Source organism: Heteronotia binoei, chromosome 13 (genome assembly GCF_032191835.1).
Source record: "Heteronotia binoei isolate CCM8104 ecotype False Entrance Well chromosome 13, APGP_CSIRO_Hbin_v1, whole genome shotgun sequence".
NCBI classification, from domain to species: domain Eukaryota; kingdom Metazoa; phylum Chordata; class Lepidosauria; order Squamata; family Gekkonidae; genus Heteronotia; species Heteronotia binoei.
This window is the reverse complement of record NC_083235.1, coordinates 39,346,041-39,634,398: the sequence shown is the minus strand read 5'-3', so window position 1 is coordinate 39,634,398 and position 288,358 is coordinate 39,346,041. Positions and strand designations below refer to the sequence as shown.

Genomic DNA, 288,358 nt, shown 5'->3' with positions numbered 1-288,358 from the left:
TTATATACTTAGTTGATAACCTTCACAATTTGCTGAGCGGTCTGTTCAATGTCAGAAGAGGATTTTTCCATTTAGTGTTCAGAATAACCCTTATTAATGCCAGCAGAGCTGCCTGACAGTAATCAGAGCACAATCAATTGAGTCTGGATGTTCTCTTTTTAAAAAGGCGTTCAAGTTTCCTGTCAGAGCATGCTGCGTGAGAGGTTTGGCTGCCACACACTGACAGAGGCATGGGACTCTTTGCTAAGAAGGACAGCATGGACACTCATTCCTAAAATGTGTCTTACTCCATGTCCTCAGGATGATTTATGGGAAGGTCATTTCAAACAACAAAGTAATTTCTCTCCCAAAAGGTTTGGTAAAGAATATAAAGTGGGTCATACGGAAATCTTCTAATAGAAATCATAATATTTCTGTGACTTATATGTGGCTTTCACATTGTGTACTTAGTATCTGTGGCCTAAGAACACTGTTGTACAAATCCCCCCCCCTCACCTGTATAGTATTTCTCAGTGGTAGCATAGAAAAGGGATGTTGGAGTCACTGCCACAAATGACTTCATCAGGCGAATGTATCTCATTTGATGGGATGCTGCTATGGTGAGTTGATCCCAGGATTACTTCTCTGGTCTGGCAAACATCATGCAGGCTTCATGACTGATTAGTGGCTGCCCAATAGCCCCATTTTTCCTGCCAGCTTTATTGTTTGCTTGATCTCTGGGGACAATGGGCATAATTAAGAGGCTGAGCAGCCACAAACTGAGTGAGAGAAAGGGGGACGGCAAAAGTGGACACTGAACTCCAGGAAGGGAGGAAAGGTATATTCTTTGTGCTTCATGGTTACTTTTAAGTTTCACCATAGGTCACAACGTTTTCTGGCAAACTCACTTAGTGGGGATCCTCAGAAAATTTGCCTGGGGGGATAACCAGTGCAGAAAAAAAGAAAAAAATATTCATCATTCCTTGCCCCTTGGGAGGCAGGTGATGCAGGGCTCCAAATTCAGTCACTTTTTAAGGGCACATGATAAACTGTGGATTGGACCTTGACTTTCTGCGTTTCACTGTCATATAAAAGCTGTATTGTGTTATAGAGATTTCCAGTGGTTTGTCCTTTCCCTGTACAAAGGAAGGAGTCTAGAAGGGATGGAGGGGTGAAAGTTTTCTTCTCTACCCTAGATTTAGGAGGGGAGTACTTACATTAGAGGCTGTATTTTTGTGCTTCTGACAGGCACTGCCTCCACATGGAGGTTCTTCCTTTCCAATCACTGTGTCAGCTTTCTACCTTTTCTAAATTTAGATTGTAAACTCCTCGGGGTAAAGACCTTACTTTCTACTGCAAAACACTGGGAGGGAGGGTATAGTCAGTGGAGCTGGCTGTGATATGTGATTTGATGGTAGTTCAGGGTGACCTTGTCTACAAACCACAAGGATCCATTTAAAAGCAAGGAACAAATTAACAGCTTTTGCAAATGCCTCAATTAGTTGCTGCTAAACTTGAGAGAGAGATGGATAGAATGTGGACTTAGAAGGAGATCATGCTGAAACAGACCCCCAAATGGGAAAAAATTATTTGGGCAGTGAGGTTTCATCTTCTGAAACAAAGCCCCAAAGGGAAGACTTTCATACTGTAAAGTGATGATTATTGGTGGTCGTGGGGAGTATTATAAGGTAAAACAAAGCCCACAAATGGGAAGAAAATCCTCAGTGTTAAAGCAGCCATGGTGAAAATACAATCCCCATGCTCCTTTGCTCTTTCATACCAGTTTGGTGTAGTGGTTAAGTGTGTGGACTCTTATCTGGGAGAACCGGGTTTGATTCCCCACTCCTCCACTTGCACCTGATGGCATGGCCTTGGGTCAGCCATAGCTCTGGCAAAAGTTGTCCTTGAAAGGGCAGCTGCTGTGAGAGCCCTCTCCAGCCCCACCCACCTCACAGGGTGTCTGTTGTGGGGGAGGAAGGTAAAGGAGATTGTAGCCGCTCTGAGACTCTTCGGAGTGGAGGGCGGGATATAAATCCAATATCTTCTTCTTCTACATGCACATTGTCCTAGATGTAAACATAGGGTCATCCTGCAAACTATTGGGGGAGCTCCACCCCTGAAGAGCTTCGTCAGTGCCTGACATGCCTGATGCAATGATGTCACCTGGAAGTGACATAATCATTCTGGGCCCATTGCACAGGGACATTCTAGCATTTGGGTAAAAAAAAACCTCTATGGCACCATAGAGTTTTTTACCCAAATGCTAGAGTGCCTCCGTAAGATGTGCCCAGCACAATTACATCACTTCTGAGTGATGTCATTGCACTGCATGTTCAAAGCGCGCACAAGGGAGCTCCCTCCGCTGGCAGCCAGGTAGGACCTGACAACCCTCGACTACAGAGATCAGTTGCCCTGAGGAATGGCAGCTTCAAAGGGCAGACTCAATGGCATCACATCCCCTCTGAGCTCTCTCCCCTTCTCAAACTCTGCCTTCCCCTGGGCACTGCCCCAAATCTCCTAGAATTTCCCAGGCTGGAGTCGGCAACCCTATTATGGGTGGGATGGGGGGGGGGAAGTCACTATGAGGATGTCATTTTTGACAATGATACCATGAAGTAAATAATGTATAGCTCAGCTCTTTGTCTCAACAGATGCTGGTGGCTGCTCTTGCTACCAAGGCAGATGGTCCCAGTATGAAGCCCTGGAGGCAGTTGATAATGACCTCATTATCATGAGACATATTAAATCTGTTTCAACCTCATTTTAAATAATGCATTTGAAGTTCTGTTTTCTGCCTTGCAAACAGGGTTCTTATGTTAAAAGACTAGAATTTGAGGGGGAGAGATGGAGAGAGAGAGAGAAAGGTATTAAATGTGAAGGCATCCAAAGGAGGGTGTCCTCAAGATGAGAATGTTTAGATGCAGGGAATCAGCATGATCATGTGACTCTTTTAAAAAGTTAAAGAGTCATGCAAACAGCAATACAGTTGGTCATCCCAAAAGTACCTGCAGAGCACAGGCAGCTCCATAGAAATATTGTGCCTTCTCACCCATAGTTTGTGTGTGTGTGTCAGTTTCTGTTTGTTAAAAAAGTTCTTGCAGAGTTCTTGCAGAGTGGTATGAAAAGCTATTCTACATGGCTGGCTAGCATTTCCTACTACTTTCTTTAAAGAAATACAGCTTTCTAGAATGTGTTTTGTACTTTGTGTTTTGTACACTGGGCAGGTGCCATCTGATCGCTGCAGTGCACCTCAACCTGGATCAGCTTTTTTAAAGTCAAGAGGCTGTGGTGGCAACCAGCTTGTCTAATCCCACCCAAAGAGCTCACTTCAGGATTTAATAGGTGAAATTCTTCATCTAGACTAGAAGTTCAGGACCAGGGACTATATTTATTCTTAAACCTCCATGTCTCTTAGACAGAAGATTATTGTCTTTCTTAGATCAGTATACTAGAACTCCAGTACACTGTTCTACACAAGGGAGTTTTAAAATCCTTCATATTAAATGTTTTGCATTGCATGAACAAGCCATTCTTTTTCTTATTGGGCATTTATTCATTATAGTTGATAAGTTTATTTCTGTCTCCACCTGTGGTACACTGGGTATGTAGGATCATCTGGGCAGGGACTGGTAGATGAGGAGTCTCACCCTTTGAGGCAAGAGGTGATACCATGTTATTGATTGTATTTTTTCAGCTATATGGGGCAAAGGAGAGCATCTCAGTCAAGAAGCACGTTCTTTGCTATGTGAAGTCTTAAGCACTGGGATATATGTATCTTATTATGCATGCCTCTTATGTGATATGCTCTATTCAGGAGTGTCAAGCTCATTTATTACAAGGGCCGGATTTGACATAAATGGGACTTTGTGGGGCTGGGCCAAGTGTGTCATAAAATGTAATGCTGGGAAGCAGAGCTATAAACTTTATAAAGGATTCAGAGAAACACAATTAAAGATATTATATTTTACTTAAAATACAAACATGCTTAAAACTCTTCTGGTATTTTGTTTAAAATGGGAAGGTGGGGGAATAGTGGGATTTGTACATGCAGTTTTAAAAATAAAACATCCAGAGAAAGCACAAGGATCACAGCAGAAACTAAAAATATAAACCAAAAACATAAAATGCTCTGAGCCCAGGAAAATGAGAAATGGCTGGGCATTGCAAGCTTCTCCCCCCTGCAGGTCTACTAAGATTTGCAATGGCTCTTCAGTGTAATATCCCCCTTTGGCTGTGGGTTCCCAGGTTAGAGTACTCACTAGACACCAGTTCTCAGGTCCATGGCTCAAAGCATCAAGGCTCAAAGCCCAGGGCCAGTTGTGGTTTGCAGGCTGTAAAGTTTGATGCCCTTGCTTTGTATGCCATTTCAGAATTACTTTTGTAATTTTCTTTCATGGCTCATAAAATTCCATTATAGGATGATGTTTGGGTCCCTGTTTCTGTAACAGTATAAGGCAGCTGCTCCTTATACTGGCTGGAAGTGGAGTGATATCTAACTACTTCTGAATATCCCAGGGAAGATGACAACTCTTTCCCTAACCTTGCAAAACTTATTCTTTCCCACACTGTTTAATTCACAGTGCAAATAAAGGTAGGGTAAATATATTAAGATTCCTTTTAATGCTGAATAAGCTGTGATTTAAGCAATTACATTCCATGAAAAATATATTTTTAAAATCTACAATGATGGTGAGCCCTAATAGGCTTTGGCTCAATGTACAGTGTATTTTTAATTGGTATTCAGCCATTTTAGAGGAAGTCTTATGGGACATTATGATGTGTATTTGTTTTGCCCTTCTGTCAAGGTGGACAATGTTTTCTATTCCTGTGCTAGTTTTATGGACAGTATGTTACTCCTGCGTGCTTGAATAGTGGTCAGGTTGAGGACAGCAAAGTTGTTCTGGTTGTTCTTTGCAGATCCTTTACAAAACAGCCACTGCCAGGTAGGAGGCTGTTAGAACAGCTTGTGCATTCCGCACTCCAGTGAATGGTAGTTTCTTGATTGGCAAGATACCTACGGCTTAATGATGTATTCCTTTGCCCTTCATTATATGTATTTCGTTACCTGCATTGGTGTTCTAATTTCGTGTTCATTTGCTCCAAAAGAGACAGTCCTCTATTGTTTTCATGGCTTTGTTGGCTGCAGGAAGCATTCTGTGGACCACTGAAGATCCCTGGACTGTAGTTTTAAGCATTGGTGGTTTAGAGAGCCTGCTACATATATAAAAATGAAAATTTCTTCAGGATGAGAACAGTTACCAATATAAGATACATTTTTTCTATGCATGGGCATGTCCTGTGAATTTTATTGTGCAAAGTACTATGGCTATATTATTATTATTATTATTATTATTATTATTATTATTATTATCATCATCATTATTATGAATTGTCAAGTCAGATATATTTGACTGGAGGATGGTGTTCAGCAATTGGAGATCTAACCAAGTTCTTGGGAAGTGCAGATGTATCTTTGCAGAATTCTTGCTGTTCCAAGCACCACTGTCTTCTGGCATTATTTGAGTTGAGTTGAACTGGCATTTTTTGCTCAATGCCCAGAATGTCCAGGTGTTTCTTGAGACTTCTGGGCACTGCTCTAAGGGCTCCAATGACAACTGGCACAATGGTAACCTTCTTCTCCCAGAGGAGCTCTAACTCTGTTCGTAGGCCTTGGTATTCATGATCTCCTGTTCTTTCTTTTCTGTTTTTCTGTCTTCTGTCTCCTGTACAGTGTCAATTATCCAAATCCTATTTCTAATTTATTCTATTTAATTGCGATATCAGGGGTGTTATGCTCCAGGTGTTTATCTATTTGTAATTGGAAGTCGCAAAGAATCTTTGTTTCATCATTCTACATTATCTTGTCTGGTTTGTGCTCCCATTAATTTCTCACTGATGGTAAGCCATATTTCTTGCAAAGATTCCAGTGCAGCATAGCTGCAACTCTATCGTAACATTCTTTATAGTTAGGCTGATTCCGCATTCACCTTGCTCCAGGGCAGGCTTTTGTTTCTGTGTGGAGCAAGCTGGTGATTTCGCAGCAGTTGCTCCATGCCGCCATTTTGTGCAGGGCAAACCTGCGATTTGCTGTGCCGCAGTGTAAACCTGCCTTTTCAGGTTTACACTGCAGCATAGCAAATCGCGGGTTTGCCCTGCGCAAAATGGCAGCACAGAGCAACTGCTGCAAAATTGCCAGCTTGTTCCGCACAGAAGTGGAAGCCTGCCCTGGAGCAAGGTGAGTGCGGAATCAGCCTTAGTTTGAGCAATTTTACTACAGGCATTGACCATTTGGTCAACTGTTTCATCCTTTGTCTTGCAAAGTCAACATTTGTTGTTATTACTGGTCGCCTGAATCTTGGCTTTTGTACTTTTTATTCCAGGTATAAGCTTTTGTGTGCCTGCACACTTCTTCAGAGAGAGAGGGGGAGGGATAGGAGAATTGGAGGGGGGAGGGAGGGAAAGAAACAAGACCAACAACATTTCATTCCAATTATAAGCTTTTGTGTGCCAGCACACTTCTTTAGAGAGAGAGGGAGGGAAGGAAGGAAGGAAAGAAGGAAAGAAAGAGCCAGAGAGAGAGAGTGAGAGACAGACAGACCCATGGCACTTGAAGAGATCTCCCATTCCAGTTCTAACAAGGGGTGGGTGGCGGCAAAGAAACCTAAGAACACAGCTTGCATTCTTTATTAGTGGAAGGGAGCAAGAGTCCAGTGGCCCCTTCATGAGTCACTGCTCACTTCAGGTACAGGTAGAATGTGAGTCCATCTGTCCTTATATCTTGGAGAGTGAAATGATTTAAGATGCCAAATGACAATAGCAGGCATTGGAAATGAGAGACAAAACCTAGATTTTAACTCAGTCCAGGAGGATGCTTTGAGCTTCATTATCTGTTGCAATTCGGCAGTGTCTCTAATCTCCCTTTGAAATTCCTTTGTAAGAAAACGGCTACTCTTAGGTCAGCAAATGAACGTCTTGAAAGGTTAAAATGTCCCCATTGGTTTTTGAATGTTTTGGTTTTTAATAGCAGTTGAAAGAGTAAGAATCCAGTAGCACCTTAAAGACTAATACAATTTGTGGTAGGGTATGTGCTTTTGTGAGTAACTGCTCACTTGTTCAGGCTTCTTTCCATTTAGTTTTGCATCCTCCTGTACCAAATTGAGACCTGAGTTTCCTGTGTCATTACCAATGCTGATATCTCCATTCCTACTACCCCTCTGCATATCACACTTAATCCAATCACACCTGCTATTGCCATTCAGCATCTGAAATCATCTTTATAAAGTTTACATCTCTGGTACCTTGTGCTACATTTTATGCCACACATGGACTGGCTTAACAAAGTGACATTTATGTCAGATCCAACCCTCATAACAAATGAGTTCAACACCTCCACTCTGTCTTTCAAATATTGCCCATGCAAATGCTTTTGTTTCCAGTTGTCAAGGTGAGTAGAGGAATATCTGGCTACACTTATTATGCTCCTGTGATTCCTTTGACCATGTGAATGGTTTTATCTCAAAATCTTTGGACACTCAAGATCATGCAGTTTATGTGACTGCAACATGAAACTATGAATAATTGTAGTATCGCTGCTTTCCATCTGAATTTGAGAATGGTATTTGTTCTTATTAGTAATTAGTATGTGGAGATGGTTAAGCACAGTGGTTTCCCAAGGGAACATTATACCAGTATCCTGCCAAGACATTGCTGTTAAGTATGATATTGGGGGGGTGGGAGTCTGAATTTTTCAGTTTGCTGATAGCACAGGGTTTGAATGTAACACTTCAATGTGTAATTGCAATCCTAGCTTTATGATATACATTAAAACACTTGTCATTTTTATCCTGATGTGAATGTATCTGATGTCTTTCTCATTTACTGTAATACAATTATGATACATTTTGTCCCAGATAAGTCTCCCTTCCCTCTCCCTCTCCTCCCCTCCCCTCCCCACTTAATTATTGGCATGTGGACCCTTCTTCAGTGTCCATGACAGTACTCACATTTCAGTTCAGGCGCTAGTGCTTTCTGGAATATTGCCAGCCATAGTCTGTGTTGGACAGGCTTGAACTTAACACCAAATTGATTGGTACGTTCTGAAGATCTCAAGATGGAGACCCTTCAATTGTGAATTGGTTATATCACTTGGAAACTAATTAGTATTCAGATGACATTTTCTAGCAGCTGATTATGGCATTTCAACATCTGTATGTAAGCACTAAGGCTGTTGTTCTCCAATATATTCTTTTATATTGCTTTTAAATATTTAAAACACTTAATGAGAGCACTTTTTTAAAAGGTTCCTAATAAAGGCTTTGCAAAGAGACGTATGAAATGTTCAGTTCTAATAAACAGCGGAATAGATCCAAACAGCATTTTGTGTTGGTAAAAACGGAAAGTAGGGGAAACAGATATGCTGGGGATCATGAGATGCAGGTCATGTGGGACTGTAAGCCAAAATGCCCTCCAAAGAGGTTGGGGAATTGACAGGTGGGCAACTTTGGCTCAAAAGGACCTAGAATCTATGTATACAGGATTCCACTTCCAGAAATTATTGCTAAATTTACCAAGGACACTAATTAAGTAAAACAATCATGAATTTATTACAGAAAAATATAGAACACACATACAAGACAATAGATACATATAACATACATACAGATCTAATAAAAATAGAGAGAAATATATAGAGGTAACACAGGGATAGACAAACAGGGTGATAATTATCGATCGTAGTCTTCGAGGAAGACTCCAATGGTGACAAACTAGGGAGATGGAGGAAGGGACCCTCAACTGATCAGGAATCGGGGATGTATCTAAACAGTAGGAATGGAGTACTGCTAGATGCACACCTGTGGGAAGCTGGGTCAGAGGTTATAAGGACTACCTTGAGCCCTTATGGAGATGGGAGGTGCAGGGGCAGATGACAGGTGGTGACCTCAGAAAAAGGGGAGGTTCCACAATGACCATAAGGGCTGGACTTTTGCGGTGTCCAATGGCTAGTTTATTGGGGGCACTTGATTGGGTACCCATACCTGGCCAATGAGCATACCTGGCCCTGGTTACCTGCTTGGACCTTCAGGTAACAATGGGAAAAAGGGGGAGGCTCCAGGGTGACCATTAGGGAAAAGAATGAGTAAAATTATTGGGGTAGAAGGGATTAACAAGCTATCAAAACTTATCTAAAAGGTGACAATAGATGGGCAAATTGCTACCTAAGGTAACACCCGATCTATACAAAGAATCTTGGCTCTAGGTGAAGACATTCTTTCTCTTCTGTATTTCCATACTGGCACCATCTTTTGTCTTGGGTTTCGTTGGACAAAAGCTTAGGCAGTCTGGCAGGATCTACGCCTAAGATAAGCTCGATTGCCTTATGCATAGGTGACAGCTGTTGAGTATGTGAGCCTCCCGCTTCGCTGTCATGGAGTCTGGCACTGCAGGAAGATAGTTGCTGATGATGTTAGCCTACCAAAATGGATTTCGTGGTCAAGGCTGGAAACCGTCTGCCCGGACAGTTCCTGGTGGCGCAACTTCTTCCACTGCAACGGCCGAGATGGTGTGCGCACGGAGCGGCTGGAAACCCATCTGTCCTCCTGGTTAGCACTCTTCCAGAGATACCGAGTGCTGCTGCAATGTTGTGGCTGTTAGTACTCACATAAGTCCCTCACATTCTGGTATACAAAACCCACGTTTTCCTGGCAGATGTGTGTGAGTTGCATCTCCAGGCACCCTGGCAACCAAACAGGTGATTATGATGTTATGAAATTAGGGGTCTTTTTCTCACAGGATGGTAAGGAGGGAAACGGGGTGAGATTGTGTGAAAAAGGCAGGATGGATCTAGCCCATTGTCCTGTTCATACATTCACCATCCCCTCAATGCAGAACAGTCTGCCTGCCAGAGCTTCATGAAAGAAGCTATAAAAAATCTGGGGCTTCTTTAGTGACTACCTAATTCTACCAAGGATCCACTCCTTGGGGATGCTATAAATATTATCTAATAGGAATGGGCACAGACCAGAAAATGCCAGTTTGGTTTGCAAACTGAACCAGCCTGGTTCCTGGACTGGTTTCTGGACTGAAACAGCCTGGATTTTAAAAAGTACCCCCAGGGACCTCAAGGCCCCAAAATTGCAAGGTGTCTCCACATCACTCTCCTTGATGGCCCACAATGGATTTTGAGGGGCTGATTTACAGACCCCTAAAAAAGGTCCGCTGAGACAATGCTTTTCAATGGAATGTCACCTCCTACAGTTCAGGAATGACAGAAACTGATCCAGGTGAGCTAGAGGTTTCCAATCTGTACAGTTCCTCCCTGCATGACCCTCCAAATGCCCCATGAGTTACATGCATGCATGTTGGTTTGGGGGGGGGGGCAGTGTCCAAGTAGCAGACCTTCAAGCAAGTTGCCTCCAGGAAACTGCTTTGGGGGAAGCTGTCTGGCACAAGTTTCAGACAGTATTGAGCAGACCTGGTTAAGCTACAGGCATCCAACTCCAGCACACTCTTCCCTAGGAAAGAAAACCGCAGGGATACTTGTGTGTAATGTGGGTTTCTGCAAATTGGGGATGGTGGGCAAGACTGGACAGAGGTGGTTAACCAGCTAGGAGGCAGTACTTTGGAAGACATCTGGTGGCTGTTGGCTTGGCCCATTGGGAACCCCAAAACTATGGAACTATGGAAAACTGCAGACAGCAGGACAAGTTGGTCTGCATGGACAAGTGTGCTCCTGGTTTGCCTCACATACGCACACTTTCCCCAGAGCACAAGTTCTTGCTGATAAGGAACAAAAGGCTATGGTGGAGCATTCCACTTTGTGACCCACAGCACCCGGACTCATTGGGCGTGAAAAATTCTGGAGCTGGGTATGACAGTGGATACCAGCTTGAAACAGTACCACCCAGGTATCACATAGTCACCAAGCAAGAGGAAATAACAAGTGGGCAGAAAATCGGCCGGCTTAGAACTCATCCTGTTGGAGAGAATTGGGAGCTTCAGTGGCAGAGGAGAGAGGGAACCCCCAAGGCAGTGACTCAAGTGACCCAGGAAGAAAGGGAGTGGGGGTTTTGGCAGGAGCAGAAAGGGAGATCCCGCAACCACCAGGCAGAGAAAAGGGCAGCTTGCAGAACTGCCAAAAGTTAGGAGCTTTAGTGGCAGAGGAGGGAACTTTCAAAGGCAGAGGAGACTCAAGCAACCCAGGAAGAAAGTGGGGGTCTTCTGGCAGGAGCAGAAAAGGAAACTGCACAGCCAGGGAAAAGGGCAGTTAGCCAAACCCCCCAAAATGGTGGGGTGAGTTGGGTGCTTCAGTGGCTGGTAGGGTTGCCAGGTCAGGAAATGTCTGGGGACTTTGGGGGTAAAGCCAGGAGCAAGGTTGTGACAAGCACAATTGAACTAAGAAGGGAGTTCTAGCCATTATATTTAATGTGACTGAGCTCCTTTTAAATGCCTTCCCTTCATTTGGAATAATGGTGGATGGGGCATCTTCTTTTGGGGTCACAGAATTGGACCCCTGATCTAACCTTTTTGAAACTTGAAGGGAGGGTGGTGTTGAGGAGAGGCACTAGATGCTATCCTGAAAGTTTGGTGCCTCTACAAAAAAGAGCCCCCCAGATCCCGATTGATTGATTTTTCATTATATCCTATGGAGATCAGTCTCCATAGGGTATAATGGAGTGTTCAGTGGACATTCCCCCCCCACTTTCTGATAACCCTGAAGTGGGGGGAGGAATGCCAAACCAGGGGATCCCTACCCCCAACAGGGGATTGGCAACCCTAGCACTGGCAGATGAGAAAGGGAACCTCCAAATGCAGAGACTCAAGCAACCCAAGAAGAAAAGGGGGGGGGGGGATTGGCAGGAGCAAAAAGGGAAATCCCACAGCTAGCAGGCAGAGAAAAGGACAGTTTGCAGAACCCACAAAGTAGTGGGGTGACTTGGATGTTTGAGTTATGAAGGAAACAGGCAACCCCAAAGTCAAAATAAAAATGTGTTGTAAAAGCAAAAAAATTCTACCCATGTTTCCCATGCATCGTATCAAAGAAAGAGAACTGAGGCGAATAGAAATTGAAGCTAAGGGAAAGAAGACAAAAAAGAGAGAGACGATGTTTTTGGTTTGGCTGTTTGTATAGTGACCAGGAAATTCAACAGGTTTCCCCAACCTCCCCCCCAGTAATTCCCCCCCAACCCAGGTCCACCAACAGATATTCTTCATGTACACAAGGAGAACAAGACTGACAATGTGAACAAAGGACAGGAACACATCTCCATTCCACCCCCACCCCATCCCATCCTGAGATGGATGGACGTCTGTCATTGGAAATCAGACTTGCCTTTCAACTTCATGTGGTCACTATTGGCTCCTTGACAGCTGGAAAAATGCCACCCATATCTGCTTTTCGGTGTGAAATTCCATGGGTGCGGTTTCTTTGCCGAGAGTGTATGAGAGCTTCTGAGCCACTCCAAGAAGTTCGGAGACTTCCTGGTCTGAACATGTGACTTTGAACTGAGCTGTCTGAGCCTTGAACTGGGCAAAGTCCAGGCCAGATTTTAGCTCTGTGTTCAGGTCTGTGCCCATTTCTATTATCTAATTTATGTATTTACTGTACATATACCCCACATGGCTCCCCCGATGGGGACCCAAAGTGACTGACAACCCTGTGAGATAGATTTGGCTGAGAAGGTGTGACTGGCCCAAGATCACCCAGCAAGCTTCCATGGCAAAGTCTCCCAGATCTTAGAGTGACACTCTAATCACTGCACCAAACTGGCCATCATCTCTGCTGTTAATGCCTTGCAAACCCCATGCTTCATTGTTCTCTCTCCCTATCTGCAAACTGAACCTGAAAGTCTTTATTTTCATACCGTTTTCTGCTTCCACATGCCAATTTACTTCCCATGAAATGTAGGCAACTTCATGTCACACTTGCATATGAATGGCATAAAAGAAATGAACAGGCCAGGAACAGCAGCATCAAAAATGACTGGAACAAAAAGGCTCATGGTGACATATATACAAAAATAAATGTTAAAAGGGCGTAGTCACATGTCCCTACTGCTTGTGTGATTTTTTTGTGCCTCTCCAAATGAGGAGGGAGGAACTGCACAAACAGGCCTCATGGTAAATTCCCTAGCTGCTAAGCTACTCCTACACAAACCCTTACCAACAGGACTACTCTGCATGGGAAAATTTCCAAGCCAGTGTCAATACCCTTCTAAGGTGCAGGGGCAATAAGTCTGCTGGAGAGGGAATATGTGGGCCTGATTCTTCTTCCTGTATCAGTTTCACAGCAGCCACATGATCGGTTAGTGTGCAGGTGGCAAAACTCACATGGAGTATAAAATTCCTGCAGTACACTATTTTTTTTTTCCTTTTTGCATATGATACTGCCTTATACTGACTCACACCATTGGTCCATCAAGGTCAGTACTGTCTATTCAGACTAGCAACTGCTCTCCAGGGCCTCAGACAGAGTTTTCAACATCACCCACTACCTGATCCTTTTATCTGGAGGTGCTGGGACCTTCTGCATGCAAAGCAGATGCTGTACCACTAAGCCATGGCCCCTCCCCAGTGTTGTTGGTTGTAAACTAAGACCGATTCTCCAATTTCCCCTGTGTCTTCATGATCTCTAAAAAACAAGATCAGGAAGATGCAGGGGAAATTGGAGGGAGATGTGAGTCAAAACACAGCAACGCAGCAACTCGTGGGGAATTGAGTTGGGGAAAGCAGAAGCAACTGCTACTGTGGAATCAGTACGAAGCTTAATATTGGAAGCTTCCTGAACTGAAGTGCTATTATATTAGGACTTGGCTGGAATGCAAAAAAAAAAAAAGATCTAAAGGGATAGCTGTAGCAAAAACAGACACGAGTTTTGTGGCATCACAAAGATGGAAAAAACCCTGATTTTGCAGCCCTTTTTGTGGACAGGAGCTGACTGCGCTAGGTAGATCTTCACTGGGTGTACAAATGCCCACACATACACATACATCTCTACAGGGCTTTTGCTTTTTTTAAAAAAAGAAAAAAGAAAGAAAAAGCCCAGCAGGAACTCATTTGCAAATTAGGCCATACTCCCTGATGCACCATTTTATATATTTTAACTATTTTAAATAATTTATTTGTGACTGATATATTTAAAACTGTTTATGTTGTTTTATGTGAATCATGGGATCCCCATGTCTGTTAGCCGCCCTGAGCCCGCCTGGCGGGGAGGGCGGGATATAAAAATAAAATATTATTATTATTATTATTATTATGCCAAGCCAGTCAGAACTGCACTCCTGCTAAAAAAAAAAGAAAAGCCCTGCATCTCTATGGTAAGGAGAAAAACATTGTAAATGGCTAAAGACCATGAAATGCAAAATGAACAGGGTGTGATATTATATAAAATTCTAATACAATCAAGGAAAGAGCAGCGTTCACATTAATGGTAATTGGTGAAAATGCAGCCTCTCTAGTTTTCTAAGCTGATCAACCCCACCGTCATTGCCTGCATATGAAGTGACATTATGGTTTAATGTGTGGGTGGCCAACCAACACTGACCTGGGTCAAAATGAACAGCTATACCCTGTCCCATCCCTTTATTTTTCCGTGGTTTCACACTATTCTGAATGCCACTCCTCCAGAATTCTAGTGTATGTAGGAGAATTTCTAAAATTAATCCTGCAACTGTAGCAAGCACAGCTTTCTATTCCTCTAGTTCATTTTCGGGTTCCAAGATCCTACCTTCTTGCCAGCAGGAGATGGGAGGGAGCTTTCCAGGAGTGGGTGGGTGGGGCGTGAGGCACATCATCCCCAGCATGATGACATCATGTGGAAGTTGTTAGGGATTTCTGTTTGAAATTCTGTTTCTTTATCTCAAACAGTGTGATGGATCACTGGATCAAATAATCATTGGGCATTTTCGCACTGACCTTCAAGTGGCGCGACCACCCTCTTCACACCGGAGGATCTGCCCGGATTTCGCACAAGAAGCGCCGGCGCACCCAAAAGAGCCGGCTACTTCCATCGCGAAACCCGCTCAAACGTTTTCCTGCTTCTTGGCGGTTTCCGTTTGAGCGGGTTTCGCGACGGAAGTAGCCGGCTCTTTTGGGTGCGCCGGCGCTTCTTGTGCGAAATCCGGGCAGATCCTCTGGTGTGAAGAGGGTGGTCACGCTACTTGAAGGTCAGTGCGAAAACACCCATTGAGAGGCATTTAGGATGAAAAAGCAAAAACATATTTATTTCTACAGGGAAAGGGTATTGGGAGGTGAAAATAACAAACGCTATAGAACTACATGCTTACACTAGAAGATCATGTGCTTAATGAAAGACCACTTCCTCCTCCTTCTTGAACACTCTGCCTGAATAAAGGAAGTCACCTGACTAACTGACCAAACAAACAAAACAGGTTTTCCCGCTTCTAGATCTTGATTGACAGCAGTCAGTATCTTCTTCCTAGGTCATGCAGACAATAGGGAATCAGACAGTGTTAACCCTATAATGACTGGAACTTTAGAACATTGCAAAGGACATACAAAACAGATACATATTTCCAACAGAAGTGACATCAGCACGCTGGGGATGTTGCACAGCAAGTTGTGTATTTTGGGCAAAATCTCTATGGTACTATAGAGTTTTGCCCAAAATATCAGAGTGTTGCTGCATGATGTCCCCAGCATAATAGTTGCACTTCTATATGAGGCCATCATGCTGGGGAAGATGGGTCACTACCATTTTCCACAGCAGGGGAAAGAGGACCAGCTGCCTATGATTTTTAAAAATCAGATATTTCCGTCTTCCAAAAACATGTTTCTTTAATGATATCCTTCCTTTTACAAATTTCTAAGCTGATTTAAACCCCCTCCCATCCCCCCCCTTTTTTTTGCAAAGGTGGGATAAACCAGTGCTTCAAGTCAGGCAGTACACCCAATGACCTCACCCTGGCTTCCAGAGGCATGAAAGAGCCATGGGAACAATGTGAGTTTCATAGGGTGAGAACAGACAGGTGTTTAAAGCCACCCCAGGGACGGGAGGCAGGTGGACCAAAAAAGCACATCCACATGCACACATCTGTCTCCCATCTCCCTCCCACTCCCAAGTCATCCCCGGCTTGCCAAGAGCCACCCCAAGTCATCCCTGGCTTGCAGGGAGTCAGCTTCAGATGGCCAGGGAGGCACCTCAGAGACATCTCAGCAAAAAGGCATCATTTTCAAAGTGGTGCCTTTTTGCTGGGGTGCCTCTGAGGCGCCTCCCTGGCCCTCTGGAATGCTGGGAAGTGCCCAGAGAGTGCCTGGGAAGCCGTGGATGGGACACATGAGTGTTCCAGATGCTCCTGGAGTGACCACGGCCTGCCCCTTTCCCAAGCAGCTTCTGGAAGCTCCAGGGCACTCTATTTTTGGCCGGCTCTTTTCAGGGCAACTTCAAGCCTCTCCAAACCAGCCATCTGTTGTCGGCCATAGAGAACAGTGCTTTCAACTTTGCAGCCAGTGACAAATAATATAATCAGTGTCTGCCCATCCTCTCCAATCCATTTCTCTACAGACAGAGAAACTTTCACAGAGGAATTGTTTAAGCTGGCATCTCTGTTTCTCGGTTCGACAGGAAAGAGCCTGACAATCGTTGTGTTCCTTGACCTCCAAACATTTGATTGTTGACAGTGGCCTGGAGCTTTTGCTTTCAGAATGTCAAGTTGCCTCCCTTGGAGCTGGAGGAGTTGTGCATTGTAAAAGACATAGCACTAGGAAAGCTGTAAGTAAGGAACAGTCTCCTTTGAAACCTACAGCTTGAAGAAAGACCCATTTATGTATGTAGCAGTCATTGAGCATGTCCTGGAAAGTAAATCATAGAATCGTAAACTCACAGAGCTGGTTTCTATCATTCCATGATTCAAGTGTAGAATGTGACCAATTTTCCACTCACCCTACACCGCTCTGACATTCCTCTTTTCAGCGCAGCATCCTTCCGATTTCCCACTATCTGCCTTGGGGCTTCAACTTGCGTTGGTATTTTTGCACAGCTACAAGAAACTGATTTTTAGCGATTTCTGTTTACCACACAAAAACGCCGAAGCAAGCTGAAGCCCCAGGCCAGATAGTGGAAAATCAGAAGGACGCTGTGTTGAAAAGAGGAATGTCAGAGCAGCGTAGGGTGAGTGGGAAACTGGCCTGTCAGTTTGGGGGCAGGGCTGAACCAGGATTAAAGGTCTAATGTGGAAATGGCCACCATGTCTCCTTTAACTATTCCAGCAGTGTCTTGCACAGTGCTTTCAGGCTGATCAAAGAACTGCAATGCAGTAGTGATTATTATATAAAACTTCTTCTGAGCTACCTGGCCCTATTAATCTGTTTTAGGTGGGGTAGCACAAACAGGGGCTGTCAAGTATTCCCCTCATTTTCTATTATCTCTCTGTTGCACAGTGTTGTAGGGCATTCTCATTTGCTAGCTTGGACATCATTCTTTCCATGGTTTTACAGGGGAGGTTTGCTGACAACTGATATTCTGACAGAATCTAGCCTTGTGGCCTGCCTGCAAATGATTCTTTTCCACATTTTTCCCAACTGCCCTATGTTTGCAACTCTCAGGAACCACTATATTATGCTCCTATTAAGCAATAGGGTTGCCAGGTTCAATTCAGGAAATATTTGGGGATTTGGAGGCGGGGTGTGGAGCCAGGAGACTTCGGGGGTGAAGACGGAAGCAAGGTTGTGACAAGCATAATTGAACTCCAAAGGGAGTTCTGGCCATCACATTTAAAGGATCCACATTCCTTTAAATGCCTTCCCTTTATTGGAAATAATGGAGGATGGGGGCACCTTATTTTGGGGCTCATAGAACTGGTCCTCCTGCTCCAATCTTTTTGAAACTTGGAGGGGGATTTGAGGAGAAATGCTATGCTGAAAATCTGGTGTCCCTAACTCACAAAAACAGCCACTAAGAGCCCCAGATACCTGCGGACCAATTCTCCATTATACACTCTGAGGACCAGTCTCCATATGTTATAATAGAGTGCTTGGCAGACATTTAGCCCCTCTCCCCACTTTCTGATAACTCTGAAGCGGAGGAAAGGCCTCCAAACCAGAGGATCCCCTTCTTCCAGCTGGAGATTGGCAACCTTATGAGCAGCCACTTACTCTCCTACTCTCCAGAAACTGTTCTCTTCTTACTCAAAGATAAAGATCCAAACATTACATTGGGTGTGGCTAAATATGTATCACTCCTTTTAACTCTTTGTTCCAAATGGAATCTCTAGAAATTTTCTGCTGCTCAAGATTATTGCAATGTGACTTGCCCTGCCCAAAGTGACCAATGGACTGTTATCATTATTAGCCACCATTAAACTAGCTTCTTCCAGGAGGCACTAAGTACAGTCTAAATACATGCCATCTTGTTTTGATCTGTTTGTTACTCTGTTTTTAAGCTATTGTTTTTTTTTAACTTGCTTAAATTATTGTTTGTTTAGTAGTTTCTGTTGTTTAGTAGTTCCTAGTTTGCTGTCACACAGGAAGACTGTGCAGATTGCATTAAAATTGCACCATTACTCCATCAGGCTACAGAGCACTGCAAAGGGCAAGGAGGGGCTTCCGGTTTCCTCCTGCAGTGTTTTTGCCAGTGGAAACAGCTACTCCAGATAATCCTTTATCAACATGTGGAGCCAGAGAAAGGGACAAATAGGCCATTTCTATTGGCAAAAATAGTGCAGGAGAGGAGCTGGAAACCTCTCCTCCTCCCTTGCAGTGCTCTGTAGCCTGATGGAGCAACTGAGTAATTTTAAGATAACATGCACAGTCCTTCAGTGTGACAGCAAGTTGGAACAGCGCCTGTGTCCCAATGTGTGTCACAAGTAATGTCTAATTTGACAATCAGTCTTGCATGTCTGAACTAACGTATAAGGTGACTCCCTTTTGTACTGATTTTTATTCCTATATTTTTGAATACTTTGCATTCCTGGTTTGCAGCTTTCTTTGATTCAGTCCGCTCGCATTAACAAAACCATGGGTTGGCTCCTGTTGATTTGTTCAGCTAATGGTATTTTGATGCAGTGTTCCTTCCCCAATGCAAAAGCCTCTTGTTGCATCAGGAGAAGGCAAGATCTGGATCATAATCTGAAACAATATCCTGAAATAGGTTAGTTAGCCACAGTCTTAACTATGGTTTCATATGATGTATGAATGTGACTTTCCAGACTTAATCCTGGCTTGTTTCCCAGTACCATCCTCAGCTGCTCCCCAGCTGCAGGGACACCTGGCTAGAACAAAGGCAATAAACTGGCAGAGTCAAACCAAATTTTGTATGATCATCTCCAAGACAAATGCTGGTTTCAGACATGTGCTAACCATAGATACCATGATTTTTATATTGTATCTGAATCTCATCTTCTGGGCGTGCCAGTTTTCTGTGTGCATTTAACTATGAATTTTCATCTTCAGGGGGAAAAAACCCTGTGTCAACTGATAACCTGAATTATAGGACAAATCCAGTTTAGCAACAGGCAGAAGCAACTGCAAGGGTATGCATTAGGAATACTTCCAGAATTCTTCACATCTCAGTTTCTTCCTGCATTTGACATTCTAAATGACCTACTTTTTCTGAAGGATACTAAAGAGAATCTTCCACAAATTCATTTTTTTTATTTCTGAATTTTATACAGAATGTTGTGCATTTCAGGTTCACTACCACCTTCAGTTCCTTCTTTTCATGTGTGACTTTTCTCTCCACAACATTACTAATGTGCACATTAAGGAAACAACACTTGGTACTACCATGATTCTCTGTTTTGTGTTAAACTGACATGTTCATGTACAAGTGATATATGATACAAACTTTTATTAGCTACTGATTTGCTTCCAGGCTCTGTTCAAAGTATCGGTTCTGATTAACTTCAAGGCTCTTTGCTATCTTGGACTAGGATACTTGAAGGGCCACCTTCTCCTATATGAGGCTGTCTGATTCTGGTGGTCATCAGCTGAAGCCCTATGGTGTATGCCATCATTCTCTGAAATAAGCCGGTTGGCTACACGATGCAGGGCTTTTTCTACCTTTTCTACACTGTCACTGGGAATGCTAAGTAACTGGAGCCAAGAAAAGACATACTTGCTAACCCAGATTTTCTGATTATAATTATTTATAAAATGTTTTTTAAAAATATGATTATCATGGTTAAATAATATGTAAGCTGCCTTGAGCATCTTTGGCGGAGATAGTGAGATAAATTGTTTAAATTAAATAAACATGTGCATGCATGTACAGAACCATCACAGATCCTTAGACCTTATGCAATGTGAGGGGGACTATTCTGCATAGACAGTAATGTTCTTCTTTGCCCCCTCCTGATATTGTGCCCCCATGGATCAGTGGACCTCAGGAATTAGCAAAATTTGCTCCGGCCTTTCCATTCTTCCACAAGTGGAAATGACCATTGCAAGTGGAAAGGGAGCTCAGAATTCAAACCAGATATTCCCTCCTTGGGTCCCCGACACATTTGAAAAAACACAAAATTTTAAAAGAATGCAAAAAAAAAAAAAGTCTTTTGGAAACTACTGAACACCAGTGGAAATGATTGAAAGTAATGGCATCCATCTATCCACTCACTCGCTCATTCACTCACTCACTCATTAGTTCATTTGTTATTTCCATTCATTTTTTTTTTTTGCTGTGCTAACAAAAGTAACAAATGGAATATAGTGGGGGGTTTTTTATTTGTTTCAAAATGAAACATCCCTGTCAGAATACTTGATAATTCATGAATAAACAATACGTACTGTTGAAGGCACTTAATGATGTGTGAAGGTTAAGGTAAGAATAAGAGCTTGTACAACATGGTGCTAATTAGTGTAGATGTTCTTATTGTTAGCATTTTGCAAGATTGGGGTGAAAAATCTAATTTTAACTTAAATATCAAAGTGGGTTGTCTACTCTGACAAAGCTTATAATGCAGATTTTCAGTACCTAAATCCAAGAGCAATGATCAGTATTAACATCATTGCCTTCCTGGGTGCTAGGAAATGAACAGGCATATATTGATCTAGGAATGTGTATATCTAGAAGACTGAGAAGAACTCTATGGGCAACACCACTAGGCCAAAGTTTGTAACCTGGAGCATCTTATTTCTAAAAAACCAATAGGGATAGGGCAAAATTGTTTTAGGCCCATGATTTGAGAGATTCACATTTTAGTTTGAATCAACTGATATTTTTTCTTTATGCGTATGCATTTTTCCAGAAAAGTTTGTCAAAACGTTCCTCATCTGTATATTTTTATTGTGTTCAGTAATAAACAGAACGCCATACAAAAATACCACACCTGTCTGAGAATTTTGGTAATTTTGGTGCAGTGCCATCATATGGATCTATACAGTTCTATATAAAGATTTAAAGCTCACTGTAAAAACAAGCAAACACAGATCTAAATTTCTTCCATTGTCAAGGGATTTCATGGTGAGAGCTTAATGTTGTCTTCTCACTTTCTTTATTCCTTTAATTTGCCCATAGTGAAACTCTTGCTTGCTTAAAATTAAAATAATTCAGAAATGTCAGAACCTTGGGTTGTGAGGGGTTGGGATTCAGATTGGGAATGGGGGAAATAAACCTGAATAATTGTCTCTGTGGCATGGATCCATCCACATGTGGATTTTACTGAGCAGTTCTGTGTCCATCCTCCTGTTGCAGCCCACTGAGGTCTCCACCCCCATTTTGATCTTGAGGGTCAGCAGATTCTCAGGAACAGCATAAGTGGAGGTTCTGCAATGGATGGGAGGAATCAGTAGAAATATTTGCCTCATTGTCTGCAAATGGAAATGTTCTGTTGATGGAACCCCAAGAATTGGATACATGACTATAAGTGAAAGATGACACCTCTGCCCATGAGGGGCAAGAGATGGTGCGTGCACATCAGATAATAAAGAGAAGTCTGTGAACATGATGTGTTCACAGTGTATACTCTTGTGAAAATGTGAAGTCTCTATTCGACCATGTTGTGGATACACAATGGGAAGCCATACCTGGCAGTACATGTCAATTACTTGTAAAACCATACTCTGCTTGGAAAGCTTTACTCCAGTTTCTAAAGACCAGTTGTGGTCACTCATTATTGAGGAAAATTCAGTAGGGAATGCTTAGAAATGCTCTCTTACACACATTCTAGGAGGTAATCTTGGCACAAATGAAGCCTTCTCTTCTGAAAGACCATCAACCACCCCTGGAACAACCAAGAGGGGTTTTTCCAAAGTTCATATTAAGAAAGTGTTTTTCCCATTTGAAGTTATCACACTGTTCATGGAATCACACAGGGTGTGTGTTTGTGTGTGAGAGAGATCCCTACATTTTTGTAGAATATAATGTGACTCATTGCATGTTGGTTGTGATTCTCTCTGGTTTCTTGGTTGTGAAACTTCGAGTTGCCTGTTTTTATGTCTTGTTGAGTTCTGATACACAATTACAGTCAGAAATAGTTGAAGTTTTTTCAGTACACTCTAGTTAAATGATAGTGGGTCAACATGAGGCAATACTATGAAGAGACCTCCATTAAAGTGTTTCTCATTTCTTCCTGTAGATCTATTTCCTACAGCACTCCACTTCCAGAAATATATGCACAGCATTCTTGGAGGTATTGCTGATTTTAATGCTGTTGATTCATTGAGGTAATCTTGCAGCTCTGTTTATTTTTATTATTTTTATTGTTGATTTGTTGTTATTTTTAATACTGTTGCTTTAGACAATAGGAACTGCATCTGTAGCTAGTAAGGATGGGCACAAACAGGGAAAATGCAGTTCAATTTGGTTTATGATTTGTGGTTGCCCCACAAACCAAACCATGAACTAAATCGAAATTGGTTTGTACAGTTTGTGGCCCTTCAAGTCCCTTGTAACAGGGCTTATAGAAAGTCCCAAAAGCTGCTCAGCTATTTTGGGCTGTCTTGTGCAGTCCTTTTAAACTTTAAAGCTGTTTTTGTGCTGTGTTTTGCAGTCCCTTTCAAACTTTAAAAGAGACTGCAGAAGATAAAAGGACCTTCGCACTGTGCAGCTGGTTTTTTTGGGCTGTCTTCTGTAGTCCCTTTAAACTTTAAAGGAGTTCTCAATTACAGCCTGAAAAACAGCTGTGCAGCGGGGAGGTACTCCCTGCCACATAGCTTGGACTGTCTTCTGCATACCCTTTAAACTTTAAAGGAACAACAGAAACAGCCCAAAAGAGCTGCATGGTGGGAGCACTTCCCCACCATGCTGCTGTTTTTTGAGTTGTCCTCTGCAGTCATTTTAAATTTTAAAGGGACTGCACAAGACAGCCTGTGAAACAACTGAGTGGTGAGGAACTGCTTGGAGTCCCTTTAACCTCTGCTTTCCACTCTATCCCCAAAACACATGAAGTGCTCTAAAAGTTCATGTAGGTTTGTGACAGTGAACCCTACCCATCACAAACTTCTGTTATCACCACAAACAGGACAAAGTTCATAATGAATTTTGCTTCATGGTTTGGTTCATGCTCATCCCTAGTAGCTACTATGCTAGGAGTATGGAGTGTAGGTATTTTTAAATAAATAAAGAACAGCAACAGATGCACACAACTTCAGCCTCATCAACTGGAGTATAGCATGGAAAAAAAGTTAGTGGCTGGCTGAAGAACTGCAGAACTGGAATGGAAGAAACAATGTTGACAGTAAACCATCATAAAGCTGAAAGGAGACTCCAAGGCCATTGAGGTCAACTGCTTTATCCTACAGGTCAGCCATTCACCTGTTCCCTCCACACCAAATAACAGCCATCATTTGTATTAGGGGTCCCCATTCCTGTGATGCTTTTGGAATGCTAAGAAAGAGTAGCAGACACTACCACAAAATGGCTGAGTTGTGAGTAAGGATAACTTATTTGCTTTGCAATAGAGATACTGCCTGCTTTGTTTCCAAAGAAAGGGTTGGGTTTGCTCCCTGCCCAGCCTCAAAGAATGGTTTCCGACCCTAGAGATCTAAGTAGGGCTGGCGAGCTCCCAGTAGGGGCAGGGGATCCCCCACCCAGAGTTCCTGTCGCCACTTGGAGCAATGACAGCAAAAAGTTAAACATTAAAATAAATGTTTAAAATTTAAAATCCTCACTGGTGCCACCCGTGCATTGACATAACTTCCAGGGAATAACCAGAAGTGACAATAGGAACTCTAGGAATTGCTGGAAACACAGCAATTTCTAGAGCTACTGTCATCACTTCTGGGTACTCCTGGAAGTAACATCATCAAGCTGGCACCATTACCCTATGCATGCTGTCCTCATCCCACCTTCTCCCAACAGTTGCCAGGCTTGGACAGGTGATGCTATATAAAAATTTATTCATTCATTCATTTAATAAGTTAAATTTATGGATCGCTCAATCCCTGAGTTCACAGGGCTCTGGGCAATGTGCAACAATAAGTAAAATACAATATAAACATTCTTAGAGTAAATAAAGCCATTCAGTATAATCTAAAAACAGTTCCCAGAATGTGTCCATGAATCCAATTCCTTTAAATCAGTTCTGGACTGTGTTGCCACCTTGTGAGTAAGAGGACATACCAGAGGAGGCGGTCCCAAAGATACACGGGTCCCTGACCACTCAAGGCCTTAAAGAACAATACCAAAAACTTGAACCTGGTTCAGTGCTCTACTAGAAGTCAGTGTAGCTGGTGCAGCACAGGTTGAATATGTGCTATCCATGACATTCTTGTCAGGCAGGACTCATGCTGCCACATTCTGGATCAGTTGGTGTTTTAAGGGCAGGCCAGCACAGAGTGAGTTACAGTAGTCTAGCCTGGATGTGATCATTGCATGAATTATTGTGGCTAGGCTGCAGCATTACAGGAATGGAGCTAGTTGCTGTACTTGGCATAGATCAGGGGAGTCAGACTCCTTTGTTATGAGGACATAAATGAGACCTTGTTGAGCTGGGCCATGTGTGTCATAAAATGTAATGTCAGGTAATAGAGATATAAACAAAGAGACAAACACAATTAAAGTTTTTTTAAAAATTAAAAACCCTAAAATAAACATGTTTAAAGTATTAGCACTCTTGCAATACTGTGGCCAGTATCAAAGCAAGCTCTTCCCCCCTTCCTCCCCAAGAGAGGAGCCTCAGCCAATGGAGAAAATAGGTGCTTTGCTCTGTAGCTCCTGGGTAATTGAGAAATCCTGACAAAGCAAGCTGTGACACAGAAGGAAGCAAGAGAGAGGGAGAAGGAAGCAGACTTGCTTGCGGGCCTGATAGGAGCCCTCTGGGGGCCTGATTCGGCCCACAGGCCACATGTTTGACACCCTGGAGTAGATGGGGAGGCTGGCCTCCATAGATAAGGAGAATCCAGCCTCCATAGATAAGGAGAATTCAGGGCTTTTTTTTTTGTAGAAAAAGCCCAGCAGGAACTCATTTGCATGTTAGGCCACACCCCCGATGCCAAGGCAGCCAGAACTGCATTCTTGTGCATTCCTGCTCAAAAAAAGCCCTGGGAGTATCCAGGATCGCACCCAAACTCTTGACGGTTTGTGCCGGTGTCCAATAGTCTATGTCTATGGATAAGCTGAGGATTCAGGGCCCTGATACCCACCTGCTCAGGAGGAGCTTAGTGCTCTGCTAGTCTGTCAGCAGGTAGGGGCTGACCCCATTCAAGACTCTCTGTCTTCTGTCCACAAGACAAGAAGCAAGAGGACACCAGGATACCATATTGCAGATTGCTGCTCATAAGAATGTGGCTTTGGCAGGAACTGGAGGATATCAGGTCTAACTACACATTCTAAAGCAGGATCAATTACTAATTCATTTCCTGCATTTCTCTTTACATTTTTTACAAGTGGCCATGAACAGTACATTTCTAAGAATGCAATTACTGGTGTTTTGTTGCAGACAGGGAACTAATACATCTCAAAAATATCAAGGAAATAAACTCAATTCAAAGATATTTTTTAATGACCCAAAGTAATAGATACTCTTCAGGGCTTTAGAGTTACAGAAAGCCATAGTTTAAACAGCACATTATCTGACCTTTTCTCCTGTCAGCAGAGGTCAGCACGCATTTTTAAGATGTTTCCTAGCAACATAAATTTGAATAAAGTTCCAAAGCAATCATTTGCTTGTAGGTTCACCCCTTTATATAAAACAATTACATCGGTAGGTGGCCCATAATTTCTTCTGGGAGATGAAGGAGAATAATTGGCTTTCTTTCCCCATCTCACTTAACTCTCAATTTTGCAACAGTTGAGGGGGAAGGGGAACCCACTATACAGGTCTTAATAAGCCATCCCAGGAAAAGATGCTAGATACAGTAAATATTACAGAGTACTATTGATTTCTAGAATTCCTACTGTCAATAATGCTTTGTTTCCCTGTTTATTGTTCCCATGGGGCTTCCAGCTCCAGGGCAGGAGATTCCTGGAGATTTGGGGGTGGAGTCTGGGGAGGGCAGGGTTTGAGGAGGGGAGAGAACTCAGTCAGGTATAATACCATAAAATCCACCCTCCTAAGCACCCACTTTCTCCAGAGGAACTAAGCTGGGTCAGCTAATTCAGGCCCCACCTGGAGGTTAGTAAACCCTGTGTTCCCCATTGGGATATTTGGTTAATATAGCAGAGTTTGCCCAGCCATGGAAGCTTGATACTGAGTGCAGTAAATAAATCTCCAGAGAAGTATATTGCAAGTTATTCGAGTAGAACCAACTCACATTCAAGTTGCAGTCAAAAGAAGAAAAGAGAAGCCTAATCTAAAGAGTACTTTCCCTATCACAAATGGCTAGCTTGTCTGGCATCATGTGTGTGGAAGTATGAGGGCACTGTATCTTCAGAAAAGACCTGTTGAGATATGTGTCTCCATGGAAGACCATGCGACGAATGTGAGAGGACAAAGTGAGAGGAGGGATCAGAGGCAGCTCCCAGGTTAAGACAAAGGGAGACATCCCATTCAAGGAGATAACATCTACACACAGGCCAAATTTTGGGCAGCAGCTCACAGGAGCAGAGCTCCAGAAACTCTAAATTTTATTGTTCTCTTTCTTAACAACCCCCCCCCCTCCAAAAAACCCCACTTTCTTCTGGGCTCCATTGCTCAACCCCCCTGTGAGAATTTTGCTGAACTCTAAGATTTGACAAACTTTCTAATATTTTCCCCACAAAAAAAATGGGGAAATGACCAAAATGTATAAAGCAGACAGATGGAAATCTTCATTGTGCCACTGGGGACACATAGGAGAAAGTAATTTAAAAAGTATGATGGGAGCAGTGTTCCCTTTAAGCTGAGTTAGCGTGAGCTAGCTCACAGATTTTTAGCCTCCACCTCACACATTTTTGTCTTAGCTCAGTAAAAATGGCCCTAGAGCACAATAATTTATGCAGTAGCTCACAACTTTAATGCCAGTAGCTCACAACTTTAATGCCAGTAGCTCACAAAGCAAAGTTTTTGCTCACAAGACTATGCAGCTTAGAGGGAACATTGGATGGGAGTAAGGTTTTATTATGACAATTATAATTCAAGAAACATTTTAAGATAGATGCTGGGCTGATATAATTTAGTACACCTTCCGGTGATGTCAGAGGTGTGTGGAATATGTAAATGAGTTGTGCAAATGAACTCCGGCACCTCTTTTTCTACAAAATGACCCCTGTCTATACACACTTAGTGATGTGGTGCCTCCCAATGTCCAGGCATGCTGAGTCGCTCACTCCAATATTCCCACTTGTTCATTCATCTCAAACCTAATTGTTTAATCAGGAAGAGGTGCTCAGGGCAGAAGCATTGTCGATAGGGATGCAGAACTTAGCCATTCTAGAAAGATTATGGATCACATTACATCTTCACTCTGCAGAATGCCCGTCTCACATGCACCGTGCACCGAAGGGCAATGGCACGGCTCCATAAATGTACTGGTGGCCTTTGGATATGCATGGTAATGTCTAGCACAGGCTAGAATCCTGGACTACAGTGTCCCTTGGTCTGATCAGCCAGTCTCTCCTTTTTTGTACTTTTAAACCTTAATGAAGGAAAAAACAACGGAAAAGTAACAAATGCAGGAATGTCCCACTGGGAATCTTAGCAGCCTTGTTTCTGTATCTGATGGAACAGTTGGGTAACCTATCACTTGCATGAAATGAGTACAAGATTTTGAAGACCTCCTTGTGCTACCCTCGCAAGTGCTGTGGGATGTGTAGTTAGGCCATTGGTGTATAAAACACCCCCCACACACATCAGTTTAATGAATGCCAGTAGGGTGGTTTGAGATTCCACCAATGATGGTACCTTCCATTTCAATAATATGTGCTATGGTCTTGCAAAGCTTTAAAACATCAGACTTAGGGTTGCCAAGTCCAATTCAAGAAATATCTGGGGACTTTGGGGGTGGAGCCAGGAAACTTTTGGGGTGGAGCCAGGAGACACTGGGGTGGAGCTAGGAGCAAGGGTGTGACAAGCATCACTGAATCCCAACGGGAGTTTTGGCCATCGCATTTCAAGCGACGGCACACCTTTTTAAATGTCTTCCTTCCCTCCACCCTCCCCTTCTCTGATTTCACCTCAGAGGCGGAGCGGATTTTGTGCCTCTGTTTCCCAGGATCAGCCCAAACGCCCTGCTTAGAGCCCCCCCTCCTGTCTCAATCACCCCCCTGCACCAAGGCTGCGAAAAACTGGGTTTCATGTTGGAGCTCTGGGCTGCCCTCCTACTGCTGAGTCGCAAAGACAGTGCCCCATTGACATATTCATTTTTTTTTTTTTTACAAAATAAAAGCCAGAGTCACTCCTTTGCAGACATATGTTGAGCTTGTTTTGTTTTATGGCATTCCATCAGACTCCACGCCAGACACAGAAAACAACAGACTTCTCCGGTGGGGGTGACAGATTCCTTGCACGTTATGCCATCCCCCACCCCCCTTTTCGGCATCTTTCTTTCTCTCATACGCATGCAAAAGGGATTCAGACAGCCTTGGACATACCATAGAAACCAAAGTGCTTGGTGAGAACCGGGGTGGAGGGGAGAACCAGCCTGATCGGAGGAGTGGGAAACCTCCAGCACAATTCCGCCCGCCCCCCTACCATTTACATAATGCAACGTTCCTCCAGACACTGAGGTGCATTGTTTATAGAGGACGGCCGAGAAAAATAGGGAGAGAATCACAGAGGACTGAGACCATAAAGGCTGAGCCCATCTCAGAGGAGCAGCTGAAGTGGAGAAGAGGCAGCAGCGCAGCGGCGTCGCCGCTCCACTCCGCCTCTGAGGTGAAACCAGAGAAGGGGAGGGTGGAGGCAGGCCAGGAGCGTGGTGAGCCGCGGGTCCTAGAAGGACCCAGATTCATGGCTCGCTACGCTCCTGGCCTGCCTCCACCCTCCCCTTCTCTGATTTCACCTCAGAGGCGGAGCGGGCAATGCCGCTGCGCTGCTGCCACCTCTTCTCCGTTTCACCTTAGCTGCTCCTCTGAGATGGAGCGGCTTGCCACGCTCCTTGGCGCCATTTCCCCCCCTCCCCCGCCTCTGTTTTTTTGGAGAGCGGGGGAAGAGGCTGTAAATCCTGGGGTCCCCGCCAGGGCGGGAGGGTTGGGAAGCCTAATCAGGCTGTTCTCAAGGACAGGACTAGAAGCACAGTTTGAATTGATTTGGCAGATAATGTAAAGCTATGTGAGAGATGTATTGAAAATATGCTTACAAACATTCTTAATGGAGTGGAACAATAAAAGCATTTTTGATGCTTCAGTTTGAATCCTTTATCTTAGCACCTGTTGAGATTGATCTTGCAAGAGGTTCTCCAGCCAGAAAAATGCTTCTCTTCTTTATCAAAGAAAAGATAAATGAATGTTACCAGAGAAGTTTTCTTAATTCCTTACAAAACACACAAATGCTTTTGACTAGATCTTAAATTGCTACGAGATTAGAGTTGTGTTTTTACAGTCATAATTCCTTTCCAATTTTGCATTGGAAAGTTTGGTGCTATCTGGAATTCCATGTGCATTTCAATTTTGAGCTGCAGCAATGGGGTGGGTGGGTAGGTGGATGAATCCAAGCCAAAGCCTCTCTTTCCCCATTCTTACGGTCCCAGTACCATGTGAATCTTGTTGTGGCTACATTGGTTCACTTGGGCAGGATAGCACTACTGCCATAGCAACTCCAGGAGCAGAGCGGAAAGTGAAAATGGCCCTGAAGCAAACCAAGTTATGCAAGCCTCAAAGTGCTTACAGTGATGCCAGCCGCCAGATGGGACCTGGGGATCTCCTAGAATTACAGCTGCTCTCCAGAACACACAGATTAGTTCCTCTGTAGAAAATGCATACTTTGGAGGATGGACTCTATGTCATTGTACCCAATTGAGGCCCCTGTCATCCCCAGGCTCTACCCCCAGGAGTTTCCCAGCCTGGAGTTCTCCTGGAATAACTGCTGTTCTCCAGACTACAGAGATTAGTACCCAGGGTTGCCAGTCCCCAGTTGGGGGCAGGGGATCCCCTGCTTTAGTTGCCCTGCCCTGCTTCAGGGTTATCAGAAAGTGTGTGTGTCGGGGGGGTGTAAATGTCTGCTAAGCATCCCATGATACCTTATGGAGACCAGTCCCCATAGGGAATAATGGAGAATTGATCCATGGATATTTGGGGCTCTGGGGGCTGTTTTTTTAGGTAGAGGTACCAAATTTTCCGCATAGCATCTGGTGCCACTCCTCAAAAACTCCTGCCAAGTTTCAAAAAGATTGGACCACAGGTTCCAAATTTATGAGCTTCCAAAGAAGGTGCCCCCATCCTCCATTAAGAACATAAGAGAAGCCATGTTGGATCAGGCCAACGGCCCATCAAGTCCAACACTCTGTGTCACACAGTGGCAAAAAATGTTATATACACACATACACTGTGGCTAATAGCCACTGATGGACCTGTGCTCCATATTTTTATCTAAACCCCTCTTGAAGGTGGCTATACTTGTGGCCGCCACCACCTCCTGTGGCAGTGAATTCCACATGTTAATCACCCTTTGGGTGAAGAAGTACTTCCTTTTATCCGTTTTAACCTGTCTGCTCAGCAATTTCATCGAATGCCCACGAGTTCTTGTATTGTGAGAAAGGGAGAAAAGTACTTCTTTCTCTACTTTCTCCATTCCATGCATTATCTTGTAAACCTCTATCATGTCACCCCGCAGTCGACGTTTCTCCAAGCTAAAGAGTCCCAAGCGTTTCAACCTTTCTTCATAGGGAAAGTGCTCCAGCCCTTTAATCATTCTAGTTGCCCTTCTCTGCACCTTCTCTAAAGCTATAATATCCTTTTTGAGGTGCGGCGACCAGAACTGCACACAGTACTCCAAATGAGACCGCACCATCGATTTATACAGGGGCATTATGATACTGGCTGATTTGTTTTCAATTCCCTTCCTAATAATTCCTAGCATGGCATTGGCCTTTTTTATTGCAAACGCACACTGTCTTGACACTTTCAGTGAGTTATCTATCATGACCCCAAGATCTCTCTCTTGATCAGTCTCTGCCAGTTCACACCCCATCAACTTGTATTTGTAGCTGGGATTCTTAGCCCCAATGTGCATTACTTTGCACTTGGCCACATTGAACCGCATCTGCCACGTTGACGCCCACTCACCCAGCCTCAACAGATCCCTTTGGAGTTCCTCACAATCCTCTCTGGTTCTCACCACCCTGAACAATTTAGTGTCATCCACAAACTTGGCCACTTCACTGCTCACTCCCAACTCTAAATCATTTATGAACAAGTTAAAGAGCATGGGACCCAGTACCAAGCCCTGTGGCACCCCACTGCTTACCGTCCTCCACTGCGAAGACTGCCCATTTATACTCACTCTCTGCTTCCTATTACTCAGCCAGTTTTTGATCCACAAGAGGGCCTGTCCTTTTACTCCATGATTCTCAAGCTTTCTAAGGAGCCTTTGATGAGGAACTTTATCAAAAGCTTTCTGGAAGTCAAGGTAAACAACATCTATCGGGTCTCCTTTGTCCACATGTTTGTTCACCCCCTCAAAGAAATGCAACAGGTTAGTGAGGCAAGATCTTCCCTTGCAGAACCCATGCTGAGTCTTCCTCAATAACCCGTGTTCATCAATGTGCCTACTCATTCTGTCCTTGATAATGGTTTCTACCAACTTTCCCGGTATTGAAGTCAGACTGACTGGCCTGTAATTTCCCGGATCTCCTCTGGAACCTTTTTTAAAGATGGGGGTGACATTTGCTACCTTCCAGTCCTCAGGAATGGAGGCAGATTTCAATGAAAGATTACAGATTTTTGTTAGAAGATCCACAAGTTCAACTTTGAGTTCCTTCAGAACTCTCGGATGTATGCCATCCGGACCCGGTGACTTATTAGTTTTTAATTTGTCTATCAGTTGTAGGACCTCCTCATTTGTCACCTCAATCTGACTCAGGTCTTTCAACACCCCTTCCAAAATTAGTGGTTCTGGGGCGGGCAAAAAGTTCTCGTCTTCTACAGTGAAGACAGAGGCAAAAAATTCATTTAGCTTCTCAGCCATTTCCCTATCCTCCTTCAGTAATCCTTTTACCCCATGGTCATCCAAGGGCCCCACTGCCTCCCTGGCTGGTTTCCTACTTCTAATATATTTGAAGAAAGTTTTATTGTTTCCATTGTTTCCAATGGAAGGAGTGCATTTAAAAGGGAAACAGTTCCTTTAAATATGATGGCCAGAATTTCCTTTGGAGTTCAATGGTGCTTGTCACAACCTTGCTCCTGGCTCCACCCCCAAAGTCTACTGGCTCCATCCCCAAGGTCACCAGATATTTCCTTAGTCAGACCTGGCAACCTTATTAGTACCTTTGGCAGAAATGGCAGCTTTGGAGGGCAGAATCTATGGTATCACATCCTTGCTGATCTCCCTCCACTCCCCAACTCCACCCTCTCCAGGAGCCCCCAAATGTCCCAAGCCAGAGTTGCCAACATCAGCTGTGGTCCCCTGGCTTACCATTTGCCCACTTTCGGAGGGCAGCTTCCTGGTGGTTTGGCCCTACCCATGACCCTTGCACTCAGTCCAGCAGGAGAAATAGGGGAGGTGGAAATGATGCCTGGTGTTTCTTGATGGCTCAGATGTAGCATGTCATCAGTACATCAGGCAACACTCTGCAGTTTCCCCACCAATCAGGCATTGATGGAAGGAAATGAGGCATGTGTTGGCAGTGCACCCATACTCTAACAAGGTTCTGTAGGTTTCTTCCAAAACTCTATGGTAAAACTATAAGTTTTTGCATATCCTACTGTGTCTCATTATGTCAGTTCTGGTTTTCACTGGAAGTTATGCCAGCATGTTCCAAAGACTTTACTGGTCCCACTCCAAACTGCTGGGCTCTGCGCATTTGGGGTTTCAAGTGCATGCGATTAAATGACTGCTGCCTCTTGAGACCATACTTTCTGCCAAAAATAAATAGGTTCAAGTGTCTTGCCTTGTATTGCATTGTGGTATTTTCCCCAGACAGCATGCTTACAATATTGTTCATACCCTGCACTGCCCCCACCCCTCCGGCATTGTTTCAAATCTCATTGTCTACTCTTCTGGGAATTCATTTGCATTACAAATCACAATTTTATTTCTGCCAGGGGTTGGCAGATAATAATTACTGTTTAAACTGTCAGCTAAAATATGCCAAAACCCTGGTTCACTATTCTTGCATGCTAGAAAACTTTGCTGTCCACTGAAGAAAATTAATTATACTTTGTTGCTGAACAACTCTGAGTGAATTGGGGTGGGTGGAGCCAAAATGAAAGCAAAGGGCTTGCTAATTCACTAAAATGTGTTGTGTCTTGTTTTGCATAGTTCACTGGATGGAGGGCTGGAAATTACTGTCTTGTTTGTTTGTTTAACATGTAATCACTGACTCAGTAACGAGTGTTTGGTTTGACCGAAGCTGCAGAATACTATTTTAGGTGCATGAACTGGCTTCTATTGACACGGACCTTTTGTTAACACACTACAATTTAGTCTTTTGTATTAATGAATGGTGCACAACTGCTAATGCTGTGAATAGCTGAATGCTTTCGTTGGGTGGAACTGAAAACCTGTGGCAGATGTCAAAATAAACAGGAGTCTTGCGGCACCTCCAAGATTAACTAGTTAGCATTCTAGCCCAAGCTTTCTTTCACCAGCGCCCACTTTATCAGATGTCCATAATAAGATCACACCAGGAAGGCATATATGAAAAACTTGTAAGCAGCAGGGCCAAAAGCCCACAAAGTGCTGGAAGGACATGTAGTTAGGTAAAATTCAAATATAGCAAATAACACTATTAAGATGGTTCATTATTAGGGTTGCCAAGTCCAATTCAAGAAATATCTGGGGACTTTGGGGGTGCAGCCAGGAGACTTGGGGGGGGGGGGGAACCAGGAGCAAGGGTGTGACAAGCATAATTGAACTCCAACGGAATTCTGGCCATCACATTTAAAGGGACAGCACACCTTTTAAAATGCCTTCCTTCCATAGAAAATAATGAAAGATAGGGGCACCTTCTTTTGGGGCTCGTAGAATTGGACCCCCTGGTCCAATCCTTTTGAAACTTGGGGGGTATTTTGGGGAGAGGCACTAGATGCTATACTGAAAATTTGGCATCTCTACCTCAAAAAACAGCCCCCCCAGAGCCCCTGATACCCGCAGATCAATTCCCCATCATTCCCTATGGGAATTGTTCATGGAGGTGCATAATGGCTGTGGGGGTGGGGCTTCCCCCGCTGGCCAGCTGGCTGGGGGAGGGGGGAAGCCTGTAAAACCGGGGGATCCCCTGCTGGGACCTGGGGATTGGGAAGCCTATTCATTATAGCAATCATTGGTGATATCATGATTTTTCTAATCTTGCTAATGCCTGAGAAATCCAGTTTTTACAAGCTACCAAAACATGGGATTCCCCAGCAATTACAGCTGTTAATTAGCTTAGCAAACCTAGGAAATTGCATTATCACCAATTAAGGTGTCACAAGATTTCTATTTATTTTTGCTACAGCAGACTGTCTTGACTGCTCCTCTGAAATCATTGCAGGTATAAGTGATTCCTCTCTCTATTCTCTCTATTGCACAGTGACAGCAGGGCATAGGAGCCGGACACTAAATAAATAAGCCTTCCCCCTCAAATGGCCTAAACTCCCAGGATTTCTTTCAGCCTGTGTTGCTAAGCAAGGCCCTGAGAAAGAGCACCAGCCTAGCCTACCAGAACAGACATACAAGGCAGGGTGCTGTTTTAGTTTAACATGGAAAGGAGCTAGGGTGGCCAATCTCCAGGTTGAGCCTGTCGATCCCTGAGTATTACAGCTGATTTCAGATTGCAGAGATCAGCTCCCCTGGAGGGTGGTCTCTATGGAATTATACCCACCCCAGGCTTAGGGTTGTCAGGTCTGACTCAAGAAATATTTGGGGACTTTGGGGGTGAAGCCTGGAGCAAGTGTGTAACAAGCAAGGCTGGTGCATGGGAGTTGACAAGGTAGGCGACCACCTCGGGCACCACCTCGCCTACAGGGTGCGTTCAAGTGCCCTCTCCCACCACTCCGCTGCTCTCAGCTTCCCCCAGAAGCTGAGAGCAGCGGTGCTGCATGCCAGTTTGTGCTTTCCTCCAAGCCTGACTTCCTAGCCAGTCTCGGAGGAGAGTGGCCTCCCTCTGAAGCTGCCTCCCCTGCAAAGGGAGACAGCCTCAGAGCGAGGCACAGCAGTCCCACATCTCTTTCCTCTGCCCTGCAGCCAGGCAGAGAAAAGAGGTGGTGCAGCGTTGCTCTGAACCTGCCTCCCCTGCAAGGGGAGACAGCATCAGAGCAAGGCATGACAGCCCAGCAGCCCCTTTCCCCTGCCCAGCAGCCGGGTGGAGGAAGGAGGAGGCGTGGCATCACTCTGAAGCTGCCTCCCTTGCAAGGGGAGATAGCTTCAGAGTGAGGCATGGCAGTCCCATGACCCTTTCCCCTGCCCCGCAGCTGGGCAGATGAAGGGAACTGTGCAGCCTCGCTCAGACCCCCCATGGAGGGGGTGCATAGCCGTATGGATAGCCTGGGGCAGTAAAAACCCCAGTGCCACCCCTGGTAACAAGTACCATTGAACTCCAAAAAAAGTTCTGGTTATCACATTTAAAGAAACTGTGTTCCTTTTAGATGCCTTCCTTCCATTGGAAATAATGGAGGATAGAGGTATCTTCTTTGGGGGCTCATAGAATTGGACACCTGGTCTAATCTTTTTTTAAACTTGGATTTTTGCTTTTGTTGGTTTGTTTTTTGAAGAGAGGCACCAGATGTGATGGTGAAAATTTGATGCCTTTGCCTCAAGAAGAAAAAGAAGACTGCAGATTTATACCCCGCCTTTCTCTTTGAATCAGAGACTCAGAGCAGTTTACAATCTCCTATATCTTCTCCCCTCACAACAGACACCCTGTGAGGTGGGTGGGGCTGAGAGGACTCTCACAGCAGCTGCCCTTTCAAGGACAACTCCTGAGATAGCTATGGCTAACCCAAGGCCATTCCAGCAGCTGTAAATGGAGGAGTGGGGAATCAAACCCGGTTCTCCCAGATAAGAGTCCGCACACTTAACCACTACACCAAACTTGCTCAAAAAACAGTGCCCCCAAATACCCACAGATCAGTTCTCCATACCCTAAGGCAATTGGTCTCCATAGGGTATAATGGAGTGCACAGCAGACATTTCCTTTCCACACACACACTTTCTGATAACCCTAATGTGGGGGGATGGTCTCCAAACTAGGGGAATCTCCTGCCCCCAACTACCCAGGCTCCACCCTTAAATCTTCAGAAATTTCAGCACTCAGAGTTGGCAACCCTAAAAGAAGCAAAGAAAGGGAGCAGAAACTTCTGCACTGCACATACCTTGTTTGTGTCAGCTCACTGATTATCAGAGCTGGGAGAAAATGGTGAAGCGCTTTGAGGGACAGAGCAAATTAAGGCATGATAGGAATTGGAGGGAGGAGGGGAATTCATCTCCTCTAATTTGTGGTCTTTTTTTTTTTAAGAAAAATCAGACACTCACTACTTTCTGTCAGTAGGGTTGCCAACTCTGGGTTGTGAAATTCCTGGAGATTTGGGAACGGTGCCTGGGAAGAGTGAGGTTTGAGGAGAGGACGGACCCCGATGGGGTATAATGCCATAGAGTTCACGCTTTGTAGTTTGATCTAAGCTCAACTTCATTATTGCAACCTCTGAAACCACCTTTCCTTTCCTTTCCTTTCCTTTCCTTTCCTTTCCTTTCCTTTCCTTTCCTTTCCTTTCCTTTCCTTTCCCTGCACCCCCTTTTTTGGTAGTATACAAAATCTCAAGGCCTACCTAACACATTATACTTTCCCCAGGTCCATCCCTGAATGTGGACAGCAAGCAGAGTTGCCAGCTATAGGTGGTGTTTGAAGGCCACCCCTGTCTCCACCGGCAATTCAAATCACAAGAGAAGAGCGACAGGAGCAGCCACACATGCCTTCCCATGTGATTTAGACCCTATCGACCAGCTGGTCAGCAGGTTTTTTAAATGGAGGGGGAGGCTGGCCCAGCTGCTTCTGCTGGTGCTCCTGCATGATCAGGAGAATCCCTAGGAGCTGGTGCTGGCCTCCCAGGTGATGTAAAGGCCTCACCAATCAGCTGACTGGTAGGACCTTGCAGTGGCTGTTCCTGGGCACCCTTCCTCATGATTTAAATAATCCAGGAGGGGCCTCCCAGCCCAGGGCACCAGAAAGCCTGGCCCTGGCAGGCACACATCCCTCTCTCCTGCCCTGCTGTGAACTCTCTGGAACCTTAATTCCATGGGGTCTCTGTTTGTGGCATGGAGAGAACTGAGGATGTAGTGGCCTTCCTCCATGTCATGTGATCATTTTGGCAGGAAAGCCAATGACATCATGAGCTTCTTTGCTGGAGATTATCTCTCATGTCTGGCCCACTCAGTTTGATGGCAGACATTCAGGTTTCCCCAAATCTGGGCTGGGGCCCTTCTCACAAATATAACCATCCCCACTTAGGACCATGTTTGATATTACAAGGAACACATGGCTGCTGCTGAGAGCAACATGCCCACATTTCTACCCAGTGTCTCCATGGAAACATCTAGGAGGAAGACATGTGGCATGACATCATCACACTCCAAGTTTCCCCTTCCTCTTCATTGGCTATTGAATGTGCGAGTGGAGAAACTCTCAATGTGATGACATCATGTCATGCTTCTTTATGTTTTGTTCCTGGGAAAACACGGCCCTTAGTGGCCTCCCTGCATCCCATTTAAGGCTTGGTTTTGGCCCTCAGCAGTCATTTTTTCTTCCAGCTGTGTCTTGTGTGTTTTAATATGTAGTGTATGATATATGCATTCCTGCATCCCAGAGGCTGTATGTGAGCTTGCGTATTTACTCCTGTGATTTTACCTTTTGCTTTTCATCTCTTTCCTCAAGCAGCACCCCATAATAGTGTCCAAGGAGCAGCTTCCTGCAATCATTTTATTAGGATGTTATAAAATTCAAGGGTTACATTTCTGACCCCATTTTCATCTTCTGGCATTTGTCATGAAAGAATCATATATGCGGATTGCCCCCCCCCCTTCTAGTATAACTTTGATAAACACTATATCTGCTGCTTGACCCATACAATTCAAAGCTACCAGGACTGTTTCCTGGAACCCTGAACATTTTGCTATTGTTTCCAAAGGCTTTTGTCTAAAGTGAGCTCAGAAACCGAGCGCAGTATTTGTAGCAGATTCATTACGTGGCTGATGATGTGTGCTTCTTTCAGTAGTTTTAAGTTTCAGTTTGCAGTAAGGAGAGATGGGGCAAGGCCTGTAAAATTATGTCTTTCTTGCCTTCATTTTCTCATGCCACATGGGGCTTTTATTAAGATGATATAGTATTTTTATTTGCCTTGAAATCTTAGTTTTCATGATGCTAATTTGGTTCAGATGGTGGCACCAGACACATGAAGTTTTGAGAACTTTTAATAGTCTGCAGGACAATCGCTATTCTTTAATGCCAAAAAAGGAGAATGTTTTGCCAATACTAATGTCTATCGTTGCTTTTGTGTTGTTGTATTATGGATAAAATTCACAGTCAAAACAGCCAAATGAGAATGAGTGGATGTAATGCAGAGTTGTCGTTGTTGTCACATGTTACAGAGTTGTCATTCTCTGCAATGAGCAAACATTCAAAAGTGTTTTATGATTCTTTCAGTGCTGTCCTAAGCTTAAACTCAGCTTTCTAACCCCATTGGCTTTAGTGGATTTTAGAAAACTGCAACTCTTCTTTGAATTGGCAAACAAGCGAGGACCACGGAGGCTTCGCTGCAAAATAAATCACCAAGAAAACCTCTCTGTGCAACAAAAAAACTAGTTATACATCATACTCAACTTATCCAGTGTTTGCTAATAAATAATTATAATAATAGCTCACAGTGATAAACAAACAATAATAATTTTACAACACAAAATCCCTCCAGAACAAAAAACACACATTGCTCCTACTGTATTATGGAACAATGTCCTGAAAAATGTAAGCTGTGGTGAAGGTTCGATAAAATGCAAAACTGGTCTGATATTGTTTCGAGTCCAAAGACTCTTCCTCCTGGGACCGTCCTCTTAGTTGGTAATTCAGTAGGTAAGTGGTGCCTTTTATAATAGTTGTAGTCTTGTTGTGTAGCAAAACTTAGTGTTTCTCTGTGAAATTATGACAAAAATATTGCATGTCCTGGGCAACCAAGTAATTTTGTAAATCAAATGTACCAAACAGTTTACTCACTCTTGCTTTCTATTCCTATTACTCCATTGTACGCCTTACAAATTGCCTTCATGTCCTTTTGAAATGGCGTTCCTAAACTCTACTGTGAACCATGAAAAACCTTCCTTCCTAATCATACTCACCTGCTCATTCATTACAATCATTGTTTTAAAGGCATACCTAACACACACACACATATATATATAGAATGGCAGTGTTTATTTCACAATTATAGGACACCTTTTTGGACCAGACAGCAGCACAGGACTCATTTACACATGTGGCTCTGCATCTCCTATATGTGGACAATCTCCCATCACTCTTATTCATCCTAAAGATAGTAGCAGGAGAATCATTAAGCAACCTGCGGCCCCCATCTGCAGATATCCAAATCCACAGATTGGGGCCACATGGATGCTACAGAGATTTTTCTGCAAACTTGGGATACCCCTAGATTTGCAAAAAATCTTAAATTTTCAAAAAATACACAGAGGTTGTTTAAATTTCCCCCAAAGCAAAACAGGACGCTCTGCCCTGGCCATGTCAGTGGCAGCACAACCAAGGGAGAGCTTGGAGGCTGCATCAGACTTAGTGGCAGCTGCCAAACAACCCAGGGCTCCACACTGGGCCTGGCAGCAGCTGGCAGAGAGCCTGGGGGCTGCACTTGGTTTAGCAAGAGAATGGAAGGAAGATGGGATCCCTGCAAGAGTTTTGTGGTCCCCCCTTGTGATAAATATATTTAGCTGTGTGTGTTTACTATGGTTGCTGCAGTCCCAAAGGGGTGGGAGTCTGTCCTAGTTGTGGCAATTGTATCTGAGGAAGTGTGCATGCACACAGAAAGCTCATAGCTTGAATAAAATTTTCATTGGTCTTAGAGGCACCACTGGAGTCAAACTTTGTACTGCTGCTTTAGACCAGCCTGGATCTATACATCGACATGAATGCACATACTTTTTTTTCACACATTGCTTCCTCTCATGGAGCAGTGGAGAAATGCAAACCTGTGAATTTATCTGCAGATAGACCATTTTATCCCAGCAGAAGCTGGGTTCAGGTAGCCGGCTCAAAGTTGACTCAGCCTTCCATCCTTCCAAGGTTGGTAAAATGAGTACCCAGCTTGCTGGTGGAAAAGTGTAGTTGACTGTGGAGAAGGCAATGGCAAACCACCCCGTAAAAAGTCTGCCATGAAAATGTCATGATACGATGTCACCACAGAGTCGGAAACGACTGGTGCTTGCACAGGGGACTACCTTTTACCTTTTTAGACCATTTGGCAGCAGTGAGTGAGTGGACCACACATTTGAGATTTCCTTCTTTGCTATTTTGATCTCTGTTCATTTGTGGCATCAGTGCAATAGGTTTGAAGGACAGAGAAGGTATCCAAAGCAGTGCTTGTGGAGGCAATTTCTCTTTTATTTTCCTAAATAAAAGGGGAGAGGGAAATGAGAGGAATCCCTGGCCTGGGCTTCTTTTGGAAGTGCTGTGAGATCTTACCTCTCTATTTGAGCAACCTTTTTGTACTCAGTAACGAGTCTTTTCTACAGATTATTCTGAAATTCTCTTCTTTATTTCTCCTTGGATTTTTGGTGTGCCCTACTAACCTTGATCTTGTTTCCAAGATCAAACCGATCACTGGGAATCCTGCAATGTTCTGGGGTTTTGTTTTGTTTTTTAAATCCAAATGTTGTACAGAGTTTTGATCACATGCATTTTGCCGCAGCTTTGAGTACTTTCAGTTGAACAGTGTATTTTATAATGTGCACTTATATCAAGAGTCTTTTTGTGTGATGCATAAGCAGAGCCCTGTTGGATCAGACCAGAGGTCCATCTATTCTAACATCTTGTCTCACACACTGGGAAACCAGTAACTCTAGAGGACCAACAAGAAGGCATAGAGGCCAAAAAACGTCCCCAAATGTTGCCTCCTGGCTTTGGGATTCAGAGGTTTAGTGCCTCTAGTCACTGATAGGCCTGTCCTCCATGAATCTGTCTACTCGCTTTATAAAGCCAGCTAGAAGAAAATAAGAAGAGCACTGCTGAATCAGACCAATGGTCCTTTACCAATGGGGGACATGAACATCAGCAAAACATCTCATGGTGATCTTAATACATTTATATCTATGATCAAGTCCAGGTTGCATTTTTCGAATCAATTCAAAGATGCACATCAGGAATGTAGATGTGGGGAAAGGAACAAATAAGTTGAAGTAATAGAACACTACTAAAAACTGCACGTTCTTCAATGTAGGAATTAATTATAAAAATTCTTCGAATGAGTCAGAATAAAGGAGAAGTGCAGTTCTGCACTGAGCAAAATGGAGCAAAGGAAATCTGCTTGTGCCTGCTTCTTCTGCTAAGTGATTTGCCCTGACTGCCATCTATTCATGGTGCAAAAGGGTGTCTCCTTTAACTCCTTTCTTAGGTTAAAGTCCTTGTGTTAATTGGGGAACAAAATGAGGACTTGCATTACTTGTGCAATGGCAGCTTTGTGCCTCTCTAAACAACTCTGGCTCTTTTCTTTTTGTGCCTACACAGCACACAGGGAGAAGCAGCTTTAGCCTCCCCCCGTTGTGCTGTTTTTACATTTGCAAACTACCCCCTGGTGCCATTATTAGCTTTGCTGTGAATCTAATGTGTAGTCCTGTGAGTAACCTGATTGTTACAATGGAGCCAATATCAGGGTGGTGTGTGTGTGGGCAGCAGCGGTGGTGGTGGTTTGCAGATGCAAAAAGAGTTGGTGGGGCTATAGCCACTTATTCCTGTGTACATTGGTTGCAAATGGAACTGAGAGGCATAAAACACATATGATACAAAAACTTTGGCTAGATCCAGACCAGCAGCTTGGGGTGGCATTGTGCTGACCCAGAAATGGGCTGGCACAAAAAAAAAAAGTGCTCTTGGATGGCCAGATGACTCGCGGCCCACTGCCAGGACAGGGGTGGGCCATGCGGCCCTTAGAGGAGCCATAGTGTCCATAGTACCATAGTGCCAAAGCGCTCCAAATGTAGCATTTCTGCTGCTTCCCAGATGTCCAGACGGCCAGAAGGCATCTCAGAGGCACCTCAGAAGCCACTCCGCTGATTTGCTACCGCTTTAGAAATGATAGCTTTTTGCAGTGGGACTCAGACAACCGGTGAGAGGGTGAGTGTTGGAGTGGGAAAGGGGGAAGAGGTGTGCATTTGGTTGCACTTTTGTGGTCCACCCACATCCCGTCCCTGTGCCGGTTTGAAATGCCAGTCTGGACCCAGCCTTTGTCTTATTCCCCAACAAATATGTGTAGATGGAGCCTTAGAGACCCAATTCATGTGCTTCTTCTTCAGATTGTATATGCCATAACCTAGCAGCTAAGCATATGAACCAGTTCTTTGTGTTGCCCTGTGGAATGTGGTCCAAACTGCATGGGAGGTGTTCTACCCAACAGCTTTCTGCATCAAGCAGCTGCTTCTTGTCTCCATTTAAAGTAGCTGCTGTGTGAATCCATATGCCACACAGCCCCTGACTAGAACAGTAGCAGGCAAGCAATGTATGTTCCCACAGAGAGGAGCAGCCTTCCAGTCTAAACCCCATGTGAATTAACAATGATCCTCAAAATAATGTTTTGTTTTTCTGTTAGACCAGCTTAGCCCTAATAATCTAGTCCTGTAAGAACGAAGAAACTTTGTTATTGGCAGTTCTGAGGTACAGGCCTGCAAGCATGGTTTTTATTTTGTAACCTGGTGGATGGCCATGGGGATTATTAGACTTTTAGTTCTGTTTTAGCAGCTGAAATCCAACCACTTCATGCCATTTATAGATTTTTAGTGGAAACTAATGCATTGACTCACAGATGTAACCATATACTTCTTCTATTTCAAAGAAAATTAAAAGTGTATTTGTGATTTGAAGGTAACTTAACTTTTATTGTTCCCTTAGAATGTCCTGTAGGGAGGAAAAAAGATTATTTAAAGATTCCCTGGCTCGTAAAAAAATGCGCACACGAAATGTAAAGTTGAATTCTTGTATCAACTGGGGATGGCTTAAAGTGATTCTCAGTGGCTACTTTAAAGCTATTGGGAAGTTTGGAAATCAGGCCTTTGACCTAATTTACTGGATAACAGAAAGGCTCTAATAAAAAGGGTCAGGTCCTCTGCTGGTGTAAATCAACACAGTTCAGTTTAAACCTCTGTAAATTGGTATAATGCAGACAAATGATGTGCAAAACCACAGTAATAGAAAAAAAATCAGTCTATTGGAGATCTCTTTTTGATGAAGTTTTGCTGAAATGCTTCAGTGATGGTACAGAGATTGGTTTTTTAGAATAAAAGTGCAGTATGTCCTGGAGCTAAAGGAAGGAAACCTTCCAGTGGCCTAGAAGAAGAAGATGACCACAGATTTATACCCAGTCCTTCTCTCTGAATTAGAGTCTCAGAGCAGCTTACAATCTCCTTTATCTTCTACCTCCACAACAGATATCCTGTGAGGTAGGTGGGGCTGAGAGAGCTCTCACAGAAGCTGTGCTTTCAAGGACAACTCTTAGAAAGCTATGGCTGACTCCAAGGCCATTCCAGCAGAGTGGGGAATCAAACCTGGTTCTCCCAGATAAGAGACTGCACACTTAACCACTACACCAACTGGCTCTCATCAGGGCTGGCCCAACCTAATAGGAAGTGCAGGTTGTTGCTTGTGGCAGAAGACTGCCAAAAACCCCAGAAGTGATGTCATGCCTCTCCAGGAATCAACAGGAACTTTATGGTAAAACCATAGAGTTTCTGTCAATTCCTGGAGCAGACTGATGTTATATCCAAGTTTTCCCCAGAAGTGACATCATGATGTCATTGTTGTTCCAGTATGTCACCTTAACCCAGTTCTGAGGTGGAAATAAGTAAAATGGTTACCTGTGGGCCTAGGCTCAAAGTGAGGAGCAAAGGATTTATGGGAGAGAGGGACTGATTTGGACAGTTCTGGAGTGTTGTGACAAAACCTCTGCTTGTGGCTTCACAAGACAGTAAAGAGTAGGTTTCACAAATATGAATTACAGGAACCAGGAGATTTGGGCTTATGTGTGGAAGGGAGATTCATATAAATATACGAATGGATTTAAATTTTTGACTTTCAGGGAACTCTTTTCACGTTGTTTGGCCTGCCAAGGAATCCTTGAAGGGTGACCACTATAGAGCAGTTCCTGCTTTCCCATGAATCTGAGTATTACAGGGGAAAGTGAGTAGTGGCAGGACATCTAATCTTCCAGGGAACCTTGTCTTCCATTACTGATCTTGCCATTGAGGAACCCCTGATAAAATCCCGAGGAAACAGCATTCCCTCGGACATAGTACAAAAATGACTGAAGTACCTTCTTGCATGACTAAGGGAGCAATTCTAGGTAGGCCTACTCAGAATTGTACTCAGGTCTATTCAGTGGAGCTTATTCCCAAAAAAGTGTTTTTGAGATTGTACTGTAATTGTCCTTTTTAACACATGCATAAACAGAAATATGCATCACAGAAGATGATAATCCCACCCACCCCCAGAGATCTAATAGTTGCAGTTCTCAAACGAGCAGAGTTGCTGTAGAATAAGTAAACTGCACATTGCAACCATTGCCTGAACACCGCCCCCCCCCTTTACATTAAGATTGCTGAATCTGACTGCATTCCTTAGATCTTTTATGGAAGGTTAGTTTTCCCCAGACAGTATCATGTAGTAGACAGTTCACACAGGCAGCCAGTGCTAGGCTGTAAAATAAATGGACCCTGGAGAGAAAATACCTCTTTCTAAAATTGTCTTGGTATATCTTAGGGTAGAGTCTAATTATAGAGATTGGCATATATGGCATCCAAATGAAATCCTATATTAGACCTGAAAGGGGGTGGTCTTTATCCCTCCGTGTGGTCTTTAACTGGGGGTTTAATGTATGTACAATATACAAACATTTTTGACAGACTATTAACACCTATGATCTTGTAAATATTTGCAATTTTCTAGATCATAAATATTGCAGCATAAGCAGTTCTTTCAGGACATCATTTATACTCCATTAAAGGTTAATTTACAAGTTAGTGCCTTATAGAAAGAAGATATGTGTACTTTTATGTTAATGTGCTATAAAGGGAGACTGGTGTCTCCAGAAGCAATTTGTAATTCTCTAGCGGCATTCCCTGTGGCACCACTCAAAGCTCTATGCGAATTCTTTTCATCGGTTCATGTTTATGGCAAGCTTAATCTTCTGTTTTGAAGGAGGAGGGGTGGCAGGGGGGAGATCTTAGGTATTCAGGCTGTATTTGAAAGCATCCATGTGTTTGTTTAAACAGTCTCGCATGACACACCGAACTCATTCGTCACAGGGCTCCGATACCTGCTTCTAAGCCTCAACCCAGCCTACAATGAGTCTTGGTGGCAGCCGGACTCCCAGACTGCCTGATGCGGTGGGAGGAAATGGTGTTCAAGCAAGGGCCAACTTTCAAAAACAAAAGCAAGATCCATGTAATGCCTTTTATTAGAATCTAACAATTCCTAATAAAATCCCTAATAAAAGGTATTAAATGGATTCCAATTAATGTGGAACTGTCCCCTCACTTGCTTAATTTTGAAAATTCTGTTTTATTTATTTTGTAGCCAGAGTAGTGTGAAAGTCAGGTTCCTAATTCTGGGTTGGGAAATCCCTGTAAATTTGGGTGCAGAGCCTGAGAAAGGTAGGGTTTGGGGAGGAGTGGGGTATAATGACAGCCCTCCAAAGCAGCCATTTCTCCATTTGGAATCTGTTGAAATTCCAGGAGATCTCCAAGGCCCACCCTTGGCAAACCTTTGTGGAAGATAAAAACTTTTACTGTTTATCCTACCTCACAGGGCAGTGAGGATAAAACAGAAGAAACCCTGGTTTAGATCCTAAGGTGTTATCCTTAGTAAAGCAGAAGGTTCTTTGATGGAATGGCTTTTCAGTCTTCAGAAGCCAGAAGAAAGATTTTTGTTGATTCTTCTCTTTTGCTGTAGTCTCCCAATTTTCTCCACATTATCCCAAGAGCTAAATTATAACAGAATAGTTCATAAAGGTGCTTTTTATAATGGGAATGGGATGTTAGACTATAACCTTGCATATGGCATGTATTACCTGATGGCCATAGGTATTATCTTTCTCTAATTTTCTCTGCCCCGTGGCTCAGAGTGGTAAAGCTGCAGAACCTGAGTTCGATCCTGGCGGAAGCTGGGTTCAGGTAGCTGGCTCCAGGTTGACTCAACCTTCCATCCTTCCGAGGTTGGTAAAATGAGTACCCAGCTTGCTGAGGGGAAAGTGTAGATGACTGGGGAAGGCAATGGCAAACCACCCCGTAAAAATTCTGCCGTAAAAACATTGTGAAAGCAACATCACCCCAGAGTCGGAAACAACTGGTGCTTGCACAGGGGATTACCTTTACCTTTTTAAATACCACATTCTGCATTATTTAATATAATAATTAACATGTTGTCAAGGCACACTTATCTTATGGTGACCCTTAATGGGGTTTTCAAGGCAAAAGATGAGCAGAGGTGGTTTGACATTGGCTTCCTCTGTGTAGCAATCAAGGTCTTCCTCAGTGGTCTCTCATCCAAATCCTAACTATGGACAGGTCTACTTAGCTTCTGAGCTCTGACAAACGCAGGATAATCTGGTCTGAATGTTTAATGCTAATTCTTTGTTTCAGACTTCTGTAGTCCCATTACATTTCTTAGTAGACATTTTCATATTTTTTATTTGTTTTTAGATGCATTTTATTTGTTTTTAGATGCATTTAAATGGTCTATGTATATGTCCTTTTGTGGGTGTTGATGCGTTGGTATGTTTGTGGAAGAGCACCTCATTTCGTTGCTCTCATTTTCTTTTTTTGAGAACAATGACAATAAATTTATCTATCTATCTATCTATTCTATTGATTGCATTGACTTAACTCCTTGTAATTTGCCTTGAGATTTAGTGAGGAAGGAGAACAATAAATAAAGTAAATAAATAAAACAGTAACTACTAGGGGTGTGCATTTGGTTTGGCTGAACTGAATACAACCCTGAAAAACAGCCAATTCAGCTGTATTCTGGCTGTATAGAACCAAATCAGATTCTCTGATCTGATTCAGCTGCCAAATACAGCAGCCACAAATAGCTGCTGAAATTAAGCAACTATTCTGCCCTATTATGCCTTATGTGCCATTGAAGTCAATGGCAAAATATGGTATAATGAGTTGCAGATGGGGGAAGGAGGTTTGAGGTAGAGACTCCAAATGTACAGGGCAGCTGCAGGAGCCTCTCCCACACAGAACTCATAAATTTCAAAAAGATTAGACCAGGGGGTCCAATTCTAGGGGCCCCCAAAGAGGGTGCCCCCATTCCCCAAGCTTTCCTGTGGTAGGGGAATATGTGTCAATTTTCCCATGGTGGAAAAGGTGACACTGAGGAGGAGGGGGTTTGAGGGAGAGGCGCCAAATTTGCAATGTAGCTGGAGTCTCTCCCCCAAGGAACCCCCAAGTTTCCAAAAGATTGGACCAGGGGTTCCCATGCTATGGGACCCCAAAGTGGTTTCCCCCTTTCCCATTGTCTCTTATCATGGGAAAAAACTTGCAAACACGGGCAGCAATCAGATTCTCCTAGAGAAACTGAGCAGTGGAAAGTCAACTGTGGTGAGGATGCTTGTTTGCAAGGAGCATAACAATGCTACGTGCCCAGCAGAAAAAGTGCCACTGTGGCAGGGCCAAGGTCATACACAGGACTTTAGTTCAAATCCAATAATCTCTCTGAATTACAAACCTAGGGGGGTGCTTTCCGAAAGGACTGCAGAACACAAACAGTGCATTGAATGCATTGGTGCTAAACAGCAGAGCACTGTGCTAACCTAATAGTGACCAGCCCAGTGGCACAACCCTACCAACTACTGCCCAGCTGGGCACTGCCCACAAGGGCACTGGGTATACTGAGAGATTAATGGACACAAATCTGAAATCAAGATTCACAAAACTGAGCAACCAGAAACAGGCTGGAACAGAAGGCAGGTTAAAAGAAGAGAGGAGATTCAAGCCTGTTTCTGAAATGATGTTGCAGTTTAAACAAGTTGCTCACCTTTGTGTATCTTTATTTCAGATTTGCGTCCATTCATCTCTACTTCAAACTCCCCCCCCCCAGCTGCAATTCAATATACCCTATTTTGCCATTGTCTTCAATGGCCCACAGGGTATAATTGAGCGGTATATTCGGGAATAACCAAATATCTCCTGAATCAGATTCAGCTACCAAAGCTGCTATTCAGTGATATCTCCCCGCCCAAATTTTGTAGCCCTGAATACCCCTGAATCTGAATTTTTCTGATTTTTTTTTTCATTTGTACACCCCGGTAGCTATGTTAGTAAGCATGAAGGCTGGCGTCTCCTCCTAGGAATCACAATGCAGTGACAGAACAACTTAGAGATATTGACATCTGTTACACTTTACAGAGTCAAGGTACTGATAGTTTTACTTGCTCTATGATCACACAACCTTAGTGTGTTTGGAAAGAAGGCATTTTTAAAGACTGCCGTACAAAAATGTACCTGGGAATCGGAATAAACTGAAGCAATATGGGACCAGAACTGATGAAAAAAGCCATACAGAAAAGCTCAGTGCTAGGATTAAAAGCCACCTACTAAGAGGAGACTCTGAAAGGGACAAAGCCAGACACAGTAAGCCAGTCACAAAATATTTAAGTCCCTGTGCTAGTACACATGGTTAGGGAACATCGCTACAGGCAACAGGGCAAGGGAGATGCTCTTCCTTTGCCAAGGTGAGGAAAATCAGTTTTCATGTTCAAAATAAAGAGCTACTGGGATGTACTGTAATGTCACTCATTACTACCTTGTGGTTGCTTCGGGGCATTGGAACCTTGAACCTTGATGGTTTGAGGAGTGAGAGAGAGCCGTATGGAAATAGCCAAACTGGCTGATGGAACCAGAAGAACATAATCCAAAATGTAGTGCATACCATGAGTCACCATAAAAATGGACTTTTAAATAGTTCCCATAAATACTTGTTTTGATCGGGAGAGGGGGAGGAGAGAGAGGAGGAAATTAACTGAATTAAAACAAGGCTCCTGTACTGATGCAGAGAGGGCTGTCTGTGTTTAATATATTACGTAAATTGTTAGAAGAACAAGCTTTTCCTTAGCCTACAAATATTTACTAGGGGTACAGCCAAGTGCAGCAGAACTCTAGGAAGAACTAAGATGAACTAAGTCAATCCATTCTGATAGAACTGGTTTCTGAGAGTAGATTCATACTCAGAATAACCAGAGCATTTCAGGAGCTATAGCCCAATCCCAAAAGGATACTCCTAAGCATCTGTAAAATTTCAGTTGTATTTTAAGATTTATGTTTTATCCCAGCGATCTTCCCCAATATTTCCTGTGTTCCTTATCCTGAAAGAGTGTATTCCCAGGGCTGCAGGGCCCATATGGTCTAATAGCCCTGTGGTCCCACAATCCCAGGAAAGTTTTTTTTTAAATGTTGAAGGGAGAGGATTAGGGATGGGCAAGAACCATACGTCTGGTTCACACACACACACCACAAACCTCACAAACTTTTAGCCACCAAACAAACCAGTTCAGTTTGTGAGGTTAGTGATGTGGTAGAATGGCCCCATGGCATGTTTAGAGGCACCAAACTCACAAGTGATCTTAGGCTGACTCTCCTTTACCTCCTCAAAGAAGGTACCCCCAGGAAAGTGCTTTATTGGAAAATGACAGGCACAGGTTCAGGAGTGTATAGAACGGATCCTGTGCAAGCTAGAGACATCAAAGTCACAAGGGACCTCCTTGAAAGCTCTTCTACATGCCCTCCAACTTTTGCCCCCCTGTTGCTTTGATGTTTGGTAAACATTTAGGTTAATTAGAGACTGCCTGGAAATGTATCCATTCACAAATGGGCAGAAACCTCCAAAAACTGCATGAAGTTTTTGAAAGTTCATGCCAGTTAACCTGCCACAAATCTGAGTTTGTGAACCACAAACTGGACAAAATTCAAAACAAACCAGTTTGTACCCATCCCTAGAGAGGGCTGCAGAAAAAAAACCTGAGTTCCACGCATCATTGGATCACAGTATTCAGCCCTCTTTTATGACAGTCTTTTTGATAATTTCAGTGACAGCACAAGAGAGACAAGGTGGGAACAGTTAGGCCAGCAGAACAAATGCAGTTACATGCAGTTAGACTACTCGCATAACCTTTCTGTATTCCTATAGGCCAAGTTCAACTTGGTGCTGATGGTGAATTGCTAAACTTAAAGTGATTTTATCTACATTCATTATCATCTGCACATTCTACCAGCTAGTTAGGGGTTAGATAAAAATATGGAGCAGAGGTCCATCAGTGGCTATTAGCCACAGTGTGTGTGTGTGTGTGTGTGTGTGTATATATATATATATATATATATATATATATATATATATATATATATATATATATATATATATATATATATATATTTGGCCGCTGTGTGACACAGAATGTTGGACTGGATGGGCCATTGGCCTGATCTAACATGGCTTCTCTTATGTTCTTATGTTCTTAGTAATGGGATCAAAGCCTATCAATTTTTTGTGACTTTGTAAAGCGATATGTGCACTGATGGTACTATGAACTCATATCCTGTCTTTTTTCATTGCCAAAGGTTGATACAAAAGGAATCCTTTGTATTTTGCCCTTTGACAGCAGCTACCTAGGCAAATGTTCTCTCTTTAAAGTGTTTCTTTGCTTGTTGAGTTTGTGCAGAGATTCACTTGCTCTCAGACACTGCTCAATTCCCTTCCTTTTATCCACTTCTGCAGGTCCAGGACTAGAAATTCAGAGATGTTACAGGTCAACAGGGAGTGGAGAGGACACTGGTAGGAGCACAAACAGATATAACAGTAGGTGCATATAACAGGATCTTTCTTCTTTGGAGAAAATCAAGGATTGCTGCAGCTCCAGAAGGATAACTGTGTCACTCTATGGCAGCAAAATGAAACAGGAGTCCAGTGGCACCTTAAAGACTAACCAAATTTATTCTAGCATAAGCTTTTGTGAGTCAGAGCTCTCAGAAGGTTATCCTGAAATAAATGGTTAGTCTTTAAGGTGCTACTGGGCTATTGTTTAATTTTGTGTACATAATGTCCTGTTTTCTTTCTTTCCGAACACATCTGTGATATAATATAAAACATAGCTGACTGCACATGCAATAGGAGAAAAAAATCACAACCCATGTTCTAATGGTTGAGCTTCCATATTGCAGAGCAATTTCAATATTAAAAGCACATCAAGGGGCAATTTAATATAGAGACAGGTATCACTTTCCTAATTTCTTTTTTGCACCAGTGTGAAGTTCCCTTTGGCTTAATTTTTGGAAGTACACCATAATTCAAAAACTATGTCATTTAACATGGATTTTTTTTTTCTAGATGCAGTTTAGCAAATGAGAACAAAAGTGGAACCCCATGACCTTCCCCCCTTTTGTTCCATTTACACTGTGACTCATTGCTAAATTAAAGAAAATAGGAAAAGCTTGTTGGTATAGTGAAATTCACAATTTTAAAAAGACTAATAAACCCAACTGTGATTCTGTGAAAGCCTTTGTTATGCAAACCAGGCCTGTCCAGGAGTTTCAGTTCATTTACCCAACCTTTGAATTACCATTGGACCACAAAGCTAGATTCTGCAAAGGTGATACTAGGATACCATTAAATGACAAGTCTCTGCTCTGCAGATCATTCTGCACATTACATTGAAAAAAAGGGGTATATATTCAGATTAATGTGCTCAGTAGTCACTGAATGGGTTTAGCCCTTCTGTCCTCTTTTTATGGTGTAGAAGCTCTGATGAGCTGTCACACAGTCAAATGATCATTTTAATTTCAAACACTTCATGCTTAATTATTTTGCAGGTGTACATAGCAAGATATGATTGAATAGGTCAGTACCAATTGATCTAATTTTGTCCCACTGATGGCTGCTAATGGTGAGATCAGGTCCCCCCCCCCCTTTTTATTATATGAAAAATATAGCACTCATTTTTAGATGACACATGTTAAAGTTATTTGATGTGGGAATATTTATTTCAGATGAAGTGGTTCGCATGCTGTTGCCTAGCTGGTTTGTGCTTTTGGTTTACAAAGACTTGCCTAATTAAAAAAGTGATTCCAATATGTCACTGTTTGTGGAAGACAGTGAACTGTAATGTTGTTGTTTTAAATTTTAGCAATGTGTAATCCATTTGATCTTGTGAATCTGCAAATGGCAGTGCCTACCTTGGGTGGAAGTCACATGATCTGTAGGCACAAGGCTTCTTGTGCATCAAGTGAAGGCTCCACTGTTAATGGCATGGATGCATAAGACTTGGCTTTGCAAATACAGTTAGCTTGATCTGATATTTGCCTGCTTGATCTGATATTTGCCACCATTCAGTGAATGACAATCTTTGGACTGATTGATTGATTAAAATATTTATATCTTGCCTTTTTTTAATAGCTGAAAATGGTTCCTAAATCATTGAAAACATCACAATTGATAGCAAACAAAATAATACTCCTGGATAACCTACTCTCCTTTCAAAAGATGCTTGCAGCTTATACTGCATTAAAAGCTCTGTTGAATAAAACAGCCATGCAAACCCTTTGAAAAATTTCAAAAGATGGCACTCCTTTTGCTTCCTCTGGGAGTCCATTCCACAAAGTTGGGAGCTGCAGTGCAGGCTCTTGTTGGTGCCTTAAGTGGGATAACAGACAGTAGTTGGAAGTGCAGTGACCCTAGTTGATGCATGGGGACATATGGAAGGAGATGGTCCTTTAGAAATGTGGCTCAGAGGCCATAAAGGACTTTAAAGGTCATAACCAGCACCTTGAATTGTAAGCTAATGCAGCTATTTTAAGATGGGCAAGACATGTGCCCATGGACTAGGCATTGAAAGTAAATGGACTGCAGTATTCTGAATAAGCTAGAAACTACATTCTCATTCATCAGCCTCATATGAGTATTGAAAAGAACAGCTAAGAGAACAGAGGTCTGTGGCACTCCAGGGCAAGTCCTGCCCTGTTGATTCTGCTTCTCCAGTGGAAACTCTTTGACCTATTCCTCACTAGCAATCACTCCACCTCCGGTCTTCTGCTTTTCTTGGATCAAGTGATCAATGCCCCACTAGCCACTGCACAGCCACATTTTTACTTATGGTTCCCTCCAATTTCCCTGACAGCTTCTGGATCTCTCCTCCCCCCCCCCCCAAAAAAAAGTAGCAGGAAGCTGTGAGGGGAATCGGAGGGAGTCGCAGATCAAAATGCACCCATGCAGCAACTGGTGGGAAATTGATCACTTGATCTGAGGAAGGCAAAGCCTGGGGACAGAGTGACTGCTAAGTGAGGAATCAGTCTTTGTGTGTCTTATAATGCAGAAAAGACCAAAACCAAAAAGAACTGCTCCCCTAATGCCAACATCATATCCCACCTGATGGGTAAGAATGGAGTGGTCAACTGTGTCAAAGGCCACTCCAGCTTTAAAATAAGATAATCCTCCAATGCAACTAAAACAATCTCAGTTCCAAACCCAGGCCTGAAACTAGACTGAAATGGATTACAGGCAGATGTATCATCTATGAACCCCTGGAACTGGTCAACCACCACATACATGCTCCTTAGAAAAGGAAAATTGGAAACCAGCCTGTAATTGCCTACCTCATTCTTAGCCAATGAAAGGTTTTTGTTTTTTTTTTTTTTTTAAAGCAAAGGTCTAATATGTTCCTCCTTCAAAGGTATAGGTAGATTCATATGGGAGTAGGTGGTTCTTCAGAAAAGCTTATCCATAGTCACCCTGGCTAATAATAGCCATTGCTGGACTCTATGATCTGAAGTTGTTGAAGATTGTGAAGCTTTCAATTCCACCAGCCAGGGTGTTCTTGGGAGCACATATCTGGGATGGGGACACAAGCCCATAAGTTTTCCCCAGCAAGGTTAAAAGCAGCTCGGAGTGTCACTGGATAAACAGTATATGGTCAGGATTAAAATCCCCTTTCCATTAATGCCAGTGCCCTTTTCTAAATTACAGTCCCAGGAAACTCCGTTCAGTAAAAGCTAACACAGGTTTGTCCACCTTGATGTCACTGTCCAAGGTACTAGATTGCACCAACACATATTCAAACATGCTGTCACTACCTTCTCACCCTTTGGAAAATTGTACCGACTTGGTAGTAACGTACCACATATTATTACTGACTGCTTGAATTGTTTCTCAGTGACTGAATGCTGAGCATCTGGCTGTGCAATACTAAAAAAGAAGAAGATCAGATTATCTTTTTACTAGCCCTTCTCAGATTTATAAGTTTGGACAGTGGATGCACTGTCTGTTGATGTTCTGATGTATGGATGTATTTCCATGAAGTATTCCTAGCAACCCTGGAATCAGCAGAATAAGTTAAAAGACTGGTAGAGTCAGGCAGCTGGTGGTACTCATGGTTGATCCTCGCTGAGTATCTGATGGGATTTAGACTATGCAACTGCAACCATTTATTTATCTATTACAAATATTTTTCTCTCACCCCCACCCTTTCTACAGAGGCTCACAGCAGCAAACAAATAGAAGCACAACATGGCAATAAAACCATAGAATGGTATCAATAGTACCACCACATTCCAATAAAGCATAAGCAAAACAGCCACAACAGCCTGAACTTTGTAACATCTTTTGGTCGGATTGCTGCTTCTAAGGACCTCTGAAAGAGGTCACATACAGGCCCTTTGAAATAATAGGGAGTGATAGTGCTCTCCATGCATCCTCTCGTAGACCATTGCATAATGTTGCTCCAATATCTGAAAATGTCCACGAGAGGGCCAAGGAGGAATAAACTAATCTGCCAGAGGATCTGAAAATTAGAAGACAGCCAGAGTTGCAGTCACCCATACAATCCTGTGGTTTGGTGTGGAAAGAAGGGGGGAGGGGTCTGTGTTTTTTTCCAAGTTAGTGTTACGTTGTCTTCATGGCAAGTGGGACTAAAATGATGGCCTCTGATGTACTTGCCAGGAAATGAATACAGCTTTGTCTACACTGGCGTTTGTAGATCTCAGGATTGAGCTGTGCAGGCATTTCAAACATAACTAGACAAAGACAAATGCATTGCTAGGGAATCATTACAGAGAAGTAGGGATGGAAGACAGGCTGCATGTTTGGGAGGATGGATTGGTACAGGACTTAGTCTGTTACTATTCTTACTGCCCTATTTACAGACACTCTGGGGATGAATTCCTGTCTTCCAGTTCTAGCTAGGATGCCTTGTCAATCCATCTTTAAGAAACATGAATTTCTTCTCAAAGGGAAGGACAATGGAGTGACATAAACTATTTGCCTCTCTGCCTCTATGGCCAGAAAGTTACTTTACAACAATTGTCAATTCTTATGCAGATGAATCAGAGGAATTTTAGGCAGTCTTATGAAAGCCTTTTATTTTATGGCCCTTGCTGATATATTCTGTTATTTTTGCTGTCTGTTGCTATAGTCTATGGTTAAACAATGTATTTATTTACTTGCTTGCTTCTCAACATAATTAGAGTTGTGGGGAGAAAAATCTTTATGGATAGATATTCTGGTGTGCTTATAACCATATTGCTGAACTATTTTTCCTAGTTAGTCAAATCACTTCCCATACATTACCTCCATAAGCACATCGCTGATGGCAGAGCCTAAGCAAGTGGGCTTATGTAACAATGCTGGTAAAAAATGTTGTGTCAGTTGCTGATGCTGAAATACTACAGCTTGTTTAAGATCACCCAGTAAATTTGGATCTCTATATATCTGCCTGTCTTTCACTTTTTACCTAAAGAAGTGAGGTCTGACTTATGAAAGCTTTTGCTGAAATGAACTTGATTTGTCTCAAAAGTTCTGTTTGATTTCTGTTTCATTGTTGTCCTGCCTTTGCTCCAAGGTGCTCAGGACAATCCGTGTACATGATTCTTCCCATACCATTTGAGCGTTACAACAAATGCCAAGGAAAGCTAGGCTGAGAGTGATTGACCTAAGATCACATTATGAACTTCATGGCAACCCAGAGATCTGACCACAGGGTTTTCCATTTGTATCCAACCAATTACCACAATGCATTGACTCTTGCTGAACAGAGCTCTGAATTAAGGGCTCACAGCTTATGTGTATCCCTAAGGCTGAAGCATCGTATCTTGCATAAAATATACCTGTATCCCTATCACATACATAAGGTCTCATGAGTCATAAAAGAAGATTTTCTGTTTAATTTCTACTTGTCACCCAGACTAGGAACATCCCCCTGATGTAAAGATTTATATCCCACCCCCTCCTTCAGCCAACACCCCCTCAGTGGGCTCCCCCTCTTATTTTGGATGTAGTTGTTTTAATAAAAGGTAAAGGTAGTCCCCTGTGCAAGCACCAGTTGTTTTCAACTCTGGGGTGACGTTGCTTTCACAACGTTTTCACGGCAGACTTTTTACGGGGTGGTTTGCCATTGCCTTCCCCAGTCATCCACACTTTCCCGCCCCCCCCCCCAGCAAGCTGGGTACTCATTTTACCGACCTCAGAAGGATGGGAGGCTGAGTCAACCTGAAGCCGGCTACCTGAACCAGCTTCTGCTGGGATTGAACTCGGATCGTGAGCAGAGGGCTCTGACTGCAGTACTGCAGCTTTACGACTCTGCACCGCGGGGCTCTCGTAGTTGTTTTAATAGGCACTCCCTTTTAGAGCCTAAGTGCCAGGGGGGTCTGAAACTTGAGTCATCTGGGTATAGCTATAAAAACCCAGGAAAGAGGCTTCACAAACTGGCATCACAAACTGATTAAATACAGTCTCCCCAAGTTCAGGGTTCTCATTAAGAATAAGACTTTACTTCATTCTCAACAGTAAAGGACTTTAAAACACTGGAATATCCTAGCAAACCCCAGAGGTATCTGTCAGCCCAAAGAAGTCACCATTACATTAACCAATGCCCAGTTCTAATCCTGTATCAACCAAAATAAATCCTGTAATGCCCGGTTCTTCTTTTTCCTTTTTTTACCCAGTCAAGAAGCACACTCCAGTCATTAACTTATGTTCCATCCTGTTTCAGGAGTGATCTAGACTCACCCATACTTTTGTGTCAATTCAGATCTGGCTCACTTCAACCTAATTAAAGTATGGACACTTTCACACATACTAAATAATGCTGTTTTAGCCCACTTCAGCATCTGTTTGCAAGTGGATTTCTTCCATTTCACACAGTAAAATCAAGTTGCAAAGTGGATAGAAATTGCACAATTTATGCTGTGTGAAAGCACACTATATTAATCTTTGTTGTTTCACCAGGCTTTTTGTGCCCATGCAGATTTGGCTCACAGTAGCCTAATCAAGGTATTTTCTCCACTTTTTCCTGCCAGAGTTTGACAGCAGTTAACTTTAAACCAGCCAGTGTCACTGGAGTCATACTTTGTTCTTTAAACCAGCCAGTGAGATTCAAAGTATTTATTTATTTATTTTAGATTTATGAATCATCTAATCCCTGCTATTGCAGTGCTCTAGGTAATACACCGCATAGTAGGACAGTTAAAATTTGAATGAATACTTAAAATTCTATACATCTTGGACAAATCAGGTTCCAAGGAAAGTGGGTTCCCATGTCTAGCTATGAGACCCTTCCTCATAAAAAAGACCATTTCAAATCTGTGGCAAGTATGCCAGGTTGCCCACTACTTGAACACTCCTGCAACTGTGTTGCAGGCTCCTTTCCAGACCTCAAGCCTAGAATGTCAGGTTGTATGTCTAGGATTGCCAGATCCAGCTCAAAAACTATCTAGGGACTTTGGGGATGGAGCCAGGAGACTTTCTCATTCAGTAAAATTAATAGATAAAAAGTTCCCCTGAATGCAGTCCATTTTCTCATTCCCCAGCAGCTGCACTTCCACTAAATGAAAGTGAGCACACACACACACACACACACAAAGCAGCTAAAATAAACAGTTTGCAAGCACACTCTTTTGTGATCTCACTGGGGCAATTTATTCATGGGAGTTACTGAATGTAACCATCTGCTGTATTTCAACCAATTTCTTCACACTAACAGGAAAATGAAAGGAGAGCAGCCTAGGAGGTGGAGTTTTCCTCCATTCCATAATCAGGTTTTACTATACAATTTTACTATACACTCAACTTCTGAAACAAATGCAAAGGAAACACTGTACTGGTCTCACATGGTTCACACACTCACCTGGAAGAGCCATGTGACTTTGCTTGCTCACCTCACAGATGCAACATTCCTCCAGCTGAGATTTAAAGGCACACACAGAGTCCAAAGCGCAAGTAGTTCACAAGGTTCTTTTAAGCCTGTTGAGGTTTAAAGGCACATTGTGGCTGTTGGGGCGGGGCTTCCCTCCACTGGCCAGTTGGCTGGTGAAGGGAGGAGCCTGCAAAACTGGGGGATCCCCTGCCAGACATAGAGGCTGGCAATCTTATAATACAGGGATGGCCAATGGTAGGTCTCCAGTTGTTTTTTGCCTACAACTCCCATCAGCCCCAGCCATTGGCCATGCTGGCTGGGGCTGATGGGAGTTGTAGGCAAAAAACATCTGAAGACCTACCGTTGGCCACCCCTGCTATAATATATCCCTTCTCTAAAACTTCCCACCAACTGCACTTTCTTGTTGGTGTGTGCGCCCGCGCATGTGTGATTACTTAGAGAACTAGTTCTCAGGAGCTTAGAGCAGGTTCTTTATATTTTCTCCCTTTCATTTTGTATACAATAAAGCTGTTTGTTTTTGTTTCCAGTCTCTCACTTCCTTCCTTCCTAATTTTATTTTGAGGTCTCCCTACCAAGATCCAGCCTGGTATACATAGACCTACAAGGTCATGCATTATTCCTTTCTGGAACCCTTTTTTAAAGCTAATTTCCTGTTCTCTGGGTCCAGTTTGGGCAACATAGTTCCAGGAAAATGTACCTGCTTGGGCCTTGCTTGTCCACACCACACCATACTAGTGATGCATCCACACATCATTAGATATTGCCAGGGGTTGTTTTGTAGAAAAATAGGTGGTGGAGCTTATTAGCGTAACTCATTAGCATATGCCAAAAGCAACCTGATGCAAGAAAGGAGAGCCCTGGGGAATCAAGGCCTGATTGGTCTGGCTAGAGATCCAGCCAGCCCAAGCAGGTCTCTCTCACCTGGGGTTCTCCTTGGCCTCCCCCCCCCACACCCAGTGAAAAGGCCAGCAAGCCACCTGCCGCCCAAAATCACATGAGAAGTGGAGAAAGGGTGGTGCAGGTTTCTCCATGGGTTAATGAGGGCTGCTGGGGGCAGGGCAAAGCTCCTGGTGGCTGGCTGGCTGGCTGCCTGCTCTCCTAATCCAGGGATTGTTATGCAGCTGCACCTACTATTCAATGGACAAGGTAGGTGGGGAGGAAGAGGGGGAACCCTCAGAAAGGTTCAGGAGCAATGTTCCCTCTAAACTGCAGAGTCTTGTAAGCAAAAATTCTACATTGTGAGCTACTGGCATTAAAGTTGTGAGCTACTGCATAAATTATTGTGCTCTGGGGCCATCCTTCCTGAGCTAAGACAAAAATGTCTGAGCTGGAGGCTAAAAATTTGTGAGCTAGCTCACACTAACTCAGCTTAGAGGGAATACTGTTCACAGGGTTGTTGTAAGCATAAAATGGAGGGCTACGTACACTGCCCAGAGCTCCTTGGAGAAAGAACAGAACAAAAATATAATAGAGAGATGTAAACCCTGTCCCCTGAATAATCTTCAGTTTAGAGGGAACACTGTTCAGGAGCTGTGCTCCTGTGAGCTCCTGTTGAATCTGAGGCCTGGATATTTAATGACTGCTGCAACTGGAGTGGCTGGTCTAAGCAGAAAAATTCACTTGCAGCTCCCTTGTCTAAAATGAATTTCTAATCTTGCTAAATTAAGATTGCATGCAGGGCCGCAGACAGGGTGGGCTACCTGGTTTGCCACTCCACCAGATACACTGATTTGTTCCCCCTTGTTTGAAAACATTTTTTTTAATTTGATATTATTTTTCCTATTTAAAAAGCAAGAGCTTCTTTCCTGTCATTTTTTTTTAAAAAAAAATCACTTCAGTGGTGGCTGGTGCCCCATTCAAGTACCCCCTCTAAATTTTACCTGTCTGATCTGTCTAGCTGCACACACTCAAGATTTTCCTGGATTTGTCAGGTTTGCTATTCCCCTTATCCGTCTGAAATCATCGTGGGGGGGGGGGGGAGGAGACAATTCCTCTTAGATAATATGCCTGCAAACAAAGACTGAGTTGTAAAAGGGTAACTAGAACACTGTCATTTTATTGAAGGGAAGCATTAAGTAAATAAAAGCTTTAGAGCTTTAAAATAACAAATTTGAATGACAATAGTGAAGAAAGAATAACTGTGCTTGCTCAGTTTACACATGTCTGATGCTAAGATATCAGACATGTGTAACTCTGTTTAGGATTACACAGCTAAACATGCAGAAGAAGAGTTGTTTTTTATACCCTGCTTTTCTCTACATTAAGGAGTCTGATAAAAGGAAGTACTTATTCGGGTAATTTACACATGGAATTCACTGCCACAGGAGGTGGTGGTGGCCGCAAGCATAGCCAGCTTCAAGAGGGAATTGGATAAACATATGGAGCAGAGGTCCATCAGGGGCTATTAGCCACAGCATATTGTTGGAACTCTCTGTCTGGGGCAGTGATGCTCTGTATTCTTGGTGCTGGGAGGGGCATAGTGGGAGGGCTTCCAGTGTCCTGGCCCCACTGATGGACCTCCTGATGGCACCTGGTTTTTTGTGTGTGACACAGAGTATTGGACTGGATGGGTGATTGGCCTGATCGAACATGGCTTCTCTTATGTTCTTATGTCTCAGAGTGGCTTATAATCACTTTCCCTTCTGTTCCCCACAACAGACACTTTGTAAAGTAGGTGGGACTGAGAGAGTTCTTAGAGAACTGTGACTGGCCCAAGGTCACACAGCAGGCTTCCTGTGGAGGAGGAATGGGGCATCAAACTCTGTTCTCCAGATTAGAGTCCACCACTCTTAGCCACCATGCTGGCTGTCTTCAGATATGCTTCAACTTGGGAACAGGGTTATAGACATTTCTGTAGGTGATAAGGAAATCTCTCCCCATTCACACACCTTTGGAGCTTATCAGGAAATGTAGCAGGCCCACCTAGGAAGAAAGGCTGCCTACAGGCCTGGTAGCATCTCTTTTTTTTGTGCTTCTCTAGCTCTTGCACTCCTTCTGGCTCTTGCCCTGATTATGTTCACAATCCAGCATGCCTTTGACTTTGCTTCTTGCCTCTGAATGTGAGTACTGCTGAAAGGAAAAGTTGATGCAGCTATTTCAGGCTCAGCTGGCCTGTGTATCCTCAAGGCTGATGATTATATAAGGTAAATCGTGAGCACACAGCAAGATAAGATGGCTGCATCATGGAGTGAGGCAAGAGTCTTGCCATCAACTAAATGCATGTGATGAAGTTTACGGAGGGCCAAAAGGTTCCTTTTCCCTATTATCTCCCTTTCTTCCTGAAGAGTGAACAACAAGAGTTGAAGGATGTTCAGGCAGGGGTAATTGTGATAGAAGGCAGTGTTTCCATTTGAACTCTGTAATTGTGTGATTATGTTTGAGAGTCTTTTGATACTAGGTATTTTGGAGTACAGCTGCCCAGGACCCTTCAAGTAGCATTGCATTTAGGCTGCTGAATCCTGATTATTTGGAAAAACTGACCTCCAATTTCTAGATGGTCTCTAGAGATCTCTTGCTATCACAACTGATGTCCAGGCAACGGACAACAGTTCCCCTGGAGAAAATGGCCGCTTTGGAAGGTGGACTCTATGGCATTATACCCCATTGAAGTCCCTGCCCTCCCCAAGCACTGCCCTTTTTAGACTCCATGCCCAAAATCTCCAGGTATTTCCCAACCAAGAGCTGGCAACCCAGCTATGCCAATCTTCTGGTGGGGCCTGGAGATCTCCTGGAATTAGAACTGGTTTGTAATTGCAACATCCATAAATCGCCCTCAGGTTAAAAGACCATAAGAATAACTTCTAAAAGGTGGAACCCTGAGGTTAAAAGTCTGAGCAAAAAGGTCTGTTTGGTCTGTTGTCTAACAGTGCAATCCTACACAAAGTGACTCCAATCTAAACTCATTAATTTCTGAAGGCTTAGACTGAAGTAACTCTGCACGTGTAAAGGACAGTGAAGTGTAATGCTGGGTGAGCCTGAAGGGGGAAGCATTCCAGAAGGGAGGGCAGCCACTCCATAATTAGGCTCTAGCAGGAAGAGGAACAGGGGAAGGTGAGCTTTGTGACAACTGGGGTTGCCAAGTCCAGCTCAAGAAATACCTGCGGACTTTGGGGGTGGAGTCAGGAGACTTTGGGGATTGAGCCAGGAGCAAGGTTGTGGGAAGCATGATTAAATTCTGAAGGGAGTTCCGGCCATCACATGTAAAGGGACCACACGCCTTTTAAATGCCTTCCCTCCATTTGGAAATAATGAAGGGTATGGGCACCTTCTTTTGGGGCTCATAGAGTTGGACTCCCTAGTCCAATCTTTTTTAAAACTTGGAGAATGTTTTGGGGAGAGGTGCTAGATGCTGTGCTGAAAAAATTGGTGCATCTACATGAAAAAACAGCCCTCCCAGAGCCCCAGATACTCACAAATTGATCCTCTATTATACCCTATGGGGACTGGTCTCCATTGGGTATAATGGAGTGCCCAGCAGACATTTACCTCCCCCTCCCTCTGCTTTCTGATGACCCTGAAGCAGGTGGAGGGTCTCCAAACCAGGGGATCCCCTGCCCCCAACTGGGGATTAGCAACCTCTTGGAACACTTAGATGTACATTGTTATATCATGGACAGTTGTGAATTTGTTGACATTCCCATGTTGTATTGTATAGTTATATTAACACACAATCCCTTAAGGAAAATCCTTTGCTTTGTTTTCCCTGTTCACTTATTATATTGGTTACTGGCTATAACTGGTTATGGCCTAGCAGGGCCCAGAACAAGGCTTGCCTATCTTCTGATAAAGGTTGTTTTTGTACCACTGCTGTGGTTATTACATAAATCAATAATAATATCATAAATGAATGCTAGTACTCATCTTTTTCATTTTCTTTTTTGGTTTTCAAGTGCTCAACAGAGTCAGAATTGTTCCATAAACTGAATTGTCAGAAGAACTTTCATTTCTGGCCCAATTAAGAAAATACATGACCTCTTACTTAGTGCCTGCATTTGACTGGCCACTAGAAGTAAGAGAAAGCAGCCCACTTAATTAGGAGTTTGGGGAACTTGCAACAGGGCAGCTGCATTTACTAGTATATAATAAGTAGCTTCATAGCAATAGGGGGGGGAAAGGGTTTTTAAAGTCATTTCAACCTGCAGCAGTGACAGGGAAAAAATGGAGGGAGCTATGAGACGCCTTTGGCACATGAAAGATTCATTCTTTGTACAGCTTTTAGTGATGAGAACGTTTCCTGCTGTTCCAGTTCTTTTTTTCTCCCAACCTTGTGCTCTGCTTCTCCTGATTTCTTGTTTAGTTCACATAATTGCTAAATTTAATTCTGGAATTGGGGACATACTTATTTTGACGCAGCTTTCCATTTCTTCATGTGTTTGTGTCTCTCCCATCTTCTGTTATCAGTTAACATACTTACTTTGAGAAAACACATCCAAAAAGCAATCCACATATGACTACATCAACATGTATTTTTTTGGTTCATCTTGTTTTACTAATGTGAGAGCCAACTGTGGTGTAGTGGTTAAAGAGTGGTGGACTCTAATCTGGAGAACTGGGTTTGATTCTCCACTTCTCCATATGCCACCAAGTAATTCAGAACTTCAGAATCCAGGGATGTATTGCTGCCAAGCCCCTGTTCCAGGGGAAAATTCCCCTGCCCAGGAGGTTTCCAACCCACCGGTTCACATTGGGCTGGTGGGGGGAACCTCCCCCTATGGCATCAGTGCAATGACATTACCCAGAAGTGATGTCATTGCGATGGTGATGGCGCGCAGCAGCCTCTCTAGGTGTTTCCGGGAAAACTCTATGGTTCTCCAGGACGCTCTAGCCATTTGGAAGGAAAAACTATGGTATAATAGGTACCATAGAGTTTTAACCTCCCAAATGGCTATAGGATCCAGGGAAAACCATAGAGTTTTCCTGGAAACGGCTAGAGTGGTCGTGTGCGGCATTGCCACACACGAAAGTCCACCGCTCTAGGAGAAAGGGGACTTGGCAACCCTACAGGGATGCATTACGCATTACGCATGTCTGTTGGAAGCATCCCTAATAGGTTTCTGGAAGGCACTCCTTACCCAACAGTGTCAAAACCAGAATTTTGGCTGGGCCGTGTGTTCTTCCCAATTGCTGTATCTTTTAATTCAAAATATTTCAGAAATGGATACTATCAATTAGTTTTCTTGGAACACCACAAGACGTGGAGGCTATTTAATGATAATATTTTTAAAAAAAAAAATCTCTCTTTGCGCCATTTCTAGCTAGGAAGTTCTTCCCAGATTACTCTTAAACTAATAGCAATCGTTATTATTGCAGATATGAAAAAATACTGTCAAATGTCTTTCTGTCATAGGTCATTCCCATAACTAGAGGTGAAAATAAGTTAATATCATTTTATGTAGACATAATAGTGAGTAAAAATCCAATTGTAAGTACTTTCATACTTCAGTGATTTTTGTATTTTATTAGTAGGCAGTTTAATTTCATGTCATGCCCTCCTGCGCATGGCCTTCCAATTATAACAGTGAACTGAGCACTCATTTATACCAGAAAATGCTACATAATAATTAAAACTTAGCATATAATTCCTACCAAATAACTCAACCAATGGTTTCTCCCTTTCTTCTATTATTCTCAGTGTATGGGATAATTAAATCCTGCCACATCCCCTTGAAAATCAGTGGAATGTAACTGTATCCCGTACTGCTACAGCACAAGTAGTAATCCTGTGAATTGTCTTGCCTTGATATTTTTGTATAAGCTGTTAACACTGCTTCTTCAATATCATTGGCTAAATCAGAGGTGTCAAACATGCAGCCTGGGGGCCAAATCAGGCCCCTGAAGGACTCCTATCAGGTCCCTGAGCAACTGGCTGTCATCTACTTCCTTCTTTCTCTCTCTCTCTTGCTTCCTTCGGCATAACATCTTGCTTAACAGAAGCTATTGAGCAAAACCTCTATTTTCTCCATTGGCTGAGGCTTCTCCCTTTGGGAGGAAGCATGGGGTAGACAGAACTTGCTTTGCCAGGCTCTCTCAATTACACAGCAGAACTACTGAGCCAAGGCTCTCGTCCTTCTATTGGTTGAGGCTCCTCTCCCTTCTTGTCCGCTGGGGAAGGAAGGAAAGAGCCAGAGCTTCCTTTGCCCAGTTTCCTGAATTGCATGGGAAAGATACAAAGAAAGCACCTTTAAGACCAATGAGTGCTAATGTTTTAAGCATGTTTTAAGGTGTTTTTTTTTAAAAAAAATTAATTGTGTTTGTCTGTGTCTTTTATAAAGTTTATATATCTGCTACCTAAATCTGCTCCATAAACAGCTCTCTAAAGACTTGAGAAATAAAAAACACTCCTTTAGGAATTGGAAAAGAAAAGGAGAAGTCCCCTGTGCAAGCACCAGTCATTTCTGACTCTGGGGTGAAGTTGCTTTCACAACATTTTTACAGCAGAATTTTTACGGGGTGGTTTGCCATTGTCTTCCCCAGTCATCTACACTTTCCCTCCAGCAAGCTGGGTACTCATTTTACCAACCTCAGAAGGATGGAAGGCTGAGTCAACCTGGAGCCGGCTACCTGAAAACCCATCTTTCACCGGGGATTGAACTCAGGTTGTGAGCAGAGCTTAGGACTGCAGTACTGCAGCTTTAACACTCTGCATCATGGGGCTCTTCTTTTAGGAATTGAAAGGAGGGCCTTATAACCAAGGATGAATATAAAGAAATCACCAGTGCTTGTAGAGAAAAAGTTAGGAAAGCTAAAGCTCAGTATGAGCTCAGGCTGGCCAAAGATGCTAAAAACAACGAAAAAGGGTTCTTTTCTTATGTTCAGAGTAAGAAAAAGAGCAAGAACTTGGTAGGCCCATTGCGAGGGCAAGAAAGTGAAATTGTAACAGGTAATGAAGAGAGGGAGGAACTGCTTAGTTCCTACTTTTCTTCAGTCTACTCTTCTGAGGAAAACGGTACTCAACATGGCAAAAGCAGAACATATAAGGAGGGTATGAAGTTCCAACCTAGGATCAGCATAGGGGCAGTACATAAACACCTAGTTTCTTTAAATGAAACTAAATCCTCAGGGCAGATGAATTGCATCCAAGGGTTCTAAAAGAGCTTACGGATGTAATTTCTGAGCCTCTAGCTATTATTTTTGAGAATTATTGGAGAACAGGAGAAGTGCCAGAAGATTGGAAGCGGGCGAATGCTGTCCCCATCTTCAAGAAGGGGAAAAAAGACTACCGACCCGTCAGCTTGACGTCTATACCTGGAAAAGTTTTAGAACAAATCATCAAACAGTCGGTCCTGGAACATTTAGAAAGAATGGATGTGATTACTAAGAGCCAGCATGGTTTCCTACAAGTCCTGTCAGACTAACCTGATCTTTTTTTGAGAAAGTGACTACCTTACTGGATCAGGGAAATGCTGTAGACATTGTTTATCTTAATTTCAGTAAGGCTTTTGATAAGGTTCCACATACTATCTTTGTTGACAAGTTGGTAAAATGTGGTTTGGATCCTGTTACCATTAGGTGGATCTGTAACTGGTTGACAGATCGCACCCAAAGAGTGCTTGTGAATGGTTCCTCATCCTCTTGGAGAGGAGTGACAAGTGAAGTGCCTTAAGGATCTGTCCTGGGACCTGTTTTGTTCAACATCTTTATCAATGATTTGGATGAAGGAATAGAGGGAATGCTTATTAAATTTGCAGATGATAATAAATTGGGAGGGGTTGCAAACACAGAAGACAGAAACAGGATACAGGATGACCTTGACAGGCTGGAAAACTGGGCTAAAATCAATAAAATGAATTTTAACAGGGATAAATATAAAGTTCAACATTTAAGTAGGAAAAGTCCAATGGATGGTTATAGGATGGGGGAGACTTGTCTTAGCAGTAGTATGTGCGAAAAGGATCTAGGGGTCTTAGTGGATCATACGCTGAACATGAGTCAACAGTGTGATGTGGTGGCTAAAAAGGCAAATGCAATTTTGGGCTGTATCAACAGAAGTGTCCAGATCACGTGAAGCAATGGTATTGCTTTACTCTGCTCTGGTAAGACCTCACCTGGAGTATTGTGTTCAGTTTTGGGCACCACATTTTAAGGATATAGACAAGCTGGAATGGGTCCACAGGAGGGTGACAAAGATGGTGAGGGGTCTGGAGACCAAGTCCTATGAGGAAAGGTTGAAGGAGCTGGAGATGTTTAGCCTTGAGAGGAGACGGCTGAGATGTGATATGATCACCATCTTCAAGTACTTGAAGGGCTGTCATCTAGAGGATGGTGTGGAATTGTTTTCTGTGACCCCGGAAAGTAGGACCAGAACCAATGGGTTGAAATTAAATCAAAAGAGTTTCCGGCTCAACATTAGGAAGAACTTCCTGACCCTTAGAGCGATTCCTCAATGGAACAGGCTTCCACAGGAGGTGGTGGGCTCTCCTTTCTTGGAGATTTTTAAACAGAGGCTAGATGGCCATCTGACAGCAATGAAGATCCTGTGAATTTAGGGGGAGGTGTTTGTGAGTTTCCTGCATTGTGCAGGGGGTTGGACTAGATGACCCTAGAGGTCCCTTCCAACTCTATAATTCTATGATTCTACCTAATCTTAAATAGGTACACGCATGGCCCATCCCAACATGGCCTGGCTCAGCAAGGTCTCGTTTATGTCAGATTCAGCCCTCATAACAAAATAAGTTCAACACCCCTGGGCTAGATCTTTTATCTTGAGTCTGTTCCCATGTTTTTACCCAGGTTATTGTATAAGCAATGACTGCTGTATATCCTCTTTCACAGAAACATTCCCAAATTCAACTTAACCACTAGAAAATTATTGTATAATTTTAATTGTATTTAAATCGACCTTTGTTAGCTTTTATTGTTGTAAGCCGCCCTGAGCCCACCTCGGTGGGGTAGGGCGGGATATAAATCGAATAAATCGAATAAAGTAAGTAAGTAAGTAAGTAAATCCCTTCTTTCCTTTAATGTTGTTCATAATTGATCTGATTGTTAAAATGCATGACTATTTTTAAACTCTGGAAATCTCTGGAAATGGCTGCTGTTTAGTGTCCCACTGCATATTTTACAGATGTCATCAGAGAAATAAGAAGGGCAGTGAGAAGAAGGAATGACTCAGGAGATAGTCTAACCGACAGGGGCATCTTCCAGCAAGATGAATTTGCAGATGTCCCTGCCGAAAGGGACTGCTACGTAGCTGTTGCTGTATATGTGCTGTTTCCGTATTCTGCCAGCCATCTTGCTATATCAGAAAGGAATTTGTTTGGTTTTTGAATCTGTGTAAGCAGAAGAGAATCCTGTATGCTTGCTCAGGGCTTTTTTTTGTAGAAAAAGCCCAGCAGGAATCATTTGTATATTAGGCCACACCTCCTGATGTCACCCTTGTTTTGCACTGGGCTTTTTTGCAGAAAAAGCCCAGCAGACACTCATTTGCATATTAGGCCACACACCCCTGACACCAACTGCGTTCCTGCTAAAAAAAAAAAAGTCCTGTGCTTGCTGTTCCATTCTCTGTTCAGGGCTGTGCCTGCCTGTGTAGGGTAAAAAAATTGTGTTCGAATTCCGACTTCAGGTGCTGTCTTCTGTGTGTTGCAAGCGGACATAGAGGCAATGACTACATTCCCCTGTCCTGCAATAGATTGTCCACTTGCAGAAGGAATTGAGGCAGAGGCTCACACACATGCACTATATTCAGGAGGCAAAGGCAAATGTGATTTTGTACCTTCTGGCAAGCTGTTGCAGAGCAGTCTGGCAGATAGAAATAGATGAGGGCTTTTAGTTCAGTGCTACTTTGCATGTGGAAGGCCATGACATTTCCAGTTGAAAAGATCGAGTAGTAGGTGATGTGAAGACCTTTGCCCAAGACCCTGAACAGCCACTGCCATCCTAAGCATACAATACTGACCTTGATAGACCAGCAGAAGGTAGCTTTTTGTGTTCAGGCACAAATACTTCTCACCACTAAAGCAAGGCAGTGCCAAGCCAGATAATATGGGAGGGTAATGTGACAAGGAAGAATCTGAGATTTCTCTCTAAGTGAGAGATCACTGAGGCTTGCATTTCTGAACTCTCCCAGTCTCTTTTAATTTCATGTAAAAGCTGTTTTCTAAATTCACTGTGGGCTACTTTCTTCTATTCTTTCTTCAAAAACTCTGGCTTAGACTAAAGCTGATCCTTCTCACAAATTAAGTTTTTAACTTGACAGAGCTAAAAGACAACAAGGGAGAACTTTCCAGTGGGAGTTTTATCATATGCTTCTCACTTCCCATGCACATGCAAAAAGGCACATCGTCTAATGGCTGTTATGATGTGATTAATTGAAGAAAATGTGTGCTCTGTTCCCTCTTTAACTGAGCATTTCCTTGCTCTTACCAGTGTGCAGCCTACGCTCAATAGTTCTTCAATGTATTTTGTATCTGGAGAAGCAGAACATTCTATTTTTAAACAACCACCCGATTTGACATTGTCAATGTTCTCCAGAGCTTCTCTGATTTTCCTTGACTTTTCTTGGTGCCTTCTGAAAGAATCATGTTTCAAAGAGCTGGAAACATTATGAATGACTATTTGCTTCAAGCTTGTCTGAGCATCTTTCAGATATAATGAGAAGTTATAGTGTAACCATGACAGTTCAGTGTAATCAGGGTAATAATGTTGTGGAAAAGATTTCTTCAGTTGTCTCCACATCATATATCTGGTTTTCTGCCTGTTTGGTTCCATGCTTAAAATCTGAAGGATGGATCAGAAATGACTAGGCATTAGGTGCAGCAGCAACCATACCAGCAGAGGAATGTGTAAAGAGAGGGCCTAGAGCAGTCTCAAACAAGGGAATGAGAGTGACACCCAAAAATCTTGGAGTGGTCAGTGCTGGTCTTGAATGCACTAAAGAATTCATTTGCTGCCACTCACTGCCTGGACTTTAAGGCCACGTTTCAGGCTTGCTTTGCGTCCTACTCTGGGGGTGAAGCAGAAGACCTTGGAGGTATCAGGAATGTTGAGAGGGGGGGACAGAGCTTCATAATTCCAAGGGTCCAGGTTGTCCTAGGGCCCCAGGAGCTGGTAGATGGTAACTGCAGGCCTGTTCTAATCAAGCACATGATGTGTGCTGTTTTGTATGTGAGTGAGGCAAATGTGGTGTGAGCACCTGTGATGGCTCATAGTAGCCCTGATGGGGACTTGTTTTCTTATGGCAGCCTACTGGTGGAATGCCCTCCCTTTGAGTACCCACCTGGTGCCCAACTTGATAACATTATGTCATGACAATAAAACATTTTTTCTTTCCATAGACTTTTAAGCTGTGATTTTAAACCCCTCCTTACTCAACAAAAACTTTACCCTCCATGAAAGCACTCTGAAAAGAAAATGCTCTTGTATGCTTTCCAAAAAGCTGGGACCAAATGTTCCCACCCATTCCTAGGTTTGCCAGGTCCCCCCTGGCTACTGGTGGGACATGAGGAGGTAGGATTGCCAGATCTAGGTTGGGAAACTCCTGGAGATTTGGGGATGGAGCCTGGAGAGGACAAGGACCTCAATGGGGTGCAGTACCATAGACTCCTCCCTCCAAATTATCCATTTTCTCCAGGGGAACTGATTTCTGTAGTTTGGAAATAAGTTGTAATTTCAGAAGATCCCCTGGTCCCACCTGGAAGCTGGCATCCCTACATTCCATTAGGCTATTCCATTACACCAGCCATGCTACAGAAAATGACCTCATTTTAACTATCACAGAGCAAACCATCCTAAGGAAAGACAGTGTGAGGAGAAGGTTGTTGATGAGGAGGGTGATTAGGTATCTGGGAGCATACTGGGAGATGTGGTTTATGGAGTCTTATGCTGTTTATGCTGTTTTTACTGATTTAAGTGTTATTACTTTAACTTCCTGTTTTGTAGTCTTTATTTGGAAACAGCCTCATGCAAATGTTTTTGTTGAGGGTGGGTATAAAAATGCATGTGCAATAAATCATTGTACAGCTTCTTCTTGCAGGCCTGGCAGTCCAGTTCTGCAGTGCTCAACTTTGTTCATTTATATCTTGTTTATACAGATTTTTTTTAATTTTTTTTAATTTTTGTTGGGCTTTGTAATGCTGGGATAAAACCACAGAAGGTTACCAAAGACAATTTTTTTTTTTGGGGGGGGGGGAGATGGATTTTCATCTCTACCATGCAATGAAAGATTTGTTCTGAATGAATCCAAATTAGAATCACAGAGTGCATTCACACTTATCTTTTCAGATGGCAGTCTAGCCATAACTTGGGCAGTGCTGTCACCTCCATACTGTTGCATTTCCACTTCAGTGGGCAGTAGATTACTGCTCTTCTCTACTTTATACCTGGTTTAAGCCAGGAAAAAAAATGAAGTTATATCACATAGAACTGTGCGATAATAAGGGACGCTGGTAGATTCTGCTTTTCAAAAGGGTACTCTGCCCAGCTATTTCTGCTCAGGAGGACAAAATTAGTTCACTCTGTTTCTTTCAAGCATCCCTGAAGAATTCATTACCTGTGTGAATCCTACAGCAGTAGGAGCAAATCTAGCAGTGGTTTCAAGAGTAAAGTGTCAGTACAGAACACACCATAGTCCAAGGACTAACAGTGCAATCCTAAAGAGAGTTACTCCGGTGTAAGACCATTGAAAAGAATGGGCTTAGACTGGAGTAACTCTCTTTAGGATTGCACTGTAAGTGGCCCAACTACCACCTAAAGGGCAAGAGAACTACTGGTTTGAGAGCCAGTTTGGTGTTGTGGTTAAGTGTGTGGTCTCTTATCTAGGAGAACTGGGTTTGATTCTCTACTCCACTTGTAGCTACTGGTCAGCTGTAGCTCTCACAAAGCTGTCCTTGAAAAGGGAGCGTCTGTGAGAGCCCTCTCAGCCCCACCTACCTCACAAGGGTGTCTATTGTGGGGGAGGAAGGCAAAGGAGATTGTAAGCCACTCTGAGATTCAGAGTATAGGATGGAATATAAATCCAATATCATCTTCTTCCTCCTCCTCCTCTTCCTCCTTTTCCTCTTCTTCTTCCTCTTCTTCCTCCTTCTCCTCTTCTTCTTCCTCCTTCTCCTCCTCTTATTCTTATTCTTCTCCCTCATCCTTTCTCCTCTTCTTCTTCCTCCTCTTCCTCCTCCTCTTCTTCTTCCTCCTCTTCTTCCTCCTTTTCCTCCTCCTCCTCTTCTTCCTCCTCCTCCTCTTCTTTTTCCTCCTCCTCCTCTTCTTTTTCCTCCTCCTCTTCTTCCTCTTCTTCTTCTTCCAACCCGGAGGGGCTGTGGTTTTATGGCCTTTATGGCTAAGCATCTCCTTTATACGCAGAAGGTCACAGGTCCAATCCCTGGCACTTCCAATTAAAAGGGACAGGAAGTGGGTGACATGAAAGACCTCTGCCTGAGACCCTGCAGAGCAGCTGCTAGTCAGAGCAAACAATATTGACCCTAATAGGCCAGTGGTCTGACTCAGTTTAAAGCAGAGTTACAACATGGGAGCTTCCCACATGGCCTAGGACACCTCCATTGTTGTGTGGGAAGGAGCCATGCCACAGTAGCTGTGCTATAAATGAGGCACTCACTGCACAGAAATCTCACAGTGTGAATGTCTCTTGCCTTTTGAGTTTTTGTCAATGCATCCGGTCCCTTGACAATGCTCTGCTTTATAGTGACTCTTTACTCCTGAAAGTTGCTTTGGGTTTCCATTGGGTTGCCACTTAGAGTCCCCACTGGGGAGAGAGGCTGGGTGTAAATGAAGCAAATGAATAATGTGCAGCTATGTTGTCAAGCTGTGATAGCTGTATTAATTAAACCCGTCAGTTAATTAGCTAATAGTATGTGCACAAGCTGCTAAAGACACTCGTTAATTAATCAGTGGCTTCTGACAACGCTAGCGCTCTCTGCCCTTCCTTTTACTGAAACCACCCTGGATTGGTCAAGATGGACACCAGTTGATCTCACATGGACTCTCATCTTGTACCTGATCATGTTCGCCATGGGTGGCTTTACATTCAGCAACCCACCCACGGATATGTATTCAAACAACTGTGTGCATCAAGCCCATCAGGCAATGAGTTCACCTCCCCATCAACTCAACGGGTTTTGCCAGCCAGGAAACTTTCCATGTAATGTCACCCATTCATGCACTGGTTTCTAATATATAATAATCCCAGTGGGTGGGGATTTCACTGCAGGGATGTCAATCTTCATAGCAAATGTACTGCCTATGCCAGCTCTAAATTAGCAGAACAGGAAATGGGAAAGGGATCTTGGGCCGCGGTCACATTCACCATTAAATCCATCCTTAACCCGTCGCTATTATACCCCGCAGCTTTTTTACAACAAATTTCCTGATCAGGCATCCCTCCATCCTTCAGTTCTAAGCAGCGTTGGTCTCGTCGTTGGTTGATCAGAGGTCTCAACCAGACTTCATTTTTTGAGATGGCATTCTGCACTCGCGCAAGCGCAGTATGTGGGATATCATGCTTGGCTTTTTCTTTTTTTTAAAGTGCCAGCAAAGGTGGGCGATCTGCCCCCCCCCCTCCGATTTAAACACCCGGACAGGGAGGGGAAGCCTGGGAGTTCTCTTTGCTGTCTCTCCGCCTGGTGGGGAGACAGCAAAGGTAGGTGATATTCCTCCCCCCCATTTAAACACCCCACCATGGTGTTTAAATGGGGAGGGGGGAGCACGGCAACTCTCTTTGCTGTCTCTCCAGCTGGCAGGGAGATGGCAAAGGTGGGTCATCTTCCTCCCCCCCCATTTAAACGGGACAGGGTAAAAGCTGGAATGGGTCGGAACAGACCGGAATGGGCATCAAACAACGTAGACTGTCACAAAAAATGAACACCCCACCAGGGTGTTTAAATGGGGGGGGGAGCACAGGAACTCTCTTTGCCATCTCTGTGCCTGGCGGGGAGACCACAAAGGTGGGTCATCTTCCTCCCCCTCCATTTAAACACCCCACTGGGGTGTTTAAATGGGGGGGGGAGCATGGGAGCCTGGCGGGGAGAAGACAAAGGTGGGCGATCTGCCTTTTCCTCACCTTTAAAGACCCCACCTGGGTGTTTAAAGGGGGGGAAGCCCAGGAACTACCTTTGCCATCTCCCTGCCTGGCAGGAAGATGGCACAGGTGGGTGATCTGCCTGCCTCCCCCCCCCCCCCCCCGCATTTAGGAAAGGTCCCCTGTGCAAGCTCCAGTCATTTCTGACTCTGGGGTAACGCTGCTTTCACAAAGTTTTCACGGCAAACCTTTTACAGGGTGGTTTGCCATTGCCTTCCCTGGTCATTACACTTTCCCCCCAGCAAGCTAGGTACTTATTTTACCGACCTCGAAAGGTTGGAAGGCTGAGTCAACAATTGCTGGCGCAATGATATCATTTGGAGTGGGCTCTCGCAGGGAAGCGGATGTGCGCTTGTAATGAGTCGGCTACAATGGAGCGTTCAAACATAGAGAGTACGTGCAGGAGTCATCGGAAGCATTCTTGGTCCGGATTTAATGTACTATCAAAAAAGTCCGCGTCCCTGTGGTGGCAGTGTGGGACACGAACGAGCCAACGACCATTGCCAGATGCTGATGTTTGGACAACCGCATAAAATCTGACATGCATCTGGTTTTCATCCATGCCCATCTCGTCAGTTTATGTGCATCTGACCTCGGCCTTGGGGTAAAAAATACATTTTCTTGCCTCTGCAGTATGGTTGTTCACACAGTGCTTTGGGAATGGATGGATTTAGAACTTTGCCAAATGTAGACATAGCATTGCAGAAATACTTCATCCATGTGCTTTCTCACACTGCCACTTGGGAACTGTGGTTCATGTCCAACACACAAAGGAGTTACACTACAGTTTCAGATGTTCAAGAAAAAGTGACTTCATGATCATGCCATCCATTGCCTAGACAACTGTACAATGCTATGTGTACATTTGGTAGTTAGGTATGGATCAACTTGTCACAGAGAGTTGAAACATATGATGTTGAACATGTTCAGCATCCGATTCAGATGGAGATGAATCAGCATGGAGGGAAGCAATAATCCATTTTGGGTCCAGCAATACCAATGTGGGAGTACTCACATCATTGCTCCCTATCCTCCTCCATGTGATCCATTGTTTTGCAGCATTATAGGGTGATCTGTGCAGAAGCAGCCACACTTCATTAATTTACACTGTGATGCTGGTAACATATGAATTAGGATGGCGACTATGTGCCTGGCCTGAATGGGAGTGTCTTGGAGGAGGAGCCATTTGGAATTTGCTAAGAGATGACTAATATTTGGAGACTATGGTAAAACAGCAGCCTAGGCTAGCCTGATCTTGTTAGATCTCAGAAGCTAAGCAGAGTGGCCCCTAGCTAAAATTTGGATGGGAGACCTCCTTGAAATACCAGAGTCATGACACAGAGGCAGGCAATGGGAAACCACCTCTGAATGTTTCTTGCCTTCAAAACTTCATGGGATCACCATAAGTCAGTTGTGATTTGGTAGCACTTTCCACCACCACAGTAAAACAGCTGAGGAAATAATTCATTTTGGTATTTCAAACAACTTGTTCAACCTCTACATTTGTTAGGGTTGCCAATCCACAGTTGGGGGCAGGGGATCCCCTGGTTTGGAGGTCCTCCCCCTTCTTCAGGTTAATTAGAAAGGTGTGGGGGGGAATTTCTGATGGAGAACTGATCCATGGGTATCTGGGGCTTGGGGGCTGTTTTTTGAGGTAGAAGCACCAAATTTTCAGCATAGCATCCAGTGGCTCCCTGCAAAACACCCCCCCCCCCAAGTTTCAAAAAGATTGGACCAGGGGGTCCACTTCTATGTGCCTCAAAAGAAGGTGCCCTCATCTTCTTTGTTATTTCCAGTGAAGGGAAGGCATTTAAAAGATGGTGGTGCCTTTAAATGTGATAACCAGAACTCCCTTTGGAGTTCAGTCATGCATGTTACAACTTTGCTCCTGTCTCCATCCCCAAAGTCTCCTGGCTCCACCCCCAAAGTTCCCAGATATTTTCTGAGTCAGACCTGGCAACCCTAGCATTTGTAAATCAGCCAGTTAGTACAAAGCCATTCATTAGTGATATTTTCTCCAAAGGAGGAGAAGTTGCCCTTTTAGCACCTCATTGAATTTTCCACTGTTGAGGGAAGTACAACATAAAACATGCATATATAATACTGAATATCTTTCCCCCCTTTCTTCTGTATTCTCTTTTCTTCATAGAAGAATACTTGTGTATAAGGAAACAGTAGATTTTTTTTTACTTTGCTTAATTTTCTTTCAGTAACATTTAATTTGTTTTCCCTAACTGAGCCTATTAAGTACAGCAATTGTGCAGAGAGTTGAGTGATAGCTGAAAAGCCACCACATTCCAATTCAGGAGGAAATGAGTTTCTAACAGTGAAACACAAGTCCTTTCTTTAATTAAGCCACCTAAGTTGCTCACTGTGGCACACATCTATTCACTCGCTCTCAAATGCCTCCTTTACTCCAGCAAATGCCTACACTTGTGCCACGTGGACTTTGCCTCAAAAAAATATTGAATAAAATAATAGAATGCTCATTTCTAGGGGCTGAAATGATGAATAGGATGGAGTTCAGTCATAATAACAAGCCTAATAATAACATCTTGACATTTTTATTCTGTGCCTGTGAATCACACAGCATCTCAATACTGGTTTTCATGTGCATGGCAATTGCTTGAGGACCTCATGAGGCGGCTTATACATGTAACAGCTAGTCACAGATATGACGTAAAGGCTACATTCAGATGTCATGATCAACCTCACTTTGTTCATGATGGACATAAGCTTGTCTTTTGCTGTGTTTGTCCAATGTCCATACAAATGAGGCTCAATGGAAGTGTTCCAGACCCTTGAATCAGACACCGATTTGCTGTGATATCTGAATGCAGGTTCCTCAGGTTTATTTCTTCCTCAAAAGGGATTAGACAGATTCATAAAAGATAGCTCCATCCATGACCACTAGCCATAGTGACCAAAGGAAACCTTTGTATTCAGCGGCAGTAAGTCCCTGAATACCAGTACTTAGAGGCAGCATCATAGGAAGACATTATCCTCTCTGTTCTTTGGCTCTGGAACTCTTTTTATATGCCTAGGGCCAGCTTCAGGGCATCTGGCGCTCGAGGCAATGCCCCGTTGCCCCTCCGCCCACATCCTTTTTCCTTTGCCCCAGCAAGGGTGAGGGCCATGGTGGTGGCACAGTGTGGCATCTGATCCTCAGAGCACACGCTTGGCCACTGTCACTCAGCCCAGCTGCCATCACTTCTGGAAGCAATGCCAGCCAGGCTGAGCAATGGCAGCCGGGCAGCATGCGCACTCTGAGGCTCAGGTGCCATGCTGCCATGCTCACCTGTTTCCCTCGCTGAGGTGAACGTGGAGATGAGGGCCCAAATGCCCCCGGAAGGCCACTCCCCAGGCAGCTGCCTAGGGCTGCCTATGGCCAACCCTATATATGCCTGTGCTCTCCCTGCCACATGTTCACCTGATTTAAATATTGCATCAGGAATACTGTAATTCTACAACTGGAATAAATTATGCAGATAAGGATATTTGAGTACAAGCACCCATTTTGCCAACTTGTGCTTCCAAAGATGGGGCTATTATGGCAAGCAATTGGAAAGGCAATTGGAAGTGTCTGTCCAGCACTGTTCACAGTTGTTCAGGTGAACACCACTTACTTTTCTGCTGCATTTCATCCTGCTGGTTTTCTATAGCATCTTTTTGAAGACCTTTGAAGAGTTCTTACCTTGGCATTTCAAGGGAGAAATAGAATTAGATGAGTGTTTAGGTACTTTGGCTTTACCACTGGCCCTAAATCCATGCCCACATGCACATCAGATCAATAGCGGCCACCACCTGCTGACTCTTGTGGTGGAAATGATCAATCAGGGGACTGCATAATTGTGCTGTGCAATTCCAAGCTCTATCTGCCCAAAGAGTTAGCATACTTTCTTACATAGATGACCATACAAGTCAGGACTTTTCCTGTGGTGCTGCCTCAACTTGGGAGCATCCTCTCTGTGAGGATTTGGTGCTGTCTTGTGCTAAGCCTCTGGTGCTAGCTAAATATGCATTTATTTACACAGTCTTTTCATCGATTGCATATCAGGGTTATTTTAACATTTTAAATAATTATTTCTGGATTTTAATGTTTGGTTTATCTTGTTGCTACTAATTATTTCACTGCCAGTTAATTTTGGATTTTTTAAAAGTTTTCTCACAGGGTTATTTTTAATACTATTTCAATGTGTGATTCTTTTACACTGGTATCTTAAAACTTGGTACATTGTTTTAATTATCTGTTAGCTGCCTCAAGAGGTTTCGTTGAAGATAATGGAATAGAAGTGATTAAAATAAATACTTGTCTGAGAGGACCAAGGCACTGATATAAGGTGATATAAAGTTGGGTAGAATCCCCCCTCAGATAAGAAGATAAAATTACTCTAATAACTTAGGTTTATTAATGAAACACAAAGGACAGAATTGCAGTCAGGGAAATAAAAGATCAAAATGGTTCTACCTTCTTATAGTTGCCTCAGCTAGCATATTGACTTCAAAATGATCAGTGGCAAAAAGTGGTGGTTGGCATTAGAAACAGAACTCTCTCTCTCTCTCTCTCTCTCTCTCTCTCTCTCTCTCTCTCTCTCTCTCTCTCATATTCTCCCTCTCCTTCCCTCCCTCCCCAAGTTGCCCATTCATAAAGACTAATATAATTCTGTGCAATTTATATCCAGCATTTTACATTTGGAACAGCCATTTCCAGAGATTTCCAGTTTAACAACAGTCATGAATTTTAACAATCAGATCAATTATGAACAACATTAAAAGAAAGAGGGGATTTGCTTTTCCATCTCTAGTATATCTCTACTACTCTCTTCTCACATCTGGGATTGGGAAGAGGCAGGGCTTTTTTGTAGAAAAAGCCCAGCAGTAACTCATTTGCATATTAAGCCCCACCCCCTAGTGCCAAGCCAGCCAGAACTGTGTTCCTGTAAGTTCCTGCTCAAAAAAAGCCCTGGAACTCGCCATGAAAGGCTGGTTCACACATGCATGTCCATACCTGGCTGTGATAAACTTGTACATGTCAACCAAGCTTTGAGCTGTTTATTGGAAACAGAACACCTTTTGAATACCAGTTCTGATAATAAACAACAATAAAGGGCTGCAGCCATTTAGCCCTAAATGTGGGCTTCTTGGGGACATCTAACTAAGCAAGAGGAAGCTGGAATAGATGGAACTTTGCTCTGATCCTGCAGGACTCTTCTAATATCCAGCCATATCAGTCAGGTAGTTCCTCTTTCTCTGAGTTCCATGGTTGAATGCAAACCTAGAAGCAGAGGACACAAATGTGATTTGAGTTTTGAACATTCTTTCCCTGTATGACCCGCATTGCCCAGTTGCGATTATCATTGCCTGGACTGCTGCAAAGGTGCCCGTCAATTCAGAATGTAACTGCATCAATGCCAGGTAACCTAAAGTATGCATTATCACCTAGAGCAGGGGTGTCAAACATGCAGCCAAAAGGCCAAATCAGGCTCCCCTATCAGGCCCACGAACAACTCACTGTCATCTGCTTCCTTCTCTCTCTCATGCTTCCTTCTGGATCACAGCTTGCTTTGCCAGGCTTGCTCAATCACACAGGACCTACAGAGCAACGCTTCAATTTTCTCCACTGGCTGACAAGCACATGAAACAACTTATGTACAAAAGCTCACAATGCCCAGCCATTTCATGTTTCCCCCTGGGTCTTAGGCTCAAAGCATTGACCATGAGATTTATGTAATGAATGTCAATAAATCAAAAGCAGGTTTGCAACTTACAGACATACACCTGAAGAACACCTGAACAGCATACTTGTTGGAAGGAACCACACAACACGCGTGTTGAGGAGAAAATGCGTCTGCCTTGCCTCTCTGAGCAAGGGTTTATTTATCTCTGCATCAGTTGCACCAGGAATAAACCAGTTTACAGCATCGAACAGACAAAAGCACTCACAGGAAGACATCTGCCCATGAGGTCATGTCTACCTAGTCTACAGAAACTAATACCAGCTCAGCAGTTGTCAGGAATAGATTTATCTGAAGAAGCAGAAATACGGTTTGAACACGGGTGCAAGACTCTTGTGTCATCAGAATTATAGGGAAGCAGGTTGGTGTGCTGATGGCATGATCCTCCCACATCTTTGTGGGGTTATCTCTCGGCTTGGCTTCGCGAACAAAGATTTAAGAAGGGTGCAATAGTCCACGTCTGCTGCAGGCTCGCTGGTGGCTGACAAGACCAATGCGGGACAGGCAGGTCCGGCCACAGTGGCTGCAGGGAAAAGTTTGATTTGGGGTTGGTGCTGTAGCAGTGTGATTCTTCCTCAATCTCCTTTTGTCCTCAAGACCAGCTATGCGTGCGTTCTCAAAAGAAGAGACAGCCTGGTGGATGGTGTGCCTCCATGCTTTGTGATCTGAGGCTAGGTCAGACCACTGGTGATGGTTGATTGCGACAGGTGCCAAGGGATTTCTTCAAGGAGTCCTTGTACCTCTTCTTTGGTGCCCCTCTATTTCGATGGCCAGTGGAGAGTTCGCCATACAGGGCAATCTTGGGAAGGCGGTGGTTTTCCATCCTAGAAATATGCCCTGCCCAGCGCAGCTGCGTCTTCAACAGCAGTGCCTCGATGCTGGTAACCTCCGCCCGCTTGAGAACTTCAGTGTTGGTCACAAAGTCACTCCAGTGGATGTTGAGGATGGTGCGAAGGCAGCGCTGATGAAAGTGCTCAAGGAGTCGCAGGTGATGACGGTATAAAACCCACGATTCGGAGCCGTAGATGAGGGTTGTCATCACAACCGCTTTGTAAACATTGATCTTTGTGCCTTTTTTCAGATGCTTGTTGCTCTACACTCTTTTGTGCAGTCGGCCAAAGGCACGGTTTGCCTTTGCCAGCCTGTTGTCGATCTCCTTGTCGATCTTAGCATCTGAGGAGATGATGCACCCCAGGTAGCTGAACTGCTGGACTGTCTTCAGAACTGATTCACCCACAGTGATGCAGGGAGGGTGATAATCTTCCTGGGGTGCAGGCTGGTGGAGAACTTCTGTCTTCTTCAGACTAACTTCTAGGCCAAATAGCTTGGCAGCCTCTGCAAAGCAGGACGTCATATGCTGCAGAGCTGATACCGAGTGGGAGACGAGTGCAGCATCATCAGCAAACAGTAGCTCTCGGATGAGTTTTTCCATTGTCTTGGAGTGGGCCTTTAGTCGCCTCAGGTTGAACAGGCTGCCATCGGTGCGATAGCGGATGTAGACACCATCGTCATCATCTAGATCTACTGCGGCTCTTTGAAGCATCATGCTAAAGAAGATCGTAAAGAGAGTTGGCGCGAGAACGCAGCCTTGCTTTACACCTGTGCCTATTGGGAAGGTCTCCGAGAGGTCGTTGCAGTGTCTGACTTGGCCTCGTTGGTCTTCGTGTAGCTGGATGATCATGCTGAGGAACCTTGGGGGACATCCTAAATGTTCCAAGATTTGCCACAGGCCTTTCCTGCTAACGGTATCGAAAGCTTTGGTAAGGTCGACAAAAGTCACATACAGAGCCTTGTTTTGTTCCCTGCATTTCTCTTGGAGCTGCCTGAGAACAAATACCATGTCGGTGGTGCTCCTGTTAGCTCTGAAGCCGCACTGGCTCTCTGGGAGGAGTTCTTCTGCAATGGCGGGCACCAGTCTGTTCAGGAGTATTCTGGCAAGGATTTTGCCTGCGATGGAGAGCAGGGTTATCCCCCGGTAGTTGGAGCAGTCTGATTTTTCCCCTTTATTCTTGTATAGGGTGATGATGATTGCATCGCGAAAGTCCTGTGGTAATTTGCCTTGTTCCCAGCAGGTGACAAGTACTTTGTGAAGTGAGCTATGTAGTACTGTGCCCCCATGCTTCCAGATCTCTGGTGGAATTCCATCAACTCCTGCTGCCTTGCCACTTTTCAGTTGTTTGATGGCTTTAACAGTCTCTTCTAGAGTGGGGATCTCATCCAACTCTGTTTTCACTGGTTGAAGTGGGGTGAGGTGAATTGCTGAATCTTGAACTACGCGGTTGGCACTGAAGAGAACCTGAAAATACTCCGACCACCGGTTCAATATGGATGCCTTGTCTGTGAGGAGCACTTGGCCGTCTGCACTACGCAAGGGACTCTGAGTCTGATATGATGGACCATATACTGCCTTCAGGGCTTCGTAGAACCCTCTTAAATCACCAGTGTCTGCACACAGCTGGGTTCTCTCAGCAAGCTTGGTCCACCACTCGTTCTGAATGTCTCGAAGCTTGCACTGGAGGTTGCTACATACAGCACGAAAGGTTGCTTTTTTCCCAGGGCAGGAGGGCTGAGCAAGATGTGCTTGATAGGCAGATCTCTTTTTCGCCAGTAAATCTTGGATCTCTTGATTGTTCTCATCAAACCAGTCCTTGTTCTTCCTTGTGGAGAACCCAAGGACTTTTTCAGAGATCTGCAGGACGGTAGTTTTTAGGTGTTCCCAGAGTGCTTCTGGAGAAGGGTCTGTGGGGCAACTGGGGTCCTCAATTCTTGACTGGAGTTTTGCCTGGAAGGCAGCTTTAACTTCGGCTGACTGGAGACTGCCAACCTGAAACTTCCTCCGAGGGATACCTCCTCTCCTGGGTTTAAAGTGAAGACGGAGATTGCAGCGTACAAGACGATGATCCATATGACATTCTGCACTGGGCATAACTTGGGTGTGTAAGACATCTCGAAGGTCTCTCTGGAGCACCAGAATGTAGTCGATAAGGTGCCAGTGCTTGGACCGTGGGTGCATCCAGGTTGTCTTCAGACTGTTCTTCTGCTGGAAGATAGTGTTGGTGATGGTGAGCTGGTGCTCCATGCAGAATTCTAGCAGGAGGCGCCCGTTGTCATTGCAGTTGCCAATGCCATGTTTGCCAAGTACTCCTTTACAGGCTTCCGAGTCTTTACCTACTCTGGCATTGAAGTCGCCAAGGATGATCACCTTGTCCTCTGTAGGGGTCTTCCGTACGAGGTTGTGTAGATCAGCATAGAATTTGTTCTTTTCTGCAGGATCTGCTTGAAGGGTTGGGGCATACACACTGAAGAGTGTTGCATGCTGCTTGTTTTGAAGTGGGAGGAGCATGGACATGATGCGATCTGAGTGACCTGTTGGCAGGTTTTCGAGTTTGGAGGCAATGGAGTTCCTGACCATGAAGCCAACGCCAGAAAGGCGGCTCTCAGCCTTTGACTTACCTGACCAGTAGAGGGTATAGCCAGCACCGTGTTCTTGAAGACTACCTTCCTCAGGGAAACGGACCTCACTGAGAGCTGCTATGTCGATATTCAACCTGAGAAGTTCGTGGGCAACTAGAGCAGAGCGTCGTTCAGGGCGACCACTGTCTACTGTGTCAAGCATGGTTCTGATGTTCCAACACGCAAGCTTTAGTCTTTGCACACTTTGTGAGGCAGGTGCATGCCTTTTCTTTGTTGTTATTTTTTGACCGCAAGTAAGGATGCCCGTTGACCGTGGCTAGCCAACTGGGGTGGAGGAGACGAGCTTTGTTTAGGCCACCTTTTCTAGGCCCCTCTCCGTGTGGAGCAAGCAGTGCTGTCCCTAGATAAGGCTGCTTGGTCGTTCAGGGTGCTGCCGAAAAATGCTTTCGTCTCCGGGTTAGCATCAGGCAACCAATACCCTGAACCGCCTACATGCAGGATCGGGACTGCGGCTTCCAGTGGCACCTTCCACCTGCCGTTTCGCCCCTTGCCCATCGCTGCAGGACTTGATGCGTTGTGGGTTGTGTATGTGGATATGCCCTTCAGGCCTGCGCAGAGGAATTTTTTAGGTGAAGCCCAGTGTGCGCGGTACTGGCTCCACCCTTTCACCTGGGGGTCATCTGCCATGGCCCAGTAAGCCGGGATGCCAGCAGCGAGTCCTCCAGGTGGTAGGTGTTACATTAACGAGCTCTATCTGCCCGGGTTTGATGTTAGAGTTTTCCTTCTCTTAAGCTGGGAAGGTTGGTGGGCCCAGCCTGCCCATCCGGTTATACCGCCGGACAATTCGGTCGCACCATGACGTAGCAAACTCTGTGAAAAACGGGGGGGACCAGCGAGAAGGTGTTGCTACGGATGCAGTAATGCAGGAGAGGCCATTGCAGTGACTATCTGCCAGGCATAGCCAGACAGTGACCACGCGGCATTCACTACACCGGGAGAGGAGAGGCTATGTATTGCGCATACACTTTCCCTGGGGGGGTAGGATACCCAGAGGGAGCCCACCCCCCACCCCCCAATTGTGGGGTACAGGCAAAGCAAACATCATTCCTACTGCCTAATCCCACACATACTCAAGATTGCTACAGCACAAACATTGTCTCCACATTTTTATGCAATAATTCAGAGCAAGAAGTGTCAGTTATCAGAAGCTGTTAAAATATTGCAAGAGTGCTAATCTTTTAAGCATATTTTATTTTAAGGAGTTTTTTTAAATTGTATTTGTCTGTGTCCTTTATAAAATTTATATCTCTGCTACCTGGCATTACATTTTATGATACACATGGCCTGGCCCAACAAGGTCTCATTTATGTTGGATTGGGCCCTCGTAACAAATGAGTTCAACACCCCTGACCTAGAGGATGTCACAATTCCCCACCACTGCAAGAACAATACCTGTTTCCCATTTCATTAGAAATGAGTACATGACACACTGAGGATACAGTGTGTAAATTTGTACTGTCTAAACTGTGATGGAAATGCTTAGTAAGAATAATATTAACAACTTATGGCACAATCACAACAGAAGTTTGTCATTGTAAAATCTCATTGATGTATACGCATGCTTTACTCCTCCACTGCCACTAGTAGTAATGGTTCTGCTAGTAGTAATGTAGTTAGAGAAAGCATGCATTGTACATTTACTTGTGTTATGGATCTACCTCAGCACAAGCTAAGTTTCTCCCCTATTAAAGGCCTGAAATAGTTAAGATCAAAACCCAGGAAATGTTGCTCAGAACACATTATCCAGCCTTGGATATGTTTTGCAAAATTCGTTAATTCAAGACACTTGGGGATACAGCAATATGCAGAAAGCAATTGTATTCAACCTTCCGTTTCATTATAGCCTACCCAGTACCTTATTACTCTGTTCTGTTCTGTGGAATGATATTGTGAGTGACCTCTTAAAATATCCTAATGACAGCAGCTGTGCACTGCTGGGACAGACATGGGAGCAAATAAAGAAAATAGGACCCACTTACCATTTAGGGAGTCTTCTGACTTCTTTGTATTTATTTTATTAACATTACTAAAGAAATTGCAAAGACAAAATAAAAAAACTGGGCAATAATGAAAGGAGATATAAATAGCGTATTTTATCTACCAACACCAGTTTCTTTGTCTTCCTTCTCACACTCTTATGAAATGTGCCCATTTATCTAGTTTGTGGACTTTGTGGCAAACTCTAAGCCCATTTGTATACTATTAAGGCATCAAAGAATATCTATTCTAAGGCAAACTTTTTCTTTCCTGATAATCAGTACATCCTTTTTCAATATTTGAGTTTTCCATAGTATTTCTGAAGTAGCCAGGCAGGTTCTTCAAAGAATTACAATGAAAAAAAACTATCTCACATTGCACTCAGTGCAAATACCAATTTTTTGTTTTCCTCTAGGTATTACAACCACCCTTTGCTGAAGTGCCATAGTTCCAATAAGTAGATTGAACATAATGCAGTTTTTAAATGTTGATACAGTGAATTTCCATGTATCGACAACTGTATTTTAGCTTTGTTGTGGTTGCTTTCATAGGTGAATGGAAATTTAACATGTATTTATTTATTGGTCATCTCTCCAGATAAGAGCCTCTCAACAAAATAAATATATTTATTGGGAAATTAATACTCTTTTTTCTTCTCAAGGGGGTGGTTCTTGGGAGTGGTGTCAGCATCTGCAGCTGCTGCTTACCAGCAATCCCTTCTACTCTGAGCCCTGCCAACAGATCTTGGGGGATGTTGAACGCTGATGGTGTTTCTACTGAGATTGACCCCACAGTCACCTAGCTACCCTCCCAGTCCAGACACCACTGGTACTCAGCACCTGCCTCCCCCAACAGCTAGGGACAGCCAAAGGGACCAATATAAACCTTGGTGTTCCTAAATATGCCTGATCTGGATGGCCCAGGCTACTCCAAACTCATCAGATCTCATAAGCTAAGCAGGGCTGGCCTTGGTAAATATTGGGATGGGAAACCATCCAGCTGCTACACAGAGACAGGCAATGGAAAACCACTTCTGAACATCTCTTGCCTTGAAAACCCATGAAGGATCACCATAAGTTAGCTGTGACTTGAAGGCACTTTCCACCACTATCCCTCGTTACAGCTTGGATGGCGCAGACGAGAAGTCTTTTCTGCTGAAGTCAGCCCCTGGTGTATAGCTTTAGCCAAATTTCAGGTGCTTGGTTTTCTGCTAGCCACAACTAGCAGCTGTTTGTCAGGGGGTTATGCAAACCCTGGTTCCAATCAGATAGCTGGCTATTCAAGAGGCTGCAAGGGGAATGGTGTTCTCTAAAGTGCTATCTGACTTACAGCTGAGATGTGGTTCTAAGCTCTTGGGACCTCTGTTTGTTGGCCTGTGTCAGGTTCTGTGCAGCTCTCACTAACTTAGCCTCTTTTATTTGAATCAAATAAGGAGTTTATCAAAGAGATACATTCACAGCAAGATGTGTCTTGTTAGAACTGACCTCATAGGATAGAGCCAGATACTTATACATTAAGCATGGCATTTAATGACATAAGCAATCCAAGGCATGAAAAAATAATCAATAAAGCATTTGGAATATATGTGCCAATACACCCCCCCCCCCAAAAAAAAAACCCACAAGCTTTTAAGTGTCTTTTCTTTGGAAATGAAACTCCAAACAATTCTTTCCAGTAGTTCTGATAAGGCGCCTGTTTCTCAAGATCAGAGAGGTTATGGCTGTCTCATGAATCAACTGTACACTCCATTCCATTCTAAGATTACACATACTAAACAATGAGCAAAGCCAAGCCAAGCAAAATCATAATTAATCAGCAAAATGCATTATAAAAGGTAAAATCATTTTACATATATTCAGATCAACATTGGAGATTAGCTGACATAAGATCATTGGCAAGAAACCGTTTCTTGACAGCCAGCTGTTTGGCAGTGTCTTGGGAGTGGAGGGGAGGAACATAGCAATACCCAGGAAACAGGTACTAGCTTCAGCACTGCACTCATAAGGAGAGAGGAAGAGGGCAGAAGAGGTTTTGGCTCTAGGCAATGCACGAGCAAGGAGCCTGCAAGGAGGAGCCTGCAAGGAGGAGGAGGATCATGGTGCCCTCTAAAACCTTTCTCCTCTTTGCCTGAGGCCTCAGCTGCATGTTATCTGAAGGGCTTGGGGCCTGGAATCTGATCCATAGGGTTCCCAATTCTGGGTTGGGAAACTCCTAGAGATTGGGGGGAGGTGGCTGGAGAAGCTGGGGTCTGGGAGGGGAGAGATCTCAGCAAGGTATAATGCCATAGATTCCATGCTCCAGAGAAGCTGTATTCTCCAGGGGAAGAGATCTCTGTCACCTGGAGAGCTTTCATAATTCTGTGAGATCTCCATGCCCCACATGGAAAATGACCACCTGTGACACTGTTCTTTTCTGCCTCCTTAGAACAACCTCATTGTTGCTGCCTAATCTGCAAGTATTCTTTTTTAACCAAAGGGGTATTTAATGGTAAAGAGGCATGGACATTGATTAGCCAAGCTCCCTAACAAGACCTGTGGTTAAGTAACAATCATCAGAACCATCTAAGGCAGGGGTGGCCAACAATAGCTCTCCAGATGCTTTTTGCCTACAACTCCCATCAGCCCCAGCCATTGGCCATGCTGACTGGGGCTGATGGGAGTTGTAGGCAAAAAACATCTGGAGAGTTACCATTGGCCACCCCTGATCTAAGGCCTCATCAGTTAACTTGGTCTATCATAATTAGGTCCATCCTCCCCCCGCCCCCATTAAGATAGAGGGGAAGGTGTTTTATACTCCAAGACTGCATTTTTCTCTGACCAGGAAAGGTAGCTAAGTAAATTAACAATTAGTTAGTCTCCAGTTACCCTTGCCTCTAGAAGTGGTGGAGAGGAATATTGCTGATTAGTATGCATTCAGGTAAGGCTGCTAGTTTTGTCTCCCTTGCTCTTTCTCTGTTCTATGAGTCCTCCATATTTGCTTATGGACAACATAATTAGGTTGAAGCTGTATCTCCATGCATGGATAGTATGGTATCCAAGATCATGAGAGCAAACAGTAGTGACAGAAATAGATACCAGAAGTACTAAGCTGTGGCTGTTTGAGAGAGAAGAAGCGGTTCTACCTGTCTGGGGAAGAAGGTAGTTCTTGGGTGAGGTTGCTAAGTCCATCTCAAATAATATATGGGGACTTCAGGGGTGGAGCCAGGAGCAAGTGTCTGGCAAGCATGATGAACTCCGAAGGGAGTTCTGGCCATCACATTTAAAGGGATCATGCTCCTTTTAAATTCTTTCCCTCCATTTGGAAAAATGAAAGATAGGGACATCTTCTTTTGGGGCTCATAGAATTGGACCCCCTGGTCCGATCATTTTGAAGCTTGGAGGGTATTTTGAGAAGAGGCAGCAGATGCTATGCTGAAAATTTTGTGCCTCTACCTCAAAAAAAGGCCCCCTTGAGTCCCAGATACCCATGGATCAATTTTCCATTATACCTATGGGAATCAGTCTCCGTAGGGAATAATGGAGTGCCCAGCAGACATTTCCTCCTCGCCTTGCTTTCTGATGACCCTGAAGTGGGGGGAGAGCCTCAAAACTGGGGGATCCTTTGCCCTCACATGAGGATTGACAGCCCTATTCTTGGGCCCAGTGACTATATTGGACAGTTTAGCCTTGTACAATATTCACAACCCTTGACAGGGGTACAGAAGGCAACTGTGTCCCAGTGAGGGGGTCTTAGGCCTGAAATACATGGGAACCACTCTCATAAAGCGAGTTGTCTGGGAGTAATGAGTAAGCACTAGGGTTGCTAGGTCCAACTCAGAAAATATCTGGGGACTTTAGGGGTGGGGCTGGAATGCTTTGGGGGTGGAGCCAGGATACTTTCCAATTCCCTAAAATAAATAAGTATAAATACAGCAGTGCCGTTCCCCTGAATAAAGTCTTCATTTCCTCATTCCCAGCATCTGCACTTCCACTAAATGAAAGTGAAGATACACACACATTCACAAAGCAGCCAAAATAAACACATTTAGCAAGCACACACTTTTGCGATCTCACTAGGGCTATTTACTCACAAGCTTCTGAATATAACCATCTACTGTATTTCAACCAAATTCTTCAGATTAATAGGAAAATGAAAGAACAGCCTGGAGGGATGGAGTTTCCTCTATACAAACAGAGCGACTGACAGCAACCTGGGTCTGTCTGCTCACCCCACCCCCCTGCAGCTTTCTTTATGAGATTTAAAGACACACACACATTCAGAAGCACAAACATTTGCAAGCCACTTCTAAGCCTACCAAGGTTTAAAAGCACACGGTAGCTCTTGGGGAAGGGCTTTCCCTGCTGGCCAGCTGGCTGGTGGCAGGAAGAGTCTGAAAAACCATGGGACCGGCAAACCTAACAAGTACCCATGATTAAATGATTTTTCAGCCTATAAACTGCGCTCAAATTTGTAAGGAGAATGGACAGTTGACAGAGTTTGAGTAGACAGCAATAGGGGGAAACTGGTCAAGAGATGGCGACGGAATGTAGCAAGAGAGATTTCAGGTTTACAGAAGGCACTACTGAGGTGATTAAAATCCTGTGATTCTGAAATGCAGGCTATTGTCAATCTCAATCTATTTGTTATGAATATAGATCAGCCAAGACTGACACACAGAGTCCAAATGCAATTGTCAAGTTTGAGCAGATTGCATCAAGATAGGCTGTGTATTGCTGATTATTATATATGAAAGACCAGCTGATTTGATTGCATTTTCATTACTCCAAGTTTCATACTTGCACTCATCAATTCAGATTAGGATCCCCGCAGTACACCTAAGCATTAATTGGGAGCTTTGCTTTCTTATTCTTTAAACATCCTGATTTGACATGATGGTTCGAACATCATGAGTAATTAATCTATGTTAAGGAACACTGAGAATACAGTTGTTAAAGTTTCAGAAGGCAATGAAAGCAGAAAATGTGGGTTGGCTTAGTCTTTTATATCCATACGATTCTACTTAAAGCTGATGCTACATGTGTTATCTTGCATAACTTGAGCTACAGAAAATACACTGAAGCATTATAAGCAGTATTTCAGACAATTGAAAATGGCATGCTCTGAAATGAATGTCCTACAGGCTTTCTTAATTTTGTTCCGTTGCTAGGTGCTTAATAGGAGTCTTACGGTTGGTTGAAATATATCAGCAATATATAGTACTATGTTTGATCATTTTTATCTTAGATAAAACACAAAGCTGCATTTTTAGCATTCTAGTCATTTGTAATTCTAGTCTGGCTGGGAGAGCCATTAAATTTTTTTGAAGACTTTATTACACTTGAATATGCTGCAAAAAGAGAGAGAGAGTTTTTGGATTTGCTATAATTTTAGCCAGAAAAAAACCCCATAAGGACAATTGGAGCTGCGTTGTTTTGGTTTGCAGGAACAGGTTTCATAACCTTTTTGAAAGCTAACGTGTTTAGTGCTGGCTGGGAGCTTTTCAATGATGTTGCAGATGTCCCAGAGCTATGGATGTGGTTGTCGCTTTTGTCGCTGAGATTGCAGACAGCTGGATTGGTCGCTTGGCAAACGGGAGATTGCTAGACCAAACAGCAAATTCAGATTTGTTTCCCTCTTATGGATTTCACATTTTTAAAAACCCTAATTCTGTTTAAATGAAGAAAAGAGCAAGAGTCCAGTAACACCTTAAAGACTAACAAAATTTGTGGCAGAGTATGAGCTTTCATGAGTCACTGTCCTAATGGCTACCCTAATGACTATTTGATCAGACTGAGTGATGGTTGATTACGATTTTGGCTCTGTTTACTCTGGGCAACGATTACTCTCCACACACACACAAACGCGCACACACCTCACTTGCTGATCAGTTCTGTGTGTGAGAGAGAGACAATCGGTAACAGCATATAGCATCGCTTAGCCAGGGGCTTCCTTGACAACACAAACAAGACTCTTTGATACTAGGTATTAGCTGCATAGCCACGAGGGCACAAAGTGTGAAAGAATCCAATTATGTTCATTTTGATATTGTGTCGTATTGCTGCTAAGGGGTTTGTTGTTGTTGTTTCTTTGCTAGCTTCATGTTTGCATAAAGCTTCTCCCGCTGGCAGTCTTCAACTTCAGCAATCGCTTGTAGTCAGTCTGATATGTGTGTGTTTCTGATCATTCACTCAGTATAGGAAACAGGTTCGCTGTCTCTCTCTCTCTCCAGAGGGCTTAAACACAAGAGAAACCAATGTGATCATATTGGATAAAACTAGTGGACAATTGCCACGGACGTCCTGCTTCTCTTCAGCCTCAGACTACTAAACGGGTGAGTGAAATTCAGTTCTCCAATGATCGCATCTTCTAGTTCATATAGAGAAGAGAAGGGGGGGGAGCGGAAATCTGGCAAATAGATAGCTGTAGCTTGTAGAAATGTTATGTGCGATACCTGTTGTGCCAGCTCCTTTCAGAGATTGTTACTACACCAACAATTCCATGTGCCAACTTGACTTGTATTTTTAGGACTGGCACACTTACCTCAAATTTAAGAAAACTGAGTTGGAAAATAATAGAGTAGATTGTCCATTTGGGAAAACAAGACTTAGATTACAGTTTTAACTCATATGAATATGTACTCAGATTGATATAAGAGGCACATGCCTACTAGCAAAAGCTACATGAATACTGAGGAGAGAGAGGGAGAGAATGACAGCTGCCTCAGATGTTATGCTTTGTGATGTGTGATAAGTATCAGGAGGTTTGCTGACTTGCGTTCGATTACTGTAATGATGACAGGAACTGCACAATGCAGTGACACTTCCCCCCTTCCCCAACCGTATAAGGTATCTGCAGTAGCCAAGCTACTGAAATATTTATCATCATTATCATTCTTTATTGCCACTGTGGTATTAATTCTCTGCAAAATGGAGCAGTTCCAAAAGAATGGCAGCTAAATGCAATTAACATACGATCAACCGGAATGCACGCCCTCCTGCCGAGTTCTGCAGATGGCCCAGCAATTTGACCTGCTCTGATAACTATCCTGAGTAGGATGAAATACTGTAATGAGCACAGAGCGCTGCTAGGGAATACGCTCAGATCACTTCACTTACACTGTGACCCAGACTGGATATGATCCGAGGTCTCCAGAGACAACAGCCTCCTGTGCATTAGCTCATGGCACCACCTAGCGTTGAGTCGGATAGGTTTTTACAGTGAACTTGCTGCCAGGTTTTAGTTGCAGAGAGCGATTGGATCTGTGAATGCATGCTGTTGAACAGGAATGGCCCAATTTTTGGCTAGTGAGTCGCATGAAGCACTTGAGTGTTTCAACCGGTGACTAGTTAAAACAGGAAACTGCTTATGCGCAAATTCAGGGGAAAGGAAATGAAGTAGTATCAGTCTAGCTAGTGGCTGATGGAAATAGGGGCTGTTGGAGGAAGAGAGAGAAGTAGAGAAATCTCAGACAGTTTTGATGAAGGGGGAAGTGGCAGCAGAGTGCTTTTGAGATGTTAGGAAGATGCCATACAAATGGTGGCATAATCTCCCTGATGTTGTTTAATATCTATATGTGCCCCCTTGCCCAGCTGGTGCAGAATTTTGGGCTGGGATGTCACCCAGCTATATCTGTTAATGGGTAGCTGCCCAGATTCCGCCCTGCAAAATCTGGCTGAGGCTGAAGCCAACTAAAATAGAGGTTATTTGGCTGGGAAGATGGAGTTGGGGATAGGGGCACCAACTACACACCCTTGACAGTGTGCTATTGACACCAGCACAGATGGTCAGGAGTCTGGGTGTGATCCTGGATACCTCCTTATCTATGGAGGACCAGATAACAAATGTTGCCAAAGCTGACATTTTACCATCTCCACCAAGTATGGCAGCTGGTCCCTTTCCTGTCATGTCTTGACCTAGCCACAGTAATCCACACAATGGTCACCTCCAGATTGGATTACTGTAGCTCGCTTTATGCTGGTCTGCCCTTGAGACTGATCTGGAAGATCCAGCTGATCCAGAATGCATCAACATGAGTCCTAATGGGAATGCCATGGGCAGCACATAATACCATGTCAGGATTAAGGTTTTGGTAGTGATCTTCAAGGCCTTAAGTGGTCTGGGACCAGCATACCTGCTGGACTGTGTCCTCTGGTATGTCCCCCAAAGAGCATTACACTCCACTGAGAACAATTTATAGGTGATCCCTGGCCCAAAAGACATCCGGTTATCCTCAGTTAGGGCCAGGGCCTTTTCTGCCTGGCTCTGGCCTGGTGGAACTCTCTGCTAAATGACATCCATGCCCTGCAGGACCTTAGGCAGTTCCACTGAGGTCACAAGGCAGAGATGTTCCTCCAGGCCTTTGGTTGAGGACAGCAGTGGGCATCAGTGTTCCCTCTAAATTGAGTTAGTGTGAGCTAGCTCACAGATTTTTAGTCTCCAGCTCATAAATTTTTGTCTTGGCTCAGGAAAAATGGCCCCAGAGCAAACTAATTGATGTAGTAGCTCACAACTTTAATGCCAGTAGCTCACAGTTTTAATGCTAGTAGCTCACAAAGTAGAATTTTTGCTCACAAGACTCTGCAGCTTAGAGGGAACATTGGTGGGCACCATCTTAGCTGGCACTCCCACCTCCTTCTTCCCCTCTCCAACTACAGTCCCACATACCCTCCATGAGAGGAAGACATAGTTGAAATTAGATGTATTAGTGCCGTCTGAATGCTGTTATATGGGAAATTGTTTAAATTAATTTTTTAATTGTTTGAATTGTTTGGATGATACATTTTACTGTTGTTCATCACTCAGAACCCTGAGTACTCAGGGATTGAGGGATTTATAAATTCTAAATAAATAAAATTGCCTAACATTAAAGGACTTTGATCACCTATACTACAGGACACCTTTAAAGATAACAAAATGTGCCCCTTGAGGATATCTGAGTGACACTACAGTGACCTGCATTAACTCCTTTTTGAGGTACAAAAAATGGAAAATAGGCATGATGTCCTTTCTCTGTGAATGCTTGAAATCTCCAAAACTCTCATAGAACGGCAAGATTCTGGGCTGGAATGTGTTAGGCCAGGTCTGCACAACAGTCTTATCATTTTCTTTGCTGGTGGCATGATGGCTGGCAACAATACTTGCTACGAGTGTTGATTTTTGAGCTGGATGAGGGTGAACAAGCTGAAATGTAACAAGTTTAATCCTGACAAGACTGAGGTTTCCTGAGTTATCAGAAAGGCAGGCCAGAGACTTGAGATCTCTCCTGTCTTGTAGGTGACTTGAGATCTCTCCTGTCTTCTCTTGAAAAAGCCAGGTTTGCAACTTGGAAGTACTGCCTGATACAGTAGTCACTTTAGAAAATAGGGTAGATGTAGTGGCTGGGTGTGCTTTTGTCCAGCTCCAGCTCATGCATCCATTCATGGGTCATTCAGATTTAGCTGCAGTGATCCATGCATTAGTTACATGCAGACTGGAGTATTGCAGTGTGCTCTACTTGGGGCTGCCTTTGAAGAGTTCAGAAGCTGCAGCTGGTGCATCATGTTATAGCTAGACTGCTGGTCAGGACCAGTTATCAGGAGTAGGGATGAGCAAAGAATGTGAAAATTGTGGTTAGTTTCATTTTGTGGTTTGTCGGGTTGCCCGAATCAGGGGTTCAGTTCATTTTGTGTTTTTTCACCCCAATTTCCTGAACAATTCATGGTTCATTGGTTTGTTCAATTCAGGAAAGCATAGAATAGCCCCTGAAAAGGCTAGAGAAGCCAAACTTGTGACAAACTCCTCAACAGACTCTCCTCTACCTGCTCTTAAAGTTTGGTGCAAATTGGATTTCAGGGGGCTGAGCTACAGCCCCCAAAGCAAATGCCTCTAGTAAACTGCTTTCTTAGGAGTATGTCAAGCTGAAGAAAGAAAGAGAAGATGCTGTGCAACGTCTGGTCAGTTTCACCCCCAAGGAAGCTTGGAAACTGACTAGAGGTGACAGTTCCACTCTTCCCAGCTCTCTGCACTTAGGTTCAGTTTCCTGTGAAACTGGCCAGAAGCACAGGTGACCCAGAGCAGAGCTGCCACTTGTAGTCAGTTTCACTGGAAACTGACCAGAAGCGCAGGGACCCAGGAAGAACAGAGCTGCCACTTTTAGTCAGTTTCAACTGCAAACTGACCAGAAGCTCAGGAGCTGGGGAATCATGCCAGCAACAGGCAATCTGAAAAAATGAAGCAAACACAAACCAAATGGCATGCCAAGAAAAAAAGGCTGTTTCGTGTTCAGATGCAGCAGGATCAGACGAACCAGTTTAGAACGAACCATGGATCAGCCATTTTTAGCTCAAACCATGATTCTTGGTTTTGTTCCTCCCCATCCCTAATTGGGAGCATATGACCTTGAAGCTACAACAATTACACTAGCTAACAATTGGTTTCTGAGGCCAATTCAAGGTGCTAGTTTTATTTTTTAAAGCCTTACATGGCTTGGGACTGGGTTATCTTTTCTTATGCAGTCCTGCTCAGGAATTAAGGTAACAGCCCTCATGATTGACCCACTGTTCAAAGAAGTTTGTTAAGTGAGCACATGAGAGATAGTCTTTTAGGTGGTAGCTCCACAATTATGAAACAGCCTCTCCATGGTCCCTTCACTATTGATTTTCAGGGGGAGCTGAAGTCAGTTTTATTTAGGACTGTATTTGATGTGAGAAGGGCAAAGTGGGGACTGGTGATCTCAGTCAGCAATTTTTTTTGCTCTGACACTGCTTTTATGTGACCAGTGTCAGAGCAAAAAAAATGCTAACTGAGATCACCAGTCCCCACTTTGCCCTTCTCAGATCCAACTTTACCTGGGAGTTGGCAAAACTACTTCTTCTCTCCCCACCCCCAGTTCTCTTGAAAAACAGTGCAGCAAACTGTGCCCTATAGGAGCTTCTCAAACTCTTAGGAAATTCTTTCCTCTCACAGAAGTTCAGATATAATTTTGGTTGCTCTGGCAACCCTACCCAAAAGATTTACCTTTCATGAGAGGCAGGAATCTTGTGAGAGTTCTGGAAGCCTGAGAGGACATGGGTGGCTTGCCCACTGTTTTTATAGAAAGCTGAGGGGAGACAGAGCAAGGAGGATTAGCTCTTCGAGCTCTCAGGTAGAGGTAGGTCCCAGGTCCTGTTGTCTGCCCCCACTTGGCGGGATAAAAATGTAAAAAAAAAGTGAAAAAGTTAGCTCTGGGGAATGACCAAGTACTCTGCTGTAAGAACTTTGTGTAAGTAGACAAAGCCTTATTTTTGGTTTTAATTTTGCTCCCAGGATGCTGCCCAATCAAGAACCCTCTTGCCTGTTCCCAAGCACTGCCTAGGTAGATGTGATGGTTGCAGAAGCATGGGAAACAGGGGGGAGACAGGTGGGCAGGACAGGAGACAGGCAGTTAAGTTTCTGCCCTCTCCCTGATCTGCCACCTGAGATGATCACCTTTCTGGATTCATGGTACCGAGGTGACCACCTTTTCGGACTCATGGTACAGCCAAGCCTAGTTAAAAGTTTTGCACAATTAAGAAGAATCTTTCCCAAGGTCTCACATTTAATGTGCCTAGAACCTGTTTTTCATGGAAGGAATGTATCATTTATAAACATTTGAGTTATCCAGGTGACATTCCTTCTACAAGTGCTTCCATTGTGGGGGGACTGCATTTCCTCTGTTTTCATTCTACTATGTCAATTTTATGAGAAATTGTTATTCTTTCCACAGAAACCTTAGTTCTCTGTGGTTCATGCTGTGAGCATTACAAGCACCAGCTACCTAATGCCTATATCACCAAACTAGGGTGACACAAGCACTTTGTGCCCTCAAAAGTCTGCGTATAGGAGGGAAGTTCAACAGCTGTCCCTTTGGTGTAAAGTAAATAATTTTATTTTTAATATAAATAAGACGAAGGAAATTATAGTGGATTACAGGAAGAGTAGTTTGGACATCCAGCCGTTGTTTATTGATGGTGTTATGGTAGAACAGGTGACAGAATGGAAGTTTCTGGGAATTACCATGAAACAAGATCTAACATGGGGGGCAAATACTTTAGCTCTAGAGAAAAAGGCCCAGCAACGACTATACTACTTAAGACTCTTAAGATCACTACAACTGTCAGGGAGTCTGCTGGTTGCCTTTTATCGTAGTTCCATTGAGAGCATTTTATCTTATTGCCTCTGCGCGTGGTTTGGGAGCTGCACGGAAGCAGAGAGAAGGGTGCTCCAAAGAGTGACGAGAAGAGCACAAAAGATTTGCGGATGTTCTCTCCCCTCATTGGTGGATCTGTATAATATGTGATGTAAAAGGAAGATACAAATGATCCTAAGGGACCCTTCACATCTGGGCCATTTGCTATTTGAGATCTTACCGTCAGGTAGACGATATAGAGTGTTGAAGGCTAGGACAAACAGATTTAAGGACAGTTTCTATCCAAGTGCTGTGGTTAGGTTAAATGCAGGGTTATGAAGGATTATCTGTTTTAGATGTATTAAAATTGTTTTAATGGTTTAAATGGTTTTAGATGTATTTAAATGGTATGAATATGAATATGTGTGTTTGATGTGTTGGTATGTTTGTGGAAGAGCACCTCATTTCGTTGCTCTCTTTTTGTGGAGAACAATGACAATAAATTTATCTATCTATCTATCTATCTATCTATCTATCTATCTATCTATCTATCTATCTATCTATCTATCTATCTATCTATCTATCTATCTATCTAAAAACCCAGTGCCATTTTTGCATAAATTTTAAAGCAATTCATTAAGTAACTAAATATTTCTGAAAGATCTCACTGACTGTGTGCTTTTCCATTGTTCCACTGTTCAGGTGAAGCCCATTAATCAAGTATTTTCAAAATGGCAGCCACCAGTAGGTCCTTAACTTACATAAGAATACATCACTATTTAGTGAGCTATTGCCTTCTCTTTTTGGTTTCTCTTTCTCATGTTTTCACAGAATGACTAAGGGCCAAAGTACATGTTATGGCTTCTAATTAGTTGAGTACAGCAAGAATGTGAAGCTCCAAAATGGGGCAATTAACTCCCCCCCATCCAAGGCCCTATGGACTTGGAAGAATGGCCCAGGGAAAGGCAGAAGCCCCTCACCCCTACCATCTTCCTGAGCTGAAGCAAAGCCCCCATGGAGTTATAAAATGTCACTCCCCACAGCTGCTGTGTGGCTATGAAGAAAGCAAGTTGGGTACAGGGAATCTATACACCAGGATGCCTGTAATCTCATAATGGAATGTATAGTTTGGCCCAAACTTTAAAAGCAAAACAGTACAGAGGAATGGATCTGTATTAGAAATGGGCACAAATCAAAGTACAAAGTGCGATTTGTGCCTAAAATAGCCAATTTGTGGTTCATTCTGAATCGGTTCGGGTACTCATGTTATGTATGACTTGTTTTGGAGTTGTTTGTCTGTGTCATTATCAGCAGGGGATCCTCCTCACACACTGTGACATGCCTGGTGTGATGATGTCACCCGGAAGTGATGGAATTGCACCAGGCATGTTGCCCTGGCAAATATGCCTAGCGCAATAAGCGTCACTTCCAGGTGATGTCATCCTGCTGGGCATATTCGCAGTGCACAGGCACTTTCTAGCGCTCCCAAACCAAATGAACCAACAAATTACAATTTGTTCAGAATTTTTTTAAAAATGAAATGAACCACGGATTCAGGCAACCAATGAACCATGAAATGAAACGAACCACCATTTTCACATTCCATGCTCATCGCTAATTTGTATCCTGCAATGTCTTTTCCTTGTCCATCATTATTTGGGATGAATCTGATCCAAAGGCTTTGTATCTAGAGTAGATATAAAGCAGAAGCACTGCCATGCCTAGGGTTGCCAACTCATGGAAATTTTGGGGTGCAGCCTGGGGATGGTGGAGTTTGAGGGGGGGAGTGACCTCAGCAGGCGTCTCCCCCCCAGAGCAGCCATTTTGTCCATGGGAACTGATTGGGTCTATAAATTATAATTCCAGGGGATCTCCTAGCCCCATGCCATTTGGTGGGGGCAGCCAAGGAGCCAGAGGCTGGTTGTTCTTCTTCTCACTTGCAATAGGCAGGTTGCCTGCTTAGCAGAGCAGAGGTTGAAACTTCCACCCACCCCAAAGTAAAACAAAAAAACAACACACACAACAGTGCAGGCTGTTGTTTATAAAGGATCAGATCTGTCTGCGTGAAAGGATCTCTCTCCTTGCCTAAAAGCAGCCCTGGAAAGATCCAGTTATTCATATGTCAACTTTTTCACAAGCAAGAGTGGAGATAGGTGCTTTGTGTGTGAACATACAGTGTGTAGTTAAAAGGTGGTGAAGCCTGCATGTTCCAGTGCTTTGTTTTAGTGAGCTGTTCTATTGGAAGTATTTAATTTTCTCCAGGCAAGCCTGCTAGCTCCTTTGTAAATACAGGGAAATAAATTAAGTCACAAATAGCCTGTGCTCATTGGTGTGCTCAGGGTTTGGTCCCCCTTGCTACTTCTTGACTCCCATTCCCACCTCCCATGTGCATGTAAGAAAAGACACAGGAAAAGCTCATCTACATGGTTTCTCATATGCTAACTCTGCAAGAAAGAAGGTTAATGACTAGTAAAACAGAGACCCTGTCTGCAGTTTGGCAGGTAGGATCCCTCGGACAAAGGTCTCCTTCATTGAGAATTGCATCTCACTTGAAGAGAGGGAAGAGTTAACAGATGGGAATATGTTTTCCATTGAAACCAATGTGAACATTATTCAAATACAATAAGGACCTTTGGCCAAGCAAAATTAAAAAGCCCAAACATTTCTTTAAACTAACAAAATAACCCAAACCTGAATAACCACTAGCAATCTATAAGTGGAGAAGCTCCTGGCTGATATTCCACCTGAGCTGCAAACTTGTTTGGTGACCCTCAGCAAACTGCTGTTGTCTTAGCCTGTTGCCCATATCGTGGAAATCGAGGTAGCAGCCTCCTTTGCTGAGTTGTTGTAAGGATTACAGAAATAAGTCACAAACAAATTTGACACAGGGATCTAGAATTTTCCTTTCTATGGGTGTCAGCTCCAAATCATCACATAAAACATCAGAGACAAAATGTTTGCATTTTTGGAATGGAAACATTGCTTACCACATATGTATGGGCACATTTAATCAGTATGGATTACATCTGGTTTAGAGTACAAACAGCTTGCCTTTGGGTAGCTTCCTGTGATTTTAGTGTGACATTAGGTAGTTTACTCTAGAGTTTATAGATGATAGTTGAAAGTCATGATGCCATGAGCTAAGGGTAAAGTGATGGGTTCCTGCATCCCTTACAGTTGACTACAAGGAAGTTATGTGAATGATCACAAAATGTTTTTACATGATGTACCTGCAGGGAGAGTATTTGTCAAGTACTATATAACAGATGCTAAATATTCTTTTGCAATTGATCTCAAAGGGATAAAGGTCTAGACAGATTAAAAGCTAACAAGTCAACAAGGTCCAGATGGTATACACCCAAAAATTCTTGAAAACTCAAATGCAAAATCACTGATCTAAAAAAGACCAAACATCAACCCCCACCCCTAACTTGTCAGTAAAATCTGCCTCTCTTTCAGAGGGCTGGAGGGTTGCAAATGTAATACCAGTTTTCAAAATAATAATCTAAAGGAATCCATTAAATTGAAGGTCAGTTACCCTAATGTAAATGAGTGGAAACTGTTATCACAGGTAATTAAGCAAAGGAACAAGTCATACTTTATCTCAGTGGGACTTCTGTAAAGGGAAGGCATACTTTACTAACCTTTAGGCATTCTTTGAGAAGGTTTACAATCGCAAGGACATGAATTATCCAGTAGACATAATAATTTGTGGGATAAAATGAGAAGTCTTTTTGTAGATGACACGAAAATTATTTGGCATACCAAGAACCAAAGTGGATTGTGAACAATTCCAAAATTATCTCTTTCCACACTGGATAATTGGGTGCCAATGAGAGAAATGAGGTTCACTGTCAGTGTGAAGTGACGTACACAAGGGGCAAAAACCCCAACAACATTGTATGTATGTGTGTGTGCGTGTATAATTGTGTGTATATATACACATACACAATGATGTGTGTGTGTGTGCATGTGCCCTGCAGAGCTGTATGCTCTGCAGACCAAGATTTGCCGGTTGTCCCCAGTCCAAAGGATGTCCATTTACCCCTAGCCTGGAGAAACATGCTCCCAGTTGAGAACAGGGCCTTGCTGTTCTGCAGGGCCTGTAAAATGGAGCTGTTCCACCAGGCCTTTGGCTGAAGTGATGGGCATCTAATAAAAGCATTTACCTCCCCTACTGAAATTGAAGTTACTGTCATACAAGGCCCAGATCAGGCGATCCTAGAGCCCTAATGGCACCAACTGGAAACATATGTATGGTTACACATCTGATTTGTTAAATTATGCTATTTTGTTGTTAACTATTTATAATTTGATGTTTCAGAATTCTGCTGTAATCCTCCCTGAGACCACTTGCAGTGAGGGTGGAATATAAATTGAAATAATAAATATATAAATATATATAAAGTATCCCCATATGTACCCAGCAGAACTTTACATTCCAGTGATCAACCTCTTTTAGCTGTCCCCGACCCAAAGGATGTCTGATTAGCCTCAGCCAAGGCTAGGGAGGTTTTAGCCCTGGCCCCTGCCTGATGGAACAAGCTCTGCAGGACTTGTTACAATATCACAGAGCCTGTAAAACAAAGCTGTTCCACCGCGCTTTCAGTTGAGGCACCAGACATCCAAATACATGTTGGTTTCCCTCTGCTGATCACTGATTCTTTAAATCTTGTGAGCTACCTAGCTGTGCCGCTCTGAAAAGTCTTCATCTGAGCTTGTTTCATAGTTGATTTTAATCTTGATGTAATTGTTAAGATTCTATTTATTGTTATTTAGTCACAATTCTGTGTGACTCTGTAACCCACCCTGAGCTCACAGTTGTGAAAACAGCAAATTCAATGCTAGGAATTATTAGAAAAGGGGCTGAAAATAAACCAGCCAATATCATAATGCCTTTGAGTAGACCTATGGAATGGCCACATTTTGGATTACTGTGTATTACTGAGCCTGTCTTGGCAAGATGGGTAGGATAGAAAACCAATCAAATAAATAAAATATAGTTCCTGTCACTGTAAATCAAATGGAGATTTCAAAATTTTGATTTCAAAATCAAAATGGATGTTGTAGTGCTGAAAAAGGTCGCAGCAAAGAGCAACCCAAATGATCAGTGGGCTGGAGCACTGTCCCCACAAGGAATTGCTTAGAAGGCTGGGGCTATTTAGTTCAGAGAAACATTATTCGCTGGGGAGATGATGACACTGGAACTTGTGGGTATGGAGTAAAGCTGGTGGGCAGTAGATTTCAGATGGATAAAAGGAAGAGCTTCTTGGCTCAAAGAGTAATGAACTTGTGCCCATTGCCACAGGAGGGGTGATTATCACTAGTTCAGTTGGGTTTAAAAGGGGATTAGACAAATCACTGGAGAACCAGTCCATCAATGGCTATTATTATTATTATTATTATTATTATTATTATTATTATTATTATTATTTGTTTATTTATATTCCGTGTATTCCCCTATTGGGGGCTTAGAGCGGAGTACAGCAAATAGAAATAAAATCATAATAAAACCAATTACAACATTCATCAGAGTGCAGCAAGATGATTCAGCAAGATGACATGACAGCAAGGTGGTATAGCACAAAATAGTACCACAATACAGCATCACAGTACAGTAGTGCAGTAGAACAGCAGAGCAGTAGAGGGGAGGCCAACCAATAGATGCCCTCTGCCTCATCCAAAAACCTGGTGGAACAGCTCCATTTTGCAGGCCCTACGAAAGGCCAGCAAGCCAGGTAGGGCCCGGATCTCCATAGGGAGCTGATTCTACCAGGTTGGGGCCAGGACCGAGAAAGTCTTGGCCCTGGTAGAGGCAAGAAGGGCATCTCTTGGGGCGGGAACTATCAGAAGATCTTGGGAGGCTGAGCAAAGTGATCTCTGGGGCGTATATGGGAGAAGACAGTTCCGTAGGTATGTTGGTCCCAGGCCGTGCAAGGTCTTAAAAACTAACACCTTGAAACAGATCCAGTAGTCTGTAGGCAGCCAGTGCAGGTTGAGGAGCGCCAGTCATATACTCACCCGTACAGGTGATGCAGTCAGCAGGTGAGCTGCCGCATTCTGCACCCACTGCAGTTTCCAGATCAGTTTCAGGGGTAGGCCAGCATAGAGTGAGTTACAGTAGTCCAGCCTAGAAGTCACCATTGCATGGGTCACTGTAGCCAGGTCTTGGGGGGATAGGTATGGTTCTAGCTGCCTGATCTGCCATAGATGGAAAAGGGGGGGGGGAGTCAAAGAGGTTTCCCTCCTCTGTTTTTCATCAGTAGAAAAGCTGTTTGGGTCCATTTCATGTAATCCAAGAAAAGCCAACGTTCCCCAAGAGCTATCTGGATATGCACTTTAACTGAGCAAAAATCTAGGTTGTACTGCACAATTAATAAAGAACAAGAAACCTGACAAATGTTGGGAATGTGTGAATTCTGTTCATCTTGCCCTTAACAACCTATGCATTTTCAAAAATGCAAATTGGGCAGAGAAATAGAATTGGTCTGTTACAGGGGTCTTCCATCCTTTTGAGCCTATGGACACCTTTGGAATTCTGACACAGTGAGGAGGGCACAGCCACAAACTGACTGTCACAGGAGGTTGAGCTGGCCACAAAATGGCTGCTTCAGCTTACCTTCATTCATCACACAGTGAAAGATTCTTGGTAGTGTTGGCAGCAGCTGCCAAAGCAGAATGTTAAAATATCTGCACAGCCAATCCGAAGATTACACTGTGCCATGTGGACTCTCTGTCGCAAAAGCAAACTGAAAGAATATTGCTTCAGCAATACGATGTGGACAGAAAAACTCTAGTGTGCAAGTACCCTGGGACTGAAATCTGGCACAGACTAATTTATTTTAAACAGTGTGATAATGTTTCTCTGCAGTTTTCCACTTTTTCAGCAGCAAGCCAAGATCAATTTCGGGCTGCAATCCCAGAATACTCGGAATGCCTATCTTGTCTCTTTTGTTTTTATCTCACTTATTCCATTCCAGGAAAGCATCGCTTGCAAAATTCTCTCCCACTGACAGGCGCTACCTTTTGCGTTTAATGAGGTGCTCTCCTCCTTGCATGTCCTAGTTATTGACTGTCTCTCAGCATATGTTTGTCATTCAGAAGGTTCTCTGTTTACAATAGTTCATTAGCCTTGGAAGTATCTGAGGTTGTTTGTGAACAAATCTTTTCATGTTTCAAATGTCTGCTTTGCTGCTGCCACTCATGGCAGAGAGAAGGGAAGTTAAAGAGGAGTTTGTGAAACTGAAAGATCCAATTAAGAGTAAAATTGAAGCAATCTGCTTCAATAACAAAAAGTGAAAAGTGTTCCACGAACAAAGGCAAAGAAATCCTCTTTGTATCAGATAATCCTAAACAACATTGGGAACTTGAGCCATGTTCTGAATGAGAATGAAAGGTATCACAACCCTTTATGTAAGTGCTGTTTTTACAGTGGTTAACTGAAATTGCATTGCGTTGCTTGTGAGCCAAAGCCAATTTGGAGAGAGAAAATGTATTTATCTAGTTTGTAAAAAAAGCATCTAATTCTCATTTGGATTTTCCCCCATCAACTACATGATAGATGGTGGGGAAGTTGTATGCACATGAAATAATATCAACTACATGATAGATATTGTTTCATGTGCCTACAACTTAGATTACTAATGTGAGTACATGTTCTAAAGCAGTTGTGTGCATTTTTCTTATGTAGCAGTGTGCAGCTTGGCTTCCTTGCTGCACAAATGTGAGATTAATGAAATAAAGTCCTTGGGAAAGGAAAGGTCCCCTGTGCAAGCACCAGTCATTTCCGACTCTGGGGTGACGTTGCTTTCACGACGTTTTCACGGCAGACTTTTTATGGGGTGGTTTACCATTGCCTTCCCCAGTCTTTTTCACTTTCCCCCCAGCAAGCTGGGTACTCATTTTACTGACCTCGGAAGGATGGAAGGCTGAGTCAACCTTGGGCTGCCTACCTGAATCCAGCTTGCACCGGAATCGAACTCAGGTCATGAGCAGAGAGACCAGACCACAGTACTGCAGTACTGCTGCTTTACCACTCTGCGCCACGGGGAAAGTCCTTGGGAAAGTCACAATAAACAGAGGCAGAGACTTTTGAAAGAGATCTGTCACTGTCCAATAGAAGTTGTAAGTTGTTGATGATGGGTTGAACTGTAGAATACTGATTAGCAGGGCTCCAGGAGGATTGGCACATCAGGGGTGTGTGGCCTAATATGCAAAGGAGTTCCTGCTACCAAAAAGTCCTGCTGACTAGGAATCAGTCAGCCTTTAATATCCAGTTGCAGAGCTAGCAGATTTACACGGGAATCCTAAGAACACTTTGCTTGGGAATAAGCCTCATTGGAATAGATCTGCACTTTTGGTGTGAAATTAGCTCTGTGTATTCTAGAAATAAAGCTGTACCTACTTTCCCTGTAGGAGCTGCCACATGAAAATGACCCAGCAAATGCAGAGTTTACAGCTTTCCCAGGCGAAAAAGAACAATCCCCCATCTTCTCCCAATGCTGCAAAGCGACTCTATCGAAACCTCTCAGAGAAGCTAAAGGGAAGTCACTCATCTTTCGATGAGGCATATTTCAGAGCCAGATCAGATCGTCTCAGCCTCCGAAAGGCTTCAGTGGTAATTTCTTCCTATTTGATCAACTTGTATTAACAGGTTAAAGTAACCATGCTTCTTTCCAGGTTCATGACCAACCATTCATGCTGTCCATTCCTAGACTGGATCACCTTCCACCCCTGCATCTTTTCCTGCTTAGCTCATCCAGTTCCTATTTCAGCTGCGATAGAGGATTATGATACATAACACAGAGTGCATGCATATCTGTAATAATATGGAAATTGGCACTTCCATAAATTCATAAGAGATCTTTTGATTCAGTTGGATTTTATTTTGTGATTTTCACATTGTTAATTATTTGGGGTTGGAGCATCAATGAATTCTCTGGTGATCTTCTGATGTGGTTAGTTAGTTTGTAGTTTGTGTTTTTAGCTGTTGTACCCATCCTTGAGAACCTACTAGGTTGAAAGATGGGTTATATAAATGCTCCAATTAAAAATAAATTCATGGATTATATTGATGGGGCTTAATTAAACCCTCTGTGTGTGTGTGTGTGAGAGAGAGAGAGAGAGAGAGAGAGAGGGAGGGAGGGAGAGGGAGAGACTCATTCATGCAACCATCTGTTTCTGGAAAAAAAAGACTTAGTGTGTTGTAAAGAACATTGTAGATATATTTTAATGCCTGTTGTTGATATGGGTTCTTAATATAATTAAGCAAAGTCTCCAGCAGCTGGAATGGTAGACAGTATAGTATTAAAAAAAGTTTTTGGCAGATTTTAGGTATCAGTTTTACAGTAAATTTCATATATGAAGCCATTGTGGAAAACTCACAGCTTCCATTATGGTGGTCACATAAAAACCGCCTTTTAAATAATCATTTGGAAGAGCTTGTACAATGGTATTCTTGTGGGTTTTGAAACTGAGAAATCTGTGAATATTTAAAATGTTTTAACAATATTCAGTGTAAATATTAAGGAATGATAATTTATTGTTAATGTATAATGTTCATGTTAAATATTCACTCTTCTGAGATAATGGCTGCCTCTGTTGTAACAGTCCTCTCCCTCCATCTTTATCACAGACATTTCCTTTAAATTGTTAGAGATCAAACTGGCAAATTTGTTGTTTATAAAACAAAGTATTTATTCTGAGCAATAAATTTAAGCCAAGTGTGTTAACAAAATAAAAGCAGAGTTAGATGGCGAAGCAATGGGGCTAATAGAATCCTTCAGTGCCAAGACCTAGGATGCTTAATGATCCAGAGATATGCCAAATAATGGAGTAATTTAAGACTGCTATCAAATCAATTAGAGAGAAACAGATTGCCACCTTCCTCTGAACCATGCAAATGATTCCAGCTTATGTTTATGTAACAAGACTATTAATGAAGAGAGTGAGTTAGTGGTGGAAAGCCAACTTATGGTGACCCTGTAGGGTTTTCAAGGCAAGAGGCAAGTGGAGATGGTTTGCCTTTGCCTGCTGCTGCATAGAAACCCTGGACTTCCCTGGCTTCTGTCCAAGTTCTCATCAGGGCTGCCCCTGCATGGCTTCTGATGAGATAGGGCTAGACCAGGCTGCCCAGATCAGGGAAGAAACAGAAATACTCCTTTCTAAATCAAAGATTGCAAGTGTGCTTAGGATGGCACTGTTAGTGAGTTTATGGCAGAGACAAGATAGTCAGAGTCTGGCAATTTATCCATGGAAACTGACTCAGATCTTATAGTTATTGATAGCAGCATAATTTGCAGACAAGTTGTTGTCACAATATTTTTTTTACAGAATTGGGAATAATTCATTTCCTTCATGGAGGAATATCTTGTTAATAAGAACTGTCAAGGCTTTTTTTGAGCAGGAACAGTTCCGGCTGGCTTGGCATCAGGGGGTGTGGCCAAATATGCAAATTAGCCCTGCTGGACTTTTTCTACAAAAAAGCCCTGTGTGAAACAATGGTGATGTCAGGAGGCATTGCCTAATATGCAAATGAGTTCCTGCTGGGCTTTTTCTGCAAAAAAAGCCCTGAGAACTGTAATTTGTTGAACTGAGGAAGGGGGGAGGGAGATATTTGCATCTGTTCAGCATGCTAACCATCAGCATAGCTATTAAAATAGTATCCAGAAGTACTTGAAACAGAAGTTCAACAGTTTTCAAGGCTTTTTATGGAGAATCTGAATCATGATACAGAACATGAGCAATCTGAAGACTCCTCTTTCATGTAGAAGGAGACTGCAGATTTATACCTCGCACTTCTCTCTGAATCAGAGACTCAGAGCGGCTTACAATGTTTTCTCCCCCCCCCCCACAACAGACACCCTGTGAGGTGGGTGGGATTGAGAGGGCTCTCACAGCAGCTGCCCTTTCATGGACAACTCTTGCAAGAACTATGACTAACCCAAGGCCATTCCAGCAGCTGCTAGTGGAGGAGTGGTGAATCAAACCCATTCTCCCAGATAAGAGTCTGCGCACTTAACCACTACACCAAACTGGCTGTATGTGGCCGGCACCTCTCCCAGCAGCATGGCAGGGGCTGTGTGAATGCCAGGGCATGAATAAAAGTGAATCAGCTTTTTCAGAGCTGGGATAATGCCACACATTGATCTCCAGTATGATTGCACCCTGTATGTGTACCACTCTCAGAGGAGACACATATTCAGCATCTCTTCTCACTGTAATGCCACAGTGCATTATGGAGCGGCATTGCACTTTTGTTTTTAAGCCACATAAAGAGAAAATGTTTAAAGGCTATTGTTTTGATACTTTCCAGTTGAACATCTGAAAGGGCATTGTGAAAATGTCTCTCTGATAAAATTACTTTGGCTGAAATAGTATTAAGAGATATCCAAAGGAACAGTAGAACAAGGAGGATATCCAAATGGTGTCATTCCAAAGACATGATAGAATTTGATGAGGAATTTCATAAGCAAGGAGAAGCTGCTTTGATTGCTGGGGACCGTTGCCTCATACTGTTTAAGATGATAACTACTGTGGATGATTTCAAGCTTAGGCAAACCTCACAGACTGAGAGGACTTGCTTGGGTCATGAAGAAGCAGAATGTAAGAGACACAATAGAAAACAGCTTCAGAAATATTGCATTGCATACAGCTGATAGTAAGAGTCAGTTTGGTGTGGTGGTCAGAGCATTGCAGTAGCATCTGGGAGACCCAAATCTGAAGCTCCATTATGCCATGGAAGCTCACTAGGTGACCTTGGGCTACTAACCTACTTCATAGGGTGGTTGTGAGGATAAAATGGAAGAGGCGAGAGTGATGATGCAAACAGCTTTGGTTCCTCAACTGAGGAGAAAAGCAGTGTATAAACAAATATAAATAGTGATGTAGTTGCTCTATCAATAACCCACTATTTTCTTATCTCAGAAACTGGAATACATGAATGGACATTGATGAGGTTTCATCAGCTCTTGCTTCATTTTTGGAAAGGTCTCATGCCTGTGACATCTCTTCCTTTCTTCACTGCTTTGTTGTCCATCTATACAGCCCAACACAATCCATGTGTCCTCTGTCCCAGTCATTGGAGGTAGCACTGAGGTGGTCAGTCACAGCAACCAATAGTGGTTGCAGCTTTTGTAAAGGAGCAGTGCGTGTCCTGAGCTGTTGAAACGTGCTTGCAAAAAAAAAAAAAGACTGTCCCATAAAAACATGTGGTTGCAAGTGATTGAGCTACCATTGCAACAGGCGCAAGAAGCAATGAGTACAGTTAAATATGATTTTTCTCATTTCTTCCCCCTTTTTTTGTAAGAACTGTTTGTAAGCCTCCCAAAGTTCATATGATAAAGTCCATTTGGGGAGGGACGGTGTCTCAGTGGTAGAGCATCTTCTTGGGAAACAGAAGGTCCCAGGTTCAATCCCCGGCATCTCCAAAAAAGGGTCCAGGCAAAATGGTGTGAAAAACCTCAGCTTGAGACCCTGGAGAGCCACTGCCAGTCTGAGAAGACAATACTGACTTTGATGGACCAAGGGTCTGATTCAGTATAAGGCAGCTTCGTATGTTCATGTATGTTCATATGATAGCAATGTGGTGGTAAGTTGAAGGCAAGGCAGGTTTAGAAAGACTATGGGGCCTCTTAAACCTGACATAGTTTATAAGAACTCAATTATAGGGGGTGTGGAAAGGAAAAAAATCAATATTTTTCAGATCCAGATATATTGGAGTTGGAAAATATCAGTATCCTCAGTTTCCTAGGTTCCAAATACTGGTATGGTGTTTGAATTCAGGGGTTTGGGGTGGGTTTCTGATATTTTTCAGCTCCATTATTCTCTATAGGGAATTTTTCTGGGGTGCTGGTGGGATATTTTAAAGGTATTTGCACCAAAATTGCAGGAGAACTGCTGTTGCCAGTTTGGTGTAATGGTTAAGTGTGTGGACTCTTATCTGGGAGAACTGGGTTTGATTCCCCACTCCTCCACTTACAGCTGCTGGAATGGCCTTGGGTCAGCCATAGCTATCTCAGAGTTGTCCTTGAAAAGGCAGCTTCTGTGAGAGCCCTCTCAGCCCCACCTACCTCACCAGGTGTCTGTTGAGGGGGGGGGGAGGTAAAGAAGATTGTGACCACTCTGAGATTCAGAGTCTCAATAAATCCAATATCATCATCATCTTCTTTAAATAACAACTAAGGGGTCCAATTCTGTGGGCCCCTGAACAAGTCACCTGCGGCCATCCTCCATTATTTCCTGTGGAGGGGGGGACCATGAAAAATGTAAAAGCTTTTAAAATGGGGGTGGGGAGAGTCCTCAGAGCCTACAAATGCCAGCTTCTGATATTCCTGATTAATCCCAAATATTTCTGGGATTTTTTTGGAACCTAAAAAATCCCGAATATATTTAGGCTATCCCAGATATATTTAGGATATCCCAATATCCTAAAAAAAATCCCACAGCCTCTTCTAGTCCTTCTGGATAGACCCCCAAATCCAGGGACAGATTGATAGCATCTATCAGAGGACACCACATTCCCTCATCGCTGGCCTTCACCAGCCATGAGGGTTCAAGAGGCATATGGTCAGCCTAACAGCACCCTGAATCCTGTCAACATTGGCCCAGGAGAGCTGGCTGAAGCTGTGAAACACAGAATCTAGAGACAGCCAAGGGGCCTCCAGTTCACATACTGTATCAGTATTGGCTGGGAGGTCATGGTGGAGTGACAAGACTTTGTGGGAAAGCTTGCAAAAGCCTCGCAGCTGATAGCCAAATTCCTAACATTTTGAGTTCTTTCACTGAGAGAGATTAAAGATCCAGTTACCCTAAACAATTGTGCTGGGTGTGAGCTAGCAGACATGAAGGAGACTGTAAAAAAAAAAATCATTTTTAGCAGCCCTCACCACCGTCTCATAGGATTTCATAAATATCCTACAAGAGGTTCTTGCAGCTTTGTCACAAGTAAGCCACCAAACTTGCTCTAGTTGTCTAAGTTCCCATTTCATCCCCATGAGTTCCATCATATACCAGGGGGGTAATTTAGATAAAGAACACAGAGAATGTCAGGGAGCGATTTCATTGATGGCTTCAGAGAAACAGGAATTCCAGTCTTCTATCAGCGCATCTAATTAATTGCCAGAGAGTATTGGATCCTGCAGAGCATTCTGAAACCCAACTGGGCTACGGGACTGCCTCCTCCACTATGTCCCTAGAAGAGCACTGCACTCTACTGGTTCAAATCTACTGAGTGATCCCCGACCCTAGAGAGGTCTGGCTGTCCTCAACGAGGGCCAGGATTTTTTCAGTCCTGGCCCCAACCTGATAGAACTCTCTGTCGGAAGACACTATGACCCTGCAGGATCTTTTACAATTCCGCAGGGCCTGCAAAGCAGAGACGTTCCGCCAGGCTTTTGTTTGAGGACAGCAATGGCTGCCGGGCTGGCAACCCCCTCCCTCCCCACTTAAGGGGAGAACCGTTCCCAATTCCTGGGAAGCAGAATTACAGCACACTATAAAGTATGTTCATTGTTTTGCAACTGTTTTAAATTACTAGTTTTATTGATTTTATGTGTACCTTTTGTTGTACATCACCTAGAGCCCAGCATTGGCCGGGATGAGGCAATTCATAAATTTAATAGATAATAATAATTAGTCTCCACAGGCAGTCATAGCTCCACTCACCACAGACAGGTGAATTCCTTTAACTTAGCAAAATCCATTTTAAAAGCTTTTGATAGCTTTTGACCTGATGTAGGTGGGTTACTGTCACAAGTCAGGCAGAGCCAAGGGTGAGTTTTGCAGCATCTGCGGCTCTCCCTCTACCATAGCAGAATCCAGTGTAGAATATGAGGAGAAAGATGTGAGCTGCATAGTTGATCTGACAAAAATTTGTTCTCTTGCCCAAGAGTGACTGATCTTCATCTGGCCTCAACTCTTGGTTTTCTCAGTCCCTGTTATGCATGCTGACATTAGATTGAAAGAAGGGGATGCCTTTTTTAGCTAGCAGACCCCCTTTTATTTCCTGCTGAGGAGCACCTGATCTGTAAGAAAGGCTGTAGCACTTTTCTTGCTATTATTACCACAATTATTTTTGTTGTCCTTGCTCATCTCATCACTCTGGTCTTTTCCACACAGCCTAAATATTCCGGTATGGGAGCTGGTCAGTTACTGAACAGCAACGGTTTTCTGCTGTCATTACAGACAGACCCGACTCAGTAACTGGCTGCTACCGGAATACTGTTACCTTTTCACACAGTCCCACAGCTGTCCTGGCAATGAGGAGTGCCTGCATCGTTATTAACAGAGAGCAGCTTCCTCCAGTTTTCAACCCCTCCTTCCAGGTTGAAATCGCCATGGGACGCTGCCCCATACTTAAGAACATAAGAACATAAGAGAAGCCATGTTGGATCAGGCCAATGGCCCATCCAGTCCAACACTCTGTGTCACACAGTGGCCAAAAAAAATTATATATATACACACACACTGTGGCTAATAGCCACTGATGGACCTCTGCGCCATATTTTTATCTAACCCCCTCTTGAAGCTGTCTATGCTTGTAGCCACCACCACCTCCTGTGGCAGTAAATTCCACTTGTTAATCACCCTTTAGGTGAAAAATTACTTCCTTTTATCCGTTTTAACCTGACTGCTCAGCAATTTCATTGAATGCCCGCAAGTTCTTGTATTATGAGAAAGGGAGAAAAGTACTTCTTTCTCTACTTTCTCCATCCCATGCATTATCTTGTAAACCTCTATCATGTCACCCCCCAGTCGATGTTTCTCCAAGCTAAAAAGCCCCAAGCGTTTTAACCTTTCTTTATAGGGAAGGTGTTCCAACCCTTTAATCATTCTAGTTGCCCTTTTCTGGACTTTTTCCAATGCTATAATATCCTTTTTGAGGTGCGGTGACCAGAATTGCACACAGTATTCCAAATGAGACCGCACCATCGACTTATACAGGGGCATTAACTGGCTGATTTGTTTTCAGTTCCCTTCCTAATAATTCCCAGCATGGCGTTGGCCTTTTTTATTGCAATTGCACACAGTCTTGACATTTTCAGTGAGTTATCTGCCATTACCCCAAGATCTCTCTCTTGGTCAGTCTCTGCCAGTTCACACCCCATCAACTTGTATTTGTAGCCGGGATTCTTGGCCCCAATGTGCATTACTTTGCACTTGGCCACATTGAACCTCATCTGCCACGTTGACGCCCACTCACCCAGCCTCAACAGATCCCTTTGGAGTGCCTCACAATCCTCTCTGGTTCTCACAACCCTGAACAATTTAGTGTCATCTGCAAACTTGGCCACTTCACTGCTCACTCCCAACTCCAAATCATTTATGAACAAAAGCATGAGACCCAGTACTGAGCCCTGCGGCACCCCACTGCTTACCATCCTCCACTGCAAAGACTGCCCAGTTATACTCACTCTCTGCTTCCTATTAATTAGCCAGTTTTTGAGCCACAAGAGGACCTGTCCTTTTACTCCATGACTTTCGAGCTTTCTAAGGAGGCTTTGATGAGGAACTTTATCAAAAGCTTTCTGGAAGTCAAGGTAAACAACATCTATTGGGTCTCCTTTGTCCACATGTTTGTTCACCCCCTCAAAGAATTGTAACAAGTTAGTGAGGCAAGATCTTCCCTTACAGAACCCATGCTGGGCTTCCGGGGAGGAAAATGGCGGGCTGAGTTGTCTCTCATATCGGGAGCAAACTGAAGATCTTGTTCGGGGTAGTGGAGGGCAATCCAAGCCCACTGCCTGCCTTTCTCAGTGAGAGAAAGGACCAAGACATGCACTTAAAACTTTGGAAGAGATTTACCTTGGCTGAAAAGGAACCCTGAAGGGGGTTCCTTTGAGGCTTTGAGGAGTCTCAGAAGTTTGCATAGTTATTGTCTGCAAGATCTTTCAGAGTCATGGATTTGGCATAAGCCCGTCAGGATCCTAACCTTCTGGGACAATTCTAAACAACTAAAGTTTTGGAAGACCAGTGGAACTTGGATAAGTGAAGAAAAAAAGGTACAGAAGCTCTCCTTTCACTCCGGAGCTATTTACAGATTAAAGGGATATTTTAAAGGTGGGAAGAAGGGGAAAATATAAAGCTTGCAATTAGAAGAAAGAAGTTGAGAAGTTGGGACTGTTTTAATACAAAAGACAGTGTTAAAAACTGCTAAAATTTGAAAAGAAAATTTAGTGGTGTCTACTTGCGGTTTGCGGTTTCCTGGAATGTAAATAGCCACGTTGCATTGGGATATACTGGAATAGCTCTTCAACCCTTCTGAGCAAGACAGGAAGTGCGTCAAGTATCGTGAGATTTCCATGAGAGTTGAAGCTGATAGAGACAGGAAGCAGTAAAGAAAAAAGCCTACTCTACATCATAGAGAAACATCGGCAGCCATTGCTGGGAGGTCCGATTTAAAATATTGTTTTAAAAAGAACTGGGACTTTAAAAATTGACAGAATCGACGGGAAAGAGGGTAAGAGGACAAGATCTATTGACTACATTACTGGTGGGCTCCTGGGAGGACTTTAAAAGGGAAAAAAAATTTTTTTAAAGGGGAAAAATCGCGGCCGCCATTTTGGAATTTTTGAAGGCTTTTTTGACAAATATCTTGGCTTTGGAGGCTCAGAAACCAGCGAAAATAGGCTTGCTGGAAAGGGCAAGCTCTGCTCTATTGAACCTGACTGTCAAATTTCAAATTGGTGAAGCTAAAAATTTCGTCATTTTTTAAAGGGGAAAAATTTCTTTAAAAATATATATCTGGGCTTGGGAAGCTCAGAAAAGAACAGAACAAAGACTAAATAAGAGAGAAAATTTAGACCTTTTGAACTTGGTAGCCAAATTTGTAAATTGTGAGACGGCAATTTTTGGTATTTTTATTTTATTTCCCTGCTTCTTGCCTAAATGTCAGAGCCCAGGCAGCCCCGAACAAGAACCCTCTTATTAGAAAAAATGCAGGACCAAATGGAGGCTATGGAAGCCAGGATTATGAAAGGAGTTAATAAAATGATGCAAGAAATGAAGGAAGAACTTATTACAGTAATTAAAAAAGAAGTGGATGACCTTAAAGGCCAAATTGGGAAAATAGACAAGAAAGTACAGGAAGTGGAGGAGAAAGTTAAAGTACATGATGCCACCTTGCTGAAAGTCCAAGAAAAAGTGACGATCCACGAATGCAAATTAATGGAAAATCAGATACGCTTGAGAGGAGTACCTGAGGAAGAGAATGATGATCTGAAAGGATATATAATAAACATAATTGCAGAATTCTTAGAAGAAGACCCTGACAAGACTAAGAATATGTATGATCATATGTATAGAGTCAATTCGTTATATGCCAAAAAAAACAACTTACCAAGAGATGTTGTTGTGAGATTTATGCCAAAGGAAATGGTGGGAAGGATTATTAAGAAAAACTTTGAACAGTCATTGATAATAAGAGGCAGCAGAGTGAGAATAATGAAGGAGCTACCCAAAGAAGTGATAAATGACAGGAGAACATATAAAAAGTTGACAGAAAAACTGAAAGACAATGGCACAAGGTACAGATGGATAATCCCTGAGGGTTTGAGCTTTGAACTTCAGGGGAAGAGAGTAACAATCACAAATGCTAGAGAGTTGAGGAGATTTTTTGAAGAAAATAAAGAATTTGCACCATGATGGATTACAAATTACTGTCTTGGAATGTTAATGGACTAAATTCACCACAAAAAAGAAGGGCAACTTTTCATTGGATTAAGAAGCAAAATTGTAACATAATTTGTCTGCAAGAAGTCCACATCAAACAAAAGGATTATAAATTTTTATGGAATAAACAATTGGGAAGGGAATTTTTTTCATTGGCCAAACAGAAAAAAAGGGGAGTAGTTATTTATGTTAAACAGGACTTGGAGCCAAAACTGGTGTTTAAAGATAAAGATGGAAGATTTGTAGCAGTGGAAATAACATCAAATGGGAAAAAAATGCTGTTATTGGGACTATATGCACCTAATGGTGCAAAAGATGTTTTTTTTTAAGACATTATACAACAACTAGATGAGTTGACCTACGATCAAATACTCTTAATGGGAGATTTTAATGGAACAGTTGAGAACTCATTGGATAGATCCGGAGGGAAAAAAAACAGTGGGAAAGAAGGGAAATTGCCAAAGTCTTTCTTTGAGTTAGTTAAACAGGAAAACTTGGAAGATATATGGAGAAAGTTTAATCCTGAAGTGCGGGACTATACTTTTTTTTCTGCAAGACATAAGACCTTTTCTAGAATTGACATGCTGTGGGGAACTAGAGACTTAGGCCTTATAACAAAGAAGATAGATATTTTGCCTAAAATCGGTGCCGACCATAACCCAATAATGTGGATTACAAAATTGTCCAAAAGACTGAGAAGATGGAGACTGAATGAAGATTTGCTACAGAACAAAGAAACAGTGACTTTCTTAGGAAAAGAGACTAAGGAATTTTTCCAAATGAATGATAAAGAAGACATTGATTTCCAGACGGTCTGGGATACTTATAAAGCAGTAATGAGAGGGTTGTTGATTACTCTGAATAACAAGGATAAAAGGGAAAAAGAAAAACAATTAATGGACATTCAAAATGAAATAAAGAAAAAAGAAGGTGAGTTGAGGAAAAGACCAGGGAAAAAGAAGATTCTAAGGGAAATATCAATATTACAAACTCAACTAAGACATTTACTAAACAAAGAAGTGGAATGGAACCTGAAAAGGCTTCAGCAGAAATCGTTTGAAGGAGCAAATAAGACGGGGAAATACTTGGCGTGGCAGCTGAAAAAAAAGAGGGAAAACAAAACAATTAGTAAAATTGTAATAGATGGAAGAGATGTAGTTACCCAAGAGGGAATAAAAAGAGAATTTTTTAAGTACTATGCCAAGTTGTTTAAAGGTGGTGAAGTAAAGAGAAAAAAGATAGATGAATATTTACAGAAAATAAAAATTGAGCCTTTAACTGAAAATATGAGAAAAACTTTGAATGACCCAATTGAAAAAATAGAAATTGAAGCAGTAATTAATGTGATGAAGAATGATAAAGCCCCCGGGCCAGACGGTTATACAGCCAAGTACTTTAAAACTTTTAAAGATGAATTAATACCAAAATTACAGAAGTTGATGAATGTAATAAGAGCTAAAGGGAAGGTACCAAATACATGGAAAGAAGCGGTTATTTCTTTGATACCTAAAGAAGAAAAGGACGTTACAAATGTGAAAAATTATAGACCAATCTCACTTTTGAACAATGATTATAAAATATTTACAAGAATTCTGGCGGAACGACTTAAGCAATATCTGATAAATTTTATAAAGGAGGATCAAGCTGGTTTTCTTCCCAAAAGACAAATAAGAGATAATATTAGAACTGTCGTAAACATTGTAGAATACTATGAAAGACATCCAGAGAAGGAAGTAGCACTATTCTTTGCGGATGCAGAAAAAGCATTTGATAATTTAAATTGGGACTTCATGTTTGCAGTGATGGAAAAAATGGAGCTTGGAGAGAGTTTTATAAGGATGATAAAAGCAATATATTCTGAACAAAGGGCAAGGTTGTGCATCAACGCAGATCTTACAGATGAAATGAAAATCAGTAAAGGTACTAGGCAAGGCTGTCCGCTTTCGCCATTGTTATTTATAATGACTCTTGAAATTTTACTGATGCAGATTCAAGAAGAAAAAGCTCTAGAAGGATTACAAATAAAAGGATATACCTATAAATATAGAGCATTTGCGGATGATATAATGTTTATAAATGAAAATCCTTTACAAGCTACACCGTTGTTGTTAATGAGAATACAAGAGTTTGGGGAGTTGGCGGGACTTTACATAAATAAAGAAAAATCAAAAATTTTATGTAAGAATATGCAGAAAAATAGACAGCAAGACCTACAAAGATTAACGGGTTGTGAAGTTACCTCTAAGGTAAAATACCTAGGGGTAGAGATAACAATGAAAAATATTGATCTGTTTAGGAACAATTATGAAAAACTCTGGCGCAAAATAGAAGAAGATATGCTAAAGTGGAACAAGCTCAATTTGTCACTGTTGGGCAGAATAGCTGCAGTAAAAATGAATATCTTACCAAGGGTTATGTATTTGTTCCAAACCATCCCCATTGTGAAAGATGTTAAGCAATTTGATAAATGGAGAAGAAAAATCTCGGAATTTGTGTGGGCCGGAAGGAAACCCAGAATTAAAATGAAAGTCCTGATAGATGCAAAAGAGAGAGGTGGATTTCAATTACCAGATTTGAAACTGTATCATGAAGCAATTTGTTTAGTATGGTTGAAAGAATGGATAACGTTATTAAATAAAAAACTTCTAGTGCTAGAAGGCCATGGGAAAAAATTCGGCTGGCATGCCTATTTGTATTATGGGAAAAAGAAGATGGACGGTCTTTTCTCTCACCATTATATAAGAAGTAGCTTACTAAATGTGTGGATAAAGTATAAGAAATATGGCGATGAGAGAAGACCTTTGTGGATAGTGCCGGCGGAAGTGATAAAATTAACGGCCAAAACAGTTAAGGAAAAACAACTATCATACAACCAACTACTAAAAATACAAAGTGGGAAAATAGAAATGAAAACTGCAGAAGAATTGAACTATAAATATGATTGGTTTCAAATGCAACAAATAAAAAGTTTGATGGAGAATGATGTCAAAGCGGAAGGAATAAGGAAGGAGCAAACAGAAATGGAAAGAGTTCTGCTTGGAGATAATGAGAAATTAATTTCAAAAGTGTACAAATTACTTTTACAATGGACTACAGAAGATGAAGTAGTGAAATCTCAAATGATAAAATGGGCAATTAATGTAAATAAAGAAATAAAGATGGAATCTTGGGAATATTTGTGGAAAAACTCTATGAAACTCGCAACATGTCATAGTATTAAAGAGAACTGTTTTAAGATGATGTATAGATGGTATATGACTCCAAAAAAATTAGCAAAGATGAACAATAAGATGCCAGATAGGTGTTGGAAATGTAAAAAACATGAAGGCTCTTTCTACCATATGTGGTGGACTTGTGAAAGAGCTAAAATGTTTTGGCAGATGATTCAACAAGAGATATCTAAGATCCTAGGATATGAATTTAAAAAAGAAGCAGAGACACTTCTGCTGGGATTACAAATGGAGAATTTTCCAAAAGAAGATAGAACTTTAATATGGTATTTGCTCTCAGCTGCTAGGACATTGTATGCGCAGTTGTGGAAGCAAGAAAAAATACCAGAAAAATGGGACTGGACTTTAAAAGTTATGTCATGGAGTGAAATGGATAAGCTAACAAGAAAATTAAGAGACTGCGATTTAGAACTCTTTAATCGGGAGTGGAAGAAATTCAGAAGATATGTAGAAAAAGAGTGGAAAATAAAAGGACACTGGACAATTTTTGAAGATTAAGACTTTTAAGACAAGAATATAACTTTTGAAGGGTTTTTTTTTCTTTCTTAATCAATTTTTGTTTTTTCTTGATACTTAAAGGTACCTTTAATATCTGTTTTCTAAAAAATAACACTGGCGGGGGTCAATTATTGGGGGTGGGGTGGGAGGAAAGTAAGATGTGGGGTAGAATGATGCTTTCATCTTAAGGTTTTTATAAGCTGTAGAAATAGTTCTACTACCATATGTTACTAATAAAATTGTTTATACGCAAAAAAAAAAAAGAAAAAAAAAAAAAGAACCCATGCTGAGTCTTCCTCAATAACCCGTGTTCATCAATGTGCCTACTCATTCTGTCGATAACGGTTTCTACCAACTTTCCCGGTATTGAAGTCAGACTGACTGGCCTGTAATTTCCTGGATCTCCTCTGGAACCCTTTTTAAAGATGGGGGTGACATTTGCTACCTTCCAGTTCTCAAGAACGGAGGCAGATTTCAATGAAAGATTACATATTTTTGTCAGAAGATCCACAAGTTCAGCTTTGAACTTTGAACTTGGATGTATGCCATCCGGACCTGGTTGACTTCTTAGTTTCTAATTTGTCTATCAGTTGTAGGACCTCCTCTGTTGTCACCTCAATCTTACTCAGGTCTTTCAACACCCCTTCCAAAATTAGTGGTTCTGGAGAGGGCAAACACTTTGTGTCTTCCTCAGTGAAGACGGAGGGAAAAAATGCATTCAGCTTCTCAGCCATTTCCCTATCCTCCTTCAGTAATCCTTTTACCCCTTGGTCATCCAAGGTTCCACTGCCTCCCTGGCTGGTTTCCTGCTTCTAATATATTTGAAGAAATCTTTATTGTTGGTCTTTATGTTTTTTGCAATATGCTCCTCATAGTCCCTTTTTGCCTGCCTGATCACAGTCTTGCATTTGATTTGCCACAGCCTGTGTTCCCTTTTATTAATCTCACTTGGACTAGCTTTCCACCGCCTAAAGGAGTTCTTCTTACCTTTTACAGCTTCCATTATTTTGTTTGTTAACCATGCAGGCCTTTTCTTATAACTGTTTGTGCCTTTCCTAACTTGTGGTATATATTTTATCTGAGCTTCTAGGATTGTAGTTTTAAATAGCCTCCAAGCTTCCCCAAGGGTTTTGACTGTATTTACCTTTCCTTTCAGTTTCCTCTTCACATGCCTCCTCATGTCAGAGAATTTACCCCTTTTAAAGTTAAACGTGGTTGTGCTGGTCTTTTGAGGCAACTCTCTATTTATACAAATGGTGAAATCAATAACATTATAGTCACTGCTCCCAAGCGGTGCGATCACTTTTACATCTCTCACCAAGTCTTGGGCATTACTTAGGACCAAATCCAGAATCGCTCCACCCCTGGTAGGTTCTGAGACCATCTGCTCCATAGCACAGTCATTGAGAGCATCAAGAAACTCAATCTCTTTCTCTAGACCAGAACGCATATTGACCCAATCAATCTGCGGTTAGTTAAAATCACCTATTACAACATAGTTTTTATGTTTAGCCACTATCTTTAATCCCTCCATCATATTATAATCATCCTCTATCTTTTGATTTGGTGGGCGATAAACTCCCATAGTTAAATTTCCTTTTGGACCCTCTATTTCAACCCAAAGCATTTCTAGAAGGGAATCTAATTCTCTGGCCTCAGTCTTACTGGACCGTATACCCTCTCTGACATACAGAGCTACCCCACCTCCAACCCTTCCCTCCCTATCCTTCCAATATAACTTATATCCAGGAATCACCGTGTCCCACTGATTCTCCTCATTCCACCAAGTTTCTGAAATTCCCACAATGTCTATGTTTTCTCCCAACACTAAATATTCCAAATCACCAATTTCACTTCGATCACTTCTAGCATCTGCATACAAACATCTATAATTTCCCAGGCAAGCTAGGCCCACAACCTTCCTCCTGCTGCCTCGAGACTTTGGCAGGCAGTCCATACTGTTTGTTACCATCTCAGTGGACAACTCTAATCCATTACCCGGTAGAAAAGTAACAGCTAACCCTTCATTTCTATGAGATGAGTCCTCCTGAACCAGAGACTTTTCATCTCCTGTTGGCTTTCCCCCAAGATTTAGTTTAAAAACTGTTCTGCCACCTTTTTGATTTTAAGCGCCAGTAGCCTGGTTCCATCTGGGGACAAGTGGAGACTGTCTCTTTTGTACAGCTCCTGCTTGTTCCAGAAAGCATCCCAGTGCCTAACAAACTTAAACCCTTCCTCCCTACACCATCGTCTCATCCACACATTGAGACTTCTAATTTGTGCCTGCCTCTCCTGCCCTGCATATGGAACAGGTAGCACTTCTGAGGAGTCTACCTTGGAGGTCCTGGTTTTAAGTCTCCCACCTAGCAGCCTAAATTTTTCCTCCAAGGCTTCACGACTGCATTTCCCCACATCATTGGTGTCAACATGCACCACAACCACTGGCTCCTCCCCAGCATTGTCTATCAGCCTATCTACTACACGCATAATGTCCTCTACCTTTGCATCAGGCAGACAAGTCACCATATGGTCAGTATGCGGTTTTGCCACCCAGCTGTCTACTTGTGTAAGGATCGAATCACCAACTACCAAGACCCAGGGATGGTTGCTTGGTGCTAAAGGATACCCACTCACCAACTGAAGAAGAGGTCCCTTCTGAGGGTGCATTCCCCTTATCCTCAGCCCAGTGCCCTGTTCCCTCTCGACCCTCATGCTCCCTGGCAGCAACGGGGCTGCCACGTTCAGAATGGGGCTCATCTAATACGGCCCTGAGAGTCTTCCCCAAGTGCCTAACTGACTGCCTCTGCTTCTCCAGGTCAGTCACCTCGGCCTCAGGGGTACGAACTCGTTCCCTGAGGACCAGGAGCTCCTTGAATCCAGCACACACCCAAGACTTCTGTCCTATGGGCAGATAGTCATACATGTGACATTCAGTGCAAAACACTGGAAAGCCCCCACCCCCCTGCTGGCATTCTGCCTTCATGATAGCTTTTTAAAATAAATAAATAAATATATATATACAGTCCCTTTTGAATCCTGTTTGTATGTGGCTCCCCTTCTGGAGGTCAACTTACCTTCTTGGGAGCAAGAGCCCCCAGGCTAAGAGCCACAGGCCAAGAGCTCTGGCAAGGCGCAGTTTAACAATGCAAAGAGGGTGGGGAACACAGCCACTCCTAATCAATCAGCAACAATCACCTTCACTGTCAGCCCACTCAACCAAACAAACAGCAGTCCCCCAGCAAGCACAAACTCAGAATTTTCAACAGTCACACAAACTCAGAAATTCTCAGCAACTTCCCCAGCTGCTCACCCTTATATCAGTTATTCTCTGCTCTATCTCAGAGCTTCTCTGCTCTCAGAACTCTCTCAGTGCTCTGGGAGCACTGTTTTCACACCCTTTTTGCCGGCAGGCACATGATCTCCATCTTTTTGGGGGGAACGTCAGGCTAAGATCGCTATAGCGCTAAGGTGATGTCTCAAAACAGCACCACCACTGGGATGCCTGGGCTCCATTGAGATGCCTGAGATCGCAGACATGTTTCTGTTTTCTTCTTCCTGGTTGCAATTCAATTTGGAACCAGTGCTCTATCTCTTTCACTTCACAGCAATCACTCTCTATATTCAAACTGGAGAACGGACTGCTAATGACCATTACCTGCACCACCTCCATAAGAAGTCTCAATACTGTTGTGATGGAAATTATGACTATTAGAACAATAGAACTAATAGAACAATAGCCTTCCACACAAACCACTCACCAACTACAACCCACAGAAATATGTGGCTTCCCCCCTGACATTTATACCTGTTGCAGCTTGGCACAAGTCACTTTCCAGCCAATAGTCTGTGGTCATGGATGGGTGCACATCAGGCTGGGTTAGCAACATCTGTCTCACCAATCACTGTTGGTCTGTTCTCCCACCGAAACCTGCTGCCCTATGGGCATCCCCTCTCCAGGTGGCAACAGCCCCTCGCCCCCCAATGTGCCTCAGAGTCACCTACAAACCAATCACATTCCCCTGACTCCCGTGTGGGCATGGAAGTGATAGCAACAGGTGGCAGACCAATGCCTGGTGCCCTGATCTTCCACTTGAACTGTGTATCCAATAGGGCACTTGTTACCAAGTGTCAGCAGCAGCGATCTCAGGCATCTCAGTGGAGCCCAAGCATCCCAATGGTGTTGCTGTTTTGAAACATCACTATAGCGCTATAGCGATCTTAGCCTGACGTTCCAAAAAAAAAAAAAAGCTGGAGATTGTACACCGGTGGGCAAAAAAGGGTGCAAAAATAGCCAGCACTTGTGGAAGCGAGATAAAAGCAGAATAGTGTGAAATGGCTCGCTTCAATCATGGAACCCTTCTGGGGAAAAAAAAAAAACATGTCTGAAAACTCCCATCCCTGTCTCGGATGGATTGACTCAGTAAAGAAAGCCATGGCCCACTATAAAACTGGAAATGACTGGATAGCACTTAACACACACACCCCTTAGGATAGGATTCTTGTTGGCATAAGTAGTTACTACAGTATCTCTCCTTCAAGTCTGTTATTCCAGCATCAAGTTGCTTATCTTTGAGTTGAGCAGCAGCCCTATGTGCAGGAGAATTATTTGGTCAGAGTTGACCACAGCAGGACCCACTGTCTGTTTAGTTAAACAATTCACAATATTGTAGCATTCTTCCTACGGAGCTCCTCACATGCTCAGCTGGGTCATGCTTTTCAAATAATTCTCTCTCTCTCTGTCTCTCTTTCCCCTCCACTAACTGAAAGAATGCTACTAGCTAATGATCACAAAGGGATACTGAAAAGGAATTCTGAGGAATTTGGCAAGGCACCACTGCAGAGCATTAGAATGATGTTCTGGTAAACAAAAATCTGCAGGCCACATTACATTTCTGCACCTGCTTCTCTCCAGTTCAGTTAAAAGATTATGTGTTTCTTTGTTTCCTACAGTTTGTCCTTTACTACTTCACTTGTGTACTTAGTGGCAGTGAAAAGGGAGATCTAGTTGTTTGCTGGCCATTAGTCGTAAGCAGTACAGATGCCAAGAGACGACTTTATTCACTATCAGCTCTCCTTTCATAGTTAGCATTTATTGTACAGATGCTACAGATCTATGGCCTTGACCTGGATGGCCTAGGATCACCAGATCTCATCAGATCTTGGAAGCTAAGTAGAGTTAGTCCTGATTAGTACTTGGATAGGAGACCATGAAGTCCAGGGTTGCTATGCAGAGGCAGGCAAAGGCAAACAACTTCTGATAGTCTCTTCCTTTGAAAACAGTATGAAGTCACCATTGATCCACTGTGACTTGACCTCACAGTCCACCATCAGATAACTACTAGGGCACAGTATTTTTTTCTATGATATCAAAAGTTTTGCGATAAGGATAGTAATGAGATCTCTCTCACTCACTCTTTCTCACTCTCTGACTCACGAAGAAGGTATACTGTGAACTTCCAAAAGGAGGTATCATAATTAACTTAGGTGATATGCATTATGTATTGGGTATGTAGTTATACTGATATTCAGATATTTAAGGAGACACTCAAGGAACTCTTTTGAGGAAAATTTTGAGGATTTACTGTATTGTTTACACCAGATCAGTCAAGAAATATATTGATAAAAACATTCTAGCTGTCAGTTAATATTTACTTTCTAGATATTATTTTTACACATGTCTGAGTTCTGTCTTTCTCTCTGTCTCTCCCACACTCTAATTGTAGCCATACACCAATTTTAGTATAAATCTTGTGAGTTATAAGCTGTTTCTTAGTGATTCCCCCCCCCCACCCTGCAAGAGCAGGCTTACTTGGCCAATTTGATGAACCTTTTTGAATTGCCCAGTAAAATTATTTAAGAGTCAATGATGAGACCTGATAAAAGGCTTTCATGCAAATACTTGGGTCATATATTTTGCTCAGGGTTTTTTGTGTGTGAATCATGCAAAATAAGGTAGAATTCAGTTCAGGCCAATCATTTAGCAGTATTTCAGAATTAACAGTACTCAGTTATTTTGTCAAAATGTCCCAAATTTTTTTCAGCCTCTGATTTATTTATATGCAAGAGCTGAATCAGAGATTAAAGTGACCTGAAAATGAGGAAAATAATTTTGGCAGTTTCAGGGCCTCTTGACTGGAAGCAGAAATACCCAAGGAGACTGCCTCTATCAAACCAAGGCTGGTATTGGTAAATGCAGCATCCTTCTGTGAAGCTCTTCCCCTTACTCTTTGTAATAAATACCCACCCCAAACTTATTCTATGTCCTGACACGGAACACTTTGCACCTTCCCTCACCCCTATTCTCAGGCATTGGCTGCTACTGTTGGGAACAAGGGATTTTTTTTTTAAAGTATGCACTGCACTTCCTGATCTCAAGGCACTTTACATAACATTCCATAAAACTATGCCATGAGTAATCAAATTCAGCAGCCAAAATATAATAACTCTGGAAATCCTCCCATTAATTCAGCCTTCCAAAGCTATCATGGAAAAGGAGGGTATTGTAGCTCTTTCAGAAGGATCTAAAGGAGAGGCAATTCCTGTCATCCATGTGGTGGTCATCCCAGAGCCTTGGGAGATTGTTGCACAGATTGCAAAACCCTACTGCGACAGGCTAGGATGATGGGGTGCTTGGTCCAGAGTCATAAGGGTTTAAACATTATGCACCTGTGGCTCCAAGTCTACAAAGATCAGTTCCCCTGGAGCAAATGGCTGCTTCAGAGAGTAGACTCTATGGCAGGGGTGTCAAACATGTGGCCCAGGGACTGAATCAGGCCTCCAAAGGGCTCCTATCAAGCCCCTGAGCAACTGGCTCTTGTCTGCTTCCTTCTCTGTCTCTCTTGCTTCATTCTGCATTGCTGCTTGTTTTGCCAGGCTTGCTCGATTGCACAGGAGCTACAGAGCAAAACCTCAATTTTCTCTATTGATTGAGGCTCCTTCCTTTCCTGGTCCCCTGGGGAAGGAGGGAAAGAGCCAGAGCTTCCTTTGCCCAGTTCCCCAGATCCCATGGGAGAAATACAAAGAAAGCACCTTTAACTCCCAGTGCTAATGTTTTAAGCATGTTTTATTTTAATTTTAAAAAAACAAACAAACCTTTAATTGTGTTTGTCTGTGTCTATTATAAAGTTTATATCTCTGCTACCTAATCTTGAAGAGGTACACATATGGTCTGACCTGGTCCAACACGGCCTAGCCTGGCCAGGTCTCGCTTATGACAGATTCAGCCCTCATAACAAATGAGTTTGACAACCTGCTCTATGGCATTATATCCTGCTGGAGTGTTATGGTTGCCAGGTGCAACTCAGGAAATATCTGGGAATTTTGGGTGTGGAGCCAGGAGACTTTTTTGGGGGGTGGGGGGGGAGCCAAGAGCAAGGTTGTGAAAACCACAATTGAACTCTGAAGGGAGTTCTGGCCATCACATTTAAAGGGACTACACTCCATTTAAATGCCTTCTGTTCATTGGAAATAATAGAGAATGGGGGCACCTTCCTTTGGAGCCAATCTTTTTGAAACTTGGAGGTGTGGTTGAAGAGAGGCACCAGATACTATGCTGAAAATTTGGTGCCTCTTCCTAAAAAAACAGCGCCCCCCCCCCAGTTCCCCAGATCCCCATGGATCGATTCTCCATTATGGGAACTGGCCTCCATAGGGAATAATGGAGTGTGCAGCAGGCATTTCCCTCCCCTGCCCCGCTTTCTGATGACCCTGAAGTCAGGGAAGGACCTCCAAGCCAAGGAATCCTTTGCCCCCACCTAAGGATTGGCCACCTTATGGGGTCTCTCTCTTCCCCACGCCCTACCTCTACATTTTCAGGAATTTCCCAATTCAGAGTTGGCAACCCTACTTCTCTCTTCTCCTCATCATAGTAAAGTGACCAGTGAATTTAGAGATCACATACCAGCCACTACTTGGTTACCAGAACTGCATGTACTTTGACCTTTCAATTCCCTGTCTCAGCAGTTCTATTTACCGTTATAATCGTGTGCATTGTGCTTGCAGGAACCAGCTGAAGAGCTCTTGTCCTGTGATGTCAAGCTGATAAGCATGAGTCTCTCATGCCTTCAACAGCACCATTTGAGAAGTTCCGAAAGTCTACCATTCCACTTGCACTGGAACGGCAGGCCTTCCAGTTACTTTCTCATGCCATCCAGTGCTACAGGATTTAGCTCATCCAATCTTAAAAAATCCAGTTACCAGGGCTTTTTTTGAGCCAGAATGCACAGGAACACAGTTCTGGCTGGCCTGGCATCAGGGGTGTGGCCTAAAATGCAAATGAGCTCCTGCTGGGCTTTTTCTACAAAAAGTCCTGTGTGAAACAATAGTGATGTCAGGGGATGTGGCCTAATATGCAAATTAGTTACTTCTGGGCTTTTCCTACAAAAAAAAGCCCTGCCAGTAACTATTCTCCACCAATAACAAGGCCTGTACCTAGCCATTTCCATGTTGTGGAGATGTTGGCCTGGGACTAGGGTTAGAATACCAAGTTTTGGGAGCTGTGTAGGAAGGCTTTTAAGACTCAGAGTTGTATTATTTTCTTTAGTGTTTTTTTTAATTGCTGTTGTTGATTGACAGAACTTCCCATGCAGCGAAGCCATGTTTGAGGCTGTGGAACAGCAAGATGTGGATGCTGTCCAGATTCTCCTCTATCAATTCACACCCGAGGAGCTGGATCTCAACACCCCTAATAGCGAGGGACTGACTGCACTTGATGTTGCCATCCTGACAAATAATGTGCCTGTTGCCAAGATCCTTTTAAAAGCTGGGGCAAAAGAGAGTCCGCACTGTAAGTATGCAAACTGCAGACATTGAATTTGATGGAACAAGCCAGAAATACAACAGCATCCTACAGAAGATGTACAAAACCAGTTGCATGGGTATTTACTGAGCTCCCAGTCAGGACAAGGAACCCCCCACCCTAAGCTCCTCAGAGATTTTCTTCCAGAAACTGACTAGACCCATATATAGTTTGCTTCTCCAAAGTTACGGGGCCATGGCTTAATGGCAGAGCATCTGTTTTGCCTGCAGAAGGTCTCAGGTTCAACCCATGGCATTTTTGGTTGAAATTATCTGGTAGCAGGACATATGAAAGACCTCTACCTTAGACCCAGAGAATCACTGTCAGTCAGTGTAGACAGTACTAATGTTGATAGGGCTGACTCAGAAGAAGGCAGCTTTGCCCTGATCTGGATGGACCAGGCAAGCCTGACCTCATCAGATCTTGGAAGCTAAGCAGGGTCAACTCTGGCAAGTACTTGGATGGGAGACCTCCTTGGAATACCAGGAGTCAGGAGGACTAGGGCAGGCTTTGTTCAGCCACCTCTCTAAATATCCTCCAGGCCTTCAGTAGGGTCAGTCACCAGAGGTCATCATGACTTCCAGGTGCACACTTGCACAAAAAAAGAACGCAGCTTCCTTTAAAGACAGAAACCCATTCACACTCCTGAATTATAACACAATTCTTTTCATCTTAGGTACAAATTTTGGATTTTGAACAGATTGCTCTAAATCCGTGTCAGCTGACAAATGAATAAAATGAGCCCAAAGTGTCCTCATGAAAGTAAAAAACTGGATTCTTAAGGATATCTCTGTCGGAGCGGGAGTAGCAGAGTGAGGGAGATGACTTGCCCGACACAGGGCTTCAGGAAAGAAAATCAGGCCGACACGTGCAACTAGTGCCAAAAGGTGTATTAACATATATACACAACAAGTGCTCTCTTGTGCAGTCTATACAATATCACCTCCACGGACAAAGTGCTTCGCCTAACCACCATCTCACAGGGAGAGACCTGTGTGATGCACACACAGATCATATATAGTCCAAGCAGCCAATCCTGGCCGTGCTGACTCAGCAGATTGCATCACTTGGCTTCTGCCGGCTCAAGCCGGTCTGCTGATCAGGTCACTGTGACCTAGCCTGGCAGCTAGATCACCAGCTGTCATACTGTAGCTGTCAGACTGGGTTTATGTAGATTCTTGCTCCAACACACCTCCTAATCTATTTAAACCCAGTATACCCAAACACTTTACACAGTTTTCATGTTCACTTGCAGTTAAACATTTCGTGAATATATCAGCGGCATTCTCATCCGATGTACACTTTATTATTTTTATGAGGTTTTTAGCCGCTGCTTCCTTCACATTTTGGTACCTGATGAGTATATGCTTGCTTTTCCCTCGAGCAGCTTGGTTCTCCGTCAGTTCTTTGGCTGCTGAGTTGTCAGTATATACTGAAACTGGCAAATTTACAGGTATGCTAAAGTCCCTCATCAGTTGTACTGCCCACTCTAGGTTAAGTACACATTCGTTTATGGCACCGTACTCTGCCTCACACGTGCTACATGCCACCAGGGTCTGCTTGGTGGCTTTCCATACTACTAGGGCATCTCCCAGAAATATTCCAATTCCTGTGGTTGATTTTGCCTTGGGCCGGTCCCCCCAGCTTGCGTCAGCATAGGCGCGTAGTTCAGGTTTTTCTCCTACTCTGAGGGATAGCTTACGTTCTATTGTGCCGCTGAGGTAACGTAGTACTCTTTTAGCCGCCACCCAATCTTTGTGGTGGGGTTCAGCATTTTTCTGGCACAATATATGTACCGCATAGCTGATATCTGGCCTGGTCCAGCACGCTAGGTGCAATAAGGACCCGATCAGGGACTGGTATAATGGTACATTCTTGAATATCTCACCTTCAGGTTCCTTGCTATAACCTGTGGTCATGGGTGTTTGCACACTGCTAGCTTCGTTCATACCATACTGAGCTAGCAGCGCTCTCACTTTGTTGCTCTGGGACAGTTCAAAACAACCATCGGCCCTCCTCGCTATTTCCACCCCTAGGTAGTAGCTCACTGGCCCCAGGTGCTTGATAGTGAACAGCTTACTGGCTGTTTCTTGAAACCATGCTAATTGTTGGTTGGAGTCCACTAAGACAATCAGATCGTCCACAAAGATGAGGACTATCATTCTGGACTCTCCCACCACCCTGCTAAACATGCAAGGGTCTGCCAGATGCTGGTTGAATCCTACTTTCATTAATGCTGACTTCAAACACTTGTACCATGCGTGTCCGGCTTGTTTCAAACCATACAAGGCTTTGTTCAGTTTTAACACACCACTCCCACCATCAAAACCGGGGATTTGTTCCATAAACAGCTCCTGGTCTAAGGGGGAGTTCAAATAGGCTGTCTCGAAGTCAAAGTGATGGGCTTGTTGCCCCGTACTTCCAGCCTTACACAATGCTGCCCTGAGGGTTTCAGCTTTTAAAGTGGGGGCAAACACTTGCTGATAATCCAATCCCTTCCTTTGGCTGAACCCTCTGGCCACTAACCTGGCCTTTCGTTGCACGGCTCCATTTGCGTCTTTCTTTAACCGGTAGGTCCACCTACAGGAGATAATGTTCCGGTTGCCCGGCCTTAGCACCTCAGTAAACACTCTGTTTTTCAGCAAGGAATCATATTCCTTCTGCATTGCGGCAAACCATGCTAGCCTTTCTTTACTATCTAGCTTCAGCACCTCCTCGTATGTTTCAGGTTCAGGGGTGCTGACTTGGTTTGCACTTGGGAACCCGTATCTAGCAGGAGGGATGCCTTTTGTGGCTCTAGCCGACACCCGTGGCCCTGTGCCAGGATTCGGCTCACCTTCTCCAGCCCCACTGGGTGCCACCTCCTGGGCTGGGCTTCTGGGCTGCGCTCCAACATTCTTATCAGTACTTGGCAGCATTCCCAGGTCTCTTTCCGTAGAGTGCAATCTTGCCCAGCTGGACTCACTAAATCCAGCGGACCTACTAAAGGTTAGCTTCGCCCGCTTATCACAAAAGCGATATGATTTGGTTTCTGGCTGGTAGCCCAGAAAGGTTAGGCTCACTGCCCGGTCACCTCCTTTCCTTCTATGTTTCAGAGGAATATTCACCCAGGCTTGGGTTCCAAATACCCTCAGAAAGCTCAAATCTGGGCAGTGGTTATATAGCCGCTTATAAGGCAAATCATTTACAGGCTTACACCAAACCCTATTATGTACGTATGCCGAGCAATGCATCGCTTCCGCCCAATAACGAATTGGCAGCTTTGCATCCTCGAGCATGCTGTGCATTAATGTTTGTAACACGGCGCCTGTTCGCTCGGATAGCCCATGTTCTTGGGGCGTTGCTGGGTTCGTCAGACGGTGGGCAATGCCCTTGTTCTCCAGCCAACGTTTCATCTGGTTAGATAAGAATTCCCCCCCTCTGTCGGTTTGTACAGCTAGGAGATTAACCCCTAATTGTCTCTCCACTGCTTTGACCCACTTGGTGAATGTCTTATACACCTCAGACTTATGCACCATGGTGAAAACCCACGCGTACCTCGTGTGGTCGTCGGTGGCCACCAAGCAGTATCTCCTCCCCGACAGACTCTTTGGCAATGGGCCAATAACGTCTAAATGGACTAGTTCCAGGGCTCGTGTGCTTTCCCTTGAGCTTTCTTTAGCAACAGCACACGCCTTGCTTTTGGTCTTCTTGCAGACCTGGCAATCCAAGTAACATTTGCAAGGATTTACTTTCAAACTAGGCACAAGCTCCAGGGTTTTCTTTAACGCCCTAAATCCGCAGTGCCCGAGTCTCCTATGGAGCAAATGTATACAATTATTGTGCACAGGCTCATTCGACACCTGAGCCACCTGGGCACAATCACTCTGGACCACATACAGTTTACCTTCCCTCTTTCCTGTCACAAGCAACTTTCCCCCACCTCCCAGGATTTTGCAGCAGGTTTTCTCAAATCTCACCTGGTATCCCTGGTCAAACAGTGTGCTAACACTCAACAGGTTAGACTGCAGTGAGGGTACATACAACACATTTTGCAACATACATTTCAGTGCAGGAAATTCCACATTGCCTGAGCAAACAGAATTGGCAGTGGTCCCATCAGCCAATCTCACATACTTATGCTCAGGACTGTCAATGTTTTTCAACAACTCCTTCTCGCAGCAGAGATGGCTCGTTGCCCCGGAGTCTAAAATCCAAGCAGACCCTGTGCTCTCTACTGCAGACGTGACCAGCCGGGTTGCTTCCTCACACGGGCTGGCGGTCCTCCGCTCTCGCCGCACACGCCCCCGCCTCTTCTCCCTCTCAGGGCAAGCTCGGAGCAGGTGCTGCGACGACCCGCATCCATAGCAGCGACGGACTGCAAACGCAGTCGGCTCCACTTCCTCCACCTTCGGACGCCTGCCAGCAGCAAAAGCTGGCTCATTCTTGGCTGTCTTCCCGGACACACCGATAACAGCACGCTGCCCGGCCGACACCCCCGGACAGCTCACGGCCGCAATTCTCTCTTGGAAGTCAAGCAGGTGGGCACAGACGTATTCCATGGTCAGGGTCGCTACGTCCACCGTCTCCAGAGAAGTTATCAGGGGAGTGTACTCAGGTGGCAACGACGACAGCAAAATGTACACTCTGTCGTCTGGAGCTACAGTCTTGCCTCTTGCCTCCAGCTCAACGAAACAGTCCGTTAGCCGTTTGATGTGATCTTTCACACACCCTCCAGCCGGCATAACGGTGCGGAACATCCTCCTTGTCAAGGCCATGAGGGAACCAGCAGTGGTGCTAACATGCACCGCACTCAACGCGTCCCAGGCAGCCTTGGGAGTGTCCTTCCCTCGCACATAAACCAGCTGGTCATCTCCTATAGACAGCACTATGTTGGCCAGTGCCTTATCCGATAACACAGTCTCGGCAGGAGATAAGTCAGCAGGGGGGTTACTCACGAACAGCCATTGCCCTTCACGCTTGAGGTAGTGTTGCATTCTCAGGCTCCCCACCGCGTAGTTGGCTGAGGTGAGCTTCTCAACGGCTACTCCAAGCTGTTGCTGAGCCATCGTGCCGACTCCTCCTCACGGCTGGCTGCCGACGTCCCTCTGGCTCTCAAACAGAGAACGGTGGTGCTTCTGTGTCCTTCACCGGCGTTCCTCGCCTCCGGCTCTTTCCAAACTCACAGTCAGCTCAACTCTCAACTCTCTCCTCCGCGCAGCGGAACCGCCCTGGGCCCATAACCCTGTCGGAGCGGGAGTAGCAGAGTGAGGGAGATGACTTGCCCGACACAGGGCTTCAGGAAAGAAAATCAGGCCGACACGTGCAACTAGTGCCAAAAGGTGTATTAACATATATACACAACAAGTGCTCTCTTGTGCAGTCTATACAATATCACCTCCACGGACAAAGTGCTTCGCCTAACCACCATCTCACAGGGAGAGACCTGTGTGATGCACACACAGATCATATATAGTCCAAGCAGCCAATCCTGGCCGTGCTGACTCAGCAGATTGCATCACTTGGCTTCTGCCGGCTCAAGCCGGTCTGCTGATCAGGTCACTGTGACCTAGCCTGGCAGCTAGATCACCAGCTGTCATACTGTAGCTGTCAGACTGGGTTTATGTAGATTCTTGCTCCAACAATCTCCAGCCACCAGGAATGGGTGAATGATACCAGGATGTAGGAGTCGTTCTGTAGAAAAATAGGTGGTGGAGCTCATCCAGGGATTGTTATGCAGCTGCACCTACTATTAAGTGGATAAGGAAGTGGAATTCTCAGGAGGAGGTGGAACTCTCAGAAAGATTCAGGAGCTGCGCTCCTGTGAGCTCCCACTGAATCCCTGGTAACTAGATATATCCTTAAGAATCCAGTTTTTTACTTTCATGAGGACACTTTGGGCTCATTCTGTTCATTTGTCAGTTGATAGGGATTTAGAGCAATCTGTTCAAAATCCAAAAATTGTACTTAAAATGAAAAGAAATGTGTTATAATTCAGGAGTGTGAATGGGTTTCTGCTTTTAAAGGAAGCAGTATGCTTGTTGACAGGCCGATTTAAGTGGTAAAACTGTATTTAAATAAATACCATGTGTCAATATTGATTCCACGTACCTAAAAGTTTGGTTCACACATTCATGATGTTCTGTCAAACGCCTACATGTGAATGGTCCCCTGAGTAGTTATTTATTATATTTTTATCTTGATTTTCAGGTCAATATTAGCTCCTGAAACACTTCACAGGAATCAAAATCCAATCCAAATGGCAATTAAAATTGAGGAAACATGAGCATGGGATTCTTAACCTGAGCTTGGTTCATGCATGGTGAAAGGCTCCTGGCTGTTTCCTGTCCTCCCTCTGATAGCTTCATAGATGAATGGGGCTGCCAACATCCAGGTGGTACCTGGAGTTCTCTCAGAATTACAAGTGATCTCCAGACTATAGAGATCAGTTCCCCTGGGGAAAAAATGGCTGCTTTGGGGGGTAAACTCTATGGAATTACATCCATGTTGAACTTCCTTTCCCTTCCCAAACTCTGCCTTTCCCAGGCACCATCCCCAAATCTCCAGGAATTTCTTAAGCTGGAGATCAATGCTAGAGGAAGATTTCTCTGAAAAAAACTTTATCATTAGCACTTATTAGCTTTTATTTGGCATGCAATTGCATTTTATCTAAGTGGTTCTTCACTGAGAAAGGGTTATAAAACCAACAACGAATGGTGACCTCGATATTTTGTGAATGTGGAGCCAGTATTGTGTAGGGGTTAGAGTGCTCAGGTAAGACCTGAGAGAACAGGGGTCAAATTCCTGCACTGCCACAAAGCTCACAGAGTGCCCTCAGGCCTGTTACACTCTTTACCTACCCCATAGGATTGTTATGAGGATAAAATGAGAAAGCCGTGTATATATCTCTGAGCTTCCAAGAGGAAAAGAGAGATAAAAATGTGCTTGATCGATAGATGCTTTGCAACAATTAGACAATAAGTCTTCTGTGTGCCTATAAAGCTTCTTTTGGACACAACCAGCCTCAAACTTTCTGTTAGCACTCTATAAACATTAAGTGGCAGCATTAATTTGTTCATTTACTTCAAGATGAGGATTCAGCAGGATGGGGAAGTGTGCCAGAGAACTGCTACTTTAAGAAGGTCCCGCCTCCCGCCCCCCCCCCCCGCCCCATTTGTAGCACCAAAACTGCACGAGAGACTGAGCAACAGCACAATAATTAAACAGACAAATGAATCTAGAATCCAGAGCCTTGGGACTGTTTTTGATCTTGGAGGGTCCAAAAGAAAGCCAAAGAAAGACAGCGAGGTTCTGGCTAGAAGAGAGGAGGCTGGCAGCCAGCTGCAAATGGAACACTTGTCTTCTGGTGTGCATGCAGTGCTGTGTTGGCTGGTCCCAAAGCCAGGACTCGTCCAATATCAGCAGTAAAGCTAATACACTAAGAGCACTTAGAGTGGTTTATGAAACTCCCCTTTGTCTTCCTTCATGGGACTGTCTTGCTGCATTTGCGGCATATACACACACACACACTCCGTCTTTTGGCGAGGGGAGAGCAAATGACTTGCCGAGTCCATTAATCACGTTTTAAGCCATGACACACATTCTGACGCCTTACCTGTGTCTAAAAATACACCAATGGCTATGATTTTGCTTGAAACTGTCAATGCCTATATTTAGGCCTTTCCCAGCAAGCCCATAATGAGACTGTGTTTTCAGGGCTTCAGCTCCAACAGACTCTGCCATTAATTTAGAGTTAGTTAAATTAACAACATTTAGTACTGACCTGTCAATCTCCGAGCTCCAGGAAATTGCACCTTGAGGCTACTAATATTGCTGGATTTTTTTTTCCACTGGGCTGAATGTGTATGTGAGGGTGTATACTTAAAAAAAAAAATTAGGCTTTCAATGTTGGTGGACCTTTATTGATTTTCTATGTCCACAGAACTTATATTATCATTTATCCTGGCCTCCTTTAACCTTCCCTGGGGAATATTTTTTTTTCCTTGCATAGCATAGCTGCTCAATGAAAAGAGTTGTGTGCTATATATTTTTTTGTTTACTTTCCTGTCATGGTTTGTAACTGGGGGGGAAAGCCCAAGGGTGACAGGATTCAGAGTACATGATTGACGGCTGAAGCGGCATTCATTAGGGATGACAAATCTACAGGAAACACAGTCTTGAGTGTTCTAAACAGCATTTTAAGAAAGAGGCTAAACTAATTTTTCATTGACCTCATCTGTAAATAAATGCAGTCAGATGGCACACAAAAGCAGTCATAAATTAGTATCCATTTCCCGTCATTAATACAAACATGCCTGTGAACACAGAGAATATAAATCTATAACCATTTTGTTAAAAACAGTACCTACCAAATATATGTTTATTGCAATTTTTTTGATTGGGATCCCAATTAAGCCCCAAACTATACACAAGCAGAAGATGGCTGCTGTGTATTTATCTCCAGCTAGATGGGGAACTATATCAACATTTTAATCCCACCTTTCCTCTAGGGAGTTTAGGGCATAACACATAGTTCTCTCTGCTTCCATTTTATCCTCAGAGCAACACCCCTAATATGAGTTCCAATTAGATCTGCCAACCTCCAGGTGGGGCGTGGAGATCTGGAATGACCACTGTTTTCAAGACAACAGAGATCAATTCCCCTGAGGAAAAAAAATGGCTGCTTTGAAGGGTGGATTCTGTGGCCTCATAGCCTGCTAAAGTCCCTCTTCTTCCCAAACCACACCTTCCACAGGCTTCATTCTCCAACTCTTCCAGAATTGTCCAGCCTGGAGTTGGCAACCCTAGCTGCAGTGCAATCCTATGCAGCATTGCTCCAATCTAGGTCCACTGAAATCATGGGATTGCAGTGTTTAACTAGGGGGCAAACCAGATGTCTCAAGTTGGGACAGGAAGTTCCCTGATTGGACTTGCAGACAAATATGACATTGGGGAACTAAAACACCCAGGCACTCTGGTGCCCACTTTAGTTTGGGAACAGGGCACAGGGGGAGGGGAGGCTTCAGCCTGGTCCCAGCCAATACTCCCTCTAAGCTGTGATCTTAGTCTTGTGGGCAAGAATTCTACTTTGTGAACTACTGGCATTAAAGTTGTTAGCTACTGCATAGATTAGTTTGCCCTGGGGCCATTTTTCCTGAGCTAAGACAAAATGTGTGAGCTGAGGCTAAAAAACTGTGAGCTATCTCACATCAACTCAGCTTAAAGGGAACACTGGTCCCAGCATGCTTGGGAACATTAGTTCCCCAGTGGCATGTGTGACCACAAGTTGGGTCTCACTTGGTTGTCCCTAAAAAAGAGTAAGTGGCCAAAGGTCACCCAATGAAGCATTTAACATGTGGGTTTCCCCAACAGATCAAATAGTTGAACTGAGTGTAGCTGTAAGACCGCTGTATGATTTTAATGTTTACGTATATAACAAATGTCTAGATTTTAACTATATAAATTATGAAATGTTAAGTTTTTATGCTTAACTTTATATTTTATGTTAGTTTTAATATGTTGTAAGCCGCCCTGAACCACCTAGTGGGAAGGGCGGGATATAAATTACAAATAAATAAATAAATAATAGCATACAGGACTATTGCTGTTGATGGAAGACCCTTCTCCGTGCACACTGCAATCACCATCCAAATTGGCACCGCACACATGGGAATTGAGGAGAACCAGCAAGTCATGGGTGACTGTAGCATAGGTCACAGGGTGGGGACCCCAGACTAAGTTTGTATACTCTGTAATGTGTGTTAGAAACCCTTGCCTAATCCACTAGCGCTGAAAGGGATATGTGCTCAGATATAACTGGACAAATAAATATATGAAAAAATATCTTATGGGGGTGGGGGGTGTATTGTCTGTCTGTCTATCATTTATCTAATTGGGTCTCCCAAATATATCTGGGATACTTAAAAAATGGGTCCCCAAAAAATCCAGAAATATTCAGAATTAACTGGGAATATTGAGTGCTAGCATTTGCAGCCTCCCAGGACTGTTCTCCCCGCTCTTCTTCCTTGTGTTTTTGTCTTCTGGGCTTGGTATTGGTTCGCCAATCTACTTTAGATAAGCTTCTGTCAGTTTCAAAGATCTGTTTTGTTTTTGAAAGGTACATTCTTTGCTGTAGTTGGTTTGTGTGGGGTTTGCAGTTATTTTGGGTTCTCACATTTGACATTGCGGTTCTTACATTTTACATAGATTAAGATTCTTGGGTTTTACATAGTTTCAGATTCTTATGTTTTATATTGGCTGGACATGCATTGGTTTACAATAGTCTTCCTGAATTTTTGAATTTCTTGAATTTTACATATTTCATTGTGTTTTCTCTCCACAGAAAACAATGGTGTTTAGCTGGGGATATCCTGCTCAGAGGCCCACAGAATTGGACTTCTTTGTTCAATTGACTTGAAATTTAAGGGTTATTTAGAGGACAGGTACCAGCAGCTCCCCTCCAATTTTGGTGCTAGTACCTTGAAAAATACCCATCCACCCCCCTGGAAAGTTTCCCCATAGGAAACAATGGAGTAAAAAAATATCAGAAACCTGGAGAAGGGGCAGGAATCCGGATCTGAATACTATACCAGTATTTGGAACCTAAGAAACCAAAAATACTGATATATCCAGATCCAGTATAGCCAGATCTTAAAAATACAGATTTTTTGCTGCCCCTCCCCCAGCTCAGACTGCATGAACACAATCCTCATTAGAGTTTCCCCAGTTCCATTCTACCATACTGGAAGTTTGCTGTGCCTTGTGTTCCACTTCTCCTTTACTTCATTTTAAGTAGTAAGATTTCTAGAATACATTCTTGAATTGCAACATTTGCAGTTTGTCACAGTTCATTTGCATTTTCAACTTTCTCTATTACTGATCCTGTGCAACGTCAACCCCCAGCATCCCCAGTCGTGATAAGGTCAAATATATGACTGCATGGAAGCGGTCTCTGTTAACTGATATGCATATACTCTTTTGCACATTGATGTAATACTACACACAAAAACAACCCTTGATACAACTATGCACATAGTCAGATTTTTTAAATTTGTGGTGTGTCGTCATAACACACATATATACTGAAATTAGCCCTCCTTTTCTGCACTTCCTTTCCTACCCCCCCCCCCCAAAATGATTATGACATTCACTTCCTAACCTGCCATTTGAGCCTAGATGAGTGGCAACCCAAGAATGGCCCTTCTCAGTTGTACTACCCCAAACCCTGGAACTCCTTCCGCAGAGAAGGTGTCTTTGGCCAGTGGGTGAAGAAGACTCTTTAGGTTGGTTACTGGCCCCTATCCCTGGTCGTGGTGTTATGTTTTTGTGTTCAAATTTTTATTGAATTTTAAAATTTTATATACACTTTATTTTAAGGGGTTTTTTAAGTATTTGTGTGTGTGTGAGTGTGCAAGTGCTTATGTACCTCGAAGCCATGGTGATCTCCAGCGACCTCCAGAGACCCCCTACTGGGGTCTGGACATTATTTCAGAGAGGTGACTTGATGCACCTGCCTGTGTGTCCCACCTCTGGTATTCCTTTGGAGGTGTCTCTTCCAAGGACTTGTCAGGGTTGACCCTGCTTAGCTTCCAAGATCTGACGAGATCAAGCTTGCCTGAGGTATATACACTTTATTTTAAATGCCTTTTTAATGTTAAAATGTTGAATGCTTTGAAGTTCACCACCTTGGGGACCTTATGTGGGTAAAAAGGGAGCACAGAAAGGTTTTTAATAAATAAATACGACTTTGCAAAATTTTAATTTTGAGTGAAATTTTATTTCTGTTCTACTGTACCAGTTAGCTTTTCATACAGTTATGTGCCACAACACACGGTTCATACTTCTTGGCAATGTGGAAAGACACCATAACCCGTACTGAATCTGATAAAAGGCATCATCCATTCCCGAGAGAACTTTTGGTGGTCAACCATATATCTAAGGAAGCTTTGGAGAGACCTTCTCACAGCCTAGAATGAAGACTAAATGTTTGCTTATTTGTTTAGTTGTTAAGGCATTTGTATGTTGCTTTCCTTCCAAGGAATCTAAAATGGATTACTGAAATTTCCAGGCCAAATTAACAATACTCTTTCAATAAAACAAACAAATCCTAAGCAGATCCTGCTTTACAAGGCTATCTACAGCTAGCAGCTACAACCCAAGGGCAAAACAGGTTTTTGCCTCTTGCCCTTTAGCTCATACCCTAGGGCTGATGCCCCTAGTCACAGCTACCCCTGCACACAGAAAGGAGCCAAAAACAGAGCTCAGATACTCTGTAGCTGGTAATATGCACCCCCAACAGTCATCCTCCCTTGTTGTAAGAGCCCCTAGCTGTATATGCTGCATTTGGGTACCTATGAGAGTGATTGCTTTTTGCTTCACTTATGAAGAAGAAGAAGATATTGGATTTATATCCCGCCCTCCACTCCGAAGAGTCTCAGAGCAGCTCACAATCTCCTTTACCTTCCTCCCCCACAACAGACACCCTGTGAGGTGGGTGGGGCTGGAGAGGGCTCTCACAGCAACTGCCCTTTCAAGGACAACCTCTGCCAGAGCTATGGCTGACCCAAGGCCATGCTAGCAGGTGCAAGTGGAGCAGTGGAGAATCAAACCTGGTTCTCCCAGATAAGAGTCTGCACACTTAACCACTACACCAAACTGGCTTTCCACAAGGCCTGCAAGACAGAGATGTTCTACCAGGCTTTCGGCTGAGGACAGCAATGGTTTATTATGGCCAGCAACTTCTTTTCCCCCTTCCCTCCAGATGTTTGTAAGATCCCTCTCCTCCAAATCAGCATGCTGCCTGGCAGTCCAGAACCTCAAAAAACACATATAGGATGCCATCTGGATTTTATAAATTTTAATGGACTGTTGCTGCTGCTGCTGCTGCTGCTGCTGCTACACACCAGGCTAAGGGTGGCCCAACTGTAGAAGCAGGTCAAGCGCTTGCTAAGAATAGTTATATTTTTTGAGATGCCAATGAAGCCCCATGAGATCCTTTAACTCAGGTAAAACCTGAATAACCAGCACAACCATAACTTTGCAGCCATGTATTTTGGCCAGCCATTGTCCCACAAGCCCATACTGTTACATTCTCAAGTAGGCAAAGAGAACAGGAGATATATTGTACTTCTGGTGGAAGTACACTACATGTGTACTTGATAGGATTGTTGTGATAATCCTATGAAGGCAGTGAAAATCATGTGTGCTCTCCTGAGGAACTTGGAGGAAGGGCAGGATTAAAGAGTAGCAGATTCTCTGCGTGTGTGCATACATCTTGGTGGGTTAAGGGTCTGTTACTGATGTCCTCTTCCACAGAATATTTTGCAATGTCATGAAAGATGTGGGGTTGTATCTTTTGAATGGCATCTACTCAGCTCTGCCCAAAAGTTACTGGTCAGATCTGGCCACAATAGTGACTTCTTTTTTCAAAGCTGAATGAATTCAGGATATTTTGCTGTGGCACTCACTCTTGGCACTCACATTGTTCCCTTCTCCTGCCAGTTGTCAATATGGAAAGCAGGTCGACCCACCTGAGCAACTTAGTACAAGAAACCCAGCAACGAGTGAGCGATTTGTCTGCCCAAGTGATGAGCGAAGGGCTCGGTACAGACAGTGCAGAGAAAGAGAAACAGCGGAAAGCCTGGGAGTGGAGATACCGGCTCTACAAGCGCATGAAGGCAGGCTATGAACACTCCAGTAAGAACAACCAAGGCTGAAGCAATGCATACACAATATAGCCTCTATAAAGGGATCCACTGACAATTTGTTGCACAGCAATTCTCCAATTATTCCTCATTAGTATTAACTGAGTTGATCTCAGTTTTTACTGCTGCAGAAACTGGAACAGACAGAATAAGTATCCTGACCATACTTAAAACTCAGTGTGGGGTGGGATTCAAGGAGATTTATCCAACCATCTGAGAGGTAGCACAACCCCATCTATTACAGTTTAATTATTTGCAGTTATGAGATGCATTCTTAAGTCTGGCGCTGCTGTTTTCAGCAGAAAGTGAATTCTTTTTTTTAAGTGAGCTATCAATGGTCACATTCAGAAATCATGACAAACCTCTGGGATGGCCACGAACATGGCTTTTTTGCTATGCTTCCATACTGTCTCCCTTCTCCCCTCATGTGGAGAGTTTGTCTTGAGAAGCCTTCAAACTCCAATTTGCCATAACATCTGAATGCAGGCACCTGGTGAACCTTCAGCATTCAGACATCACAGCAAGTTGATTGGAGACTTCAGAAACCAGGAAGAGGGTGGGAGGGAGTACGTGAGAATGTGGCAACAAGTTGTCCATCGTGGATAAGCAGAACTCTGTTGTGACACCTGAATGCAGTCAATATGTTGTCCTGCAAACTTGGTTTTATATAAATATCATGGCCAGACTTCCGTGAGTATAAAACAAAACAAGTTCCCTTGAGATTTTATTTCTAGTACATGTTTGTCAACCCATAACATAAACTTTAAAGATAACCCTTATATGCTTCTTCATTCCATTTAATTCCTCCAGTCTCTCCCCTTACCTTCCTTTCAATACAGTTCTTGAAATTCCAGAACATTGATACAAGCTACTCTTTATTGCCATCCATCGACTTTTACAATTAAAATGGTGTGTTTATTTGTGCAGAAAGATTTTAGTTAATCAGTAAATTGATTAAATAAACCCTTTGTTGATTAATCTGTGAGGGCCAAATTTAATTGGTAGGACTCTGACTTAAGGGCATGTTTTTTCTTCTGAGGCTGTTTTGATTCTGGAATGTTACTATACCAAGAAATATGAAACATGTCCTTTCCTAGAATTAATAATAACATTTCCTTATTCAATTGCAATATCTTAACAGTTCTTTCAGTATATCAAGAAGGCACAAATGCTGATGTTTTAGCAAAGCACAGTTGTAATAGATGAATTGATTACAGTTCTTTAATTGATTGTTCTGTCCTTTATAAATCATAAATTCCCTTAAGGACCTCTTTCAACTTAATGTCAAAATGCTTTATATCTAGTGTCTTAGAGCCTAGATTTACGCTAGGATCCCAAGCAGAATTACTCTCTTTCAAGTCCACTAAAGTTAAGGGGCTTAGAAGGATCCAATTTTGCTTATTAGTTAAAGTGATTACTAATCATTTTAATGAAAAATTCAAAACATAACATGCCAGTGTTTCATTCTGAATAAAATTTGTTGCAAACTTTGTTTCAAACAAAAATTCATTTTTCACAGGGGGAAATATAAAATGTTTACATTTCAGTGTGATAAATGTGATTGCTCTTCTATTGATGGCTTGAATCAAACACTGAAGTAAAAATAAGCCCTTTGGTTTCTTTTCTGTCCCCTTCTTGACCTCTAAGAGTGTATACATGTTCCTTTATTGACTCATATTGAGGAAGCATTTGATTGGAGTGGGTGGCGGTATTCAAAAGGGATGAAGGCCACCAGTGAAACGAATGGTGTCCATCAGATCTCATTAGCATGGGCTGCTCATTAGTGTTCAAAAGGTCAATGCAAACATCTTCAGAACAAAGCTCACTACAGTTTTGACTTATTTCTTTGAAGACTCTGAGGACTGTTTGAAAGGTATTTGTTCCACATGAGACATGATGTTTTCTCTTTGCTCCCAGGAGCCCCTGAGGCACCAACCAATGTCTGCCTCATGGTAACAAGCAGTACATCACTCACTGTCACCTTCCAGGAACCTCATAGCATCAACTCAGCGGTGGTGACCAAATACAAAGGTACTGGATTTGGATCAATTATATGACCTTTCAGTAATAGTCTGGTTAAACTTAGACTTGTTTTTTTAATTTCCCTTTCTTCTGCAGCCACTAGTATTTTCCTATCAGGAATTAATGGGATTGATGAAATGTTTTTATATATCAGTGACACTTACTTTGGAAGCACTTAAATATTACTGTTATTTATCTGAAGTAATTTCAACCTGCTTTTCTCCTCAAAAGTACTCAGTTTTTGTACTTACAGAGCTTTTGTCTCAGATATTATTTCTTCATTTTTTCCTATATATTGTGAAGTCTGATTTTTTTTTTCCCAGATATGATCTGGTTCTCTCAGTCTTTTCAAATGATTCTACAAATGATTTTTAATTTATTTAGAATATGTCTATCTGGCCACTCTGTGCTCTTGTAAACTATGCAAGATAGCTTATGATATAAAACAGTGAAACAGCACTATAATAAAGCAGTAAATTAAAAAAGGGTAAGATCCTGAATAGTTTACAAATAGCATTTTAAAAACACAGCCTAAAAGCAATAATAATTGGATGGAATAGCTAAAACCAACTGCAGTGGGTATAGAAAATTAAAGGGCACCTAAAAGAATCTAGATTGGGTATCTGGTGAACCTAAGTGAAGAGAGAATTCCCAAGTATATGTGCCAGTACCACAAAGGCCCTGTCTCGGGGACTCACCCACCAAGCTTTCAGATGTGGAAACACACAGAATGGTGCCTGCAATGAGTAGTACATCATCACAGAGCCAGTGTGGTGTCATGGTTAAGAGCAATGGACTCATCTAGAAAACTGAGTTTTATTCCCCACTTTTCCACATGAAGCCAGCTGGGTGAGCTTGGGCTAGTCACAGTTCTCTCAGAGCTCTCCCAGCCCCACCTACCTCTCAAGGTGCCTGTTATGGGGAGAGAAAGGGAAAAATCTGAAGCCTCTTTGAGACTCCTTCAGGTAGATAAAAGTTCGGTATAAAACCTAACTCTGCCTCTTCTTGTTCTTCTTCTGCATAGATACATAAGGTTGAAGGTATCTTCTGAGTACCCTGGTCTCCAGCTGTGTAGGATTTTTAGGTCCAAATTGAACTTTGAATTGTGCCTAAAACAAACTGGTACCCAGTAAAGAGTGTAGCAGAAAAATAACGAGGTCTGCACAATTACTGGTTTGAAGCAAGGTTTACTTCTGGTACCAAAAAGTAGGAACCAGTCAGGCTTGCTGCCCCAAAGACTGAGTTCCAATCATTCTGTATACAGACAGTTTTATCTTAATGCCAATAAAGGTCATCTCTCTCTCTCTTTCAGACAGTTTTATCCACACAGAGGCAAGCAAGCAGGCACATGAGTTTATCTGATTTTAAAGGGTCCCTCCTTCGCAGACTTCTCCCCAGTAACATTCCATGACATCATTCCCTTACTTATCTATCTCAGCAAGGCACCTCCAAGGGGCCCTTTCTCTTATCTTGGCTAGCCAGCTTTAGACACACACCCGCTGTGCTGTGGCCACCTCTTTAATGGAAAATTACAGCTGACATGTTAAAGACAAAGCATGCTCTTAATCAATATATACATTATTATAGGGGTTTTAATTAATTATTCAGGGGCTCCCCTTCATTTTCCCCCTTTCAGTCTTCTGAAAACTTATTAAGTCTGAAGGAGACTGACCATCCTCAAAGTAATAAAATACTTTATTACTGACCAGTAATAAAATACTGTTTTCTTTCCTCTGGAGACATATACATATTAACATTTTCCCAGGGCTGAAAATCCTCTATAACAGTGCCATCTGCCTCTACCCATTTCGGCTTTTCCTTAGTGGAGCTGACTGGCAGAGTTTGATGGCACAAAGAGTGCCCAACATGCTTTCCATTCGTCCATAACACAGCTTGAGAAATACACAATTCTCCATTCACAACTGCCTGCAATTCCCAAATCTTCCTCTCTTCTGACTTTGACTCCGATCTAGGTTTATTCCATGAGATCAAGTCTGAAGGCAAAACCTCCATGCCAACCCAAGGCCACCTTTCACTCATCAGCGGACCTCCACACACCCAGCAGTTTGAAATATTTAGGGAGGCGGGTATCTGTTCAGCCAGGGCTACAAAAAGATTACTCCCAGGTTCTGGAATAACAATTTTTTTCATCCTGAGCATCATTAAACACAAACTTATACAGAATTTTCTTAGTATCCTGGACAGATGGTTTAAGCTTTGGCTTTTTCATATTGTGAGACTTTAACTCAACTGGCCAGCATACCCACTGTAAAATCGGGCAGCGGTAACTCCCTCTATAAGGTATGGTTCCTCCTGAACCAGGATATTCAATTTTTGCCTGATAATAAGACACTCCATGTTCTACACAAACTATTTTTGTATTATGCTCTGTACAAGCTCCATACACTTCCCTAGATTGAACACGCAGCATGCATTGTCAACTTTCTCCTTCCCAACATTTAGTACATCACACAGTTTGAGTACAGCATATTGGCACACAGGCAAAAATACAGCATAAAAGCATAGCAATATAAGTGCTTGCAACATGCATGATTTTTTTGGTCTTTCATCAAAAACTTACAATGAAATAGCACCTTTTTCAATTACACACTCAATACTATAAATAATTAAGGAGGCTCAAATGGGTTCAGAGTAACTAATACAAAGAAATATCTAACTCTATATGGCTCCAGAAGGCTTCCTCAAAGCTTCGGCCGTGTGTAAACGAGCCAGCCTCCGGGTGTGGCTGGAGCAAGGCTGCTGATGAAGGTTGGGAGCGCTGGACCTGCTTTCAAGCAAGTCCCATCAGCTACAAGCTGCTGACTTTTAACAGTCTTTACTGGATGGCTTAAGGCCGGATAGAGTCTTTGGTAAATTCCAGAGTCAGTGGCTTCCCTGAAACTAGCTGTGCTTTCCAATGGTCTGCAGCTTTCTTTAAATGTGATCAGTGAATCCACGCTGCCACTCCTTGGACCTTGACGGCTATAGGAGAACTTAAAAGAACAGTAAATGGGCTCTTCCATTTAGGATGTAAAGTCTTTGCCCTCCAGCTTTTAACCCACACACTGTCTCCTGGCTGGTAAGCATGTACAGGAGAATAAATCTGATATGGCAGAATCTCAAACACATACCTATTCACATCTTTTACCGCTTTGCCCAAGGCTTGCAATTCCTCATAAATTATAAGGCTCCCTAACTGAGAGAGGTCGCCCCGAACTCCCTGAACTATAGGGGGTGGTCTTCCATAAACAATCTCGAACGGCAACAGCTTAAGACGTTTGTGGGGCAGGCAGTGCAACCGGAACAATGCAATTGGCAACATTGTAGTCCATGGCAAATAGGTTTCTTGAAAGAGTTTAGAAAGGGTGTTCTTCAAAGACCTATTAGCCCTCTCAGCTATTGCTGAACTCTGTGAGCGGTAAGCGGCATGCAATTTCCAAGTAATGCCAAGCAACTTAGATACCCCTCGTACAGTTTTCTCAATGAACGATACCTCATTATCACTTTCTATAGTTATAGGCCAATGCACCAGGTTAATGTAGCAGAAAAATAACGAGGTCTGCACAATTACTGGTTTGAAGCGAAGTTTACTTCTGGTACCAAAAAGTAGGAACCAGTTGGGCTTGCTGCCCCAAAGACTGAGTTTCAATCATTCTGTATACAGAGAGTTTTATCCACACAGAGGCAAGCAAGCAGGCACATAAGCTTATCTGATTTCAAAGGGTCCCTCCTTCACAGACTTCTCCCCAGTAACATTCCGTGACATCATTCCCTTACTTATCTATCTCAGCAAGGCACCTCCAAGGGGCCCTTTCTCTTATCTTGGCTAGCCAGCTTTAGATACACACCTACTATGCTGTGGCCAGCTCATTAATGGAAAATTATAGCAGACATGTTAAAGACAAAGCATGCTCTTAATCAATATATTCATTATTATAGGGGTTTTAATTAATTATTCAGGGGCTCCCCTTCAAGAGCTTATACAACTGACAAAATATGGTCTCTGTGGCTGCCGTGTTTTGAACAAACTGAAGCTAAGAGTCCGCATGGCACCTTCATGTAGACTCTAGTCCATCTGGGATATTATCAAAGCATGTATAACTGTGGCGAAAGCAGGCTTCATAAAGTGTGACTGCAGTTGGTGAGTCAGCAAGTGATAATTAAAGGGTCTAAGTACCATCATGGAGATCTGCATTTCCATTTGTAGCTGCCATGGAACAAAAGGCATTCCCAAGTACTGTCTCCGTAAGGAAGAGTGCAGTGCTCTTCACTACAAGCAGAGCCTGAATTGGCCTGGTTATCTACCACTAGCAATTCTCTCTTATTTGGAGAGAGCTTTGGCTTATTAGCTTCTAGTCCAGCCCTTTTACTGTCTTCAAGGACACATCTGCCTGTATCTTCCCAACTAAGCTGGACATGGCTCTGCCCTGCAAACACACCAGGATGCTGGTGGTAATACAATTGAGCTGTTCCTGGACCATCTGTTCTTACTGTGGCTCTGGAGGGTGCATTACTTTTTCCTCCTTGCCACTTCTTATGTATCTGCCTTATCTCTCACTCCTGTCTCTTGGCTTCTTCCACCACTACTTGGGGAAGAAGAATGCTCTGACTGAGTCTTTCTTCTCCTTTCTAACACAGCACTGTTTTAGCTATGTGGCCTTTTTGTTCCAGTACTCTGTGTCCTCTTCTAGGCACACACTTAACACACATAGAGAGCTCTCTCCTTCCTTGTTTTCCCCTGGATTTGTTGTTTCTGACTGCCAAGCTAGAATAGTCTTTTCAGAATCTGACTTCATTTCTCTCTTGCTGTAATTCCCTACATGCTGCAAAGACTTTGTAAAGTCAGCTCCTATAAATTCACCTATGAGGTTTTGGTATCCTTAGGATTTTAGACTCTTTCTTGGTTATGATTGCCAACTCTAGCTAGGAAAATTCCTGGAGATTTGGGGATGTAGTGCCAGAGAATCTACTGTCAAAAGCTGGTGCTAAAAAAGCCCAGGCCTAAGTTGCCACCCACCTCACCTCTGCATAGGGTTACCAACCTCAAGGTGGAGCCTGAAGTTTGCCCAGAATTTCAGTTGAGATCAATTCCACTGGAAGAAATGGTAGCTTCGGAGGGCAAGTTCTATGTTATGCCACAGAGTCTAGGAGAAAGTCCTAGAGTGGCATCATATCCCCGCTGAGCTCCCCCACTCCCAAACTTCTCTCTTTCCACACATCTCCCCCAAATCTCCATGGATTTCCCAAGCCGAAGCTGACAATCCTCTTCGGGTAGAGGCACAGAGAGCAGGGCTTGTGAGGAGGATCAACTGGTGATGAGTTGGACAGTTGATGTAATTCTGTATTAACATTCTGCATTTATAAAAATTTGATTCACTACTACAAAATGATAAAAGTGTTTGTAGCTTTAAGAAACAGATTCCCTCAGTGGCTGTTGGTAGCCAATCACAACAGTCTTGACTTCTGTCAGTGAAAGGCAGAGGAAGGAAGAGGAGTTTTTCCAGGGATATTTTGACCTTTGCAGAAGGTCTTATTGAGACCAGGCCACTCTGCAACCACCGGGCAACTTGCTACCACCCAACTTGTACGACTTACCTAGGCCTGGCTGAATGCTGCTGTTCAACAGCAGTCCCTTCATGACTGCTAGTGTAGTACATTTCCATTCTGCTATGAAAACTCACTGGGTGACTTTGGGCCTGTTCCTAATTTACCTCACAGGCAGGGAGAGTATGGCCATTCATAGCACCTGGATACCTCCCAGTGAGCTAATGACCTCTCAGCCACAACTGGGTCAGCCAGCCCTCTAACAGAAGGATTAAGTCTGACCAACACAAGCCCCATGTGAGGTGGGGAGGTAGTGCCAGACAGGGGAGGCAGAACCCAGCCCTCTGGGCCTCACACAAGAAGCAAAACAGGGGAGGTGCTGATGCTAGGCTCAGCCTGCTCAAGGCAACACAGATACCGGCACCCAGTCAACCATTATGCAGGATGAGCCAGTCAGTGGTACCCAGCTTGACCAAGCCCTGCGTAAGATGATGCAGATGGCAGCAACTGGGCCAAGCCCTGTACAAGGGGAGGTAGACAGAGGAAACTGGCTGAGCCCCATGCAAGGTGAGGCAGATGGCAGGGCTCAGCCATAATTTTCCTGGGTAGAAAGTTCTGGGGTAGGAAAAGGTTGAACAATTAAGGTGGGGAGGAGGTAAAGGTAGGTCAGTTAGTGGATGGGAGAAAGAGAAGCAGGCAGAAAAGGGGGTGAGGTTATGGGGGCTTTCGTTGAAGGGAAAGAGGAAGTTGTGGGAGAAAGAGGGAGAAGATTTACTTTACAAGTCCTTGCAGGTTCTCACTTGAAAGTCTGTATTTCCCATCTGCCCTTCACATTTTGCAAAGTATCTGTAACCCATGATGCTGTGTCATTTAACAGGGTCTGCAGCTTACCCTTTATTTTCAAGGTTTAATCTTTGACTCCCATTTTGATTTCCTTATTAATGCATAGCCATTGTATCCTATTTTCACATAAAAAGTCATGGTCTTTAAACACGGCCTTGGCAATCTAGAGGAGTCTCGAGGGAATATGGTGTTCCAAGCTGAAAATAATGTGAGAATATTAACTGGCCTCGCATTTATGCATAACAATTATGCATTTAACATGGGATTGTTTGCTGTGCTGTGGAGTTTGAAAAAGCACCAGATGAACCACAGATCCCATTTGGATCACTTAAGTGCTTTTCAGAAATCCCAGCTTGCATTATGGAGAGAGTGGGCAATATTTTCTCCTTTAAAAAAAAAAAAAAGGCTACAAATGTGTCAAACTGAGAACAGTGTCCAATGATGAGCAGCAGCAAACAAGAGCCTTCTGTCATGACCCAGTTAATTATAGGGGTAGAAAGCTGCCATATGAACATCTTCTATCCAACTGGGGTCAAGGGGAGGGAAGAATTTGTTCTGCCAGACAATTTCTCTCACTATACTACAAGACTCAAGACAGTCCTATGAAACCATGGACTTTTCCCAGTGTGGAGCCAGTTCTTGACACTACACTGGGCAGTTTAAAAGAGCAGACAGAACAGAGAGAACCAGCCTCCTACCTTCGGTAAATCTTTCTTGCTTTCTTTCTGAGTTTTATGCAGTTTTTCTTTTCCAGTTTCTGTCCTGAAATTATATCTTCTAGATTTCTATTTCCCAATTTTTTTTCTTATCCCATCATTGTTTTATCACGATATTGCCATTCCTGCATCCTTCTAATCACCTGATAATGCCATCTGATATTTGGCAGGGCTACCCCTCCAGTATTAATGCTCACCACAAGTCAATCTGACTTGTAAATAAACTGCATTCTGACTTGTAAATAAACTGCATTCTTCTTGTATTTTAAGTGGAAGGAGTTCTGGTCCTCATTACTAGTCTAATTGGGTGAATTTGCACTAAGTAGCAGACAAAAAGGAACTCTTATTTTTGTTAATGGGAATTTTTCTCTAAATTAGAAATTCTGGATACCTCCCAGAAATGTGATGTTTTGACACCTACCACCCTCTTCTCTTCTCTTCTCTTCTCTTCTCTTCTCTTCTCTTCTCTTCTCTTCTCTTCTCTTCTCTTCTCTTCTCTTCTCTTCTCTCCTCTCTCCTCTCTCCTCTCTCCTCTCTCCTCTCTCCTCTCCTTCCTTTATGCTTCCACCGCCCCCTTATTTTTATTCACCGCCCCCCAATTGCACCCAAGGCTACTACCACCCCCCTGGATTGTTCCAGCGCCCCCCAGGGGGCAATATCGCCCACTTTGGGAAACACTGATCTGGAGTTAAGGAACAGACTGGTCCAGTTTGTTGCAACTATTCTGGTATGAAGTTTGCTGATCTGGTTGCCTTTGTAAGGCTGTATCATATGTTCCATGAATGTATACCCCCATTGCCTGGAGTGGTTGAGACATATTTCATTGCATATATACACACTGTATATGAACATGGAATCCAAAACCAGTCTTAGATGCATAGTACGCATACATAAAGTGGTACCCTTGAGACCCTGGAGAGCCGCTGCCAGTCTGAGAAGACAATACTGACTTTGATGGACCAAGGGTCTGATTCAGTATAAGGCAGCTTCATATGTTCAATCTTGCTGCATTGAAATCCATAGGTAGATTTATGAATACATAGAAGATTTTTGGAAGAATATTTGTTGTAATGGTGATATCCTATTAGGCTGTTACGTCATCTGACACAGACTGATTTTCTGATATCACTTTATGGCAGCATCTCAATGGAACTGGCTATACTGACAGATCCAGTAAGCACTGAACCCATAGTGACATGTCTGGACATCTGTGACAACAGTCATATGTGGAGTCTTTTTGCCATGCAAACTCTAATGTGGGTTATGTCACACGGAGATGGCCCCAAATCACTTTGAAGTGGGCCATTTGCTTGTCTCTGTATTCATAAAGAATGTTATCATACAAGCATAATATAGGCTGACTAATTCAGTTGGTGGTGCACCAGAAATAATTTGGCTGCATTAGTGGCTCAAAAACAACAAAAATGGGATGAGTAGTTCCTTAGGAGAAAAAAGGCTTGAGCCTCAGCAAGAGCAGCATAGCCAAAGGAACCACTCAGCTCAGCTTGTTCCAAGGCCATTTGAGCTTTTCAATCCATCCTTAAGAAAGGACGGATAGTGATTTGGGTGCCACAGACTGCTGAGGTGTGGTGGAGAATCCAACATGAGATTATTGGGAAGCAGAAAATGATGTGCTGCTAGCTATCCCGTCTTCTCCCCAACCCAGATTTTTAGATAAAATGATAACATGATTACTCCTTTTCTTATGCACACATCCTCCAAAAATTCAAGGTGCTGGGACCTAATGCTTCCATCAGAAAAACAAGAACAGAAAAGCTAAATGTGTGTGGAAAAGTTAAAAGCTACATCGCAAATGTGTATTATTTTGAATAGTACTCTCTTTATCTCACTGTCAGTTGTAAGTTACATCATTTTGGGTAGGCGTAGTAGCAGTGAAACTGTTGCTATTCCAGTCAAAGATACATATTTATGGCAAGTGGATTAATTGATGCTCTGGAGATTTTGCCTGCTTTGTGGAGCCAGCATAGCAATCCGTCAGTCTTTTTATCTGCTTTCCATGGTAGGTTCCATGCTATCCATTTTGTCTGCAATTGCCATGATTTGTTCTTTAATTCCTTATGAACTGTCTAAATGAAAAGGTAGCCAACCCAACACATGGGTTTGCTTTTTTCAGACCTGAGTTCTGTGGTGTTTTTGTTTTTTGTTTTACCCTGTTACAATGCAATTCCAGCAGCAGGCTATCCCATATGGACAGCTAAAGCACAAGTCTGAGACCAACTGCACCTTTAAGACCAATGAAGTTTTATTCTGGGTGTAAGCTTTCATGTGCATACACACTTCTTCAGATACATTGAAACAGAAGTCATCAACTATTACATATAGGTAGAGGGTGGAGATGGTGTTGCCAGGAAAGCAAATTAGAGAAGATGCATAAGTAACTGAATAGTAAATATAGCTGAGATTGAATTAAGGCCATTGGTAAGACTTGAGAATAGCAGCAAGTATAGCTAAAATTCAATTAAGGCAATTGATAAGACCTGTAAATAGTAGCAGACTAGCTTACAGCATAATCAAAGAGTTTACAGATACAAGAACTGAATGACATTAGCATGTGTAGTAAGATAAGAAACCAATATCTCTGTTAAGCCCGGGGGTTCCATTGTCCTCAGTACTGTAATAACTTGTAACTCAGTGGTATCCCATTCTAGTCTGTTTCTGAAATTCTTTTGCAATATAACAACCAGGTCCTTCACTGAGTGTCCTAGAAAGCCGAAACATTTCCTAGCTAGGCAGTCTCCTGTTTAATTTGGGGAAATCAGCTAAATTGGAGACAAGTGAGAGGGAGTAACTGGGATGTCCACCAATGTATACCAGGCTTTTCCTTTAGAGAACTGTCAAAACAAATGAGGCTGAAGTTCAACTTGACAGGTGTTTTATTTTAAAAGAATAAAAGAGCAAAACATACACACAAGACACACAGAAAACAAACAAACTAACAAAGAGGAAATCAGGGAGGAGGGGAAGATAGTGATTTTGGGGAAGGCAATATTTACCAGTTTCAGAGAGCAAAGTTCATGGAAGGCAGCATTTTATGGAGGAGAGGACTCACACACAAGTGAGGCTGTGGGGCTGATGTCAAGAACACACAGAGAGAGACTGCTGGCTGTGTACTCCAAATATAGACAAAATGCTGCCTGAAGGCAGGCTGATGTGCTCACCCCCAAAATAATACCATGATGGGCTTTACAGGGAATAGAAAAAGATTTGGGCAAAACCTTAATGAGCTTGCTCGATATGAACTAAAGGTATTAATGTTCCTTGATGACCCTTGAGTATAGGATGGGAGAAACTACTGGGTTGTAGGAATAGTTGTCAAGTGTTGCTAAATTGGGGTAAATGGGCAAGCGAAAGCATGACCAGGTGTAAACAAGTTTAATCCAAGGTGAGGTACTTTTTAAAATTATGCATCTTTTTAGGGTGGGGAGGAGGGTCATTAGTGGGTCAGCCATACTGGTTCACCTTCCAAAATATTTCCCAAGCTTGTCTCTGGCCAGCATTCATTGTGTTTGTACTGAATCCATTTTGGTTTCACTCTTAGGCCAGGCAGAGTCCTGCGCTCATAATTTTTAGGTGATATGAAAAAAAAGTGTTCATCTCTCTCTTAGCGCTAAACTGTCTTTCTGCAGGAGGAGGGAGTCTGGCTGCTAACAGAAGTGTTCTCCTTAGGGTTGCCAAGTCCCCCATGGCCTCCGGTAGGGGATGTTTTTCACACATGCATAATGATGATGTCACTCACAAGTGACATCATCACGCCAGTGATGTTGTGTGCTGGCCACTCTAGAAGCTTCTGGGAAAACTCTATGGTTTTCCTGGAAGCTCCTAAAGAGTTTCCCTCCCAAATTGCTAGAGCAACCAGAAAAACCATAGAGTTTCCCTGGAAGCTCCTAGAGCGGCCAGTGCGCAATGTCGCCAGCGGGTTGGGGACTTCTGGAGTGGAAGAATCCCCCCCACCTCACCTGGGAACTTGGCAACCCTGGTTTTCCTGCAGGTTTTTCAGTTTTGTGATTCTTGATATCAGATTTATGTCAATTTATCCTTTGGAGTAGGGTTTGACCTATTTTCCATGTGTAAAAAACTGAAATGCATTGGCATTTAATGGTTTATATGGTATTAGAAAATGAGCAAGTGAATGAGCCTGAGATGGTGTACCTAATGTTGTCTGGGTGTATGTGGCAGCAACGCTGGCATCTGGGTTTATTGTAAGCTCTGGTACCAGGGTCCATGTTCAAATTAGGTATTGCATTATTGTGGGTGAGTTGTTTAAGATTGGGGAAGAAAAAGTTTGCCCCACAGTACTTGTGAAAGAGAATTGTAATTATCCAATAGAGATTGTAAATCACTGATGATGTTATTGTCTCTTTGGGACCTGTCTTGCAACAGGTTTTCTTTCAGTTCCATTCTGGTTTTCTTGACTTTGTCAGATGGATATTTTAGTTCCAAAAGGGTTTGTTGTTCTGTTGCAAAAGAACAGCAGAGAAGCAAAAAATAAATAAATCATAGTATAGAACCACTCGAGATGGTGTACAATTAGAAATAAGGATGCTTTGTGTCACTCTTTAATGCTTGAACGAATGTGACTTATATATCTCTGAAAGGCAGATAAATTTCCTAGCAGAAGATCCCCACCACCACCACCACAAGTTGGATCCTTCAGGCTAATCAGAGGTATTGCTTGTGTGTTACTTTGGACCTGGCTTTTGTTTTTGCAGGGAGGGGAGTGGGTTTAAACCATCTAAATACATTAAAAGATATATAAAGACAGATAGTTGATCCTTCTTGCCCTCCATAGTCTGAAGTAAGGTTGCCACTGAAACATAGGGACGGTGGCTCAGTGGTAGAGCATCTGCTTGGTAAGCAGAAGGTCCCAGGTTCAATCCCCGGCATCTCCAAAAAGGGTCCAGGCAAGAAGGCATGAAAATCTTCATCTTGAGACCCTGGAGATCCGCTGCCAGTCTGAGAAGACAATACTGACTTTGATGGACCGAGGGTCTGATTCAGTGTAAGGCAGCTTCATATGTTCATTCCTTGAAGCAAAATGAACAAATTTGGGAATTCCTTCCTTTTCTGAAGAAATTCAAAGATGTTTCTGTTGCACCAGTGAATCGCCTCAGGAAAAGGGGTGCTGCATACCCTGTGGCTCCTACTACATTTCACAAAGCAAAATTCAAAGCAAACAATAAGTTTTTTCCTCAGAAGAAACATCTGAGGAATGCGGAAAGAAGCCCAAAGTATTTTGCTGAGCTTATATATTATTTTATTTTTGTTCTCTTGAGCTCTTTGATGGCATAGGCCCATAAGGGCTAGGCCTTACAATGTGGGTGATTATGTTGTTCAGCTCTGAGACCCTGGAGAGCTACCCTCTCTCAGGTAGAGACTACTAGACTCAACTGCTCCTTTAAACCATAATGTAACAGTAAGTCACACTGGTAGGCTGAGATCTGTGTTTATGTTTGCTTTCATTTCCCTCAGCTCATCCTTTAGTCTCTGAGGCTCCATTCATCACCTCAAAGCTGGCGTTTTTGTTGGAGAAAGAAAAATTTCACAGCTTAAGTGGCCCCATGCTGAGGAGAGAATTTCTTTGATCCCCAAGCACCACCTAGTAGTGTATTAGCAAGAATTTAAAGATTTAGTAAAAGAAGAGGAAAAAAATAATCCTAAGCATAAGTGCTAAATGGACCTTACTAAGAGAGGATTTTTGCTTTGTTTTGTTTTGTTAAAAATAAAAAAAACAGTATTCTGAAAAACTATGGGGGAAAGATATTTTATTTTGTGGTCATCTTGACTCTAACTTGCTGATTATTTAAAGATGGTGGGGCAGTGGGCATGTCAGGATATGTTGGGCTCATTCTCCTTAGAAAAAGACTCTCTATCTCTGCTTATTTATTGATTTATTTACTTAATTGATGGCAATATGCTGATGTCACTCAGCTCTATATTTCTCTATCCAAATCTCCTGATGATGCAGTAGACATCTTGAACCATTGCCTGAATGTGGTGAGCCTGCTTCGGCAGGAAGGGCGGGATATAAATCCAATTAAATAAATGAATGAATGGCTATGAATGAGCAAGCTGAAATTTAAATCTTGACAAAACAGAGGTAATGCTTGTTGGGAATCCTGATATCTTGAAGAACAAAGTTTGAGTCTAGCAGCATCTTTAAGACCAACAAAGGAGAAGTATACATGCACACAAAAGCTTGTACCTTGAATAAAAACATTGTTGGTCTTAAAGGTGCCACTGGACTAAAAGTTTGTTCAGACCAACATGGCTACCCACCTGATACCTTGAAGAACACCATGCTTTTAACGTTGATGGAGTTCAGCTGATCCTTGTGGATTCAGTTTAAAATGTTGAGGTTATACTGGATCCAACATCTGCTGGAAAAGCAAGCCAACACAGTTTCCAAAAACTTCCTTCCAACTTTGTTGAGCCTGGAAGATGTCCTCCACCTGGCTAGTCTGGCCACCTTATGCCACAAACCAGATGATCATAATGGTTTTTACATAGGTCTGACCTTGAAGGCAACTTGGAGATTCCAGTTGGTGCAGAATTCTGCAGTTTGATTATTATCAGGAGCTACGCAAAGCATGGATGTTACTCCCATTCATCAGTCACTCCATTGGCTTCACATAATAATGATAATATAATAATAAACTTTTATTTATATCCCGCCCTCCCTGCCGAGGCAGGCTCAGGGTGGCTCACAAGACATGGAGTGTACCATGATTATAATAAATACAATTATACAATAAAATACAGTTAAAACACATTAGATAAATAAATTAATTAAAACCACTACAAATTAAAGGTGCTACAGTACAGTACATATACAGTACATGTCCTGAAAGTGACATCTAGCCATTTTGAGATATATATCTCAAGATGGCTAGATGTCACTTTCAGGATTCCATCTTATAAGCCAGTTGAAAAAGGACAGTTTTACAAGTCCTGCGGAACTGATTGAAGTCCCGCAGGGCTCGCACCTCCTCTGGTAGTTGATTCCACCAATGGGGAGCCATTATTGAGAAGGCCTGCTCCCTCATTGTTTTCAGTTTGGCCTCCCTTGGTCCAGGGATTTTTAGAAGATTTTGAGAACTAGATCTCAGTGCTCTCTGGGGATATATGGAGAGAGGCGGTCCCTAAGGTAGGCAGGTCCTCGGCCATATAGGCCTTTAAAGGTAATAACCAGCACCTTGTAACGAACTCAGAACACAATTGGCAGCCAGTGCAGCTCCCGCAGCCTAGGCTGTACATGTTCCCACCGAGGTAGTCCCACTAACAGCCTGGCTGCCACATTCTGCACTAGCTGCAGTTTTCGAGTTCGGTACAGGGGCAGCCCCATGTAGAGGGCATTACAGTAGTCCAACCTCAAGGTGACTGTTGCATGGATCACTGTTGCCAGGTCGCTACGTTCCAGGAAGGGGGCCAACTGCCTCACCCTCCTAAGGTGGAAAAAGGCAGATTTAGCAGTGGCTGCTATCTGTGCCTCCATTGTCATCATCAGTTACCAGGTTCACTTCAAGGTGTTGACTATCACATACAGAGCCATGCATAGCCTTGAACCTGCATATCCGTGGGACTGTCTCCCTGGAAATGGATTCTCAGTTGTGGCTCACACCTTGAGGAATAGTCTGCTTGAGAGATTCTGGAAGGCTCCCACTCTGCTGGCATTCTGCAAAGTATGTAAAACAGAATTGTTTGGGAGAGCATTTCCATAAAGCTAATAGGGCTATATTATGATGGAATGGCTTAGGGAGGCACTTTTATAAAGGGAATGGGATTGTGGACTATACCACTGTATATATGTTTGCTGCTTGTATTAACCTGCCCTCACTGCACTGTGTTCTAATTATGCACTTATCTAGAAGACCCAGGTTCATATCTCTACTCTGTCATGGAAGCATGTTGGGAGACTTTGAGCCACTCAGCCACTCTCAGCCTAACCAACTTCACAGAGATGTTGAGGGGATAAAATGGAGGGGGAAGTGAACAACATAAGCAGCTTTGTGTCCTCACTGAAAAAAAGGCAGTGTATAAATGAAGCATATAAATAAGTAAATGTTATTGGGACCTAAATGCCATAGTCCTGCAAAAGAGTGAAAAATATCATTTTGTTCTGAAGATTTATTTGTATCATGAAAAGTAATGGATGATTGGATACAGGGCTTTTTTTCCTGGGGGAATGTAGCAGAATGGAGTTCCAGAACTTCTTTGTGGGGGGGGAAATTCTTTTAAAAATGTTTAAAAGTTCATGAGGGGCACCTGTGTGTTTCTTCTTCATTCCCCTCTTCAGAATTCTGGCACCTCTTTTCCAAGAAAAGAAAAAAAAAAGCCCTATCATATAAAAGGAAAAAGCAAAGTCATGCTTTGGTTGAACAGAAGCACTTGCTAAACTAAATGTGCCAGGAGTTACTATAAGTTCACTCTGCTGCTTATGTAACTGGGTAACTTCACAATTCACACTGTAACTGGGTAACTTCACAATTCACAATTATGTAACTGGGTAACTTCACAATTCACACTGTTCTTTAGCTCCAGATTACAGAAATTATCATTAAATAACAATATTCACCCAAAGCATCTCTGCTGCCATGAAGAGAAGTGTCAGCTGGAACTCACAACCACAGTGTTCTCATCTTGTATACTCTGGAGGTAGTGTTGCAGGAAATTCACCACAAAGCAGCACTACATAGGTTAGGTGAAGCAAACAATTCTTTATTAGGGTTCCAAAACACTTAGCTGAGTCTAGTGACTCAAAAGGAGCTAAGCGATCTTCAAAAGCTGCAGAGAGGTTAAATACCTTTAGAATACATGGGTGGCATGATACATATTTTTGTCTCACACTACAATTTCCAGCGGGGATGGTTAACACCTTTTGCACCTTACATGTTTCCTGTTATTCTCAACTTCTTGCAGTTTCAGCGTATATTTCCTGTTAACATACATCTAATACGTCATGGAGGTTCAGCTGCCCTCTTCCCACAACCTGTCTTCCTGCGTGGGTGCAAGTTAGTAACAAAGAACATATTTTCTTTTTCATTTCTGCCTTATCCCCCCCTTCCAGAATTCTATCTGGATCAAAAGAGAGAGAGAAAAATCTGGCTATCTTGCCTTATGGGCTCATGGGTACATCATATGGCTCCTCATTTCTGAGGGGAACCAGATATTCAGTATTCAGTGCATTCACATATACACTTTTTCGTTCTTTCATGAGCATGACTGGCACAGTTTTTGGGACAGGCTGAAGTTCTTTTACAACTTCAGTGATCATTCTCTTTATGAGAGGGGGCAGGCAGGGCAGAATCAATAGGCCTCCGAATCCCAAACCAATCATTAACAAAATGCTTTTCCAATTTCCAAGCAAGTTTCCTAACCATCCACCTTCATCCATAATGCCTGACCAAGTCTGAACAGGGACATGTGCCAGCTTCCGCATTTGGTCAGTGATTTCTTCAATGGCTTGTTCACTATGATCTATCTGAAGACAACAATTACTGAGATTAAATTTTCCACACACTCCTCCTTCAGCTGTTAGCAAGTAATCTAAGGCTAAGCGGTTCTGATACACTGCAGTGCGAAGCTGGGTATTGGTCTTTGCTAATAGGTTCAAAGCTAATGACGTTTCAATGGTTATAATCTCCACAACAGCTTGCAATCTAATAAGGTGGTTCAACGTATATATGGGAGTTCTATAGCCCCAGGATCCGTCTGCTGCCCACGTGGCTCAGTCATATACCTGTATAATCCATTCTGGAGGTCACTCGTTATCCTTCCAGGTCCCTATTTCTATGGTCAACCCCACATCCCTCTTGACCGGGCTGGCTTCTTCATACACTGGCACCCCCAGCCTTTCTCCCATCCTGATTGGTAATAGGAAGAAGCTGGGCTTTATAGATGCCAAAGCACATGCCCCGATCCAATTAAGAGGTAACTGACTGTAGGTTGCGCTACCACATACCCAGTATAGAACATCTGGGGCATGCCATGCTATGGTAGCATTACAGGGGTCTTCCCATAGCTGGGACAGGTGGCTGAGTGGTTTTATTAAAGGGGTTGACAGGCTCCGAGATCATGGAATTTCTAAAGTCTCGGAATCTTTTGTTCTTGGTACCATTGCAAACCCAACCAGTCTCGCAGGCTAGATCTCCTACTGGGATCTCAAGTGGCCTGGAAGGCAACCGGATAAAGCAGAAGTGTTTTGGAGAACCCAAGTGTTTTGGAGAACCTATCAAGTTTTGGAGAACCCATCTGTTGGGCCGTTCTTTGTGGGATTATGTAATGTTTGGATTTGCGCTAATTTTGGTAAGGTTATACTCTCGAGACTCCCAGGGCCACTGCTCTCCCATATTGGTACCTCCACATACATAGCAGTTTTTCACCCCTAGTTCAGTTACTATTCTTTCAGCCAGATCAATGAATAGGATTTTGGTAACCGGAGGTATCCCAATAACCATGCTCATTTCCTTAAAGAAGGTTGTGTGAACCCAGTATTCCTTCTGAGGAGAAGGCCTATGTCCCTGGGTGACAACCACTACTTCCGCATAGGGGTCCAGGCCATTCCATCCACCCCGATTCCCACCATTGTGGCTGCTTTTCCTTCTTTAACCCCTCCACTCCATGTCAGTTACAATCATGTGTTTTGCAGCTAGAGTTCCGGGGGGGGGGGGGGCATAGAAACAGGGCTGCTGTCTTCATCTTCTGCCCTGTCACTCAGGTGGCATCTAGGGCCTGTGGGAGACCCGTGTACCAATAGTGATATGTTCCCCTGATCACTTGGTATAGATATTTTTGCTCCACCCTATAGCCTCTCTCCCAGTCAGCCACGCATATTCTGTGGCTTCCTTTACTCCAACTGATGGCCTTGCAGACATCAAAACATACTCAAACCATCCTGTTTGACCCAGTGGAAGTATTGGTGGCTAGCAAGAGGGATTCTTCAACCAGTGGGTTTGTGTCTCCCCATCATCCCTTTGAATATGCGTAGATTGACACCATAGACTGTATGGAGACTGCCTGAGGTTCATAGCAAGTGACCTTCCCCTGTGAATTACACACTTGGTAAGTTGTGTTATGGTAGACACACGGGGCTGCTCGTGTACCACTACACTGATATGTTGAGTGGTAAACCAGAGTTTGGGTTACCTTGCCACTGCCTAGGGTGGTAGTTAAACAATGTTCACATGGGTCTAGTGTCTCCCCCCCCCCCCACTGCAATGGCTACTAATATAATAAATGGCATCAGCTGGTTCCAGTTCATCTTCGCCTTGTGCGTAGACCTGTTAGCTTCTGGTGTAACAGGAGCAAAGGACTGCAGTCAGGATTGCAGCTGCTGTCTGTGATCCTCAGCCGCTTCTGGTGGGCTGGAGACCAGGGGTCGCATGCTGTCCATGACCTCCAGCCGCCACCGGTGGGCTGGGGCCAGGGGTTGTTCTCTGGGACCGGAGCCGCAGATGCTCCCCAGGGACTGGCTGTACTGCCCAGGATTCAGCAGCTAGTTTTAGGTGAGACCAGTGGATCCAAGCAGCAATTCCGGAAGCCTTAACAGCTGTGGGGGAACGTAACACCACCACACGAAGACCTTTCCATTTTGGCTGTAAGGGTTGGCCTCTCCAATTTTTGACTCAAACAAAATCCCCTGGCTTGTGAGAATGCATGGGAGTGAACACTTCATATGGAAGGCTCTTTTGCACATAGAGATCTTATTCATAGCCCTACCCAATGCCTGCAATTCTTGCTGTGTGATTAAATTGTCCAACTGTTCTAGCTCCCCCCAACCCCTGAACAGACAACTGCCGTATTCTGACTGACATACGCTTCCTCTTTGCTTATTTCTCTAATTACTTGATTATTGGCATACACTGGGTGGCAGGGGGTGTGCAGATTGGCTTTGATGAACTGATCGCTGCTGCTGTTTTCAGCTATCTCAGGGATCTCTATAGGAAACAGCAACTGTTGAGACTGTTGCTGTTCTGCCTTGGCTTGAATGCTGTCCATCTGGTGGATGTGACCATCCCCTATACTCTCCAGGTTGAAAACAATTACCTCAGAGTTTTTTCAATTTAGAGTTTTCTCATAGCTGGGAATGGCTGGCCACACAATAGGTTTAATCTTGCTCTTCCAAAATATTAGGGTCAAAAAAATTAGGATGAGCAGTATAAGAAAGGCCACAGAGGATATTGCCATTAAGACTATTTTATTATTCATTTCCTTTGACATTTCCTGTGCAGTCTGGATGTAGGCAGGAGAGATCCACGAGCCTTTGAAAAAATTGCCATTGGGCTTGGGCCAAACTTTCAGTTTATACCGTGAGATCAGCTGAAACTTCCTTCTCAAAAGTGTTAATGGGACATGTTGAAATATCTTGGTCCTGTTGCTCGTAGTCCAATTGGCAACTTCAGGCCAGTAGGCTATCTCATATATTAAAGAATCCTTTAAATAGCCTTGTGATGAATGGGGAATGGAGAACTGAACCAGATATACATCTTCTTTTTCTTGGTATGTGATTTTTAAGTCAAGCACCGCATCAGACTTAATGATGTCAGTGATTTTCAGTTCCTGGCAATGTCTACATTGCTGTTCTGTTTGTATTGTCAGGCAGGCTCTGACAGAATGATAGATGAGCTCGCCCCTGAGAAAGTATTTGCATCCCTGCTGGCTTTCCACTGGGCACACGTGCTCGTTCCCATCATAATGTAAAGTGAAAAGGATGGGGGTTTCATTTAAATTTATGTCCATCCCTGAGATCTGGCAAGTTAGGGCAATATCTCCATCTAACTTGTCTGCAAATCGACTGAAGCACTTAAAAGTGAGGTTCAGTTCTTCATCTGCACAAAGTTCCCATCCAGACAGCGCCCCAGTCCCACTTTCTGTAGTAATAGCAGGAAGGAGAATTAGGAAAGAACTTGACACAGCCATCTTGAGCTCCTATTCCATCCCATGCTGCTAAATATGTCGGTAAATTAGACAATTAAGATGGGGCTCAGTGAGTAGAGCTACACGTGGCTGATGGGCAGTGATTAAGTATGCTAGATAGTACCAAGTCTGAATTTCTATCACTCTAGGTTCTTAAATTGGGTTACAGCTTTAACAGTTTGCTCCTCTGAGCAGCTCATTTTATCATATTATGTTTCCTAGGGAGCAACTCCCCCCTTTGCTCATTTATAAGACAACTCATTATTTACAAAAGCTACAAGGAGGACTTCGGTGGCATAAAATAAAAACTAGCTGGATTACTGACAAATGATTCACAAACTGGAGTACATTTTTCACTGTTTTCCCAGTTGTGGCACCTCAGGCTTTTAAAGGTAATCAGTAAGTAGAAATGTTTTTTTTTTTAAAAAAAATGTATGCACACCCAGTGGGTCAAAATTTGAACCCTGAATCTCCTACCCAGCCGGAAAAGTTCCCTCCTCTATTTGGAGTTCACAGGCTATTCCGGGACGCCGAAGTTCTATACAAAAAGTCTCTTCTGTATTTACAATCTCCCATTACTCATTTTGTTTGGCCCCTGACTCTCATTCAATAGGTTCCTCATTTTAATATTAACTAGGCATTAAATTATACAGTTTGGGCCTCTGTCATATTTATAAGGCCGACCCATAACTTAACTGGGGATTCGGCTCTTCTTCAGCACACATCGTTTTCTTTTACTACTCTATATTGGAGAGGGAGCCAGAATTCCCTTCTTTCCAATCTTCTCTTATAGTTTGTGGAGAGGCTAGTTCTCCTTCCAAGAGAAGGTAGGTGATTCATTTCTATGGCCAATAGGTATCCCATATCCAAAATATGGCAAAAATAATTAGAAGAGGAACCAGTATGTATATACATGCCACCTGCTGCTCTGGTTTGCCAGTTACATTCCCTTCTTGAATCATTTTGTATCACACTTTCCCTCTGAAGGGGTGCAGTCAGGGGTTTCCTGTGAGGATAGGGGCTATGTGGGTGGTGGCACCTGGGACAAGTTAGGGAATGTAATCCTGACTTATCTATTAATTTTCCTTTGGGAGAGATTACTGTGCTGGATGTTTCCTGAGGCAAAAACAATTCTTGTGGGTGAAAATCTGATATCTGCCTGAATACCCAGAACCCTTCAGGATTTCCCGGTCTGTGTTGAAAATAAAAATGAGTTTTCCAAATTCATGTGGGGAAGCAGAGTCAGGTTTTTTATTCTGTCTTGCCCCAACCTCCTGCCCCAAAACCTTTGTCATAATGCCAAATTCTATATTTAAACCAAGGACAGAGATATCCTGATTCAGTAATTATTGGACCATATGGATGTTGGAGGGGGTCTTCAAACTGACCAAACATAGCCCAACGCCAAGTTGGAGACCACCCCGGGTCATCTTCCTGTCCAAAGTCTTGGGGACTAAAAGCAAACATGTGGCTCAATATTCTGCTTCTATTTCCCCATTTTCATTATCCCCAGAGGCCCCTTCAATTGTTACCAGTTCTTCCTCTTCAAACAAATAGGCCTCCTGCACTACCTCTATGTCTCCTAATTTCCAAGGATATAATCCCTGGGTTAGAGTTTTGTCCCAGCAATAGTCCCCAAACTCTTGACCCTTCCGAGCTTGACGTGTCTGACTCAGCTGAGCTCCCTGTATGTAATTCCACCTCTCCACACCAAAAGCAATTACTTGAATGGAAATTGTCTAGATATGGAATACTATATGTAATCTGATTTTCCCACCCGTCTGTATAATTGGTGGTCTCCTCTTCAGCCCTTGTGTTAGTTATTTCGCACCCCTGAATGTGGTCATTACCTATTTGCCTAAGAAAATATGTTATTCTACCAGGTCCTTCAATCCTCATTCCATGTTTTCCCTTATTTTTTAATCACCCAAGATGTTGTATCTTGATCGGTTCTTTTCCAAATTTGGAACCTATATTTAGGACACAAGTCCCCCTCCCAGCAAAGAAATAGCTTTCCTTCTTTCTATCCAAGGATGGACTAATGCCTCAAATCTCTCCTTCTGTGTCCAAAATCCCCAATCGTGTTTACAGAAGTCATCCATGAGTCATTCCACCCCATCTAGACTGACAACTGTTAGACTCGGTTGGATGTCAGTGACTGGCCCAATGGTTTGGGAAAATGGAGGTTAAATGGGAACAAGAGAGATGACTCCCCTTGGGTCATTACCTTCAGGGGTCTTGGGGATTTGAAGAATATGTGACATCTCTTTCTTCTTCCTTTTACTAGTTCTCCTAATTTTTTCCTCGGGGAAACACATAAAGGTCTACGTGTTACAGAATACTAGAAATTGTTCTGGGAACACAGTGTTATGAATCTTTTAGGGGTTGACCTCAAAACACAATTTTCTCCAAGAATTTCCTTGAAATGAGCAATCATTTACTCCAGTGGAGTCATGATTCCTGACTGACTCCCTCCCTTGGTACCAGACAGACAAGACGACTTGAACACAAAGGGTAAAGGGTGGTGGGATACCAGTAAGGGTTCTGGTACCCCGGAACACAAAGAGAGTTCCCTTCTCCAAGCGCTTCCTCCTTTTCCTAATCCAAATGCGGTCTCCTGATTGGGAAATGCAGTACCGAGGAGTTCAGCAATCACTTGGTAATTTGATTGCCTCTCATTCACACACACACAAGCCATAAATTCCCAGCCCAAACCTTATCACTGATGGTCAAGCAGGATCCCTCTGATCTGCTCTAATGGTGGGGATATTAGGGGGTGATCAAGCACCTCCTCACTCCAAACGGGAGTGGCCAGAAACCCAGTTACATATACTTACCTCTGGAGGATTTTCCCAAGGTCTGGTTCAGCCTCCTGCCAGGATCGTTGGACGATCAGGGCGGCTGTGTCGAACCGTCAGAACTCAGGGAGCCAGACTCGGTCAACAGGACCATGGTGCCTAGTCAAGGTCCAGGAATTCCACAGCATGAGGCCGGTGGACCCGAGGGCCAAGGGGGTCTAAAGGACCCACCTGCCTGTGGCGGTTTCCGCCCCAGAAAATGTTGCAGGAAATTCACCACAAAGCAGCACCACGCAGGTTAGGTGAAGCAAACAGTTCTTTATTAAAGGCGCCAAAACACTTAGCTGAGTCTAGTGACTCAAAAGGAGCTCAGCGACCTTCTAAAAGCTGCAGAGAGGTTAAATACTTTTAGAATGCGTGGGTGGCATGATACATATTTTTGTCTCACTCTACAATTTCCAGAGGGGATGGTTAACACCTTTTGCACATTACATGTTTCCTGTTATTCTCAACTTCTTGCGGTTTCAGCGTATATTTCCTGTTAACATACATCTAATACGTCATGGAGGTTCAGCTGCCCTCTACCCACAACCTGTCTTCCTGCGTGAGTGCAAGTTAGTAACAAAGGACATATTTTATTTTTCATTTTTGCCTTATCAGCTCAGCTTTCTTCCATCCTAAATTGTCCTAGTAGTGGTTGCTCCCAAACCTGGAACTTTGGAGGTATTATGGTATGCAGAGAGCTAACACAGTATATTAGGTAGTGTGTTAGACCAGGACTGGTAAGACTCAGGTTTTACTTCCCACTAGGCCATGAAAGCGACATTAGGAATGTCGCTGTCTCTCAACCTAATCTACTTCATAGGGCTGCTGTGAAGATCAATGTGGAGAAGCAGATCCGCTTGGAGGAAGGGCAGGATTATTGTAGTTCATCTATTTTACACAGCCTCAAAGCAGGTAACATCACAAATCAAATAACAGTAAATGAATCCAGAAAAAAAATACTTAACTTGCCAAAAAAAAAAAACCCAAACCCAACCTGTAAAAAAATCTGACAAAACCTGGCATTTTCCTTTCAAAAGAAACATATCCAACACAAAACAAAGCTATTTTCCCTCAGTATTAACAAGAGGCCTGGTTTACAAGCTTTCCCCCAAAGACACCACTGATAAAAAGATTGCCAGGTAGCCTCAGGCAAGCTGTTCCAGTAGGTTGGTGCTGCACAAGTAAAAGCCTGTTTGCTGCTGGAAGCCAGGTTGGCAGAAGATGGAGGGGGTGGGGGAGGAACCAAAGAGCACAATGCTGAGAATATCTAAGAGAGTGCACAGGTTCATACCAGGAGAAAGAAAACAACTAGTAGCTGTTTACTCCTATGCAGAGGTAATCCAGTCTGAGCTCACAGACTTAGACTGTGGTAGTACAGGATTGCACCATGTGTGAGCAGTGATATGTGCAAAATGAGACTTGGGGTTTTGGTAGGGTTACCAAATGGAGCCTGGAGTTCTCCCAGAATTACAACAGATCTCTCGGCTGCAGAGATCAGCTCCCCTGAAGGCAGTGCAGCTTTGGAGGAGAGCATCCCCTCCCCCTCTCCAGGCACTCACCTCCCCCCTCCCCAGATATCCAGGAACAGCCTAAGCTGAGCTGGGCAGCCCTGGTTTCAAGTGACACCCCAGGTCCTGTTTCACTGAAATCCCAAGAAGCACATCTTCGCTTCACAGAACTCTTGAACGCTTGCCATGTTGACAGTGCATAATAAAAAGTGCATTTCTTGTTATTAATGGAATAATTAGAGTGCTTCTGCCCAGAGACTTTCTACTTGTGATGCATAGCAGTTTTTTTCTTTTCTTTTCATCAGGCAACAAACCCAGGCTGAAGTGAAAAGAAAAATAGGCTGTCTCTCTATTGAGAAACATATTGTAAACTGGAGTGCCATTGTTCACTACTTTATTCCTTTGCCTACTTTTAATGCACTCCTTTATTCCCAGGCTTTAGTACAGGAAATCTTGCAGCAAGAAATTGGTTGTGTGGGGAAGGGAGGGGAGGGTACCCTGTTCCTTGGAGAAGGAGGACCTGTGCTCTTCTTTGCTTTCAGGTTTGGGCTAGGGCAGGAGTGTCGATCTCATGAGGGCTGGATCTGACATAAACAAGACCCTGTTGGGTCAGGCCATGTGTGTACCTATTTAAGATAAGGTAGCAGAGATATAAACTTTTTAAAGGACACAGGCAAACACAAAGATTTTTTAAAACTTAGAATAAAACATGCTTAAAACATTAGCGCTTGTTGGTCTTAAAGGTGCTTTCTTTGTATTTCTCCCATGGGATCTGGGAACTGGGCAAAGGAAGCTCTGGCTCTTTCCCTCCCTCCCCAGCGGACCAGGACGCAGAGAAGCCTCAACCAATGGAGAAAATCGAGGTTTTGCTCTGTTGCTCCTGTGCAATTGAGCAAGTCTTGCAAAGCAAGTTGAGATGCAGAAGGAAGTAAGAGAGAGGGAGAAGGAAGCAGACAACAGCCAGTTGCTCAGGGGCCTGATAGGAGCTCTCCAGGGGCCTGGTTCAGTCCCTGGGCCCCATGTTTGACATCTCTGGGTTAGGAGTTGTTACTATTCTGCAAGTCACTAGAACCTGAGGTCTGGTTCAGCTTTTTTTTTTTTTTAAGGATCTGGTGAAGCATAGTCAACCAGACACTTATGAGAGAGAACAAGGCTTTTCACTCCAGTCAGGCAACTAAATGCCTGTGAAATACAAAAACTGACAAATTTCACATCATTCCTAGGTCTATAGGGTTGCCAAGTCCAGTTCAAGAAATATCTGGGGACTTGGGGGGTGGAGCCAGGAGCAAGGGTGTGGCAAACATGATTGAACTTCAAAGGAAGTTCTGGCCATCACATTTAAAGGGACCACACACCTTTTAAATGCCTTCCCTCCACTGGAAATAATGAAGGATAGGGGCACCTTCTTCTGGGGCTCATAGAATTGGACCCCCTGGTGGTGGTGGTGGTGGTTGTTCTCCTCCTCCTCCTTTCTCCTTCCTCCTTCTTTCTCCTTTATTCTTCTTCCTTTAAAATAATCTTTGGGTAGACTTTCTCTTTTTGCCCCTCTCTGAGTTATCTTGGGTTGTTATTCACATGCTACATAGGTGATAATCCTAATTCTTCTGTAGTCCTGATGATTTGTAGGTGGCTTGTGATGCACAACTCTTGATTCTGAAAATCTGAGGGAATTCCGCAGTCTTTCACTGTTTTTCTGCAGTTATGATAGCTAAAAGGTTATTTTGAAATAAGGTCTGAGCTCTGAGGCTGTCTCTTCCATTTTTTTCTTTTCCAACCTTTCAATTGTTAGGCTGCTGAGCTCAAAAAAATGCAGAAACATAGCTAGTGACTGACAGTCCTGTTAACTTTGCTACGTGTTTCTTTTCACCAGAATATTATATAGTTTCACTGTCTGTGGTGACAGAGAATGGCCCCAAAATGCAGCCCATTTTTTTCTTTTGGCCAGCAGACGGAAAAAGATGGTGTCTGACAAGACTGCACATTCTTTTTGTTTGAAATTAAACAACCTGAAATAGTCTTCTCCAATTTATGCTGGCACAGTAATGGAACATGTCTGGTTTGGCAGCTTGTATACCCAGCTTTCGGTCTAAGTGACTTAATGCAGCAAAAGTTATAAAGCCCAGAAAATCATGGTTTACAATGGAAAATGTGACAGGCCATCAAGTATAATGACACTTACAGGCCTGCTATAATGAAAGGCGGCTCTACGCAGGCAGAACTCCTACAAGATGTTACATTAACAGCCTCTAAATTTTCATAGTGGTGGCTGGAGATAGAACTGTAGACTCTCAACAAAGTCTGGGGTGCTTATGTTGTTAATGCCTCAGGGAACTTGAGGTTAATGGACACAAGTTAAAAGAGTGCTGCTTCTCACATTATGTTTGAAAGGCATGGTGCACTCTCAAGTTAGGCCTATGTCTGGAGTCTGGTGGAAAGCATTGTGTTGAATGCATGTCTCTCTCTCTTGGCCAGAATCTTCTGTGCTGCTGGATACTCCACCCCACCCCCTGCAAAATTTGTGAGGTTAAAAGAAGTTAGCCAAACTTGGTGCTATGAGAGTGGCACAGGGCCACAGTTGTCTATCACCTGATTTTTCTATATTTGCTTACACTATCTTAGCCCTGATGGCTGTTAGCTACTCAGATGGATTTAGAGTGCAGTTCTATGCTGAGGGACTCTGGTCTCAGTTAAAGATACTTGAACACCTACTGGTTTGGCTCGCATCCTGTGTGCCAGTTGCAAACAGGGAACTGATGTTTTGATGGATTTTTTGCCTGTTCATTGACGTGTTCATGGCTATACAGTGGGTTAATTCAATTATTTAGAACTGGGTTTATGCACAAGCTAAGTAAGCTACTCTTTGGTTTTATGAGGGGCCTCTAGATACAAAAAATACCCACTAAAATTTAAGTTACTGTTTTTGGTAATGCTTTAGGGCTTCATCTGGCTGTGCAGTTATTCCTTCCTAATAGGACTGTGCCATGTAGTCAGTTTTTTGTTCACGCATCTTCTCAGACAGCCTGATAGAGTTCTGCTTCCCTCTATCCTTCTTGTGCCACTGATCCTCTTGACAGAAAACTGAACAGACCTGATGATGGGCTGATGTCTGATCATTGCAGGTTGAACGTGTTAAAATCATGTTCCCCACCAAACATCTTGTGGCATCTCCAGTGCATTCACTCATAAAAGTCATCAGATGAAGAATACATATTTATGACCCATCCCTCGCCTCTCTGACCTGGGGGAGATGTTGTTTTTAGGTTCATTTACCAGTTAGATCTCATTCATGAATCAGTATTTTAACATAGTAGCATTGCTCTAAGTTCACAGCTGACCATGATGGTGTCCCCGTCTTGTCAAACGCTTAAGGCTTTTCACATAATTAGACAAAAGACCAAATGAGACACAATACTAGAAGTTCTAAGAATCAACCCCCAAGTTTTGTTTTTCTTTTTAAGAAGCAAGTGTGCAGGGCCTCCATTCAAGTGACTGCTCAGAGTGTGATTTTTAGAAGACTTTTTTGCAAACTGAAAAAAGAAGCCCATATTACAGTGAAGATACATGGGAGGGATTTATATTGTTGTCATTATCATATAAGAAATATCTAACAGAGCAAATGGAAATAATTGCACCCTAAACTGCAAGAATAGTTGCAATGTATATGGTGTCTGCAGGGTTTGTGTGTGTTAAATGCCGGCAAGTTGCTCCTAACTTATAGCAACCCTATGAATTAATGTGACCTCCAAAACATTATATTCTTAACAGTCTTGCCTAGGTCTTACAAACCTAAGGTTGCTTCCTTGGCTGAGTCAATCCATCTCATTGGGTCTTCCTCTGTTCCTGCTGCCTCCAACTTTCCCTGCCAATATTGTCTTTTCCAGTGACCCCGTCTTCTCATAATGTGACCAAAGTACAACATATATAAGCAAAAACTTTGTCAAAAAGCAGAAGGAGGACAATCAAACCAAAGCAACTAGAATTAGAAAAAAATCCAATACTGAAATATTTATTTATATCCAAAAAATAGCTGAAGGCAGTTGGACTGTGTGAAAAGTGCCATAAAGACACAGTCAAGTTATGGCAACCCCAACAAGGGGCTTTCAAGGCAAGTGAAAAGCAGAGGTAGCTTGCCATTGCCTTCCTTTGCAGAGACATCCTTGATGGTCTCCCTTGCAAGTACTGACTCTGCTTAGCTTTAGAGGTCTGATGAGAGCAGGTTATACCATGCTACCTGCCCCCACCCAAGGTAGTTTAAACTAACAAAAAACACCCTGACCAAATAATGGCTTGCTTAACCTGGTTTCAAAAAGTATATTTCACTTGGAAAGTCAAGAGAGATTTCAGAACAGGTTCAGGGGGAGGGATTTCTACAATTTTTGATAGAGTGGATGAAAGGATAGCATGTATTTCTAAAATCCTCTATTGAACTTTCTGGTACTCTAAAAATTCTCACAGGAAAGGAGAAAATCTCCTTCTATTGCAAAGGCCAGGGGTGACCAAACTGCAGCTTGGGAACCACATGTGGCTCTTTCACACATATTGTGTGGCTCTCAAAGCCCCCACCGCCTTGTTGGTCAGCTTGGAGAAGGCATTTATCTCTTTAAATCACTTCTCCAAGCCAAGCCAGGCAGCAGCTTGGAGAATGCATTTAAAGTTAAAGTTGCTTTCTTTTCACTTCTTCCTCCCTCCCCTTCCTCTCATCTATTTGCCTTCATGCCTTCATTCCTTCTTTGTGGCTCTCAAACACCTGACATTCGTGTCTTAAGGCTCTCAAACATCTGACATTTATTCTGTGTGGCTCTTACATTAAGCAAGTTTGACCACCCCAGCATAGGCTATCTATAAACATCTTTCATAAATATATCCAACTCCATTTTGAAACCAGAGAGTTTGTGTTTGCTATTTATGTGATCAGGGAAAGAAGGAGATTGTTCAAGAATCTTATATTAGCATTGTTATGGGGAGGGCAATTTCTTTTTTTCGAAATTCACGGTTTGATATGTAGCCACTGATTCCCCTTGTTCTGTTCACCCCTTTCTTTGAAAGGGAATTTATCTTTCATTTCACTTTGAAAAGAAATTTATGCACCCTCTTGTAGGTTCATCCCTTAAAGCTGTTTTATGTTACACATAAAGGTTTGGGAAGTCATTGCTTGCCTCTGAGCATCTACAAAGTAAAATTCTGAATACTTTGCAGAACCTCCCTTCCAACCTCTCTTGTCTTAGAATTGCTCTTTGATCAAAAAGGAATTGATTAGAAATAGTCTTCAAATTCCTTTTTAGAAAAAAAGGAAAAAGAAACTGATTGTTAGTTATCAGGAAGAAACTGGTTAAAGAGGAATTAAGAGAAGTTCTCTTAGCAATGCTGTTTTGTACCCATACAGACAAATTGAAACTTATAAGCAACATTAAATCCCATGGGCTGCTGGCTGCAGGTTTGCTGCTGGGGCAGTGTGGGGCAGGCCATTTGGAATGGCCTATTCCCTTCACTGGTCTCCTCCATCCACACTGGAACTCCTCACCACACTCTTCTTCTCCTGCTTCAGGCTCCTGCCTGGAACATGCTCCCCTCCTCTTGCTTGGAAATGTGCGGCCATACTCCCCAGGCTCCTCCCAGGCTGAGTGTCAAGTACTGCACAGTTTTCATTAATGATGAGCTCTATGTTTATTCAATCATAGAAACTTTATTCAATAACAAAGCTGTATCAGGCACGACTAGGTCTTGCTAGAACTAAGGAGTCATAAGTAAACAATCAGGTATATAGATTGGCTCAGACTGTTACTTCATTTGAGCAAAAAATCAAGCAGCACCCCTGCCCCTTAGCATTCCAGTTAGCCTTATCCTCAAACAGCGATAGTCTCTGAGAGTATAACCTTGAAGGTTTAGGCATACCAAATATCTCCGGGTGAGAAAGGATACTTGTAAGTTTCACAGACTCAGTAAGCATGATTACACAGCCAGTTGCCTCTACAAGCACAATAGCACATAGTTACAAAAATCTGAACCAACATGGAAGTACTTATGGCAAGGGGAACACCTTGACACTGGGAGGGGGTCTGGCATCTTTCCAGGCTGGAGTATGGGCTGGTGAGTGAGGGGGCATCGTCCCATCATGCCGCATTGTAGCTACCAGCCGGGATTTGTTTTCCCTCATAGGGCTAACAAAAGGCTGAATTTTTGCACAAAGGAATGCCTCTGGATTAAAAAAAAACTCCCACTACATTTCCAAAATTAGAATAGTATATATGGGGAGGGAGACTCTTGGTAATGCTTTGGAACATCTTGAACTTGACATAGTTTAGGATTTCACCATGCCTTAATCTGGGCCTGGGCAAACAGCAGCAATGGTGGGGGGAGGTTGTTGAGACTGGGAAGGTGGTGCAAAGGAAAGGGGTTAACTCTCCTCTTCCATGCCTTATTTCAAATCTAACCCACTCACATACATGCATGCACACATACACACATAACACTTTGAAACTCCAGGAAATCTTGTGTACAGGGTTTCTGTCTTAGCTAAAGATCCATAGATCTATATACTCCCTTAGTCATATAAACATACCTAAATTGCCTTTTTTTCATTTTGCCTCTTTGTTGCTGTAAATTGCTTAAATCATGTTTGCTGTTCTTATTGAAAACAATCTTCTTCTATTGACATGTAGACACAGAACGAACAATGATACTGAAACAGTAAAGTGTCTTGTTACATCCATGCACAGAGAGAATACAGGGGAGGAGATGGGGAAGGGAACAGTAAAATGTATAGATGCTTTTATCTGCCAGCAATGCCTGAGTAACCTTCCTTTGTTTGATTTGTTTTCTAGTGGAATGGAGTAGTTTGGAAGACTTTTCTCCTTTGGCAGGGGAAATAATCATGGATAATCTTCAGTCTTTGAGGTGCACTATCACCAGCCTAATGATGGTAAATGTGAAGTCATTTGTTGAGATTGTCTCCGAGCTCTGTACTGTTGAATTTCAGCTGCTGGAGGAGATCAGCTGAGTGCCATTCTGCTAGCAAGAACTGCCAGTCATTAAGCACATTGTAGCTGACAACCAGCATCTAAAAACTGCTAAGGAATAGGCAGGCAACACTGGGGTTGTTTTACAAGTCTTTATGTTAGTAGGGGAGATGGGGGCAGGGTAAAAAAAAAAAAAAGAGTAGAACCAAAGCCGCTGTGCTGATAGATCATGGGCTAATCTTTAGGGCAGATCAAAGGCTTTAGAGAGATCTAATCCTGCCTCCATGTCTAATGGCTAAAATAACAATTCTGTCTCCATGAAGATAGATTCAGGTGGGTGGCTGTGTTGGTCTGAATCTGCAGAAAAAAGTTTGAGTCCAGTGGCACCTTTAAGACCAACAAAGCTTTATACAAGGCATAAGCTTTTGTGTGCATGCAGACTTTGTATTTGAAGAAGCGTGTGCACAAATGGTAGCTTATACCTTGATTAAAACTTTGTTGCTCTTAAAGGTGCCACTTGACACAAACTTAATTCTATCTCCAGTACTTCATTAGGGAAGTAGTTGGCTGCAGCTACTTGTCTATCATCCATTCTTACAAATAATACACCTCTGTTCTTTTAAGTTAAAGAAAAGAGGGGTATTTTTGTAGGAATCGATGACAAACAATCAATGGGTTATTAGTGATGTTCCCTTTTATGCCATCTTGCTTTTGCTTTTTGATGGCCCTCCAGAAACTGATCAAAGTGGGTTTTGTCAATAACAGGGAAAAGCAAGCCTTGTCCAAACTATGCACAATGATTAGCTGGAATGATTTTAAGAAGGAAAAAACAGTAAAGTTTCTAGCCAGAAAAGTCTGTTTAAAAAACAAATCTCCTAATTTGAATTATGGATAAGGTTAGATTTAAGCAGGGCTTTTTTTTTGTAGAAGAAGCCCAGCAGGAACTCATTTGCATTTTAGACCACATCCCCTGATGCCAAGCCAGCTGGAACTGCATTCCTGTGCATTCCTGCTCAAAAAAAGCCCTGGGTTTAAGAATGTAAAAAAAGAGGGTGTAAAGTATTTCATTTAGAAATGTAATCCTTCCCCCTGGAATCTAAGCAAGTCTCACAAATTTTAATGTCACACATTTCTAAGTAAGTAGAGTTATAATTAAGGTGTTACTATAATTGCTTTAATAATTTTTCTTCAGGATGAATATTTGGGGGTGGGGTTAATAGGTCTTTTCAAACTAAGCTTTAGAATTAACATTTTCTCTATAGGTTGTCTCTTATTTTTTTAAAAAAATCTTAGATTAATCATGTTGGGTTGGATTTAGGGTTGCCAACTGGGGTTGGAAATTCCTGGAGATTTAGGAGTGGAGCCTGGTGCAAGCAAAAGGTTTGGAAAGGGAATGAACCTCAGCAAGGCATAATGCTGCAGAATCCACCCTCCAGCCATTTTCTCCAGGGGAACTCTCTCTGTCATCAGAAGATCAGATGTAATTCCAGAGGACTCCAGGCTCCACCTGGAGGTTAAAGGGAAATAAACCCAAAGATTTCCGTAAAATTTCTACCTCCAACCAAATTTATAACAAAGAATAATTTTACTAAGAATAGAAATATAATAAATAAGATTCTCACAATTCAGTATAAATAATATGGGATGTTACCACTAAAAACCCACTCCAAAATTTATAAGGCAAATTATTGCAAAGTCCATCTGAGGTGAAGTCTATGCAGTATCTTCCGAAGGTGACCAATCTTCTTAGGTAGAAATTGAGCTTGACTGCTTCTGCAATGAGGCAATACTCATATTTCCCCATTTCACTATAGTTGTATCAAGCTTCTCTGCATTTGCTCATAAGCAGGGGTCATTTTGTAGAAAAATAAGGTGGTGGAGCTCATTAGCATATGCCACCCCCCACACCCGATGCAAGAAAACAGAGTCCTGGACGAGTGAGACCTGCTTGGGCTGGTTAGAGATCCAGCCAGCCCAAGCAGGCCCCGCTCACCTGGGGCTCTTCTGGGCTCCTCTCCCAGTTAAAAGGCCAGCAAGCCACGCGCCACCCAAAATCACATAAGAAGTGGAGAAAGGGTGGCGCAGGGATTAATGAGGGTTGCTGGGGGTATGGCAAAGCTCCTGGTGGCTGGCTGGCTGCCCACTACCCTAATTCAGGGATTGTTATGCAGCTGCACCTACTATTTAATGGAAAAGTTAGGTGAAGGGAGGAGGGGGGGTCAGAAAGGCTCAGGAGCTGTGTTCCTGTGAGCGCCTGCTGAATCTGAGGCCTGCTCATAAGAATTAGCAAGGATTGGCAAGAACGCTTCCACTTATAGCTCTCTTTCAGTAGCCCTACTGAATTATGAGGATCTTATTATTATATTTCTATTCTGAGTAAAATTATTCTTTGTTATAAGTTTGGTTGGAGGTTGAAATTTCATGGAAACCTTTGGGTTTATTTTACTTTAGCCTATATCCATGATTCTCTTTGCTCCACCTGGAGGTTGGCAACTTCAGCTGGATCTTGTGCAGATTTCTATTGATGGCAAGTATTTCTGTCAGCAGAGTGAAACTTTTCTCTCACCCTCCCTGTGCAGCCCCAAATGTACCCTCCTAGCTGCTCTTGTGGGCTAGGGGACCCCCAGAAACATCATATGGAGAGGAGCTGGAGGTCTGCCATGGGAGGAGGAATCAGCAGAAATCACCTCCTGCTTCTGTGGCACTGGAAATTTTCTGCTGGGTCCAACACATTTGTTTTAGTTGATTAATAAATGCAATGTTCAGTTATATTTGCATATGAATAGGAACAGTAGTTCTGAAGCAAAGAACATATGTTGGCATTTCCTTGGCTAGTATCAAATATCTTTCACTGTTGACAAAATAGAGGGCTGGCCATCTCAGTTACTCACATATTATTCTAAATATATTTTTTTAACTGTGCAGTTTTATGGAGAGAATCCAGTTTAATCCCACTGACTTCAGGAGAGGTAATTCTGCATAGAATTTTACCAGATGCATCCAGACAGGGGACATAAAAATTCACCCCACCATGGTGGCAGCAATGAGTTGGGTGGAAATGGGTGTCCACACATCACTGTTCCCACTCTGCTCCTTGCTACTGCTACCTCCATCCTCTGCTCCTCCCTCTTTCCTCCAACACACCTGTGGAAAAGTGCAGCGCATTTGCCAAGCACCTCCTCTTTCCTCTCACTTTCCCTTTCCCTGCTGAGCCACACTAGACATAAGGTTGCCAACCTCCAAGTGGGACACAGTGACCTACTAGAATTACAACTGAACTTCAGGCTCCTGCTTTGGAGTATGGACTTGATGGCATTATAAAGGTAGTCCCCTGTGCAAGCACCAGTCGTTTTTGACTCTGGGGTGACGTTGCTTTCACAACGTTTTCATGGCAGACTTTTTACGGGGTGGTTTGCCATTGCCTTCCCCAGTCATCTACATTTCCCCCCCAGCAAGCTGGGTACTCATTTTCCCGACCTCGGAAGGATGGAAGGCTGAGTCAACCTGGAGCCTACCTCGCTGCAGTTCCTTCCCTCCCCAGGCTCCATCCCCAAATCTCCAGGAATTTTACATCCCAGAGTTGGCAAGCCTACTAACAGTAAAGTGCGTCTAGTACGGGAAACAGGAAGACTTTAAACTTATTGAAAAAGCGGAGAGCTAAACATTTTTTAAATTTTAAAACAAAAGTTTATAGCTCTGGTGAAGCATCTAGACAGACTAAAATTAAACCTACTTTGGTTGGGTTTTTTTTTAACTTTAAATGCTTTATTGAGAAAAATATTATAATACAACAAACAGCTGGTAACCAATAGTTTGTAACCAGCGATATGAGAAAAGAAAAATACAATAATAATCTATCACGTGTATCACATTTGAATACTATATGCAATATGCAATTTGCTATATGCACTACATTACAAACAACTTAGCCAACAAATACTTGCTTACATTGTAGAACAAGGTTGTAAAGGTTAGTCATCATAACAATACTGAAACATTATTTGATTGGGTTGAAAGGGGGGACTTTGAGATGCAGGGCCAGCCCTAGACTGTCTGACACCCCAGGCAAGGCTAACTTCTGGCACACACACCCCACCCCCGCCAACTGATAATGTCACCATTCATATGGGGAGGGGTGCCCAGTTCGGTACCCCCAGAAGGCCAGCACTCTAGACAGTTGCCTAGTTTGCCTAGTAGCAGAGTCTGTCCTGGTGAAGTGGCTGTAGGTGAAGTATCCAAACAGATACTCCTGGTTTAAAGGGAAAAGCTCTGGGAAGATCATGAGTCATGTTCTGAATGAACACAATATCATGTGGACATTCCTTTTAAATGTGGGAGTTTCCTGCTTTATATGTGGGAAAATCCCATTTTGGAATGGAGTCACTGTTAGATAAAGGCGCTGTCTCCCACAGGCCTGAAAATGGGAAAGGACAGGCTGGAAATTGCTTCCAAAGTTCTCGGCTGCTGCATTGCTGCATGGATTCTAGAATTCTGAACTACCTGATTTTATTTTCAAAGTGCAACTGATACATTAAGAAAACTCTGCTTGTTCTGCTTCTTCTTTCCAAAATATGTTGGGAAAGTTTGCTGGATCCTTAAAATCAGCTGCTAAGTGCACAAATGCATTGATAAAATTGCAAAAGGGGGGGGGAGCTATATTGATCAAAATATGAAGCTGCCTTATTCTGAATCAGACTCAGTCCATCAAAGTCAGTATTGTCTACTTAGACTGGCAGCGGCTCTTCAGGATCTCAAGCTGCTTGCCTGGACCCTTTTTAATTGGAGATGCTGGGGACTGAACCTGGGACCTTCTGCTTACCAAGCAGATGCTCTACCACCGTACTATTAAAATACTGCACAAAAAGATTCTTGATAGAGCTGTAAGTTGAATCATACATTGCATTTCTGCACTGTATTTCTGCACATACAAACCTGCTGTTCAGGTTTGTATGTGCAAAGGTAACATAGACTGGGACAGAAGTCTGTTCCCACTAAGAATAACAATTCAAATGCTGCAGGCCTTGAGTGGTCTGGGACCTACATATCTTCAGGACCACCTTCAGGACCTACATATCTTCAGGACCACTCTTTGGTAAGAGTCTTACCAAAATGATATCCTGCAGTGAGTGACATCACTTCCAGTTACACAGCCAGAAGTAGTGTTCATGGGCCCTGCCCATTTCCTCCAACCTTTGATTGATACCTGAATGCTGTCACATGGAGGTCAGCAAAGTTTTGTTCTCTTAAGAGGGAAAGACTCAGTCTAATGAAGGACTCAAGAGGGTAGACATTGACTGAATATGAAGGGAAGCTTCCTAAGAGTAAAATCCATTCAACAGTGGTACCAATTTCCATGAGCCCTCCCCAGCACTGATTCCCTACACTGAGCTAGGGTTGCAGTAGATGGCTTATAAGTCTCCTTCTGACTCTGATTCTCTCTTAAGGCTGTTTCAATGCTGCTTCATGCTGTGCTGTTCCATGGCTGCTGTTCCTTCTCTGTGCCATTCTTCTTCTTTGCCTGAATTGTGTTCAGTCTTGCTTGCCTTCACTCCTATTTAATGTGCCAATTTCCTGGTAGGAATAGGGGATGCCCCACCATGAGCTCCTGTTGCCCATCACCATTCCAAGCAAGCTGCACCACTGCTTCGGATTCACTGTTACCCATGGATAGCTGTCTAACGTCAAGATATTGTATGTTTACAAAACTTGGGCTTTTCTATTTTTCTTTTTCTTTATAGGGCCGAAATTATTATGTCCGAGTCTCTGCTTATAACATGAAAGGCTGGGGACCACCTCAGACTTCCACACCATCCTGCGCTTCTCCTTCAAGTAAGTTAAGAGTTCTCACCTCTTTGCAGCTTTGGCAGTATAATTTGACCATTCTCTCCCATTACATTGGACACTAATGAATGTGCTGCTTGCATTTAAATTAACCTGGCTCTTCCAAACCCTCTTGTGCAAAAAAAAAAAAAAAACCCACAAAATGAAAAAAGTTACAATACTAAAAACCAGCTCTCTTGGGAAAGTCTTATGATTCTGATAAACAAAGCAACATCTGATAAAACCTGAAGCTGTTCTTTAACCCTTTACTTAGAGCACAGGATTTTTGCATTTCATGTTACACATTGTGTCCTTTAACACATCTTTATTTTGCTTGGTGTAGTTCTAGCAGATTTCACTGGACTATTTTACAGAATATGCCATAAATTACATATAAGACTAGAATCAGGGTGCATGCAAAACTGAAGAATCTGACAGTGTTGTAATATTTGCAATCCGCTTATTAAGCAGTAGTTCAGAGTACCTCAAACACTACTTCCTAGCTTCAAAAATATTAATAAAAGTGGTTTGTTTGTTTTTTCTGAGTATTTTTTTTAAATTTTGTACCGAGGTATAATTGTATTCTGTGTTAGCTACTTTTCAGTTATTGGATTCATTGCTAAAACTGGCTGTACACATACTGCCTTCCTTTATACAGATTACTGAAGTAATATCTTCGCGAGATTACATTACAGTTTGGTCTTATTAGGATCTTAGAACAATTTCATGAGCTTGAGAAGCTAATCAGAATGAAGTAAAGGCATTCATACCCGACAGCTGAGAAATGTTTACTTTTCATAAATATTCTCAAATGGGTTTTATTTGCCAGTGACAGAGTTTAAGAAGGCCAACACCACATAGCTCCAGGACGTATGTGTTAGCTCCTCTGAATTCCCAGCTTTCATTTAAAAAGTAAACCTCTAGTCCCTTTCATTGCAGAGATATCAGGGGAAAGGCATATTTCTGCAAAAAATACTTTTTAAATGAAAGTAATTAAAATTTCTGATTTTTTAAGCCTCACACACACCTACACCTGTGGCATAGGAGGGCTAGTGTCAGAGCTGAGGCAAGTAACATCGTGCCAATGGAGCAGGGCCATCCCTAGACCCTTGGGCACCCAAGACAAGGCTAACTACTTGTGCACACACACTCCTTTCTGAGGTCACTGTGACCAGATCTCTCCATTCTATTCTATGGGTGCATAGGATAGAATGGAGAGATTGTTGGCCCCTGCATTCCAACCCCAGAGAAGGGGGTTAAACTTTAAACCCCTTCTGTAGCATTGCACCACAGTGGCAGCATGACTCCATTCTATCCAATGGGCCCATAGGATGAAATAGAGGAATTGGGCCGCAGTGACCCTAGAGAAGGGGTTGTCCCGCTGCCCATGCCTCTTAGAGGCATGGCGGGGGGGGATCCTTTTAGATTAGAGCCCTGCTGCTCGCACCTCTCAGAGACTCCAGGAGGCTTGAGTCAGATGGAGGGCACCAAGTTCATCACGCCCAGAAGACCAGCACCCTAGGCAATCACCTAGTTTGACTAGTGGTAGAGCCAACCCTGCAGTGGGGACAGGAGGACATTCCCATCCATAGCACATGAAACTATACTTTGATTGAAATATTTTAAAGATAGATAATTAACGCCAAACCAAGTTTGGGAAAGATTGCAGCGAACCAGGACAAAACTCAGAAAGCAAATTATCAGGGTACAATGCTGGTTCTCAGAATAAAGACAAACCATCAAAATGCTGTGGTTTGGATGCAAAACCAGAGCAAACCTCTGTGTGGAAGCAGCCAAGGGTTCAAGCTTGAATCCCATTCAGGCCTCAAGATACCAAATAGCTACTAAAGCACAGGGGATCAAACTGAAAGGAATCCTAAATCTGCTGTAACCTTTGGTTAAGATTCTTCTCTGTGGGAGTGTATTCTAGAAAAGAGGGTGGAAGCGGACTGGAGATGGGACTGGGAACACCATTGCTGAACTCTGTCATCTTTCTTTGTACCTCTTTATGTCAGTCTTTTATCCCACCCTTCCTACAAAGAAGCTCATGGTCTTCTCTTTTATCCCAGCAGGAACCTTGTAAAGTAGGTTAAGTCTGAGAGAGATTGACTGGCTTAAAATCATACAGAAATGTATATGTGTAGTAATTAGGATTGGCAACCTCCAGGTGGGTCCTGGAGATCTCCCAGAATTACAGCTGATCTTCAGACCAATGTTCCCTCTAAGCTGAGTTAGTGTGAGCTAGCTCACAGGTTTTTGCCTCTGGCTCACACATTTTTGTCTTAGCTCAGGAAAAACTAATTGATGCAGTAGCTCACAACTTTAATGCTAGTAGTACAAAGTAGAATTTTTGCTCACAAGACTCCACAGCTTAAAGGGAACATTGCTCCAGACTACAGCGATTAGTTCTGGAGAAAATGGCAGCATTGGAGGGCAGACTCTATGACATTACATCCTATTGAGTTCCTTTCCTTCCCCCAAACCCTGCTCCTAACAAACTCCGCACACAAATCTCCAGGAATTTCTCAACCTGGAGTTGGCAACCCTAGTAAGTAACAGTAGTTGCTGTGTTTCATGATATTACAAATGAAACAAACATTTTCAATATCCATTAACATGATTTTGGACATGTTGGTTTGCGTTGGAAAGGGGGAGGTAGGAAAAATCCACTCGTGCCATGTTCCTTCTGCTTAAATAAGTCTAAGCCCACCTCTGCAAATTATTTTAAATACACACACAAAGAGCATAGCAAAGTAAAATCAGTAATGCCTGTGATAGATTATCTGTATGACATAATACTAGATATGTATTATTAACTTTGCCAAGGAATAAATAAAGGAAAGCCAATTTTGAAAGACTCTGTTATGATGTCATCTGTCTTTGATGCTTATATAGTTAGTTAATTTGGACGTTATTGTAAATTCATGTAATTTGTTTTCCCAGTCATTACTGGAAAGAGCAGATGAAACTTGAGCATAACAGCATCTTCTCACTTCACTAAATAAAGTGTAAAACATATTAAATTCACATGAACCCTCTCTATTTTCAAGCGGCATTTTTAATCCACCAGAGGAATTGTCTTTGGTGGTGAGCATCTCAGCTTCCTGGTCTTATAATTAGCTTTTTTATCCAGCAATTAGGTATTTCATCCAGACTAAAATCATGTTTTAAAGAAATCAGAATGGGCAATATGTGTGAAAAGTCCTACCAGCTATGCTATCATCCAGGCTCCCTAAGTAGCGAGAAGTGCAAGGGGGGAAAGTGCTCTGTTATTTTCCTGGAATGTTAAGTCCTTCCAATGGAATATTGGCCCATGAGCTTGCAGCGTAAACCAACACTGCATGCTCCATTTGAAAACAGTCGGCCTGCTGGTGGCTCTGAATATATTCACATACACTGTGCCAGCAAAGGCAAGCCAATCTGCCTGACTTTTGGATGAATCTGTCGATACACAAACATACCGAGATCATGCTTTTTATTTACAGAACCGTGATAGGTTATTGCCTGTATTCTTTTAAATTAAAAGATGTGTGAAAACCAACAACTAAGGTTATTGTGGACTGTAGAGGTCATGATGATCGCTATAAATCTGATCAAAAATTTCTCTGTTTGCTGCCTGAGAATTTGTGGTCAGGACTTGGAGAGAGGCCTTTGTGGGACGTTGTTAAAACTGGAGAAATAGCTAGCAGCTAATAAGAAAGTGCAGCAAAGTCTGCCATAAAAACTTTACAGATGGGCATGGAACCAAGCCTAGTGGGTTGAATCCAACCAACCACCAGTGTAATACACATGGATCTCAGGGAGCAGAGGTGTCAGAAGCACTATCTTGTCATGGTTATATCAATAGCTTTGGATTGGTTTCCCTGCAGCAGGGGTGGCCAACAGTAGCTCTCCAGATGTTTTTTGCCTAAAACTCCCATCAGCCCCAGCCATTGGCCATGCTAGCTGGGGCTGATGGGAGTTGTAGGCAAAAAACATCTGGAGAGCTACCATTGGCCACCCTGCCCTACAGGATTATGGAAACTGTAACTTAGATCCATCTCCATTTTGATGGATTAAATCATATATGGAGAAGCTGAGGGTACCTCTGACTTGAATCATTAACAATTCCAGAGGGTTACTTCTCAAAATCATTAAAGTAAGCAATTATTAGATGATTGCTGGCAAAGTCCTCTATGCCAGCAAATGGTCCAGTATTATAAGGAGGCTTGTCTGGAGATCATTACCTCGCTGCTGGATAAAATTCCTGGTTGCAGAAATAAAGTCAGGCCTGATTACCTTTTACCTGATAAGAATCCCAAGATCACTTATCAAATACATAGAATTTGTTTAATGATACTTAGATTAAAAACTTTATTTTAACTAGGTTTTAAATTTTAACTTTTCATCCTGTTTATCTTGTACTTTGTATACAATTTTTAAAAATTCTATATGAATATGGCTGGTCTAATTACTTTAATAATTCATTCATTCATTTGATCCAGTGAGCTATCCTGTCAATTTGGGGGTAAGGTGATAAGATGATTTTGTGGCAGAGTAAGTCTGACTTGAATCTTTTTGGCCTGGCTTTAGGCCTGGGTTTTGCACTGCTCACTCTCATAAACAGAGCCAGTGTTTCACATCTGATATTGTTATATGTGTCAGTGAGGGCTGATACCATACAATGTACAAAACCATTTAAAGGCTACTCCCATAATGCCCACCCGATGTTCCATGCAATGCAGAAAGATTGCATCATGCAGTGTACATCATGCAATCTTTCTGCATTGCATGGAACTTCGGGTGGGCATTATGGGAGTAGCCTTTAAATGGTTTTGATCTTTCCCATAGAATGCAGAGAGTGGTGAGGAGAGATATGGAATCAGTCCTCTTGGGAGTTGACATGTAGTGTTTTCTCTTCTCTCCTATATTAGCCACAGCATATTGTTGGAACTCTCTGTCTAGGGCAGTGATGCTCTGTATTCTTGGTGCTGGGGGGGGGGCACAGTGGGAGGACTTCTAGTGTCCTGGCCCCACTGATGGATCTCCTGATGGCATCTGGGTTTTTTGGCCATTGTGTGACACAGAGTGTTGGACTGGATGGGCCATTGGCCTGATCCAACATAGCTTCTCTTATGTTCTTATATGGTTTAACATCTATGCACAGCCACCTAGTAGAATTATCTGGAGTTTGAGGGTTGGCTGTCATGTATATACATGACACCCAGTTATATCTCTCTCTCTGACTAAGACCCCAGATGTAGTCAAACCGGTTCTGGAGCATTCCTGGAGGCTGTGGTCAAGAGCTTAGAAAGAACAAGCTAACACTGAATCCATACAAGATGGATGTGATACTGCATGAAAAGCCAAAAGTTAACTACCATTGTAGCTATGTTGTAGCTATGGCTGTAATGGAGGCAGAGAGCCAGTCTGGTGTAGTGGTTGTATGCAGACTCTTGTCTGGGAGAACCGAGTTTGATTCCCCACTCCTTCACTTGCAGCTGCTGGAAAGGCCTTGGGTCAGTCATAGCTCTCACAGATGTCCTTAAAAGGACAGCTTCTGGGAGAGCTCTCTCAGCACCACCTACCTCCCAGGGTGTTTGTTGTGGGGAAGGAAGATAAAGGAGATTGTGAGCTGCTCTGAGACTCTTGAGATTCAGAGTAGAGGACAGCATATAAATCCAATATCATCATCATCTTATACTTTAGAATCTGGGGTATCGCTGGATGTAGCCTTGCATGTGGAGACGCTGATGGGCTAGGAAAGCTTTTCTTCATTTACATCTAGCTATAAAATTGCATTGTAAATACAACCAATATATGTACACTGATCATTGCTGTTGGAACCTTAAAGGTTCATTACCGCAGTGCACTCTGTGTGACGCTGCCTCTGAAGTGGGCTTGAGTACAAAATGTAGCTCCCTTGCTACCGATGAGAACTAGCAAGTCAATCTGTATTCCAGAGACCTTGAAACATTTCCATTGGGTGCCGCTTTATTCTGAGTTCAAATCAAAGTGCTGGTTTTATTCTTCAAAGCTCTAAGCAGCCGCAGAATGACATACTTGCCTGACCCCTCCCCCAGTATGAACACTCGAGAGTGCTGCACTCAGTACAATGGAGGATGTTAGCTGTCCTAACAACAAGGGAGATTAGGGTGGTTTCAGCTCACCCATAGGCTTTTTCAGTGGCATCCCATCCTTTGGGATGGGCTGTCTAGGAAAGCAACATTTCTGATGATCTTTCGTGGAGGAAGGATGTAAGCCTGAGTTGTTTTTAAGGTATTTTGAAAACTGAAATGCTGTGCTGATCATTTTAATCAATTATTGTTGGTTTTAATCTTTTTGATATTATCTGTATATTTGGAATCAGATTTGTGTGTAGGACAGAAAAGCAGTATATATTTAAAATAATTATTCACTTCGACCGATAGTCAACGCCATAGGCTCACCTACCTACGCCATAGCCAAACACTTGACCGGCCTTCTTCAACCCCTTGTGGGCAACACTACCTCTTACATCAGGGACTCATCATATTTTTTGGAAAAAATCAAACCCCTAAAACTCCAACCCAGCGATCTTTTAGTAAGCTTCGATGTCGTCTCGTTGTTCACTATGGTTCCCATCAAAGAAACCCTTGTTCAACTACAACACATATTTCCTGATGATATCACTGCCCTATTCCACCACGTGCTCACCACTACCTGCTTCCAATGGAACAATAACTTTTATGAACAGATCGATGGTGTTGCCATGGGAAGCCCCCTTAGCCCTGTCATCGCTAACTTTTACATGGAAACCTTCGAAGATACAGCACTAAGATCTGCTCTCCTAAAACCATGTTGCTGGCTCCGATATGTGGATGATGTTTTTGCCATCTGGAGTCATGGAGAGGCTGCTTTGAATAACTTTCTCCTTCATCTGAATTCATTCCATCCTCGTATCCAGTTTACCGTGGAGAAAGAAAACAATGGTCAACTTGCCTTTCTTGACGTCCTCATTACCAGGAAAGATGATGGAAAACTCGGCCACACTGTATTCAGGAAACCCACACACACCGACCGCTATCTAAATAAGAATTCCAATCATCATCCTCTCCAAAAACATACAGTTGTAAAAACCCTCATCCACCGAGCATCACACATCTGTGAACCAAGCCAACTCCAGCAGGAACTACACCACCTCAACCAGTCACTCCAGGCCAATGGATACTCCCTACAAGAAATTAGAAGAGCCCTCCATCCCAAGAGACCAAATCCTGAGCCACACACAAATGTAGGTACAGCCTTCCTGCCCTACATAAAATCTGTCACCGACCGCATTGGCAAAATTCTCAAACGCCACAATGTTGACACAGTCTTCAAACCCGCACAACAGATCCGCCACATGCTGCGCTCGGCCAAAGATATGAGAGATCCACTTTCAACCCCTGGAGTCTACAAAATACCCTGCTCCTGTGGTGCAGTCTACATTGGCACTACCCAACGCAGCATCAACACCCGCCTCACCGAACACAAGAGACACTGTCATTTGTTTCAGCCAGAAAAATCAGCTGTAGCTGAACATGCACTTCAAGAAGGAGACCACGTCATCCACTTTGAAAGAACTGAAGTCCTTTCTACGGCCTCACATTATCATACCCGCCTGAACAGAGAAGCTATTGAGATTTACAAACACCAGCACAACTTTAACAGAAAGGAAGAAGGCATTTCCATCCACCAGTCTTGGTATCCAGCTCTGCAAAACACCCTACAGACTATACATTGCAGAAATTCACAGAACAACCAGCACATTCCACAGAACAATCAGCACAGTCAACAACCATCTTCCTTATCTTCACCCCCCTTCCAACCCTCCCAGCAATTAACACAGAACAATGGTCACATTCAACAGCCAGTTTCCTTATCACTACCCTTCCAGGAAGCCCTACCAAACCTTGGGCACATCCACAAACCTATTGCCCTTTCACCACACCCCCTCCAGCCTAGAAATAGCAGCTCTCCAGCAGCCCTGGCCTCACTCAATGCACAGCAGCCAAGAAGGTCAGAGTACCTGCTCCGGTTGCAACGCCACTGGGGATGTTCTCCGTAGCCGAGAACGAAACGTCTGGAAGAAAAACTTTCTCCAGTAGAATATGGCACTTGAGCCCGAAAGATTCTACAAACCCTAATGATGTTACCAGCCGTGAAAACCTAAAAATTCAGCTTATTTATTTACTTATTTATATATTTGATTTTAGACTGCCCTCCCCTGTCAAGTGGGGCTCAGGGCAGTGTACAACATAAAAAGTAATACAATAAAAATATAATTGAAAACCTTAAAATCAGTACCACTAAAAGATGGTGATAAAAATCCAGAAAGGACCACTCACATTTGGGGCAGAGGGGGTGAAAAATGGGAGTGCCTGAGGATGCAACTGTTGCTGTCCTCAACCAAAGGCCTGGTGAAACATCTCTGCCATACAGGCCCTGTGGAACTGCTTCACATCCCAAGGGCTCGGATGTTATTCCACAGAGAGTTCCATCAGTTTGGAGCCAGGGAAGAAAAATCCCTGGCTCTGGTCAGGGATAGCTGGACATCCCTCAGGGACTAGTTGAGGGGTAGTCAGGGACTACCAGTAGATTTTGGTCTACTGAGAATAATGCTCTTCTGTGGATATATTAGGAGAGGTGGTCCTGAAGGTATGTAGGTCCTAGACTGTGGTTGTGGAAGAGGGAAGAGGAGGTTTTCCTTCCTCATTGTAGCCTGACCTACATAGCCTTTTTGTTCACACAAGTCCCCTAGCTCCAAACATCATCTTCACAGGGATCAAAAGAGACTGCTAGTTGAAGGGAATCATGGAGAAAATGTGCATCTGTTATTGTTTTTATTTGTTGGTTTGTTGGATATGACCCATTGTAGCATAGTGATTTCAGTCTTAGACTAGGACCATGGAGAGCAATGGTTCACTCAGCGCCATGGAGTTCACTGGGCGATCCTTGGTTAGTTGCTTTCTCACTCAATCTACCTCATGCTGTTATTGTAATGATAAAGAGAACCATGGATGCCACCTTGAGCTCTCTGGAGGGAAGACAGAGTAAAAATATAACAAGTGGTGGGCCTGTGAGGCACTCAGGGGGAAATCCTGTCTCCTCACTCATCGCTAAGCCCAGGCTGGCTTCAGACCACACCTAACCTTTGAGCCCAGTCGTAGCATTCGTGATTTGAGAGCCACTCTGAGCCCCAAGTGACTCCCAGTCTGCCACCACTATGGCCAGGCCTGGAGCAGCTCCCAGAGTCCACTGCTGCTGCAGCCAGGCCCAGAGTAGTTCTCAGAGTCTGCTGCTGCCAGCTCTGAGACCCTGGAGAGCCGCTGCCAGTCTGAGTAGACAATGCTTACTTTGATGGACCAAAGGTCTGGCTCAGTATAAGGCAGCTTCATATGTTCATATGTTCAAAGTAAGTGCATTGTCTGTATGTCTGCAGTCAAAGCTCTTTTATTTGGGGGGGGGGGGGATTTAACTCCCCCCCCCAATGTATTTTGTTAAGATTTCAGATTTAGATATCTGGAGATGAGGGCTACATTTCACTATTAGATATATAGAAAAATGTAGCCATTCTCCAACTATTTGAAGTGGGATCCACTTCCGAACTTGCTGTGCTGTTCAGGACCCATTTCTAAATGCATTGTACTTTTTTCTGCTTGCAGAGAAATTCCCATTTTCCACCCTCTTTGCCCTCTCTGTGAGTGGCCCTTTTTTGGACTTTTATCACCCACTTCTCTCTCTCTCTCTCTCTCTCTCGGCTTGGCTTCGCGAACAAAGATTTAAGAAGGGTGCAATAGTCCACGTTTGCTGCAGGCTCGCTGGTGGCTGACAAGACCAATGTGGGACAGGCAGGTCCGGCCACAGCGGCTGCAGGGAAAAGTCTGATTTAGGGTTGGTCCTGTAGCAGTGCGATTCTTCCTCAATCTCCTTTTGTCCTCAAGACCAGCTATGTGTGCGTTCTCAAAGGAAGAGACAGCCTGGTGGATGGTGTGCCTCCATGCTTTGCAATCTGAGGCTAGGTCAGACCACTGGTGATGGTTGATGTGACAGGTGCTAAGGGATTTCTTCAAGGAGTCCTTGTACCTCTTCTTTGGTGCCCCTCTATTTCGATGGCTGGTGGAGAGTTCGCCATACAGGGCAATCTTGGGAAGGCGGTGGTTTTCCATCCTAGAAATATGCCCTGCCCAGCGCTGCTGCGTCTTCAACAGCAGTGCCTCAATGCTGGTAACCTCCGCCCGCTTGAGGACTTCAGTGTTGGTCACAAAGTCACTCCAGTGGATGATGAGGATGGTGCGAAGGCAGCGCTGATGAAAGCGCTCAAGGAGTCGCACGGATCATCGTCTTGTACGCTGCAATCTCCGTCTTCACTTTAAACCCACACCCAGGAGAGGAGGTATCCCTCGGAGGAAGTTTCAGGTTGGCAGCCTCCAGTCAGCCGAAGTTAAAGCTGCCTTCCAGGCAAAACTCCAGTCAAGAATTGAGGACCCCAGTTGCCCCACAGACCCTTCTCCAGAAGCACTCTGGGAACACCTAAAAACTACCGTCCTGCAGATCTCTGAAGAAGTCCTCGGGTTCTCCACAAGGAAGAACAAGGACTGGTTTGATGAGAACAATCAAGAGATCCAAGAATTACTGGCAAAAAAGAGATCTGCCTACCAAGCACATCTTGCACCCACTTTTAGTATGGTTTTAAATATCACATCAGTTCACTAAGCAAATTTATACTGAATTAGTATATGATGGGTTCAATTTTATAGTTATTTTGCAGAGGGAAAGCCAAATTTCCTATTGAGACTACCAGAGCTTCCTCTCCTAGCTCAACCTATACCTCTTCCTTCTGGCCTTGTGTCCGTCTAATGAGACAGACACAATCCACTTTGGAGTCAATTGCACCTTTAAGACCAACTTAGTTTTATTTAGAACGTAAGCTTTCGTGTTACTTATGTTCTAAATAAAATTAAGTTGGTCTTAAAGTGCAGTTGACCCCTATTCTGTTCTACTACTTCAGACCAACACGGCTGCCTAATTGGATCAATCCACTTTGGGGTCTTCTACCACAATTTGAAAAGTACTAGAAGGCTGAATTTTGGATGGGAGACTGGAGTTCAAGTCTAAGTTCAGCTAGAAAGTTCACTGAGCAGCTGTTGGCCAAGCATCTCTCAGTGAACTGTCACAAGATTATATGTGATTGATAAAGGAAATAAAACATTCTTGGTATCCCTGGGATTTATGGGTTATACAAAGCATATATATGGGGCCACCTGTCCCAGTACACCCCCTGAAGAGCATTGTGCTCTGGAGATCAGAACCTTCTGGTGATCCTCTGGTCAGGGACGGCCGGACATCTCTTGGGTCAGGGGCTACCAGTAGATTTTGGTCTACTGAGCCGGCCTGATGGAACTCCATGACATCCATGCCCTGCAGGACCTAATGCAGTTCCACAGGGCCTGTAAGACAGAGATGTTCCAACAGGCCTATGATTGAGGGTAGCAATGGTTTGCCATCAAGTCTGGCCTCCCCATCTCGCCCCTCTAGGGAAGGATACAGAATGTTAAATGCCACCTGACCAGTGATTATTGTTGTTTATTTTTTGTAAAGTATATATTTTAATTGTATTTAAGAGAACTGTATTTTTGGGGGGAGGGCAGTATATAAATCAAATAAATAAATTTGACTTCTCAGGATTTACACTTGTAATCCTAAAGAGAATACTTGAAGTTTGCTCACTGTCAGATCAATTGGTTAACTTGTCCATTTGCCTAACCTCTAATCAGCAGCAATGTATACTTCAAAAGCAGCATGCTAGAAACAGGCAATTGTGGAGTGATCTATCTCCTCATTTATGATTAAATAGCGTAGAAATAAGCATTGTGAAACACAATGTGTGGGGGGGGGGGAGCAGCCTTAAATGGAGTTTCCCCTCTGCAATACATATATCCTGTGAATTTAGGGGAAGGTATTTGTGAGTTTCCTGGATTGTGCAGGGGATTGGACTAGATGACCCTGGAGGTCCCTTCTGACTATGATTCTATACCACCTTGCCTCATCTCCTTACATGACCACACTGTCTCCACCTCTACTCCACCTAATGCCCTTTGCTGGTAGGTATTAGGGAAACATGGATTATCATGAAATCAAGACTTGAGGTAATTTAGATCATGCAGTGTTGAATGGGAGAAGGTAGATATTGGGCTGCCTTTTCTGAAAACATGTAGTTTTTCCCAGAGATTTTGGGCAGACTGAGGTTGTGTGCAATGCCTTAACTTGGGTTGCCAAATCTAGCATTATTATCATCATCCCTGAATTGCGGGAAGAGACTGTTGGGTTCTGCTGTTTCTGACTGTGCCTTTATTTATCACATTTGGATTCCACCTTTCCTCCAAGGAGCTGAAGGTGGCATAAATGATTCTTCCCTCCTTTATTTGATCCTCACAACAGGTAGTTTAGTCTGAGAAGAAGTGCCTGGTCCAAGATCAGCCTCAGAGCTTCATCAATAAGTAATAAGTAATCCTACATTGTAATCATTACACAACACTGCCTTTCAACGTGGCGTATACTCTTAGACCTAGGAACCTTCTTAAGGAAATTGTTGCTACGAGGAGAGCTGGGAGACAGTTTTGGCAGGCCACCAAAACGCGCTGTTTCTGATGTAGATTTCTCAGGATGCTACAGAGGAAGATGTAAGAATGCAGTGGCTCATGCAGACAATGCTAAGAAGATAGGTCCTGTTCTGTCCATAAAAATGCAAGTTGCAGGCTTATGCAACATTTTAAGGGGGTGGGGATGAATGCTTTTTAAAATGTTCTCTCTTAAAATGTTAATAACAAAGCAGGGAGCCCAGTGAAACTGAGTGAAGATTGAAGGGGCTAACCCCACTCCTGCCCCTACATGGATTCAGAGTAAATCATCTCTCAGTTTGTATTGTATAGAACAAGAGATCTTCATCTTATCTGTTGGAGCACGGAATGCAGCTTAATAGGTTCATAACTGAGCAGAGATTTCATGTGAGGTCTTCCATGCTTTTGCACTCTTTGTGCTACACCAACTACTGTGACAAAGATAAGAGCAGGATATTATATACTCTAATCCTTATAGTCAATGCTACTTGAATAAATGTATAAAGGATGGTGTTATAGTAATGGCAGAAGCAACTTGCAAGGGAAATGGCTCTTCACAGTATTCATCTCAAGGACAAACTTAAAAACAGACATGTCGGCCAATTCTCTCTGCAGCCAAGAAGTATCAGGAGCAAAGAAACCTCAATGTGTCTCTCTTTCGTCTGCTACATTTCATTCTGTTTATTTCTTTTGTTCAACAGACTGGAAAGACTATGATGGCAGAGAGCCTAGGCACAGGGGACAGATTGAAGCTCTGGAACGCTTACTGCAGCAGGTTAGAGCGTCTCATCAGAGTTACAGTTGCCGAGGTAAGGATAAAGTATCCCTGTGGTAAGGCACTGGGCGAAGCCTCCATGGCGCCTGTAATTTTAGCAGCTTTCTATCTGGGTCATACCTTCCCATTCATCAGGGAAAGGCAAGATATTAATATTGGTCCATCTGGAATCACTTTAGCAGACTATCTCGCTCTTGCCTCTTAAGTGGGTAGCTCAGCAAACATTTGGAAACAAGCTTTCATCACAGCACTCTTCTCACTGCTTGTTCCATGCACTCTTTTAAACTGTTTCACTCAAAAATCATTTGACATGTTACCCCTCCAACCCCATTAAAAGCCTTTCAAAGGTATATTTGTATGTACAGAGAACAGTTATCCAGAGCTGACTTTGGACTTTGGGGCTTGAAGCTCAGTTTCTTTCTTTCTGCTTGATATGGCTGGAAAAGATGACAACGTGTTGGATTTTATCAACTTTTCTGCTGACAAAAGAGGGAAGTGTATCACCTTTGGACCACTACAAAGGTGATGCTGGTGACCTGTGTGTGCAAAAGATGTTCTGGATGGAGAGCTGCTGTGAGGACACAAATAGGAGAGTTTGAGCAGAAGAGCTGGCAGGATCCAACCCAATGCCCAGGCCATAGCCTGGTGGGGACTTTGGGTATACCCTTCCTTCACACATGCACATGCATGCGCGCGCACACAGAGTTGTTTTTCACCAGAGAAGAATTTTTTAAAGCCTGTTTAATTGATGACATTATAAAGAATGTTTAGCAATACTTATTTCTAGATTAAAAACATGTCTTAAAAAAATAGTGGCTTTTCCTATCCTTACAATTCCATAGGGCCTGAAAGACAGTTTGGTTTAAACAGGCTTTTAACAACTAATGGAGGCATCCAGTACTTCACCACCCCACAGAATCAATATCTATCCCAACTCTCAGAAACATAAGGAGCTTAATAACATCTAATGACACTACAGCAAACAGCGCTAACCAAGAATTAACAACAACACCATCTAGGGACCAAAATTATATATGTTAAATGTTTTAATGATTTTTATGATTTTACTGTAATATTTACTCTTGTGTGTTTTAACTGTTGTTAGCCACCCTGAGCCCGATAGAGGAGGGTGGAATATAAATAAATAATAAATAAACATAAATAAATAAATAGTAATAGTGCCTTGAAGTTTACTCATGTTTCCAATCCTGTTTTATCCAATCCTATATCTTGTAAGGGCACTCCTACTCTTGAAGGTAACTTCATTTGCTCTTATAATTCTGAGGATGACAGAACAGCCACGTGCTTAACCTCCACATTCAGAGGTGATAAGCTTCTGAATACCAGTGCCAGGAGGTAATATCAGCAGAAGGTCTCCGCCTCTATGCCCTGTTGTTGGGTTTCCAGAGTAACTGGTTGGCCACAGCATGAGACAGGACACGGGACTAGACAGACCACTGGTCTGAACATGCAGGGCTCTTCTTATGTTTCTAAGAGACCAATCCTAAGTAGGTCTGCTGAGAACACAACTAGATATGACAGTGCCCCTGAGCTCACCATGGCGACACCTCCACCAATTAGGGATTAAATTCTTTTTGTTTACTAAAACCATAGGGGCCCATTCCTGGTCAGAACCATAACATGGAAACAGGAAAAGCACCTGTCCCCCCCCCCCCCCCACACACACACATCATTTTCAACAGTCCAAATTCTGGGGGGTTGGGCTCTTGAAAATGGTGTGAGGGGAACAGGACCCCTCCCTCCCCCTGTGCCATGGTCCTAATCAGAAATGGGCCTCCATAGTTTTTGTAAACAAAGATAATTTCATCCCTAAAATGGTGGAGGTGTCCCATGGTGAACTCAAGGACCATGTGATGTCTAGTTTGTGATGTCATGGTGAACTCAAGGACCATGTGATGTCCAACTCAAATATATTCAATAAAGCTTACTTCCAGGGAACTGTTTTTATGGTGGCACTGTGAAACAGGTAACGGTAATTAAATATTTGGGGTTAGAGATAGGATTATAGTAGTTCTTTTGGTTATAATGGAATCATTGATGCCCATGTTTTGAAATTCCATCTGGAAAAGTAAACACACACACCTAACAAAAAAGGGAAGCTATCACCTTGGATATCAGAGATATTAACATATGAAGTCTTTTCCTGTAACATTGTGTAACTAAATTCAGCCCCAGAAAATCTGATGCTAGGAGAAGGGGCTTCCAGTAGGACCATTCTGATTAGGACCATGACACAGTGGGAGGGAGGGGTCTTGTCCCCCTCACACCATTTTCACTAATATATCCAGGTAGCAACTCTTATTTAATATAGTTATACAGCTAAGGTTCATGTGAAAGATTCTAACTGCTAACATGGATGGGAGTTCATAAACCCATGTGTGTACACTAAGAGGGAAGAGGTTGGCAGTGATAAATGGTAAGCCCTACAACTTTATAGCACTTCTCTGGACCTGGCCAATATCAAATTTTATCCACTACTTATGCTAGCCATGGATCATTTAATAAGACGTTTCTGTCCTGCACTCTCAATGCAAAAGCTCCCAAGGCAGCTTTCCATCAAATAATTAAAATCCTATAAAATGGCAACAAACAGCAAAACACTAAAAGGGGCTTCCAGGGTTGGTTTCTGGTTTTACTAGATGTAAAATATGGACAGTAGAACTTCAGGCTTCAAATGTCTACTGCAGAACCACCAGGGCTAGCCCTAGGGCTCATGGCGCCCTGGGCAGCCTTGGTACCCCCTGCCCCCTCCTCCTCCTCCCTCTCTTCCTCACAATTTTATTGCCCAGGAATTGGCAGTGATTGTACCATAGAGTTTTACCTCCCAAATGGCTAGAGTGTCCAGGGAAAACCATAGAGTTTCCCCAGAAACACCTAGAGCGGCCCCGTGTTCAAACCACCATTTTGATGACATCACTTCCGGGTGACATCACTGCACTGGCAATGCAGGGGGAGGTTCCCCCCACCAACCCAATGTGGGCTGGCGGGTTGGGAACCTCTGGGGCAGAGGATTTCCCGCCCGGACCGGGGTCTTGGCAGTGCTAGCTCTGGGACATTTTTTTTAAGACCTATAACTGTGATGTCATCATCTGAAGCTTATTCTGGCCACACCTCCTATAACTGCCATTAACCTTACCCGAGCACTTTTTGCAGGCTGGCCGAGGAGGTTGCTGGCTGCCTTTCTAATAAGCATAAATTAACACCACCATGTTCCTTCTTCACCATGCTATTCTTCATCTCTGTGTCCAGCAGAACACTCATTTCTTCCCATTTGTTTGCCAGCCCACAGAAACATCTTCACAGGTAGCTGTTGTGTTTCATTTGGCACTTGGGCCAAAAAAGTTGCCTTCCCCCACTACAGCTCATGCCAGCCAACAGTCTCACTGCTGTACGTTACAACTTTTTTGGCTGCTACCAAGGGGGAAAGGTGCTATGAATGGAGAAAGTTCCAAATTTGTAATGAGCAATAAGCACCCTAGCCAGGGTGAAAAACAAAATTGCTGCATTTTTTAATGCCACTACCCCAGGCTTGGAATGAATTTAAATCTTAGCTCTGCACTCTTTATTTGGAGAAACAGACTGTGCCTTTGATAGTTTGAGAAGCAGAGCAGTGGCTTGAGAGACTTTTAAAAGCTTTCTAAAGCTCCTGTTCTATATGAGCTGTTGAAATGCGATTTTTTTAAAATTAAAAATTCCAGAAAATATGATCCCTTGTAGAAATTATGGCTTCATGGCAAAGCAGCTAGGTTGTGGTGGGGGGGGGGGGTTTGCTACAGCAGAGGAGGAGGAATCAATCTGTCATTCAGTTTTGATTGTCTCTTGTTTCTGTTTCATCCATCACAATGCCAACTTGAATCAAATAATTTACATTCATGTTTATGAGGTAAAAAAAAAATCCTTTGTAGGTGCTGGATGAAGAAACCTTGAGCCTTTGTGTGGAAACACACAGCAATTACGACTTTCAAGGATCTGCTACGCTCCCTTCTTATAACCATGGCAACACATGCAATGTGAAAGTGCCCATTGGAAAGGCAAAGAGGCATTTCATAAAAAGGCGAGTTTTTGTCTAATTAGGGTCCATATAAATATTACAGTTTACAGTGCATTTTCAGAGTGGAGTGGCAGATATTATTCAACTTATTAACTACTGTTTTCATAAGTAAGCATCCACAGTGGACTTTAGCTAAATATTCTTCTTTGGTCTTCTGTACGATTCTTCTTTTATATCCATTAAAGGCATACACAAACTTTTTCCAGAGGTGTGTATGTGGGATTACTGTACAATCAGGGAGTCTGATCTCTGAAGTAAAATTTAACATCCTGGAAACTTGTGTTATGAAGAAATAGTGGCAAGTGAGGATGTGAGAGAGCTGTGAATCCTCTTTTCAGTTGTGGAACTAGAGGGTGATGATAATGGCATCTAGTCCAAGGAACAAAACTGGGTGGGGAACACAAGATGAATATCAAACATTGACAGTTATTTAACAGTGCAGAATGATAATGCCTCCAGAGTGGGAAACTGAGCATATTTTCATGATATAGACAAAAAATCAAGAACCTAAGATGGAATGACACATTATCTCAGCAAAGGTAACATGCTCATTAACATGTGTTTACTCAGGTGATATGAAGTAGCCAAAGAGATTTGTAGAGAAGAACTGGTGAGCTGGAGAAGATGCTTACCTTTTTCTCTTCTTGTCAGTTCTCACCACACACAAACACACAAAGGGCATTTTTTCTTTATGTATGCTTGTATCTACTGATGGAGAGGGAATAAATAGTTTGGGGGCATGTGCATAGAAGAAATCAGTCTCTTCAACACATGCATGTAGTACCTATCAAAAGGCAGGGGCAGACACAGATGTGCTCAAGATATCTTGTGATGACAGGGCAGGCCCTAGACGGTCTGGCACCCTAGGCAAGGCTAATTTCTGGTGCCCCCCCCCAACTGATAGCATTACCTAATTACATGGGGGCATTCAATTCTTTACCCCAAGAAGGCCACCAAACTAGGCAATCACCTAGTTTGCCTAGTGACAGGGCCAGCCCTTTGTGGTGATAGTAACACCCAGTCTGAGTGAGAAAGAAGGGAAAAAATACTCCAGCACAGAGGAGCCCCTGAGAGCAACGTTCCACCAGCCAATAAGAGCTGTGGGTCAGAAAGCAGGAGTCTGTAGTGCAAAAATATTAAAGTCTGCCTGGAAAAGTCCCCATCCCACAATATGTAGAATTTAAAAAATCAAATATCACCTTTCGATGTTCACTGTTTATATTCACATTATTGCGTGTGGAGGGTGGTATCTTTTTTTAAAAAAAATGTACATGTTATATTGCATATTATGAGGAAAATTCCTGATGATTGCAAATGACAGTCTTCTATTTGTCTTCCTAATAAGCACAAGCAAGTTACTACAATTGCAGGTTCCTTGTCATTGTATGAGTCTACGATCTCAGGAATTTCTTCCTCTCCTACTGCTATGATCATTCATTCTAAATAAATTCTTTGTAGTTAAACATATGGTCATGATGATCTAAGGTAACAGAGAAACCAAAACTTTTCATTGTAATATTTGCTCTTTGTTTTCTTTTGGTGGCACTTGTCCAGCAAAATACTGAATGACTAAATCCAAAGTTAATCCTTAAAAATGTTTGAATAGTAATTTGATATGTGATCCCTGGAACCAGCTCTTACCTCATTTGGCAAAGGGCAGAGGTTCTTATTTTGAACTACAGCCTACATCAAGGCAAGGTTGGAACAGAGGCAGAGCATGAATATGGGGGTCTAGTCTCATGTCCTTTTCTGGGTATAAGAACCACAGAGCTTAGTGAATACCAATTTCATGCCTAGAAGTCTTTTGCAAATTGACTTTTTGCATGCTGTAGTTGCAATGGGATGTGACAAATCTCTTGCACGTTCATTTCTTTGTACAGCAATGGGATTCTCATATCAGATTCAGTGCACTGAAACATATGCCAGAGGAAGCCCCCCTTCCCTGCAATTGCAGGTGTTTGAGAAATACCAACCAGGTTTCTCAACCCCTTACCAAACCACACCCTAAAACTTCTACTTTCAAATATCTGCAAAAGGGATGCATCTATTTTAACACCTGGGCAATTCCCCCCACCCAAAATAAAAGTGCAAGACATCCCTGTTAATATTTTTTCTTGGTTTCTCATCATTCCCTCTGCTCAGTCAGTTCACATTCAAGGCTGAGAGGGAGGCCATGTTTTCTAGGAGGTAGTGACGCTGCTGATACCTTATCCCGCTTGTCAGCTGAAGCACAGGCAGTGTTAGAAAATCCTTGTATAAGTCTGCACAAGACTGATATTCACTGAGTTCTGTGGTTCTGATACAGTTTTCACTCGTGACGTGTAACTGGCAATATATCAATAGAGAGAGGATGGCCTTTGGGGCATTACGGCTTTAAGGCACAGAGAGCAGTGAATGCATCCAGGATGGTGGCTTAACTTTTCTAGGTATACTTCAGCTTCATTTATAGTACACTAGTATGCTGCAACACACAGTCTGAGAACCACTGATATAGGGTGGCAGAAGATTCATCTAGAGAAGACTGTGGAATAAGTAAAGAATAAGATAGGAAGACTGGTGTGTGTGGGGGGGGGGGGTTCTGTCCTCGGAAATAAACTCAGGCAAAGCCTGTACTCCCCTTCAAGCTGCACAGTACAATAGGGGTGTACACTGGGACAGGTCTATAATGAGGCCAGCAAATGACCTTATGCTGACCATTATCTGCTAGAATCCCTTCACTTTTTCACTTTCTTACCCAAACTGAACTAACACAATTAGCTGTAAAAAGGGTTCCAGCAAGGAATAATGCAAGACTTTGCACACCAGGGTGGATCTTAGTAGGGGTACCACAAGGTAAAACTATTAAGAAAAAGAGTGAGAGTGGTTGTAAACACAAACAGATAATTGCATTGTATACAAAATAAAAAGAAATAAAAATGTAAAGAACCTACACTAAGCACCTGAGAACTGATTCCCTAAGCACTCTCAGAGACACACACCAACAAGAGGACACACATTATAAAAGGAAGGGAATAAATTCACCAACAAATGACCCTATGCCATTTTTGCTACGCAATGAAATCATCTTTATAAGGTGAACTTATCTGCCAGAAATCCTTTCCCCTTCTTTACCCCTTCCAGCACTTGCATTTGTTTTTATTCAATGTGACAACAAAGAATTAATTACATTGGCTGCAAAATTCTTCCTAACTTCTAGGGATGTCTATTTGTTTTATCTAAATATAAAAAACTGAAAACAAAAAGTAGCAATCATCTCTGAATGCAGCCTGCCTTCTATGGGTTGCCAAAAGCAAACTCTCTGGGCCAGAATACATTATACACCCGACACATGCTGAGTCACGGTGCACGACTGGACTCAAGTCACCTTAAACAGCATTCATTCACTCAGCACTGCAAGACAGCTCTCCTGGGATGGGGGGAGAAAGCGCTTCCAGTTTCCCTCCCAGAAGAGTTGCCTGGTCCTACTCAGGAAATATCTGGGGACTTTGTGGGTGGAGCCAGGAGCAAGGCTGTGACAAGCATGATTGAACTTCAAAGGGAGTTCTGCCCATCATATTTAAAGGGGCTGTGCTCCTTTAAATGCCTTCCCTTCATTGGAAATAACGAAGGATGGGGACATCTTCTTTTGGGACTCATGGAATTGGACCCACTGGTCCAATCTTTTTGAAACCTGTTTTTTTTTTTTTAAGGAGAGGTGCCAAATACCATGCTGAGAATTTGGTGCCTCTTCTGCAAAAAACAGCCCCCCCCAAGCCCCAGACACCCACAGATTGATTCTTCATTATATCCAATGGGAACAGGTCTCCATAGGGTATAATGGACTGCCCAGCAGACATTAAAACTCCTCCCCCAGCTTTCTGCTAAACCTGAAGTGGGTGGAGGTCCTTCAAAGCAGGGAATCCCCTGCCTCCAACTGGGGATTAAGTGCAAACAGACAACTGTGGAAAATCAAGAAGCACAATTCAATATTACTAAAGGATATTTAAACAAAATTCAAAAACAGCAACAAGTAAATTCATAGAAAAATTCTTGTAATCATCGTTAAGAAAATACACATTACAACGCTCTCTACAATATCTTATTATTAATACTAAATATAAATCACAATAAACAGTTCATTAATCAATGTCAATGTCCTTGAGTACATCGCTTCTCCAGTTCTTGAAGCTTTCAAAGATTTTGCAAGATGATTCTGCCGCTCCCTTGCGGTGGATTAAGGTGCTAGTGCTCTCAATGATCCTGTGGTCAATATCATCCTTGTATGTTGATAAATAATTCCATTTATCCAATAATTCCATTTATCCAATAATTCCAAAATCAAGGCTTTGTCGAAGAGGCTTGTCCCACTTATCAGTTCACCTATACAACAACCGCACAGCACTATGCACAGAGAAAAAGGATGGCTTGTACGTCGGGAAAGCTGAGATTTTTCTCCATGCATAGTGCTATGTGGTTGCTGCATGGGTGAATTGATAAGTGGGACAAGCCTCTTCGACAAAAGGCTGGGTCAGAAACAGATACATGTGTGTCCCCGTCAGAGGTTTTTCACGCACCCATTGATTTCATTATTCCAAGATTTAAAGCCTTGATTTTGACTGAATTAAATATATAACGGAATAATTAAATTAAAACACACATTTTAAAAGGTTTCCCACCCACCCCCACCCTCCAAATCCATACCTCTTATGCTTAGTATAGAACAGGGTTAGGTGTTTCTAGTAGAAATCTGAGTCATGGCTGCTACTTGATCTTTGCTGCTCATTTAAGTGTTCGCAAGAAGGTTTTCATTATAGGGCCTCAAAGCCAGCTTGCCTTATCATTTATTGATGCAGCTTAACTTCAAGTCTTAGCTTTGCTGCTGTACAATTAGTACCACACCGTGTTATTTATTAGCTAATTAAATGTCCAGCCATTCAAATACTTTATTTCCTGTGGATCCCAAATTATTTTTAATCCCAATTCAGCATTTCTGTTTATACAAGACTGTAAAAACAAAAGCAGTCAACAAGGTGGGAATAGCTGTGGCAGTGCTTGTAAGTTGGTTCTTTAGTAGTGGCCATTAAAGTGTTTGTGGAGTGGAGCCAAACCATTTGACTAGCCCGACAGCATACTTTCCCACTTTAAAGGTGCCCTGTTATTTATTTCGCTAGTATAATTGCCTGGTGTTTCTTGATGTATTACGATGTTTTCTTTTTAGAAGGTCAGGTCTTCTGTAAAAGAGCATGTACCTTTCCCCTACTTTGGTTGGAATTAATATACTTAAAACTCTGCTCTTTGCCAAGCAGAAAATAAGGATAAGGGAACCTGCTGAGGCACCTGTTATATATATTTTACCAACTCCCTTCACAAAGCACATGACAAATCTATGGGTCTATATGTTTCTTCAGCAGCCCATTTAAAAACTTTTGCTGTTGCTAAACTGGGGGCTCACGAGGAATCATGAGAAAAGACCAATAAACAATTTGGGAATTTCTTCCATATTTTTATGCATACTTGGAGAATCCCCTTAGGTTCTCTGACTGGAACTTTTATGTACCTCCTACACTAATTCTGGTGTAGGAAGCTTTTGATATAACACATGCTCACCTCAAAACTGACTGCATCCCAAGATGACAGTGCAAAAGCCATCTGAGGGTTCGACCTCAGAATAATGTATCAGCCAAACAGCTTAACATGAGGGGGGGAGGGATAAGAAAGGAGAAAATAAGTTTCTTTTTTGCCACCATAGGATGAGAGAAGAGGTGGAGAAAAAGCTGAGAAGTGAAGATATGTGAATAGTATGTGAATGTTTTCTTGCACATTAATGGAGCCTGGATCTTAACCCTGGTAACCCTAGTCCTCTGTTGGAGGGGGGGGGGATTCCCCACCCCCCTACTGCCAATCAACTGGCCAATGGGGACTTACAAGGAGCAGGAGGGAGGCCCCAGGCTATGTCACAGGCAACTTGGCAAGATCACTTCCAGCATACACCAGTTCACTATTTGATGTAGTAATACCCACGGATCAATTCTCCATTTTTCCCTATGGGAATCGGTCTCCATTGGAAATAATGGAGTGCCCAGCAGACATTCCTCCCCACACACTTTCTGATGACCCTGAAGCAGGGGGGGGCCCTCCAAACTGGGGGATCCCCTGCCTCCACTTGGGGATTGGCAACCCTACTTGCTACTCAGGCTAGTAATTTCTACAAAGAACATAGATTTCTCTCACACACTTCAGCTTTTTTCCCCCACACTCTGAAGTCTCTCGCCCAAACCTGTCACATCAGCCCCCTTCAGTACAGATACCATTCAGTCGTAACATACTTCAGTCACCCATCTAGACCACCTCTTTCTTTCTCTAAGTGCCATCAAATCACAGCTGACTTATGGTGACTCCATAGGGTTTTCAATGCAAAAGACATACGGAGGTGGTTTACGATTGCCTGCCTCTGTGTTGTGACCCTGGACTTCCTTCATAGTCTCCTATGCAAATACTAATCAGGGCTGACCATGCTTAGCTTCCAAGATCTTATGAGATTGGGCTAGTCTGGGCTTTGTTGTTTCAGTGCCCAAAATTCTACACTTTCCTGCATTGGAGTTCATTTGCCATGTTGTTGTCCACTCACAAATTTAGAGGGATCTTCCAAGAGTTCTTCACAATCTGCCAGTTTGGTGTAGTGGTTAAGTGTGTGGATTCTTATCTGGGACAACCGGGTTTGATTTCCCACTCCTCCACTTGCACCTGCTAGCATGGCCTTGGGTCAGCCATAGCTCTGGCAGAGGTTGTCCTTGAAAGGGCAGCTGCTGTGAGAGCCCTCTCTAGCCCCACCCACCTCACAGGGTGTCTGTTGTGAGGGAGGAAGGTAAAGGAGATTGTGAGCCTCTGAGGCTCTTCGGAGTCTCCGAGCTACTTGACTCAGATATAACTGTTCTACTGCAGACAAATATGGCTACCCTCTGAAACTATGGTCGTTTTCGCACTCACCTCCAGCCGGCGCGACCCCCCTCTTCACCGCGCAGGATCTGCGCGGATTTCGCACTAAATGCTGTGGAGCAGCCTTTTGCACCGGAAACTCCCGGCGCAAAAGCCGCTCAAACGCCAAACTGCTTTTTGGCAATTTACGTTTGAGCAGCTTTTGCGACGGGAGTTTCCGGCGCAAAAGGCTGCTCCGCAGCATTTAGTGCGAAATCCGCGCAGATCCTGCGCGGTGAAGAGGGGGGTCACGCCGGCTGGAGGTGAGTGCGAAAACGACCTCTCTGTTGAGTTGAAGAAGCTCTGTGTGCACATTGCTCCTGCAGGCAGCTTTTCTTAAGATCTGAACCAATCCACACTGAACTATGGGAAAGCCCCCTATTTGTATCTCATGCTCTACTCACAACATTTAGCTTTGGAGAGCTGGATACCTCCTCCTGGGTGTTTTGTATTATGACCTTTTATTTATTTAAATGTTTAGAACATGCTTTTCTTCCCAGAGAGATCCAAAGCAGCTAATTCTGCCTTCCTTCCCCACCAAGAAAATCCAATATAAACAATCCAATAAAAATAAAACAACATTATATTTTAGGCTGATCCAGGATCCTATAACTGTCTCAACCAAAGGCACCAACTGCCAGCCCCAGAGCAAAAGACCTTTGGCTTCTTGCTCCTTGGTACTCAAGGTTTCTAATTATCTGCAGAGGAAGGAGAGAAAAGCACAGTTAAACCTAGGGTTGCCAGCTCTAGGTTGGAAAATACCTGGAGATTCTAGGGGTGAAGCTTGAAGAAGGGAGGGGAGGGACCTCAGCAGAGTATAATGCCACTGAGACCACCTTACAAAGCAGCCATTTTTTTTTCCAGGGGAACTGATCTTGGTCCTCTGGAGATCAATTATAATAGCAGATCTCCAGTTGCAACCTGGAGGTCAACAACCGTAGCTGAAATGTTGTGCAGCTGGCTTGGTGTTCCTACAGCAACTCCCATTACTGTGCATCACATTTTCTTGAGGCCAAGCTATAAGCATGAACACCCAAACACAGGGCTTTTTTTTGTAGAAAAAGCCCAGCAGGAACTTATTTGCATAATAGGCTGCACATTACTTTATGCCGATGACACTACCATCCTCTCTTGTACAAGAGTGGGCCTGCAAAGGTATTTGAATGCCTTTTATGACTACTGTAATTGTAATTCACTTACTATCAATTACACCAAATCTAAAGTAGTTGTCTTTTCAAACTGCTGGCGCCCATAGAGATGGTTTATTGGCAATTCAACAATCGAGCAAACAAAAATTTTTAAATACTTGGGGATCACTTTTAACCACAAGTTAAGCTGGGTTTCACATCGTAACAACACCGTCAACTTGGCTAAATGTTCAGCTGCTCAAATTAAACAGTTTTTCTTTGCAAGGGGCAACCAATTAGTTCCAGCAGCTATTAAAGTGTTCAAAGCCAAAACGCTTGCCCAAATCCTCTATGGTATCCCTATTTGGATCTCAGCTTTTACCAGGAAAGTGGAGGGCATTCAAGCCTCATTCTTCAGACAAATTCTTGGTTTGCCAAAATGTGTGTCCTACTTTGCTCTCTGCTCTGAAGTGGGTCAGTCTTTGGTGGAGACAAAAGCCTGGATTGCAGTGTTTAAATTCTGGCTCAAAATTCATTTTAGAACAGATCCCAACAGCCTTCTTGATTGTATGAAAAGAGACCCATATATTTCATCCTGGACAGCAGTGCTTCTGTCTAAACTCAATCAATTGGGGTTAGAGGTAGATGATTTTTCTACCGCTGATGAGTCATATATCTTCAGATGTATTAAACTGAGACTATGGGAATCGGAGGAAACAAAATTACGGCCAACTGACCCTTATATTTGCTCTCCAGCTTCCTTAGGTCTTTATGCTTTTTGTGGCAAAATGCCCAATTATCTATCAGACCTAACCACTCCAAGTCATCGCATGGCATTTATGTTGGCTAGATTAAACGCGTTTCCCTCCAAAGTTTTACAAGGGAGATATCAGCGAGTCCCTTTAGCCGACAGACTTTGCTCCTGTGGAGCAAATACCCCTGACTCAATCCAGCATATATTGCTTGATTGTTCTTTATACCATAACCTCCGTAAAGATTTATTTGGCAAGCTTTCTTTTTCTCCAGATTCTGCCACCCTGTTATTATTTATTGAGTGATACTGAGGGGGTGGTTAGTGAGGCTGTGGCAAAATTTCTGGCTGACATCCTTAAATTTAATTCTGACCATGTTTGAATGCATCTGTAAGCTCGGTTTTATTTTGATTTTATCTCCAATGTTTAAATTTTTATATTCTGTGTATTTTTATCTGAATCTATTATGCCATTAAAGGTTAAAAAAAAAAAAGGCTGCACACCCCTGACACCAAGCCAGCTGGAACTGTGTTCCTGTGCATTCCTGCTCAAAAAAAGCCCTGCCCAAACTAATAAAGTCAAGCCTGTCAAAGTTCTCTTTATTTTAAATAAATATAGCTTAAGCACAGCTTATAGCTTAAGCACTGTGTGAATACCAGCAACTTACTTTGAACTTCCCTTCCTTCCTTGTTTCTTCTGTATCTTCTCTAGAAGATAATGAAAGTCTTCATCACTGTATCAGCCATTATGCTAAAGTTTCATCTCCCTCTCGTGTCAAAAATAATGTGCCACAACATTCAAGTTTTTTAAAAAAGCTATAAAACATACATATGGTTTCTGACAGGAACAAATGTGTCCAACCTTTTTAAGGTGACAGTCAGATTCTTCATTTTAGTATGACAGTTTAGGAGAAATCTCCTCTTCAGGAACTATCCAGAGAACTGGCAGTAAAATAAGGTTTTGTTTTCCTCCTCCAGCACAGAGAGGTGAAAAACTGACAGCAGTTTCAAATTTAATCTGGATCCTCATGCAAGTGTCATTTCTCCAGCCAAAATAAGCAGGCTCAGCAAAACTAAGCAATCAGCCTCTCGCCAGTTTCAGTAGCTTCTATCTAGTTAATCTTTCTTCCCACAACAAGCAGGCAGAGCAGAGGTCTATCTGCAATTGAAATGTTTGCATACTGCCTTTTCTGCTACACTACACTCCAGACAGCCAACGGAGAATGAAATCCACCTGATAGCAGTAAAATGCAGTAATAAAACCATCACAATTAAACAAGCAATCTGAAGAAAACAGCCAAAAGCAATGGGTCAGAGATTAAAACAAACCTTTAACCCCTGCCAAATGCACCCCAGAAATAACCTTTACAAGATGTTGAGGTGTGAAGTAGCAGATAAGCTTCTGAGCAGAGAAATTTCTAGAGCACAGTACAATACAGCGTATTAAACTGCAATATGTATTCCATCCCATTCCACCCCCCACCCCCACCTCCCAAAAAAATACATGAAACAAGTAGAACTAGGAGAACAGTTCCACTTAGCAGCCAAGCCTCTCTGCTGGGTCTCTTCCCCACCTGCTTCCCTCTCTGCAGGAGACAGGAAAACTAAAACCCATTACTCGGGGAGTTCTGTAAAAGGGGGAATATAGGGTTGCCTGGTCTGTATTGGAAAATACCTGGAGACTTTGGGGATGGAGCTGGGAGATGGCAGGGTTTGGGGAGGGGAGGGGCCTCAGCTTGGTACAATGGCCATAGAGTCCACCCTCCAAAGTAGCCATTTTTTCCAGGGGAACTGATCTCTGCCAGCTGGATCTCAGTTGTAAAAGCAGGAGATCCCCAGGCCTCACCTGGAGGCTGGCAACCCTAGGGCATCTATATTCCACCTGCATACTGTTGAGGAGGTGGCAAGACCTTATCAGCTAGAGCCAACTATGTTCTGCCAGTGGTTGAGCAGCTGAGCCAATGAGAAAGTGTTTAGGGGTATCACTGTCCTGTGCTCTCTGCCAGCTCTTCTAATTGAACTAGTTGCCACTTCTGTGCTATGCCAAGGCTACAAGGCTCTCACCTGTTCCACCACCCCTTTTGCAGTAGCAAAGAGGTAATGGGGCGGGAGGTACAGATGGTGATACCCCATTCCCCTGGTCTCCATGGCCCCTGCTTCTGCTGGCCTTCTAAGAGTTGGGAGACAAAGCCCCAGGTCATACTCTCTCCTGCCACAAATGTCATTGACACTTCTGCAAGTGGCTTCAGCTTTGTAAATTAGCCCAGAGCATGTTATGAGGTACTAGAAACACATTTTCAGATTCAAAAGCAATCACAATACTCACTGGGTTAGACATTTCTAGCAAATCTCCTCAAGAAAAAAGAAATAAATTTCAGGAGGATGACAGCAGTAGGTAACAAAGCCCTTCACTCTACTCCTCTTCTCCAGGACAGATGAGATCCTCCTTTCTGTTCTTTACATGGATGTTAATTAATACTCCCTCTAAGCTGTGGAGTCTTGTGAACAAAAATTCTACTTCATGAGCTACAGGTATTAAAGTTGTGGACTACAGCAGAAATTAGTTTGCTCTGGGGCCATTTTTCCTGAGTTAAGACAAAAATGTGCGAGCTGGAGGCTAAAAAACTGTGAGCTAACTCACACTAACTCAGCTTAAAGGAAACATTGGTGTTATCAGGAATTTTTTTCTATTGGAGTTAAAGGGGCTATGGGGGAGGATCCTAAAGATCAAGAACACTCTGCATGTTGGAATGCAGAACTGTAATTTGGCCTTCCAATTTTTTTTTAACATTAAACGAGACATAATTAACTGGGGGTCTCCAGATCTGATTTAAGCAGTGGCAGTAGGATGGTACCAGGTCATACCTCTTTCTGCCTGCATCATTTCTCTCCTTCTGAAGTTGCTGTTAGTCTTGCAGGAAGTTAATGGCACCCCCCCCCCAAAAAAAAAAATTCACTTGCTTTGTAGGTGTGCCAGTTTGACATTCCTGGATAATTTGGGAGGTGGAGTCTGGGGATGGTGGGCTTTGGTGAGCAGAGAGATCTCAGCAGGGCTCACCCACAGAGTTCACCTTCCAAAGCAGCCATTGTTTCCTGATCTCTATAGTCTGGAGATCAGTTGTAAATTAGGGAGAGCTTCTGATGGGGTTTCCAGGTCTGTGTTGGAAAATACCTGGAGACTATGGGGGTGGATCCAGGAGAGGGTGGGGTTTGGGGAGGGGCATGGTGCAATGTTTTAAAAGCGGGAGATCTCCAAGTTGCACCTGGAGGCTGACCACCCTAGCTCCAGACCCTGCCTGGAAGTTAGCAGCTATAGATGTTTGACTCGCTATCCCCTTGTTTTCATCAGTGTAAAATACATGCCATGATGATTCCAGTGGAGTAGCCATCATGGCCTTAGCAAAGATACATTGTGTGTTTCTATTAAACCACATTTCATTTCTTCCTTTCTTTTTTGTTTCCTCCCTCCCTCATTTCTTTTTTTCTTTCTCCAGAGAGTTCTAAACTGCAGAATGCTGGTCGTAAACAGTCTGTCTCAAGAAGCCTGAAGCATCTCTTTCATTCTTCAAACAAGTTTGTGAAGACTTTGAAACGGTATGTTTGATGCACTAGACCACCAATCATGCCTCTGAAATCCTCATTACAAAGCTCAACCCAGAAACTGTGTGTGGCTGGTAGTTGGAAGGCATCTCTGTTCAGGATATCTGAGGTCCTTTTCCTGAATCTTCAGCATTCTTTTTAATAATCTCTGAGGGGGGAGTGGTTCAGTTACAGTTAGAATCTATACTATAGGAGGCGTCCAATAAATTGTTCCTCCCAACATTCTGCTCAAAAAGTTTAAAGGCACAAACATTGAGACATTTTTAAATTCAGTTACGTTTTATTAAAATAATTTATTAATTAAAAGACTTTGAGGATGTCCTCTTCAAAGTTTTGTCCTTTTCAGTCCTATTGAAATAGAGAGAGACAGAGGCACATGCTTTATTCTTCCATTTAAATGAGTGGGACTTAAAGATGCTGGATCGTGTCCTTCAACATGCAGCAAGATCCTACATAGAAATGCCTTGCTTACAGGTTTCTAGAATTGCCTGGGTGGCCACTGTTGGAATTAGATTGCTAGTCTATATGGGCCTAGGCCTAGGGTTGCCAACCTCCGGGTGAGGCCTGGGTATTTCCTGGAATTAAAACTGATTTCCAAACTACAGAAGTCAGTTCCCCCTGGAGAAAATGGCTGCTTTGAAGGGTGGACTCTATGAAGGAATGGGTTCGGAAACAAAAATTGCCCTGGAGCAAGTCCAGCTAAGTGCAGCCTGCTGTGCTGCAAGCCAGAACTGTAGGGCCCCTCAGTTTAGTAATCTAACAATGTGCATTAGCTCCCTCATTTCATTGTTCTCCAAACTGGAAGCAGTGCAGGAGACAAGAGGTGAGCTGACGCAAACTGCCATGGCTGATGAGAGATCTGGGCCAAATGGTGGCACTTGAGGTTTGAGCAGGGGCCTGGCTCAGCTTGCCCCTGGCCTCCAGTGGCCCTCTGCACTGATCTGGTTAGCACAGGCTAGCCCAGACTCATCAGATCTCGAAAACTAAGCACAGTTGGCCTTGGCTAGTATTTGGAAGGGTGTCCTCCAAGGAATACCAAGGGGGAGGTGGGGTGGCATATACCCCTTGCCTGGGGCGCCAAAAACCCTGGCACTGGCCCTGATCACAGTCAATTCAGTCCAAAGAATAGAAGAACAGAAATGCCTCAGTTAGCCTCCTAAAATGCCCCCCATAACATGCTTGTTTGGCTTTTTCTAGGGATGGAGTTCCACAAATATGGTACCTCATAGGGTTTCCAGCCTTAGGCTGCAAAACAACAAGAGATATATCCAGAATGAAGGGGCCTTGGCAGCAATGTCACAGTGTCACAATGACATCAGTTCCAACATAGCCTAGAAGAGATATCATCACGTTGTCAGTGATTCTGCAGTCTTCAGACAAAACTCTATGGTTTGACCAAAAAATCTTGAGTGAATGCTAGAATGTCACCTGATGTCACTTCTAGGTCATGCTGGAAGTGATTCATGGTATTGAGTAATGCCAGTTGCCCCCTCCCCAATTTCTCCAACTATTTTTGTCTGTCAGCGCGGGGTGGGAAGTCTTGCATCAAAGGAAAAGACCTGATCTCTGAGGTACACCATAGATAGTACCCTGCTCTACATGGCCATCATGGACTAGATGGCCATGGACTAGACAAAGGAAAAAGGCTTTTCCTGATGAACTCTGGAGATAAGGAAGCTCATGAGGGAACAGGCATACTATTTAAAACACCCAGAGCCTCCAGTGAATTAAAAGTTTCAATAAATGCACGTCATGGATTTGTTCATAGACAGACAGACAGGTAGTCAATATTTCTTAGGAAACTCACCCTTCCAATTTCCCCTGGTGAAGACATTCTTAAAAAGATCTGTAAAACAGAATAGTTAGCAGCAAATGCTTTCCAGGAGCTGGTTCTTCTGTTGCCCTACAATGAAAGCTATTCATAGTCACAAGTCAATTAGCTTTAAAAAATAGGTATAAAACAACATTAATGCTTGTTTACCAGCATATCCAGTTTTGAGACTCCTTAACATTTTTGGCTGTCCTTTCTGACCCAATTTAACCTCCCTCCCTCTGCATCGTGATGCGTTGGTCTTCATGAATGAAAGTTACACAGGCTAGATTATGTCTTCTTTCATCACTGAGAGTGTTCAGTTTGTTTTCTTCTTCTTTGTATTTTCGTAAGACGTTGGTTCTTTCCAGAGAGCTCCCTGAGGGTTCTTCAATTCACTGAATCCACTGATTAATGTATGTAACTAATTGCAAATGTAAATATTTAAAAGGAATGAATTTTGTGTAAACAGTTTTGAAGATCTGTTGGACAAAATGATGGTCTGATGCAAGTCCAAAAGAGCCCATCGATTCAGGTGGTCTTCAGGCTGAACCATATTGCTTTAAATCAAGTACTCCTAGGGGTTATGTCAATGGTTTTCAAACTGTGTTCTGGAGAACCCTTAGATGTTTATTGGGACTCTGCAGCAAGAATAAAATAGTCATATTTAACACTGCTATAGTGCTTCCAATGTTTAAAGCATTTCTACATAATTGCGGTAATCCTTGTGACAGTCCAATAAAATAGGCTGCTATTATTATTATTCCCATATTGCAGATTAGGTTCTTCAGTGAAAGGATTAAGCTTTTCTGAAAAATATCCTGCCTGCTGAATCCTGGTTTTTCTCCTACAATATGTAGCTGCAGAGGGAATGTCCAGTGTCATTTAGAGCCTGTTTTATTTATTCTCTAAGATAGTTAGAATTAGATTCATGAAGGAAGTCAGATGCAGCTTTTCCTCTCATTATGACCACAAGAGCATTATTACTGGTTTTTGAAAAAATAAAAATAAATGCCCTTGACAGTGGAACAGGAGGTGAAAAGCTGGGGCTTCTTTATGCACTTTAAGACCGAATACATCTGGCAACTCTTCGTTAGTAAATTCCTGAAGTTTTCTGAGTGGAGCTTGGAGAGGTTGGCGTTTGGGAAAAGGATGGACCATTTCCAGGGGAACAGATCTCTGTGGCTAGGAGATCTTCAGAGTCCACCTGGAGGTTGACAACCTAAGCAATTCTATGGCAGCTAGAATACATCCAGAATCTTCTTCCACACACAGAGGTTCCAAACATCCACTCAGAGGTTCCTCTGTTAAACAAGCCTGTGAGGAAAAGTAGAAAGTTTGAAAAGCAAACAACTACTGATTTGATTGCCAATGTCAAGAAGATACGAATCGTATATTGCTACTCATCCAGTAGAAGTACAAAAAACCCCAAACCCGGGCATCTTAGGTTTTTTTATTTGAACAGACAAAGCAGTGTCAAGCACCTACTTTTACAAAGCTATTTTATGGCAGACAGGGGGAAAAAATCAATAATAATGACTTTTTTGGAAGATTCTTCTCTGGTTCAACAAATTGATTTCTATTGTTTAAATCATTTACAAAGACAGATTAGACTAAAGTAATGATGCCTTCTGCCTTGGCTGTACAAATTTCTGATCTTCCCAGAACACCTCTCTAAATAACTGTTTCCTTACTCCTTTCTGGTTCCAGAGGGCTCTACTTAGCTGTGATATTTTACTACAAAGACAACATGTTAGTAACCAATGAAGATCAGATCCCCATTGTGGAAATTGATGACTCTCACACCAGCTCCATTATGCAAGATTTTCTCTGGTTCACAAAGGTATGGTAGCAACCTTGTCATTTTCCCATATGACCAGGGCTGTAGCCAGCAGTGGGGCACTGGGGGAGGTGTCCCCTATAGAATCTGCAGAACCACCACCCAATCTTCCCCAATTGACCCTTTCAGAGAAAAATTCTATTACCTTACATGTGACTGAATTTCTCCTCTGGAGGCTGCATCAGAGCCTGCCCACAAATTGCCCCAGAGCACAATAATTTATGCATTAGCTTACAACTTTAATGCCAATAGCTCACAAAATACAATTTTTGCTCACAAGACTCTGCAGCTTAGAGTGAATATTGCCTGTGAAGTAGTAGTAGAAAAGATTAATGTCAGTTCTGCAAGGCAGAGTGTGTAGCCAGGCTCAGCTTCAAGAAGGAAAACAACTGAAAGACAGAAGATGATAATGAGGCTTGTATGGTTAAAACCAAACCAGATTCAGATTTGTATGTTCAGTCTGCTGTAGTTAGGATTGCAAACTGTTGGAAGGCACAAATTTGGCATAGGGTGTGTCTGGTGGGATCAGTGGGTTGGATCCTAAGACGGAAGGCACTAATGAATCTTTCCCCTTTTCCTGGCAGCCCTTTTCAACCCCAAGAAATTTGCTTCTGGTGTGGGGGAAAAATCAGCCTTCCTGTTTCTTCAGTCAATAAAGACTTTGTCTTGGATCTAGCTCATGATCTTATAAGACTGTGTGATAGCATTCTGGGCCAAGGCATTAACTAGTATATCAGGTTTGAGCAAAGTACAGACCATTTGACTCAGATTAAACCTTTGGTTTGGAATGAAATGATAGCGCTTTTTTGTTCAGTTTTGGAAGGGATTAAAACCTGCCTAGGTCTTTTGGGACCTGATGAAAGATATTTAAACATTGTTATTTCTCAAGATCTTAACATACAGGAATGCGGAGGCCTTGAACCCATGGGTTGGGACTCTCAGTTGGGTTATGTAGCCTCACCTGGTGGGTCATGAGCCCCTCTAGAGTGACCATGGTCTCAGTACTCTTTTGAAAGGATCTGCTGCTAGTGGCCTTGCATTGAGGCCACCGCCCTCCTGTTTCTCTCTGCACACTAAGAGAGAAGCTGGACGGTAAGGTGAAGTCACTCAGATGTGAAGAAGATTCTTCCATGACTTTGGCCCTTGGCTTGCTCCTCACTATGGTATACATCCTGCTACTTGGCTTGTGTTTCCTGTACCTGGCCATCTTGCTCTGCTGCTCACTGTCCTAAGCTTGTCACTGGTTGTAACCCCAGTTTCCCTCCTTCTTCTCCCATGACTCTGATATCATGTGAATTCCTGCCCTATATTTTAGATCAGTGGGTCTAATGTTCAGAAAGTCTCTGGTCTTGAAAGGTTGAAGACTACTGCTGTAATGTACGATTTATTTATTATTATTTATGTGTTATATTTATGAATCACCCAATCCCCACAGCTGTTGGGCTCTAGGTGATGTACAGTGCTATAGAAATAATACAATCATAAAATATAATACGTTAGTTTAAAATTCAGTGGCAAAATTTGCACATCCCTCCCGCTTCCAGCCTGTGGGAACCTCGTGGATGTGGAGGAGAGGAATTGGATCAGACAGAGGGGCAGAGAGCAAGGGAAGAGTGCCAGCCATAATGTAAACTATTGCTGCCCTCAATTAAATACCTAACATACCCTGCGGAATTCCATAAGGGCCCTGATGTTATTTGGCAGAGAATTCCACCAGGTTGGGGCCAGGACCAAAAAGGCTCTGGTCCTGGACGAGGACAGCCAGATATTCTCTAGGGCTGGGGATCACCAGCAAGTTGTTACCTGAAGATCATAGTGGAGAACATCTTCTTTTCTCATAGTTTTTGGTGGGTACTGTATTGGTCTGAAGTAATAGAACAAAGTTTGGATCCAGTGGCACCTTTAAAACCAGCAAAGTTTAATTCTGGGTATAAGCTCTTGTGTGTATGTGCACATGAATATCGGAATTAAATAATGGTGCGCAGATGGATTATGAGAGGCGCATGCTGTTTACGGTTGTTATGCCACACACACCTTGCACTCACAGCATTGTAACTCATAGAAATGTGAAAAAGAACAACAGCTACTTTTGAAAGCCAGATGCAATCATTTGCTCTCTCACTCCTATTAATGCCCTGTATTTTGCAGCTATCTTGTATGTGGGATGACATCAGATGGCTGAGGCAGAACATGTCTGTCTCCATGTCCTCATCCACAGCACTCCAAGCCAGGCAGAAGATGCTTGCTGCAACAGCTCAGTTACAGGTTAGTGTTAACACATATGTTTCAGCAGCAGACTTTTGGCACCTTTATGGCCCCAGAGGGAAGGAGCTGCCAGCTGTCCTCTGCTTCAGCACTTCCCACTGGTTTATCTTTGCGGAATGGGGGGGAGAAGGTGTTATCATCTGCTACAAACTGAATAGTATGGTCCAACACACCAGTTAGAGGTCAACAAACCCTGAAGTTGGAAGAAAGCAGCAGTAAAGGACTGAAATGTGACACAACACATAAACAGCTGGACTGATTCCCCACTAACCTTGTTCCGGTCTCATGCTTCTCTTCTCCAGGGGCTTCCTTCCGATTTTGCACAAGCTACCCTCGGGGCTGCAACTTGCTCCACCTCTTTCACACAGCAAGCAAGATCCTCTAAAAATCAGTTTCTCCTTGCCACATGAAAGAGACGGAGCGAGTTGCAGCCTTGGGGCAGTTTGTGCGAAATCCAACTAAAGCCCCGCGGAGAAGAGGAGCATGAGACTGGGACAAGGCTAGTGGGGAATTGGTCCTGGTTTCCCCAGGAGCAGAAATTGAAAATTCCCATCATCCATGTTTGGTGAGGGCACACACTTAACTAAAGGTCAGTGATAACCAACTGAGAGCAGTCCAGTACACCAGGCAGGGAGGGAGAGCGGCCATGAGTGTGCTGCCCCTGCCCCTTGCCATTGCAGAGTGCAACTGTAAAGAGGAAGCAATTGCATGCATACACCCTCCCCATGACAAACAGTTTTCTTAAAGCAGTAGAGTAATCATGGGGAGGGGTTGTAGGCATGACCACTTTCTCTACATTTTGCAGGCAATCAGTCTCTTGGAGGTGAGGTAGGGGTGTGGTCAGCACAGTCATAACTTCTCTCCTTCACTGCATAGTAAGTGAATGCTCCAAGGAGCAGGGGAAGGTCATCTGTACCAGAAATTACATGGCCTGAATCTGATCTGCATGCAGGGCTTTTTTTAAAGCAGAAACGCACAGGAATGCAGTTCTGGCTGACTTGGCATCAGGAGTGTGGTCTAATATGCAAATGAGTTCCTGCTGGGCTTTTTCTACCAAAAAAGCCCTGTCTGCATCCCTCTTCTCACTTGATAGCAAGCCTGTAACTACAGAGGGCCCTCTGTCAAGGCCTCCCAACTCAGGGCACCTGACAGAGTGGAGCAGGATGGGAGGACAAGAGGCAGTCATGGAGGGTCTTTGTGTTCTTGCAGCCAGTTCAAAGCTGGCTGTGAAAGTAGGAAGACCTGGTCCAGGACGGGTGGGCAAGAGGGACGGATCTTCATGCTCTTGCAGCTGGCTTTGAAGCTGGCTGTGAAAGAAGGAAGATCAGGCTTGTTGGCCCCACCTCTCTCTCCCCTCCTGGTCAGCCAAATAGGAGGGAAGGGTGAGAGGTAGCAGCTGCAGTTAGTCTTTGTGTTCTTGCAACTGGCTTCAAAGCTGGCTGCAGAAGCACAAAGATGCAGCCCAGGCAGGACCTGCCTCTCTCTCCCCTCCTCCTTAGCTGAAAGGAAGGGAAGGCAAGAGGTGGCCACGAGTGCCCTCCAACTTCTAAAATTGCCGTGACCTAAACAATCCTGGCTATGCCCCTACTCAACAGGCCCTGCTCCGATCAAAAGGGCAACCCCAAGTAGTTCAGTGACAATGCAAAGGCCTCTGGAGCATTTTCTTATTTTGTCCAGGAGGGTCCGCTTTCCAGATATGCTCTCAGATTGGGCAGCCTGTCTCATTTTGATGTTGATGGGTATAAGGTGCTTTGGCTTACAAGGCTGAAGAAGTCTGCCATCTCTGCCTAGGCTATAATGGATTAAAAACAGGAAACCACCTAGCCCAGGGTCTCCAGAAGATTAGAGACCTGTCCTGAATCTCTAATTTGAAAGAAAAATGAACAGATAATAGATGTCCAGCAGACATTCCATAGTCATGAGCCTTTCTTGCCCTCTTCTCCTCCTTTTCTGTCCCCCATCTTGTGAATCAGGTAAATTTAGTCAGTATCAGGATCAAAGGTTGTGTTTTTTTAACTGAATTTTTTTATTGAATTGAATTCTATGGCAAACATTAACACTAATTATTAACCACCTTTTCCCATCAATCTACTATAACATTCATCCACATTTTACAATAGAAAACATTCTTCAATTAATCCACATAATAATTGATATACTAACCAAGACTATACTAACCAAGACTCATTTTCTATTCTGAATCTTATTATCTTATATCACCCATTAATTATCATTCAGTCCCTGCTCACATCTCCCCATCACCAAAAACCATTTCAGATCCTAGTAGCATTTATTCTTGGGGTCATGGAGTAACAGCAGTGTAAATCATTGGTTTGCAGTGGGGAGAAGAAAGGGGACAAAATCACTTTCTTCCTCTTATGTCAGGAGAGTTATGCTGGTGGAAGATGCAGGAATAGTAATTTTGTCCCCTCCCCATTTAGGATTGCCAGGTCTTACCTGGCTCTGAGTGGGAGACAGTGCAATGACATCACCCGGAAATGACATCATCATGCTGGGCATATCATGCAGGAAACACTCTAGCATCTGGGTAAAATAACCTTTATAGTGCCATAGAGTTTTTACCCAAATGCTAGAGCGTCCCCTGCACAACATGCCTGGCATGATGACATCACTTCTGGGTGACATGGTTGTGCTGGGCATGTTAAGCGCTAATGGAACTCTTTGGGGGTGGGGATCGCTCTGCTGACCAGCTCCATGCTGGTGGGTTGGGGGTTCCAAAACTGAAGAAACCCTGTCCCCCAGTGGAAGGCTGGGAACCCTATCCCCACTACAACCTACTGACCCAGATAGTTGCAGTGGGGACCCACATAGTTATTAGTCCACATTATTCATTCACACAGGTCACACAACCCTAGGGTCAGAAATGGTTGCTGAGGGAAGGGGAAATGTAGGGAAGACATACAACAGTCAGCACCTTTCACTGACAGATTACTGGATTCAATCCTTTAGTTATATACTTCTTTTTACAATTTGTATCCTGCAGTGAAATCCTTCTGGGCAGTATTTTGCTGATGTTTTATGGCATTCCCGTGCATGAATAAAACACCACTTCTTGATGCTACCATATATATAATCTCATAAAGTTAGCTTGTTCTGGCCATTTTTATTGTTTTATTTAATCAATATGTACCGGCAAAGTGAAGCAGGACTGGATAATGTACAATGGGATGATGTCAAAATATGGGACAAGTTTTTTATTTGCTTGTTTGTTTGTTTAACAACATTTCTGCCCCTTCTTTCTGCCCTTACTAAGGCCACAAAGATAGGTAGTCATGTTAGTTTGTAGAAGTAGAAAAGAGTAAAAGTCCAGTAGCACCTTAGAGATGATCAAAATATGTGGATGAGTATGAAATACCTGAAGAAATGAGCTGTGGCTCATGAACGCTACCTACCACAAATTTGTTAGTCTTTAAGGTGCTACTGGACTCCTACTCTTTTCTAGTGTCACCAAGGCAGCTTACAAATTAAAACATTCATAATAAAATCACATTTTGAAACCATTAAAGGCAACACCCCCTAAAAACCAAATACATCACTAAAACAATAAAAACCAAAGTTAAATACAAAAATCCCATAAAAGCAAAAATTTAAAACATTGAGTAGGAAGGAGGGAATACCAAACAAAACAAAAATTCTTAACTCACTGCCAAAAGAAGGGGACAGGCAAATCTCCCTGGGAACTATATTGGTTGGGCAGATTCACAAGAACAGCTCTTTGGCATTGTTGGCCTCAAACCATATAGTAGGGTTGCCAGATTCAGCTCAGGAAATATCTGAGGACTTTGGGGGTGCAGCTGGGAGACTTTGGGAGTGGATTCTGGAGACTTCCCCATTCCAAATAAATAGCAGTGCAGTTCCCCTGAATACAGTCTTCATTTCCTTGTCTTCTTTTTTGCTTTCAAGGGGTTCTCCAGCAGTTGCATTTCCAGTAAATGAAAGTGGATGCACAAATATACACTCCCAAAGCAGCCAAAATAATCAGTTTGCAAGCCCACACTTTTGTGATCTCACTGGGACAATTTATTCACAGGAGTTGCTGGATGTAGCAAACTGCTGTGTTTCAACCAACTTCAGACTAACAAGGAAAATGAAAGTACTGAGCAGAGCATTCTAGGGGATGGAGCTTTTCTTCATCCCATAAACAGTGCTCTTTCTCTTTCTCTTCCTCTCTCGCACACTCACCGGAAAGAGTCACATGGCTTTTCCTGCTCACCCTACACCTCATCTCCACATGCAACTGCTAGAGTAACCTTGGATCACTTACAAGTTCTCTCAGAACTATTCTCTCAAGAGCAGTTTCTGTCAGAGCTCTCTCAACACCATCTACCTCACAGAGTGTCTGTTGTGGGGAGGGGAAGGGAAAGGAGATTGTAAACTGCTCTGACTCTAAGTGAAGGGTGAGGTATAAATCCAGTCTCTTTTTCTTATTCTTCTTCTAACCAGTCAAAGGCACAAGTAGGTCTAGGACCATGAGTGCTCTCAGACTACCAATCTATTTCTTCAAGGGGAGTACCCCATCCAGAACAGGTGATTCCTTAAATCCTATGTTAGATTTTTCCACTGACCAGTAGCATTTCCATCTTGCTGGAATTTATTCTTGCTTCAGATAAATTAGCTTACATCCACTTCAAAACTGCCTCCAGGATCCCGACTTCCGGGATTTGGAGAATGCTGAGCTGACCTGCCTCTCTAAGGGGGGCAGACTGGAGCTTCTGTTTGGGGTAGTAAAGGGCAAATTTTTGCCTTCTGCCTACTTTTCACAGTGAGAGATTAGTCCAAGATATGCACAGGAAACATTGAGATGATTTACCTTGGCTAAAAGGGAGTCTCGGGTGGGGCTCCTTTGAGGCTTTGAGGGATCCCCGGAGAAGAGTTGCATATTCATCATCTGCAGAAGCTTACAGAGTCATTTATTTGACATAAGCTTGACAAGATCCTAATCTTCTTTGAGACTGCTAAACATCTGATACTGTACGAGACCAGTGTTGATTTGGATAACCTTAGAAAAAGGTACTGATTGCTGTCTACCATTTTTGGACTATTTTAAAGCAAACAAAATAATATTAGAAGGTGGGAAAGAGAAAGTTTGAAAGCTTGGAAGAAGAAGAGGAGAAGGGGTGAATTTTGGACTTTGTTAAATTAAGGACAGTGTTAAAAATTGGAAAGGAATTTGTTTTGTCTACCTGCGGTTGTGGAGTGAAAGCACCATCATCAGAAATCTGCAGTTTCTACAGTCAACACAGGAAATACGTCAAGTATCATGAGACTTTGCTACCAGTGAGAACGTGACTTGGGGCAAGCAAAGCAGGAAGTAACTATTGAAGAAGTGGAACTACTCTAGGATTGTATTACCATAGAAAACATCGGCAGCCATTACTGAGAGGCTAAATTTAAAAAAAATTAATATCTGAGCCTGGGAAGGTCAGAGGATGGCAAAATTAGGCTCATTTGAAAGGGCAAGTTCTAATCTATCAAACCTAATAGTTGAAATTTAATTTGGTGATATCAAACTTTTCACTGTTTTTTTAATGTCAGAGTCAAAGGTAACCCGTGCAAGGGCTGCCTCATTGGAGAAGATGCAAGATCAGTTGGAAGCAGTGGAAGCTAGGATGATGAAAGGGATGGAAAAGATGATAAATGCTTGCAAAAAAGAACTTTAAAAAGATATTGAGGACTTTAAAAAAGAAATGGAAGAGCTTAGAAATGAAACAGTGGTGGTGTCAAAAAAAAAGTGCAGGAGGTAGAAGGGAATGTTAAACTCCAGGATTCCACCTTATTAAAAATGCAAGAAAAAAATAACAATCCATGACTATAAATTGATGGAGACACAAATACGTCTGAGAGGAGTACCTGAAGAAGAAGGGACAGACTTAAAAGAACATGTAATAAAAATAATTGCTGATTTCTTGGAGAAAGAACCTGAAGGGACTAGAAATATGTATGATTATGTGTATAGAGTGAATTCATCATATGCCAAGAAAAATAATTTACCAAGAGATGTGGTTATAAGATATATGACAAAAGAAATGGTGGGGAAAATCTTGAATAAAAATTTTGAAAAGATATTGACAGTGGGAGGAAGCAGAGTAAGAATAATGAAAGAATTGCCAAGACAAGTGATAAATGACAGGAGAACATATAAGAAATTAACAGAAGAACTACGTGACAATGGAATGAGGTATAGATGGATAATACCTGAAGGTTTGAGCTTTGAGCTACAAGAACGAAGGATTACAGTTACAAATACACAGGAGCTGCGTAAATTTTATGAAGAGAATAAAGAATTTGCACCATGATGGATTATAAATTATTATCTTGGAATGTAACTGGACTAAATTTACCACAAAAAAGAACGACAATATTTTATTGGATTAAAAAACAAAATTGTAATATAATTTGCTTACAAGAAGTTCATATTAAACAAAAGGATTATACATTTTTATGGAATAAACAATTGGGACTGAAATTTTTTTCACTGGCTGAACAGAAGAAAAGGGGTGTGATTTTTTTACATTAAACAAGAATTGGACCCAAAAATAATATTTAAAGATAAAGATGGAAGATTTGTGGTAGTAGAAGTAATAATAAATGCAAAAAAACCCCTTATTATTGGGACTGTATGCACCAAATGGTGCAAAAGGTTATTTTAAAGACATTATAAAACAACTTGATGAAGTGACATATGACCAGGTCATGATTATGGGAGATTTTAATAGAACAATTCAGAATACATTGGACAGATCTGGGGGGGAAATTACAATAAAGAAAAATTGCCAAAATCCTTCTTTGAACTGGTTAAACAAGAAAATTTGGGAGACATATGGAGAAAATTTAATCCTGAAGTACGAGATTATACTTTTTCCAGAAATGACATGTTATGGGGTACAAAGGACTTAGGCCTTATAACTAAGAAAATAGAGATCTTACGGAAGATAGGTGCAGATCATAACCCAATATTATGGATTACAAAATTGTCTAAAAAAGTGAGAAGATGGATATTTAATGAAGATTTACTACAAAATAAAGAATTAGTGACATCTCTAGAAAATGAAACTAAAGCTTTCTTCCAAATAAATGATAAAGATGATATAGAATTTCAGACGGTGTGGGATGCTTACAAAGCTGTAATGAGAGGAAATTGATTACATTAAACAATAAGGACAAAGGGGCAAAAGAAAAACAGATGTTGGACATTCAAAATGAAATAAAGAAAAAAGAAGGGGAACTGAGGAAAAGGCCAGGGAAAAAGAAAATTGTAAGGGAGATTACAATACTACAAGCACAAATGAGACATTTGCTAAATAAGGAATTGGAATGGAATTTGAAAAAAATTACAACAGAAGTCCTTTGAGGGAGTGAATAAACCTGGAAAGTATTTGGCCTGGCAAATGAAAAAAAAAGGAAGTAAAATTATTAATAAAATTGTGGTTGATGGAAGAGAGATGGTAGCTCAAGAAAGAATAAAGAGAGAATTTTTCAAGTACTATGCTAAATTATTTAAAGGTGTTAAAGTAAAGAAGGAAAGGATGGAAGCATATTTGCAAAAGATTAAAATAGCACCCTTAACTGAATATATGAAAAAAAAATTGAAAGATCCAATTGAAAAATTACAAATTGAAGCAGCAATTAATGCAATGAAAATTGGAAAAGCACGTGGGCCAGATGGATATACGGCAATTTTTTTTTTTAATTTTTAAAGAAGAATTAGTACTGAAACTTCAAAAATTGATGACTATGATAAGAATAAAAGGGAAAATACCAAATACATGGAAGGAAGCTGTAATTTCTTTGATTCCTAAGGAAGATAGAGAACTAAAAGAACTAAATAATGACTATAAGATATATACAAGATATATACAAGAATTTTTGCAGAACGACTTAAACAATATTTGATAAATTTCATAAAGGAAGTCCAAGTGGAATTTCTCCCTAAAAGGCAAATAAGAGACAATATTAGAACTGTTGTAAATATTGTAGAATATTATGAAAGACATCCAGAGAAGGAAATGGCATTATTCTTTGCGGATGCAGAGAAAGCTTTTGACAATTTGAACTGGGACTTTATGTTTGCAGTAATGGAGAAAATAGAGTTGGGGGAAAACTTTATAAGAATGATAAAGGCAATATATACTGAACAACGTGCAAGGTTATGTATAAATGCAGATCTTACAGAAGAAATGATAATCAGCAAAGGTACAAGACAAGGTTGTCCGCTTTCACCTTTGTTGTTTATAATGACTCTTGAAATTTTATTGATGCAAATACAAGATGATAAAGAAATAGAAGGGTTGAGAGTTAAAGGATTTATTTACAAATATAGAGCATTTGCAGATGATATAATGTTTATAAATGAAAATCCTACACAAGTAACACCTTTGTTGTTAGCTAAAATACAAGAATATGGAGAAGAAGAAGAAGATACTGGATTTATATCCCGCCCTCCACTCCGAAGAGTCTCAGAGCGGCTCATAATCTCCTTTATCTTCCTCCCCCACAACAGACACCCTGTGAGGTGGGTGGGGCTGGAGAGGGCTCTCACAGCAACTGCCCTTTCAAGGACAACCTCTGCCAGAGCTATGGCTGACCCAAGGCCATGCCAGCAGGTGCAAGTGGAGGAGTGGGGAATCAAACCCAGTTCTCCCAGATAAGAGTCCGCACACTTAACCACTACACCAAACTGAGAATTGGCAGGATTTTATGTTAATAAAGAAAAATCAAAAAATTTATGTGAAAATATGCAAGTAAATAAACAAAAGGAGTTGCAGAGACTAACAGGATGTGAAGTTACGTCTAAAGTAAAATATTTGGATGTGGAAATAACAATGAAGAATATTGACCTGTTCAAAAATAACTATGAAAAGTTATGGCGTAAAATAGATGAAGATATGATAAAATGGAATAAGCTTAACTTGTCATTGCTTGGAAGAATAGCTGCAATTAAGATGAATATTTTGCCAAGAATAATGTATTTGTTTCAAACTATTCCGACTGTGAAAGACAGTAAACAATTTAACAAATGGCAAAGGAAGGTTTCATAAGTTGTATGGGCCGGGAAGAAACCAAGGATTAAAATGAAAGTTTTAATAGATGCTAAAGAAAGAGGAGGCTTCCAATTACCAGATTTAAGATTATATCATAAAGCAGTTTGTTTAGTGTGGATAAAAGACTGGGTGATGCTGTTGAATAAAAATCTTTTAGCGTTGGAAGGTCATGGAAATAAATTCAGCTGGCACGCTTATATGTATTATGGGAAGAAAAAGATGGATAGTTTTTTCTCACACCATTATATAAGAAATAATTTCTTGAATACCTGGATGAAATATAAGAAATATGGTGATGAAAGAAAGCCATTATAGATAGTGGCAGCAGAAGTGATAAAAATAACAGCTGAGACAGGTGAGGAAAAATGGCTGTCATACAATCAACTATTAAAAATACAAAGTGGCAAAATAGAATTGAAAACTGTTGTGGAGTTGAATAACAAATACGATTGGTTTCAAATGCAACAAATAAAGAGTTTGGTGGAAAATGATATTAAAACTGAAGGAATAAGACGAGAGCAAACAGAAATGGAAAAAGTTCTGCTTGGAGATAATGAAAAATTAATTTCAAAAACTTATAAGTTACTTTTAAAATGGTCTACAGAAGATGAAGTAGTGAAATCTCAAATGATTAAATGGGCAATAAATGTAAATAAAGAAATGCAGATGGATACATGGGAATATTTATGGAAGAACTCTATGAAACTTTCAACATGTCAGAGTATTAAAGAGAACTGTTTTAAAATGATGTATAGATGGTATATGACTCCTAAAAAATTGGCAAAGATGAATAACAAGATGCCAGACAGATGTTGGAAATGTAAAAAACATGAAGGTTCTTTCTACCATATATGGTGGACTTGTGAAAGAGCGAAAAAGTATTGGAAGATGATCCAACAAGAAATTTCTAGGATCTTGGGATATGAATTCAAGAAAGCTGCAGAGACTTTTCTGCTAGGAATACAAATGGAAAAATTTCCAAAAGAAGATAGAACTATAATTTGGTACTTGCTTTCAGCTGCTAGGACACTATATGCGCAGTTATGGAAGCAAGAAAAAATACAAGAAAAATGGGATTGGATTGTAAAAGTTATGACATGGAGTGAGATGGACAAATTAACAAGAACTTTAAGAGACTGTGATTTAGAAGATTTTAAAAGGGAATGGAAAAAAATTAGAAGTTATGTAGAAGACGAGTGGAAAGTAAAAGGACTTTGGACAATTTTTGATGATTAAACTTTAGAAGAAAGAAGAATATTAATTTTAGTTCTTAGGAATTAAGGGTACCTTTTAATGTTAGTATTTTGAGTAAATAACACTGGCAGGGGTCAAGTAATGGGGGGAGGGGTGATTAGAAAGAAGCATATGGGATAGATGAAAAGAAGTTGTTAATGGAAATTGTTACCATATGTTATCAATAAAATTGTTTAAAAGAAAACTGCCTCCAGGATCCCATTCAGAGTTTCTGTGGTGTTCCTGGGATCAGCCAGCAGCACAAGACAGAACTGAGTGCCATCGACATATTGGTGACACCCATGGCTTTTTTTTCTGGAAAAAGAAGTGGCAGAACTCTCAAGAGGTAAATGAAAGAGAAACACACAGTTGCCCCTCATGAACTTTTAAACATTTTTTTAAAGAATTTTTTTTTCACAAAGAGGTTCTGGAACTCTGTTCCACCACATTTCCCCTGGATAGACTGGATAAACTGAAATGTATTCTAACAAACTGGCAGGTAGAAATGTATTCTAACACCCTCTAATTCTGGCACCCTCTAATTCTGTCATTGCTAATGCAGAGTCAGGTTGGAATGGATGCGAGAGATTTTATCCTCAGTGCTGAGCAAAATGGTCACAGTAGGCCACCAAGCAGTCTATCTCCTCCCACAGGCCAGATCCCAACAGGTCTCTGACCACCCCAAACAGCTCCACTGTGCAGATGTGATGGAAATACACGTTTAAATTCAGAGGCTTGGAGTTTACATAAAAGAGTCAGAGACTATTACTTATCAAAAGAAATAAAGTTTACTAGACATCAGGATAGGGTACTTGGGATAAAAAAATATAACTCAGTTTACCAGCTAGTCTAACTATGTCTGTCCTCTCCATGGCTACATTATACAACCCTTTGTCTAACTTCTTGTTTCCAGAAAGCAGTTGCAATTCAGCTTGCATATAAGATCAAAGCATTTCATACCTAACATCCTTTCTGACCAATGTTGTGTTTGTATGCTTCCCGGGCTTAGAAGACTCGGTTCACAATTGGGTTTAGGTTACAATACATCTCTTCCTCTATCAGGTAAACAGTTAACTCTATAATGCCTGAAATGTGCATAGCTTGTATTCCAACAAACCCCTTCTCAAGTTATGTAACATTTCAGTCATTAGCAATTTCAATCAAGTTCATACTTTCATGTAGTCGTTCAAACTTCAGTCTGTCAAGCGGCTTCATCATGATGTCAGTGATCATTTCTTCAGTAATTCAATATTGTAATTCAATCAGTCCTTCTTTAATCATCTTTTGCACAAGTAAACACTTGATGACAATATGTTTGTTGTCTAGTTTCTCAGCTTTGCATATGCTTATGCATGCTTGGTTGTCTTCATACATGAGTACTGGTTTAGGTTCCTCTATTCCAAATTCCTTAAGAAGAAAAATAATCCATTCCAGTTCATTGCATGCCTTTTGAGCAGACATACATTCAGCTTCAGCGGTAGATTGAGCTACAATCTTTTGTTTCTTGGTGTTCCAGTCAATGACGCTATCTCCATAGAAGAATACATTTTCACTTGTTGATTTTCCATTTCCTTCATTTCTCCCCAAGTTGGTGTCCATGTAGACTACTAGTCTTGGGTTGTCACATGCTGAAATTAGTAATTTGTAATCAGCAGTTTTAGATAAGTATCTTGCCAGTCTCTTTATGGCGTTCCAATCATGATAATATGGTGAATTTGTCTTTCTACTCAAGATTCCAAGAGCAGTAGAAATATCTGGTCTTGAGATTCTGCTTAAGTACAGTAGTTTTCCAACTGCTTCTCTATACTCACAATTGTTTTCAAGCAATTTTCCTTCTTTCAAAGTTAGGTATGCTGGATCAAGTGGTGTACTAATGTTTTCATGTTTCTTTATTCCCATGGATTCAACAAAGTCCATAATTTTGTGTTTTTGGTTCAGCAGAAAACTTCCATCTTTGGCTCTTTCAATTTGTATTCCAAGGTAATGTTTTATGTCTCCCAGTTGTTTGACTTACACATCTTTATTCAGCTCATCAGCAATTTCTTTGATGTCTTCCTTGTTGTAGCAATATAAAATCAGATTGTCAACGTAAGTCAATATGTACTGGTATTGTCCATTTTTGAGCCTTGTAAACAAACAGGGTTCTGATTTCCCTTGCTTCTTTAGTAGTTCTGTCAGCTTATCTGACCAACCTCTTGTGGCTTGTTTTAATCCATAAATTCCCTTTTGAAGTTTACACAAAGGTTTTTCTTTTCCAACTTCTTCAAATCCTTCAGGTTGTTCCATGTAGATTTCCTCTGTTAAGTCTCCATTGAGGAAAGCTGTTTTAATGTCCACGTATTCAACTTGCATACCTTTGAGGCTGCTGTTGCTAACAGTGTTCTGAAAGCAACATGACTTATGACAGGTGCGAAGGTATCTGTGCAGTCAATTCCATATTCTTGCTTGTATCCTTTTGCCACTAAACATGCTTTATATTGTTCCACGCTGCCATCAGGATTGTATTTTACTTTGAGTATCCGTTTACAGTCAATAGCTTCTCTTTCAGGAGGTAGGTTTGCAAGTGTCCAAGTTTGCTTTTCATGTAAGGACTATATTTCTTCATTGCATCCATCCATTTCTTTCATTCTGAATCAGGTAGTTGACTTATTTCTTTCCAGGTTGATGGTACTTCAGCAGGTTGCACTGTTGCACAAATGCCAAGTCTTGGTGGAGGTACACCTTTGTTACTCCTTGCTGACATTCTTATAGTAGTAGTTGTAGTTGTCTCAGCTTCTCTTGGTCTAGAGCTTCCTGCTTCCCCTTCTGATTCTATGCTTCCTTGTGAAGGTGGACCTGCCTGATCACAGGTGGTCTCTGCAGGTTGTCTGGTAACCAAGTCAATGAAAAGAACATCCTCTACAGGATTCTGCTCAGTCTGTATCATGGAGTCAGCTTGCTTAGGAGCTTACAATATACTGTTGCCATCTATGTGCACCACATTGCACTCTTTAACTTTATATGTGTTAGGGTATAGGATTCTGTATCCTCTTCCACCAGTAGCATAGCCCACAAGTATACCAAGTTCTCCTCTGGGGTCTAGTTTTCCCCTTTTCTCCTTTGGTACAAATGCGTATGCTTTAGAACCAAATGGTCTTAAATGTTTTAAACCAGGTTGTTTGCCATACCATATCTGAAATGGTGATTGGCCTGTGACTCTGGAAGGCACTCTATTATCCAAATATACAGCAGTATTCACAGCTTCAGCCCATATATAGTTGGCTAGTCCAGACTGCACAAGCATAGAACAAGCCATTTCTTGAATGGTTCTGTTTAGTCTCTCAGTTGCGCCATTTTGTTGTGGTGAATAGGGTATATTAGTTCTATGTTCATTTTGTTCCATGACTCTTTGGAACTCACTGCTGCTATACTCAGTTCCATTGTCTGTAAATAATATTTCTGGAACTTTGCCAAATCTGTTTTTCACAGCTGCAACATAAATTTGTCAAAAACTTTATCTTTGCTCTTAATTAAGTACACAAAGACATATCTTGATTTTGCTTCTATGAAGGTTAAGAAAAATTTGCTTCCTCTAGCTGATTCTTTAATTGGTCCCACAAGATATGAGAACACTATTTCTAGAAATTGTTCATCGTGCACAGTATTCTTGCCTGTGTACTTTGGTGCATTACCTTTTGCTTTAAGACATACATCACAACCAGATTGCATTTGATTACAATAAACAACATCAATGTTACATTCCTTCAACAATTTTTCCACACTTTGCATATTACGGTGACCCAAGGTTATATGCCATTTAAAAAGACATGATTTATGCTTACATACAGATTGCATGGTATTATAAACTGGCCCATCAACATTAATTACATCAGTAACATTTTCATCGTCATTTTGTACATCATCATCAACATCAACAGGCTTTAGATAATGAAGACCATCAACTACTTCAAGCATAATTTCAGTGCCAAATTCAGAATCAACAATATTTCCATTTGTCTTTCTGAGTATAATCTCATGATTTCTTCTGACAATTAATTTGGTTGAGACTAGGTTGCTGACAACTTCAGGGGCAGATGCTCATTCTGTTCGTGTAACTCTTTTAATTTCTTGACTTTCATCCATAACATTTAATATCACTGTCCCACTTCCTTCAACTTTCAGTAGTTGTCCATTGGCTTGCTCTAATTTTGGGCAATTGTTTTCATCCAGTTCAACAAAATATTCCTTTCAATTACAAACATGAAAATATGTGCCCGAATCAAGCATTCACTGATTCTCAAGATTTGCATTTGATTCAGTAATTTCATATGTATGATTTCTATCAGACACATTCTTAGTCTTGGCATTCTTAGCTGCTGGCTTTTCAGATTTAAAATCACATTTTTGTTGATTGCTATTCTCCACTTGGTTACTAGAAGTTGTAGCTTCAGTAGAAGAGCTTGCTTTATGATTTTGAATATTTCTATTTCTGCAGGATATTGCTTTATGGTCCAATTTCTTGCATATAAAACATCTAACATTTCCTTTCCCAGGATGCACTCTTAAAACTGACATTTTATTGGTAGTTTGCAAGAGTTCTCTTCTATTTCCCTCTCCCCTTAAATAATTCACAGCATACTCAGGGGGTTAAGTCTTTCTGTGACTGAAGTACAGCCAGATGACTGTGATAACTTTGTGATAGGCTATTCAAAATGGAGGCATTAACTTCCCAATTAGAAGGTGGGTCCTCAGAGGCTTTGAGTTCAGACACAGTCTGCATGATATTATCTAAATGCTTTGACATAGTTTCACCTTCATGCAACTTAAAATTGTGCAGGCACCTTCTTAGGAATAAGGCATGTGCATCTGAGCTCTGCTTGTACTGATTTTCCAACATTTTCCACATCTCCTTTGATGTATTGCAGTCTCCAATCATTGGGCATTCACATTCAGAGACAAAGTTCAAAATTAGTGTTTTCCCAATTGCATCTTTTTCAAAAATTCTCATTTTGGGGGTTTCTGTTCTGGCACATCATTATTTAAAACATCCTCAGCTTCATGCATCTCTAAGGGAGTTTTAATTCTTCTCTGCCACCAACGATAATTGTTAGCAATTAAGGTGGGGATTTGAAAATGTGGGATATTGATTTTGGAGATTGTAGTACTCACGGCTCCCAAGTGAGATAGATCAGGAGAGGATGAGCTGCTTCCAGAATTGGACATCGTCTTGGCTGGAGAGCTGCTTGTGAAGATTCAAAAAGCTGCTGTCTGTGTCTCTCCATCTCTGACTGGCAGTTGTCAGGAAGGATCAGCAGGAAGATGCTCCTTTTGTGCTATAGAACAGATGCTTGGCAGCTTAAGGCTCGGAGTGGGGGCTGTGGCTTTCCCCTGCTCACGGAGGTTTTTCCGTCAGGCAAAACTAATTCTGCATCCAAAAAGAAACCTTCTGATGTAACCTTTCCTTCTCTGCCTATTCTTATTCAAAATATGCAAACAAATCAAACCGCCGTCTGGCTACCAATTTTGTTGGGATTCGTTTAAATTAGAGGCTTGGAGTTTGCATAAAGGAGTCAGAGACGATTGCTTATCAAAAGAAATAAAGTTTACTAGAAAATTAGGGTTTGTAGAATCTTTCAGGATCAAGTGCTGTGTTCTACTGGAGAAAGTAGAATAGCTCCCCCACCCTGCAGAGTGTTGCTAACCCTGTAAGTCTAAACCTGAGCAAATAATGATCTGTCCATAATCAATTCCTCTACTCTCTGATCACATTCCTCCCACCCAGAACAAAATATTAGATCAAGAGCATAACTTGAGCAATGTGGAAAACCAGTTATTACCTGAGACAGGCGCATGGTCATGGAGACTATGAATTTCTGCACTGCTTCTGACAAGACAGTCTCACTATGAATATTGAAGCCCCCTGCGCACCCCCCCCCCCTTGGACAACCAACCTAGGGGCACTAAACACCACCTTAAGACTACATCTGTCAGCTCATGGAGGGAGACTGTTTTGTGGTGGGATGGCTGGTACACCAACGGAATTCCAATCCCATCAGTCCCAACATTAACTACATAGCCTCAAAACTGGTCCTTATAAACTACAGTGATACCACATCCCCACTTTCTGGACTTCAGTGATATATCACTGAGTACCCTAGAGGACACAGTTGAGAGAGGTTAAGTGAGGGAATATTAAATCCTGAATGGCTGTTGTTTTTCCTGTGACTGACCTGGCATTTAGTAGCAGGATTTTATGGCATGGAGGGTTGTTTATATGGTTACCAACATCTCTTTGGTCAGAAGTAGTGCCAGAAAGAGCAACAGCATGCAAATATCTGCTGTCACTTCCCCTTCCCTGGCCTGCTCTTCTCCCACCACATTTCCCCCTACTCCATTGACTTTTACCTTAATGGGGGACAATTTTACATCAGGATGCTGATTTTTGTAGCTATCATTCTTCCCTGTTGCCACCTACAGGTTTGTGCCAGTGGTAGTGTGGAAGGTTCCATCAAGTTGCAGCTGACTTATGGCAACCCCATAGGGCTTTCAAGGCAAGAGAGGAACAGAGGTGGTTTGCCATTGCCTGCTTCTGCTTCTTTGGTGGGCTCCCATCCAAGTACTATCCAGAGCTGAACCACCTTAGCTTCTGAGATCTGATGAGATCAGGCTAGCCTGGGCCATCCAGGTCAGGACATGTGCCAGTACTGGACTCTTAAACATGGGTCCCAAACCTTTTTGACCCTATGAGTATCTTTGACATTCTAACAAAGGATGGTGAGTGCAACCAGAAAATGGCTGTTGCAGGAGGCAGAGCCAACCACAATGTCTGGGAGTGAAATTATATATAACTCTAGAAGTAACTCTTCAACATTACAGGCAGAAGCTCTGTTTAACAGGGTGCCTTTTTAAATGGCCATCTTGTTTTTAAATATTTTCTTGAATATACATAGCTTATCATCAGTCATACAGTGAAGATCCTTATATTCTTTGCTTTTCTGTAAGCATTGCTCTGCTGAGGAAAGGGATCAATTTCATCCCTTTCTCCCTCTTTACTGACCCACATAGAAATAGATTGCTGACCCACATAACTGTTCCTCCACATGAATCCCATAACCACAAATATGAGCTTTCCAGGGGTCAGCAGCAATGCTCCCTCTAAACTGCAGAGTCCTGTGAGCAAAAATGTGAGCTACTGGCATTAAAGCTGTGAGCAAATGATTTGGCTACTGCATAAATTAGTTTGCTCTGGGGCCATCCTTCCTGAGCTAAGATGAATATATGTGAGCTGGAGGCTAAAAAAAGCTGTGAGTTAGCTCACACTAACCTAGCTTAGAGGGAACACTGGTCAGAAGTAGGTTGCCAGGGACCTTCTGGCAACTGGCAGAGGATGGGGGGAACCTTACCAGGAGAAAGAGAAAAGCCCTTGTCATAAGGGACTGCAGAAACAGAGACAAATGTGAGGAGACTCTGAGTGCCTCCTGTGTGCAAATAGTTAGATCCGCTGGAATAAATCTGACTATAAAGCTAAACATTTTATACCAAATGTGCCATCCATAATGTTAAAAATTAATGCCTCAAGTTTATCTGGACTTCAAGCCCCAACAATGCTGAATAATGAGCCTGTAGGGTTACTGGGGGAATGGTCTGCTAGGGTGAAAGAAATCGATTGCTGATTGTTGTCTTACAGACTCTTTAGGGTAAAGCAGGCGAGGGAATACTGTTTGACTCTCTTAGAGAATCTTTACAGGCAGCAAAAGGATACAGAACACCTACTGTGTACATTTGTATGGGGGATGCCTCAAGCTAAAATAGCTACTTAAAGCCATTTCTAAATGGCAGTCACTGTGCTGGCAGTTCTGGAGCGCTCAGTTTATAAACAATTTTAATAATGCTGTTCTGGATTAAATAGTGCCTGTTATGTACAGATAAAGTCTGCTCAGGGTGGCTTTATCTATCAGATGAGAATGTCATGAAGGTTAATGTATGGTTCCCTTTGCTTTCATACATACACAATGTGCCACATTGTCAATTCAGGGTTCCCCCCTCCTCCTTTTAAGCAACTCCCACCCAAACCAGCTTACTGTAGATCTTTTGAGAACGTCCAAAGTAAGGAGCATATTTAAAATGCTGGGGATTTTTCTTGGAGACATCTAGGCATCTCTTCAGGAACTGATTGCTGGAGTCAGTATGCTGGCCCTTATAATGAGGTGGCTTTATTAACGGAGTAGAAGAGGAATCTTGCTGGATGAGACCAAAAGCCCATCTTTCCAGTGGTGGCCAACATGTGGCCTCTGGGATAGTAACACAGCCCAGCCCAGTCTTCCTACAGAAGCCACACTTGAATGACCAGAGGGCCATTGTGCAACTTCCAATTGTTCTCAATGGTAATTGCAGAGGAGAATGGAATTCCCACTTGGATTTTGCTTCTCTAGACTAATACTTCCTCAGTATGGAAGTCACCCCACCCCTTCGGGTTTCTAGTCATTTTGCTGACTGCTTTTTGTCCTGGGAATTATTCTGAGACTTGTTTTTGTCAAACACATGCCAGGGGTTTTGCCTCCATTCCAAGGGTATTAGTACATTATGTTGGTTTCAAACAACCCCTAGTGAAGAACATTTTTTCCATTTTTCCTCTAATTTGGATTTTCCTTTTATTAAAAATGGTTTACATCAGGAGAAAGACTAGAGCTATCAAATACATTGCTAGAAGGTAGGTTTAATACATGCAGAGCACATAAGCTATGCCAAATTTAAGAAGCCCTATTGCACTGTCAAAAATGGTAATGCAGTAATTTCAGTAATTTAAAAAAAAAATTCAATCCCCCTCATAGTTCAAAAGAGCCCCATGCACAGTGTGGTAAAGTTGCAGTACTGCAGTCGGAGCCCTCTGCTCATGACCTGAGTTCGATCCCAGCAGAAGCTGGTTCAGGTAGCCGGCTCCAGGTTAACTCAGCCTTCCATCCTTCCGAGGTTGGTAAAATTGCCAGTGTCATATAGCAGCCAACTGCTACAGCACTGGCATGACTCAGGATTACTCTGATAGGGGCTGAAGTTTCCAACCACCTGGAAGGGGGGAAGTTCCTACTTTTAACAGGGGCCTGTTAATCAGGTGGCATTTATTTCTATGCAGTGAAAAGCTTCAGCTACCCATTTCCACACATTTAAGTTGCTGTTAAATGAATTGAGGAAAAAATAGACTGTATCCTACAATGTGTCAACAGAAAAAAAGGGGGGGAAATGCCAGGTTGACTGATTTAGTGTTGTACAAAGTCCCTCCGTGTTACTTCTGTGTAGGCTTCATCAGGGTGAATCAGAGCTTTTGCCTAGTGCGGGAACTATCCATGGTAGGGGCTTTGTGCAGCAACAAATCAATCAACTATCACCTAGTTTTTTTTCCCTTTTTGTACTATTAAAGGGATGGGCCTGTAAACCAGGTTCTGGGCAACCTTAAGGGAGGCCTGGATTTTCTCTCTACAATCTCAAGGAACTGTGATTGGTCACAATTTATTTACTTTGAAAACATATTTTGGTAATTCATTAGGCAGAACACCTAATAGAATACCCTTGGTTTCCATTGGAAATTTAAATATATTCTGCATTTTTCAGTGTGTTTCTTTCCAATATCTTTTTGCTTTTTAACAATTCCTCTACATGTAGAAGAAGGTTCCATATATGTCTTGACATTCCCAGCATTTTCCTTTGTGCTTTCTCAATATTCTTTGGAGTTATATACCATCTGAAAAACATTTTGTACCTGTTTTCTCTTAGTGTCTGGTTAACTGTAAATGTGATATCTTTCCCCCCACTGTTGCATAGTCATTCCCACTGTTGCATAGATATCTGTTCTTTAAGGTTTTGCATCCACTTAATCATACCTTTTTTCACTTATTCATCTTCTGTTTCCAATTAGAGTAAAATTTTATATATCCATCATAGTAAATGTTCTTTTTGTTTTATAATCAGCTGCTCAAATTCACTTGGATCTCTTAAAATTCCACCTTCAATACTTATAATCTCCTTTAGTCTTGAGACTAATTGATAAGGGATGTCCTTCACTTATACATTGTAAATAGCAGGCAGAAGCACAGTGATATAAGAATTAATCAACTGAGTTCTCAAACCTCTGTGAAAATTCCTGGCATAGTAGCAACAGTCTAAAGTGCATCGAACTCTCAATTTATTTGCATCTTCAAAATATCTTTTTAAAAAAAAATTAATTCTGTACTCTTTCACTTCTAACATATCTAACATTTTAAATTGTTTAATCTCTGCTAGTGTTTTATTATTTGTTTGTATGTTCCAATTTTTGGATTTTTTTTCTGTTATTATCTTAGGTTGCAGTCAGACATCAAGCTTACTGTGCACTGGAGATGCCTCTAGTCTATCTGGATTTCTTTGAAACAGAGAGTTTTGATCAGACATTCCTCCCACTTAATCCACCTTTCCGCATGTTCACCCCATGGTCGATTGATCAGGTGCAGCAACCACAGAGTGGGACAGGGGGCATTTTTTCTTAATCATTTGTCATCTGGGCATGCACTTGGGTGCTTATGAGAATCAGTCCTTCAAACTCCTGGCAGGATGGTTGCAGCTGGTGGCCAATGGGATTGCTGGAGGAGGTTGCTGGGATCTGTAGTTCAGCATGGGGGAAGTGTTTTTTTTAAACTGTACTTTTGAAAGCCAAGAAGGAGAGAATGGAAGAGATAAGCCTCATCCTGAGGAAGGAACTCTCTCTGGTTCAGCTGGAGTGGTGGGGGGAAGGGGCGACAAAACTCACAAGTACTACTTGAAGCACATACTTGCTTATTCGCGCATCAGTAACACAAAAAACACAACACTAGAGCAATGAGACATCTCTAGCAACACTGTAAAACTAGTAGGATACATAAATATCAGACTCTGTGGTGTTGGGAAAGTCTGGGGTGAGCAATTGGGGCTGATGACTGCAGAACAGGAGACAGATGCTGCTGTCTGGATGAGCACTTTCAATCCATTGGAGAGAAGCAACAACAGATCAAAGTGCTTGTCTGATCGCAGCCTTGGTTTGTTCTAATCCGTTTCATTTTTTTAGCAGAAGCTACTAGTAGAATTCCTCTCGTAAAAGCTTCACTTCCTTCCCAAATTGTAGCTGGAGTCTGGAGACATTCCTTCTGTCTTTCGAATCTTTTTTACACTTATTTACTACATCTTCTTGTAGTAAAAGAGTATCATTTAATCTCAGTCTTCTTCTTGATTCTCTATTCCATTTCAAGACTACTTCTACTTTTTTTCTAAATTCATTGTCAAACTTTATGATATCCAACACATGTCTATTCTTAAATATGTTTTACGTCTTTCTGAAAAGAAAATAAAGTCTCTGCCCTTTGGATTTTTGTCTTCTAGTTCCAGAGTTCCAATGTATTGAAATACATTTTTAAGTAATTTTCCACTTTTAAAAGTCCTGTCTTTTTCTGAGTCTAGTACTCCGTTCATATATCCAAGAATCATTATTTCCTCATCTTGGAAGTCTGTCATAGGGTAGGATTTCAGGCTGTCATTCATTGGCTAGCAGGCTTGTTTGAATGTCCACATTCCACTTCAACAGGTCAGGCAAAAGGTTCTTTATTGACACAGAGAAGCCAAAAAGACCTTTAATGCCCATAATTAACCAGGCAAAGAAAATTGGGAAGCTTTTGGAGATCCACAAACAATAACAAGTCAATTAAAATCAAATAAATCCAAACTTCAAGGGCAGGAGAGTTTCTTGCCCCACAAGATGCATGCAATTAAAAAAAACCCTTCCCCACCCCCACCCCCCTCCGGCTTGGCTTTATCTTGAGAGGGGAAAACGTTGATACCCTGACCACCCTCGCGTCATCCAGTCCAGTTGTTAATTAAGATGATTCAGCAGCTCTAGTAAGATGAATACTGGGCCATTCCCGCAAAGACTTATAAATCAGTGCTCTTTTAATTTATTTGTGTTGCTATTTAGAGTGTAAACTGATCTCTTCCTTACACATAGTTGGGAGGGGGAATCTAAAAAAAATAACTGTAGCCTTATTTGGTGCATATATTGTTCTTAACTTGCATATTTTACCTTCCAGGAGTCTCATTTTTAAAATGAAGTACCTTCCATCTGAGTCTCTTAATTCTTCTAATACTTCAAATTGTGGGTTGTTTATTTAAATGGCTACTAATGAAACATGATATGCTTTGCCTAATTTTTTATTGTTTAAAATATGGGGGGTTGAATTTTGAAATAATCTTTATTTTAAACATACACCAAACCAATATGTCAGTATATTGATACAGTTTACAGAATGACAAATACAAAGGATGATAACAGAATACAGAGAACCAGATGTGTTACAGATATGATACAAATAAGGAATGCATTAGAAAAATAATATTTCTTATTTATGTGAATTTCTCGTAGGCATAATACATCACCTGTTTTTTTTTTAGTTGGCTGAAGATTTTCATGTGTTTGAAGGAGAATTCAGTCCATTGATATTTATTGATACTTTTTTAATGTATCCATTTTCTCCTGATGTTGTTGCCACATCCAGCTTATCCTTTTCTATGTTTGTTTCTTCTTTGGAGTTTTTGGTTTCCAAACTTTGCTTTGAGCTGCTAGCAAATTACTTTGAGTTACTTGAAGATTCTCCTTCTGTTCCTCTAAAATTCCCGCTTGCAATTCTTTGGCCAATAGCTGAGCTTGTTATGTTTTTTTTCCCCTTTTGGTAAGAATATTTCTATTGCAAATGGTATTTTCCAATGAAATTTTACTTCTTTGTAAACTGTCTCAAGAAGTTGAAGTCTTTCCTTTTCTTTAACTGCTCATTGGACATTCCATCTTGTTGATTTTACTTGATTTACTTGAGTCTCAGTGAGAAAAATGTAGTAGTAGTAGTTTTGTAATTCTGGAACTGAATTTATTTGTATAATCCTAATTGGACAATTGTTTTCAGAATCCTTGCTTCACTGGAAGGGATGGAGCCTCTCATATGTAGAACTGTTGTAGGGTTTTATCTGCCTATAAAGTCTGGAGAGGATCCTTGTGGATTTAGCAGAGATTTCAAAGTCCCAGCTGTTACTCTGCACATGTTTGGGTAGCAGCTGTGGCTCAGTGGTAGAGTATCTGCTTTGCATGTGGAAGGTCCCAGTTTCAATCAATTAAAAAGGTCAGATTGTAGGTAATATGAGAGATCTCCAGAAGTCTCTGGAGAACTCCCACAAATCAGAGTAGACAATACTGACCTCGACAAATCTGATTTAGTATAAGGCAGCTAGTCAGCTGCTATGGCAGCTAGTGGGGACTGTTCCTTTCCACTATCACCCTCAGGTCACCTGAACATTAACCACTTGTGCAAATAAGGGAATAATGTTCTGTTTTCCTTCAATTCCCCACCCCCCTTCTCCCAACACAGAATCTGCTGGGTACACACAACTTGGGTCGAGTCTATTATGAACCAATTAAGGACCGGCATGGCAATATCATCATAGTTACCATAAGAGAAGTGGAGACTCTCTATTCTTTTTTCAATGGCAAATGGATGCAGATATCAAAGCTCCAAAGCCAGAGAAAATCTCTTTCAACGCCAGAGGAACCAACGGCATTAGACATCTTGCTCATCACAATCCAGGTATATATTTGGCCTTTATATACCTTATAGCCATCTGAATGGCTGGGGTGCACAATGCACCATATACACACACCATGTGCACAGGAGCAGTCTGAACCCATGTATGGCTCATGCCAGTGTTGGGTACAGTCTGATTGCACCTTCCTGAGGTGGCTTTTTTAAAGCTGAGAGACTACCATGACAAATTCCTAATGTGATCCCACCCCGTGTTTTGTTTCTTGGCCCTCCAGACTAACTAGTTGGTCACTGTGTGAACTAGGATGCTAAACTAGATAGTCTACTTACATTCTTCTGTACTGAAGAAGGCTGTCTGTCCATCTGCCATGTACCATAAGGATCCGTAAGGGGCTTGATAAACTTCATGTCATTAGATTCTCCTTTGGTATGAATTTGAATTGAGCTTGACAAATCATGCTGCTTTTTTTAAATGAAAAAATCTGGACCCAAGCCTTAAATTCCCACCTTAGCATATCTGATTTAACAGGAACTACCAAATTAGGAGCACAGGATATCCACTAGGATACAAGCCATGGCACCAGCAGGCCTGTAGCCACAAGGGGGCCTCATGGGGCACAGCCCCTGACTTATGTGCAAGGCCTCCTGATATTCAAGGCCTGTCTGCCCCCCCCCCAAAGTGCCCCCTGACTCCCCATGATTCCAATCACATGTGGGAGGGGTGGCAGAAGCAGTCACTGGCCTCCTGTGCTATTTAAAGGCCCCACCATCAGCTGATCAGTGGGCCCTTTAAATTGTACCAGAGGCTGCCTCAGCTGCCCCTCTGACACACAATTAGAGTGGGGGGGGAGGAGGAGGCAAGACTGGCAGGAAAGTAAGGGAATCACGCTGGAGGCCGCCCCTCTGGCGTGTGATTTGAGTGGTGGGGGGAGGGAAGAGGTGACAGCAGCGGCAAGACGGGCAGGGAAGGAAGGAAAAGGAATTGTGCTGGAGGCTGCCTCAGCCACCCCTCCAGCACACAATTTGAGTGGTGGGGGGAAGGAGGAAGGAGGCAGAGGTGAGACTGGCAGGAAAGTAAAGGAAATGGAAGGTTGTGTTGGGGGCACTGGCACTGTGATTGTGGAATGGAAAGCTAAGGGAGTGAGGCCACTGAGTGCCCCCTGAAAAAAATTGAGGCCCCCAAACTTACCAAATCCTGACTATGGGGCTGGGCACCAGGCTTACACTAAGGGTTACTTATGTTCCCTCCATCCCAATGATATTAACTATTGTAAACCCAACTCTAACCCAGCATAACTAATCAGAAGCAAGAGATAGAAACCATTTTGTTACGTTTTGCATCCTTTTTGTTAGGTGTTACTTTACTGAAAATATGTGTAGATGGGAATATTGCAGCTGGCTTTGCGCTAGACTTGCGTCATTAAAACATTACAGGTACAAAATACAGAAACTGGGGAGGGAAAATTGAACAATAAATTTATATAAGAAAGCCCCCAAATACAATTCTGATCAAGTTCCTTGTGGAGGGGGGTGGAAAGTTCCTATTAATGGTTTATGAATTCCTACAAGTGTCCAGCCTTTCTTGGATTACTCATAGAATGATCAAATGGCTACTTCGTTCCAAAAATGCTTGTGACTACTAAGATCTAAGTGCACTGTTTGGAGCCAAGCAGAGCAGTAGCAGATAATTTGGTGGTTCCAACGGCAAAGGCACGAGGCCAGGTGACTTAATCCTCACCCTCTCCAGTGGCATGCATCACTCAGGATGGCAGTTGGTTTCATTAATTAATCATTGACGAATGGGGGGGGGGGCGGTTTAATGCTTTCTTTCTTTTGCTTTAAGTACATGCCAATGAACCAACTACATTAAGGTGCATTCTCTGTTGTGGTCCCACCTTGTAGAATGGCCTGCTTGCAGAAGTCAGGAAGGCACCCAGACAAGTCCTTCAGGAGGGCGTTTTCACAAATGGAATAGGGCTATAGTATAATGGAATGGCTCAGGAATGTGCCTTTATAAAGGAAGCATGGCTGTTGTCCATGCCTTTTTAATGGTGTGCATTATCTGTTTCTTGTATGTATTGTGCCACATTATGTTTTAATTCTGTCATTCTGTTCTCTGCATTGTTTGACATACCATGTCTGATACATTTTTGCACTTTTTTTCTAATTTGTATAACTCTAGTCCTGTTGCAGTGTTTATTCAGTATGCCTCACCATCAGGGGGTCTGTTTCATGCCGTGTAAGCTGCCTTAAGTCTCAGTGAGAAAGGAGAGCTATAAATAAATAAACAACATTTAGATCCCTCAAGCACAAATGGAAAAGAATAGAGCAGTATTCAATATTCTTCTCTTTCGTTTGTTTTTTTGCAGCCTTGGCTCCTTCAGGACTGGCACACTATCATCAGCAGGGAGAGGAGCAGTTCTGGTTGGCTATAATGTTGGATTCATTATTCCACCTTCCCAGATCGACTGACCATATTTTCATTATTAAACATAAATAATAATAGACACCTTATTTGGGGGCCTTTTAATTCTTGATAAATTACAGGAAGCAGAATACTTTGATACTTATGGATCACCACTTAAATACTTCTGGACTGCCACTGAGTGGCATCAGAGGAAAGCTCATGTACTAACTGACCACTCTCCCACCCCATTTATTAGCCTAGCACAGGAGAAAAGCCCATCTCACATGTTGTAGGAATTCCAAAGTTTTATTAGCACAGAGAAGTCACTCTAGCAGGCCAATTTTCTACTGAGAATTTATATACACAAACTGCATGTTTGTTTCTTTCCAGTGCACTCATCTGTTCCCACCTCAATGAATGCGTTCACTACCCAATCTAGTTTATGTGTGATTTTAGCTCATTTTGATGGAGATGAGGGCACAAATTTTAAAAGTCATAAACGGGGGGAAACCAAATTCTCAAACTGGAAAATATGAAACTGAGGCAAAAACATTTGAGGTAAAATGCTAAGAAACATCTGAGATAATCCATGGGAAGCAAAATGTGTTTTAACGAGATTGTCACAATGAAAAAGGCAGACAATAACGAAGCATAAATAATGAAATCTCCTTTAGAAGCTGTGCTAATTTATCCAAAATTCTACTAATTTTCCTCAATTAGCATAAAAACTTCACCTCATCAGGGTCTTCCAAACTCAGAATTTGTCCCCCCCCCCCCCATCCTCAGTAGATGAGAAAAATAAGCAATAAAAGTTCAGTGTAGCCATGAACTTCTCACCCTGACAACTGAGCTAATTGGACTCTCCTGTGCTGCCTTCCATCCTAATGGTTAGCCAGTCTGGGTGGGAGACTAATTAGTGTTGTATCTGCCAAATAAGAATTAGAATGCTTTCACCACTCATTTAGAGAGGGACACTTCATGCTCCAGGACAAGGCGCACTTCCAGCTCTAAATGCATTGCTAAAAGCTGTCCCCCCCCCCCCACAAAAAAAAAAAGCTCACTCCTTGGATGTGCTGGAAAATAGCTTCTGCCTCTGCAGTCTGGCCTCCTCTCAAGTCAAGACAAGATAAAAGCCATCAGCAGTCATTCATATCAACATACAGATGGGCACATCCAGAGAGATTGGGGGGGGGGGCACACACTGACCTCACCTCCACACTAGAAGTGAGAATGACTTTCAAAAGCCTCCTGGTTCCATCTGAACATTCCCACTCAAAAGTTTGTTTCTCATTTGTGAAAAATTAACCCATGAGCCGCTTTTTCCTTTATTGTATGTTTATTTTCTTTCTTCTCCAGTTTTCCCCATTCAGTGTAAAGTGTTTTCAATGTTAATTTTGCATCAGCTGCATATTCTTGGTCTATAGATGACTTATACCTTATGAATGGTATTGGTGGTGGACAGTGCCATCAAATAACAGCTAATTTATGGTGATCCCATGGGGTGTTTAAGGCAAGAGATCTTCAGAAGTGGTTTGCCATTGCCTGCCTTCGCATCACAATTTTGGTATTCCTTGGAGGTCTCCCATTAAAATACTAGCCAGAGCCAACCCTGCTTAGCTTCAGAGAGCTGACAAGATAGGGCTAGCCTATCCAGGTCAGGGTAAAAATGACAGTAAAATGCATAAAAGAAACAAAAAGAATTCTCATAAATGGCAACGAAAGCCAGCAAAACTAAAACTAGCAACAAAAGGACAACATTAAAAACAAAGCCAAAATGGCAATATCAGCTAAACCCCTATTCCCTGCCCCCAAGGTGCCATTTGCCCTAAGATGTGTGCAATCACTACTGTCAATTTTGACCAGTTATGGATTGTTCATAGTGAGCCTGTTGGGTAGACATGCATAGGGTCCTGTGCAAATGAGGAACAGGGAAACAAATGTCCATGTCTACACCAGTGTGATCATCTGTACATTGTTCTGTATTGGTTCCATCAAAGTCTTACCATATATATATATGAGCCCACTTCCTGTTTGACTTCAAGAGAACTTACTACAATGGAGATGCTCAGGGCTTGAATTCAGCAGGAGCTCGCAGCCAGGGTCTGCATGCAGTGGGGAGTTCTCTCCCTGTTGCACACAGATCCCAGGGCATATGCAAATAAGATATGCTGTTGAGCTCCTGCACCTTTTTTTCTACAAAACAACTCCTGGAGATGCTTAGTCCTACACATTGAAATCAATGAGCTTAGTCTGGAAAACTCAACACAGGGTTGTACTTTAAAAGATCTAAAAAGTGCATATCCCTTCTTATTGCTTTGTTATCAAACTTGGAGATATCTATATTGTAATAGCAGAACCCAGCAAACATAAAATAAATATTTCCTGTAATGTTACCCATTGCTTTCTAATCCTTGTCTTTCCATTTGTAAGAAGGCTTTCCAGATAATCTTTTGGTGCTTTCTCTTTTCTAATAGGATACACTCTCCTATCACAGAAGGAGTCAACAGCGCCTGGCCCCTGGCCTGTATTTGGGCTACCTGAAACTCTGTAGTTCAGTGGATCAGATAAAAGTACTTGTACTGCAAAAGCTGCCTAACATTCTGTGTCATGTTAAAATCCGAGACAACAGCAATGTCTCCAAGTAAGTGGTGGGGGAGAGGCACTCCTACTTCAAGCTTTTAATTTTGCAAATGGTTTTACAAATTACATTTTCTGTTTGTTTTCCTTCCCAACAATGTGGTTGATTGCTGTTATTCCCAATGGGAACAAAATATCAGAAAGACACAGAGAGAGTAGTAATTTACATGTGCCGAAGAAAAAATCCACCCCAGAAGCGATCTTGAAGCCATGGCTTGAAGTCCTAGCTTTCTATCTACAGGGCCTCACTGGCTCATTGTGCTTCATTGTGAATGCTCATGAGCCTGCAACAGTTACTTAGATCAGAGATCTATTTTTTTTAAAAAAATAACATCTTTCCCTTTTGTGAGGCTCTCTAGAGGGAGTAGAACATTGAAGTTGCACTGATCCAGGTGGATAGACCATACGCAGGGTCAAACTACATTATGCAATTTTTAATAAAGTGAATCTGGGTTCTTTGGACCCTGCTTGCTTTCACATCGGTCACACAGCAGCTACAAGGAATGCTGCTTTTAAAGCCTGCCAAAGCTCATTTTGCTTAGGATAGTGAGCCTGTTGGGTGAGGGGGCTCCTGCTCCCCGCTTTTTTTCCAGAGCTGAAACAGCATAACTTTGGAGCTGCATGCGAAATATTCCAAGTACATGCTGTTTTTAAGTTATTCAAATAACTCTTGGTTGAGGAGGTCATTTTGCACGAGGAAAAGGGTGTGGGGGAGAAGTCAGGAGTCCCTTCCCCCATGCCTCTGCTGTAAGCCAAATCATCACAAACATCAGAAGAAACAAAAAACAAACCTAAGAAAAAGTAAAATATATTGTCTAATAACCCCTCTCCCCTAACAATATCTTTAACAATTCAAATCCTGATCGTCAATTTGAATAAAATCATTTTCACTTGATGGCTAGAAAGTATATAAAGAAGATGTCAGATGACCTCCCTAGTGAGAAGGCTTCCAAGCTGTTGTTGCTGCTGCTGCTCCTCCTCCTCCTCCTTCTGCTTCTTCTTTTGCTTCTGCTTCTTCTTCCTGCTTCTTCTGTTTCATTTGATTGATTGTTTGCCCAATCCCAGCTTGCGCCAGGATCTGGGTGATGTACAAAAAAGGCATAATGCCATAAAACAAATACACAAAGCATTAAAATTTCAGTATAAAAGATTCATAAAAACTAAAGAGGACTAATTTTTAAAAGTCCAAGATGGCATCCCTGTAAGTTTTCCATCCCAATTCTGGACTACCTGGCCACTTTCTGGGCAGGGGGAGAGGGAGCACAAGATCAGAGATTACAGGAAGGGGAAGGAGAGAGGGTGTTAGCCACAGTAAGATGTCATAAAAGGCACTTCTGGAACTTTTCTCTGTTCCAGAAGCTCAGTGGTGTGAGAGTGGTTCTCAGAGGAAACCCCTACTACATAATGTCAGTAAATGACATGTGGATTTGGGGAGCTTGCAGCAAGGCGATCATCTCTCCCTCATGCACCTTTACAGAGCAAATATGTTAGTATGTAGCCAAGTATGCAGTTCCAAATATTCTAGGGCACTTAAGAGGCTTGCTGTACTTAACAAACGCCTTGTGTTTGGCAGTGGACGACAGAAGGACCTCGTATCTGGCACATGATGAGGTTAGTGCCAGATACAATGCAGTATTGATTGATAGTTTTGTCATAGAGTTTTGGCTAGGCTTGTCAATCCTCAGGTCCCAGTGGGGATTCTCCCTCTTTCCCACTTCCAGTCAGCTGGCCGGTGGGGGGGGAGGGGGAAGCCCCGCCCCATAGCCACCATGTGACTTTCCATCTCCGGAGGCTTCAGTCTCCGATTGAAAGGCTTCCTCTTGGGATGCTGTGTCTGTGTTACTTTGAAGAAGTTGGCAGCAACTCGTGAGTAGAGATGCCAATCCCTCGCTTCAGAGTCACCAGAAACGGAGTTGGGGGGAGGGAAATGTCTGCTGGGCACTTCATTATTCTCTATGTGGAGATCAATTCTCATAGGGTATAATGGGGAATTGATCTGGAGGTATCAGGGTTCTCTGGGGGGGGCTGTTATTTGAGATAGAGGCACCAAATTTTCAGTATAGCATCTAGTGCCTCTCCCCAAAATACCCCCCAAGTTTCAAAACGTTTGGACCAGGGGATCCAATTCTATGAGCCCCAAAAGGTGCCCCTATCCATCATTATTTCCTATGGAAGAAAGGCATTTAAAAAGGTGTGCTGTCCTTTTAAATGTGATGGCCAGAACTTCCTTGGAGTTCAATTATGCTTGTCACACCCTAGCTCCTGGCTCCGCCCCCAATGTCTCCTGGCTCCACCCCCAAAGTCCCCAGATATTTCTTGAATTGGACTTGGCAACCCTAGTTTTGGCCAATTCCAAGAGAGGTATTGCCATCTCTGGTCTGGGAAATACCTGGAGATTTCGGAGTGGATCCTATGGAGGGCGGGGCTTGGGGAGGGGTGGGACCTCGACTGGGTTTAATGCCACAAAGTCCACTCTCCAACACAGCTGTTTTCTCCAGAGGAACCAAACTTAAAATCATAGAGTTGGAAGGGATCTCCAGGGTCATCTAGTCCAACCCCCTGCATAATGCAGGAAATTCTCAGATTCCTCTCCCCACACATATCCCAATGACACCTGCTCAATGCCCAGAAGATGGCAAAATAATAATGATAATCTTGGTCATTTGGAGATCAGTTGTAATAGCAGCAGATTGCCAAGTGCCACCTGGTGGCTGGCTGCTCTCTCTCTCCCCTACCCCCCCCCCCCCTCTCGCTGGATGCCATGTTGGGCCTGGCAGCCCTATATGTTTATCAACTAATTGTCCAAAGAGTGGCAAACATTATATAAAATACAAAAGCAAAGTCTTCTTCATTATATAATTTATATTATTTGCAGCGTTTGCACTAGGCCTGACTGTGACTACTCTGAGGGCCAAATTACAGGCAAGGCTGGAGTTCTATGACTGCAACATTCCGCATGTAATTTTTGCCTACAAGAGCAACCACAGAGGAAGTGCTTTGGCACTGGAGAAAGGGGCTTGTCTTTCTTTCCAGGCCTAGTGAAAACCTTAAGCCACAACGGGGGTGGGGGGGGGACAGGTGCATGCATGTCATTTGCCATCTTAGGGCTTCAATCAACATGGAAAGGGGGTTATTTTTAACTGGAGAAATAATATGGTGAAAGAGTTAACCCCTCCCCAGCACCATAGCACCGGACATATTCACTCCCTGCCATATTAAAGCCAAATTATACATCTGACGTTCCAACCACTGAACTCCAGTGGCCTATGAAGTTTGGCCCCCAGGCTCGCCTCTTCATTCTGAGGCAGTGAGGCAAGGACATACAGCACCCCAAGTGGTGGAGACAGAACACTGCAGAGAAGGAACATAAATATGAGGTGGCTATTTATTTAACTTATATTGCACCCTACCCCACAAATGGGCTCCAGATGGCTCACAACATAAGCCCTCTTCACACTTACCAGTGGAAACTGGAAGGGAATTGGTATTGTGCTGCTCTGGAGAAATCCGGGACAGGGATGGCAGTTTTCAGACACGTTTTTTTTTTTTCCAGTAGGGTTCCGTGACTGAAGCAAGCCATTTCACACTATTTTGCTTTTAACTCGCTTCCACAAGCGCCAGCTGTTTTTGTGCCCTTTTTTGCCCTCCAGTGCACGATTTCTGGTGGGAGATCAGGGCACCAGGCATTGGTCTGCCACCTCTTGCTAACACTTCCATGCCCACACCTCTTGACCCACTCATTCTCCTTACAACTCCTGACAAATCACTCACCAAACTATTAAACCAGACAAACCGCTCACCAACTACAACCCACAGATATCTGTGGCTTCCCCTCCCCCCCCCCGACATTTATACCTGCTGCAGCTTGGCACAAGTCATTTTCCAGCCAATAGCCTGTGGGCATGGATGGGTGCATAACAGGCTGAGTTAGCAACAGGTGACAGACTAATGCCTGGTGCCCTGATCTCCTGCTTGAACTGTGTATCCAATGGGGTACTTGCTACCAAGTGTCAGCGGCAGTGATCTCAGGCATCTTAATAGAGCCCAGGCATCCCAATGATGTTGCTATTTTGAAACAACGTTCCCCCCCCAAAAAAAACCCAACCCCAGAGATCACGTGCCGGCCGGCAAAAAAGGGCGCAAAAACGGCCAGCGCTCCCGGAATCACTACTGGAGATTTCACACAGCATCCCATAATGATTTCAACCTGGAAGGAAGGGTTGAAAACTGGAGGGAACTGCTCTTTGAAAAAAATGACTCAGGCACACCTCACTGCCAGGACAGGAGCGGGACTGTGTGAAAAGGTAATAGTATTCCGGTAGCAGCCAGTTACTGAATCGGGTCTGTCTGAAATGCCAGCAGAAACCCATTACTCTTCAGTAACTGACCAGCTGCCATACCAGAATACTTAGGCTGTGTGAAAAAGATCATAGTAAGATCACAATAAAACCAATAAAAGCTAACAATCAAAGAGTTGAACAATTTAAAATAAGACAGCACTAAAATACTAATAATCCAAATCTCCTTCAGCATTTTACAGGTGATGGTAAGTAGCCTGTTGCCAGCCTCCAGGTGAGGCCTGGATATCTCCTGCTTTTACAACAAATCTCCAGCTCCCCTGGAGAAAATGGCTACTTTAAAGGGTGGATTCCACCATGGCATTGTACTATGCTGAGGCCCCTCCCCAAATCCTACCCTCTCCCAGTTCCACCCCCAAAGTCTCCAGGTATTTTTCTACACATCTGGCAACCCTAAGCCTGAATCATAATAGTTTTTAATCAGATGGTGATGGTACCCTGTTGTACAGCAGTGCCCCATAAATTGTAAGCAGTATCTATGCACTGGACAGGAACCAGAAAGCAGGGGAGGCTGAGATGCTTCAACGGCTGCCACCTCACCCCAAGGCCTGGTGGATTCAAGGCCAGGCAGTAATTGGTGAGGGGTCACACCACTGCCTTCTTCATGGCCCCTGGGAATATCCCAGAGGACAGGGATAGGTTGATAATATTTCCCAGGGGGACCCAGACATTTTACCAGCCAAGATAGGCATGGGGCAAGGGGGCAAGTGGTGGGCCTCACAGCTGCCAGGATCATGTCCATTTGCTCCCTGGAGAGCCAACTGAAGTAGTCCAAAACCAGACCCAAAGACAGACAAGGAGCTTCCAGTTCCCTTACTGTATCAACTGTGTCCAGGAGGTCCTGGTGGAGCAAGGAGACTTTGCAAAAAAAAAAAAAAAAAAAGCATGCAAATGCGTCACAGACAATAATCAACTCCCTATCATCTTGCTTGCCATTTGCATAGTAGTTAAAGACTGAATCGTTCTAAATAATTGTGCCATGTGAGAGCTACTGTTCTGCTAGGGAAGGACCTGCACTCATAAGCCCAGCATAACATCAACAGGCAGCAGAAAACTGGAATAGCTGCCATTCTGGTCAGGTCACCCCAACATGCCCTGTGGGCACTGTGCCATTGTATACTGGCAGCTGGCATCATGGTCTTCTGGATTATCACCATTGCTAGAAATGAAATATGTCTAGCAAAAAAATATATTAAAAAGTCTTTTCACTGGCTCCATTTAGTGCCTGATGAGAAAATTGAACCCCCTGGGAAAAAATATCACTGTAACCCAAGGCATGTGTGTTAAAAGACTATAGAAACATGGAGCAGCCTGTGCGTCAAATGTTTCAAAGGCATTTTTCAGACCTTAGTAAAGAAGTCTTCCACATGATATACACACTCCAGAAGAATGAAATCAGAAAGCTGCCTTTGCTCTTTTAAATCTACAAATAATCAGGCCTGTTATAAGTTTAGAAAATTTTACTATCTGAGACTGAAAACTTCAACAGAGCCCAAACATACGTACAGTAAATTCTTCCTTGTGCAGTGAACTTTTGTTATATTTCTAATTTTAACTCCACTCTGTATACAGAGAGGAGTGGGAATGGATCCAAACCCTTTCTGGCTCAGAATCTATGGAAAATATGGATCATTCTGCAGAGTGCCCAACTCGACTGTTCTTTGAGCTCCAGATGGCAGTGAAAGCTCTCCTTAGACAGATCAATCTACCTCTACGACAGGTATGAGATGTTGCGGTACCTAAAGGAAAGCACTCTTTGTTGTATTTTTGTTGGTCATCGTCATTTTGTTTGGAGACAAACAAAATAGGACTCAAGCTATTTGCCTGTAGGATGCTGTTTATTGGGGTGGGGGGATAGCTTATACTTTGTGTGTGTGTGTGTGTGTGTGTGAAGTGCCATTAAGTGGCACTTTTGGCAACCCCAGCAAGAGGCTTTCAAGGCAGGTGACTGCCTTCCTCTGCAGTCTTCTTTGGAGGTCTCCCATCCATGAACTGACCAAAGATTACACTTTACCCACGAGAAAATGGATATGGATCAGCACAGATACCAATTTAATTTGTGGCTAAGCTGCTATTATAATGTTTTTAAAAAATAACATGACATGCAATACTTCCAGCTTTAGTCAGAACCCATTATTTACTTCATTTACATCTTGCCTTTCTCCCCTGAGAGTGTGTGACTAGCTCAAAGTCACCCAGGAAGCTTCCATGGCAGAGCAGGGATTTGAACCTGATTCCCCCCTAGCTTTGTCCCAGTCTCATGCTCCTCTTCTCCGCAGGGCTTCCTTCTGATTTCACATAAGCTTCCGTGAGCTGCAACTCACTCTGCCTCTTTCATGCAGCAAGCAGAAACTGTTTTTTATAGGATCTTGCTTGCCGTGCAAAAGAGGCGGGGTGAGTTGCAGCCCCAGGACAGTTTGTACAAAAGTGGAAGGAAGCCCCATGAAGAAGAGGAGCACAAGACCAGGACAAGGCTAGTGGGGGATCGGTCTCAGTCTCCCAGATCCTTGTCTGAACTCTAACAACTATACCACACTGGCTGTGTGATCATTCAGTTTAGGCAAGATGGAATTGCTGTCATGACATACTATTAAGAGGTTAAGTGGCTTGGAGAATCCTCTATTATCCCCTTCTGAACATGCGCTGAAATGTAGTTTGACAGTACGTGGGCTGAAGAGGGTTATACAGCGAAGCAATTATTTGAGTGATTCACTGTACATCCGAGTCACTCTTTGAACTCTTTATGGTGCCATGTTTGGTCCTCATGCAGTGAAAAATCAAGACATGGAATGCATGGAGAAATAATTGCATCACCCAGGCCTCAGATTCAGTGGGAGCTCACAGGAGCACAGCTCCTGAACCTTTCTGAGAGTTCCACCTCCTCCTCTGAGAGTTCTACCTCCTTGTCCATTGATTAGTATGTGCAGCTGCATAACAATCCCTGGATGAGCTCCACCACCTATTTTTCTACAAAATGACCTCTGGCATCACCCAACCCCACGGTAGTCACATACAACTATCTTGAATGATAAGAATGTCATGGTTGAAGCATCCTCTTGAATTCTCTTGGAATAGTAGTTGTCCATTCCATCTCAGCAGCGTTTTTTTGAGCAGGAATGCACAGGAACACAGTTCCAGCTGGCTTGGTGTCATGGGGTGTGGCCTAATATGGAAATGAGTCCCTGCTGGGCTTTTTCTACAAAAAAGCCCTGCATCTTAGAAAAGAATTCTGGAAGTAAATGTAATTTGTGAATGAACAGGGGTATAAGGCTTCTACAAACAACATGATATTAATGGGTAATTGATTCAGAGAGGAAGAATTGAGAACATACACACTGGTCATGTTCCCACTTCCATACAGTGTCTTGGATCCTGATTCTTGCCTAAAATCTCTGTGGACAGAAAGGGGTTTGGTTTCTTCCTGACTTCCCTTACTCCAGTCCCCCCTACACACACACACACACACTGGTTCACTTTCCCCTTCCTCACACTGATTTTCCATACACTTTGCATCATCTGCACAGGGTGATCTTGATACAGAGACCAGATGCTAAGACTTTGCTTACAATATCCTGGATCATTTTACCTCTTTATTTGCAAAAATGTTCACTTCTTAAGAATTCCAAAGCAGTTTACAGAAAAAAAATTTTAAAAATAAGGTTAGATTAATAACATGGAACAAATTAAACTATATTGTACTATAGCAGCAGCAGTTTAACAAAGCTGAAAAGACTGGGCAAGCTGGCCCCCAAAAGATAGCAATTAAACCACTGTTAAATAAAAAATATTTACATTTTTGAAAAAAAAAATCACGGAGCAAATCTCATAGGGATGGGTTGTGGAGACACTACCAAAAAGGTCATGTTACATGCAGAGATCAATCCGGATGCTTTCTGGAATGGCATTCTTGTCTATATCAACCATTTGTAAAACTTCACTGGCAAAAAAATGTTGAGAGAAATTCTTGATGACTTCTTCACAATGTGACTTCTTCCTTCTTGATGACTTCTTCCTTCCATTCATTCAGTTAAGTCTGAATGGTTTTCCTCAAGCAGATCTTTTTTATTGGTTAAAAGAGCCCACTTCTTGTCTGTTGACTGGTAGACAAGGGGTAATGCTGTTTTTTCCAGGTAATGCTGTAGTTATTGTGAAACTGCTTGCCATCTGAGCTTATTTTTAAGGATTATTTCATGTTTCTCTTTGTATTTAATCCTGTTGCATTGTAGTTTATTTTTATTAATTTGCATAGTGCCATGAAAACCCATAGGTGGACATAGTTTAGCTAGAGATTTTAAAAGAAATTAGGCTTAATAAAAAGAATTGCTGTTTTAGTTTTGCTTTCAACCTTTATTTCTTCATACATCCCACAGTATGTGAATATTCACTTAATCAAAATGAAGTTGGCTTTATCTTAAGTAGGCTGTGATTTTTATTTTAAAAAATTACCTTAGGAAATTATGCTACTCTAAACTGCATATATACTTATTTCTTCCAAAGTTTGAAGTCCCCCCCTTCTTGTACTAGAGATGTGCACTGAGATATTTAATGATGGAAATCCTAACCAAATCCACTATTTTCTTTGATGTTTAATATTCTGCATCCATTTGCTTGAACATTTTGGCAATCAGTAATCTTTGGAAATAGCCAATATTCTGGTGTGTATTTTTCATACTTGCTGAAGGCAAGAGCAATTATTGGGGTTGCCCATTGGGGTTACTAACATTCTGCTGATTGTTCCATTGAAAGCAATATTCTCATATCATTTGAATAAAGCTACTATTTAGAGGCAGTAAGCTGGCCAGAGATATAGATGCCATAGAATCATAGAGTTGGAAGGAGCCAAAGAGGCCATCTAATTCAGCCTCCGGCTTAGTGCAAGACCAGCCTAGAGCACCCCTGACAAATGTTTGTCCAGCTTGAAGACTTCCAGTGAGGGGGAGCTCACCACCTCCCTAGGCAACCAATTCCGTTGCTCAACTACTCTTACCATTTAAAAAAATCCTAATACCCAGCCATAATTTAAACCCACTATTGTGAGTCGTGTCTTCTGCTGCCAACAGGTACAGTTCCCTCCCCTCCTCTAAGTGACAACCTTTGAAATACTTAAAGAGAGCAATCATGTCCCCCCTCAGCTGCCTCCCTTCTCCAGACTGAACATTCTAAAGTCCCTCAGCCTTTCATTATAGTTTCATCTTCAGGCCTCTGATCATCTTTGGCACCTGCCTCTGCACCTGCTCCATTCTGTCCATATCCCTTTTGAAATGAGGCCTCCAGAACTGCACACAGTACTCCAGGTGCAGCCTGTGGGACTATGACATCTTGCAGTTTGGATGTTATGCTTCTGTTGATACACTCCAAGACTGCAGTAGCCTTTTCTTGCTGCTGCTGCTGCATCATGCTGACTACTCATATTCAGCTTAAAGTGCACCCATACCCATTGCTACCTAGACATGTGTTCCCCATCCAGTATATGTGTTTCTCATTTTTGTTACCTAGAGATAGAACTCTGAACTTTTCCTTGTTGAACTGTATCTTATTCACATCTGCCCACTTTTCCAGTGTATTCAGATCTAATTGAATTCTATCGCCAGGTGTGTTTGCTGCCCCTCCCAATTTGGTGTCATTTGCAGATTTAATGAGTAGCCCCTCCACACCCTCATTCAGATCATTTATAAACATATCAAAAATACCAGACCAGAGCCAAGCCATGTGGTTCTCCAACCAGTTCCTTAACCACCTAACTATCCTTTTGTCCAATCTGCAGTCTTCCAATTTACCCATCAGAACATCATGGGGAATCCTGACAAAAGCTTTACTGAAATCCAGGTAAACAACATCGACAGGATTCCTACAATCCAGTAAGTTTGTCACTCAATCAAAGAAGAAAATTAGATTGGTCTGGCAGCTGGGGACTAATCCATGCTGACTTCCCTGGATCACCAAGTTGTCCTTCAGATGCTCTCAGATTGATCCCTCTAAAATCTGCAGAAGTTTTTCCATGGAACAGAGGTCATAGTGACTGACCTATAGTTTCCTGGGTCATCTGTCGTCCCTTTTTTGGACACTGGGATAACATTTGCCTCCTCCAGCCTTGTGGCACATCTCCTGTCCTCCAAGAGGTCTTGATGGACAAAGGCTCTGCAAGCTCTATAGAAAGTTCTTCGAGCACTCTCGGATGTGCACCATCTGGCCCCGAGGATTTGTACTCACTCAGTGCAGCCAAGTGCCTTTCAACCACCTCTCTGCCCATCTCAACCAGCAGCCAAGATGCCATGCCTTGCCTACTACCATCTAGAAGCCTGTTCTCTTCTTCAGGGAAAAGACTGAGGCCAAATAGCTATTGAGCCTTTCTGCTTTCTCTCTGTCCTATGTCAGAGTGTCTCCATTTTCTTTAAATTCTTTTACCTTGCATTCGCTCCTCACATAGCTGAAGAAGTTTTTCTTGTTGTACTGAGCCTCCCTGGCCAACCTCAGCTCACTCTGAGCAGCGGCCTCTCTGATGACTGACTTACAGTGCCAAGCAAGCCTCAGATACTCTTCTTTAGACATATGTTCTTCCTTCCATTCTTAACATTTCCTTTTTCTTCCTTAGTTCATCATGGAGTTCTCTGTTCATCCACATTGACTTCTTGGATTCCCTACCATGTTTCCATCTTGTAGGAATAGTAATGGCTTGAGTTTGCAAGACAGCCCACCCTTCCCCTTGCTCCTTTCCCTTCAAGCATTCTTGCCCATGGAATGACTCTCATCATGTCTCTGAGTTCATTAAAGTCTGCTCTATTAAAATTTAACATATATGACTGATTACAAACTTACTTTTTCCCACCCACAGTGAAAAGAATTCTAGGAGGACATGGTCACTTCCCCCTAATGTTCCCACCACCACCTTCACTCCATCTATCAACTCTTGCCTGTTGGTTAGTATTAAGCTGAGTATGGCCAAGCCCCTTGTAGCTTCCTCCACCAGGCAGGTCAGGATGTCTCTGGATGCTTAGCAAAGTTGGTCTCCCAGCACACACCAGGGAAGATGAAGTCACCCATAACTAAAAGGTCCTGTTGCTTGGATATGCTCTCAAGCTTCTCAAGGAGAGCAGCATCCACCTCCTCATCCTGGCCACGTGGCCCACAATACTGTATATCCTTCCTTCCCTTTTCCTCACCCAGATACTTTCCATGGGGTTTTCACCCACCTCCTCCAGTATTCCCTGACAAACAACCCCCCTCCTCACGTACAGTGCCACTCTGCCTCTTCTTTGACCCTTTTGGTTTTTCTTGAACAGCTCGTTCCCTCCTCTGCTACATTTCAGTCATGGGAATCATTGCAAGTCTCTGTAATGCCTATTAAATTGTATCCCTCTGTCTGTGTTTTAGAAGCTCAAGCTCTTCTTATTGACCAAGTTTGGGGCATTGGTACCTAATCACCTGAAGCCCCACTCCTTTGGTTCCACTTTACCTTCCCAGGTGTTTGCTCTCCTTCACTGAGACCCCTATGTTGCTCATCTCCTTCTGCTTGTGATGTAATCTAAAACATGTGCGTAGTCTATGTAGTCCGAGGATTGCCAGCCTCCAGTTGGCTATTGAGATAGGATTGCCAATCCCCAGGTGGTGACCAGAGATCTCCTGGGATTACAAATGATTTCCAGGTGACAGTGATGAGTTCACCTGGAGTAAATGGCCACTTTGGAAGGCGAACTCTATGGTGTTATACCCCATTGAAGTCCCTCTCCTCCCCAAATTCTGCCCTCCTCAAGCTTTAACCACAAAATCTCCAGGTACTTCCCAGCCCAGAACTGGTAACTCTAGCTGGAGAACTCCCAGAATTACAGTTGATCACCAGACAACGGACATCAGTTCTTCTGGAGAAAAGGGCTGCTGTGGTTGGTAGGCTCCTCTTCCTAAGCCCCACCTTCCAAAGGTTCCTCACCCAAATCTCCAGGCATTTCCCATGCAGAGGTTGGCAACACTGACACCCCTGACCATCACTTCTGTTGCATTTATCTTGCATAAGCAGATATAGAAGCATGGGTTATTTAAAGATTCTGCATGATTTTTAACATGGCTGGGCCAGACTGGAGGGTTCTCAGCTCCCTGCTTACCCATATGTTGGAGTACTATTTATTTATTTATTTGGTTCACTTATATTCCGCCCTTTCCCAAATGGGCTCAGGGCGGATCACATTCAGATAAAAACGAGTCCAAACTGAAAAGCCATTATTTGTCAATGCATTTATATACATTGTCTTCTGAAGCATGCTTTGTTTGAAATGCATTAGTGCTTTCAAATGTACAGCATTGCTTTTCCCCCCTGCAATGGGACTCTAAGATTTTGAAATAAGAGCTATCCTTTTCTAAAAAGGGCACCCACAGCCCAAACTGATCACATATCAGTTTGAGATCAAATTAGGTCATAATCAAATATGCACTGCAAGCCATTTGAAACTTTAAAAAAACATGTATGGCTTGTTAAATCTTTTTCATTGCCCCATTTGGAGATGGCCAGAGGAGAGAGTTGGGGGTGGGGTGGGGGCCTGACCAAAAAAAAAAAAGCTGCATAGTTTTGCTAACCACTCTTAAATTGAACGTTAAAGGGTTTTAATTGAATTCACATATTTTCACATAATTATACAATCATAATCTTGAAAAGCTCATGGAGTGTGATGGTTTTCTGGTTAATAAGAAACATAAATGTTATTTTCAGGAGGAGGGTTAAAGGGTTGTATGTGTGTGTTTTAATGTGAAACATTAGTCCTTTTAAATCTTTATTTTATGAAGCAAAATTCACACACACACACACACGCACACCATCTTATGTTTTATAAAGATGCCAAACTTGATGTTGTGAAACTTTGCTGTAATGTTTGATACCATTGGGGGGTTGTTTATATAAGTCCCGTGTTGTAACTCTCTTCTCCCCTCCCCCTTCCCCCCATTTCTTCTCTGTGCGTGTCCCTCTGCAGGCGAAACTCTTCCGTCTGTATACACAGGAGGTGTTGGAACTGGGTCACAATGTGTCCTTTCTTCTCTTGCTCCCAGCCTCAGACGACGTCTGCACTGCCCCAGGACAGAATAACCCTTACACCCCGCACTCAGGATTTCTTAACCTCCCTCTTCAGATGTTTGAACTCGGTATACTACCTTGCTTCACCTAGAAATATTAACCCAGTCGCTTTATAATAAAATCACAAAGTTGTATCTGTTCCCCCTCCAGCCTTTGCCTCTCTCCCCCCTCTCCCATCCCTCATCCCAGTGGAGAGTCAATAAATCACGTGATGATTTCTTGGCAACAACGTTTTCTCTGACTACAGACAAGTAATAGAGAGAGCATAGCTACTAGGTTACATGCTCTGGTCATAACTATTGGAATGCAGAAGCCCCAGAGTGGAGTCAGTCCACAAGTTCTCAAGCAACACAGCCTCTTAGTGTAGCACAGGGAGTGCTCAAATGGACAATTCAAGACACATTCAGTGAAAGCAAAATGATTCAAACTGTCTTGCTTTAGGATGCAAAAATTTGTGGAGACACTTTTCTTGCACTGGTCACCCACATCCAGCATAGTATAGTGGTTAGGATGTTAGACTAAAAGTGCTTAGGTCTACTTATTGGGGCTTACTCCTGGGAAAGTGTTCCAAGGACAGCACTGTAGTGAACTCAGGCTCTAGGTCAGACATGACCCTCACAAGTTATCCAAGCATTTTCTGTCAACCTATTATTTGAATGTGTGGGTGTATAAAGTGCCATCGAGTCGCAGTCATAGCAACCCCAGCAAGGGGCTTTTAAGACAAGGGAGAAGCAGAGGTGGCTTGCCATTGCCTGCCTCTGCAGAGTCTTCCTTGGTGGTCTCCCTTCCAAGTACAGTCCTTGCTTAGTTTTTGAGATCTGGTGAGATCAGGCTACACCATACTGCCTTCGCACCCAGTTATTTGACTACAAAAATGAAATTAATTTTTCCAGGGGAGGTAATTTCTGAGAATTAAATTCTGTTAATTTGACTTTGCAAAATCTGAAATTAGCAACCTCCTAATTTGATTCTTTTAAATAAATAAATCAGTATTTCAGTGATGGATCCTGCATGGGAAATAATGTTTTAGCAGCAGATTTAACATTTAAAGGTTTGGTTTTTTTAAAGAAGAATCAAATTTGACTTTCAAATTTCAAAATACTTCAATTCCATTTTCAAAGTTCACTGAATTTCAGACTTCACTTAAATTTTGCTCTGTTTTGAAAAGTGCTTATCACACAGTTGCTGAGTAAAGCTACCATGAAATGGCCAGGTTCTCCCTGGAGAGCTAACACATGTTGCAACTGATTTTTACTGTGGCAAAATCAACTTGCAAACAGTCACTGTGTGAAAGCACCCACTGATGTCCTGCAACACAAATAAGAGTTTAAAATCCAATCTTCCAATGTGCTATTAAAATCCAATTAAAATCTTCTAATGTGGAATTAATATGAAATGGGATCATCCACAACTATTCATTAACTACTTCAATGCTTAGGGTATTTGAGTACTGCAAGCGTCTGCAAGCGGGCATTGGGAAACATCGATATGTCTAGTTTTCAACATGGCCCCTCCTGTGGATACTTAAGTCTAGAGGTTGGAGACATAAATAGACGAGACAGATCTTTCTACAAACGTGAGAAAAGCCCCAAATTTGCAAAAAAAATTCTAAAATCTAAAAAAAAAAGTTTAAAAAACCCAAATAGAAGAAGCAGTAACTGTACTTTCAAGGGAAAAAAATGCCTTTTGCAGCATCTGTTTGGGTTCTGTCAGCAAAAGGGAGGGGGCAGAGAGTAGAGCCTTTCAGGACTGCTTTGGCCTTTGAGGGAGAGAATGTCTAACAACAGCCAATGGGCAGCATGCTACCATTTGACATGCGTGACTCAGCCAAATCCAGCAACTTGCTTCTGTTCAACAGCAGCCACCTCCTAAAATCCTTTGTGGTACAGTGGTTAGAGTTTCAGGCTTGAATCATAGTGGTTAGAGTTTGAGACTTCAGAGTTGAGTCCCACTCTGCTGTGGAAGCTCACGGGATGACCTTGAGCCTCCCAGTCACACACTCTTGGCCTAACGTACCTCACAGGGTTGTTGCGAAGATAAAATGGAGCCAAGAATGATGTAAGCTGCTTTGGGTCCCTGTTGGGGAGAAAGGTATAAATGAAGTAAGTCAATAAATACAGCTGAAATATCAAAGCCACTTCTCTGAATGTCTTCCATGTCCCACTAGAGGTTGCCAGAAGTCACCATGACTTCCAGGCACAGGTACATACACACTCACAAACCCAAAATTCCATAATAAATATAGCTGAAGATGGGGGAGGTAAAATGTTGATTCTTTGTGGTGGGAAAAAGAGAAGTAAACATGGAAAGAATATAGTATCTGCCAGGAGAGTGGAAAGAGGAAATAGTGGGGGAAGGGATACAGAGGGAAAGGAAATACCCCACACCAGAAGTCCTTGTGGGTCTCCTGCTTGTCTTGATCTACTAATGGCCAGTTCCAATGAAAAGTGTGGAAACTTTCAGAGGTTTCTGCCAGATACTGAGCTGGATGGAGGGTTGAGTTTATTTCACAAGGCTTTTCTCAGTCCACGTCTTTGGTCCTATGTTGGCAGGTATCTTTTTCAAGCAGGTGCAAAAGGAAAAGGATGATTCTACATCAATAATGTTTTTGATACAACACAGGTATCATAACTACTAAAGAGATTACATATGTGGTCACACTTGGCACATGCAGCCAATCCTCAGACTTGCACTGGTCTAGGCCATACTGTACAGTGCTATATATTTTATTTAAATCCCATTTCCACCCTTTCTCAACTGTGGTCCCATTCTGTCATCAACTTTGTTTCAACATTACCTTCCTCAGTCTTTCAGTAGTTGAAATGTTGTGGATATTCAGGACAAGGTGGGCATGCCTTGCAAGTTAATAGCAATCTTGGGCATCACTGCAAAAAAAAACACCTTACATGGATGGCATATGCCCTGTGCACGTATTTGTGTGTGTGCACGTAGACACGTGTTTGAGTGAAGTGCCATCAAGTCACTTCTGACTTATGCAAGCCTATGAATTAATTATCTCCAATACATATTACTGCTAACAAATTTGCTCAGTAGAGTACCCAGCCTCCCACTGGGGGTGGGGGTTCCTCCAATTTTGGGGCCTTCAACCCACCAGCACCGATTGGCTGGTGGGGGGAGGCTGGTGGGGGAGCTCCACCCCCACAAAGCTCCATTGTCGGCTGACATGCTCAGGAAAATGACATCACCTGGAAGTGACATGATCATGCCAGGCACATAGTGTGGGGATGCTCTAGCATTTTGGTTAAAAACTCTATGGTGACATAGAGTTTTTAACCAAAATACTAGAGTGTCCCAGCACGACATGCCCAGTGCAATTGCATTACTTCTGGGTGACATCATCGCACCAAGCATGCAAAACGTGTGAGGGAAGTCCCTCCACTGGCAGACAAGTAAGATCTGGCAACTCTGTTTCTCAGACAGATCTTGCAAACTGAGGGCTGTGGCTTCCTTGATTGAGTCAATTTCATGTTGGGTCCTTCTCTTTTCCTGCTGCCTTCAACTTCTCCAAGCATTTTTGTTTTTTCCAGTGACTCTTCTCATAATGTGACCAAAGTATAATAGCCTTAGTTTAGTCATTTTATCTTCTACGGATAGTTATGGCTTGATTTGATCTAGAACTGCTTTGTCTATTTGGCAGTGCTCGGTATCTGTAAAACCCTCCAAAACATTTATCACATTTAAAATGAATCAACTTTCTTCATGTCAGCTTTCTTCATTGTCCAACTTTTACACATACATATTATGGCACAAATTTACTTGGTCACCAGTGACATTTCCTTACATTTAAGAATCTTTTTTAGCTCCTTCATGGCTCCCCTTTCTAATCTCAATCACCTTCTGATTTCTTAGTTGCAGACTCCCTCTTATTCTAATAAGAGAAGTGTCATTTTCCTACAATCTTGCACTGTGTTTCTTATTCTGGAGCTCTTCTTGTATCCCCACTATAAGTACATATGATGCTGCTCGATGGTGAGCCAGCCGATTGACCCAAATAGCTCACTATTGTCTTTTGTGATGGACATTTTGTCTCCAGCAGATCTGTTTCCCTAATGTGTCCTGGTTCTTATGGGTGGACCCTTTTCATTGGTCATTTGTTTCTTTATCTCTTGTGCTGATACATTGGATTCCCATCACTTAAACATGGTCATACAAAAAGCATGTCAAGAAATGCTGGGGTTTGAACCCTAGGTAAGCAAAGCTTGTGCTCCTCCATTAAACTCTGGGCCCTATTGGGACCTGGTAGTGGACACTGCAAGACAACCCGGAGCTTCCAATAAGATCACACAGAGATTTAACATCAGCCACAGATTAGAACAGGCAACATCTCATTCTGTAGACCATCCAGCATCCTCTGAGACAGTAGTGCAGCTTCTTGCAGAGAATGAAGATTCAGCAGACTTTGCCCATTTGTCAATGCAGCAAATTTATGGTGTGGGTTGTTGCAGTACTATAAGGAGCATTCCAATAAAAGCTCATTTTTACTTCCCCAGTGAATGGTAACTGATCTCATGCCCTAGAGCAGGGGCCATTTTCTGTCTGATTTATTGCACCCTTCTCCCCAGTGCCTATAAAATGCCTGTGATTCACCTCCTAAATATTGGAAGCTTCCAGTCCCTGTTAGCTGGTGGCTACCGGATCTCTAATTGTGAAACCACAAAAGGCTATGTTGAAGTAACATTTGTTACAGCAGAATTAGGGGCCTGGCTACCAATCATAGTGGCTAGAAGCTTCAGCTGAAACCACAGCTATAATTCACTGAGTGCCATACATATGGTGCAAGTTGTAAGACCACATGCTGGTCAAAGAGCTCTATGGAATCTAGACCTGGTGTACAGGTTTCCAGCTGTTCACAGGACTTAGAGATCAGCCTATTAGTGATCTGCTTACAAAAAGACCTGGCTTGATTTCATGCTATAATAGATATTATTATTAGAAAGGGATATGAAGAGTGTCCTCCTTAAGGACTATTTAGGTTAGAGGTAAGTAATATAGTTAAGAGAGTTGAAAAGTGATTTAAGAGCTCTTTAATTCCCAGGCAGCACAGATGTATTTTGTTGGACCTGCTGAAATCTCCAGGCAAACAGGTTTTGCACGGCTTTTGAAACACCATAAACCCTGCAAAAAGTGTTTACCAAAGGTAAATGTGAGGTTAATATACATAATTCCTCTTTCAGACTTTGTTCAGCACTCTGAAAACGGAGGTGTAGGGAAAACATGGGGGGTTTTGCTTGGTTTGCCTTCTGCGTTTTCAGGTTTCTTTATTGTAGTTATGCTTTGGGGGGATCTTGGTTTTTTGTTTGTTAATCAATTCCCATAGATTTTCCATTTAACTGGAATGGAATTTTCAGAAACTGTACGCCTTGCCCGCAGGATCCTCTGTGCTACATTTTAGGCAGATAGGAGAAAACGTCCCTGTTCTATATGCAGTTGAAATTCTCACTTGTACAGCAGGTGAGCCACAAATTGTCATGGGAATGAATTTTTCCTCCTTTCTCAGGATCCTCAAACACAGGTGTGTGATCTATTTCTAAAACAAAAACAGAGCAGGCAGATTAGGGAAGCTACATCTTCCCCCCCCCCCACTCCCTTCACTTTATTCAGTTGATTTCATAATTTTCCCCCAACCTGGCAAACTTCCAGAGTTGAAACCTAGCTTAGAAAAAATGCTTCCAGTTTTGGGGTAAGGCATGGTGGGGTTTAGCTCCCCTGGCTTGCACAGTCTGGTTTCATTTTAAAATAGACTATCAGCACTACTGCCTTTACATGTGAAACAGGAAGGTATATGCCTCCTGTTCATATCTGTAAAGACAGCTGTAGGGGTGGGTTTGTGTCAGGGAAAGGTGCAGCTGATTTTACATCAATTTAAAGATGTGGAGAGATCACAGAGCCTGCATCAGCCTAGGATTGCCAGCCTCCAGGTGGGACCTTGAGATCTCCCATTTTTACAACTGATCTCCAGCTGGCAGAGATCAGCTCCCCTGGAGAAAATGTCTGCTTTGAAGGGTGGACTCTATGGGATTCTACCCTGCTGAAGCCCCTCCCCAAACCCCACCCTCTCCCAGATCCACTCCCAAAGTCTCCAGGTATTTTCCAACACAGATCTGGCAACCCTGGTAATATTTTATGTTTGGATGAAGTTCCTAAGCCTAAAGAGCCTCGCTCCAGACGAAGGAGACCTTGTCCAACTTACGTGGCTCTTCTTTAGGAGGGGAAAAATCATTTGTTGGAGGAAAGTTTCAAATTTGCTTGGTGACACATGGTATGTTATAGGCCAGTGATTTCTCTCACAATCAGAGAAGAACCTGATCTCTTGCTTCTCATCTTCTTTGGCATACACACGTGTGTTTTTGCCTGTTTCCCCTTTGCTTAGGACTACAAAGCTATTGCCTTTAGAAAACTACTGCCTTTATTTCACCACAGCCTAGGTTTGCTAGGCCTGTGTTGGAAAATACCTGGGACTTTGGGGGTGGATCTGGGAGACGGCTGGGTTTGGGGAGGGGAGGGACCTCAGCAGGGTACAATGCCACAGAGTCCACCCTTCAAAGCAACCATTTTCTCCAGGGGAGCTGATCTCTGCCAGTTGGAGCTCAGTTGTAAAAGCAGAAGATCTCCAGGCTCCACCCTACAACCTGGCAACCCTACAGCCTGATCTACAGCCCTTCCTGTCTGCCAGATAACACAAAGCATTTGCTGGAATTGCCCTTTACAACAGCAACCTGTATCCAGAGGAAGGGCAGAGCTTGGGAACCCTACTCACTGCCCATTCCATATTACCCAGGAAACGTAAGACAAAACAGTGTCATAATCATTGTCAAAAATATTTATTGTCATTACCAAATGTTGGAAATTATTGTAGTGGGCTCAGTTTTAATATGTGTGTAATTCTTAATAACATCTGGATGAACATCGATATCTGAAAATGGTATTGTCTGTTTTTCTGTTTTAAGGGCAGATTTCAGATTCGGGAGGGGGGGATTGCACAAGGGGTCATTTCAGGTAACACAATTATGTGCCTATTAAAGTTGCTATGCAATTTTACCTAAAAACAAAATCAATGTGAAATTCAAAACAAAACACCTACATGATTTTGAAGCCTGAATATATAACTTTGATAGAATTACTAGCAGCATTTCCCTGTAGGAGACATCACACGTCTCATTGGCTGCTGAATTTCACCAAAGCTGAAAATCAAGGCAAATTGGTAATTCTTGTTTATGGGAAACATCTGAAGGAATTGGAGGTGGGGAGTTAAGAAAGTATCAGTAGAATTACAAAAATAAATAAATCAGGGAATGGGGATTGTATACCTTCATAGTAACATGCTCTTCCTAGAATTATGTTTTGTTAAGGATCAATGGTTGATCAAGTTCAGCAAATTACACATTGTGTGAAGTATTTCCTTATGCCTGGGTGAGCATGATGTGCTAAAGAATAGTGAAAATGGCTCCTCTCAAGAAGAGTTACAGGATACTCACTTGTTGCCTAGAAAAGCACTGATAAACCATACAAGTGCTCCAGAATTTTCTCTACGTGGTATTTCATGCATTTCTGCAGACTGTTGAGAAGGCAAAATGTTTTTTTTTAAATCTCCTAAAATACGACTGTTCGCTGAATGACAACTCTAGCCCTACCACCATGCATTATATGGAAATGGAAACAGTGCTTGAGATGCTGAGCAGTAGTGAAGTGTAAAGAGAAAAGACACATACACACCCAAAAGGTTACACATCTGGAATGGCGGTCTGAACAAAGCAGCAAGAACAAAAAGAGAGGCAGACATTTGTTCACATTCTTGTGCTTTCAGGTTCAATTCTATTCCCCATGCCCCCCCCCCAAGCAATTGGTTAATTAGAATAAAGAATAACAACACTAGGTAAAACAGTGGGGGGTGATTTAAGGTCCATTTTTATAGATGTTTACTAGAAGTCTGAATTTTTGAATTGAATGGAATGCTTCTTCAGGAAGAATGGGAAGGGAGTTTTTTTTTGGGGGGGGGGGGGTTATATGCATGCCTTTGAAGATTTAATATTTTAAAACTTACTCCTAACTGCAATGATATATTGAATATGCAGGAGAGGAGTTATCATGTAGATTTAAGCTGACTTAAGTTTCTATAAGCTGGAACAATACTGAATGAAAGGATGATCCATCAACATCATTCATGATTTCACCATCACACATATCTAGAGTTGAGTCTATTATACATCATATGCACGACCGACCAATATACTGTGCATCAGATGCATTTATGGAAGCCATATATTTATTTTAGTGCAGACCAAATTCAAGCTTTCACATATCTGCCTTCTATATGAATGACCTCCATTTGAAACACTGTGTTTGGAATTAAAAGTTCTAAGATACTGAAGCTGTGATGAGCATTCCACACATGCAATTGAGTGATAAACATGCAGGCATGACATATTCTGAAACAAAGTGCACGGAGGCAACATCAGTGGAAGGCCTTTGCCTCTGTGCCCTGTTTATTGGCCCTGCAGGGAATCTGGCTGGCCGCTGTGTGAAATAGAATGCTGGGCCATTAGTCTGGCCCAGCAAGGCTCTTATGTTCTTACCCTTTTTTTATCATTTCATCTTGTATGAAGGTTTCTGTATAAATTTGAAGCTTGCATACTCTTTGCCTCAGCAAAATTCAGCTCACTTTTACCAGTTTTTAAAAGTCTAACAGATGTATTATCACATATGTTTGGGGGGGGGGACTAGAACCCACTTTGTCTGATGCAGGAGGCTCAATACCTTGGACTCAAAATAAGAACAAAGGCTGCATTCATATTTCACATTGGACATTAAATGTGAATGTATAGGAACCTATCCTAGTGCTTAGCACATGTGGGGATCCTGGATCCAAACTTTGCAATGTGTAAAGAGACCCATTCTAAAGTATTTGTTTCTGTTTCATTGCCTCTTCTTTTACTTGTTTTGCTTGCAACAGACTAGCTTCTAGGACTATCTGCATTTTGTAACTCGTGTTCTGGCTCCACCACAGCTATGGCAACTGATCCATCCCCAGATCCCCCAAAAGGTAGCAGCTTCGGAGACTTGCCTGTCTAACACACTCGCTTCTGTGCTTTGTTGTCTCCGCAGTTCATTTTTGCAGTTACAAGGAGAAATTTATTGGTCTGTATTGCCGCCTTTCTGCTGTCATAGAGCTGAATTTTCTGAGCACCCAGCAGTCCCTAAGGGAAGCAATTTCAGACAGTGAAGTCGCTGCTGCTAAACAAAGACACCAGCAAGTCCTAGATTACATACAGGTAAGCGTCTGTTTTCTGACTAGTCAAAGGTGATTTCTAGCAGGGGCTGTAATTTGGAACCTAAATGGAGAATTGTTGGGCAAGACGCAGCATAAAGACGTTTAGTGTCAAAATACAATTTGGGTTTTATGAAATAGCCACTCTGCAGCTCTTCCACCACCCCCTCCCTGGTAGCTTGCTTTTTGAGAGAATTTCATGGATAAAATCATATGACAGTTATACTGGAGTGTTGCAGAGAAATGTGTCAGTTTGGGTTATAAATCCCATTCCCCTTCTAATATGAACGAAAACTGTGTGGTGCAATTTAGTTTGGATCAGCCTTATACTTGTAAGTCAAAGTACTTTTTTCTTCCTGTCAATCAGCACTGGGGGGAAATGCCCCAGACCACTCTGCTTCTTTTGACAGAGGTGGCTGTACCATGAGGCAAAGTGAAGCAGCACTTTAGACAGCAAAGCTTCAGAGGGGCAGAATGAGATAAACCAGACATAGTGGGACATGGTCCAGCCAGGAATGTCTTTTACATGGGGCACATTATTGAACAAACATGTTCTTGAATAGTTTTCACTCAGATCAACAGGGTTTGTGTCCTAATGGGAACTTAGGAAGATCCTCCAATTTCCCCAAAGGACTTCCCAGCTGTGTGAAAGAACTCAACAGATGTATGCACCTATCATTGAACTTAGGCTTAGAGCACATTTTTTGCATGTGGATGCAAAAATCTCTGTAACCTCTGCTTCTGCTAGGAAGTGCAGGGAAAGTCTGAGGGCTCCTGATCAAGCTGAACTACATGGTCTAGTGGCTCAGTTTAGTATACGTCCAAGTCCAATGAGGCATCTTCATATAATATAGTCCAATAAGGCATCTTCATATGTTTACATGATAACTTTATAAAACTAGGACAACCTTCACCATGAACTGCTTTCCTTCTTGCTACGAATGGCCTTTCTGCCCCATGGACTTACCACATGCAAGGTGTCATGCTCACCAACCAACAGCCAGCTCTCTAAGCTGGATTCAGACAAGTGGGTATTGTCCAGTAGCTTAAAAGGTATCTGTACCCACATGGAGGAAGTCAAGGATAAAGCCCAGAATTTGTTGACTTCTGTAGCTATGCAGAAACCCAGGGAATTATAAGAGTGAGTATATTCATGCGAGGCAGTCTACCCATATGGTTACAGGTTGAACATAGCCATTTTGTAAAATGCCAGAGGTTCATTAAATTCAAGCCAATATATCAAAGTCATGTCTTTCATCCAAATGGCCTTTAGAAATGGTTAAATGTTTTGATAAAGGAACACTTGTATTTGTTTTTGTCTGTTCAAACAATGTCAAAGGTTGGATCAGTGAGTTCTGAACTGGCATGCCATCCTACCATTAAGCTTGTGCAATGTCTATATGAGTATATCCTACTACCTTGTCATCTATGCAGAGGTCAGCACACAAATCCAATGCATGACCATGTTGAATATGCATTGGTTCAAGTGGAGTTTGTGCAGTGGATCTTTGCCAATTCTGTTTCCCACAGTAGCATCTCCCCCAAGCCACTTTCAGAAGGTCCAGGGACCCATAAAAATGGGTGTGAGATGGAGGGGTGCGATGGAAAGAAAGATTCCCATTTCTTTTTAATGGAACAATTAAATTCCTCCCTCCTGCTTCTTTGTCCTAAATTGTCCTCTTCTCAATCAACTTGTCAACTAACAAAGCAAAACAAAAAAAAAGCTGCTGTCTTAACTGTCACATGCATTGGTGCATTCCTTCGATTTTGCCTCCAGGAGTATACTATTCTAGTACTCTAGAGTCTGTCACCTTCTACAATTATGGTTATGACCTTTTAAAGCTTCATATACCCTGGACACTTCTCTGCAAAATCTTACCTTTAAAGAAAAAGCCAAAAACACTCTGTGAGTAGTACCTTCTGTTCACCAACATCATGAGAACATCACCAAGGGCATTCTCTGCACCTGCTTTACCTCTCTGGAATTTCCTTCTCTTGGAGGCTTGTTAAGAGTAAAAACAGAATACACTTTGAAAGAAAAGTGAAAAAGTCTAATATCCACAGTTATCATTCAGAAATCCAGTATGGAATTTCCAGATGGAATGAAGACCCAGTCCCATATCATGCATAAGGCTGCTGTTTTATGACGCAGAATGTTTTATGATGCATAATTCCTACACTCAACTTTTCATTTTCAAAAATGGGGCAGATGAAGCCTTGCAGACATTGAATGACATTAATCATTACAAATTATATTATATGTATAACCATGTGTCTGATGATGTTCAACACCACATTCTGGCTTTTGAGCCAGCAGCTGTGGATATCTTTTAAAAATACTGGAAAGTTAAGTGCTCAGATCTCCTATTATCACACCTATTAAAAGAGGCACATTGCTGATAATATGCAAATTTGTCATTATTCTAAAAATAATTTAACCCAGCCTCAACTTGCAGAAATTGGTCCAATAATTATGAGATCAGGAAGCTTGCATGCACTCTAGAAGGTCACAAAATACAGACTTTTCTGAACATGATCTATAGGGACATATGCAAACGGCAAAGAAAGAATATCTTACGAAGTTTCACAAAAGGGTCTCAGTCTAAACGTCTTGGGGGAAAGAGAGACATGGTCTGTAGATTTTGTGACTGTTTGTATCCGATGAAAAATGTAGCAGTCTTTTCAACCACAGTGTTTTGTACCAAATTATTGTGACAGTGTATTAGACTTTTCAGGTTCTCTCTCAAATTGAAACCATCTGTATTCCACCTATTGGCCAAAAAAAAAAAAAAAAAATCTCAGCCCACCACATACCGCAATCTTCAGGAGTAACCACAAAACCACAAGAGCATTTGTATGATCCCAGATCTAAGACAGTGCTGAAGTCACTACACAAACCAAACATTGTAAAGAGTGAAGGAGTTCATAAAAGCTGTTCTGAAATGGGAACTGGAGAGAAACCAGAAAGTTTTAAAAAATTAAATATAGCAGATAAGGTATGTTGTGTTTAATACAGGCCAGTGGGCAATCAGAAAAAGAAGCATTTCAGAACTGACCAAGCTGTCAGACATAGGCTGAATATCTGAAGCTGAAACTGCAATTAAGTTGAAATTTACATACACAATATTCTGCCTGACAATGTTAAGCGGCATAGCTCATACAGCAGGACTACTCCCATAATGGTGTCTTTAAAGCTCTGTTCATAACAGAATGGAGGGGTAAAATATTTTGATTAAACATACTGGACTAGACTTGGTCACAAATGGGAAGATGGAGGACTTGTTATGAATAATCATCCCATCAGAAGAATTAGCATTGTTTTTATACACTCAAGGGGCATGACATGGTGACTCTTTAGGTACTTGTTTTTTTCTTATAATGCCACCCAATTGTAGGATAGGTAAAAATGCATTCATGATGAAAAGATATAATGAATATCATGAATTTCAGTTAATCTGTAAAAGGCAGAGACTGATTTCCCACTCACCTTATGCCGCTGTCACATTCATCTTCTCAGCAGTGCTTCCTTCCAATTTCACACTATCTGCCTCAGGGCTGCAGCAAGTGTCGGCATTTTCGTGCAACAAAGAGAAACTGCTAAAAAACAGTTTCTGTTTGCTGCATGAAAACGCCAACACTAGCTGCAGCCCCGGGGCAGATAGTGTGAAATCAGAAGGAAGCCCTGCTGAGAAGACGACCATGAAAGCAGCATAAGGTGAGTGGGAAATCAGTCAGATTGTGTGTAGATCACAAACACAGGGGTGGAGGGGAGATGGGATTTAACCCTTTGATCCTTGCTCATTAAAGAGGAAAAACAGAATTTTAAAAAGGACATTTTCTCCCTTCGAAATGCAAATAATAGCTACTTAGGATATCTGGTTAAGACTAGCAAAACCAAGTTGAAGGGTTACATTTTCTCTCCCTTTCCCTATGTGGTCTAAATTGAATCAAGGCTGTGTGTGAAATTTATCCTTTACAGGGATGGAAATCTGCAGTCTTATTCACCTCTCTTTGTGCTAAGTTTGCTCCGACTTTATCCTCAGCAAATCTCTAAAGGAACTGCAGAGCACTGAAACAGCTACAGAGAAAGGATGCATGTTTGCCATTGAGTTTACATAATATTCCCATGAGGATGGGGCATTGTTAAACAGAGTGGTATTGTGGTATTGTTAAACAGAGTGTCCTTGAATCCTCTTGAGAAAGATGAACTATAAATGCTGTAAAACAGATGAATGAATAAATAAATTCTGAGTCTGTAAAGAGAAGAAGTGGTCTCTAAGGCATGTAGGGTGCAGGATATTATCTTATGCTTTAACAGCCAAAATCATCACTTGAGAAGTCAATAGGAATCTAGCACAGATTCCAATCCACCAGAGCAATATACTCCTGAAGGTAGAACTAAATGTACATAAAAAGGAAGGCTTTTGTTATGGGAAAAAATTGCATTGGGAGAAGCATTGTCAAACACAGAAGTGAGAGAGGAAGATTGTCTCCAAAAGGAGCTAGGCACTGATTAGAGCACTCCAGATTGCTGTGCCTGAGGTCTGAATACATTTTAGGTACAGACACGCTCTTCTTCAGAGGCACTACAAAAATTCTGAAGAAGCAAGATTTAATTATCTCTCCTTTTTTTTCTTGTTATTCACCTCATCTCTTAAATGAGGGGCTCTTTTCATCATTGGTGCATAGCCTGTCTGTAGAAGGAAGGATAGTTTACACTTTTCTTCCTTCATCTTTTTTTTTTTTTTAATAATACCACTGAAAAGGACTACTCAGAACACATCAGTCATAAGAGATGGCAATTTGGCATCATTAGCAATGGCGCTCATTAATACCTATCCATATTTTCCTCCCTTAATGCTTCTTTTTGTGTTCATTTTACAAAGATTGGTACTGCCTCTTTTTTTTTTCTCCTTGGTACTTAACTGTTTTCCTACATGCCTCTTTTCTGCTGCAACTTACACACACACACACTGCAAGCCACTTCCCTCCCTTGTGAAAGTCCAGATATTTGTTTAGCCTCACAAATCTGTGTCTGTACCCTCACAGAAAAAAAAGGCAACTGGAGGAGGGGGTTGCACTGAAAAGGTAGTAGTGAATCACACCTTCCCTTGCCATACACTGCTTTCCTGTTCTCAGGGCTGGCCCTGCCACTAGGCAAACTAGGCAACTGCCTAGGGCAGCAGCTTTCTGAGGGTACTGAATTGGGTGCCCCCATGTGACTCAGTGATGTTATCAGTGCAGAGGGCAGCACCAAAAGTTAGCCTTGCCTGGGGTGCTAGCCGCCCTGAGCCTGCCCCGGCGGGGAGGGCGGGATATAAATAAAAAGTATTATTATTATTATTATTATTATAGTCTAGGGGTGGCTCTGCCTGTTCCAAGTTACTCCTTCCTGGAGTGGCTTTCCTTCACCAAAAGCAGGTCATTGGGTACAGGTAACAGTTCCACATTGATAGCTCATCCTTTGAGGAGACAGGCTGTTGTGCTCTGCTCCAGCAATGGAGCGGTCTCTTCTCAGGCAGTACCACATAGAGCCTATTGCTGCTCTGAAAATGTAGATGTTAGAAAATTGTAAATCACCTCAACCAACCCTATTTCCAGAAAGCAAAGCTGCAATCTTCCTCAGCAGTCAGAGGTGGCAAACGTATGCTGAGCTAGAAAATGTGTGGTTGAAGTACAATGATAATGCCTGGGAATACAATATAATTCTGGAAAGGCCAAACTCCTTCCCATGACAGGTTTCCTTCTAAACACTACCCATCCCAGGATATGGGCACTGTCAGGCATTGCTTCCTCAGTCTTGTGATTTTATTTGTAACATATTTAAAGAAGCAACTTTAGACACAGCCAAGTATTTTAAACCTTTGCATGTCAACTTCTTCTTGCAGCAAATCGATGAGATTTGGCGTGAAATGAGATGGATCAATGAAGCACTGCAGTATGCAAGGTACAAACAGCCAGCAGCTGGCTTGCCAATAATGAAGATTGTGGATCTGTCTGAAGAACAATTACAAAAGAAGATAAGTTCAACATCCTCCCATCTTGATTGTCTTCCATCCCCACCACCCTCACCAGAGACAGAGACCCACAGGAGAAAAGCTTTGAGTGGTAAGGGAAGAAATTTCCTTTGGGGTCTAAGTAAACCCCAAACATGATTCTCCAGTACACTAGAAACCCATGGCTTTCATAGTCTGTAGCTGCCTAGCAATTGCAAAGTGGTCTTTAATGCTACACCAGCAATCCTTTACATTGTGTCCATTGGTACAAAGACACATGCCTGTGTGTTTTCTGGCCGCTGGGTGCTTCCCTTCCTACTACAGTTGCCAGCCCTGTGCTGGCAACCCCCAGGAGAATCTAGTGCCAAGCCTGAGGGGGCTGCACTGAAACCATGATGTCATTTCCAGGTAAGCCACCAGAAGTGACATTGCAGTGCCTGTGAATTTCTTGAATTTAATTGCAAAAGTAATGAGGAGCAGAAAACAGAGGTTTAAATGGCTTCAAGCCAGTGGCTGGCTACTCAAGAAAGCCCCTTTAAACAGCTGAGCCATGGAAGCAGTTTGCTGCACATGGCTGGCTCGACTGTTCAAAGGGACTTTCTTGTGCTTGTGGCCCAAGAAAGCCTCTTTAATCAGCTCAATGGCAATGAGTAGGATGCCCCATGACATATGAACATATGAAGCTGCCTTATACTGAATCAGACCCTTGGTCCATCAAAGTCAGTATTGTCTTCTCAGACTGGCAGCAGCTCTCCAGGGTCTCAAGCTGAGGTTTTTCACACCTATTTGCTTGGACCCTTTTTTGGAGATGCCAGGGATTGAACCTGGGACCTTCTGCTTCCCAAGCAGATGCTCTACCACTGAGCCACCGTCCCTCCCCTCAGCTCTTTAGATAGGGACAACTGAGCTGCAGGTACAGCCCACTTCTTCAGCTCACCTGTTTAAAGGGGCTATCTTTGCAGCCAATTCCTGCTGCTAGCTGCCCAAGAAAGCACCTTTAAACAGCTGAGCCATAGGGCACAGCTATCCCCACGGCTCAGCTGTTTTGGTCACAAACCTCACAAACCCAGTTCAGTTAGTATGCAAGAACATAAGAGAAGCCGTGTTGGATCAGGCCAATGGCCCATCCAGTCCAACACTCTGTGTCACACAACGTGGTACCCCCCCCCCCACCCAAGCACCAAAAATACAGAGCATCACTGCCCCAGACAGAGAGTTCCAACAATATGCTGTGGCTAATAGCCACTGAGAGATCTCTGCTCCATATGCTTATCCAATCCCCTCTTGAAGCTGTCTCTAAAACAACCGGGTTCATGGGATTTGTGGTTTCATTCATGGTTCGCCTAAGAACTGAACCACATTTTTATGGCTCATGCCCATCCCTACTCCTTGCTGTTTCCTCCCAGGCTAAGATTGGACTGTCTGAAGCCCAAACATGGTCTTATTCTGTCCCTGCCCCATACTTCACAGCAGCCTCCTGGAAGAGATGAAGAAAGTTCCCACCCCACATCCCCCACTGGTGTCCAGGGGAAAACAGTATTCCCACATTGCTGAACTTCTGGAGTAGCTATATGTCCAAATTTTGGGGGAAGGCATTTTAGGCAGGCTGAACAGTGTTATGAAGCTGTTGGCAAATGGGATGTATTAGTTACCCTCAGATGGTAATCATATTGACATTTATTTTGTTGGGGTTTAAAAGTTATTTTTACAGTTCTGTTATTTTTACTGACATTTTATATGTTGTTATTATCAGGAAGCTGGGTTCAGGTTGACGGCTTTAGGTTGACTCAGCATTCCATCCTCCCAAGATCAGTAAAATGTTTACTCAGCTTGCTGCGGGGAAAGTGTAGATGACTGGAAAAGGCAATGGCAAACCACCCCGTAAAAAGTCTGCCGTGAAAACGTTGTGAAAGCAATGTCACCCCAGAGTCGGAAACTACTGGTGCTTGCACAGGGGACTACCTTTACCTTTTTATTATCCATCCTACATTCCAGATGGGCTAGAATTAGACCTCCTGTTTTCCTGCCTGAGACAGGGAATTATCAGCCTCTGGCCCCAGTTTTCCACCCCGGAGGAACTGAGGACCAAGAGAAAAATTGGCTTCTGCATAGTGATGTTCTTGGAATTTTCCCTAGTTGTTATAATAAAGACCACAGAGACTAGAAGAGATATCCTAGAGTGTCACCTGAAAGTGACATCATCCCCAAACTCCACCCTCCCCAATTACCACTTCCCAAAACTTCAGTCTTTTGCTAGACCAGTGCTGAGAACCCTTGCTGGGATACAGACAGGGTTAAAAATATGATTGAGTGATTAATGGGTGGATAGAATTTCCACAATATACCGTAGATTAATTCAAATTATCCAAAATCAAACCAACCCATCATTTCATTCATCAGACAATACATCAACTGGTCATATATCAACCTGCTGATGTTAACCTTAAGGGAAAGTAAAACATGAGATCCAGCTTAATACCAATAGTAATAGATCATCTACTCCATTAAGATTTCAAAGAAAATGTTGTACCGACCATAATTCTAATATAAGCAATGCATAACTATCCATCAATGCATTGGAGAATTTCTGCCCCGTGTGCTGCTAAAATTTCCACCAACCAAATCACTCCCTGGATTTTTGGAGTTCTGAATTATCCAACCTTACTTCTGAAGTGGGAACCTAATGCATTAAAATGTTCCATTTCCCCTTCCCCATCACCACAACTTTCAGTTTGTTCCATGCATTTGTGTCTGCCCCCAGCACACCCTTTATCATAGTTAATGTACTGAGTGATAAAATATGCAAAAGAGAGGTAATCTTACTGTGATTGCATATACAATGTACCAAGATATGTTATTTTATGTGGTGTTTTAACTGGCGCAGGAGTGTTTATGTACACAAATTTTAAAAACTGCATAAAAATCTGGGCACAGTTATCAGTACAGCTGCAGTGTTTCCTCAATGCACATGTGCACATCACTAAAGGGTTGCAGGTTACTATTATTCAATAGTAAAGCTATTGAATAAACTGGAAGCTGTGTTGAACAGAGCATACTTCAGTCCTACTAATTTTGGAAGCTTTGCTAGCCTAAATCAGAATTCAAATAAAGTGGCAGAACAAAACAAAACGATGGAACAAGAAAGCCATGGCATGATGAAAATTCTCTCATCCCTCCATCTAAGAAACTGCTATGGTATATAACACTAAAAAGGTAGTCCCCTGTGCAAGCACCAGTCATTTCTGACTCTGAGATGACGTTGCTTTCACAACATTTTCACAGCAGACTTTTCTTTACGGGGTGGTTTGCCATTGCTTTTCCCAGTCATCTACACTTTTCCCCCAGCAAGCTGGTACTCATTTTACCGACCTTGGAAGGATGGAAGGCTGAGTCAACCTCAAGCAAGCTACCTGAATCCAGCCTCCGCTGGAATCAAACTCAGGTCGTGAGTAGAGAGTTAGACTGCAGTACTGCAACTTTACCACTCTGCACTACGGGGCTCTTCTAATATATAATATAACACAACTGCTGTATTAATTATGTCTTCTCACATGCTTATAATTTTCTCAGTTGCTTTCCAAATTTCCCAGTCTGCCAATAACAGGGAATAGTTTTAACTTTCAGTAAAGACATTATCTTAAATCTCCACTGTCCACATTTAATAGGCAACAATGTCAGGATCTTCTGTTCAGATACAGAAGTTACAGTGCCATCGAAAGCAGAGTTGTGCCTTTCAAAGCCCACTAATGTCACTGAGCTTAGAAGGGTGTAACTCTGCTTTGGTTTGCACTGTTAGTGTGGCACTCAGTTTAGCTGTGCAGCCTGTCCAGGGCCGGCATCAGCATAACTTGAAGGTGGACAGCTGCCAGGGCCTAGGGTTTTTGGCAGGGCCCACTGCAACAGAACCTCCAACCACATGCTGTCAGAAAGGGTGTGCAGGGGGTGTACAGTGGTGGCACTCCTAGCAAGCACATGGGTGGTGCATACACCCAGAATCATTGGGGAAAGGAAATATAGTCATCACTCAAAGGCTCACAAATAGATGGGAAGGAAGGTCCCACAGGCAGTTGGGTAGGAAGGAAGGCAAGAGCTGGGGTCCTGGTGGTGTGGTCAGAGGTGGAGAAGGCACCCCAAGGCTCTGCCCTTAACCTGGAACCAATCTTGAACCTGCCCATGATCAATCAGTTTAACCTTCACTTAAGCCTGTTCAAAGTTAATCAGTCTTATCCTTTGTTTGCAGATTCCCAGCCATACTCAGATGAAGAAGGTTGTTCTGAAGTATTCCTCCCAACTGACAGTGACTACGACTCTAGTGATGCCTTGAGTCCCAGAGAGCTGGATTTGGTTTATTCATCCTCACAGGATATATCTCAGCAAGCAGTTAGCTGCCTGAGTGGTAGTGCCCCAGATGTTCTCCAGGTCCATGACATCAAACCTTGCCTGACACCAAAGCAAAACCTAAAAGGTGGTGGTGGAGAAGGAAGTACTTTAGAGACAGAAGTTGACCAATCCACTGAGTCCATGCAATGTTTGTCAGTTGGAGGGCTTTCACCAAAAAGCACTGAAAAGACTCCTAGCTCGAGGCAAACCTTGAACTTCTTAGGCAAGAAAAAACATGGGAAACATCAGCACTACAGTTACTTCAGCCGACATCACCGCTGGTTGCGCGTGCATAGTGAGAGCCAGTCTATCTCTCTCTCTGAGGGTGTGTACACACCACATCTTACGCGAGCCATGGAGTTCTCACAAGAGTCTGCTTCTGGTGAGCAGATCAGCATCTCAATCGATTGTCCCCGTAGCACTTTCTTATCTCACGCTTCAAGCCTTCCAGAAGAGGGGAGAGGCAAATATCAGGAGCTGAGGCCGAATGTCCGCAGGATATTCGTTGAGCCTTACAAGACTTCACTGCCCAGTGAAGATGGTAAATCCTGGGCATTGTGTAACCAGGCAGTGGAAAATGAGGATTTACACAGTCCCACAGGGCAGGAGATGGTTCCAGAAGATCCATCCAACTCTAGCTTCACTGAAGTGTTCAGTAGCAATCTTTAGGGGTGTACATGGCACAGTAATTCTGCTCCTCAAGTCTGCCCTCCAATTATGATTGCAAGTATGACAAACAGAGGGTCACAGTTTCTTTGTTTTCTTTCCAAAAGCAACATTTGCATTCAGTGTTCCCAGTTCTTGTCTTCACCAATTGAAGATTAGATTTTATCTATGAGTTTCTATGATGCAAACACAGGGTGCCTGACCCTGACTGTTAAAGATTCTTCTTTAATATTAATAGAGCTGAGCTGTTTGTTCTGAAGTAAACATCTTCTTTAAAGAAAAGGGTTTGTGGCAGGGGGGGAGACCTGAAATAGTTCTCTAAAGACCTGTAATGTAAGTTCTTAATATGCCAGTTTACAGACATTTGTAAACTCAGGCCAAGAACTGTTGTGGTGATTTGTTTGTCATTATTTTAAATAGCTCTTCATCCTAGTATCAAGGACTGCATATAATCTGATTTGAGCACTGCGGGCAAATAAGGCTAATTCAGAGGAAGTGTGATACCTACTCTGCACTCATCTGAACAAAGTTCAAGGAAGGGTTCCCATGTGTTCAATTAATGGCACGAGACCTCCAGGTAATTATGGCCCTGTCCTTTCATGCTTACCTGGTTGGTGGGCAGAAACTGGGGCCAAATGAGGGTCCTGACTGTCCAGGGGGGGGGAGGGAAAGAAAAGAAGGTCTCATCTACTTACAGGAAGTTCTGACCATAGAGATCCTGGTGCTTCCTAGAAGTATCCTTTGTCACTTCCAGGTAACTCTAGGAATTGCCAGGAACTCTGTCACCAGACACTGCCTGGCAATTGTACTTCAAGAGAGGTCATCACATAGCTACATCTAATTGGCTACATGACACAGCTAGGAAGAAGGCTGGCTTAAAGAAAAAAAATAGCACTAAATTTGCAACGGGTTAGATCTGCAAAGAAGGGTAAAATTGAGTGTTGCTTTTGCCTGAAAGCTAGATATGGGAGTTTGCTCCGCTATCTGAATATGAGTTGGTGGTGCAGCCTGAATTTGTATTCTGTCTATAGCAAAAAAACAACAACCACCCCGCCCCAAGAAAATCCCTCAAAAAGGAAATACTTCACATAAGGGAGATTAAAATTTTACAAAAGAGCACTCCTTACTTTCAGTTTAGCCCCAGCTTTTAATAACCGCATGGTTTTCCACATGTTGCTCTTCCCTGCCACATGACTTTAGAGGCAAAGTAAGTCCATCTGAATGCTTTCATGACAAACAGTCATTTCCTTTTCTCAGGAAACTCTGGGAGTTACAGTTCAGAGGAGGGGGGAGATGACCTAGGGATCAAATGAGAGTTTTCTGCACCTCATTAGTCTATAATACCCAACATTCTTTGGGGTCAGCCATGACAGTTAAAATGCTATCTCTGGGCCAGCAGCTTGCAATTCTCCTGTAGGAACCCTGCTATGTTTGTTCAGATCAGGTGATTATACAATTAGATTTAGTGAGTTGTGCTCATGAAACATGGAGAATGGGAGGTACATCCTGGGGTTAAGGTTAGGATTGAATTAGGGCATTCTTCATGGCATTTAGGTTAAGGCCATTTTGAAAATGTGATCTTAATCTTATAGTTTGTTGTATTAATTTTTATACGAACTGTGAATCCCAAAGTTTTCAGCCTAAATGTACTAATGTTAAATACAAACACATATACACACAATATGTACATGACTGCACAAACTCTTGCACATGTGCATATATAATTCCGTACCTCAATTCCATATGTCTCCAGATTGGAAATCAGTAGATAGTGAATTGCAATGAGCAGCTCTTCTGTATAAAACAGGAACTTTAACTCTTCTGCACAGTGCATTTTGACCATGAAGCAACTCATGAAGTGTAGCAAAAAAAAAAAAATCAATCTTGATTAACTGTACTAAACAGAAAATAGAGTAAACTTGCCTAGATACTAATTTTGGCATTAAGAACTTGCATTCCAAAGTATAACCTTTTAAAGTCACATTCATCCAAAAGGCATGCTCCTCCTGTTCCTGTCCACTGACACAGTATCTTATTCCAATTCCAAGCCATTGTAATGCTGGACAACGCATCCAATTCCCATGCTAGATTACACAGGGAAGCCATTGAAATCCATAATCTCAACAGGAAGGAAGAGAGTTTAAAAATGAACAGGCCATGGTTTCCAGTCCTGAAAAACACAAAATGCTCTACATCTTACAATAGCATTACAGATAAGATTAGAATTACAGATAAGATTAGAATTTCAATAGCCAATCCATATACAAAAGAACCTCCTAAGGAAAGGTACTCCATGAGCATGTAATAGCCTGGGAAGCTCCTACAAGATAATGAGTAGATATAAATTACCTTCCTATCATCTTCTCACTTTGACCCAGAGAGAACTCCAGTTTTCTGGGTTATACCTCTGCGGATGCCAGCCACAGTTGCTGGCAAAACATCAGGTCTCACAATGCCAAGACCACAGCCCTACAGCCTGGAAAAACTACAACTACTACTAACTTTTTAATATTGTTTTTAGAAATATACATGTCTGTGCCTTGCAGAACACATAAATCTTAAAAATTATCACATAAATCTTAAAATAGATTAGGGTCCTTCCTCCTGCCCCTAAGAGTCATATGATAGTTACACACAGGGCTTTTTTTTGTAGCAAGAATGCTCAGGAACACAGTTCCGGCTGCCTTGGTGTCAGGGGGTGTGGCCTAATATGCAAATAAACTTGTCTAGATACTAACAGATATCCTACTGGGCTTTTCCCACAAATATAACCCTGGATACAAAGGTGTACTGATTTCTTTTTTCCCATTATCACTTCTGGTCAAAAAGATTTTGTAAGTTTTTAAACCATTATAAAACCCCACAAGAGCTATTTAACAGAAAGAATTATGAGATGTGCATGTACACAGTAGGCAATAAAAGACTCCATCATTTAGCACTGGCAATGCCAGCCTAGCCACCCTGGGTCACACTCACATGACCCCTGCAGCAAGCCTCTTCCCTGCTGCCTACACAGCCTCATGTGACCTGAGGTGGCTGGGCTGGTGCAGGCGCAGTGAGGTGCCAGGGTGGGCCATTCTCTTCACCACTTGTGGCTTCGCCCCATTCATGATACAGCAATGGCAAAGTGGTGTCATGTGGATGTGGCTAGCTGGTATGGCCAGCCTACCCAGCTTGCCCACTGCCCTGCCTGCTTGCTTCCCCCATGCCATGACAGAGAGGGAAGAGAGTCCAGCAAGTGAGTTGAATGAATGAGGTGCTCCCCTCCTCTCTGCTCCTCCACTCCAGTTGCTGCTGAGACAATGTCTAACTTACTGTGGAACAATATGGGACAGTCTGTCTAAAATAGTCCCATATCTGGAATTAACAAGAGAATTAGGAATACCCATAATGGGGTCTGAGAAAGATATGCAAGTGGTCAAATCACTGTGCAATCTTATGCACAGTTATTCCCAGGGCTTTGTTTGTAGCAGGAACTCCTTTGCATATTAGGCCACACACCCCAGATGTAGCCAATTCTCCTGGAGCTTACAGTAGGCCCTGTACGCTCTTGGAGGATTGGCTACATCAGGGGTGTGTGGCCTAATATGCAAAAGAATTCCTGCTACAAAAAAGCCCTGTATTCCAGTCTAAAACCATTGGTTTCATTTGGCTTAGACTTGAGTAAAGTCTACACTGCACTGCAAAGAGTTAAATCAATGTACTTATCTTTAAACCGAATTAGTGGCACCAAAGCAAAGGGGGATGATTTGGTTTAAATCAGGTATACTTTGCTTACTCCGGTTCTGAGTCATAAATTATCTCTGGATCTTAAGAGCTCCTACATTAATGGTGTGAGCCTAAATTTCAAAAATTGCACCCCTCACACATGCATTGCTTGCACAGCCCACTTACTGAAAAGTTGGTCCAAGAAACAGCGTCCAGTCAAACACCCCTCTCCTCTGTCTGCCTTCTGAATTAACTACTACACATTCATTAGCGATTGGGTCTTGCCTGCATGCATATGGCAAGGGCACCCACACAGACAGCTATAAATTACTACTTCATTGCTGAAATGTAAATATTTTTAAATGGAGCCAATGAAAGATTCGAAGTGGCAGGGAGGGAGGAAGGGGGGAGCTCATCATGTATATAGGGAATGGAATGTTTTATCCCAAAAGTTTACGCTTAGGGTATTTTAAAAGAAATGTTTTGGAAAGAAACGGTGCATCTTTCTGTTCCATGCGTTCCAGTCCCACCACGTACACACACCACACACATGCACTAAGTTGCTGGTCAACTCTTTTTAAACACATGGCTCATGACTGTTATGTACAAAATTTTTAAAAATCCAATGCAGCCTTACCAGCAACAAGGACATAGTGTATTGGGGGTGGGGTGGGGGGAGGAAGAGATGCTACACAGGTTGGAAACTTCTAAGGTTCTCAGTTCAGAATTTCTTTAAGGAGTTGAACTTTGCCATCAGCAAAATATATTTTGTCTACAGCTACGGTGGCATTTTTGTTTGTTTGTTTCTTCTTGTTTGGGGCATTCCGTACATTAAAAATAACAACTGAATGCATTTGCTTATATTTCCACTGATGCAGCATTAGAAAAGGGGACCTTCCCAATGCTGGCAGAGTACCAAGAAGCACACTTATGAACCTAAACTGACCACGCCCTCCAATTTTAAAAAAGGCAAGATGGTTTCCTCAGTGTGCCAAGAACCATGCCACAGAGATACATCCACGATCATGCTTGTTCTGGCATGAACTTATACATACCCTCTGCCAATCAGTATTTAGAATGTTGACTTTTCATGGGCTTTGAAACAGCCTCTTGTGCTGCTAAATAGTAGTGGCCTATTACTAATGCTTTTGCATTCTCTGTTGTGGTGGGAATGGGTTACTGCAACATAAAGATTTTCCAGGTTTAATGCTGGAGAAAACAATAGCCATGTCAGATTTACTTGGGCCAAACTAGCTGTTACAGCATCCTGGGGTTGGACCTATGGATCCCAATGCCATTGTAGAAAATTCAGCCATTTTAAAATGTGGTGAGGAGGATCAGGCACACAGCATGGTGGGACAAGGCAAACCCGTCCCCCCATGCCTTTTCAAGAGCTGAAGTAGCCAGTGCTGCAATAAACAGTTCTGAAATGCACCTCACAGCATTTTTAAATGGCTGAATTCATCTCTAAAATATTGTTACTATTCACTGGTCATGCTTGGCCCTCAGAGTGTATGTTTGTATGATGAACCTGACTTCCTACTAAGGTGCATTAACTCTTCTCCATGGTTCTCAGTCTTCTAATGGATTTCTTCTGTGACAGACTCAGTGATGTACCTAGATGAGTTGTACCCTTTGGCTGTACCTTTGCTGACTGTGTTATTTCACAGACTGCTATGCATAACTGCTAGGGCTGCCAAGCTCCCACTGGAGGCAAGGGATCCCCTCGTTTGGGGGCCCCAACCTGCCAGCACAGAGCAAGCCACCAGGGGGTCCCCATTCCCAAAGAGTTCCTTTGTCATGCCATGTGCCTGGCAAGATGACATCATTGTGCAGATCACTGGAACTGACATCATTGTGCAGGGCACATCACACTGGGGATGCTCTAGCAACTGGGTAAAAACTCTATGGTACCACAGAGTTTGGACTCAAATCCTAGAGCATTCTTGGTGCAATGTGCACTGCACAATAAATTACATCACCTCCAGGTGACATCATTGCGATGTGCACACGGTTCACACACATGAATGGACTTCCCTGACACAGCTAGGACTTGGCAACCCTAACAACTAACAGGGCATGGTTGCAGAGTCAGCACTGGTGCTGTTTGGTCTATGGGAACATAGTATCTATGTATCACGGTTTTTTATCCTGGCCTTCCTTCAAGGCACTTGGGGTGCCATGCACTTTTTCTTTTTCCCTGATCCCCTCCATTTTATCCTTACAACAACCATCAGAGGTAAGTTAGTCTGAGAGAGAGAGAGTTACCAGTCACTGTGTTTCAACACTGGCCATTTGACACTCCCCCTCAAACAAAACTTATCTGGTTTATCCTTAAACCCAAGGCAAGGGCCTTCTTATTTCTGGCAGCAGTCCCTTGAACTCTCACTCTGTCCACTTTAGAGCAAGTCCACCTTAGACTTACTAGTCTAAACCCATTTGAGAGTAGCTAGTCTAAACCCACTTTTTTTTCCCAAAGAGAGAGACAGGTCTCATAAGAAGGTCTAGAGATGGCTTCTATTGACCCACCTGTTCCTGATACTATTTCCAGGTTAGTACAAAAGATGAAACACCAACCTACTTCTCCATCAGTGCAAGGAACATAGTTGTATGAGCAGTTGTTGATGTAGCCAGTCACCACCACCATGTACATCCACAAGGCTCATCTAGGCATAAGGAAGAGTATTTTTCACCTTCTTTCCCTTCTTACATTGGAGAAGCAAATTGTATTTGCATTTTATTTATGGAGGCTCTCTCTTCACATGTTATGGAGAAGCAAATTGCATTTGCATTTTATTTGTGGAGGCTTTCTCTTCACATGTTATGGAGTACACAGGTTTGGGGACCTTGGAGCTAACCTGCACCTTGATCATAATGGCCCCAAATCACTTTCAGATTCTCTTGAATTCTTTTCTGTGTGGTGCCTGATTTGGATTGCAACTGGGACATGCATAGAGAACAAGTTTCTGCTATTTTCATAAAACAAAATAGTCTTAGGGGTGCATTATTATTAGGAGAGCCAGTTTGGTGTAGTGGTTAAGTGTGCGGACTCTTATCTGGAAGAACTGGGTTTGATTCCCCACTCCTCCGCTTGCAGCTTCTGGCATGGCCTTGGGTCAGCCATAGCTATCACAGGAGTTGTCCTTGAAAGGGCAGCTGCTGTGAGAGCCCTCTCAGCCCCACCCACCTCACAGGGTGTCTGTTGTGGGAGGAGAAGATATAGGCGATTGTAAGCCGCTCTGAGTCTCTGATTCAGAGCGAAGGACGTGGTATAAATCTGCCATCTTATTATTATTATTATTTGGGCCATTTCCCCCAAATACTGCCTGCCCAGGCTTGTTTTAGGTCAGTTAAATGGAATGCAGAGGAAAGCTGAAGAAGCACCTTCTCCATGTATAAAACATGATCTGAATCAGGCACTCCACACAGGAATTGAAGGGAACTTGAAAATCACATGTAACTCAACCTATGTAATCCATAATGTGTGAAGAGACATGTGTTCAGTGGGAAAACTGTACTGATATAATAATATAAGCATCCTTCAAAAATGTGGCCTAAGTAACTGGCAGCACATTTCATGAAAATGAATATTCTGCAGGAGAGAATTCATGGCTGCATCTCCCTTAGAGGAAAAACAACCATCTTTTGTGAATGTGTGGGACCCATTTAATACAAGCACCAGCGTGATTGCAGAAGTAGCCCAAACAGTTGCTTGAGATGGCAATGTGCTGAGGGTTGGCCCTGAACCACATGATTGCCATGTGATATCAGATGTGCACCCAGGATCCTTTGCATGTCCCCAAAGATTCCAGGACAAAATTCTTTCATTTCATTTTATTCAATTTATATCCCGCCCTCCCCACCGAGGCGGCTCAGGGCGGCTTACAACATAAAATTCTAACAATAAGATTAATGAATATTAAAATACATTAAATAGTTTACAGCAGTTAAAACAAGAAAATGATCTATCAATGTGCTATCCTACAACCTTCCTTTGGGGT

General features: G+C 42.7%; 1 protein-coding gene across 1 annotated transcript; it reads left to right on the top strand.

Moving 5' to 3' along the window:
• The first annotated feature begins 92,175 nt into the window (after positions 1-92,175).
• ANKFN1 (ankyrin repeat and fibronectin type III domain containing 1) lies at positions 92,176-280,686 on the top strand. The gene is made up of 18 exons (XM_060252504.1): positions 92,176-92,339; positions 106,548-106,749; positions 129,104-129,314; positions 142,806-143,000; positions 144,926-145,039; positions 176,239-176,336; positions 182,112-182,202; positions 195,515-195,622; positions 211,987-212,086; positions 215,613-215,745; positions 217,891-218,007; positions 241,691-241,906; positions 246,743-246,909; positions 252,836-252,983; positions 260,221-260,389; positions 269,445-269,611; positions 275,496-275,715; positions 279,844-280,686. Exons 2-18 carry the CDS (start codon positions 106,558-106,560, stop codon positions 280,650-280,652), a joined length of 3,255 nt encoding a protein of 1,084 aa, XP_060108487.1. The 5' UTR covers positions 92,176-92,339; positions 106,548-106,557; the 3' UTR covers positions 280,653-280,686.
• Positions 280,687-288,358: the final 7,672 nt, after the last annotated feature.

Excerpts from the sequence above, each read along its gene's own strand:
- ANKFN1 (XM_060252504.1), top strand. The coding sequence starts at position 106,558 with ATGAAAATGACCCAGCAAATGCAGAGTTTACAGCTTTCCCAGGCGAAA. Across the intron at positions 143,001-144,925 it reads GGCAGGCTATGAACACTCCA|GAGCCCCTGAGGCACCAACC; the intron begins GTAAGAACAACC and ends CTTTGCTCCCAG. Across the intron at positions 246,910-252,835 it reads GACAACAGCAATGTCTCCAA|AGAGGAGTGGGAATGGATCC; the intron begins GTAAGTGGTGGG and ends CTCTGTATACAG.